This window comes from Prionailurus bengalensis, chromosome C2 (genome assembly GCF_016509475.1).
Source record: "Prionailurus bengalensis isolate Pbe53 chromosome C2, Fcat_Pben_1.1_paternal_pri, whole genome shotgun sequence".
In the NCBI taxonomy this organism is placed as follows: domain Eukaryota; kingdom Metazoa; phylum Chordata; class Mammalia; order Carnivora; family Felidae; genus Prionailurus; species Prionailurus bengalensis.
This window is the reverse complement of record NC_057350.1, coordinates 71,133,019-71,421,376: the sequence shown is the minus strand read 5'-3', so window position 1 is coordinate 71,421,376 and position 288,358 is coordinate 71,133,019. Positions and strand designations below refer to the sequence as shown.

At 38.2% G+C, this 288,358-nt stretch overlaps 3 protein-coding genes across 5 annotated transcripts; 2 read left to right on the top strand and 1 right to left on the bottom strand.

The window, feature by feature from the left end:
- Positions 1-15,555: 15,555 nt before the first annotated feature.
- Positions 15,556-86,970, top strand: SNX4 (sorting nexin 4). The gene is made up of 14 exons (XM_043594399.1): positions 15,556-15,752; positions 30,001-30,122; positions 36,627-36,762; positions 36,840-36,989; positions 37,472-37,519; positions 42,784-42,839; positions 47,168-47,240; positions 57,721-57,782; positions 68,839-68,904; positions 73,429-73,518; positions 75,809-75,908; positions 78,406-78,551; positions 80,726-80,840; positions 85,786-86,970. The coding sequence occupies exons 1-14, from the start codon at positions 15,612-15,614 to the stop codon at positions 85,831-85,833; spliced, it is 1,353 nt and encodes a 450-aa protein (XP_043450334.1). The 5' UTR covers positions 15,556-15,611; the 3' UTR covers positions 85,834-86,970.
- Positions 86,971-148,218: 61,248 nt separating this feature from the next.
- ZNF148 (zinc finger protein 148) lies at positions 148,219-274,766 on the top strand. 3 transcript variants are annotated; one of them, XM_043594396.1, is made up of 9 exons: positions 148,219-148,748; positions 184,949-185,030; positions 193,329-193,464; positions 203,270-203,618; positions 228,838-228,963; positions 238,582-238,705; positions 240,071-240,154; positions 267,691-267,809; positions 268,127-274,766. In XM_043594396.1, exons 4-9 carry the CDS (start codon positions 203,286-203,288, stop codon positions 269,723-269,725), a joined length of 2,385 nt encoding a protein of 794 aa, XP_043450331.1. In that variant the 5' UTR covers positions 148,219-148,748; positions 184,949-185,030; positions 193,329-193,464; positions 203,270-203,285; the 3' UTR covers positions 269,726-274,766. The 3 variants fall into 3 exon arrangements, with proteins under 3 accessions (XP_043450331.1, XP_043450333.1, XP_043450332.1); XM_043594397.1 differs by lacking the exon at positions 148,219-148,748 and adding an exon at positions 162,692-162,911; XM_043594398.1 differs by lacking the exon at positions 184,949-185,030 and having other exon boundaries at positions 148,487-148,748.
- LOC122490986 (lysine-rich arabinogalactan protein 19-like) lies at positions 148,306-149,934 on the bottom strand. Its single transcript, XM_043593291.1, has 3 exons — positions 149,835-149,934; positions 148,629-149,153; positions 148,306-148,547 (listed from the first exon to the last, which is right to left on the bottom strand). The coding sequence occupies exons 1-3, from the start codon at positions 149,932-149,934 to the stop codon at positions 148,306-148,308; spliced, it is 867 nt and encodes a 288-aa protein (XP_043449226.1).
- Positions 274,767-288,358: the final 13,592 nt, after the last annotated feature.

Here is a 288,358-nt window from a genome sequence, read left to right as displayed (position 1 = left end):
ATATGGATGAATCTAGAGGGTATTATACTAAGTGAAATAAATCAGACAGAGAAAGACAAATACCATATGATTTCACTTATGTGTGGAATCTAAAAAACAAAACAAATGAAAAAACGAAACATAAATAGACTTGTATAGGAAACAAACTGATGGTTGCCAGAACAGGTAAGAGTTGGGGGTGATCAAAATAGGTGAAGGGGATTAAGAGAAAAAAAACTTCCAATTATCAAATAAATAAGTCATGGAGATGAAATGTACAGCATAGGGAATATAGTCAATAATATTGTAATAACTTTGTGTGGAGACAGATGGTTACTAGACTTATGGGGATAATTTTGTAATGTATAAAAATATTGCATTACTATGATGTACACCTGAAGCTAAAATGATGTTGTATGTCAATTATACTTCAACAAAAAATAAGAATAAAAGACTATCCTTTGTCTATTGAATAGCCTTTAGACCTTTCTCTAAAATCAGCTGATCATAGGGGCGCCTGGGTGGTGCAGTCGGTTAAGCGTCCGACTTCAGCCAGGTCACGATCTCGCAGTCCGGGAGTTCGAGCCCCGCGTCGGGCTCTGGGCTGATGGCTCAGAGCCTGGAGCCTGTTTCCGATTCTGTGTCTCCCTCTCTCTCTGCCCCTCCCTTGTTCATGCTCTGTCTCTCTCTGTCCCAAAAATAAATAAACGTTGAAAAAAAAATTAAAAAAAAATAAAATCAGCTGATCATAAATGTATGTGTCTAGTAAGGACCCTGTTTTGTTACATCAAATTGGTTTGTCTATCTTTATACCAACACTGCACTGTCTTGATTACTGTATCTTCATAATAAATCTTAAAGTCAGATAGTATAAGTCTTCCAACTTTGTTCTTTTTCAAAGTTGTTTGGTTATTCTAGTTGGCATTTCCATATAAATCTTAGGATAAGGTTGTCAGTTTCTACAAAGCCTTCTGGGATTTTGTTGAAATTTAGTTGAATCCATCAGGCAATTTGGGGAGAATGACTTCTTACCAGTCTCAAGTCTCTTGAACCATGAACACAGTGTTTTTCCACTTATTTCAGTCTTCTTTAATTTCTCTCAGCAATATTTTGGTTTTTGTTTTTTTTTTTAGTATACAGGTTTACATATCTTATATCAATTATTTCTAAGTGTTTCATATTTTTTATTTTGTAAATGACATTTTAAAACATTTTCAGTTTTTAATTGTTTGTTGCTAATATACACAAGAAGTACAATTTATTTTTGTATATTGAGCTTGCATCCTACAGCCTTGCTTAACTCATTTATTTCACCTGGTAGCTCTTCTGTAGATTCCTTATAATTTTCTACAAAGATGTTCTTGTCATCTTTGAATAAAGACAGTTTTATTCTTCTTTTCCAATCTGAATGCCTTATTTCTTTTTCTTGGTTTATTGCATTGGTTAGAACCTCCAGTACAAAATGAAATAGAAGTGGAGAGAGCAGACATCTTGCCTAGTTCCTGATCTTAGGGCAAAGCAGTCTTGTTAAATATGATGTTAGCTATAGGCTTTTCATAGAAACTCTTTTATCAGTTTGAGGAAGTTCAATTCCTACTTTGCTGAGAGTTTTTGATCAGGAATTGTTGGATGGTTATTCTTGCCTAAGTTTGCACTTGAATTTGGAAGCCATTTGGTCAATTGTTTATTAAACATATAATAAATTAAAAACCTCATGGTCTTAATACTCCTTATGGGTAAATCACAAAGCATTATTGAAGAGTGGGCTTAGTAGAATTTGAAGCTTAAAGACCCCTTCTTAATTTTTGGTTCTGCTATTTACTATTAGTGAAATGTTAGTCAAGTAAATCTAACCTAGCTCTGAGATTCAGTTTCCTTATCTTTAAATCAGTAATAACAAGGTAATGTTGACAACCATGTTACGTGGTCATGGTTACAGTGGTCAACATGGTTACAATGGTCAACAACCATTGACAGTTGCCTGAACCAGAGAAAGCACCTTCTTAAATTTTGCACCCTAAGTACCTATTTGCCTCATCCTAGTTTTGGCCCTACCTTATGACATTCAATTCACTATGTTCCTGGAAGTGACAGTATTCTCCAGGAGTATCACTCTGAACCTAGATCTCACTCTCAGAGAGTTGGATTTTTCTGAAATATGACATAGTGGACAAAATCCTACTTGTATAATTCCAAATTCCTTGAATCTGAATTGACATTTCAGCTCTGTCTTTTAATAACTGTGGGATATTGGGCAGATTTTTTTACTTTTCTGAATTTTACCTTCACAAATTGCAAAACAAATAATAATTCCTGTTTTATCAGGTGTTTTGAAACTCAACATAATGATGGATGGGCAAACACTTTAATTGCAAACATCTCTGAGAGGATATCGCTGCTGAAAGCTTGATGAATTCCTGCAAAACCCAGTCACACTAAAGAAATGACACAAAAATGTTCCAAGTCTCCAAGTGTATTGAGCCCTTTCCTTCCCTTGGTGCATAATGAATCACTGGTGAATCACGTGGTCACTCACAAATACATTCAAAGGACTAAAGCAGACAATTGGTTTGCTCTGTATAAGACCAAAAATTACATCACAGAGTGAGCAACTTTCACTTGGTTTTCAAATGAATTTCATTTCATTCGAATTCTCTTTAATTATCAACAATAAAATGTATGTACCTTAAGTAGCCATTCAGTTTAGTGAGTTCTGATAATTGTATATACCCATGCCCACATCAAATCAAGATATGAACCTTTAACTTAATTGAGAGTGTTCCTTCAGGCCCCTCTGTAGTCAAATCTCCCAGCCTCCCAGAGGCAACCATTCTCATTTCTATTACAGAATATTAGTTTTGCTCGTTTTGGACTTCATACAACTGAATCATACAGAATGTACTCTTTGAAAAACTTTTAATTTTTTTTTTAATATTAACTAAGATTCTAGTTAAACAGGGCTCAGAGCTAGGGTATCCATGTTCCCTTGCCTATTTAAAAGCAGAGGTAACTTGAGATTTATATTTCCATTCACAGTTGTTATACTGTTATTTTCCAATTTTCCTGGTTTTCAGAACCACCCGGAAGTGCAGTAAAAGACTGAATACTTGAGCAGGTAGTCAGGAAGCTTGCCTTTCAGTCTTTACTCCATTACCTCGGGCAAACTCTTAGCTCTAAGTTCTGGCCCATAAGAATTTTTAATTTTTTGGGGCGCCTGGGTGGCGCAGTCAGTTAGGCGTCCGACTTCAGCCAGGTCACGATCTCGCGGTCCGTGAGTTCGAGCCCCGCGTCAGGCTCTGGGCTGATGGCTCAGAGTCTGGAGGCTGTTTCTGATTCTGTGTCTCCCTCTCTCTCTGCCCCTCCCCCGTTCATGCTCTGTCTCTCTCTGTCCCAAAAATAAATAAACGTTGAAAAAAAAAAGAATTTTTAATTTTTTATCATTTTAATCAAGGTCACTGTTAAAAATAGGCATATTTCTCATAAACATTTGAAACTTTGAATTTTCTGTTGAGGTGAGCTTTAGGGAAAACTACACTTACTCTCTTTAGACCTGTTCTGCTGGGCTCAAGACATTTAGATAGCCTGCATTGTATGTGGCTTCTGCCAAATTGGGATGACATTGTGCAGCCCAGATACCAGGCTGCAATATTTTTAAAAACTAGTAATTCCAATTCTGAAAAAATCCTATTGTGGCTGACTCAAGGCAGGAGAGCAAGGGAGTGGAGATGAGAAGTTGAAGGCTGACTTATGTTTTACTGTATGTATATCTGTTTGTGTCACTTAATATCTGAACTAAGTACATGTATTAATGTTTCAAAATTCTTTTAAAAATTTTTTAATTTACTCTTTTTTTTAAGTTTATCCATTTTGAGAGAGACAGAGACAGTGTAAGGGGGGAAAGGGCAGAGAGAGGGAGAGAGAGATAATCCCAACCGGGCTCTACACTGTCAGTGCAGTCGTGGGGGGAGGGGGGGCTCAAATTCATGAGATCATGGGGGAATCATGAGATCATGACCTGACTGAAACCAAGAGTCAGAAGCCTAACCGACTGAGCCACCCGGGCACCCCTAGTTTTTCAAAATGTTTAAATAAAATTAAGAAGCAGAGGTGAATTGAAGTGTACAGCTGAATATGAGTTCTGAGGCCTACAGGAGAGACTTCTTGTCCTACATAAATCACTTAATATTATGTGGTAAACATTTGATAACCAGCAAGCATGGACCAGATGGCTGAGCTTAAATGGATCATTTTCTGCCATCCCTTTTCCTCCCCCTCCCACCTCTCCATCATTTCCCAGGATTACTCACCTTCGTGCTCCAGGACGTGATAATGTCATATCTGCCCAAAATACATCTGTTTCATGCCTTAGTGCCTCTCTTGCAGGGTTTCTGTGCCCCACCCCCTCCACCTCTTGGCCTGGGTTAATTCTTCCCTCTTCCTTCTCTCATTGCCATTCCTGTTTGGATGAGGGCTCCTCCTCTGTGTTCCTGTGCTTATTACATAATAGTACTACATAATTATTACATGGTATTGCTTTTTTCTTTTAAATAGCTTGTTTTTTAATATAAAAGTAACGGATGCTCATTGTAACATTTCAAATGATGGAGACGTGTATATATAAAAACAACTTTCCTCCCTTCGACCTCCATTCCCACTTGGAAGGATACCAGAGGGTGACTTTCCATACTTAAGAAAAAGTTGCTTGAGCAGAACTTGAGTTTATTTCTCTTTGTAAAATATTAAATTCACAGGAGATTATAAAGCAACAAGTGAACGCTGCCCTTGGATTTCGCCTTCACTTTCCATCCCCAAACCATTAACATTGTGCTCTGTATCCCTCCAGCCCCTCTGTCTATCCATTTCATATAAATGCACATGCATTTGCGTGGCAGATACTCTAACACCAAAGCTCGAAGTGCTGTCATTACCAGATCCTCCCCTCCTCTTCCTCTGTGTCCTGCTTTGGGGGGATTCTTTGTTTTTCAGAGCAAGGTTACGGGCAGCAGCGATAGCCACTGAAGATGAGTGAAGCAAAAGATTTCTTTGCATAAGAAAGATCTTGGAGCCATCCTGAGAAGGAAAGAAAAGATCTGGAGGGTGGTGAGGAAGGAGGAAACCCGTGTGAGTGTTATGCCCAGAATTCGTGATCCCCAAAGACCACTAGGGAGCCGAGTCTGATGCAAAAGCAAAGAGCCTTTATTCGAGCTAGCTCGAGCTCAATCCTCTACCTGCACCGACGCAACGGTGAGATACCAGGGAAAAGAGAGCGAGTTTCAACAGCACAAAGGTTTTATAGGGGTCTAGGGGCAGCCGATTGGCTGGGGAAGTGGCGTGTTTTGATCAGGAAGCTTGAATGGGTGAGCGGGAGGTCACTAAAAGGGAGGAGGCGTGGTCTAGGTGAAGGACACAGAACAAGATGGAGTCGGCTGGCATAGGCCCGCCCTTTCATGAGCAGGGAGTTTTGAGGTAAGAGGGCAAGGGGAGAAATGAGGAGCAGTTGCTTTGAGGGGGAGGACACTGAGGAGATGTAGATATGTAAAGAGAATTTTTAGCAAGTTTTAACAATTTAATATAATTCCTCACGTACTATTTCGAGAGGCTTTTAGTAAGGATCACTGTTAGTTTTTAAGGCTTTAGGGAGTCATATTTGTGTTTCTTGTGGAAGTATCTATAGGTCCATACCGGATCTGGGGGCGGAGTGAGTCTCCCTTGAAGCACATGGGCTGCATGGAGGAAGTTTGTGGAAAGTCAAGGAACAAATTCGGGAGCCTGTAAGGAAGGGAAGGGGAAGTAGGAGTGAAAGTTGGGGATGCAGCAAATAAACATTCACTACGGTGGCCTTAGGGGCTGCTCCCATGTAATACCCAATGCCCATTGTATTCAGCCTCAGCAAAGTTTGCCAGTTGACAGAACCTGCCCACATGTGCAGAACTTTTTCAAAATCCTAAATTTAAATTATCGAAATATTAATGAGTTTGTGAATTTAAGCCCCACATTGGGCTCTGTGCTGACAGCTCAGAGCCTGCAGCCTGCTTCAGATTCTGTGTCTCCCTCTCTCTCTGCCCCTCCCCCATTCGTGCTCTGTCTCTCTCTCTCAAAAATAAACTAAAAACATTTTTAAAAATAAAATAAATAATACTTTAAAAATTCAATAATAAGTAAAGAATTTTAATTGATTATCAAAACTTTCCCCACAAAGAAAGCTTCAGGCACATATTGTTTCAGTGATGATCTACAAAAATTTGAAGAGGAAGTAATACTAATCAACAATTTCATTGAATAGAGAAGATAACACTCTGAACTTATTTTATGTAGCCAGTAGTACCTGAATATCAAGCAAAAGGTAATTCTTTTTTTAGTATTTTTTTAATGTTTATTAATATTTGGTAGGCATGACATATAAATACAAGCATACCTTAGAGATATTGCAGGTTCCGTTCCACACCGGTGCAAAAAAGCAAATATCACAATAAAAAAATAAATAAAAGGGGAGTTTCAGTCCATGCACCTGCTGTTCTTAGTTCCAGCTTCCAGTCATAGGAGAAAGGCAAGACCAAGTGAGTGAAGATGTTCACAGTATTGAGTATAAAAAAACCAGGTTTCATACAAAACATCATGTAAGACTTGATCCTATCTTTATGGATTATATTTGTGTACATGTCCATGGTGGGGGAGAGACTGTTCAAAAATATAGTGATTGTTCCTGGATCTTGGTATTATGGATGAGTTTTACTTTCTTCTTTTTGTTTGTTGCTATTTCTTAAATTTTATTTATTTATTTATTTATTTATTTATTTATTTATCTATCTATGTATTTATTAAAGGTTAGTTATTTATTTTGAGAAAGAAAGAGAATGAGAACATGAGCAGAAGAGGGGAAGAGAGAGAAAACCCCAAGCAGGTTCTGCACTGTCAGCACAGAACTCAATGCAGGGCTCAAACCAGGAGATCATGACCTGAGCTGAAACAAGAGGTAGACAAAAGTGACTGAGCCACCAGGGTGCCCCTATTTCCTAAATTTTAAAAATGATGATTATGTTTCCTGGGTGGCTCAGTCGGTTAAATGTCTGACTCTTGATCTTGGCTCAGGTCGTGATCTCATGGTTCATAGGTTCGAGCCCCACATTGGGCTCTGTGCTGACAGTGCAAAGCCTGCTTGAGATTTTCTCCCTCCCTCTGTCTCTGCCGCTCCCCCACTCATGTATGCATACACATGGTCTCTCTCTCAAAATAAATAAATAAACTTTAAAAATTGATGCTTTATGTCATTTCTGTAGCAAGAAAAAATTAAAGATCATTAAAAGAAATAATGTGATTCTTGTCCATGGTATTGTTTACAAACCCTAGTCTGAATAACTCTTTGGTGGGTATGTTGGCACCAAGTTTAAGCATCAGGTAGGAAGTTGGACTTGATTTCTTTGGAAATCCCTTATAATCTAATTGTGATTTAATGTTTTAGTAGACATATATGTCATTACAGATATGACTCTAAGTGTTAGTGCAAGTCTGTGTGTCTGTGAATGGATTATGTCTTTTTATTTTGTGTTTTTGGTGCTTTGACATCTTGGGGCCTTGCTGACCCTTGAGAGATTACACCTCCCAGGGATAGCCAATTTCTAGCATACTTTTCTTGTGCAAACCAACCAATCCAGAGTCCATACTTCCAAATACCTCATTTATGGGCTCTTACATAATTCCCCTTCCCTAACTATCCCAGGGCCAGCTACCAGACAACTAGGGACAACCCTTAGCCCCAGAACCCTCTGAAATCATTCAAACTAGCCAATCCTAAACCTATTTATCCTGCCTTGCCCCATTTCTTCCCACAGATACCACAATAAAGCCTCCTGTGGTATTTTCCCCTCTCACTCTGCTTCTCTGTGTGGTCACTATGAATGGCATGCTGTGCCTTCTGTTTCTAGGAATCTGTGGGCATGATAAAACTTCTTCTTGGAGCACCTGGGTGGCTCATTTGGGGTGCCTGGGTGGCTCAGTCGGTTGAGTGTTTAACTCTTGATATCAGTTCAGGTTGTGATCTCACTGTCATGGGACTGAGACCCATGTTGGGCTCTGTGTTCTTGGGGCCTGCTTGAGAGAGTCTCTCTCTCTCTCTCTCTCTGCCCCTCCCCTGCTCACACACACAAACTCTCTCTCTCAAAATAAACATTAAAAAAAAACCCTCTTTTTTCATGGCACTCATTTCTGTGTCTGCATGTCTCACTATACCAAGTTAAAACAATTCCCAATGCTGGGCACCTGGGTGGCTCAGTTGGTTAAGCATCCAACTTCGGCTCAAGTCATGATCTTGTGGTTTGCGAGTTTGAGCCACACATTGGGCTCCATGCTGACAACTTGGAGCCTGCTTGGGATTCTTTCTCCCCCCACTCTTTACTCTTCCCCTACTTAAGCTCACGCTCACTCTCTCTCTCTCTCTCTCTCTCTCTCTCAAAAAAAAAAAAAAGTAACAATAACAAAAAAAATAAATAAATAAAAGAAATAAAAGAGAGGATTCATTTAAAAAGAAATTCCCAAGGGGTCAACAGTGACTCCATATGCGTGTACCTAGATCTTTCCTACCACTAAATTTGTTCAGAATAGACAGAATTGGACAAGATTTTGTTCTGGCAGCAATCCTACAACCTATAAGCTGGTTTCCCCCAAATGGGATCTATTTTATTCTCAGAGCAGAGTCTCTATATATTTACTTGGTGTTGTGGCAAGAGGAATAATTATGACCTCTGTTCAAGAAGTCATAAAAAATCTCCAAAACCAAAACACCCAAATGGATTTAATATAATTTTGGAGGAGAAAATACAACAAAACCCCAAACACATAAACACACACATACACACAGTCAGAATCAGGTAATATATCCTGAGAAACTTTTAGGCAGCCCTAGTTTTCAAACAAAGATCAGGTGGTATAATATAAATATCAAAGAAAACTCTCCATTCTAGTCAGTTGCCAGGCTCTTATGAGCTTGCAAAGTATCCATTTTACCCTGTAGATAAGCTGTTATTCATCTGTACAATATTAGCTGATGCGTGCCATAAGACCCGCTTATCCCAAAATGCCTTGGCCCTTCCAACCTATCTGTTTTCAGCGTCCTAGTTGTAAACAACTATATTCTTTAGAAGAACTTTATCAAAGTGTATTTACGTTATCTAAGGGGAAGTAGTATTTTTTTTTAAGATTTTATTTAAAAAAAAAATTTTTTTTTCAACGTTTATTTATTTTTTTGGGGACAGAGAGAGACAGAGCATGAATGGGGGAGGGGCAGAGAGAGAGGGAGACACAGAATCGGAAACAGGCTCCAGGCTCTGAGCCATCAGCCCAGAGCCTGACACGGGGCTGGAACTCCCGGACCGCGAGATCGTGACCTGGCTGAAGTCGGATGCTTAACCGACTGCGCCACCCAGGCGCCCCTAAGATTTTATTTTTAAGTAATCTCTAGACCCAACGTGGGACTCTGAAATCAAGAATCACATGCTCTACTCACTGAGCCAGCCAGGTGCCCAAGGGAGAAATATTTTTCTCCTGTGGTGGCTTTCATGATTTTTAACTACTGAAGATTCTAGTACCTGGCTTGCTGTAGAACTTTCCAGGAGTTTTTCAAGCCATAGGGGTTTAGGGGATGGTTCTGCAGGTATTGCATGCATATTCCAGTCTTCTCTACAGGCATACAGCCATGAAGCAGTTTATATGATCACCTTGGCAGACGAGACTGGCAGGTGTCTAATAAATATTTATTGCATGTTTAGTTGAATAGATAGGAGCTTCACTATGTCAGTCATATATACAGTCACTATACAGCTATGTGCTGTATAGACCAGAAACCAACACTAGTCACATCAAGCAAGTAGAGAAAATCCTGGGAGGATATCAGGCACTCACAGAATGAAGGCAGGTAATCTGGGGGGTACAAAGTTGCAGAATCAAGGTAGCTCTGGTGACTCAGCACAAAACCCACAGGAAATTCATGTCTTGGGAATAATTTGGCCCTTGCACCACTACTGGCCAGATGATGGCTCTAATCTCCAGCATCCTCTCTGACCCATGATTCAAAGTTCTGGGACTTTCAGGGTCTGAATGGCTGAGTTGAAATAATTTTCCCATGGGTAGTAAAAGAAGGGTCTGAACTCTTCAACTGCAATGAAGGACTGCATACCAAGACTTGGTTTCCAAACGAGGTCAGAAAGGAAGATGGTAATGTTAATGGGAAGGGGCCAAATTAGATATTATGCTGTGAACAAGGACAGATGTCATCCACACTGACATGAGGTGGAGCTGGGGCTGGTTGCTGGTCAAGGCTAAAGGAAAAGAAGGGTGTAGTTCTGGAGGAAGGAGAAGAACATGACCTTTAGAGACCCTAGGTGGCCAGCAAGATAGCAGAATCCCAGGGAGCAGAAAAAAGAATCTGGATGGAGAGGAGCAGAGAATAGGTGTCTTCTGGTGTTCCTAGGCGAACAGAGGACCTGAATAAATATTTGTTAAATTCATTAAAAAATCTAAATCATGCTAATTCAGATTATTAGTTACTATAGTTCTCCTGGCTGGATGAAGTGGGGAGTGTGTCCCCACAGAAGCTGACTCATCCTTAGCCTGGCTGGTCATCCCTCCTCTTAAGACCTTTCCCATTCATTCTGGAGCAAGTAACTGCAAGCCCTTCCCCAGTAAGAGATGTGTGTGTGTGTGTGTGTGTGTGCGCGCGCGCGTGTGTGTGTGTACGTGGGGGCAGGGCGGGGTAGTGGTGATGGTGGTGGTATATTCTTTCCTTGTCTGAATCTGAAGAACAGGGAGCATCTGTATCCAAAACGTCTATGGAGTCATGGCGCTGGGCTTTCCCAGACTTTAGCCAGACTAGAGTGACTTTGCCTTTATCTTTCAAGAAAATATACTTTTTAATGATTTTGTTATATATTTTTTTATGTTTACTTATTTATTTGGGGTGGGGCAGAGAGAGAGAGAGGGAAAGAGAAAATTCCAAGCAGACTCTGTGATAGTGCAGAGCCTGATCTCACAAACCCTAAGAGTGTGACCTGATCCGAAATCAAGAGTCAGATGCTTAGCTGACTGAGCCACCTAGGTGTCCCCCAAGGAAATATACTTCTACCTCTAGGTTTTCAGGTGAGGTATCAACCCTTGATTTCTGCCAGTTATTTTCTTCCTTTTCCAGAAAAGTCTCTCTTCTTCCTTTCCTCCAAGCAAAGCAGCATGGCCCAAATGGATTCTGAAGTCCTATAAATTTGAGTGTGATTCTCGGGTCTTCTCCTTATTTGATAGCTGTGTGACCTTGTCAAGCGTGCTTCTTCCTCTGTGAAATGGGGAAAATAGTGCCTGTCTTGCCAGGGGCATCATGAATATGTATGTCAAAGTGCCATATACATAAAAAACTGCAGGGCAGGGGTACCTGGCTGGCTCAAGCAGTAGAATATGCAACTCTTGATCTCAGGGTCATGAGTTCAAGCCCCACATTGGGCATAGACCTTACTTAAATAAAATTAAATAACATAGACCTTACTTAAATAAAATAAAAATGTTACATGCTTGAATTAAAAACAAAACAACAACTGCAAGGCAAGTTGTCCAAAAGATGGACAAAGGGCACCTGGTGGCTCAGTCAACTGATCGTCTGACTCTTGATTTCGGCTCAGGTTGTGATCCCAGGGATGTGAAATTGAGCCTCACGTTGGGCTCCACACTCAGCAGGGAGCCTGCTTGGGATTCTTTCTCCCTTTCTCTCTCTGTCTCTCCCTTTGCCCCTCTCCCATGCTCACACACACACTCTCTCTCTAATTAAAACAAATAACAGACTACTTATTAAAAAGCAAAAACAAAGAAAACAAAAACAACCCCAAAAGATGGACAAGAAATTCCAGATACCACCTCTTCTCCCAATCGAGGCTTTTTAAACACTAGTTATTGCCTCTTTATTGAAAAGAGTGTTAGCTTGTAGGCAGCCCCAAGGGTAAGACAGATATATTATCTAGTGGATATAAATAATAATTTTTGAGAAATATAGTATTTTGTAACAGAGCAGAAATAATTCCTCAGGCACTATCAAAGCTTAAATAAAATTTCTCTTAAAAATCTCCCAGCTCCTACTGAGCTTAAGGTTGGTTACACAAAGATGTTATATAGACGGATGGTCACTGCTGTGTTGTTTATAAAAGTAAAGCTTGAAATCAACCTAAACTGTCACTACAGAGGGGCACTTGGGTGGCTCAGTCACTAGAGCATGCAACTCTTGATCTCGTGTTGTAAGTTTGAGCCCCATGGTGGGTGTAGAGATTACTTAAAAATAAAATATTAAAAAAATATAGAGGATTATAAGATTAAATAAATTATAGTAATTTTTCTAAGTTTATTTTTTTTAGTAATTTCTACACCCAGTGTGGGGCTGGAATTTATAGCCCCAAACAGGAGTTACAATGCTCTTCCGATTGAGCCAGCCAAGTACCCCAAATTATAGTAATTTTTTACGATAAAATCTAATTAGTCTTTGAGAAGATTTTGTACAAATATATTTAATCACGTGGAAAGGTGTTCTGGCTGTATTAAGTGAATAAATTATAAAATAACATTATAGTATGATTCCATTTTTATTACATATATGTATAATATTTGAAGGGATATATGTTAAATGTTAGTACTTATCTTTGGGTGTGAGAGTATGGAGCTTTTATATTACTTTTATTCATAACTATTTTCTAATTTTCCCACAAATGAACAATGAAAAGATGAGGAAATTATTATCCAATCCTTTTTGCCCTGATTTTAGACTTTTCAATGACCCTTTTCCCAAATTTGGTTTCTTCAAGGCTATCTCTCAAGAAAATATGCGGAGGAAGTTATATCTAGCTAACTTAAAATTGATATCAAAGGCGGTATCTTTTTTTTTCTTTCTTTTTTTTTTTTGGTGTAAAAAAGTTATTTTATTAAAGCACAGAGACAGGACCGATGGCCAGAAAAGAGCTGCCTCAAAGGCAGTCTTGATTTTTTCTCTCTCACAAAAAAAGAGGTGTGAATTGTAAGGGGTGGGGAACTTTCCCTTTATCCTTCTAGATTCTTTTGGCTAGTCTATTAATTAAATTGACATAGACAGATTAACAGTACAAAAATAAGTTTAATTATGTAGGTATGGGAGCCCCATGAGAAGGGGAGGAACATGAGACCCATGAACATGTCAGGAAATAATTGAGGCTTAGATGCCATCCCGGACTAAGGAATGGGATAGGGGCCTGGGATTCAAAGGAGAGGAGGGTAATTCACAGGACGATAATAAGAGCAGATGTTTGATAATTAGAGGTTTGCCTTGTTGTACAGATGGGTCACTCAGATAAAAAGTTATCTCTGGTAATCATTGTCTTTCTGGGCCAGGCCTACATAAATTCTTTTAGGTATTTAAGGGAGAGGTAAAAGTAATTTTCTTGACTCATCTGGGTCTTGATTGCCTTCAGCTCAAAATAATACACATGGCAAAGTGGCATATTTTGGGGTCATAATGAAGGGGAAACAGATGTTCCTACTCTGTTTTTCTTTCTTTCTTTCTCTTTTTTCTTTTTCTTTCTTCCTTTCTCTCTTTCCTCTTTCTTTTCTTTCTTCCTTCCTTCCTTTTCTCTTTCCTTCTTCCTTCCTTTCTTCCTTCCTTTCTTCCTTCCTTCCTTCCTTCCTTCCTTCCTTCCTTCCTTCCTTCCTTTCAAATAGTACATAGCACTATGGCCCCCTCTCCATGAATGCTTTGTAAACCCCTGAGCCCCTTTCCTTGTTCTTACTACAGGATGAAATACTCAAATCACCAGGCCAGAGGAATTATCCTAATGGCTCTCCAAACTTGTTAAGGATCTCAAATGGGGAGAAAGTCATAGAATAATGGTTACAAATCTGTCCCTGGGAAGATATATATTTCTCTTGTGATAAATTAATAGTCTTGCGATTTAAAAATGTTTCCTGAGAATTTGCCTAGCATGAGTAATCCCTGATGAAATGTCTTCAAAAATTTGAGTAAATATCCTACTGTAGCAGGATTCTTGCACAGACAATCGAGGCTTTTCTTTCCAGGAAGCAACTTTACTTGTGCCAGCATGGTTCAGTTGGGTTCTTACCCAAAGAACTGAGACCTCAACGCCAAGTGGTGTGGTTTTTTATTTTCTCCTTCTTTGTCTCCCATATATGGTAACATACAAACATGTAGTCTGATTAAGTGGTCTCATGTTACAAGGTTGTGAGGGATGTTTTCACATAGCTGTATAACCAGGTTACCTTGAGGTTTTTTCTTTTTCTTTTTTTTTCTTTTCTTAGGGAGGGGACCCTACCACACTACTGTTTGTTCAGAAGGGAAAAAAAAAGTAAGATAGGGTCCCTGCTTTAAAAAAAAAGTCCAAAGTCTAGTTGGGGCAGACAGACATATAAATAAATAATTGTAAAATAAAACAAGCAACATTTTTATCTTATTTTTTTTAACGTTTATTTATTTTTGAGAGAGAGACACAGCATAAGCAGGGAAGTGGCAGAGTGAATGGGAGACACAGAATCTGAAGCAGGCTCCAGGATCTGAGCTGTCAGCACAGAGCCCAATGCAGGGTTCGAACTCCCAACGGTGAGATCATGACCTGAGCTAAAGTCGGACACTTAACCACTGAGCCACCTAGGCCCTCTAACTGGTTTATTAACACAGTGATGTTAGCATTTGGACATTATAACTTGATTGAGGTTTTAGGGATGAATGGGAAATTCACCAGTTGTGGGGGGGGGGGGGGGTGGGCAGAGAATGCAATCCAGGAAGAGCACATTGTGTGTCACAACTTGGAACAGCTAGGTATTCGGGCAGAATGAGGTTTGTGTCATGGAAAAACTGATGACCAGACTGCATATAAGGAACGGCCAACTACCACATTCTGGTACACCCAGTGAGCATTTCTCATCAGGTTACCATAGTGAATGCTTATCAAGGAAGCGGGTTCCGAAAATTCATTAAAGTATGTTTGTAGAAAATGATCAGAAATCTCTGGGTTTCTCCGGATCAGAAACGCAACGGATTTCAAACACCGCTTCAGCCAAATGCTTCACTTCTTCACTTCTCTCAAAAACTTGCATGTGCTACCTTTTGCTAAATGTGTTACTGGACCCGCTAAAAATTTTTAATTTGCGCCTCTCTGATCTTTCCGGGTAAAAAATGGAACCTACAAGGCAGGCAAGTCAGAGGCCGAGAGCGAGGTCAGACTGCGGCCTCCGATTTCTTGTGTGTTTCAATTTTTCTCTAGGTGATCACCAATCGGAATGGTTCCCATGTCTACTTTGGTCTTCACCTTCCCCTTTTTCCCCCTTCTCTCCCTCCATCAGTTCTCCCGGGTTTCTGCGTATCCCAGCTTAGCAGCGGTGGCCAGTACCTAGGCAGGCGCGCCTTTCCGCCTCAGCCACAGGCAAGGGAGCTCTGTGGGTCTCAGCCGCCGCTGACCGAGCCAAGGGGAACCGACTCCACGCGCGGCAGCGTAAGCAAGGAAAGGGGCTCTGGGAGCGGCGGCCCAGGCTAGGGAAGGAGGGCCGGGCGCTGTCGCCCGGGCGGGGAAAGGGGGCGGGGCGCGCTGCGCGGCGGCGCAAGCGCACTGGGTCTGCCGCGCCAAACTGCAGACATGGAGCAGGCACCTCCGGATCTCGAGCGGCAGTGGCAGCCGGCTCCCCTAGAGCCGCTGGGCCACACCGACGCGGGGCTGCAGGCTGCGGTCGGTGAGGAAGCGGAGGGTTCCCGAGACGAGGTCCCCGGAGACAGCACGGTGAGGAGAAGGGGCAGCCGAGGCCGCAGGGCCTGGTGTCCGGGCCTAGCGGGCCGGGCTGGGCTGGGCTGGCGAGGGCCGGGGGTGGGGGGGTCGCGGTGAGGGGACAGCAGGGTGGAAGGGCCGAGCCACAGGTGCATTGAGGGAGAGGCTCAGTGGAAAAGCGGGTTCTGGGGAGGGGCGACCGCCTGGGGCAGCGGGACTGAGGGAAGGACGGAGAAGGCGGCGGCGGTGAGGGGAGCGGAGGAGATGTGTGGGTGCGGTCCCGGGGGCATGGAGGTCGGAGCCCGGAACCTGCCAGGCTGGAGCGGGTGCGGTGTTCAGAGGTCGGGGGACCTGGAGGTTGGGACCTGAAGACGAACGCTGTTGTTGACATTCTGGTGAGGGGTTGTGCGAACGGAGGCGTCGTGGTGAGTGGGCAGTGGTGTTGAAGGAAGGGAATGAGGGGCTTGACCAAATAGTTGGAGGTTATAAAGGGTAGTCGGCTTGGTGCCACCATCAGGAAATTGAAGAAGGTGTCGGATTCAAGAAAAGGTACAAATAAAAAAAAATTAAACTCCTTATTTGTCTGCAGTTTCTTCGTTTGGAGGCAGTGCCATATTTTCCAGTTGACGTTTTATCATTTATATCCCATGTATTTGCTTTGTGAAGCCCCTGGTGATGAGTGATTTTCATCACCTGAAGAGAGGAGAAAATGCAACATCTTGTAGTTGTAATTGCTTTCATTCCGAAGTGTTTCCACGCATAATGCAAGATAGGTAGACCGGTTAAATTGAAGCATTCCAGAAACTAGCGCTCCACGTGAGACCATTCTATCCAAGAGTGTGCATTAATCATCAGTTTGCTTTTTTTCTGGAACAGGTGTCAGTGCTAATATAGAACTGCCCATGCTTCTAGTATATGGATAACGAAAAGTTAAAGCTGTTTGCTGAATGTAACTAGAAAGTCTCTAGTCTCTTTAGAGACCTGATACCCAGAACTTCACAGGACGGTTTCTCCTTCTTAGGGAAATGTTGAGAAATATAAGGTAGCATGAGGACTTTTTTGGGCGAGTTTTAAGTTTTTCATTTATTTTTTTTTTTTCCAAAATGTAGAATTATTTGTGGAAAAGTCAGGATCTCATATTAAATGTGAGAGAAGTGTGTGTATTCTGTGGTTTGAAACCTTGGCTCTTACATTATTTGCTTTAAATTTTTTTTTTTTTTTTTTAGGGCACCTGGGTGGCTCAGTCAGTTAAGCATCCAACTTCGGCTCAGGTCATGATCTCACAGTTCATGGGTTCGAGCCCCATGTCCAGCTCTGTGCTGACAGCTCAGAGCCTGGAGCCATCTTCGGATTCTGTGTCTTGCTCTCTCTCTCCCCCTCTCCTACTCATGCTCTGTGTCTCTCTGTCTCTCAAAAATAAACATTAAAGAGAGTTTTTTGGGGTTGTTTTTTTTTTGTTTTTTTTGAAAGAGAGGGAGAGGGAGTGTGCACGTGAGCAGGGGATGGCCAGAGGGAGAGATAGAGAGAATTTTGACCTGAGCTGAAATTGAGTCAGAAGCTCAACTATCTGAGCCACCCAGGAACACTTGATTTGCTCTTTATGCAGGTCCCCACTTGTGACTTAGTTTTTGTGTTTCCCCTTACAAACAAATCAAAACAAAACAACTTTTATTGTGAAGTATATCCTTAGTACAGAGAAGATCTCACAAAATAATTATATCGCCAAATAATTGAAGCCCTCATATGTTCTCTTGTTACAGCTCACTCCCTCCACCACAGAGGTAGCCTGTATTCTGCATTTTGTATTAATAGTTCTTTTGCTTTTCTTATAATCTCACGACATATATTCCTAAACAATATATTGTTTGGTTTTACCTGACTTTGAAATTTACATAAGTGACATAATTTTACTATTACTTCCTCTCTTTGCTCAATATGTTTTTGGGATTCCAAAATGTGTCTTAGTTCATTTATATTGGTGGCTTTGTAGTCTGCCATTTTATTTATATAAATATAGATGAGGGAGAAAGATTGTTAAGCAGGCTCCATGCTCAGCTCAGAGCCTGATGAGGGGCTCAAACCCACAACCCTGGGATCATGATCTGAGCGTAAATCAAGAGTCAGATGCTCAATTACTGAGCCAGCCAGGTTCCCCATATAGTATGCCATTTCATAGATATTCTACAGTTATTAATTTTTTTGTTTATTCATTTTTGAAGACAGCGAGAGACAGAGCACAAGCAGGGGTGGGGCGGAGAGAGAGGGGACACAGAATCTGAAGCAGGCTCCAGGCTCAGAGCTGTCAGCACAGAGCCTGATGCGGGGCTTGAACTCACGGCCGGTGAGATCATGACCTGAGCTGAAGCTGGACGCTCAACTGATTGAGCCACCCAGGCACCCCTCTACAGTTATTTCTTCTTGTGTTTATAGACTTTGGGATGGCTACAAGGTTCTTGCTATTTCTAAAAAATTACTGTCGTTAATTTTTTCTTACATATCTCTTGGTGCAAATGTCTAATATAAATTTAGGTGTGGGGTTGCTGGATTGTAGGGTATTAGCATATTCAACCCTAGTAGGTGATGCCAAATTGCTTTCTGTCTTTATCAACACTTAATATTTTTAGATCTTCAAGTAGTTGCCAATCTCATGGATATGTGTTAAAGCAATTTTAGATTATTTCGAAAGGCAAGAATCCTACCTTTTGTTGGCAACAACAAAACATCATGAGTTTAATTTTAATTATAATGATACAATTTTGGTGGGGCACCTGGTTGGCACAGTTGGTAGAGCATGCGACTCTTGATCTCAGGATTGTAAGTTTGAGTCTCAGGTTGGGTGTAGAAATTAGTTTAAAAAAATCTTGAAAAAAATTTTTTTGGATAATTTTTTTGTGAAAGCCTTTAGATGATTAATGTGAAGTCACAACTATAGTATAAAATCCATTTATCTTAATTTAGAAGTTGATTATAAATACCTCATTAAAACTTATGTATATTAAGTTTGAGATATTTGAAAACCCAAAGATGATATCGTATAGTAAAAGTTGTATTACCTGACATTTTAGGAAAATGTTTGTAAATATACCATTCATTAGTGACTGAACTTATGGGGTTTCTTAAAGCAGCTCCCTAATTTAGTAATTCTAGAGACACAGGTCATTTGGACAGATATTTTCAGAATCAAACATTTCAAAATCAGGAGTTTAAACATAAACATTCACATATACTCTGTACATTGTCCCCTCCCTGACAAAACTCCCACGTCCTTCCTTAGAGGGTCATCTACTCACTTTTCCCTCTTTCTATCCTCTCTTCTCCTGTCCACTTCCAGTTGAGAAGTATTGCAATAACCATAGCCACGTTGTTACTGTTATTGATAGGAATATGGTCTGAGCAGAAAGATTTGTTGTTTGTGGGTGCTATGCACAGTAAGCTGTACTTTTTATTTAATTCTGTAAGTTACCCCCGAAAGACAGATAAAGATGGGGAAGCATAGCTTCAGAGAGAAGTAATTTCACCAAGGTCACAAGCTAGTCACTGGTATGGCTGGAATCTGAGCCCAGGTCCTCCTGGCTAGGAAATCAGTGCTCTTTCCAGCAAACCATGCTGCTTCATTCCAAAAAAAAAAAAAAAAAGTTAAAAATAGACTTGTTAATTTCTCCAATACTGTACTTTAAATCTTTTAGTTAACAATATTAAGAAAAAAGGTGCAAAAGATGTGTTGATTTATCAAGCAATTTTTCACCACAAAAATATGTATGCAGATGGTGTGTAGAGATGCAGAAAGCTTGCCTTATCTTAGCCTTTTTTTAAATTTTTAATTTTTATTAGAGAGAGAGAGTGGGGGGGGGGAAGGGTAGAGAGAGAGGGAGAAAGAGGGAGAGAATCCCAAGCCCCAGCACAGGGCTCAAACTCATGAACCACGAGATCATGGCCTGAGCCAAAGTCAGATGCTTAACGGACTGAGCCACCCAGGTGCCCCATCAGCCTTATTTTTGACTGCAGGTTTGGGCTGAGAGTAATTATACCAGTTGCCCTACACCTGTGGGTAATAGAAACAAGCACTGCTTGAGTCTCAAATCTCCTTTGGTTTCAAACATCGCTAACCAGGATTCTTTAAATTCTGCTATCAACTCTTCTGTAGTCTCTTCTTTTTCTTTCTGTGAGTCTTCAATCCTCCTCCTTTCCATTGTTTATTTAGAAGTTTTCTTTTTTTTTCCTTTCATACTTTTGTTCCCTGTAAGGAAGAGGGTTTTTTTTTTTTTTCCAAGTACTGCCAGTTCTATTTAAAATAATTTAGAAGATGGAAAAATGAGAGAGGAATCCAATCTCCAAGAAGGTAGCAATTAGTCCTGGCAGAAGAGAGATGAAATAGCAAGGGAATGGGAAGTAGGAGAACTTCTTTTTAGTCTGGAAGATTCCATTGAGTTGATAGTTAACAGTGTTTGTCCAGAGAAAAATCATTGCCTGAGGGAGTCATGAGTGATTTTTTTTTTTTTTTTTTTAAAGGAGCATGCTTTAGGCCTGGGAGTGCTGGTGAGTGCAAAGAGTTCTTGTGCAACTTGTGCTTCTTGCTTAGCAATCGCTGTATCCCGTGACACCTTCGCTGATTGGCAGCAGAGAACTGAGTGCAATAGGCTGGTACTGTGAGCAAGGTTTGAGGCATGTGTGGGTGAGAACAACATGAAAAAGGAAAAGAAAATGTACAGGGGTAGTTACAGAATGTATCAGTTTAGCAGCAGATGATTAAATCACACTGCAGAATCTTTCCTCATTTTCTACCTCAGCAGCTCTCAGTTAGTTTTTCAAGGGTGACTCACAGTACAAAATACATTTTCTACATCCTAATCAGCATACATATCCTTTAATACATAATTGTTCAGGAAACAATACCTAATCATTACTTCATATAGTACTCTGACATTCTTCTATTTTTTTAATGCTTATTTATTTATTATTTTAATGCTTATTTTTGAGAGAGTGGGAGCAGGGGAGGGACAGAGAGAGGGACACAGAATCTGAAGCAGGCTCCAGGCTCTGAGCTGTCAACACAGAGCCCAACGGGAGGGGGATCAAACTCACGAGCTGTTGAGGTCGTGACCTGAGCCGAAGTCCGATGCTCAACCGACTGAGCCACACAGGCGCCCCTATTTATTTTTCAGAGAGAATGGAGGAGGGGCAGAGAGAGAGAGGGAGGATCTGTGCTGACAGCAGAGAGCCTGATGCAGAGCTTGAATTCACAAGCTGTGAGATTATGACCTGAGTTGAAGTCGTACCTTTAACCAACTTGAGCCACCCAGGTGCCCCTATTCTTTTTTTTTTTTTTAGGTTTGTTTGTTTGTTTATTTATTTTAATGTTTATTTATTTTTGAGAGGGAGGGAGAGGGAGAGAGGGAGACAGTCTGAAGCAGGCTCCAGACTGAGCTGTCAGCACAGAGCCTGATTCAGTGCTTGAATCACAGACTGTGAGATCATGACCTGAGCCAAAGTCACATACCTAACCGACTGAGCCATGCAGGCACCGCTAGAAGGAGAGTGCAAGAGTGAGAGAAAGAATGTGAGCACAAGTGGGGGAGAGGCAGTGAGAGAGCGTGTGCGAGAGAATCCCAAGCAGGCTGTACATTGCTAATGTGGAGCCCGATGTGGGGATCATGACCTGAGCCGAAATCAAGAGTCTGATGCTCAACTGACTGGGGTATCCTGGCGCCCCAGTTATTTATTTTTAAAAAGAAATGTTGGTCACAAACCGCCAAATTGATTTCATGAACTGTGAATATGTTCTGACTCAGTTTGGAAAACTGTTCAGACTTACATATTTTAAGTAAAAATTAATGTGTTCTGAATCACTGTTAATTAAAAAAATATATATTTTTATAAAAAGCATATTTTTATAGATAAGCATATTTTCTATGCTATTTAAAAAGCATAATGTATTATAACTAAGTTTTTCTTGTCTACAACTGAAGTAAGCTTTGCTCTTAGGCCTAAGTTAAATACATTATTTTTAATGTAACACCTGCTACTTTTGACTATTGTAGACATATCCCCTGAGGAAAGTCAATTCATTGGGTAGTTCTTAAATTTCAGATCTTTGACCTGTTTCAGTAACACAGTAGCATCACACTTGGAAAAAAAGACTGTAAGAAAGTAGCCCAGGAATGGTACGTCAGCATGGTTAGTGCTGGGTTGTGGGATGTGTGTGATTTCTGTTTAATTTTTTCTATACTTTTCAATGTTTATACATTAAACCTGTATTAGTTTCATAATAAGAGAAAACTTAAACCTACAAATAATAAGTGATAGGTAATACTTGAGCTCTTAGAACACTCTACCTGCATTCACTCATTAAATGTTCCCAATAATGTTATGAGGTCAGTACTCTCATCCTCATTTTACAGATGAGGAAACTGAGGCAGAGAGATTTTAAAAACTCAAATTCTGGCAAACTGGCTACTAATCTGAGGGTGAATTGATCCTTGGCTCTTCTAATTACAAACTTTTTTTTCCCCCTGATTTCCTGTTATATTATGTTTTCTTGATTATCTGCTTTGGCTGATGCTACACTGATTTATTTTGATTTCAGTTTATTTGTATTTGTGTTTGTCCATGTTATAATTTTTATGCCTTGTGTTATGTGTTAAACTTTCTCTTGTTTACCATAGGGAATTTAAAACATTTGCATTGTCCTAACTGGCTTTATTTTTAGTGGATTTTCTTCTGTGAGGTTTTATGCTTTCTTATTTTGGTTTCTATTTTTGGTTTTCCTTTGTGGGCAATAATTCTTTGGTTTTATCCTCAGTAATGATTTGGAAGGCATGTATCTTTGTTTTTTTCCTTCTCTCAAACATAACAAACTAAAATTACTTTTGTAAATGTAAAGACTATTTAAAAATCTTTTGAAATAGTCTCATTTATAAAAATGGTATCAAATTTATAAGCAAGTACAGTATGAAGATCCTTTTTTCCCATGAACTATTTTAAGATTTATGTATTTATTTTGAGAGGTAGAGAGAGCATGCATGTGTGAACACATGCATACGGGAGAGGGTCAGAGAGAGAGAGGGAGAATCCCAAACAGACTGTGTGCTGTCAGAGCCCGACTCTGAGTTCTATCTCATGAACCGTGAGATCTTGACCTGAGCTGAGACCAAGAGTCAGTTGCTTAACTGACTGAGCCACTGAACTGCCATTATAGTCCCTCATCTCATTCCCAAAACTTTCAGTGTGAGGGGTGCCTGGCTGGCTCAGTCAGTAGAGCCTGCAACTCCTGATCTTGGGATCATGAGTTTGAGCCCCACCTTGGCTGTAGAGATTACTTAAAAAAACAACAACAACAAAAAACCTTTCAGTATTTCAGGGTCAAACAAGGACATTGTCCTATGTAACCACAGTACTGCCATCAAAATCAGGAAAATAACATTGATAAATGACTAGTATCTAATCCTCAAACTGTTTAAATTTTGCCAGTTGTACCAATAGTGTTTCAGAGCAAAATGATCCAGTCCAGACTCATGGATTGCATTTAATTGTATTATCTCTTTAGTTTCCTCCAATCTGGAAGTTCTCAGTCTTTACTGAGAAAGGTTATGCATCTTTGGCAGAAATTGCCACTGAAGTCATGCTGTGTTCTAGTTGTAACTTAACAGTTCACACATGATTTGTATTTCCCAGTAGTTTGATCACATTTTCTGCCAGGCTTCAATATAAAGTTACTGTTTTCCCTTTTGTAATTAATAATTTGTGGGGACATACTTGGAAATTGAAAATATCTTGTTCCTTATCAAACTTTCTATTTGTCTTTTTCAGTATGGACTTGGGGATTTTATTTTAAAGAACTTTATTAAGGCATAATTTACTGTAAAATTTACTGATTATGAATATATAATTCAGTTATTTTTAGGGAATTTAGAGAGTTGTGCAACCAACATCACTATAATCCAGTTTTAGAACATTTCAGTCATTCCCCCAAATTCTCTCTTTCCTTTGTAGTTAATCTCCCTTCACAACCTTAGCTGTAGGTGTTAGTAGGAAAGTAGCTGTCTACTTTCTATATAAATTTGTTTTTTGGGATATTTCATACAAATGGAATTGTACAATCTATTGTCTTTTGAGCCTGGCTTAGAGTGTTTTTGAGGTTCAACCATGTTATATAGCATATATTAGTAGTTCCTTTTTTATTACTGAATAATATTTGATTGTATGGATATATCACATTTTTTAAAATCTGTTCACCATTTTATGGACATTGTAGTTTACAGTTTTAGCTATTATAAATATTGCTGTGAACACTCGTATATAAGTCTTTGTGTGGACATACGTTTACATTTCTCTGAGTTAGATTTGTAGGGGGTGTGATTATTTGGTTATGTGATCAGTTTATGTTTTTTTTTTTTTTTAAGTTCATTTTTTTTCAGTAATCTCTGCATACAACATGGAGCTCAAACTCACAACCCTGAGAGCAAGAATTGCTTGCCCTACTGACTGAGTCAGCAACATGCTTCTAGATGATCTCAATACAAGTCTTTTATGTGATTATATGATTTACAGGTTCTTCCCCCATTTGTATTTTATCTTTTTTTTCTTTGTGGTCTTTTTTTTTTTTTTTTAATTGGGGTAAAGTACATATAACCTTTGCCACTCTAACCATTTTAGTTTTTAAGTAATCTCCACCCACAATGTGGGGCTTGAACTTACAACCCCCAAGATCAAGAGCCACATGTTCTACCTACTGAGCCAGCGAGGCACCCTTTTTTTATGGTGTCTTTTAGTATATGTGCTGCCGAAGCGAGCACTATGGTGTCTTTTGAAGAGTAAAAGTTTTTAATTTTGATGAGATCTAGTATATCACATTTTTCTTTTATGGATTATGATTTTGGTATTATATCTAAGGACTTTTTGTATAACCCCAAATCACAAAGATTTTTCTCCTATGTTTTCTTCCAGAAATTTCAGTTTTAGCTCTTTTATCTGGGCCATTTCAGTTAATTTCTGTGCATGGTGTGTGTGAGTAAAAGGTGTAAATCTTTTTTTGGCATGTGGACATTTCGTAGTCCCAGCACTGCATGTTGAAAAGACCTCTCCATTCCCTATTGATTTGCCTGGGTGTGTCTTAAAAAAAAAAAATCAGTGGACCTTAAATGTAAGGGTTTGTTTCTGGATTCTCAGTTCCATTCCTTTGATCTTTTCTGCCAGTACCACACTGTCTTGATTACTTTCACTTTTTAGTAAGTTTTGAAACTGGGTCCTGCAACTTGTTCAAACTTGTTTTGGCTATTCTAAGTCTTTTGTATTTCCATATAAATTTTAGGAATGGTTTATCAGTTTCTACAAAAAATCTTGCTGGGGTTAAGTATTTTTGAAGGAACAGTATCTAATATGTTTAAATATTTCAAGCATGTTCTATGCATGATGTTCCTGTGTCATTTGGAATTTATTGTGAAATCTAAGGCAAATTTGATACTTATTCTTTTGTAGGAGTCTTGTTTCTTGTTTTTCTGCTTTAATCTTGTTGGGATGTTCATTACACATGGACCACATACCTTTCAGTGTGGATCTGGGAAAGATTTTGTTAGCTTGTTTCTTTTTCTTTTCTTTTTTTTAGTTTTTCTTTTTAATGTTTACTTACTTTTGAAAGAGAGAGACAGAGCAGGCAAGGGGCAGAGAGAGGGAGACACAGAATCCAAAGTAGGCTCCAGACTCCGAGCTGTCAGCACAGAGCCTGATGCAGGGCTCGAACCCATGAACCAGGAGATCATGACCTGAGCCAAAGTTGGATGCTTAACCAACTGAGCCACCCAGGTGCCTCTCTTTTTTCTTGTAAATTATATTGATGATTATTATTTCTGTTCTATTTGGCCAAGTATATTTTATTTTTCTTTCTGTGCATTGTTTCTTTTCTGATTACTTTCATGTTTGTCTCAATCTGCCTGTTTTGTTGTTGTTGCCTGTTTTATCTTTCTCCTGTAATTTTCAATATGATAGTAAACGTAATATATTTTCTTTTGTGTGTGATTTAAATAAGATTAAACAAGTCAAATGCTCTAAACACTAACTCTTTTCACCTATAACCCTAAAAGTTATATTAAGGTTAGCTTTCATCTTGTCTTTTCATCTTAAAGAGCATCACTGTGCCGGTTGGGTTGAGAATTCCCATGGAGTCAGTTAACTCCTCAAGTGTCAGGCACCTTGTTTCAGCTATCTTTCTATCCCTAATGACTGGCATTGTAAATACTCAAGAAATATTTCTTGAATTAATAGTTTCTTATTGTTCTTTTTGTCATTTTTATCTGCTTTTATGCTTTTACTATTTCTTAATGGTTTGCAACATTTTAAGTTTTTAAAAAAATGTTTATTTTTGAGAGAGAGAGAGAGTGCAAGCAAGCGCACAAGCAAAGGAGGGGCAGAGAGGGGAGGACAGAGGATCCAAAGTGGCTCTGTGCAGACAGCAGAGAACCCAGTGTGGGGCTTGAGTTCACAAATCGTAAGATCATGACCTGAGCTGAAGTCAGAGGCTTAACTGACAGAACCACCCAGGTACCCCAGTGGTTTGCAACATCTTAATAACTTGAAATAGATTATATTCATTTTCATTCTTTGAGTTGAAAATAAAGGATTTCATTAGCCTTTTAACTATGTTCATCTTCTACATTTAGTCTTCTACATTTAATAGTGACATTATTATTTGGATAGTTATTTAGTCTTTTTAAAATTTTTTAAGTTTATTTATTTTGAGGGAGAGAGAGAAAGTCATGCGTGAGCTTGAGCAGGGGAGGGGCAGAGAGAGAGAATTCCAAGCAGTCTCAGCCTCATGTGAGGCTTTAACCCCTGAACAGGACATCATGACCTCAGCTGAAATCAAGAGTCAGATGTTTAACTGACTGAGCCACCAGGCACCCCTGAATTTTTTTTTTTAAGTTTATTTAAATAATCTTTACATCCAATGTGGGGCTTGAAATCACAACCCAGATATCAAGAGTTGGATGCTCTTCCGACTGAGCCATCCAGGCACCCCTCTTTAATTATATTCTTTACCCTGATGAGAAGTGTGCTTTGAATACACCTAAACTATTCAATCTTTGTTTGAAACATGTCCCTGGGCTCATTTTCCAGTCAAGTCAGTCCATCTCTAAATCTTTTTTTAAAATTTTTTTTTTTTTAACGTTTATTTATTTTTGGGACAGAGAGAGACAGAGCATGAACGGGGGAGGGGCAGAGAGAGAGGGAGACACAGAAACGAAACAGGTTCCAGGCTCTGAGCCATCAGCCCAGAGCCTGACGCGGGGCTCGAACTCCCGGACCGCGAGATCGTGACCTGGCTGAAGTCGGACGCTTAACCGACTGCGCCACCCAGGCGCCCCCATCTCTAAATCTTTTGAATGTATTCTTTAAACAATTGTGCTTCTGGTTTTGTTAATCTTGACACTCTTCTATGCTTTGTTGAGAGGATTAGCAATTTTATATCAGCTGCCAAATCCTGCTGGTGTTATTGTTGTGTTCCTGTTTTCGTTCTTTAGTTTTTATGATAGCTGATTTTATTCTTTTATTTTTTTTTCCTTCTATGTAATCAGATGGCATGAGGGTAAATTCATGACTCATAGGCATTATCTTTTTGGCTGGGGAGATAATTTGCTTTGTTAGTCATGTCCTTCCAGCATTGAGGGAATTTTTCACTGGAGTAGATGGTGGTAAATCATAGTGTTTACCTATGGGCCCAAATTATGATTTTTATAAATATGTATCTAAACTAACAATGGCTTCATAATCTTGATGTTGAGTGGTTTGTACTTATGTAACTTTTTGAATTTTTTTTGGTTGAAGTATTTCCTTCTATCTCTTATTTTTTCTTTTAGTAGCTAAACATACAACTTATACTTACTAAAAATGTCTTCCTGCCATTTGTAACAATGTGGATGGAACTGGGAGGTATTACGCTAAGTGAAATAAGTCAGTCAGAGAACGGCAGATATCCTATGTTTTTTCACTCATATGTGGAACTTGAGAAATTTAACAGAATACCATGGGGGGTGGGAAGGAGAAAAATAGTTTCAAACAGAGAGAGGCAAACCATAAAAGACTCTTAAATACAGAGAACAAACTGAGGGTTGATGGGGGCAGGGATGGGTGATGGGTATTGAAGAGGGCATTTGTTGGGATGAGCACTGGGATGTAGGAGATGTATCACGGCAATCTACCCCCAAAACCAAGAGCACACTATATACACTGTATGTTAGTTAACTTGACAATAAATTATATTAAAAAAAAAAAGTCTTATTTGACAATTGAGTGACTTCTGTTTTTTTTGTTTGTTTGTTTGTTTGTTTTTACTAATAATTCTATTCCATTGGTTCCATTGGGTTGGCTTTTAGTTCTCTGTCCTTTTTATCTTCTTTTAGCATTTTACCTTCTCCTTTTTTTATTCAGCATTTTGGGGGTATTTCCTAAATTTATTCATCATTTAATTTTTTGCAATATCACATAGCTTTTTCTGTCCTTATAGCACATGGGTTTAATTTTCTGTACAAATTATCATTGCAGGTTTTACTGTAGTTTTTTCTTTTATGTTTTGGTGCATCCATCTTGCTACTTCTGTTTCTTGTTAACCTGAAAATAAAGAGCCACAGTAAAAGGCAAACTAATGTTTATTTGGAATCAGAGAATTGTAATTTGAGGAATACAGATTCAGGTAGAAAACCCAAATAGTATCCTGCTTCTAGGGTGAAATTAAGAGGCTTATAAGGAAAAAGAAGGCAGGGGGCAGTTACATGAGTTAAAAGGGAAAAAAAAGGCTAAACTCTTGGCTATACATTGATTTACTACAGACTCTATCTTTGGAAAGTCCATAACCTTCTGAACTTGTGATCAGGGTATCTGTTCTGCTGGCTTCTCAAGTAGTTGCTTAAAACATTTGCTGTTTTGCCTAGTCCAAAGGTTTTGGTTGAGTTCAAACAGACACGGATAAGGCAATTTCTCTGCAGTGGTTGCTTGGCTCCCTTTTAAAATGGCTCCATTCATGTCAATTTTTCACATTCTTCTTCACAAACTGCTCTCATTTATAATGTAGTGCAGTATTTTTAATTAAAACCCACCTCTGAACTTTGAGAGAGAGGAAGTGGAAAACCCCCAAAGCATAGCAACTATCACATGGTCTCACTTTATCTTCCTTGTTTAGACTTGGAGTTACTTTGGTATTTTCAAGAACTTTCTTCAGTGGCACACTTTCCACACATACAGCCTTTGAAGCAATAGTGGTATGTTTATTCTCTTTGGTTCTTTAGCATAGACTTGGGCATGTTTTAGCAGGAAGTGAAAGGAGTCTGCTCTTAAACCTTGCTGCTGTCTCACAAGTGGAACCTTTTAACCACTGCCAAAATGTTTAGGCAAATTTAAAGTTGAATATAAGACAACTTCTGGTTTTGTTTTGTTTTTTAATTTTTAAATTTAACCTGCCTATTGAAAATCATGCCTTTGGGCATATGTATAGTATTTTCTTTTTGAGAGAGTGATTTGACTTTGGTAAAACCAAAATTAGATATTAATATTGAGGATTATTTATCTTTATATAAAATGTTTTTAGATTTTTTCTTAGACATTTTTAAAGATGTTTATTTATTTTGAGAGAGAGAGAGAGAGAGCACATGCATAATCAGGATAGGGGAGAGAGAGAATCCCAAGCAGGCTCCACATTGATTGTGGAGCCCCACACAGGGCTTGATCTCAGGACTGTGAGATCATGACTGGAGCCAGAATCGAGAATGGGATGCCTAACTGAACCACCCAGGAGCACCTTCGTAGGCATTTCTATATTGATTTATTCTTGGTCACTTACACAAAATGTCTATGTTTTAATAATTAAACGTGTGATACTTGTTACAATAGCTTTGGAAAAGTTTGATGTGCTACAAAATGCTGCTAATGAGATGTATATCATTTGCTGCTATCATTTAGCAACCCCTAGCAACTCAAGAAATGTAAGAAACTTGGGGTGCCTGGGTGGCTCAGTCCCAACTCTTGATTTCAGCTCAGGTCATGATCTTACATTTGTGTGACAGCACAGAGTCTGCTTGGGATTCTCTCTCTCCCTCTTTCTCTACCCCTTCCCTATTCACACACACTCTCTCAAAATAAATAAACTTAAAAAAAAAAATAAGAAATTTGCTTGAAATATATACCAGTAATGGATTTGATTATAACAGCTGTTAATTTTTTTTTTTCTTAATACTGTCTTAAAGGTTTTGTTGTTGTTCTTCCATTAATTTTTGTCCAGATGACAGAAAATAATTTTGGGTTGAAGAAGATAGAAATTAGTGTTTCAGAAGCAGAAAAGCGAACTGGAAGAAATGCCATGAACATGCAAGAAACATATACTGCTTACCTCATTGAAACAAGGTGAGTGATGAGAATTAGGCCTAGATTTAGTTAGAAAAAGCTTTGTTTGGTAGCTGTTGATGCAAATTATGTTGTATAATGGAATTGTTTACAGGTGATTGTCTTTTTAGGTATTTGGTTTTTTGTTTCTTTTTAACAGATAAAGTAAATAGGTATGTCTTTTACTATAGTCCACTTGGCAGCTATATACGTATATATATATATATATATATATATGCATATATATATATATATTTTTTAAAGTTTATTATTTTGAGAGAGAGAGTGGGAGACAGGATCTGAAGTGGACTCTGTACTGACAGCAGAGAGCCTGCAGGGCTCGAAGTGAGAGCATGACCTGAGCCAAAGTCAGATGCTTAGCCAACTGAGCCACGAAGGCGCCCCAGTAGCTATATTTTAATGTACTTATGTTGGAGGTAAAGAGCAGGTTATGGAATACTTGTGGGACCTGGAATGTTACTTGACATATGCTTTGGTGGAGTTTTTGGTGTTACTCATAATAATTCCCACGCACTTTTGAGAAAGGAGACCAGGTTCCCAGGGGTGTATGAAGTAGACTTAGGTAAATAAGAGAGGTATAGGAAGAGAGAATATGGTTTGAGTCAGTAAAAAGTTAACAGAATTGATTGAGACTAGAGCTTTAGACTTTGGGGTAAATTGAACAGATAAGAGTAAATCATGGAGTAAGAAATCAAAACTCGCCAGAAAAATGTTCTTCTACCTCATAAGGAAAAGGTTAGAGGGATTAGACTATTTTGTCTAGAGAAAGACAAGGCAAGACTCTATTTTGCCAATTACAAACAATTTATATAAAGACAAAATACTGACCAGTTCTTTTCTCTCTGCAGAGACTGAGCAGAAGTGCTTTCAGTTAAAATAAAGATGGTGCGAGGGGCACCTGGGTGGCTCAGTCAGTTAAGCATCCAACTTTAGCCTGGGTCATGATCTTGCGGATTTATGGGTTTGGTCCCTGCCTCGGGCTCTGTGCTGACAGCTCAGAGCCTGGAGCCTGCTTTGGATTCTGTGTCTGCCTTTCTCTCTCTGCCCCTCCCCTGCTGATGCTCTGTCTCTCTCTGTCTCTCAAAAATAAATAAACGTTAAAGAAAAATTTTTTTAAAATAAAGATGTGCAAGATTTTTTGATAGTAAGTAAAATAAAATAATAGAACTACCAGACCTAGTTGATAAAGGGTTATAACCATATTTTAATGTGAATACATTTTTAAGGAAAAAACATTTTAACCCTTGCATTTTCATAGGTTTACCGAAAGTCACTGAGCTTGCCTTAAGGCTGAACGTGTGACTTTTCACGACTTCTCCAGGTCTGTGGTTCTACCCAAAATAAAAGTTAAAATCTTGGTAAATGGTTTTTTTTTTAATTTTTTTTTTCAACATTTATTTATTTTTGGGACAGAGAGAGACAGAGCATGAACAGGGGAGGGGCAGAGAGAGAGGGAGACACAGAATCGGAAACAGGCTCCAGGCTCTGAGCCATCAGCCCAGAGCCCGACGCGGGGCTCGAACTCCCGGACCGCGAGATCGTGACCTGGCTGAAGTCGGAGGCTTAACCGACTGCGCCACCCAGGCGCCCCATGGTAAATGTTGTTTAATGTATAGGCAATTCTGAAACCTTCTTTGTAAGTATAGTTTTCTTTCTTCCACCAAAAAGAGAAAAAAAGAAAAAAAAAAGAATCTTCCCCAAACCAGAGAAAATTTACATTACAGTAGGAACTTTAGGAACAGAAAGAGGTAAGGTTGGTCTTTTTAAAATAAGGTCATTTTACTTTTTGTTTTCTGTGTGTGTGTGTTTTAAGTTTTTATTTTAATTCCAGTTAGTAACAGAGTGTTGTAGTAGTTTCAGATGTACCATGTAGTAATTCAACACTCCTATATATCACCCTGTGCTCATCATGATAAGTGCACTCCTTAATCACCTATTTAACCCATCTCCCCACCAAAATTAGGTAATTTTGTGACCTACATATCTACATATGTGTATCACAGAGATTTTTAAAACTTAGGTTCATTAGGCTCTACACCCAATGTGGGGCTTGAACTCAGAACCCTGGGATCAAGAGTTGAATACCAACTGAGCCAGCCACGCACCCCTCACAGAGATTTTTAAAGTCATTAAAAAAAATATGGTCCCATCAGAGGGTTTTATTTCTGTTTTTTTTTTTAAGTTAGATTAGTGACTTAAAAAAAATCATACTTTAGAAATTAGTGTTAACTGTAGCTTACCTTTACTTAAATTATTTTTTCCTGTGTTCTTGTTTTTGAGGTATAATGACCTATAACATCATATTAACTTCAGATATTGTAACATTATGTTGCAATATTTGTATGTATTGTGAAGTGATTACAAGTCTGATTAACATCTGTCAGTATACAGTTAACAAAATTTTTTTCTTTTAATGAGAACTTTTAAGATTTACTCTCTTAACTTTCAAGTATGCAGTACAGTATTAACCGTAGTCACTATTGTAAATTCTTAAATTGAAAACTAAAAAGTATATTTTTATTTTTAGTATGTATTTTATCACTCAATTGAGCAATGAAATTAACTGTTGATTACTTTTACTGCTAGAAGAGAATCTTGATTTGAATAATCTGGAATAATTTATAGTTTTTTATTTTTCTTTTTTTCTCTAAATTTTTTAAATTTTTAAAAATTATTTTATTTTATTTTAGTGTTTATTTAATTTGAAAGAGAGAGTACGAGTGGGGAAGGGGCAGAGAGAGAGAGAGAGAGAGAGAGAGAGAGAGAGAGAGAGAATCCTAAGCAGGATCTGCGCTGTCAGCACAGAGCCTGATGCATGGCTTGATCCCACAAACTGTGAGATCATGACCTGAGCTGACATCAAGAGTTGGACACTTAACCGACTGAGCCACGCAGGTGCCCCATAGTTGTTTACTTTTGAGTTTGAACTGAATACAGTATCATAATACGAAACTAGGAGTTAAAATTGACCATACTTGAGTAAGGTAGCTATACTCTGAATAAATATTTAAGTGGATCATCATCAAATGTGCGGTACACAAAAGGATTATTGAGTTGACTTTCACAATTGTATTTTAATATAAATTTGTATTTATCTACCCTAGTATTTTTCATGGACCTGTAAGTTTAATTTAAAACAGTGTTTCTTAGGTGGGAATGCAAGCTGGTGCAGCCACTCTGGAAAACAGTATGGAGGTTCCTCAAAAAACTAAAAATAGAACCACCCTACGACCCAGCAATTGCACTATTGGGCATTTATCCGAGGGATACAGGTGTGCTGTTTCAAAAGGACACATGCACCCCCATGTTTATAGCAACACTATCAACAATAGCCAAAGTATGGAAAGAGCCCAAATGTCACATCAATGGATGAATGGATAAAGAAAACGTGGTGTATATATATACAATGGAGTATTACTCGGCAATCAAAAAGAATGAAATCTTGCCATTTGCAACTACGTGGATGGAACTGGAGGGTATTATGCTAAGTGAAATTAGAGAAAGACAGAAATCATATGACTTCATTCATATGAGGACTTTAAGACACAAAACAGATGAACATAAGGGAAGGGAAACAAAAATAATATAAAAACAGGGAGGGGAACAAAACAGAAGAGACTCGTAAATATGGAGAATGAACTGAGGGTTGCTGGAGGGGTTGTGGGAGGGGGGATGGGCTAAATGGGTAAGGGGCATTAAGGAATCTACTCCTGAAATCATTGCTTCACTATATGCTAACTAATTTGGATGTAAATTTTAAAAAATAAAAAAGTTAAAAAAATAAATAAAATGGATTTTACAATTAAAAACAAAACAAAACAGTGGTTCTTAGGGGTTCCTGGCTGGTTCAACTGGTGGAGCATGTGACTGTTGATCTCGAGGTTGTAAATTCAATCCCACATTGAGTGTAAAGATTACTTAAAAATAAAATCATAAAAAAAAATAACCACATACAAAAGAAAACCGCATGGTTTTTAAACTTTAAAGTACATAGGAATCACTTGCTACAGGGTTTTGGGTGAGGTCCAGGAATTTACATTTTTTTAAGCAAAGCTTCAGGTGTTTTTTTTGTTTTTGTTTTTTTAATTATTTTTAAATTTATATCCAAGTTAGCATATAGTGCAACAATGATTTCAGGAGTAGATTCCTTAATGCCCCTTACCCATTTAGCCCATCCCCCCTCCCTCAATCCCTCTAGCAACCCTCTGTTTGTTCTCTATATTTGAGTCTGTTATGTTTTGTCCCCCTGTTTTTGTATTATTTTTGCTTCCCTTCCCTTATGTTCGTTTCGTATCTTCAAGTCCTCATATGAGTGAAGTCGTATGATATTTGTCTTTCTCTGACTAATATCGCTTAGCATAATACCCTCTAGTTCCATCTACGTTGTTGCAAGTGGCAAGATTTCATTCCTTTTGATTGCCAAATAATATTCCATTGTGTATATATATGTGTGTGTGTGTATTATATAATATATATAATACACACACACACACACACACATATATATATATATATATATATATATATATATATACACACCACATCTTTTTTATGCATTCATCCATTGATGGACATTTGGGTTCTTTCATACTTAGGCTATTGTCGATAGTGCTGCTATAAACATTGGAGTGCTGTGCTTCTTCGAAACAGCACACCTGTATCCTTTGGGTAAATACCTAGTAGTGCAATTGCTGGGTCATAGGGTAGTTTTATTTTTAATTTTTTGAGGAAACTCCATACTGTTTTCCAGAGTGGCTACACCAGTTTGCATGCCCACCAGCAGTGCAAAAGCGTTCCTCTTTCTCTGCATCCTCGTCAACTTCTGTTGTTGACTGAGTTGTTGACTCAGTTGTTAATTTTAGCTATTCTGAAGGGTGTGAGATAGTATCTCATTGTGGTCTTGATTTGTATTTCCTGATGATGAGTGATGTTGAGCATCTTTTCATGTGTCGGTTTGCCATCTGGATGTCTTCTTTGGAGAAGTGTCTATTCATGTCTTTTGCCCATTTCTTCACTGGATTATTTGTTTTTTGGGTGTTGAGTTTGATAAGTTCTTTATAAATTTTAGATACTAACTGTTTATCTGATGTGTCGTTTGCAAATATCTTTTCCCATTCCATTGGTTGCCTTTTAATTTTGCTGATTGTTTCCTTTGCTCTGCAGAAGCTTTTTATTTTGATGAGGTCCCAATAGTTTATTTTTGCTTTTGTTTCCCTTGCCTCTGGAGACATGTCAAGTAAGAAGTTGCTGCGGCCAAGGTCAAAGAGGTTTTTGCCTGCTTTCTCCTCTAGGATTTTGATGGCTTCCTGTCTTATGTTTAGGTCTTTCATCCATTTTGAGTTTGTGTATGGTGTAAGAAAGTGGTCCAGGTTCATTTTTCTGCATGTCACTGTCCAGTTTTCCCAATAACCATTTGCTGGAGAGACTGTCTTTATTCCATTGGTTTGTCAAAGATTAGGTGGCCATATGTTTGTGGGTCCATTTCTGGTTCTCTGTTCTGTTCCATTGATCTGAGTGTCTATTCTTGTGCCAGTACCATACTGTCTTGATTACAGCTTTGTAATACAGCTTGAAGTCCGGGATTGTGATGCTTCCAGCTTTGGTTTTCTTTTTCAGGATTGCTTTGGCTATTCGGGGTCTTTTCTGGTTTTGTACAAATTTTAGGATTGTTCTAGCTTTGTGAAGAATGCTGGTGTTATTATGATAGGGATTGCTAATCCAGATATATATATATATATATTTTTAAATATTCTTTTTTTTTAAGATTTTTTGTTTGTTTGTTTATTTATTTATTTATTTATTTATTAAACGTTTATTTATTTTAGAGACAGAGAGAGACAGAGCATGAACAGGGGAGGGTCAGAGAGAGAGAGGGAGACACAGAATCAGAAACAGGCTCCAGGCTCTGAGCTGTCAGCACAGAGCCCGACGTGAGGCTTGAACTCACGAACTGCGAGATCATGACCTGAGCCAAAGTCGGACGCTTAACCGACTGAGCCACCCAGGCACCCCAGATAGATATATTTTTGAATTTATTTTTTAAATTTATATCCAAGTTAGTTAGCATATAGTGCAACAGTGATTTCGGGGCTAGATTCCTTAGTGCCCTTTACCCATTTAGCCTATCCCCCTTCCCACAACCCCTCCAGTAGTTCTCTGTTTGTTCTCCATATTTAAGAGTCTCTTATGTTTTGTTCCCCTGTTTTTATATTATTTTTGCTTCCCTTCCCTTATGTTCATCTGTTTTGTATCTTAATGTCCTCATTTGAGTGAAGTCGTATGATATTTGTCTTTCTCTGACTGACTAATTTCGCTTAGCATAATACCCTCCAGTTCCATCCACGTAGTTGTAAATGACAAGATTTCATTCTTTTTGATTGCCGAGTAATACTCCATTGTATATATATACACCACATTTTCTTTATCCATTCATCCATTGATGGAAATTTGGGCTGTATTTGTATTTTTAATAAGTAATAGAGATCTTATTCTGTTCCTTTTCAGGTCAGTTGAACATACTGATGGTCAAAGTGTCCTAACAGATTCACTATGGAGGCGGTATAGTGAATTTGAATTGTTGAGAAACTACCTTTTAGTTTACTATCCACATATTGTTGTGCCACCTCTACCAGAGAAAAGGGTAAGAAATGAAACAGCAGTACAGTTCAAAAGTATTTAGCATTGAGATTATGCTTCATGATTGTTTTGTTTACCTAGGCAGAATTTGTCTGGCATAAACTCTCTGCTGACAACATGGACCCGGATTTTGTGGAAAGACGACGGATTGGTTTAGAAAACTTTCTTTTGAGAGTTGCCTCACATCCCATCCTTTGTAGAGACAAAATCTTCTATTTGTTTTTAACACAGGTATCTTTCTTTAAGTCTTCAAAAAAAAATTCATTTTATTTTTTTCTTTTAAACTGTAGAATGCTTATGCTTAAGAATCTTTTTGGAGCAGCTTTATTAATATACATTCATTTAATTGTGTTTTTAAATTTGTTTTGATTTCAAAATTATTGGGTTATATCACTCTTTTGGCTAACATTTTTATGCTTAAGGATACTAAAGATGGTACTTTCTGGCATCACTTAAATGATATCAAAGTTAGTGTTTAGTTTTTTGAGGCCCAGATCTATAAAATCTTGGGTCCATCTTTTGGTAATCTTTTGAAATCTGGATTATATATTTAACTTAGAAATGAATTCTTTTTTTTTAACCCTTCTCTGGTCTCCCCTGAAAGAATAACAGAATAGTAGATGCTTAATCTATTTTATTTGGAGTATTCCTTACGTTTTTGTTTTTGTTTTTGTTTTTTTGCAATGATTTCTAAAATTAACTTTAATTTTTAGGAAGGTAACTGGAAGGAGACCGTGAATGAAACTGGGTTTCAACTGAAGGTAAGAAAATTTGTATGAAATAATTTGACAAGTTCCTTTACAATTCCTGGCACAGTGCCTTGCACTTCGTGCGTACTTGGTATTTACTGAATGAACGAATGTTGGAAATTGGCTTTGCATCTAATATCATTGGTAAGGTTTTCAAAGAAACACTGCGAATTCACTTTGGATTTGTGTAATTTTAGTTACTAGTGAGATTATAGAGGGCATATTTATGAATTTCATTCTATTGGGAAGGAGTATTTTGAAGCAGTAATTGAGACACAAACTGTAGATTTTTCCTGCAGTATACTCATACACTTTGCATCTTTTTTTTTTTTTTTTTTTTTTTTTTTTACTCCCGCTGTCTTTACCACTGCCACTCAAATTCTTGTGCACACACTTGCTCATTCTTTATCAGATATGAAAGACAGTTCTGAAGAATTGAGCTTGGGTTTCACAGTCAGAGCAGACTAGAAGATGAGCCATGCGTCGTGCTGCTTCTGTCTGCTGGGTTGTGGTGGTCATCTTTGGGCATAGGAGTCATTTTGAATTGGTATCCGTTAGTGACACAGCTTTTCAAATTTAGTAATTATAATTAGTGTTTGGGAATGAAATTGTTACCTAAAAATTGAAAAATACGGTATGGTGAGATGGCCACCCTAATTCCTGTCTACTCTCCCTATCGTCCCCCAAAGTAATGTAATATTGGCAAATTTTTAAAGTTTTCATCTCTTCTGTAAACTGAATAGGTAAGTAGAAAAATGTAATGTAAATTTATATAATCTATAAATTTATAAAACAATTCATATGATAGTACAGTAACAAAAGTTCAATAGGTCTTGGCAACAAGAACAAAATGTCTTTATAGTAGTTTTGCAAACACCCCTGGAGATTTATGTATTGGCACATAGGTATTTGAAATTTAGCACAAAAAACTAGAAAGAGAAAAATTTGTTTCTGCATGGAAAATATAATCAAGTATCTAATTCTGTCATAAGCTGATTCTAATTTATAAACATTTTGTTGGCAGGTTGCATGAAAACATTAGAATCTTCTTGGCTATAATTCATTACTTTATGGCACTCAGAATACTTGAATTTTAATTTAGAGTTGGATTTGAAATAACTCAAAACTTTGAAAAATGTTTATATTTTGATAGGGTTTTCTGAGAACTAGTCCAAGATGTTAGTATCTGATATTAAGGAAAAGAGAAAAGTAAAACATAGTTGTTTTGGTGACTTCTCTTTATGTAATAGTCAAGATTTAGTCACTAGTTTAGAAATCAGCAATCATTTGTCCTTGCATCTAGGTTTTGGCCATGACTTTGGTGACCTTGAAAAAGCTCTTGAATTTCTTCCATCTATATAGACTATGCTGTTTACTGAGTGCATTGAATCTTGTGTATAGGTGCTATTTAAGAGTTTAGTTAAAATGTTTCATGTTTGGGTTGCCTTATGGTATAACCTCAGTTTCACTTTTAGAAAGTCTTTGAAAGGTAATACTTAATGTGCAGTATTAATAATTTGAAATCAGGCTTTTAATGGAGCAGGCTTTTAAATGGAGCAGAAAATAAGATGTTATGAGGAGAGTTTAGAAATCCTTACATCCTGCTGTATTCCTTATTTTGTTGTGACTGTTTCTTATTTTAAGTTTTGTTGTAAGATAGAATGTTTTTAGACCACCTCACACATATATGTACGTGTGTACATGCATATACACAAACATGTATGTGAGGTTTGTATATATATATGTGTGTGTGTGTGTGTTATTATCCCATGTTACCTCTGTGTTTGGTTATAAATTTTGTAATTATGTAAAATTGGTTGGTAAAGGAAGTATTGGAAACTATTTCTGTGAAAAAAAGATTGTTCTGAATCAGACCAAATATTTATATTTTAACCTTGGCCTTTGGATTGTCATTCTCAGATTGAAATGTCACCTTACTTTAGTTTTCCTTTTCTCACACACGTTTAATTTAATATATAGTTTTGGCCTACTAGATTAATATTTTCTTAAAAATATTTAATTATTTTACCCAGCAAGATAATTATAAAAATCTACTGCCTTTTTATCAGTGCTGTATTTAATACAAACATGAGCACTAACTCTTCATCACTGCTCTGTGTTGGTGTTCTTTCTTTGTCTTGTGTATTTATATAAATATTCATGTTAACCAATTCAGTAAAAGGAGAGCAAAGAGTTTAGAGTAACGAACATATAAACTAGTTGATTTAGAATAAGGTGATATTGTTTTAACTCCATTAACTCAGTAAGTTACTGTCATGAAAGTGTCATCCATATGCCCAGATCTTAAATGAATTTAGGTTAACTCAGAAGAATCCAGGACCCTGTCTGTTGCTTGGAGTAGAGACTGCCAATGCCCATAGTCCAGACTTCGAAAATTTCTGCTAGAGGCACCTGGGTGGTTCAGTTGGTTGAGGCCTAGGTCCCTCACAGTTGTGGGATTGAGCCCCTGCATTGGGCTCCCTGCTGAGCGTGGAGCTGGCTTGAGATTCTCTTTTCTATCTGTTTCTCTCTCTCACCCTCCCTCCCCCTTTGCCCCTCTCCCCTGCTTGCTCGTTCACTCTCTGTCTCAAAATAAATAAACTTTAAAATTTCTGCTAATCTGTATATTACACAGAAATTCTCAGAGAGCCACTGTGGCTGGGTGCCTACAGAGTGTCAGGTGCTCTTCTAGGTGCTGTGGAAACAGTAGTGAATGAGCTGAAAACATAAACTCCCTTATTCTTACTGAGCTTATATTGTAGTAGAGACATTAAATTAATTTTAAATCAATAAGATACTTTAAAGGGTATTGTTAAAGGGTATGATGGTACAGAATTCTTGTTTTCAAGGATTTTTTGGAGATAGGTGACCATAAGATTTATTATTCTAATGGGACTCTTTTGAGAGTAAAAAGGGGTCCTATTAATAATGAGTTTAGGACAACAAGCATAAACCAGGACTGTCCTGGGTAAACTGGGTCACATGGTTGAAGAGATAACATTTGAGCTGAGACAGGAATAAAGAACCTTGCGGTGGAGTCAACTTGGGGGCCAGGGAAGAGGAACATTAGAGAGGCCCAAGCTGGGTAGTGGTTTACTAGGCGAGGTGTGGGGGAAGAGAAGAATCAGAAAATGAAATAACAAAGGGAAGACAAGATCCAGCATAAGGAAAGTAAAATATTTAATAGGAACTGGAAAAGGAGAAGAAGTGGGACTAACAGAGAACATGAGAAGGAAGATAGTCAGAGCTGTAGAATAGTTGGGGTTATTTTTTATTCAGTCGATACCTCCTGCATGATGGTCTTGTGCCACGCTTTGTGAGGCACTGGGATATAGCAATGAACAAAGATTAAATAACGTATTGCCATGGCAGCCATTGTGTAACTCCAGGAGCACCATTCACGTTGTGCTTTCTTACGGCTCTTCTAGTGGGCAGCTAAGAAACAAGTAAACAACTAAGATGATTTCAAGTAGTACTGTTTTAAAGGAGATACAGTAAGGTGGAGTGAAACTGGGGCACCTAGGTGGTTCAGTCAGTTGAGTGTCTGATTCTTGATTTCAGCCTAGGTCATGATCCCAGGGTTGTGGGATTGAGCCCCATGTTGGACTCTGCACTGAATGCGGAGCCTACTTGGGATTCGCTCCCTCTACCTCTGCCCCTCTCCCTTGCTCACGTTCTCTCTTAAAAAAAAAAAAAAATGGGGGCACCTGGGTGGCTCAGTCGGTTAAGCATCTGACTTTGGCTCAGGTCATGATCTCACGGCTCATGGGTTCGTGCCTCGCGTTGGGCTCTGTGCTGACAGCTCAGAGCCTGGAACCTGGTTAGATTCTGTGTCTCCCTCTCTCTCTGCCCCTCCCCCACTCACACTCTGTCTCTCTCTCTCTCTCTCAAAAATAAATAAAACATTAAAAAAATTGATTCCTGATTGAACCACCTTTTATGTAGTTTCTGTGGCTGGTCAGAAACATAATTTAGTGTTTTTTCTCCTTTTCTTTTCTTTTCTTTTCTTTTCTTTTCTTTTCTTTTCTTTTCTTTTCTTTTCTTTTCTTTCTGTGTGTGTGTGTGTGTGTGTGTGTGTGTGTGTGTGTGTGTGTGTGAAGTTTGGCTATGACTTGGATATATTAAGTATAAATTTTGTAGAATGCAATTATTATTTAGTGCTGATCCCTCTGTTCCTCCTTTGAGAGCAATTATCTAGAGTAAGTAAAGATAGTTAAAAAGTTTAAAAAAATAGTTAAAAAGTTGTGTTTTCTTGGGGTGCCTGGGTGGCTCAGTCAGTTAAATGTCCGACTTGGGCTCAAGTCATGGTCTCATGGTTCGTGGGTTCGAGCCCTGCATCAGGCTCTGCACTGACAGCTCAGAGCCTGGAGCCTGCTATGGATTCTGTATCTCTGGCTCTTTCTGCCCCTCTCCCACTCGTGTTCTGTCCCTCTCAAAAATAAACATTTAAAAAAATTTTTAAAAAAGGTTGTGTTGTAACATTTTCTGTCAGCTAGAAAGTAATTTGATTTCATCTCACATGTTTTACTTTATTTAGTATGTAGTATTTAGTATAGGCATTTCCATAGTTCTTTTGTTTAAAAACATTTTTTTTGATGTTTATTTATTTTTGAGAGAGCATGAGCAGGGGAGGGGCAGAGAGAGAGGGAGACACAGAATCCGAAGCAGGCTCCAGGCCCCAAGCTGTCAGCAGGAGCCCAGTGCAGGGCTTGAATCCACAAACTGCGAGATCATGACCTGAGCCAAAGTCAGGCACTTAACCTACTGAGCCATCCAGGTGCCTCAGTTCTTCCTTTTTTAAAATAGTGATCGTGAAAATGAAAAAAACCAATGTACATTTGGTGTGGATTCCTGGGAACTACCTGCAGTAATGTATATGCTTCAGAGCAGTTGTTTTATTTAGTTTATCATTCCTTTTCTTGATTTAGAGAAAGGTAAACTACTTCTTCCATGTGATTTATTCTGAGTTACAATAATGCAGAGCTGTGTGTGTGTATATATATATAGATAGATAGATACCTGTTAATATAGTGATGTTTATAATTGTTTTACTTTGGTATCATTGAATGCCATGTTATTCAGTTTAATTTTTAACACTTTTTGTAGTGTTTTCAGAAATAACTACTTTGCTGTTTTTTTTAGATATGTTTAATGTGTTTGACAAATGATATGAAGAAAACTGTATTTGAGCATCTTAATTCTAAAGGGAAAGTAAAACTGTTTGGATTTATACCCTGAAATGTAATTGTATTAAGTGAACAAATTATTTTTTCCAGGCAGACTCCAGGTTAAAAGCGCTTAATGCAACATTCAGAGTGAAAAACCCAGACAAGTAAGGTTTTGTTTTAATAACAGTTACAATGTTGTTTTGAATGATGTCTATCAATTTATTTAATTTTTCATTTCTGAATGTATGCACTTTATTTACTAATTTAAATAATAATTCACATTACTGAAATCCTTTTATAGTCTAAAACTGATTTTGAGATTTGGTAACTTAATTACGTTTAAGGTTGCAAGTAACTGAAGTATCAGAAAATTAAACCGCTGTTTTTTCCTAGAAGGATTTATTAAAAATGTTGTTTTAGATATCAGAAAAATGAGAGAAGTAATTTTTAATTTCATATGAAATAGTTTTCCTTATATGGCTTTGCTTATCAAATATGTACAAAGTTCAAGAAGATTATATGTATTATATATATTTAATAATAAACTACTTTGTACACCAAGAAAACTTGATAGATAAATGCATACTAGTGGAATAATTTCACGGAGATGTATCTGTATGACCATTACTTGACTTCATTAATGTTAGGTGTTTGTGATGAGACCATTTCTATATTTAAGGAAACCCATGCATTCACAATAAAATGTCCTTAGGGTGGTTCCTAGGCATTTCTTAAGATTTTGGTTTTACTCATTCTCTGAATTAGGTGGGTAATTCAGACTTTTCATTATATGGACCTTTACCTGGCCTTTGATTCAGCTGAACTTTTCAATTAGAAAGGTGTTTGAGCAGATTAGGCTTTTGCATTTTTGGCTGCCAAGTTCATGAGTTGTGTTAGAATTTCTCTAGTTAAGCCTTCAACATTAATTTCTATGTGGTGTAAATTCTTACCAAAGGCTGGGTTTGCATAGTCTGATAATATATTATGCCTGACTTTAGAAATTATGTATTTGGTTTTTAATATAAATTTTGAATATAAAATATAAATATTTAAAGTTTTGGTAAACAGGAAATTGTGATGGTAACCACTGAAGTTTTTTTTTTTTTAATAGACTTTTTTAGAGGAGTTCTATTTAGTTTTATGGAAAAATTGAATGGACAGCACCAAGCTCCCATATATATCCTCTGCCCCCACACATGCACAGTCACCCCCACTGTTAATATCCCCCACCAGAATGGTACATTTGTTATAATTGATGAACCTATATTAAGACACTGTTATCACCTGAAGACGTTACATTATGGTTCACTCTTGGTGTTGTATATTATGACAAATGTATAATGGCATATGTCCATCATTAATAGTATCATATAAGGTATTTTAACTGTCCTGGGGCTGGGGTGCCTGGTTGGCTCACTTGGTAGAGCACGTGACTCTTAATCTCAGGGTCATGAATTCAAGCCCTGTGTTGGGCATGGAACCCACTTGAAATTTAAACAAAAAACACCACCAAGACCCTCCCACCCCCACCAAAAAAAAACAAAAAACAAAAAACTCCAAAGTATTTTCAGTGTCCTAAAAATCCTCTGTGCTCTGCCTGTTTATCCCTCCATCCCAGCCCCTGGCAACCAGTAATCTCCATAGTTTTGCCTTTTATAGAATGTCATATACGGTGTGTAGCCTTTTCAGATAGGCTTTTTTCACTTAGTAATATGCATTTAAGGTTCCACTGTAAGGGTTATAATGACGGGTATGGTATATAAGAGACGCTCTTTAGATAAAGAACTAAAATTTTAAGTCAACCTCTTTGAAAAACCTAGTAAGCTAGCTTTATGACTTTGGTGAATGTGCATTCACTAGAGGAGCATGTAGATGAGACTATTATTAATTAATATTGTAATATTAATATTTTGTCTTGAATGTTTTTCAATTTAATGAAACATATTTTATCAATTGAATGTTTATCTTCCCTTTTCTGACCTAACTAGGTTTCTGGATTATAAAATTTTATTTAATAACCATATTATATATGGAATTTTAAATTTGATATGAACAGTAACATAATCAAAGCAATTTTGCCCCTGTTCTTGTTAAAGTGTGTAGTTAATGTATAATTAGTAATAGAATTTGTTTGCTTTAAGTTCTAGTTAAGAGAATTATCTATATCTTTTTTTTTTTTTTAAGTTTTATTTATTTTTAAGTAATCTCTACACTCAACATGGGACTCAAACTAATGACGCGAGATCAAGAGTCACATACTTCTGGGGTGCTTGAATGGCTCAGTCTGTTGAGCAGCCGACTCTTGGTTTCGGCTCAGGTCATTATCTCATGGTTCATTAGTTTGAGCCTTGTGTTGCACTCTGGGCTGGCAACACAGATCCTGTTTAAGATCTTCTCTCTCTCTCTCTCGCCCTCCCTTTCTCACTCTCTCTGTCAGAATAAATAAATAAAATTAAAGAAAAAAACCCTGAAGAATCACATACTCCTTCTACTGAGCCAGCCAGGTGCCTTCATGCCATTCGTTGTTAAGCCAGATTCTTCACGTACAGAATCTCTGTTCTAGCTATATTATATATTACATGTATTTTATATAGTGGGTCTAGCTGGCCCAATATATAATTATTATTCATACTGTTACTAAAATAGTTTACAGCACTAAAATACTTTTATTCTGCCCTTTCTTAAAATGTAGAAAACCGGAAAGATTGTTGGGATTACCAAAATGATACTAGCTTCATGCATGTTTATATTTTTTCAAACTGGGGTGCCTGGCTGGCTCAGTCAGAAGAGCATGTGGCTCTTGATTGAGGTTGTAAGTTTACTCATATGTTGGGTGTAGAGATTACAAATAGATAAATAAATAAATAAATAAATAATTTTGAAATAAAATATATTTCTTCAAACTAGAATGCTAAGAGCAGTTTGGAGATGAACCTTCTACTTTTGGAGATGAGTCTTCTACTTTTATGTGGCAATATTTAGACAATATTTGGGCAATATTAGGAGGTAGACCAAGTGATTAGTAGAATGAATGGGGCAAAAGAGGGGCAGGAAATATAGGTGGCACCCAGGTTTTCTTCTTTAGAATGCTAGGGAACATAGGGAAGAGGGTTTTGGGAGGGACAGGGGAAGATAAGCTCTAGATATGTAAAAGTACAAAGGTCTGGTGTTTAGGAGAGAGATTCGGGCAGGAGGTAGACATTTGGAATTCAGTAACACGTACGCCATAACTGTGAAGCTTTGTGAATGGTAAGTCACATGAAATGTATAGATTGAAAGATTGATTAAGATGGCTGAGGACCCAGGATTGGACCCTAAGGAGTGTCAACGCCTTGAGGGTGTTTTCCAAAGTATAATCTGAAGATTAGCACCATTTGAATTATTTGGGTTATACCTTCAGATTCTTGAGTCCCTCTAGGGCCTTTGTGTACAGTTTTGCTTGTTCACACACTTGTCCTACTGAGAGGCCCTCCTTAGTGTTTCTGACACTTTAGGGCCTCTTTGCATGCTAAAGTTGGGAGGAGGGTGAGGTTAGCTGTTACCTTGCTGAAAGGATCAAGAAAGATGAGGACTAAAGTCTGTTGTTGGGTTTTAAGCAACATGAGAATAGTTAGTGAGTTTGTCAGGAGTATTTCTCTGCTGGTGTTGGAGGCAAAACTAGATTGCAGTGGGCCGCACGGTGCATGGAAAGTGACTGTTGCTAGAGAGAGTACCTTGTTAAAGTGTGCCTGTGAAATGGCTGGGGATGAGAGTGTTAACAGTTGGATGTGTTGTCAAGGGAATATATGTATGTGTTTTAATATAGGAGAGTTAATTGATATGCTAATGAGAAGGAGCTTGCAGAGAGAGGAATTTAGAAAATAGGAATATGGGGTGTAGCTGGGATAGAGTCTAGAGTATTGATGGGAAGAAGGATCTTAGAGGGAAGGAAGAAATAATAGATGTAGATATGTTTACTGGCAGGAGATAGAGGTGGAGGTGGTTCCTACTAATGGCTTGTGTTTAATTTGTGAAGCCTGGTTGGAGAGTGATAGGTAGTGGTATCAGAAATTTCAGGTCTTTTTGCAGAACTGTAGTTACTAGATTAGGGAAACAAAGATTATTGATCAGCATGAAGATTGAGGTTAGAGACCATGAGTTTATGGTCGCATCAGAACATTTTTTAGCACCATAAATTTTTGTCCTGTTTTTTGTTTTCAAGTAACTTTTCATATAACTTTTATCTTTATCTCAGTTCCACAGTATAAATTATGAAGTATTTTTCTTCTCTTTAGTAATACCAAAAGAAAATATGGTTGCTTTATTTTAGAATTTTTTTGAATTTGTATTTGAATTTGTATTGAATTTGAATTTGTATTGGTGTGTGCATAAGGCCAGCATATGGTTAAATAGAATCAGTTTCATTATTCTCAAGAACTGCTGTTTTTGTCTTTCAGTTTTTGACTTGTTTCCATGAGAAAAAAAATGATGTTTCCCTTGTTTCCTGTTTCAGGAGATTTACTGAACTAAAACACTACAGTGATGAACTACAGTCTGTCATCTCACATCTTCTTCGAGTCAGAGCTGTAAGTGGTCCCCAGGAGCTTTTTGATGCACATTTATAAGGATGTGCTTCTCACCTAATCACGTTTTTAAGTAATGGATGGTATTTATGATAAATAGCTGATTCTTGCATTTAAATTTGGCGTGTTCATCATCCAAACTGCATTTAAAAATATATATGAAATGTTCTCTGGTATAGACAGCTTGAAGCATTTTAACTGTTGTTTTCTCTGTAGTTTGTATATGGTTGTTTTGATTTCTTGTGAAAAGGCCTACCATTTCAGTATTGGAATATAATTAAATAAGTGTGGGAGTTTAGATCTACATGTAATAATATCTTTATGCTTTCAAGGTTGTTTTAAAGGTCTGTGAAAAAGTTTATATATGTTAGGCCATCTTGTGTCTGTACTCTTAAATTGTCCTAAATAAACTTATTTGGGGTAATAGTTTGCCATGACAAACTGAAAATTGAGGCATAATCACTGTACTTAGCCCTATAGTTTGGCTGTGGTAGACATGGAGCCCTTAGAACTTGCTAAAAACTTTGAAAGACCCTGGGTTACCAGGTCTAGGATCACATTTATGCTGATTGGAATCCTTGTGGAATATATTATCTGGGATTTGTTTTAATGAGAGTGGTGAAGAGTGGAAAGTGGGGGCAGTTTATATGAAACTAGATTAGCCATATAATAATTGTTGAAGGTAGTAGGTGTTGCGAAATGGAAATATATTCTACTATTCTCTGAAGATTACCATAGTAAAAAGTATTAAAATAAGGGGAAGAAAATCCTTCCTGAAGTCTTTATATTGGCCCAATTTCCTGTTTAACCATTCAGAGTACCATTAGACCTCTTAAATAAATTATAAGATACTTTCTAATAAAAGGTCCATGTGAGAATTAGTAGGCTAGCGTCAAGAACTGGGTACTGGGAAACTGGGTTTATAAGGTAACTAGACACTAGTTGGGGAAGAGGACATGTGTCTAGACACCCCAGAAGACTGGAAGAATAATTCATACAGCTTTGACTTTTATGTTAGAAACCTTCGAGAATCTATTTATTTTTTAGAAAAAATGAGAAAAAAAATTTTTTTAGTGTTTGTTTATTTTCAAGAGAGCATGAGCAGGGGAAGGGTTGACAGAAAGGGAGACACAGCATCCAAACCAGGCTACAGGCTCCAAGCTGTCAACACAGAGTCTGATGTGGGGCTCGAACTCACAAACCATGAGATCATGACCTGAGCCAAAGTTGGACGCTTAACCAACTGAACCACTCAGGCGCCCTGAGAATCTATTTAAATTAGAGGTCTGGCTGATTATGGAAGCTGTGTCTTTTTATTTCTTTATATCTTTAAAAATTTATTTGTTTAAAATTTATTAAATTTTTTTTTTAATTTTTTTTTCAACGGTTATTTATTTTTAAGAGAGAGACAGCATGAACGGGGGAGGGGCAGAGAGATAGGGAGACACAGAATCGGAAGCAGGCTCCAGGCTCTGAGCCATCAGCCCAGAGCCTGACGCGGGGCTTGAACTCACGGACCGCGAGATCGTGACCTGGCTGAAGTCGGCCGCTTAACCGACTGCGCCACCCAGGCGCCCCAAAAATTTATTAAATTTTTAAAAATTTACATCAGGTTAGTTAACATACAGTGCAGTGATGATTTCAGGAGTAGAATCCAGTGATTCATCACCTACATATAAAACCCAGTGCTCATCCCAACTAGTGTCCTCCTTAATGCCCCTTGCCCAGTTAGGGCATCCCCCCACCCAAAATGCCTCCAGCAACCCTCAGTTTGTTCTCTGTATTTAAGAGTCTCTTATGCTTTATCCCCTTCCCTGTTTTTATATTATTTTTACTTCCCTTCCCTTATGTTCATCTGTTTTGTGTATTAGATTCCACATATGAATGAAGTCAAAGTGATATTTGTCTTTCTCTGACTAATTTCGTTTAGCATAATACACCCTAGTTCTATCCACATTGTTGCAAAAGGCAAGATTTCATTCCTTTTGATTGCTGAGTAATATTGCATTGTGTATGTGTGTGTGTGTGTGTGTGTGTGTGTGTGTGTGTGTGTGTATACACACACACACCACATCATCTTTATTCAACCGTTGATGGACATTTGGGCTCTTTCCATACTTTGGCTATTGTCATTAAGGCAGCTATAAACATTAGAGTGCTTTGCCTCTTCGAAATAGCACACCTGTATCCTTTGGATAAATACCTAGTAGTGCTGTTGCTGGGTCATAAGGTAGTTTTATTTTTAATTTTTTGAGGAACCTCCATACTGTGTTCCAGAGTGGCTGCACCAGTTTACATTCCCACCAGCAGTGCAAAAGAGATCCTCTTTCTCCACATACTCGCCAACATCTGTTGTTGCCTGAGTTGTTAATGCTAGCCATTCTGACAGGTGTGAGGTGATATCTCATTGTGGTTTTGATAGGTATTTTCCCTGATGATGAGTGATGTTGAGCATCTTTCATGTGTCAGTTTGCCACCTGGATGGCTTCTTTGGAGAAGTGTCTATTCATGTCTTTTGCCCATTTCTTCACTGGATTATTTGCTTTTTTGGGTGTTGAGTTTGATATGTTCTTTATAGATTTTGGATACTAACCCTTATCTGCTATATCATTTGCAAAAATCTTCTCTCATTTCATTGGTTGCCTTTTAGTTTGATTGTTTCCTTCGCTGTGCAGAAGCTTTTTATTTTGATGAGGTCCCAGTAGTTCATTTTTGCTTTTGTTTTCCTTGCCTCAGGAGACATGTCAAGTAAGAAGTTGTTACTGCTGAGGTCATAAAGGTTTCTGCCTGCTTTCTTCTTGAGGATTTTGATGGCTTCCTGTCTTACATTTAGGTCTTTCATCCATTTTGAGTTTATTTTTGTGTATGGGGTACGAAAGTGATCCAGGTTCATTTTTCTGCATGTCACTGTCCAGTTTTCCCAATTACCGTTTGCTGAAGAGACTGTCGTTCCATTGGATATTTTTTCCTGCTTTGTCAAAGATTAGTTGGCCATATGTTTGTGGGTCCATTTCTGGGTTCTTTGTTCTGTTCCATTGATCTGAGTGTCTGTTCTTGTGCCAGTACCGTACTGTCTTGATGATTACAGCTTTGTAATGTAGCTTGAAGTCTGGGATTGTGATGCCTCCAGCTTTGGTTTTCTTTTTCAGGATTGCTCTGGCTATTTGGGGTCTTTTCTGGTTTCATACAAATTTTAGGATTGTTTGTTGTAGCTCTGTGAAGAATGGTGGTGTTACTTTGATAGGGATTATTAACGCTGTATCTTTTTAAAGGCCTTCAACCAAAAGGAAGAGCGGAGGGCACTGTAGAAAGCTTTGTTTAACAGCAGGGTCAGCAGTTCTGAGAGTTGGAGTAGGCAGAGGTACACTATTACACAGTCACATGGCTAACCCCAAGTATTGAGAAGCTCTCAAACAGTGTTCAGACCCAGAAGAAACTAAAGGACAAAGCAGAAAAACCAGCTAGACTCAGATTTATCAGAAATCTCAGAGATGAGTGGTGAATTGAACAGAGTGTAACAGGTAAACACTCAGAAAATCCATGAAGCATAGGGAGTGCATTTAAGTGAGACCTTAAGGAGGGAGGCAGGACTGTCGTTGTCAGATTGTGTCCTGAAGGGAGGTTTATGTGATTGCTTTCATAAAACGAGAAAATTGTCATAAGGCATGATACAATAGTGATTATGTCTGACTTTCTGCTGAAAGTATATTTTTAAAAGTGGTTAATATTTAATAACCTTTAAAGATTATGGGAAATTTTAACCATACCAAACTTGTTTCTGCCCTAGGACTTTTATTTGCTCTTCCCCATGCTTGTATCACTTTTCCCACATGCCCCACCTTCAAGAACCTCTCTTGGCTTGTTCTCTTTTGCCATTCATTTCTTGCCTTAGATGCCTCCTCAGAGAAATCTATCTTGGGAATCTTGCATGAAATAAGATGCAGTTTTCTATCATTTTCTGTCATTTTTCATATTCTGTCATTTCTCTGTCATATTCTGTCATTGCTATTTATAGCAACACTATCTGACATTGTATTCTGGATTAATCTGTTAATTATCTCCCCTACTAGTGTATGTGAGCTCCACAAGAGCAGCTTTGTTTTCTCACTGCTAAATCCCTGGAACAATGCCCAACTCATAGTAGACATTCATTATCTAGTCATTGAATGAATGAACAAACGAATGTATATGCTGACATTTTTATGTTTAAAAATATCTGAAAAAACAGATAAATTGCTTATTTTATTTTAAAAACTTTAAGGTTTGTTTGTTTATTTATTTATTTATTTATTTATTTATTTATTTATTTATTTTTTGAGAGAGAAACAGACAGAATGCCAGCAGGGGAGGGGCAGACACAAAATCTGAAGCAGGCTCCAGGCTCTGAACTGTCAGCACAGAGCCTGACACGGGGCTCGAACTCCCAAACTGTGAGATCATGACCAGAGCCACTTTTATTTTATTTTAAATTCCAGTATAGTTAACTTGTAGTGTTATATTAGTTTCAGGTGTACAGTATAGTGATTCAGCAATTCTGTATGTCACCCAGTGCTCATCACGACAAGTACACTCCTTAATCCCATCACCTATTTTACCCATCCCCCCCATTCACCTCCCTTCTGGTAACCATCAGTTTGTTCTCTCTAGTTAAGATAAATTGATTCTTGAATTTAATTATAACCAGCCTGGGAGAACTGGTTAATAATTTATATGTGAAAAAAATGTTTAAAGAAAACAGCTTTGTCATCAAAGAGTTTGTAATACATAAGTAAGAGAATTCTGGGTATAGGTATTTATCCTAAACTTTTTTTATTTGTTTGTTTGAGATTTTAAGTAATCTCTACATCCAACATGGGGCTCGAACTCACAACCCTGAGATCAAGAGTCACATGCTCTACCAACTGAACCAGCCAGGTGCCCCTATTCTAAACTTGATGAAAACTTTAGAAACTTTATTGACATTAAAGATAGCTTGAGCTATTGAAAGAAAAGCAGCACTTGATCTATAAGTCGAATTGAAATTCTGATTGAGTAAATGAGAGAAATGCTAGTGAACGATACAGGATGCTTTCTGATTGGCTAAAATTTCTTCTTTTTTAAAAAACTTTTTTGAATGTTTATTTAATTTTGAGAGAGAGAGAGAGAGAGTGCAAGCATGGGAGGGGCAGAGAGAGAGAGAGGGAGACACAGAATCCAAAGCAGGCTCGGTGCTCAGAGCTTGTCAGCACAGACCCCGACATGGGGCTCGAACCCATGAATTGTGAGATCATGACCTGAGCCAAAGTTGGATCTTAACCAATTGAGCCATCCAGGTGCCCCTGATAGGCTAAAATTTCTATTGTTCTAAAATGGGGAGAAAGGCTATTTAGTCATGGACAGTAACAGAAAAGTAAAAATGAAAAGGTTAAAGTCCTAACACAGAGAGAAGCCTACAAATAACACAAAAAGCACCACAGGGAGGGCCTTTTGTAACATTCAGAGTGTCAAGAAGGCTTAGATGCTTCTTGAGACAGATGATGAATTGGGTTTTTAAAATTTATTTTTTATTTATTTTTTTGAGACAGATGATGAATTAACAGATGAAAATAGAATTATTTGAGGGGCGCCTTGGTGGCTCAGTCGGTTAAGCGGCTGACCTCGGCTCAGGTCATGATCTCGCGGTCCGTGAGTTCAAGCCCCGCGTCAGGTTCTGTGCTAACAGCTCAGAGCCCGGAGCCTGTTTCAGATTCTGTGTCTCCCTCTCTCTGATCCTCCCCCGTTCATGCTCTGTTTCTCTCTGTCTCAAAAATAAATAAACGTTAAAAAAAAAAATAGAATTATTTAATTGTCTTTTCTGTCAAGGAGAATTCTTTTCAAAGTAGAAAAGACAAAAAATAAGTTATAGATCGGTTAAAAACTTAAATATTTAAGACATCAAAACAGAACAACAGGAAAGGGTGGGTGGCCTTGGACCAAGAAGAGCTGGCTTTGGACCTGTCTCTGCCATTTACTGGGTCCTCCCGACAAATTCAGTAACCTTTCAGGGTTAGTTTCTTTGCTAGAAAATGGGAATATATGCGTGGCACATAGTAGGTACTGAATAAATATTTGTTATATGAAGGTGCCTTATTCATAGAATTATGAGATTCAGATGAAATAATGTGTTTTGTAAACAACAACAAAAAGATAATACTGATTTCTAACATATATTTACCACTGTATATCAGCCAGTGCTCACACATATTATAATATTCTTGCCCAGTTCCCACAATAGTCCTTAAAGATAGATATTATTGTTGTTCCCATTTTGTAGATTAGGAAACAGAGGCAAAAGAAATTAAAATGGTACCACACTATAATAGATGTGTGGAGCCAGAATTTCCTCTTTTGTCTGTCTGACTCTAGAGCTCATGCTCTTAACTGCCTACAAAGTTTATTGACAGAGGACATGAATTCAAGATTGAGAAGAGAACAGGGGCGCCTGGGTGGTGCAGTCGGTTAAGCGTCCGACTTCAGCCAGGTCACGATCTCGCGGTCCGTGAGTTTGAGCCCCGCGTCGGGCTCTGGGCTGATGGCTCAGAGCCTGGAGCCTGTTTCCAATTCTGTGTCTCCCTCTCTCTCTGCCCCTCCCCCGTTCATGCTCTGTCTCTCTCTGTCCCAAAAATAAATAAACGTTGAAAAAAAAAAAATTAAAAAAAAAAAAAAAGATTGAGAAGAGAACAGATTTTCATTGAGTCATCCTGCTTATAGCCAGGACCCTAACAAATGTCATTTGATCCTCACAAAGTCATGTAATGAAAGTCATTTCCACATTTCCAAAAGAAAGATATGATACCAAGGCTTGCATGGTTTAATAAATCTCCAAAGTTAAACCCTAAAGTGAGAAGGTGCTGGAATTTGAACTCCCATTTGTTTGACTGCAAATCTCATATTTCCTATTACAATATCTGCTGCCTCTTTAGGGAAAAATCAAATTTAATTGTTAAAATGTTTAAGTTTGCTAATATTGTAAAAATGCAAATTATAGCTATTAAGATACTACTCAACATTTGATTTGTAGTCATAAAGATGGTAATATCTAGTATTTGTGAACTATTTAGTGATGGTGGCAGTATAAAATATTAACGTGCAGCTCTTTGGAAACTGTTGTGGCAGTAAGTATCAAGAGTCTTAAATCCCATAATCTTGAATCCTTAGGAGATAGTTCAAAAGAAAGAAAGAAAAGAAAAGCTAGGCATGTCTAGATTTTCAAAATAAGATCATCTAATAGAATGTCCCAAAAGTGTCCTTTTTCACATTTAATTAGCTACTACTTGAGTGAGGATAGAGTAGGCATTCTTACAGTTCCAAATGATTCCGAGCTGGGTAGAATGATTGAATGAGTCTGTTCCATTTTTTCTTTTGTCACTGAATATGCTAGGTGTCACTCTTTTCATGTCAGTTGTCAGATGGTCAGTTTTCAGAAAGAAATTCTTGTCAACAGAAATGAAATCGAATAGCAGTCTGGACTAAATCATTGGGTTCAGCCCCTTTTCCCTGGCACCAAAATTCTTGATTACCAATGACCAATGAATTAATATGGTTTTAGGTTTTAATTATTCCTGTTTTATTTCTGTGTCATTTTTGTTTTTTCCTTTTCTCTAGAAATGATAATTTTTGATTAATAGTTTTTCTTTGATTCTTCTTTCCCACTGCCTAATGATCTAGATAAAAGTCATTTCATGTTTTAGTTAGCTAGATCCATTTGTTTCCATGAATAGTTGATATCAGAAACATTGTTGGTGCCATAACAACTGCTAAGTGTCTATTGCCTAGTTCGTGGGTAGGTAATTCCTCATGTGGTTGCTCATCTTTTTTAATATAGGAAGACTCTTGCCTCTTTTGGGCATACTCTGTGGACCAAAATACTTTCCAGAGTTCTAATTACTCTGGTAGAACCTCCTTTTATACCAGCTGCCAAGAGTGATACACTTTAAAGAAATAAACTTTTAAGTAATTGGGATTCACAAACTTTATCTTTGAACATTTATTTTGGATCTGCATTTGTACTTGTTTCTTGCAGTTTTTGTTTTTACATGGTTGCTTAATAAGCTCTCTCCCTCTCTTCCATACTTAATATCTTATGATAAAACACTCAGCTTTCAAGAAGAGGTTTGATCTTTAAAGAACCACCCCTCACCCCCCCCCCCCACCCCCGCCCTGGGTGGCTCAGTTGGTTGAAGTCCGACTTTGGCTCAGGTCACAGTCTCGCAGTTCATGCGTTTGGAGCCCCACATCGGGCTCTGTGCTGACAACTCAGAGCTTTGAGCCTGCTTTAGATTCTGTGTTTCCCTCGCTCTCTGCCCCTCCCCCACTTGTACTCTGTCTCTGTCTCTCAAAAATAAACAAACATTAAAAATTTTTTTTAAGTACAAGGATCTAGAAAAATTAGTGTCCTAGAATGGCATTTCCATTTTATATTCTCTGAAATGCCAGTCCTGTATTTTTTCTAGTGCAAACCATCTCTTTCTTGAATAGTTATGATTAATATATGGTATTAAAGGGCTAAAACGTTCTATAGGAAGGAAAATTCTTACTGGTTAAATTTTATTACCTCAGTGTTTCCCAAATTTACTTGATGATGGAATCACTTTAAAAAAGTAAACAACTGGGGCGCCCAGGTGGCTCATTCGGTTAAGTGTGTGACTTTGGCTCATGTCACTAGTTTGAGCCCCAGTCAGGCTCTGTCTGTGCTGGCAGCTCAGAGCCTGGAGCCTGCTTTGGATTCTGAATCTCCCTCTCTCTCTGCCCCTCCCCACTCATGCTCTGTCTCTCTCTGTTTCTCAAAAATGAATAAATATTAAAAAAAATTTTTTTAAGTAAACGACCTTTGATACTCTATAGGACTCAGAAATAATTGGGAAATAGCATCCTAGAGAAAGTAGTTGAGAGGTCTGGGGATGACTCTAGAATGTTTCAAGCAGAATGAAGACTACAAGCTTTGTCTTGAGTCGGGTGCAGAGGTGGGCAGACTAGAAGGCTAGATAGTAAATATTTTCAGCTTTTTGGGCCATACGATCCATGTCAAATCTATTCAGTTCTGCTATGAAAGCAGCCGTATACAATGGTAACCTGAATGTTCTAATACGACTACAGAAACAAGCTGCAGTCCTGTAGTGTATTGCCCTCTAGTCTGGTGTGTACATGTTCCTTTAGAGCAAGCCAAGAAGAGATGGAAAACAGTTTATGTTCTTCTTACATCTGCTCCATGTATTTATAATACTGGTTCATTCACTTTAAGCTGAGGTATTGAAAGGGTTAGGATTTGTTGTATGGTTAATGCCTAATTCCTCAGGTGTTTGAGTAACAAATTAGGTAATTTATCCTCAGTATTTACATTTAGAAACTGTGTAACCAAGAATATTTTTTTGTATACTGAGAATTTTTTTTTTTTAGGGTTTAGGGTTTTATGTGGGATTACTTTTGGTCTTCAGTTCATGTCCGTAATAGTTTGCAGGAGAGTAAAGTATTAATTATCATATGTGGTGTTTTGTCTTTTGTAAAATTTGTGTGAATAGCTACACAGTATATATTTCATCTTTATCTAATTATAATTAGATCTAAATTATAATTCTGTTATTAAAATATCTAATGTGTTGGTTAGAAAGCATTATAGTGATAAAGTAGCATAGAAGTATATTGTATGTGTTCAGCACTTATGTATAAAACTATCAATAAAATTGAAAATGTTTATATTTTTACCCTGGTAAATTCCACTTTGAGGACTTTTTCATAAGGAAACAATCTGAAATTTGGGAAAAGCTTTACTCTCAGAGGTGCTTATTACAAAATTATGTATATTACTGAAAAAATTAGGGATAACTAAATATCCAACAAGGAGTGGTTATATATTGTATACACTGCTAGGTGGAATTTTATGCAGCTATTTAAAGTCGTATTTATTAAATATAATATTGACCTGCTGGATAAAATATTGTCCCTTTTTTTTTAAGTTTGTTTATTTTGAGACAGAGCAAGAGTGCATGAGAAGGGCAGAGAGAGAGGGTGAGAGAATCCCAAGCAGTGCAGAGCCCAAGGTGTGACTTGAATTCATGAATTGTGAGATCATGACCTGAGCTAAAACTAAGAGTCTGACCCTTAACCAACTGAGCCACCCAGACGCCCCGTACCACTTTTAACATAAGAAATTTTAAAGTAATAATTAAAACATATATCTTTATACGTTCTTTTTATATATATATAATAAATACACAGATATATATATATATATATATATATATATATATATATATATATATATATGAGAGCAGTTACATAAATATGATGATAGCACTAGTTCCTCCCCAACCTCATGATGAGCCTTTGGGAAATTTTTTTCTTTTTCATATTTTTCAAGTTTATTGTACTAAGCTTTTGTTTTTTTAAATGAAGATGACATCTTTTTAAAGAATAATCTGTATATAACTTTGACCTAATAGTAATCTCTTTTAAAAATTTATTCCAGAGAGTAGCAGATCGACTCTATGGTGTATATAAAGTGCATGGGAATTATGGGCGAGTTTTCAGGTAAGCATTATGTGACCTTTTAAAATAAATGATTAGCTCTGATTAGCTTTTTGGCTGACAACTATAATTCTTGACAATTTATGGGTCTGAAATGTAGATGTTAAGTTTTTATTTATTTTGTATGTTATGGCATAATTACTTAATTTTTTATTCAAGTATAATTAATATACAGTGTTATATTAGTTTCAGGTGTACAATATAATGATTCAACAATCCTATACATTTCTCAGTGCTCATCAAGATAAGTGTACCTCTTAACCCTCTTCACCTATTTCACCCATATTCTCCCCCCCCCCCCCCCCCCGCCTTTGGCAACTACCAGTTTGTTCTCTGTATTTAACAGTTTGGGGGGTTTTTGTTTGTCTTTTTTCTCTTTGTTTTATTTCTTAAATTCCACATACAAGTGAAGTCATAGGGCATTTATTTTCCTCAGTCTGACTTCACTTAACATTATATTCTCTCTCTATATACACATATACTCACACACACACACACACACACACACACGCACGCGCGCACGTGCGCGCGTACACACAATGGATAGAGACGATATGAGATAGATATTTATATACTTGTTTATAAACATTTATGTGTATTTATATATATATATCTATTTCACATCTTCTTTATCCATTTCTCTATGGATAGGCACCGGGTTGCTTTCATATCTTGGCTATTAATAATGCTGCAATATACATAGGGGTGCATATATCTTTTTTAATTAGTGTTTTTGTTTTCTTTGAATAAATACCTAGTAGTGGAATTACTGGATCATATGGTAGTACTATTTTTTTAAGTTAATTAATTTATTTTGAGGAAGAGCATGCGAGCAGGGCAGGGGCAGAGTGAGAGCAAGACAGAGAATCCCGAGCAGGCTCTGTGCTCTCATTGCAGAGCCCATCATGGGGCTCAAACTCACGAACTGTGTGATCATGACCTGAGCTGAAAGCAAGAGTCAGATGCTTAACCTACTGAGCCATGCAGGTGCCCCATGGTAATACTATTTTTAATTTTTTTAGGAACCTCCATAGTGGTTGTACCAATTTGCAACCCAACAGTGCAGGAGGATTCCTTTTTCTCCACATCTTCACAAACCCTTGTTACTTCTTGCCATTCTGACAGACATGAGGGGATACCTCATTGTGGTTTTGATTTGCATGTCCCCGATGATTAGAGTGATATTGAGCATCTTGTCATTTGTCTGTTGTCCATCGATCGGTATGTCTTCTTTGGAAAAAATGTCTATTCAGGTCCTCTGCCTACTTTTAATTGGATTATTTGTGTTTTTTTGCTGTTGGATTGTATAAGTTCTTTATATAGTATGAATATTAACCCCTTATTGGATATATCATTTGCAGATATCTTCTCTCATTCAGTAGGTTGTGTTTTCATTTTGTTGATTGAGTCTTCACTAGTCCTTCACTGTGCAAAAGCTTTTTATTTTGGTGTAGTCCCAATAGTTTATTTTAGCTTTTGTTGCTCTTACCTGAGGAGATAGATCTAGAAAACTGTTTCTTTGGCTGATGTCAAAGAGGTTACTACCTATGTTTTCTTCTAGGAGTTTTATGATTTTAGGTTTCATATTTACATCTTTAGTCCATTTCGAGTTTATTTTTGTGGATGGTGAATAAAAGTAGTCCAATTTCATTCTTTTGCATGTAGCTGTCCCAACACTATTTGTTGAAGAGACTCTTTTTTCCATTGTATATTCTTGTTTCCTTTGTTGTAGAGTAATTGACCATATAAGTGTATGTTTATTTTTGGTCTCTGTATTCTGTTCCATTGATCTCTGTGTTTTTGTGCCAGTACCATAATACTGTTTTGATTACTACAGGTTTGTAGTGTATCTTGAAATCTGGGATTGTGATACCTCCAGCTTTGTTCTTGTTTCTCAAGATTGCTTTGGCTCTTCAGGGTCTTCTGTGGTTCCATACAGATTTTAGGATTTTTTGTTCTAGTTCTGTGAAAACTGCTCTTTGGTATGTATGTATGTATGTATGTATGTATGTATGTATTCATTTATTTATTTTAAATTTATTTTTTTAACGTTTATTTATTTTTGAGACAGAGAGACACAGAGCATGAAGGGGGGAGGGGCAGAGAGAGAAGGAGACACAGAATCGGAAACAGGCTCCAGGCTCTGAGCCATCAGCCCAGAGCCTGACGCGGGGCTCGAACTCACAGACTGCGAGATCGTGACCTGAGCTGAAGTCGGACGCTTAACCGACTGCGCCACCCAGGCGCCCCATGCTCTTTGGTATTTTTATAGGGATTATGTTAAATCTAGATTGCTTTGGGTATTTTGGAACATTTTAATATTGATTCTTTCAATTCATGAACATGGAATATCTTTTTATTTGTGTCATCTTCAATTTCTTTCATTCATGTTTTAGTTTTCAGAGATGACATCTCTTTCACCTCATTGATTAAGTTTATTCCTAGATATTTTATTATTTTTGGTGCAGTTGCAAATGGAATTGTTTTCTTAATTTTTCTTTCTGCTATGTTATTAGCTTATAGAAATACAATAGTTTTCTGTATGTTAATTTTGTGTCCTGTGACTTTACTGAATTCATTTATTAGTTCTAATAGTTTTATGGTGGAGTCTTTAGGGTTTACTATATATAGTATCATGTCATTTGTAAATAGTGAAAGTTTACTTCTTCCTTACCAATTTGGATGGCTTTTATTTCTTTTTCTTGTCTGCTTGTGGTGGCTAGGACTTTCAGTACTCTAACAGTGCTGAGAGTTGACCTCTCTCTTCTGTTACTGATCTTAGAAGAAAAGCTGTTTTTCACCATAGAGTATCATGTTAGCTGTGCATTTTTTCGTATGTGGCCTTTATTATGTTGAGGTATGTTCCCTCTAAACCCACTTTCTTGAGAGTTTTTTATCACGAATGGATGTTGTACTTTGTCAAATGCTTCTTCTGCATTTATGGAGATGATCATATGCTTTTTATCCTTTCCTTGTTAATGTGATGTATCATGTTGATGGATTTGTGAATATTGGACCACCTTGCATCCCTAGAATAAACTCCACTTGACTGTGATGAAAGATCCTTTTAATGTATTGTTGGATTTGGTTTGCTAATATTTTGTTGGAGGTTTTTGCACTTATATTCATCAGAGGTATGTATTGGCCTGTAGTTTTGCAGGGTTTTTGTTTTGTTTTGTTTTGTTTTATTTTGGTAGTACCTGTCTGGTTTTGGTATCTGGTTTTGTATCCCTCCTTTTTTATTTTGGAACAGTTTGAGAAGAATAAGTACTAACTCTCTTTTTAAAAAAATGTTTATTTGGGGCGCCTGGGTGGCGCAGTCGGTTAAGCGTCCGACTTCAGCCAGGTCACGATCTCGCGGTCCGGGAGTTCGAGCCCTGCGTCAGACTCTGGGCTGATGGCTCAGAGCCTGGAGCCTGTTTCCAATTCTGTGTCTCCCTCTCTCTCTGCCCCTCCCCCGTTCATGCTCTGTCTCTCTCTGTCCCCCAAAAAAAAAAAAAAAAAGTTTATTTGGAGAGAGAGTATGTGTATGTGCACGAGCCAGGGCAGGGGTAGAGAGAGAGAGGGAGAAAAAGTAGGTGCCCACTGTCAGTACAGAGCCTGACATGGAGCTCCATCTCACAACCTTGAGATCATGACCTGAGCTGATATCAAGAGTCGGACACTTAACCTTACTGAGCCACCCAGGCTTAAATATTTGGTAAAATTCACCTGTGCAGCCATCTGATCCTGGACTTTTGTTTCTTGGGAGTGTTTTTTATACTGATTCATTTTCATTGTGAGCAATCAGTCTGTTCAAATTTTCTATTTCTTCCTGATTCCATTTAATTTTACCCATTTCTTCTAGGTTGTTCAGTTTGTTGGCATAAAATTTTTCATAATATCTCATATAATTCTTTTCATGTCTGTGGTGTTGGTTTTTATTTCTCTTCCTTCATTTCTGATGTTATTTGATCTTTTTTTTTTCTTGATTAGTACAGTTAAAGCCTTGTGTTTTGTTTATCCTCTCAGCTCCTTCAAATATCGGTTTTGTTTTTAATAGATGTCCTATAGTACTTTTCGAAGTTTTTGTTTTAAAGTATTTCTTTCGATAAAAAATAGGAAGTCCAATATACTGAGCAGATAAAAATGAAACTACTCTGAAGCAGTGACCACTGCCCTTTACCTTGTTGGCAGAATGCCCAAGAAGATTCTATTTTAAATAATTAGTGACTTTCTCTTTTTTTTCTTTCTTGGTGTTACTTCATAGTTTCTGAAGGATTTTGCAAGATGAATTTTTCAGTCTTGGGTAATTTTAGTGTAAATTAGAATATCTACTTATATACTGTATATTACATATTTTGGTTATTTTTGAACCTTTTGTGATTTTTTTTTCCTGTGTATTATTTTGGTTCTGACATTTTAGAAATTATTATCCGAAGCTCTTTATAAGAAAATGTCTTTGCTAATGTTCCATTATAAGTCCTTTTGATTGAATTAATTTAAAAATAATTCATTTGGGGTGCCTGGGTGGCTCATTCGGTTGAGCATCTGACTCTTGATTTCACCTTAGTGATGATCCCAGGGTCATGGGATCCGAGCCCTGTCTCTCTGTCTCTCTCTGCCCCTCTCCCTGGCACTGTCTTTCTCTATCTTTCTCTAAAGGAAAAAAAACCCAACAACATTCATTTTACATTTTTGAATAGGTAATACATTCCATATGGCACAAAATTCAACAGGGATAAAAGCTTATGCAGTGAAAAGTCTCCCTTGTCTGCTAACCATTCAGGTCTCCTCTGAGATAGCTAATACCAGTTTATTGGTTTCTTATGTATCCCCCTAGTAAAATGTAATACTATAATACATTAACATACAAACACAGGCATGTTCCCTCTGTTTTTAAACATGAAAAGGGAGCATGTTGTATACATCACTATGTTCACTTGTTTAACCTTTTTTCACTTAAGAACTGCTCTTGGAGATAGATTGTTATCAGTAAATAACTGCATTGAGTTTTATTAAAGAGGAGGATCATAATTTATTTAATTTCTTCTTAATAATTTCTAGTCTTATTTTACTCATTGCTACAATAAATATTCTTGTTCATGTCATTTTACATGTGTATGAATATGTTTGTAGGCTAAAATTCTACAAGTGTTGTTACTGGCTCTAAGGATAATTGCATTTGTAGTTGCGGTAGATACTGCCAAATTGCCCTGTATAGAAGCTGTTAACTTCTCACCAAAAAAGTATTAATATCTGTTTTCTTACACCATTACTCAGCAGTATGTTAGCAAACTTTTGTCTGTATCATACTGATGATGAGGAATGGTTTCTTTACTGCAGTTATAATTTACATTTTTAAAATTATAACTGATGTCAAATTATTTTTTCTTGTGATTAACAGCCCTTTTTTTTTTTCCTATTTCATAATCTATTCATATCTTTTGTCTTTTTTTTTTTCTTTTGGGCTGATTGGTTTCTTAATTGATACACAGGTGTTATTTTTGAGAGAGAGAAAGAGAGAGTACAAGTGGGGAGGCAGAGAAAGAGGGACAGACACAGAACCCGAAACAGGCTCTCAGCTGTCCGCACAGAGCCCACCGTGGGGCTGGAATTCGTGAACTATGAGATAATGACCTGAGCCAAAGTTGGACACTTAACTGACTGAGTCACCCAGGCACCCCAAGACTGTACATGTTAAGAAGGCAACTGGCGAGACATGCACTTACATGACTTATATATATGTGTGTAAATATAAGGAAGAAATAAGCAGGAATGAGGTGCACAGAGAGGAAATAGGATGAATTTAGTAATATGTTCATGTCACATGTTGCTGTTTATTTCTTTCTTTTTTTAGTTTTTTTGGAGGTCAGGAGTTTATTTTGTGCTCTTCTTGAGTTCCTGGGCTTTTTACAGTTTCCGCCTGCATTACAGCACTTGATCCAATATAGGGTAGGCCAAAGGGCCATTCCCATGGGTGTTTATAGAACTAGCTTATATTTTCACTAGTTTCAGACTGAGCTAGGAACTTTAGATCCACTTGTCCAGAATTGGACTGAATATATAGGTGGGATTCACTCTGCAAAAGACCTAGAAAAAAAAAGGAAAGAGTTGTCAGTACTAGTAACTGTGCATTTGAAGCTAATGAAAGCTTTCAGGAGCTCATAGCCTGAAATGGTTTATTCTGTTAATTTTTAAATATTCATCTTAATTTATAGATTATGAATCCATATAGAATCAACCAAGAAAAAAAACATGTCTTTCAGATTCAATTGATGTGATTCCTTACGAGGAATTCCAGGAAAATACAGGAGCAACATTTCTTTCAAATTTATTTCATGGATACACAAAACTTGTCATGTACTCAGAGCTCAAAGACACAGATCTACGTTTGTTTAATGATTCTGTAATTTTTATTTTTTGGTTATGTGCATAGTGGGAGTAAAGAGTTTTTTGATTAAGAGAACAAAAAAGGAAGTGATGAAGTTTTGGGGTGATGGTGGAGTTTGTGGGGTCCAGAGCCGATGGCCAAGGAAGAATTCTTGAAGACATCTTTGGTGCAAAAAAGATGATTTTATTAAACTATGGGAACGGGACCCATGGGCAGCAAGACCTGCACTGGGGTTGTAGGGGTTGACCGTTTTTTATGGAGTCCAGGGAGATAAAGTCAAGAGGGAGTTTCCAAAGAGACTTTCACATGCTAAAGCATTGCTGGAGGCCTAGCTATTGTCAAGCTAAGGTGGTTTTTCCCTCTAGCAAAGCATTAACCTTAAGACTGTAGGGAGTTCCTGGACTTTAGGCTTGATGGGATTGCCTTTTTCTTTTTTTTTTTTTCAACGTTTATTTATTTTTGGGACAGAGAGAGACAGAGCATGCACGGGGGAGGGGCAGAGAGAGAGGGAGACACAGAATCGGAAGCAGGCTCCAGGCTCTGAGCCATCAGCCCAGAGCCTGACGCGGGGCTCGAACTCCCGGACCGCGAGATCGTGACCTGGCTGAAGTCGGACGCTTAACCGACTGCGCCACCCAGGCGCCCCTGGATTGCCTTTTTCTGGTAAACTGATGGACTCTTACAGTTTAACCATTTGGGTTTTGTCCTTTCCTGTTTTTGTGTAGCTGGGAGTGTCCAAGGAATATCCTACATGTCCCACCTGAGGGTGGGGGTTGCTATTACCCTGCACTTTGCCTTCAGTGTGCCCCACACTCTCTCATTAGAAGTGCCATACATAGTTTGGGATTAATAGAGCACACTAAGGGCAGTTGATTCTAGTCTCAGCTCTGTCTCTGAACAGCTACCTGACTTGGAGTAAGCAATGTTAGATCTCTGAACCTGATTTTAAGTATCTATTCAATATTAGGGTTAAATGGAGAGAGTGATTTCCAAACCCTTTCTTGACATGGAATTTTATATTTAAATGAAATCTTACATAGAACTATAAACATAAACCTATAACCACAGACCTGCTTGCGCTAGTGACTTTCTCTCTGTCTCTGTCCCTGATGAACATCAGATTGGGTGATGAGATTTTTCTCTAAACCTTTATTTTGTTATAATATTTTTAATACCTGTCCTAAGTTTTGATGCTTGGGCATTCTTGGAATCTTTTACTTCCTTTCATTTACTGAAATTGTAAAATACTGAAGTAGGAAGGGCCTTAGTGGTTTTAAAGTTCATAGTTCTGTTTTTTTTTTTTTTTTTTAAGATTTTATTTTTTATTTTTAAGTGATCTCTACACCAATTGTGGGGCTCAAATTTACAACCCTGACATCAAGAGTCATATGCTGTACTGACTGAGCCAGCTAGGTCCTCCTGTATTTCATCGTTCTTAATCCAAGAGGTGAAGATGGACCTCACGTTGCCTGAAGCTTCTGAAATTACATGCAAAACTTTTATGTTTGTGATTTTCTTTTCCTTTCTTTTCCTTCTATCAGATGCTACAAAAGATCCAAGACCCTTTTTGATCTGGTTCATATGTGACAATTACATACCCATTAAGTACTTTAAGATTCAGTTTTCTCTTACAATGCTGATGTTAAGTCGACTACCCTTTTATAAAGTTACTTGTATGTTAATAGTTTCCTCTTCTCCCCAACAAACTGGTTAACATTTTCTATTTCCAATCCTAGGCATATCCTTGGGCCCCAGGTTAGAACCTTTTGTTTAGATAGTGCTTCTTAAATTTTAATGTGCATACAAATCACCTGGAGAACTATTAAAATGAGTATTTTGTTGCATATCTGGAATGGGTTCTATCATTCTGCATTTCTAATGAGATTCTAGGTGAAGCTGTTGCTAGACCAGCAAAGGGCTAGAGTATATGTACCTTGAGGGGAAAGGTCTTGTGTGTAGCAGTGGTTGATACACAGAATCCAGTACATGTTTGTCTCTTCATATTTATTAACTCACTTATTGATTTATTTTTTCATTTTACGTACAAACAATAAATGCCACATTTTGGGGTGCCTGGGTGGCTCAGTTGGTTAAGTGTCCGACTCTTGATTTCAGCTCAAGTCCTGATCTCAGTGTTGTGGGATTGAGCCCCACATCAGGCTCTGCACTGATGCAGCTTAAGATTCTTTCTCCATCTCTTTCTGCCCCCTCCCCACCTCACATGCTCACTTGCGCGCGCTCTCTCTCTCTCAAAATAAATAAATATTAAAAAACAGGTATTTATCAGATTCTAAAGTACTTAATAGGAATATATATATAGTTGATTAAGGATAAGCTCTACCTTCCTTGAATTAGTTTTTGTTGTTTGGTAAACAAAGGAATTAAATTTGGTTATGTTAGCCTTGAATTGGTAGCACATAGTAAGGTGCTCAAAAATTAGGCAGATGAAGTGTTTTGGGCTATCCAATAGACAGTTGATCTGGACTATCCATTAACTCTGTTTGCATGACCTACAGTTACATTAACTGTGATTGTTATGTTATACATTTGGCTAGTTCTGCCCAAACCCCTAGATTTCCTTTTTCATGTGAAGAACAGAGCTTTGGATATATTGAAATTGAAGTGACAGAGGTATATAAGAGTAGAATTGTCCTGGAGGTATTAGAAATGTGGCTTTAGAGTTTAGATAATATAGAGATATTAAACATTGTTTTTTTGGTAAACAGCAAAACACTAAAAAGGGTTAACTTGCTGTTACTACTTTGAGAGTAGTTACAAACATCTAAGGAGAGAAGATTATTAGAGGGAGCCGTAGCTGTTTTGTTATTTAATCATAACCATAGTGTTGCATAGGTGATTTATAGGTTTGTTTTGCTTTGACAATATTAAAAATCATGTGAGGTCTTCTTCCTTCTAATACTATAAGCATATGGTCTGGTATTTCAACAGAATGCCAGGTTTATTCTGTATAAAACAAAAGAATAGTGTTTAAATTTTTTTTTTCTTTTATGATATGGTGAAAGTGGAGAGGCTTATACATTTTTTACCTAGGAGGAAAATTGCAAACAACCTGAATGGCCAGGACAATGGTTTAAAAAATTGAGTTGCAAAAAAATAAATAAAAAATAAATAAATAAAAGTAAAAAATTGAGTTGCCTAATGAAACAGTGCTTAAAACAAATTGTTTTAATAATATGGGAAAATGCTGAAGGAAAAAAAGCATGATATGAAATTGCATATACCGTATGATCTCAGCCACATTAAAATGAGTAAGTAAAAAGACTAGAAGGAAATATATCAAATTAGGTCATCTCTTGGTATTTGGGATTGCAGACTTATTTTTTCAGTTTACTGTAACATAAATATATATATGTGTGTGTGTGTGTGTGTGTGTGTGTGTGTGTGTGTGTGTATAACTACCTGGCTGGCTCAGTCAGTAAAGCACGCAACTCTTGATTTCGGGGTCGAGCCCCATGTTGGGTATAGAGATTACTTAAAAATAAAAATCTTAAAAAAATGGCAACAAAATGATCTTTGGTTCTAGTAGACTTTCTCATGCAACTTTAGTGCATATTATTAAAGTTTTAATGTGTACTTAATATTTCGGTACAATCGTCCTTTTTTGTTAGCTTAGATGTGTTCATCAGAATCTTCCATGGAACTTTATTTATTTTTTTTTTAAGTTTTATTTATTTTTGAGACAGAGAGAGACAGAGCATGAATGGGGGAGGGTCAGAGAGAGGGAGACAGAATCTGAAACAGGCTCCAGGCTCTGAGCTCTCAGCACAGAGCCCGACGCGGGGCTCGAACTCACGGACCGCGAGATCGTGACCTGAGCCGAAGTCGGCCGCTCAACCGACTGAGCCACCCAGGCGCCCCATTCCATGGAACTTTAAAGAGTATAACTGTCTCAGGGCACCCGGGTGGCTCAGTTGGTTGAGTCTTTTTTTTTTTTTTTAATGCTTATTTATTTTTTGAAAGAGAAACAGAGTGTGAGCAGGGGAGGGACAGAGAGAGGGAGGGAGACACAGAATGTGAATCAGGCTCCAGGCTCTGCAGTATCAGCACAGAGCCGGACATGGGGCTCCAACCCATGAAACATGAGATTATGACCTGAGCTGAAATTGGACGTTTAAGCAACTGGGCCACCCAGGCGCCCCAAGTCTGAGTCCTGATTTCAGTTCAGGTCATGATCACAGCTGTGAGCTTGAGCCCCATATCAGGCTCCAAGCCCAGCTTGAGATTCTCTCTCCCTCTCTCCCTCTCTGCCCTCCACTTGTACATGCACTGTCTCTCAAAAAAATTAAAAGGTATATGTATATCTCACCTCTACCCTAGAGATTCTGATTAAGTAGATCAAGAGCAGGGCTAGCATCTGTAGTTTTTTAAAGCTCCACAATTAATGTGAAAAGGCAGCCTAGCTGAGAAAGTTGTCTATAAGCAGAAGCTGTATTGTATGATACTTACTTTGCAGCAGCAGATAGCAATTTCTGAACTAACATTTTAAAGTATTCACTTGTGTTTAGTTGTGAAGAGGAAGGCAGCGTATTTGAATTAGAAAATAAATCCAAATACAGTACTGTGTTGTTTAAAAGCTAGCTAGAAAAAAAACCTTACACAATATTCCATTTAATAATATTCCATATCTAATTCATGATGTGTTTGATTTTATCTTTTTCTCCCTAGTGAGTGGAGTGCCATAGAAAAAGAAATGGGGGATGGACTGCAGAGTGCTGGTCACCATATGGATGTGTAAGTACCTAGAGCATTTAAGGTAAAATCCAAAGTGAAGTTTAGTGATGAAATGATAGTGATTCTTCTGTTCTGCTTTTATCAAGTTTGCTGGCTTTTATGTTATATGCTGTGTATACAGATCTGACTTACACAAGCTTATTTCAGAAATGCAAGATTAATTTAAAACATTCAAAATTCAATCAGTCCAATTCATATGTTAGTAGAATAAAGAAAACTTGTATGTTTATTTCAATACATGTAGAAAAGGCATTTCAGCATCCACTCACAATAAAAATTCTCATCAAACTGAGATAAGAGGAGTTTCTTCAGTTTTAAAACTTACAGCTAATGTACTTAATAGTGAAGTATTAAAAACTTACAGCTAGTATTGTACTTAATAGTGAAATATTGATGCTTTTTCCTAACATCAAGGAATAAGGCAAGATTGTCTGCTCTCACCACTCCTGGTCAACATTGTAGTAGAGGCTCTAGTCCAGCAAGGAAGAGACAAGAAAATCAAATGCGAGGCATAAATCTTAGGAAGAAGTAAAATGATCTCTTTTTGTAGTTAACAGGATCTTTTACATAGAAAATCGTAATCAACTAAAAGTATTATAGAACTAACAACCAAATTTAACAAGGATGCAGAATACAAGCTCAATATATAAAAAACAAATGTTTTTATATACTAGCAACAACAATTAGAAGATAAAAATTGAAAAACAATGCTTTTTATAATTGCATCAAAACAAAATATAAATGAAATACCTCTACACTGAAAACTTTATATATAAACACTGCTGAGAAAAAAATTAAAAAAATTTTTTTTTCTTTATTTATTCTTGAGAAAGAGACAGGGTCCGAGCAGGAGAGGAGCATAGAGAGAGGGAGACACAGAATCTGAAGCAGGCTCCAGGCTCTGAGCTGTCAGCACAGAGCCTGATGTGGGGCTCGAACTCACGAATTGCGAGATCATGACCTGAGCCGAAGTTGGATGCTCAACTGACTGAGCCACTCCGGTGCCCCTGCTGAGAGAAAAATTTAAAGACCTAAATAAATGGAGAGATAAACTGTGTTCATGGATTGGAAGCGTCAGTAGTGTTAATATCTCCATTCTTCCCAAATTGCAGTCCCAATCAAAATTCTGATATAAATTTTTAATAGTAATTGGTATTACTTAATTCCAAAATTTATATATAAATTTAAAGGACCTAGAGTAACCAAAACAGTCTTGAAAAAAGAACAAACCTGGAATATATTAACTGATTTCAAGACTTCTGTAAAGCTATATCCTGTAAATACAAGATAGGTATTGGCATAAAGGTAAACAGATCAATGGAACAGAAAAGAGTCCAGAAATAGACTGGGATTTAAATAGTCCATTTCAAGAAATGGTTCTGGAATAACTGGATATGTACATGGAAAAAAAAATTAACTTTGAGCCATCTCTCACACCTTACATAAAAACAAATGCAATTTGAGTCATATACATAAATAAAAAAGCTAAAATTACAACTTTTAGTAGAAAGCACATGAGAATATTGTTGCAACCTTCAAGTTAGCAAAAATTTCTTTTTATTTTTATTTAATGTTTATTTATTTTTTAGAGACAGCATGAGCGGGGAATGGGCAGAGAGAAAGGGAGACACAGAATCTGAAGCAGGCTCCAGGCTCTGAGCTGTCAGCACAGGGCCTGATGTGGGGCTCAAACTCACGAACTGCGATATCATGACCTGAGCCGAAGTCGACGCTCAACCGACTGAGGCACCCAGGCGCCCTGTTAGCAAAAATTTCTTAAAGAAAACATGAAAAAAAACCCAAATTTTTAGTTTTTTCTATTTTCTTTTTCTTTTCTTTTTTTTTTTTACTTAGAAGGACAAGGAATTTCAAAGACATTTTTAAATAGTAAAATGTTCTTTATGGAAATTAAACATTTTGCTTATTAAAACATACTGTGGGGGCACCTGGGTAGCTCAGTCAGTTAAGCGTCCAACTCTAGGTTTTGGCTCAAGTCATGATCTCATGGTTCATGGGTTCAAGGCCCACATCAGTCTCCACACTGACCCTGCAGAGCCTGCTTGGGATTCTTTCTTTCCTTCTCTCTCCCTTTCTCTCAAGATAAATAAACTTAAGAAAAAGATAATGTTAGGGAAGGGAGAAATGGGGGAATTAGTGTTAGAGAAGATGAAAAAGTTCTGGAGACAGATGGTTTGGAGACAGATGGTCTGGAGATGTGGAGATGGCTGCACAGCAAGGTGAATACACTTAATGCCACTCCACTGGACACTTAAAATGATTAAAAGGTAAATTTCATGTTATGTTTATTTACTACACACACACACACACCATTAAAATAATGAAAAGGCTAGCTACTGACTGGAAGTAAACATTTCCAACCAGAATATGTAAAGAACTCTTACAAGTCAGTAACAAAAAGACAAAAAATACTTATTTTTTTCTAAGTATTTCTTCAGGCCATATTCAAGCTGACTGGCTACTTTTCAGCCTTAGAAAGTCTTCCAGCATTCTGTTGATTTAGCATTTTCAGTATTTTCAGGAATTTATGATTATCCCTTCAGGTGATTTAAAGTGTTAAGTAAACAATTTCAGTACTGATATCTAAAAATCATTACCATTTAAATTTTTGTACCCAAAGATGTGCTATTTATCTTTATACTATGTTTCCTGTCTTCGAGCCACCAGCCCTGTTTTTTGTTTCCTTAACATTCTTTCTGAATCATTGATTTATGAATTAAAGGCAGTTTTTCTTGTTCTTAACAATGATTCTCAAGACTTTTTTCAGTCATGTAGAAGAAATTCCATCCATAGTCTAACAAATGTAAATTTGTAATTACAGAATATGTCCTTGCCTCTTTTAGAAACCCTATAAGCACATAGTTTTTCAGAAGGTTTATTTATTTTTTACAACTTCAGTAAATTTTGTTTGCTTGCCTACATGAAGCAGGCCTGAAGACATAAATTATATTATTCTTTTATTCTCATGCTAGGTAATCAGAGTTAATTTGAAAAGTTATATACCATACAGAAGTAGTACATGACATAACCCACATCCTTATGGAATTCATAATGTGATTGGAGAAATAAAACTAACACACAAGACATTACTTTGATAAAATTTAATTTCTGAATTGTTGATAAAAGACCAGAAGGGGTGACTGAAGACTAAAGTAGTCTGGGAAGATCTCCTAGAGGTGCTGAGATCTGTGCTTGTAGTATTTGGAGAAGCAGTGTCAAGAGCGGTCAGTCAGGTCACATTTCTGTACAAGGAAAGACTCCTGTCCAGGAATGAGAATGGTATGGCAATAAGGGGCTTGTATGGGTCAAAGCAGAGGTTGCTGGGGCACCTGGGTGGCTCATTCAGTCGAGCATCTGACTTCGGCTCAGGTCACGATCTTACTTTTGAGTTCGAGCCCCACGTCAGGCTGTGTGCTAACAGCTCAGAGCCTGGAACCTGCTTTAGATTCTGTGTCTCCCTCTCTCTCTGCCTCTCCCCCACTCATTCTCTCTGTCTCTCTCTCTCTCTCTCTCAAAAAATAAATAAACATTAAAAAAATAAAACATGTTAAAAAAAGATTGCTATTGACAATTAGTATAAAATAAGCCTTCTAAAATTTTTTGTAATCTTTATTTACTCTAGTTTTCCTTTTGTAGCTTTTTGGCATTACTGTATATAGTTGGTGCCAGGAATATTTGTGCACCAATTATACTAAACTCTTATTTTTTCTGCAGATTTTGTAGCCCTTTCATAAAATATATTTGAACAGAAGATATTATAGTCTCATGGTGCCTCTTGTGTATTTTTTATTTTTAACATTTATTTATTTTTGAGAGAGCAAATGCATGTGCTCGTGGGTGGGGGAGGGGCAGAGAAAGGGAGACAGGATCTAAAGTAGGCTCTCTGCTGAGAGCACAGAGCCTGACATGGGGCTTGAACTCATGAATTGTTAAATCATGACCTGAACTGAAACCAAGACAGGCGCTCAACCGACTGAGCCACCCAGGAGCTGTCTTATGGTGCTTTTTAAGCTACCTGTAAGAAGGACCTTTTTGTTTGTTTTGTTTTTTATTTCCAAGCCATTGCTGATCAAAACATTTTGGTAAAATTCAATAAAATTTTCATGGTAATTAAAAATTGCTACAGGGGCGCCTGGGTGGCCCAGTCAGTTAAGCTTCTTGTATTCAGCTCAGGTCATGATCTCATAGTCCATGAGTTCAAGCCCACATCAGGCTCTGTGGTAACAGCTCAGAGCCTGGAGCCTGTTTCAGATTCTGTGTCTCCCTCTCACTCTGCCCCTCCCCCGCTCACATTCTGTCTCTCTTTCTCTCCAAAATAAATAAACATTAAAAAAAATTTTTTTTTAATTGCTACAAATGTTTCTCAATACTTATTCTCACTCTGTGTACTTATTTTGTTACTGAAGGTAGCAAATGGTCTGTTGGACCATACATACTTTGAACAACACTTCTATCATTAATACTTTGTATCATGATAAAAGTTTGTATGCAATGTTTTTTAAACAGGTATGCATCTTCTATTGATGATATTTTAGAAGATGAAGAACATTATGCAGATCAGCTAAAGGAGTATCTGTTTTATGCAGAAGCACTGCGGTAAGTATAATAAATGTTCCAGATGCAGCCCTGTGGCTAGTCACCACTCTTTTCACTTCATATGTTGCCAGAAAGTAAAGATAGTAAGGTGATTTTTATTTATTTATTTAAAAACATTTTTTTTAATGTTATTTTATTTTTGAGAGAGAGACACACACAGAGTGTGAGTGGGGGAGGGGCAGAGAGAGAGGGAGACACAATCCGAAGCAGTCTCTAGGCTCCGATTTGTCAGCACAGAGCCCGGTGCACGGCTTGAACTCACAAGCTGCAAGATCATGACCTGAGCCGAAGTCGGACGCTTAACTGACTGAGCCACCCAGGCACCCCAAAGATAGTAAGGTGATTTTTAAATGAATTCATCCCCCCAGGTATTGAATGAGGTCTCCTTGTATTCCTCTGTATTGCAGAGTGCTGGGTAGAGGTATTTAAGACCAGCCCTGTTCTTGAAATGTGGTATTGATAAAACTAGTCAGTCTCCAGCCACAGAACTGTTTGTATGTTGTTCTTTCTACTTGTTCAGTTTGAAGATTGGATGCAAAATACAAATTGAGTGTGTGTAGGTAGCCCTGTCACTAGGCAATGTGTTGCCTTTTTAATTTTGTAATTTTTTCCACATCTGCTTATCTTCTTAGTAAGGTTGTGTAACTTCTTAATATCAGGACTTTGTCTTCTGTTTTTATGGTATCTCTTGCAGAGCCAAACAGAATTCTCTGGTATATAGTTCTAGTTTAGAAGAAATTAGCATAGGGGTGCCTGGGTGGCTCAAGTGGTTAAACATCTGACTTTGACTCAGGTCATGATCTCACAGTTCATGAGTTCAAGCCCCACATCGGGCCCTCTGCTCTCAGCACAGAGCCCGTTTCAGAACCTGTCTCCGTCTCTCTCTGCCCCTCCCCAGTTCGCATGCTTGCGCGCGTGCGCGCTCGCTCTCTCTCGCTCTCTTTCTCTCTCTCTGTCAAAAATAAATATTAAAAAAGGGAGAAGAAATTAGTATATTTTTTCTGTCCATTTTAGAAAAATGAATCCATTTACCTGGAATAGGTGGCTTTTGGCTGTAGCCACTTTGGGTTATTTTCCTGTCATTTTGAAAAGCAATATAAGAATTCTGTTGGTATAGAGGACCAGTGTTTCTTTAGCTGTTTAGTAGCTGATACAAAACATCTGTACATTTTTAACCTTGCTCCTTCTAGAGCTTTGAGTACTCAGGAGTTTCACCAGGTATTTTCATGTTACCAAGCAAAAGAAAGTTGCTGAACAGAGTGGAATTCTGTACAGTTCTTAAAACTATAGAAAAGATGAATGTATATTGATATGTCCATGGTATATAGTTAGGTAAGATAATATGTAGAATCACTTGGGGCGTGTGCATATGTGTATTTATAAGTGCCTACCTAAGGTCTGGCAGAATATGCACCATCTATTAATATTAACATGGATCGTGTCTGGATAGTGGAGTTGGGAAGAGAAGGAGTTCTTGAAAGTTTTTTTATTTTGTACATTTCTGTGCCAGAATCTTAGTTTTGTTTTGTTTTTTACACTAAGCATGGGTCATTTATATGATAGGAAAAACTAAGACATTTCTATATAAAGATGAAAAATTTGAATTTAAGGAATACTCAACTGCTTTGTGAGATTCCAGTATTAGTTTCTATGTTACACAAAAGATTTCATTAATGTATGTGATAATGGTATGTTTGTTGAGAAAAATGTTGCAAGTATCTTAAAAAAAAAAATCTTTTATTATGTATACTTTTTATGCTTAGGTTCTAAATTTCATTTTTTTTAATATTTATTTTGAGAGAGAGAGCATCAGCAGGGGAGAGGCAGAGGGAGGGGGAGAGAGAGAATCCTAATCTCACAAACCTTGAGATCATGACCTGAGTTGAAATCAAGAGTTAGACTTAACTGACTGAGCCACTCAGGCACCCCTGGTAGATTTCATTTTATATTGGGCTATTGCATTTTAAACTTGAAAATTCTAGGTACATATTGTAAATATTTCCTCTCTACCCCTGGGGAGAAAAAAATTTTTTTTCTTGAAAAAGAAAACACGTGTATGCGCAACCGGGGGACAGGGACAGAGAAAGAGAAAGAGAATCCTAAGCATGTTCCACACCCAGCACAGAGCCCTACATGGGTGCTTGATCCCACAACTGTAAAGTCATGACCTGAGCTGAAATGAATAGTTGGATGCTTAACCGACTGAAGCACCCAGGTGCCCCTGAAAAATTTTAGTATGTTAAAAGAGAAGCCATAAAAATTAAGTGGCAGCACTTTTTTTCATCCCTAGGGCTGTATGCAGGAAACATGAACTTATGCAGTATGACTTGGAGATGGCTGCTCAGGACTTAGCATCCAAAAAGCAGCAATGTGAGGAACTGGCAACTGGGGTGAGTGTGTTTCCATTTCAGTCTCTGGTATTAGTGCAGCAGGCCGTATAAGGAATGAGCTGCAGTTGTAATACCCAAGATGCCTGTAGCTTTTATAGGGGAATAATTTATGGGCAACTTTGTAATTCCTTGGTTTGTGATCTTGATATAAAAAGATATAAGCCATTAAAACATCATATTACATAGCAGTGTAAGAAATTCTGCCAACATTGCTCTGTGTAGTGTCTTCTCATTTATATTCAGTACAAGTGAAAAAGCATTATTCTTTGTGATTGAAATAATGACTTTTACAAAGTAAATCATAGGAATTTTAGCTTATTTTGAAAAGCCTTGCCCAGTTTGAATCAGTTCATCTCTCATAAGAAGGAGCTTCTGGTATAGGGAATAGATGTGAAGAAAATTCTGTATCTTATTTTATGAACCTTAGATCATTTTTATAATCGGCTTTCTACTGTCTAGCCATTTTATTGGAATAAATTAGCTGTCGTAGTGAGAGTACACAATCTGGAAATAATGAAAGTGACAGTGCTACCATTTACCAATCACTTCATACTTAACAAGTACTTTGTTATCTCTGAAAAGTCACAGATATATGTTGTAGGAAAAGACCATTTGACTATGAAACATGTATATACTAGGCTTGATTTCTTTCTTTCTTTCTTTCTTTCTTTCTTTCTTTCTTTCTACTTATTTATTTATTTTTAATGTTTATTTTTGAGAGAGAGAGAGAGAGAGACAGAGCATGAGCAGGGGAGGGGCAGAGAGAGAGAGGGAGACACAGAATCCGAAGAGGCTCCAGGCTCTGAGCTGTCAGCACAGAGCCCAATGCAGGGCTCGAACTCCTGGACTGCGAGATCCTGAACTGCGAGATCCTGACCTGAGCCAAAGTCGAAAGCTCAACCCACTGAGCCACCCAGGCACCCCTAGGCTTGATTTATTTTTAGAACTGAGGGGAAACTCCCAGGCCATTTTCAGGGAGCATGATTCTCTACTCCTACATGTGAAGGGAAAAGTGTTTCCCTTAGTAATCTCCAGAGAGTAAGGAAATGTTAAAGCAGTGATGCTTGAGGCTACCCTCCAAGGGAAGGCATCCTATTTAATTGATAACCAAGTTTCAGTGTGTATTATGCAGATTTTAAATGTTTTTTGTTTTAGTTTGGCCTGTTTCTTTTGTCACCTGTTGGATTTTTTTAATCTATTTTTTATGTCATAGAGAAATGTTTACAAAATGACCTCTAATCTAAAGAAATAACTTGCCTAATGCTTCACATAGAAGTTTTCCATTTGATTAAGAAGTTCAGTTAGAATTTTTTTCTTTTTGACTATTCCATATTATTCCAGTGTTAGGAATCACATTAGGAGCCCCCTGGTTGTAAGACTTATTGGTGCTTCTATACTGAGCTAGGAGGAAATGGCAAAAGTTTTGTTTCCCTTTTTCTAAAATTAAAAAAAAATTTTTTTTTAAATGTTTATTTTTAAGAGAGAGAGACAGAGCGAGCGAGCAGGGAAGGGGCAGAGAGAAGGAGACACAGAATCTGAAGCAAGCTCCAGGCTCTGGGCTGTCGGCACCGTGAGATCATGATCTGAGCCAAAGTCGGACACTTAACCGACTGAGCCACGCAGGTGCCCCTCTGTTTCCCTTTTTAAAAAAAGTGTTTAATTGTGATTAAATATACATAACAAAATTTATCATTTTAACCATTGTTTTTTTACCTGTGGCTTATTTTTCTTTAAAGAAAAATTTTTTTACATTTATTTATTTTTGATAGAGACACAGCACAAGTGGGGGAGGGGCAGAGAGAGACAGAGACACAGAATTCGAAGCAGGCTCCAGGCTCCAAGCTGTCAGCACAGAGCCCGACGCGGGGCTCGAACTCACAAACCGCAAGATCATGACCTGAGCCAAAGTTGGACGCTTAACCGACTGAGCCACCCAGGCGCCCCTTGTTTATTTTTCTTTTTAAAAAATATTTTAATTTTTACTCTTATTTCAAACTCAGAAAACAGTGGAAGAAATTAGTACAGCTATTGAATTTACATTGATATAAATTAAAAGCAGTTTTATGGAAGCATAGGTTAATGAAAGATTATACTAGGGATAATCTTAACCATTTTTAAGTGGTATACAGTTCAGTAGTAGTAAGTACATTCACATTGTTGTGTAACCAACCTCTAGAACTCTCTTCATCTTGCAAAATTGAAACTCTATATCATTGAACATCAACTATCAATTTCCCTCTCTCCCTCAGCTCCTGAGAGTCACCATTCTACTTTCTGTCTCTATGACTTTGACTACCCTAGATACCTTACATTAAGTAGAATCATGTAGTATTTGTCCTTTCATGACTTGCTTATTTCCACTTAGCATAATGTTCTCAGGTTCATCCATGTTGTAGCATGTGTTGGGATTTCTTTCCTTTCTCAGGCTGAATAATATTTCTTTATATGTATATGCCACATTTTGTTCATCCATTCACCTGTTTCTATTTCATTTTAGACTGTGAGAACATTTTCCTTGAAGGGAATGACTACCAAGCTCTTTGGCCAAGAAACTCCAGAGCAAAGAGAAGCCAGAATAAAGGTGCTAGAAGAACAAATAAATGAAGGAGAGCAACAGCTAAAGTCTAAAAATCTGGAAGGCAGGTAAAAATGCTGAGATGTTTAACAAAGCTAGACACGTGTACTACATGGAGGATTGTTGGTTTGTTTGTTTGTTTTATAACATTTCCCATCTTCATTAACATCCCTGAAATATAGTCTGTTCTTCAAGGGCAATTTTTTTTTTAAGATTTTATTTTTAGGGGTGCCTAGGTGGCTCAGTTGGTTGAGCATCTGGCTTTAGCTCAGGTCATGATCACTCCGTGGGTTCGAGCCCTGCATTGGACTCCATGCTGACAGCTCAGCCTGGAGCCTGCTTCAGAATCTGTGTCTCACTCTGTGTTCTACCCCTCCTCTCGCATCCCCCCCCCCCCCTTGTGTTCTGTCTTAAAAATAAATAAACGTTCGGGGAGCCTGGGTGGCTCAGTTGGTTGAGTGTCCAACTTCAGCTCAGGTCATGATCTCACAGTTCATGAGTTTGAACCCCATGTCGGGCTCTGTACTGACAGCTCAGGGCCTGGAGCCTGCTTCGGATTCTGTCTCCCTCTCTCTCTGCTCCTTCCCTGCTCACACTCTGTCTCTCTGTTTCAAAAATAAATAAAGATTAAAAATAAATAAACGTTCAAAAAAAAATTTTTTTTTTAAATTTTTTTTTTTCAACGTTTTTATTTATTTTTGGGACAGAGAGAGACAGAGCATGAACGGGGGAGGGGCAGAGAGAGAGGGAGACACAGAATCAGAAACAGGCTCCAGGCTCCGAGCCATCAGCCCAGAGCCTGACGCGGGGCTCGAACTCACGGACCACGAGATCGTGACCTGGCTGAAGTCGGACGCTTAACCGACTGCGCCACCCAGGCGCCCCAACGTTCAAAAAATTTTTTTAAAAAAAGATTTTATTTAAGTAATCTCTGGGGCACCTGGGTGGCTCAGTCAATTGAGTGTCTGACTCTTATTTTGGCTCAGGTCCTGATCCCAAGGTCATGGGATTGAGTCCTGCATCGGGCTCCATGCTGAGCCTGGAGCCTGCTTAAGATTTTCTCCCTCTCTCTCTCCCCACCCCCCCCCCTCTTTCTTTTACTCTCCCTCTCCCCATATTGCATTCTCTCTCTCTCTCTCAAAAAAAAACCAAAAAACAAAAACAGTAATCTCTACACCCAACATCAGGCTCAGACTTCCAACCCTGAGATCAAAGTCACAGGCTCCAATGACTGGGCCAACCAGACACCCCTATAACCTTTTCTTCTAACATATAGTGATTGACTTCCTAAGAAATTTGAATGATCAAAAATCATGTTACAGAAACAGTTTTAGTATGGGGGAAAGAGAAAGAAATATTTCAACTTTATAAAGTTATTTTCCTGCACTTTTCCTGATTTCTGGCCTTTGCACATTCCCTTTGCCCTTTCTTCTCCATCACTTAACAAAAGCCTGATGATTCTTCAGTGCCCAGCTCTTGCGCTTTCTTTGTGAAGCTTACTCCTAGCCTTGCAGGCTGTCATAGCACTTAGCTCATGCCACAATAGCATGGCAGTTTTGTTTTGGGTGTTCAGGAGCCCTTCTAAGTCAATGACTGTGTATGTTTCATCTTTATGTTCCAACACCTTACATTGACTTAGCATGTGATTATTCCATAAGTATTTCTAGAAACTCAATTCTCAAAGGTCTTCCGTCACTGACTTATTTTCCTTATTGCTGTCTTTGTCCAATAGTACGTAGATCAAGGCAGACCAAGAGTGTATCATTGGTTTTGAGGTGTTTTTGTTAATTTTTAGAACTGGCACCAAATAAGTAAAAGTAAACTTTTATGAGTAGAGTTACAAAGGTAAATGCCTCTCAGAATTTTGAAAACTCTAGTTGTCATTTAAAGCAAGTAAATGATGATTGTGATACGGTATATCTTGTCAAAAGAGTGTATGTTTTCCAGTGACTCCAGGAGGGCAACTTCATGTGAAAAGAGCCATTTATAGCTGATTTATAGGAATAATTTGAAGCTGGAATTCTTGGGGCAAAAATATTGATTATTAAAATGAAGAATGTAGGACTGTCTCTGCTTTTTTTTCTAGTATAGTTTTTCGGAAGAAAAAACTGTCATATATACAAAAGTTTTTTTTCATCTATATAGACAAAAACCAATGCAAATGAGAACTGGTTATTAGAATTTATAATATAGTTTACATAATTTGAGTAAGTAATAATGTTGACTACACATTTTATTTCAGAGAATTTGTGAAAAATGCTTGGGCTGATATCGAACGCTTCAAAGAACAAAAGAACCATGATTTAAAGGAAGCTCTCATAAGCTATGCAGTCATGCAGATCAGTATGTGCAAAAAGGTAGGTTTTGGTGTCAGGGAAGATACGGTATATTCAAAAGTGGTTATGAATTTCTTTAAAACTAATTTCTCTTCCTTGGACTAGAAAGCTTATTTTAATTTAATTTAATGTTTTTAATGTTTATTTATTTATTTTGAGAGAGAGAGAGAGACAGACAGACAGACAGAGTGCAAGCAGGGAGGCAGAGAGAAAGACACAGAATCTGAAGCAGGCTCTGATCTACCAGCACAGAGGCCGATGCAGGGCTTGAACTCACAAACCATGAGATCATGACCTGAGCCAATGCTGGGTGCTTTAACTGACTGAGCCACCCAGGCGCCCCTATCATTTTCATTTTAAAGCCCATTCTTCTCCCCTTCTCCCCTTCCAGGATGTTTTCCAATTTCTTTACTTAATTTTGAAAGAAGTATTTTTTAATAACCAAAATGTCGATTACTGAGTCTTCAGTCACCTAAGGTACCAAATTTCTGTGCTCTATTTATATCCAGTATTTGCAAATATATACCAACAACTTTACTTGGATTATATGGTGTTCTTGGATGTGGTGGTAAAATACTGTTCCTAATAGTGATAGATAGTGCTTTGATTGGAAAATAGCTTAAACATCGAGGAAAATGTGGTCATGACATGGTTTGTTGTCATAGTGAGTCTTCCATGTAGCTGATGTCCATAGTAGAAGATATGAACATGGAAACTTTATTTTGGGGAGTGGTTTTTTTTATTATTTAAAAAATAAATTTTTTTTTTTTTTTACATTTTATTTTTAAGAGAGAGAGAGAGAGCACAAGTGGAGGAGAGGCAGAGAGAGAGGGAGACACAGAATCTGAAGCAGGCTCCAGGCTCTGAGCTGTCAGCACAGAGCCCAGCGCGGGGCTCGAACTCACAAACCGTGAGATCATGTGACCTGAGCCGAAGTCAGACGCTCAACCGAATGAGCCACCCAGGGGCCTCAGGGGAGTGTTTTGACAATACCAAAATCTTTCTAAAATGCTGTTGTAAGAACAAAATATGAAACATTCCTTCTTTTTTATAACCCAAGACCTGCCTATGTGTCTATCAGCTACTATCAGTGCTTTACAATTTACCAGCACTTTGCAGTCTACCAAGCGACTTAACATGCACTCTCAGTAAATCATGTAAATAGCAAGATGAATTCTCAGTTATGAAGACCTTCTTAGAGGGAAAAACCATGCTCATATAAACAACTTGTGCTTTAATTCATCTGAAATGTGTATTTTCTGGCTAGTCACCATCACTTCCCTAGCCCTTTTCACTTGTATCACTAGCAGTAAGCATAGTAAACAAAGATATTTTAAGATGTAAACACCAGACTCTAGCATTAGTCAGGTGGGCTTTTTTTGTATTGGGCAAATTCATATTTATGCCCCAGTTAAAGTGTAAGTTACTCCATGTTATAGATCTTTGGGGTCACTTAAGAGAAGTTAAAATCATGACCAAACCATCTGCAAATGCTGACAGTGGAGTATGATTACAGCTTGGTGGTGTTTTATCTATTGTTGTCATTGTGCCACATCCTACTGCTTTACAGGGTGCCTCACATTTAGTCGTCTTTCTAGCCTGCCCTTTTTTAATCTCAGGAGGTCTGAAAGATCAGGTAACACGTTTTTTAGAGTTGGTTTTATTGTGTTTTCATAAAAGACTCATCAGTAAGCTCCTTGTGATCTTCTGTTTGCTGCTTTTCCAAAGGAAAATGCAGACTATATAATGGCTCAAAGGACTTTTCTCCCCATTTTACCTAGGGCGGGGTGGTTGAGGGTGCTAGAAATTAATCTCTGAATAAAAAGGATATCTCTGTAGGTGTATTTGGACATACTGTTGGATAGCTTGTATGTCTACTCATGTTTCCTAAGAAAACCATTACAGTAAACAAGAGTTTACTACATGAGGTTTGAAAGATGTGTGTTCACCTTATTTCCCAGGAACAGTACTATAAAGTTTCATCATGTTTTATTTTCTTCCTTAAGTAGAATAATACATTTTTGTATTTGAAAATCTACAGTATTTTTTTTGGAAAACTTAAAATTAAGTACGAGAAGTCAAGATTAATACTAGGTTTTTTTTAGATAAATATGATTATATTTTATTTTAGTTGTATATTAACTTTTAAAATATACCATACCATGTTATAGTGTCAGATATCCAAAGTGGTAATTGAATATAATTAAATGGCTAAATTGAAGTAGTAGTAAACCAAAACAAAATAGTTTTATATAAAAAGTATTAATATTAACATTTAAAAATCAACTTTTCTAAGTATTATTTTGGTTAACCTTTTTTATAGTGAATTTTCTAATTTGTTGGATCAAGGACTGAGCTTTTACGAAATACTTGATTTGTTTTTTTTAACATTATTTATTTTTGAAATAGAGTGCAAGTGGGGAAGGGGCAGAGGGGGAGAGGGAGACACAAAATTCTGAGTAGGCTCCAGGCTCTGAGCTGTTAGCACAGAGCCTGACATGGGGCTTAAACCCATGAACCGTGAGATCATGACCTGAGCCTAAATCAGGTGCGTAACTAACTGAGCCATGCAGGCACCCCAATAGTTGATTGATTTTTAAGCTACTTTATCTTTTCAAATTAAAAAAATGATCATATGGAAAAAGATATTCCATGCAAATAGAAGTGGGAAAAAAAGCTAAGGTGCAGTACTTAGACAAAATAGACTTTAAAACAAAGACTGTAACAGTAGACAAAGGGCTTTACATACTGATAAAGGGGCCAATCCAGTAAGAGGATATAACAGTTGTAAATATCTACCCAACACTGGAACGCCTAAATACATAAAGTAAATATTAACAGACATAAATGGAGAAATTGATGGTAATACAATAATTGTAGGGGTTTCAACACCCCACTGATATCAATGAATAGATCATCAAGGCAGAAAATCAATAAGGAAATAGTATCTTTGAGTGATGCTTTAGCCCACATGGCCTTAACAGATATATATAGAACATTCCATCCAAAAACAACAGAATACACATTCTTTTCAAGTGCACATGGAATATTCTCCAGGATGGATCACATGTTAGGCCACGATACAAGTCTCAGTAAATTGAAGAAAACTGAAATAATATCATCATCTTTTCTGACCACAATTGCATAAAACCAGGAATCAGTCACAAGAAAAAAACTGGAAAAACACAAACTTGTGGAGGCTAACCAGTATGCTAACCAAACCTTCAATGAGTTAATGGAGAAATCAAAGAGGCAATCAAAAAATACAAATGTGGGGCGCCTGGGTGGCGCAGTCGGTTGAGCGTCCGACTTCAGCCAGGTCACGATCTCGCGGTCCGTGGGTTCAAGCCCCGCGTCGGGCTCTGGGCTGATGGCTCAGAGCCTGGAGCCTGTTTCCGATTCTGTGTCTCCCTCTCTCTCTCTCTCTGCCCCTCCCCTGTTCATGCTCTGTCTCTCTCTGTCCCAAAAATAAATAAACGTTGAAAAAAAAAATACAAATGAAAATGAAAACACAATGGTTCAAAATCTTTGGGATGCAGCAAAAGCCGTTCAGAGAAGGAATTTATAGCAATACAAGAAACATCTCGGGGCGCCTGGGTGGCTTAGTCAGTTGAGTATCTGACTCCTGATTTTGGCTCAAGTCATGATCTTGCAGTTCATGAGTTTGAGCTCTGCATTGGGCTCTGTGCTGACAGTGCGGAGCCTGCCTTGGGATTCTCCGTCTCTCCCTCTTTCTGTCCACCGCCCCCCCCCCCCCCCGCCGCCCGCCCTGCGCCAAATAAATAAATAAACATACAGAAAAAAGAAGAAGAAAAGTCTCAAACAATGTAACCTACACCTAAAGGGTTTACAGAAAGAACAAAGCCAAGGTTAGTAGAAGGAAGGAAATGATAAAGGTCAGAGCAGAAAAACTATCATAAAAGTAACATACTCTCATTGCAAAAATTTTAAAAATCCAAAAGCATATTAAGTAAAAATTCTCTCCCTCCTCCCCCAAATCCCTTTTTAGAAACTTACCACTGTTACAGACTTCGGGTGTATCCTTCCAGACATTCTTACACATTTACAATCATTAAGAAAATATACACTTTCCTTTTCCCTACACAAATGGGATTGCATTGTATGTGCTAGTGTGTAGTTTTTGTTTGCTCATTTGATGTCTCATAGATCTCTTACTGTGATAGTCCATATCTTATCCTTTCTAACAACCAGTACTCTATTAGATACTGCTTTATCCAGTCAAAGATATTTAAGATTTGAAGATATTTATCAAAGCTTCGAATATTGATAGATATTGGCATACTTAAATATTAAAGACAATACTGCTTCTTCATAAAATATGTGTCTTGTTGAAAAAATACCTTTGTTTCTACCACTTCCTTAGATTTTACTGCTATATTTTTATATACCTGCATTTTTGTTTAAGCATATTAGGTATATTACCTTTGTGCTAAATAGCCTGCCAGAACACTAAGAAGGATTTGATAATTCAGCATATTATTGGTTTTTATCAAAAAATGTGTTGTTAGACTAATAATATAATAATCCATTAATTTTTAAATAATTAATTTTTATTTAATTGTTAAACTAATAAGGTATTTTTCTTTTGTTTTAAGTATTACATAGAACAATTTCCTGAAAACTTGTTTGGTTTACAAATAGAAATAATGCAAACGTGATATGAATAAATAAGTTTGTTATGAGCCTTGAAAACTCAGTTTTCCAAAAAGTTGTAGTAGCTCTTTCCCCATCTTGAAGATAGGCTATACAAGTGATTCTCTTTTTTCAGAAGCATTAGACATTCACTTATATTAGTCATTGCTAGAAATAGTGTCATATTTGCTGGACTTGACAGTTATTCCAAAAGGTGAAAGTAGCATACCAGTAAGCCAAACAGTTGGATTTTCAGAATCCTTCCAAGATTACATTTTAAAGTTTTTTTCTTTCTTGTTTTTGTTTTTAATAGGGAATTCAAGTTTGGACCAATGCTAAGGAATGCTTTAGCAAGATGTAATCCTGTGAAATGAATTTCTCTTCAATCAAAGTGCCCCAGAACAGAAGCACAAGTAAATAAAAAAAATAATAAAGTTGCTATCCAGTATACACAAAAATATATATAAGTTGAGTAAATTCAACTTTCTTTAATTTGATTGTAGTTGTGTTAATATAGCACAAAAAGGATGTATTTTAATGAATATTAAATATTATAATTTGAGGTTTTGGGGACTGGTGCTGATTCCAAAATGTTAATTTGATAATATATACCAGTATATTGTTTGTCAGGCTTCTGAACCAGTGACTGAATGAAAGATGTTAGATAATATGTTTGTTTCAATGCCAGTTGTTTCAGATCTGTTTCTGTAGGGAATTTTTCCCCAAGATTGCATTTCTGTCTTTACTTAGTAAGACCCACTAATCTGTTATAGGGGGTTATTTTTTCTTGCCTTATAGTTGAGCTGTTTGGTTTGACAAAGCTCAGCAGAAACTTAGTGTGATCTCTAAGGTTTTCTCTCACATTCATTGATGCCCCCTATAACATTTGCATACACTAGAAAATGCCTTCAATTTGTGTTTTACCAGAATTTTGATACTGGTCAGAAATTTTATACTGCCAACAAAGAAGACTCAACTTCTCAGATATATAGTGGAACGCATTGTTATGATCCAGGAATTGCTATATAGAAAGTTTTAATTGAATATGTTACATGTAAGCACTAAATTCTTCTCAAATAATTCTTAACCTCAGTGATGAGCCTAAATTTACTATGCTTGGCTCTCTACACATGGCATTTCAGGGTACAAGATGTAGCATTTCATTGTATAAGATACATGTAGTGAACATATGTGTTAGTATCTTCATTATTAACATCCTTCTTCTCTATTGCTTGGCTGTAATTTTTGTAAAGATAAATTATATTGTTTGTATGGTGTGTGTGTGTGTGTGTGCGTGTGTGGTATATGTTCAGAAGCCAAGTACCCTCATTTTGCTAGCTTTGCAGTATTTTAAATGTGTTCTCATTATTACTAATTAATGTAAAAAAAAAAAATCCCCAGTACTGTTCAGCATTTGACTTTTTTACATGTTTAAAATGTTGCTGGATTTTTGTGCTGTTTGCCAGACTTACAATAAATAAATGAAGTATTGTGCTGATTTTCATATTTTTGTTATTTTAACAAGGTGGTTTATACATATTAGTATCTGATGCCCTGTGAGAAAATAATAATAATACATGCCATATTATGTTTTGAAGTATTTAATTGTGTAAATTTATATTAGGCCAGAATTTGGATTTAAAAAAAATAAGATGCTGAAATGAGATATAACTTTTAAATTTTTACTTTTTTTTTTAAAGATAAAATTGTCAGAAACAAAAGTCGTTTGTATACTCACCTCATTCCATTGAATTGTATCATCTCTTGACTCATGAAATAAAACAGCTTTTCATTTAGCACTTAAAAATCAAAAGTCTTCTCTCCAAAACTAACCTTAAATTAAATGTAAAATGTATTAGATTTTTCCCTACTAGCTGACTTAGTTTGAGAAGGCCATTATTACCTTTTTTTTTTAATATTTATTTTTTAAGGTTTATTTATTTTGAGAGAGAGAGTGCAAACCAGGAAGAGGCAGAGAGAGAATCTCAAGCTGGCTCTGTGCTGAGAGCACAGAGTCCCACATGGAGCTCAGTCTCATGAACTGTGAGACCATGACCTGAACTGAAATCAAGAGTCGGACACTTAACCAACTGAGCCACCCAGGTTCCCTGTTACCTATGTTTTAAGAGATGAATTTAGGAAAAATATTTTTCTAAAATATGCAGATATTCACTTGGTTGTGTGTATGTTTAGGAATATCTTGATTTGGGTTGACTTTTTAAAAAGTTTAATTTGATAGCACAAATCATCCCTTAAAAAAAACCAAAAACCTCTTAAACTTTTTTTTTTTTTTTTTTAAGTAGACTGCATGCCCAACACGGGGCTTGAACTCACAACCCTGAGTTGCATGCTCTACCAACTAAGCCAGCCAGGCACCCCACCCCACCCCCCCAAAATAAAACTCTTTAAAGGAATTTTGTGATGGAAATTATTTTTTGTACGATCTACAATAAGTATAAAGAAAGTAATCTGTGCAATAACCCTTTTCACTATTTAAAAATCAGAACTCTAAGATGAATTATTAAGGAGAGATGAAGTTTAAATTTTCAAAGCTAAATATAAAAATATAAGCAATGACTGAAGAAAAATGACTCATTACATTAATGTAAATAGTAATAGAGGAAGATTTCATCTTGACAGTGTACTAGTGATGCAGTTGATATAGTCAAAGCATTAAAATCAACTGAAGTCATACTTAACCTTCATTTACATCCAAAACTTAAGTATGTCTGAATGAGTCACTGGTAATTACAACATAGCATCCAAAACAGGAACTGCGGGTTCTTAAAATTCAAGCATCTTTAGAATAAACACACCCAGCTTGGAATGGAATGAAAAACCAAGAGTTATATAACAGGAATGCTAGGCTTTTTATATCTTTATAATCATTCTTTAGATTTATATTCATACTCTCCCCCTGGGTAGAATTTACTGATTCTCATAAAAAGTTTTACCTAAAAAAAGATTTAAGAATTTCTTTCAAGGGTGAGTAACCCAGAGAGGTCAAATCAGTAGAATTATATTTGCTTCCTAAATTATATAGCTTTTAATACTTAAAGGAAGGAATAAGCTGTTGAAAAAGATGAGCACATTAAATCCAAAATAAGTAGAAGAAAGGAAGCACAAAATTAATGATATTAAAAATAAAGTTACAAAGCCAAAAGTTGGTTCTTTGAAAAGATTAACAAAATTAAAGCTCTAGGAAACCTAGATGAGAAAAGAAAAAGCACAAATTCTTATCAGGAATGAGATGGGGGATGTTATTATAGATCTTACAGAAATTAAAAGGATAATAAGGAATATAATGGGCAACTTTTTTTTTTTAATTATGGGCAACTTTAAACCAATAAATTAGATGAAGTCAACAAATTCCTTAAAAAATACAGCTTGCTAAAACTGATACAAGATGAAATAGAAAATCTGAGTAGCCTTATACCAAATAAATTTATTATCAAAAATATTCCTACAGAAGAAAACTCCAGATCCATGTGGCTTTATTGATGAGTTTTCTCAAACACTTAAAGAAGAAAAAGCTTTCATTCTACATAAACTTTCAGAAAATAGGGAAAAGGGAATACTTGCTTCCCATTTTTTTTAAATGAGGGGCACCTAGGTGGCTTAGTCGGTTAACTTCAGCTCAGGTCATGATCTCACAGCTTGTGAGTTCAAGCCCTGCGTTGAGCTCTGGGCTGACAGCTCAGAGCCTGGAGCCTGCTTCGGATTCTCTGTCTCCCTCTCTCTCTCTGCCCCTCCCCAACTCGTGCTCGCTCTCTTTCTCAAAAATAAATAAACATTAAAAAAAAATTTTAATGAAAAAAGCATTATTACCACAGTACCAAAACCGGCCAAAGATACCTGGAGAAAAAGTGATATATCAATATACGTCATAAACATAGATGCAGAAATTGCTAAACTAGTAGCTAATTTGACACAGCAATATGTAAAGAGCATAATATGTTATGATCAAGTAGAGTTTATCTCAGAATGCAAGGTTGGTTTAACATTAAAAGTTAATTACTGTAATCCATCATATCAACAGAATAAATAAAGACCATTTTCATACATGTAGAAAAAACATTCGGCAAGATTCAACACTGATTTATTATTTAAAACTCTCAGCAAACTAAGTGCTCTCTTTGGCAGCACGTATACTAAAACTCTCAGCAAACTAATGCTCTCTTTGGCAGCACGTATACTAAAACTCTCAGCAAACTAGGAAAAGAAGGAAACTTAATTTGATAAAGGGCATCTGTGGAAACCTACAGCTAACATACCTAATGTTGGAAAAGTTAAGCCCATCACTGGACAACTGCCTGTCAGACAATATATGTTCCCATTTCTGCCCCTTCTACCTTTGCTGAGGTTCCTCCAGTTTTTACCCCAACCTTTCTGCAACTATCACCATCCCCTGTTGCTTCCTGTGCTCATTGCCGAAGTCTTTCTCAGTATTTGAACTGTGAAGCAGATGAATGTCCCATCTGTGAAGCTCAGAGAGTATGTTCGCCAGGTAAGTAGTCCCAAGGTCAGAAGGTTTGGGGAATCTATTGATTCAGCAGATAATTATAAAATCCATCCCCAGATGAAGGTGAAACTAGTTGATTCAGCAGCAAAGAGCCCAAATGAATAAAATATTCCTTTCATGTACTTATGTGATAGAAACACCATTCAGCAGAAGACAAGGAGAAATTCCTAAATATTCAGTGCTAAAGCCTTCATTTTAGAGGATATAGCTTCAATTGCATCAAATCAGAGCTATCAGAGCTGAAACAGGCACAGTGCAGTGATGTGGCTTGCCCAAGATCCCACAGCTAGTAACTGGTAGAGGCAGAGTTTGACCTCACGTAGCATGCATCCAGAGCCTGGTACTTGTTGAGGCTTTTCCCTTTTGGAGGAGTAGGGGACTTTAGATGTCAACATACCTGGAAGAGAACCTCTGGGATAGACCCATGAGGGTGGGGGAGGGGTGGAAAAGGTAACTTTCATGATGCTCAAACTGCGAGATACTTGACAAGAAAATGTCTTGGGTACTACTGGGAATGGGAGAGGAAGAGAGAACAGAATGAGGCGGGCTGTGGGGGAAATACTAGACTAGTTCTCCAACTTGAATGTGTTTGTGAATCACTTGGGAATCTAGTTAAAACACAGGCTCTGTTTCAGTAGTTTGGAGTGGAGCCTCACTGCATTTCTAACAAGCTCCCAGATAATGTCAGCGCTACAGGTCAGACTGAGTAGTGAGTGTTAAAGAATATATACATAAGTATAAAATATGAATCATAACTAGCTTTTAAGCTAATGGCCTGGCCAAACCAAGGGTCATTTATTTACAGTTATTTAGCAAATACAAAAATTTATACAAAAGTTGTACAAAAAATTAGGCAATACCAGTTTCTTCAGTTCCAAGTTTACAAGTTGATATCAGAAGCTAAATTTAAAACATGTGAAGCCTTAATAAAGATGAGTAGATGGGTAGTGATCAAAAATTAAGACTGAAACAATAACATCGTAATAACAATAGTATTAATGAGGGTGAGAGACTTCTTGTTAAATACAGTCATTTAGACATGGGTCTATCTTTGTGCCTTTAAAAAATTCCTCTAAAATGACAATAAGGAGGTGTTTTTGTTTTTGTTTTTGTCTGTAAAGTACCATTCAGGACAAAGAGAACGGAAGAAAACAACTGTGTACAATAAGTGTTCACAAAATTTTGGAAGATAAAAAGATGGAGGAGGTGCTAATTGACTTAAAAAAAATGGTGGCTGCTGAAACTTACATGCCAGTGGCTGGCACTACTAATAAGAAGCAAACTAATTGACACAGTCGAATCCCAGAAAGACTCAGGAATTAGACGAAACAGGCATACTGGTAAGAAGGAATAGGTGTGAGGTTAAAAAGGGTGGGGAAAGGATTGGTTGAAAGTCTGTACCAGGAAGAATTAGATTATATGTGGAATCTAAAAAACAAAGCAAACAAAAAATAGAAACAGACCCATATATACAGTGAACTGATTGATGGTTGTCAGAGGGGAGACAAGTGGGGTGATGGGCAAGATGGGTGAAGGCGAGTGGGAGATACAGGCTTCCAGTTATGGAAAAAATAAGTCATAAATAGTAACAGGAAAACAGTTAATATACAAAGAATTGCCCTCACAATAGCATCAGGCTTCTCTGTAAAGCAAAATTTGTTAGATGCCAGAAAAAAATAGAGTGATGAATTCAGAATTCTGAAGAAAAATGATAGCCAATTGGATGGCCAAACTGTCAATCATGTGTGAGGCAGAACAAAGACATTTTTGAATATGCAGTCTCAAAAAATTACTTTCCTGGGACGCCTGGGTGGCTCAGTTGGCTGAGTGTCCGACTTCGGCCACGGTCATGATCTCATGGTCTGTGAGTTTGAGCTCTGAGTCGGGCTGGTGCTAACAGCTCAAAGCCTGCAGCCTGCTTTGGATTCTGTGTCTCCCTCTCTGCCCCTCCCTCCATTCGTGCTCTGTCTCTTTCTCTTTCTCAAAAATGAATAAACATTAAAAATAATAAAAAAATTCCCTTCCTATGCACCCTTTCTCAAGAAGCTATTAGAAGATGTGCTTCCCCAAAACAGGAGCATAGACCAAAAATCAGGAAGCCATGAGATACAGAAAACAGGAGATCCAACATAAAAGAGAGATGAAAGGTATGCCCAGTGTATGATGAAAAGTAATCCTGGGAAGGCACTGTCCAGAGTGGAGTCAAAGTCGGGGGCTCCCGGGGGAAGATCACCTGGGAAAAAGTCAGAATTGTAGGCTTAGGTAAAGAGTTGACAAATGTAGAATATTGTATTTGGAGGCTGTTTGAGTGGGACGATGTAGCCGTAGATAGAAAAGTAAGCAATAGGGGCTCCTGGGTGGCTTAGTCGGTTGAGCGTCCGACTTTGGCTCAGGTCACGATCTCACGTTCCGTGAGTTCGAGCCCTGTGTCGGGCTCTGTGCTGACAGCTCGGAGCCTGGAGCCTGCTTCAGATTCTGTGTCTCCCCCTCTCTCTGCCCCTCCCCTGCTCATGCTCTGTCTCTCTCTGTCTCAAAAATAAATTTAAAAAAAGAAAAACTTTTTAAAAAAGTAAGCAATAAAAACACAAGGCTATTATAATATTCAAGAGAAAAGGAACTGTTTTACACAAAAAGAATTATAATCAGAATTTACTACATGGCTCTGCAGTTAAAAATATTTACATAACTATAATAATGGAAACATAACAATCACCTCATCCAAATGCGATAACAACTGTAGTAGAGGGCTGGTCAGGGAGGCCCCTGGGTGGCTCAGTTGGTTGAGCCTCCGACTTTGGCTCAGGTCATGACTTTGTGGTCGTGGGTTCAAGCCCTGCATTGGGTTCTGTGCTGACAGCTCAGAGCCTGGAGCCTGCTTCAGATTCTGTCTGTCTCTCTGCCCCTACCCTGCTGGTGCTCTCTCTCTCTCAAAAATGAATAAACATTTAAAAATTTTAATTAAACAAAATTCCAAATAGTGCTGTAGGCATGAAAAGTTGTGTCCTTCCTCTCTCATTTCCCATCCCTCTGTCTCCCTGTTTTTCTCCACAGGGGTAACCACTGCTGTGGAAACGAGAGCCTACTGTACGTATTTAACATCTTGACGACTGTTCCATGTGAATACATATGCCTCCACCTCTTTTTTGGCCATATGGTATCCATAGAGACCATAATTTATGGTTTGAAGGATCCTTCTAAAAGGTTAGCACCCAGAAGTAAGTATGACCCTCCAGAGGTCAGCCCAACGTGAGCAGGGCGCAGGAAGACTGCTCAGGGCTGGTGATTAGGCATCACTCACTTCATGTCAGAAAGCTAAAGACCACTGTGTGAATCGGGGATCTTCACTGCTTCCCTTATACCTCAAAATTCTCCAGAGCCAAATAATTTGCCTTTGCTACACACACACACACACACACACACACACACACATGCACGCGCGCGCGCACACACACACATACACACACACGAAGAGAGAAATCAGTGTTCTCTAGATCTGTATCTGTAGGTAGATTTATAGATATAGACACACACACACACACACACACACACACACACACACGGAAGATTGGCTTCTCACTGGGGCTTATTAGCATATCAAAATGTTGACCCAACCTGAGGGAAACAAACACTCTTGTGTTGATTAAGGAGGTGACTGAAGAACTCCCCTATTTCTTCCTGTCCCTGTGGCAGCCTCTTGTGACGTCTCATTCCTATTGCATATCCCACCTCTGTTTCCTTCCACCTCAGAGCAGCCCTGGAAAATCAATGGAAGGGACTATATCCTCTGATTAAGAACTTGCTTGCTTGACCCTTAACCTAGACTCAGCTCTTTCTGTGATTGGATCCCAGAATCTTAAGTTAGAAATGAGCTTAGAGATGATTTCTTCTATTTTAAAAATGAGGAAACAGGACCAGAGAGGGGAAGTGACTTGCTCACAGTAACACAGCAAGTAAGTTCAGATAGCTGACTTCTGGACAGAGTCCTTCCTTTGAGTATTTTCTTTCCATATTTGTCTTCTGATCTAACGGGGCTGTGTGGCTTGCCCAAGCCTCTCTGGCTATCACATTTCATCACATAGTCAATGGCCAGAGGGTGGGTGGGGGACTGAAAAAGGGAGAAAATGAGCCCTTACACCAGTGGTTTTGGTGGGGAGCACAGGAAAGCATTTGGCTGAAATGAAGGTTTGGGATAGACTGCATTTCAGCCATCCAGGGACTTTGGACAGTTACTGTTGCAAACACTCTAGAGTTCCCTCCTGAACATGAGCCTGTGTATGTGACACCTTGGTGCAGGAAGCCAATGATACCCGTGTTTAACAGATGACCTGAGCCCCAGGGAACTATATGTGAGCTGGATCACACAGCATGGCCTAGACCAGGCCTGGGAGTCCTGGATCCCACTTTGCTTGGCCCAACCTCCAGAGAGGTCCTCAAAGGCTTTTGAGGGGTACCCATAGAGGATGGGCAGAGGGTTTCTTTAGTTGTTGGCAGAGCCTCAGGAGTCCTGTGACCTTCCCACCTGCTGTGAGTCACCAAGCCTGTCTGACACTTGAGCTCCCAGTGGCTTCTTTTCGGGCCCAGCTCATGTTCCTCTCTGGGGGACATGCCCCAGCTTGGAGGTAACTGAAGACCCCTTTCTCCTATTAGAGATGGAAACTGAACCATAGCTTTTAGTGGGGCCCCTGGATATTCATGACAGGGTCACTACTTGGAAGCAGGCTAAGAGAACATGGTATTATGGAGAGCAAGGGATGCTTCTTGCAGTTCTCTAAAGTCAATTGTGTTTGTGTGCCTCAGAGCCCTTGGACCTGCTGCTTCTCCTGCCTGAGGTGGGCTCAGCTCCCAGCCCCATCTCCTTTATCTGGAGAACCATCCTCACAGACTCACTCATCTTAGCCACAATCTCCTCTGGGAGATCTTCTCTCTGAGCTTCTAACCAAAAAGCCTCTGGCTCCTAAAATTCCCCATTCCTCCCCTGTCTTAGAATTTAGCATCAGGTACTGAAATTACTAGTTTCAATATGTGTGTGGCCAAGTTCTATAAATGACCCACGTGTGTTTGAAAAGAATACATCTTGTTTAGCTATAGTGTGCAGTGTGCCATGCAGGGCCATTATATTAAGCTTCTAAATTGTGGGGTTCAAGCCTTTTTTTCCTTAATTTTGTTTTTGTCTGCTTGATCTATCAATTATGGAGAAAGGTGTATTAAAATCTCCTACTTCCATGTAGGACTTGGCAATTTATCCTTATAATTTTGTCAGTTTATGTATGATACAAGTTGAAATCTTTTATTAGATGTATGCAGTCTTTTAATTTTTATATCTCTTAAAGATTTAAAAATATTTTAGAGAGAGAAAGCGTGAGTAGGGGATGGGGGCAGAGGGAGAGAGAGAGAATCTTCAGCAGGCTCCACACTCAGCACAGAGCCCAACACAGGGCTTGATCCCACAACCTTGGGATCATGACCTGAGCCAAAATCAAGAGTCAGACGCTCAACTGACTGAGCCCCCCGGGGGACCCAATTTTTATATCTTAATTGAAACCTTTATCAATATGTTATGATGCTCTGTCTTTAATTATATCCTGACTTGCCCCCCCCCCCCACCACACTTATGTAACGAGCATTTTTCCTTTGGAAACTTAAGGACACCTATAGGTGCTACATATGGATAAACTATAATTTAATGAACTTGTCCTCTATTATTAGATATTTTACTGTTTCCAATTTTTTACTTTTATAAATCACACTGTAGTTAGCATCTTCATATACAATTATTTCAGATTATTTCCTCTATTCCTCTATTCCTAGTAGTGGAATTACAAAGTCATGGTGTATGAACATTTTAATGGCTTGTCATGTATGTTGTTTCTTCATAGCTGTTGGCCAAATTAGAATTTTCAACGCAAAGTCACCCAGTTGGCTCTCGTTGAACTATCTTTTCCTAAAATCCCTCAGTGTTTTTGGCTTCGTCTTTTTTGTCAATCAGGCATCCCCTATATTTGTGCACTTGGCAGGCAATATATGTAATTGAGAACTTAAAATATCTCTGCTAAACATCGCCTGTTAGATTTGGCCCATCCCCTCCAACTTGCCAGTATCTCTTAGCCTCTGATTTGGCACTGACTGCCACCGACGTGGGGTCCATGTCTTCTGTAGCTTCACTCAAGTCCGGATGGAAGTGATGAAAACAGAACCCTATAAGGATATCGAGTTCTTTTCCAATAAGACTAATAGTTACAGTTTATTAAAGATTTACTAGGCACTAGGCACTACACATGCGTTAACTCATTGGATCATCACAACCACCTCCCCCCCCACCACCACATAGTAGGTATTATGGTCACCATTTTAAGATGTGGACACTGAAATTCAGAGAGAAGAACTCTAACTGGTCACCCTGCTCTAAGCTAGTGGAGCCAGGATACCCACCCTGAACTCGGGTTCTGGCCTGCGACCAAACCGCCACAGCCCTCCTCTAGAGGAATCTACCACCAGGTGGCAGTATAGCCAACGAACTCAGGAACTTCACTTGAGAGCTGAAATTAGCCACAAAACTGCATTTTTTCCCCATAAAAGCAGCACTGACTCTTATTGACATGCCTAAAACTAGATTATTCAATAAAATAAACATTAACCCAGCAGGCACATTCCTCGGGGTAAAAAGATAATAAAATAAACAGACCTTTGAACTTGGACCTTTCTAGCCTAGATTTCATCAATATAATTCCTTGGGGGAAAAGGTCTGTTCCTAACTCATCTGCACTTGAATGATTCTCTCTGATTTGCTGCCCACTCCATGCTGCCTTTACCCCTCCCCCCGCCCGCAGTAGTGCAGCCCCGCAGTAATCGCGGCTACAGGACAGTCCTCCATTGGGAGAGCCTATCAGAATCTGGCTTAGAGAGGAGGCGTTCTCGTCCGAGCCCTCCAGGGGGTTCAGATAGTCCCGGTTTGGGGGAAAATCCCTGACTCAGAAGGGCGTGCCTCTTTCTGATCTAAGAGTCCACAAACCCCTCGCATTTCTTCCATCCTCCAGTCACAGTCTGAGATGTTCTGCGTCCTTAAAAACGTAATTAAATAAATAATTATTATTTTTTCTTTTTACAGTTCTTGAACCAGCGTGAGGGTTTTTGCTCTCTGATTTCCCCCTCTTGATCAACAGCATATTTGAACACAAACACATGCTCATTTTGTCGAACTGTACTATATTTCAACAGAAATAGAACATAAATAGGATGTTGTTAACATTCCACTACACACTGGTTCTGCCTGGATGGTCCCGGGTTGAGCTCAAAGCCGCTCCCAGTGGAGTCCTTGGCTGTGAGCTGACGACCTCCTAGGGCTTGGGGAGGGTCTCTCTGCATCACCCCAGGCTGTACTGGAGTTAGGGACCTCCGGGAAGGGGTGGGAAGCTGGGGGCTGGGTGAACTAGGAAAAGCTGGGGTGGGGGGAGGGAGGGCGGTTTGGGGGCCCTAGGCTGCAATCCAAGGGTTCTGAAGTGGAGTTTCAGGCCTGGTTTGACTCCTGGCTCCACCTTTAACAAGTTCTGTGATTTCTGGTAATTTATCTAAGTTTGCTGAACCTCAGTTTCTCGGTGCAAAGTGTGGGTATATATAGCACCTACTGTGCCGAAATGTTGTATTAGATAAAGTAATGCACATCAAGTGCTTAGCACAGTGCCCAGCTCGTGTTGTCCTAAGTGCTCAGTAATGTTGGCTATTGTTTGGTTTAAGTAAAGAATCAGAGACAGCTCATGAAATCATGGACCACTACTGCTCATGGGCCCACAGACACCATCATAGTTTGTGCTATGGTCTGAATGTTTGTGTCCCCCCAAATTTATATGTTGAAGTACTAATGCCCAGTGGGATGGTATTAGGAGGTGAAGCCTTTGGTCCTGAGGGTGGAGCCCTCATGAATGGGATTAGTGCTCCTATAAAAGACCCCACAGAGCTTCCTCCCCTGCTCTGCCAGGCAAGCACACAGTGAGAAGCTGGTAGTCTGCTACCCTGAAGGAAGAGGATCTTCACCAGAATCCAACCATTCTGGCCCCCAGAGCTGTAAGAAATAAATTTCTGTTGTTTATAAGCCACCTAGTCTGTGGTATTTGTTATAACAGCTTGAAAGGAGTAGGAGAGTCTAATTTTCTTAAATAACTAGGTGTCTTGCTTTATCAGCTTGAATGAAAATAAGGAGCTATTTTTTAAGGTCTGAGTAAGTGATTCCAAGCAGCCACCATACTACTAACTAATGATGTTTTCCTATTATTTGTCAAATATACTTCAAAATTTTTTTAATGTTTATTTGTTTTTGGGAGAGAGAGAGAGACAGATCATGAGCAGGGGAGGGTCAGAGAGAGAGGGAGACTCAGAATATGAAGCAGGCTTCAAGCTGTCAGCACAAAGCCCAACGTGGGGCTTGAACCCATGAACCACGAGATCCATGACCTGAGCCGAAGTCGATGCTTAACTGACTGAGCCACCCAGGCGCCCCTGTCAAATATACCCAGTCAAATATACTTCAATAAAGCTTTTTAAAAATTGTTTAAATTTAGTTTTTGACTTTTAAAATTTATTATTTTTTAAAGAGAGAGCACAAGAAGGGGAGGGGCAGAGAGAGAGAGGGAGAGAGAGAATCCCAAGCAGGCTCCACACTTAGCACAGAGCCTGACGCGGGGCTCAAACTCACGAACCGTGAGTGGCCTGGGCTGAAACCAAGAGTTGGATGCTTAACCAACTGAGCTACCCCCAGGTACCCCCTTCAATAAAGCTTTTAAAAAATAAATTTTTAAGTTAAAAATTTTTAAAAAGCATCCAACCGATAATCAATCTAGAGACCCCTGGGTGCTTCCTAGTCACGGTCACTTTACCTCTGAGAAGATACAAATAGGTCAAAAGGGCCCTTCTTCATGTGGCTGCTGCTGAGAAAGCAGGTACCTAGCAGTGCAAGGCCATGTCCACTCAGGAAGCTCCTGGGCCTCTGAGGCCTGCCTCCCATGCTGCAGTTGTGACTCAGGGCTCAGGACTGGGTTGAAGATTCCTCTCTCTGTAGGGTTATGGTCAGCCTCCGGCCAGCCTGGGCTCCCATGGAGATGGTGTTTTAGAGACTGAGCTCTTTGAACTTATCCACGTACAGACTCTCTTCAGCCTGTGCTAGTTTCCCCCATAGCTCATGAAGAGCAGCTCACCTTGAAGCTGGAGGCTGGGGCTCACTGCACTTGCTAGCAAAAAAAAAAAAAAAAAAAAAAAAAAAAAGCCCAGTGATGCTATGAACCTTCCTTCCGCTCGTAGCCAGGATCAACTTGCCCTCATCATCAGAGCTGCTCCCTGTCCTCCCAACACCCAAGTCTGATCCCTAAAACTCCAGAGGAAGTCCTTTCTCTCCCAGTCCCTAGGGCCACCATCATTCCTGCCCATTTCCTTCAGGAGAAACTAGCATCCTGCTGCCCCTGTGTTTTGATGAGGAAACTGAAGCCTGAGAGAGGGGAGTGGCCCAGGACACGCAGCTGGTCAGTGGGCTCAGCCCACGTGTCGTGACGCCCAGCTTAGAACCCTTTCCCCAAACTATAATGGGCCTAGGTTAGAATGGTGAAATTGGGAGGAAGAGAGAAGGGTCAGGGGTCAGGGGTCAGGAGCAGGTTAGTTAAGTCAGTACTGCAGAGTGTTGTGCGGGCAGTTGAGTTTGCAGTTGGTGGGGTGGAAGTGACGAGGGGCCTGCTGGATGCTGGTTTTCATTTTTAGTAGGAACTTCCCTCAAGAGTTCCTCAAGAGTTGTGCAATTAGGTGCTTAATGAATCAGAAACACTTTTTTGAGGATTAGAAGGAAATACCCGGCACTGGTTTATGGGCTGTAGGGCTGTTTAAAAACCAAAACCAAAACCATGAAGTCTGGGGACTGTGAATTCCACTCATTTGCATATGAGCTGCCATTAACTTGTAGATTGAATTTGGGGCCCTAACAAGGCGCACATAAAATTAAATTAACTAATTAGTGCAAATGTCTACAACTGCTCTCAGGACAATTACTCAATGAGGGAGCAGTGAGAACCTAGAACCTTTGAAAAATCAGGCCCTTCTTTTCCCAGGCAGCTTTATAAATGCGGAGTTGCAAAAAGCACAGAGACAGAAAAGGCACCAACACCACCCCAGAAGCCCTCATGCTGTCGGGTGGGGTCAACACTTCGCCATCAGAAACCAGAGACCACCCTGTCCCAATCTGGTAAGGCCTGACCTCCCTACACTGCAGACCCTAGATCCCCTCCTCACGACACTCTTCTTTATTGAAGCTGGGAGCAGCTTGGCATCAAGGTGCTTGGGTACAGGTGGGCAGCCCATGGGGACATTGACTCCAGTTTGGAGCTTCTTGGGGTCAAAGCGTGAGGCATCCCAGTTGCTCAGAGCACTTTATCACAGACCTGTGAGAAGAAATCTGGGGAAGACAGCTGTTGCCCCTCCTTCCACATTAAGGCAGTGGATCCCAGTGTGGCCCCTGGACTGGTATCCTCCAGGTGAGTCTGAGGTGTGTTTGAGGTAAGGGGCTGGCCCTAAGACTTCCTGAGACCGTACTAGCTTTGTGGCTGAGCTTGTGGACATTCCATAGACAGGCTTGCGCTCCAGTTCTGGCTTTGGGTGGATGGGACTAGGGTGAGGTCACTGGACACCTCTTGTAAGGCATAGATTGTAAGAAGGCCCTGCCTCTCTGGACCTTGCAAGCAGTTCAGCACCTGAGAAAGAGGTACACCCTGGCACCAGTCCCCTTGATGGCCTCACCCTAGTCCCAGCCCGGTATGTATGCAAATTTGAACCTTACAGAACCCAGTTCTGGTTCTTTTGGTCTGAGATGGAGCCTGGGAATATGCATTTGTGTCATTTATGGAGTTGAGTTAGTCTGATCATCAGCTGGACTTGGAGATTACTGGCTTCACTTCTCTGAACATCAATTTTCTGGTCAAACAGGGTAAGAGTATCCTTCCCACGGGGTTGTTGTGGGGAATAAACAAGATAATGCATGTAAAGAGCACTTCAGCCTAGCATTCAGTAAGCACCCAACAATGGTGGTGAGGGAGGAGTTCCTTGGGGTGCCGGTGGGAGGGTTCACTCCAGCAATTGTGTGCCCTATCTCTCTCCTGACTGGAGTTCATCCATCCTGACTGGAAGACCTCCTCCTCCCTGAGGGGGAGGGGGTTGTGGTGCCTGTGTTAACCCCATCCTTGCCAGGAGTCTGGTTACAGGCTGGCGATAGGACACAGGATGGTCTGGACACCCTCTGGAAGAGGAGCTTCGGGTTGTCCCATACAGTGACATTCTGCGGCAGCAGGCTCTCCCCTGAGTCCAGGGAGGAAAGGCAGTGTGACTGTTTACTTAAAGTAAACAGGAGTCAAAATGAAAGGAGAAAGGGAACAGACAGTTGTGGAAGACCAACTAAGTGCAGCTGCGCTTATAGTCTGTCTCATGAAATTGTCCCAAAAACTGGAGAGGTAGGTAGTATTATCTTCCACATTTACAGATGAAGAAACTGAGATGCAGAGAAGTTAAAGCTGTTCCAGACCTCAAGTTTTTTGACTCATGTGGTGGTGTTCAAACTGTGCTCTGTGGAACCCAGGCCATTTATGTCACTTTGGGGGCCACTATAGAGGCAAGGAAAGGACCCAGCCCCAGCTTGGACCCTTACTCTCTCTTCAGCTGTCGCATAGCCTTTAACTGGTTTGGGCCCTGAAATAAGATTCTTCCAGGATTTCCTGGCTGACAAACATGTTGAAAAGATCACTGCCCTGCACCATCCGTCGTCTTCCTGCAGACTTTCAGGTGTCAGTATATGCCCCAGGCAATCCCAGACTCAGTGCCACATGATCTGAACATGACGTTCTTCAGGCCTCAGCTTAAACTGGGGGAGTTAATGTGAAAGATACTAGACATCTAAGTGAATGTGAGACAGAATTCCCATATGTCTTGAATTTACAAAGAAATTTGAAGAACTAGTTCCACCTCTCTTGGACTCCTCAGACAGATTAGGGATATGAAAATGGTTTAGTGTGTGGAGAGAGAGGATGGTTTGCAAAGAGATTTCCTCAGAGAGCTCTGCTGTCATGCTGAATCCCCCAACCTGACCACGTGGGAAGGAAAGGGGTGCCATCTACTTCACCTCCAACCTAGTCGGAAAGGCTTCTGTGGGGCTTACCAAGTGTTTCAGTTACCTATTGCTGTGAGAGAGACCACCACAAAAACCAGTGCCTTCAAACAACTATAATCATTGATTTGTTCAAAATTTTAGAATGTGGGCCAGGCTGAATGTGGACAGTTTGTCTGCTCTGAATGGTGTCAGCTCCAAAGTGACTCACTCATCTGGCTGGCAAGCTGGCACTGACTGATGACTGAGAGTTCAACTGGGATTGTTGGCCAAGGGGTATGGTTCTTCTCTATGTGGCTTCCTGGGCTTCCTCGTAGCATGGAGGCTAGGTGCCAACAGAGAGGAAGAGGAAGGTGCCAGTCCTCTTAAAGGATGGGCCCAGGACCAGCAGAGTCCCTTCTAGCACACACGGTTGGGTAAGCAGTCACAAGCTAGCTTAGATTCAAGGGGTAGAGTAATCGATTCCTCTTCTTGATAGCTGGGTGGGCGTGCATATAAAGGAAGGGCAGGAATGGATGGTGGTCATTTTCGGAGAGGGCAACCAAACCACAAGACCTCTGGAGTTGAGGGGGTGTGTGGAACCTGGTAGCTGTTGCCCTTTTCTGGAGTAGGACGGGCAGTTGCACTGATTCAGGGCTTTGGGGGCAGAGCCAGGAGCTTGCTGGTGTCTTAGGATCATCCTGGACTTCACTGGAGCCAAGAGAAGTGTGAGTGTTTCCCAAGGATCAGAAGTGGACTAAGCAGAGGAGTGAGCCCATGGGGCCCGAGCAAGAAGCTCGAAGTAAGATATCATGAGTGGCCACCCAGAAAACAGATGCATCATGTGGATCGAGGGAACTATGGGAGGAAGGTCCTAAGTGTGGGAGTCTTGAGCAATCCATAAAAGCATACATAACAGAAATTCTGCTCAACCCTGTCTGCCCTGAGAGTACAAAGCTGCCATGTAACATGTGACTAGGCCCCTTACCTCCTCTCCTGCCCTTTCCCCTCATCTGGTGATGATGGGAACAGCCACTGTGAGGTGGGGACATGAGGGGAACTGGTTGAAGGAAGAAGCCTTTCCCAGAGACGCACCAGCTTCTGTGAGAGGGGAGAGACTCTGTTGTTATTTTTTTTAATGTTTATTTATTTATTTTGAGAGAGAGAGTGTGCACCAGTGGGGGAGGGGCAGAGAGAGAGAGGGAGAGAGAGAATCCCAAGCAGGCTCTGCTGTCAGGGCAGCAGAGCCCTACATGGGGCTCGATCCCAGGAGCCATGAGATCATGACCTGAGCCGAAATCCAGAGTGAGGCGCTTAACCAACTGAGCCACCCAGGTGCCCCGAGAAGACTCTATTTTAAATGAAGACTGAAGAGTGACCAATATATAACCACTGAATGATGTTGCCTCTCGCAACTAAAGTGACGATAACTGGGCACACAAAAATCATGAGGCCTGCTGAGTTTTCATCCTGTAACAGAAGAAAAGCTTTCCCCACTGAATAAAGTTTAAAAGGTAGTGGGAAACCAAAAAAAAAAAAAAAAAAGTTTATCTAGTCACGAACCATGCATGTTCATCATACAGGTGCAGTCAATGAGTGGTGCCCCAGCAGATCCCAGCACTGGGTCTGCCCGTCCACAGCTGGAATGGGGCCATGGTCCCACAGTCCAAAGGCCATGGTGTGGAGCAGGGCAGAGAGCTAAGTGTTGTGCAGGTTGTTTGTCTTATTGACCTTGCTTTGCTTAGGGGGAGAGAGGCTCACTAGAAAGTTCACTCACATCCTGGGGAAGGCTTCCAAGGTGGAAAGGATTTTCATTTGTCTGCAAGGCCTCACATCCAGCAGATAGAGAAACTATCCCCAACGCTGTGGACCTTTTCCCCTGTCCTGGAGGTGTCCTCTGTCTCTTTCTGCCTTGAGTCTTGGGTCTAGAAATCACTGCACTCATCTCTCACAGATAGGTCATTGGGTATCTGCACCTAAAGATCTTAATAGTGCCTAGATGCCTGGGCTGCTCTGTGGAAGGCTCTAGTTGTGGAGTCAAACAGACTGGGAGTAGCTGGTAGTAAGGAAATGCCACATACATTGGTAAGATATGACCCTGAACTGCTATGTCCAGTCATGAGAGCAGACTCTCTTGTTGGCGAGAGAGCAGCTTGGAGCTGGAGCCCAACCTCTCCCCAGTCTCTCCTCAGCTACCCCTGCCTCCCACTCACTGCTCCCCCTTGACGCCCTGTGTCAAGTGTGGATACATCACCTTTCTCTCATGATCTGGACAGCTGAGATATGACTCACCTTTTTAAATAAGTTTTACCAAAAGCTTAGGACATACAAACGAGAAATGAACACAAAGAGGAATATGGAGGCAGCAATCTGGCTCACAAGGCAGGGCTTACTTTGTGACTCTCTCCAGAGGTTTGTCTCTGACCCGAGGCCTCCCGGCTCCATAGGGTAGATACCACCTTAGCCACCCCAAGGTCAGGACAATGAGGCTTGTGGAAAAAAGTGGATTCCTCACTCCTGCCTGCCTAGGGCCTCATTTAATAATTCATTTTCCTGAGTGAAGAACTTTTCACTCGAGCAGAGGGGATTAGCCCTGGGAATGACCTCACCTCAAGGAAGTGTGTATGTTTCAATTCATAATGTTCACATTATGTTTCAATACCATAACCCCAAGATTCATATAGTAGAGATTTCTATAGACACAACAGTAAAGCATGGATCTAGATTTTGTTTAACTCTTGAGTAACCAATAAAATCTCCTAGGATGCCTCCAGTCATTGGTACCATTCACCAAATGTTTGTACTTCATCTTCTGGCCATATTATATGCTTTGAAGTTAGATGCAGGCATGTGTGATGGTTTAAAAATATCCATATGTTCTTTGATACTCTCCTTCAGGAGGTGGGGCTTAGGTTTGCCTATACGGTATGTGCTGGAGTTAATGACTCACTTAGAATACGTAGAATATTCTGGAAGTGATGTTATATGACTCCTGAGACGAGGTCATAAAAGGTTTTCAGGTTTCCTTCTTGGGTTCTGTCTTGACTTGCTCATTCCACGGGAAGCCAGCTGCCATGTCATGAGAACACTCAAGCAGCACTTTAGAGAGGCCCATGTGGCAAGGAATGGTGGCCTGCTGCCCACAACTAGTGTTAAATTGCCAGGCATGTTAGTGAGTCACCTTAGGTCCCCCAGCTCCTGTCAACCCTCCAAATACCTGCGGCCCTGGCATCTTGACTGCAGCCTTGTGAGAGACCCTAGGCCAGAAACACCCAGCTAAGCTGCTCCCAGATTCCTGAATCCCGAAACTGTGTGAGATCATAAATATTTATTGTTTTCCATTGAGTTTTGGGGTTATCTGTCATACAGCAACACATAACTAATACCTTATGACTTGCTTTGGCCTGTGACGATGGACAGAAGTATTATTTCCAGGGAGAAGCCTTAAGGACAAGGTATAATCCTCTGTGTTCTTGTTCTAGTCAGTTTGCAGCTGGTGGCTGTGTCATTAGCCTGACCCTGGAGTGAGGACTGTGTCTGGGTCAGGGGCCCAGCAAGGCAAAGATGACATGGCAGAAGAGATGTTGAGAAATGTTTAAAGACAGAACCATCCACAAGCCTGACATCCTGCTCACACTTAGCAGAAAGCAACAGGGGATGGTAAAACATCTCAGGCCAGTGTTAACACCCCAAATCTGAAGTGATGGGAGAGAGAGTAGTGGCCAGAATCAGGTGAGAGGTGTAGCTGTAGGAGAGGGCTACTTGACAGGACTGTAACCTTGGTAAAGAAACGCAGCTGCTGTCAGCTAAGAACCCTCTAGGGAGGGCCCTGGAGGCAGAACGCACCCCCCTCCCTTACCTCCTGCTGGTGCCTCCCACTGCCCAACCTGCATAGTCTTAGGTCTTGGTGTTGCCACTATTTATATGACTCTTTAAAAATAGTACCAAACAACGGTTCAGTCTTTTAGCTTTTTAGGGATGCAATTTGTAGCTTATTCATTTTGATGGTTCATTGAAAGGAAATTTTTCTTAGAATAGTTGCACCACTGAGGCTATTCTGAAGTTCTTCCATGGAAGGAGTGGACAGTATCTGCTTTAGATACTTTTTCACAAAGAAGTATTTTCTTCCTTGTGAGATGGAATGTCAAGATGCCTATTGGCCTCCTCTTGGCCTGCACTTTAAAAGTCTTGCTCATGGAGACAGTGGCCTCCAATTTCAGAACAGTACATCTTTTCCCAAAAGGCCTTTCATTCTTCCATAAATACATATGATGGCCTGGCCCAGTCCTAAATCCAGTTAGAGGATTTGCACAGCAACCTCCCTCCCTCCAGAGCTGTGTTAGCTAATTCTAGGATTTGAAGAGTCAGGAGTCTTTGCCAGAGAAAAGGCCAACTGAACGGGACTGAGTTTATAGGATAAATAAGTCAACTGCAAAGTCCTTGGGATTTGCTTGCTCTCACAGAGAACCTATGCCAGGTTGGAGTTCTCAAACCTCTCATTAGAGCCTTGTTATTCTAGTGAGGTCAGCCCTACCAAGTGTCCACCATCGAGGCATCCCTTCCTTGGAACTTCAGGTAGGTCATGATCAATCATGAATGCTGACGATAAAATCCTTATTTCTTGAGAAATAATTATTGGCTCCTGCCTAATGTGGTCATTCTTGACGTTTGTACCTATGTGGAGCAGTAGCTTTCTCTGATGGTTGTATAGGAAGTCCAAGTCATAATAGTTGTGAGGTAACATCAATTCTCTTTTGGGAACTTTCAATGAAACTGTATTGAGAATTTGAGGACAGTTGATGGATTAGTTTCCTAGAGCTGCTGTAACAAAGTACTATAAACTGGATGGCTTAAAACAACAGAAATTTATTTTCTCACACTTCTGGTGGCTGGAAGTCCAAAATCCAGATCTTGGCAGGGCTGTGCTCCCTCTGAAGTCTCTAGAAGAGGATGCTTCCTTCCCTCTTCTAGCTTCTGGGAGCCTCAGATGTTCCTTGGCTTGTAACAGCATCAATGCAATCTCTGCCTCCATCTTCACATGGTTGTTTGCCCTCCGTGTGTGTGTGTGTGTGTGTGTGTCTGTCTTCTTATGAGGACACCAGTCATACTGGATTAGAGCCCAGCCTACTCCAGTATGACCTCATCATAACTACCTCATGCAGAACATCTGCAACAACCCTATTTCCAAATAAAATCACATTCTGAGAGGGTTGGTATTTCAACATATCTTTTTTTTTTTTAATTTTTTTTAACACGTATTTATTTTTGAGACAGAGGGAGACAGAGCATGAACGGGGGAGGGTCAGAGAGAGGGAGACACAGAATCTGAAACAGGCTCCAGGCTCTGAGCTGTCAGCCCAGAGCCTGACACGGGGCTCGAATTCACAGACCGCGAGATCATGACCTGAGCCGAAGTCGGACGCCTAACCGACTGAGCCACCCAGGCGCCCCTCAACATATCTTTTTGGTAGACACATTCAACCCTTAAGAGTAGACAAAATTTACAAGTACTGCATAGGCTTAGACCTGTCTTTTTTTTTTTTTTTCTTTTAGAGGGAGGGAGGGGGAGAGAGAGAGAGAGAGAGGGAGGAAGGGAGGGAGGGAGAGGGAGAGAATCTCAACCAGGCTCCATGCTCAGTGTGGAGCCTGATGCAGGGCTCAATCCCACAATGCTGGATCATGATCCGAGCTGAAATCGAGAGTTGGCTGCTCAAATGACTGAGCCACCCAGGAATCCTAGCTTAGACCTGTCTTTAGAGCTCCTTGTTTGTTTGTTTTTCAATGTTAACTTAAAGAAAATACCTGTTGGGGTGCCTGGGGTGGCTCACTCACTCAAGTGTCTGACTCTTGATCTTAGCTCAGATCATGAATTCACAAGTTCGTGAGTTCAGGCCCTGTGTCAGCCTTAGTGCTGACAGCAGGGAGCCAACTTGGGATTCTCTCTTTCCCTGTTTCTCTGTACCATTCCCTCCCAAAATAAATAGATAAACTTAAGAAAGGGAAAAAAAAAAAAAAACCTGTTGAGCAGAACTTACACAGACCCTCTTCTCTGTAAGTTAGAAAAATATGTGATGTTCTGTTCTAAGACATCTAATATTGGAAAGAAGCAGTTTACTAATGTAGACTCTGGAAGAACTGGCCCCACATCAAATTAAAATAAAGGTGTGTCTGTGGGGGGTGGGGAGCATGGTAAGGGCTACTCATCTAGGATAAATATAGCCCATCTTCCTGGAGCACCAATTTTGTTAGAACTTTTAAGGGGGAAACACATTTTTATGTATAACACATTATGAAACAGACTGTAAAATTCACATGGATTTTAAATATAAATTGCAAATCTTCAAAGAAATTTTAGCTTACAGCTGGCCTTTTTGGGCTACAACCTCTTCTCACCCGCCCCCAGCTCGTATTCACGTGAGGGTACTTTCATGGCAAAGCTGAGGAAGCACGGGATCTGAAAGTGCCTTGCTGGTGGTAGAGCTCCCCATTTGAGAGGAAGACAGCAACATGACCAGAAAACAAAGTACCCAGACCCTGCCTTTCAGCTGTTTGCATAAGTACCTTCCCTAGGTTAGGAACAGCTAACTCGCCCCGTGCGTTTATGGCAGGTTCACAGAGAGCTGCTTAGGCGAATGGGTTTGACAAAATTTCTTTATAAACTGTTTAGAGAAAATAAGGGATCTGAGCATCCAGTTCCAACGTGTGGGGAGTAGAGGATATGTTTCCCATACCAATAAGCCATTCTCCAACACCAGCTGAATGTGCTATGATTCAACTCAGTTCTGGCACTATCTACTTGGAGATAGTGTCATACCCCCCTAGGTTAAGGGCTCAGTCCCACAAGACTGTTCCCAATCCCACCACTTCAGAGGCCAGTCACTAGCCCAGGTTAAGCCCAGGCTATCACCTGTGCTTCTGACTGACAAGCTGTAAATTGGAGGTTCCAGCAACCCTTCCTTGCATTCAATTAATTTGCCAGAATGGCCCACAGAACTCAGGGAAAGCTTTTATTTGCTAGATTGCTGGTTTATTATGGAAGGCTATAACTCAGGAATAGGTGAAAGAGATGCATAAGACAAGGTATGGGAAGGGGCAAGGAGCCTCCATGCTCTCTGGGTGCACCACTCTCCCCTCCTCTCCATGTGTTCACTAACCCAGAAGCTCTCTGAACCCTGTCCTTTTGGGTTTTTATGGAGGGTTCATTACATAGACATGGTTGATTAAATCATTACCCATTGACAATTGATTTGCCCTCCATCCCTTCTCCTCTCTTCCAGGTCAGGACATACTAAAAGCTCTAATCACATGGTTGGTTCTTTTGGTAACCAGCCCCCCATCTTTAGGGACTTTCCAAAAGTCACCGCATTAACATAAAGTCAGTTGTGGTTGAAATGGATTTGTTACAAATAACAAAACACTCATTTCACTTCACAGCCCTGAGTAATTTCAGAAACTGAGGACAAGACCAAATATTACAACAAAAGATGCTCTTATTTCTCTTATAGTTCAGGAAATTCCAAAGGTTTGGACAGTTCTGTGCCAGAAATGGGGATGAAGACCAAACATGTACTTCCTATTATGAATCACAATATCACAGACAGTCTTCAGTGTTCCTTGATGCCCTTTATATGAGGATTCACATAATCAATTCCTGCTTGATTTAAAACAATTTTTAATGTTTATTTTTGTGAGAGAGGGGGGGAGAGAGAGAGAGTGAGTGAGCAGGGGAGGGGCAGAGAGAGAGGGAGACACAGAATCTGAAGCAGGCTCTAGGCTCTAAGCTGTCAGCACAGAGCCCGATGCGGGGCTAGAACTCACGAACCGTGAGATCATGACCTGAGCCAAAATCAGACACTCGACCAACTACGCCATGCAGGTGTCCCTGTTCCTGCTTGATTTTAGATCCCAGAAAAAGCTGCCTCCGCAGAATTAGTTAGAATTCTTTGTCTTATTGGACAATGAAAATTATGTAAACGATTGTGTTTCTTTTTGCTTCATTGCCAGATACCTTAAAACCAAATTTCTGAGATCTTATAATACATCAACTCTGATGCCAGAAAATGCCTGCTCCTTCTGCCACCTTCAGATGGACTCTGAGCTGTTTCTTTCCTATACGTCAAGTCTTGTTTGGTGTGGTAAACACCCACTCAGGTAGAGAGCAGGGCACAAATTATACTGAAAACATTTCTTCAATCAGCTTTTAAAGGATATGATCAATTTACAACTAAAATTCAGATCTAAGACCAAAAAACTACTAATACGGACTAAAAGACAAGTCAAGCCCTAGAAAGGAACAGCTCCTGGATATTATTTTTTTAAAAGGAAAATCTATGTACATTCACATTGTTTTGCTATTATAAACAATGCTGCAATGAATACTTATGTGTATAATTCTCTGATTAGTTCTCTAAGGTATATTTCTAGAAATGAAATTATTGTCCTTATGGTGTAATGATTTTCAAGAGCAAGTCAATTTGCTGTGTGTATTAGGATGTTTTGGGTCACATGAGAGGAAGTATAGCACAGTGGTTGAGACTGGACTCCAGAGTTTAAATTCTGGTTCCACTGGCTTCTGCCTGGCTTCAAATTCTCATTTCACTACTGAGTAGAATTAAAAGTTTACTTTGAGAGATAATAGTAAACACAATGGTGTACTCAGCCAAAAAGCAGAATTAAAAAGAAATAGCAAGGGAACATAAAAACTAGAAAGCATAAAACAAAATGAAAGAAGCAAGCCCAAATAAAACCATTACGAAAATGAATGTAGATGAGTGAAGCTTGCCTTGAGTAAACGACAGTGAATTCTCAAATTGGGTCAACTATCAAATGAGAGACTGACTGCTTCTCACCTGAAGCTTACTCTTTATGGTGAAATCTGGCCATCATATCCAACTCACCACTGTCTCTGTTCTTGTCATGAAATGTAGATGGTCACTCAATGCAATGGAGTCTCTTCAGACCTTGTCTTTCTTAACCTCTTGGAAATATTTGGCGCTATTAGCCAAACCTGTACTCCTGACGTAGGCTTCTATAAAGCTGCATTTTTCCTGTCTCTCTGACTACTACTTCTAAGTGTCTTTTTCCTGTGCCCATCCCTTAAATGTTGGTACTGTTCCTCAGGGGACTGCCCTGGGTGCTTTTTTTCTCCTTCTTTCCGTAAGCACTCCCAGAGCTTTAGTTACAACTCACATGCTGATGGTTCCCAAATCTAGAATTCCAGTCCAGGTCTCACGAGAGATCCTGAGCTCCAGATCTGTATATCCAATTGCATATTGGATATTTCTATTTAGGAATTTTTTAGGAACCTCAAAATTCCACACTGCCCAACTGAACTTGTCATTTCTCCCGTCTCTTTCTCCTGTTACTAGTAAATGGCACCACCTGGTTGCTAAAATCAGAAGCCTGGGATCCAGCTTTGAATCCCTCTCCCTTAACTGCCCACCTCAAATAGACCAGACTTTCCTAAATATTTTTCAAAATCCACTTGCTTCCTGGAAAGCTCACCACCAACACCCTCTTCTGACCCACCATGCTCTCTTGCCTGGCTAACTGAATGGCTCCCCAAATGGCCTCCCTACCTTTGGCCGTGCCACCCTACAACCTAGTGTCCACTGTGCTCCAGAATGCTGCTTCTCTCACAAAAACATTGACCATGACACTTCCATGCTTATCCTTCAGAGACAGTCCCTTTGGGACTGGCCACTGAATTTCTTTTGTCTGGAGTGTGCCTTGCTCTTCTCACACTCAGGCCTTTGCACAGCTGTTTTCTTTCTCTAAAACATGACTTGCAATTCTCTTCTTAGCTTACCTCCTCCTATTCTTTACATCTCAGATTCAATGTCACTTTTTCAGGAAAATCTAAAGTAGCTTAGGGTTCCTGGCCATGTGCTTTGTTAAATAAATCACCATACAATTTCTTTACCATTTACCGCAAAAGTGTTGAAATTTCGTAATTGTCCTGTTTCCCTGCAGGACTGCAAGGTCCATGAAGACAAAAACTGTGTCTAAGTTTTTCACCACCATGCACCCTAGCATATACCACTGTGCCCAGTAATCACTAGATTCTCAGTAAATAGTTATTGAATGCATAGGAAGACATACAAGGATGTGTCCTCTCCACATTGCACAAAATGGCAAAAAAACCTAGAAAATATAGCATTTTCTAATCTGAGGGGATAAGTTCAATGAACTTCCTATGCAGTGCAGTCATTAGGACTGTCATGGTAAAAAAATATTCAGTGACATGTGGAAAGACGTTTCTCATACATCGTTAGGTGAAAGTGACAGTGTTACATATGTGTAGCCTGGTCGTGTTTTTGCTCTTGTGTTTTTAATTTTCCCTTAGAATTCTTTATTACATGCATTTACCTTTCTATTTATTTCGTTATTTTTCTTCTCAGCTTGTTTTCTTCCTGTGACTGTCGGCTCATGTTTTATGAAAGACATCTCTTCTTGCATTCTATCAAGGACACTAAACAATTTCCCGGTATTTTCTTCCTGTATCCTGCAGTAGCCTGCATTTTCAGGGATTTAGTCCCTTCCTCTTGTTATCTAGGGAGGAAGGGATTTGTCCTTCCTCTTATTCAGTAGCATTTTTTCATGGGCTCCATTTTTTTCTCTTTTTACTTACTTAGATTGAATGAAACAATTATCTCCTGCTTGGGAGATAATAGCATCCTTTTCTTAGATCAACAGCTTGAGAGGAGGTTGGTGTGAATGGTTCCCAGTGAAATTCTGAGTTCTAGCGGACTCTAGTACAGCTTTGCTCACTGAGGTGACGTCTTCTTCAACACCTACTGCCTGGCTCTTTGATTCTATGACCCCATATGGTACATGACAATTTCAATTCCTTTTCCATTAAAAGGAATCCAGGCTTCTAGGGGAAATGGAGGATTCCAGGTCTAGGTTGGAAATACGCAAAATAAACTTGAACATCTCATCATACCAGATAGTGAAGATTATGCATCAAAAGGATTCAGAGACCAATTTGAAGGGGCTTTCGATGCCAATGATGAATAATTTGAATATCAGTGAGGATAATTGCAATGGATCAAAACACATCACATAATTAAATCCATGCATTGACGATACCGCTGCCCCCTCAAGCCCTGATTGGTCTCTGTGGAAGGGTGCTAGAGACCAGCCCATTATTTCAAATAAATGTAGGAAATCAAGCATTAATGTAGCCTTTCCTGTATGAACTGTATCACTGAGAAACCAAATACAGATTGTAGGGGAGTTACTTTTTATAGAAGTATCACAGTTGATAAATGAAGAAGGAAAGATAGAATTACAACCATTGGCAACCCGTAAGGTAATAATGGCTCTAGGCTTGAATCATCAACAGCTACTAACATCACAAAGAAAGAGTTGCAACCAGACATTAAGGGACTCCTGGTGGAAGAACACGGCAACACCTATAAAGTAGACTTACCAAAAATATCTAACCTGACCAAGCCTCTAGGTTCAATTCCCTTTTACAGGAAATTCAGAGGATAGAGGAACATGCTAAACATTTTGCCACCAACAACATGAGGTTGCAATCATCGAAAGCCAGATTGCAGGAAACTCCAGCTGCTTCCTTCAACAAACAATTTCCTAGGGGATATATAATGGTAGAGGGAGAATGTATAGAATCTAAAAAGATGTATCCCCAATGTACGGACCTTATTTGGATCCTGAGTCAAACAAACTGTCTTAAAAAGTCATGATATTTATCAAACAATTGAAAACTTGATCACTGACTGGATTTTTTACAATATTAAGAAATTATGTGAACAGATGAAATGATATGATATTGAGTCTGTTTCTAAAGAATCTTTTTTTTTTTTTTCAACGTTTATTTATTTTTGGGACAGAGAGAGACAGAGCATGAACGGGTGAGGGGCAGAGAGAGAGGGAGACACAGAATCGGAAACAGGCTCCAGGCTCCGAGCCATCAGCCCAGAGCCTGACGCGGGGCTCGAACTCACAGACCGCGAGATCGTGACCTGGCTGAAGTCGGACGCTTAACCGACTGCGCCACCCAGGCGCCCCGAGAGTCTGTTTCAAGTGGGGAGTGAATGGAATATAAAAGAAACAAGATTGGCCATGAGTTGATAATTGTTGAACTGTGTGATAGGAACACCTTAGAGGCTATTACTCATTGTACCATTCTGTTGATTTTCCACATCTGACATTGTCTATAATAAAAAGTTTTAAAAATTGCAATAATCCCAAAACATTCAGTGAAATAACCTCTTAATACTTGACTCCCCAGTAAACAGTGCCTCTGTCCTTATGGCACTTTGGAATCTTCTAGCACCGAAGGACCTACAGTGGGTCCCATCCTGCCCCAGTTACATTTTTCACTCAGCATCTACTGCTAACATCAACACAAGTCAAAATTACCTTGAAAATCCTTTAAATTTCCCATGAAGTAATTAAATAAGGTATTGTTCTTCGTAAGCCTTGTAGAGTGATTCTTATGTACAACAGCATTTGAAAAACAGATAAACAAGGGTGCCTGGGTGGCTCAGTCAGTTAAGCATTCAACTTTGGCTCAGGTCATGATCTCACAGCTAGTGAGTTGGAACCCCACGTTGGGCTCTGTGCTGACAGCTCAGAGCCTGGAGCGTGCTTTGGGTTCTCTCTCTCTCTCTCTCTCTCTCTCTCTCTCTTTCTCTTTCTCTTTCTCTCACTCACTCTTACTCTCACTCTCTCAAAAATAAATAATAAACATTTAGAAATTTAAAAAAAAGAGAAAGAAAAACAGATGAACAAAAGGAAGATCCAAAAACTTGGCATACTTTCTTCACTTGTTTTCCCGAATACTGCTCTTTCTTGCTTTACCTCCTACCTAGCTAGTTTTTTGCGGCTTTCCTGTCATCCCCCTCTAAATGTTGGGGTGCCCTAGGGACCAGTTTTTGGATCTCTTTTCTATCTACTCTAACTTCCTAGTGAATTCATCAAGTCTTATTGCTTTAAATAATGTCTACAAACTGATGACTCCCATATTTCTATCTCTAGCCCAGAATCATTCCCCTGAATGCCAGATTAATTTATCCAATTGCCTGCTTGACATGTCCATCTGGATGTCTAGTAAGCATCTCAAATTAACATATTTGAAATAGAATTCTTGATTTCTAAATCCTTCCCATCTTGCTCCCTCTCCAGTGCTCCTCTTCCCTATAAATGGCACCAGTTGCTCAGGCCCAAAGATAGAGTTGTCCTTAATGCCCTCTTTTCTTCAATTCCTATATTCAATCTTTCATTAAATCCTATTTGTTCTTCTTTAAAATAAATCCAGAATCCAATCACTTCTCACCACTCTTGCCTGATTTATTCCCATAGTTTTGCAACTGGTCTCCTGGCTTCCACTCTTGACCCGCTGACTGTTTCTTCTCAAACCTAGCAACCTAGTGGTCTTACATAGATCATGTTACTGCTCTTCTCCAAATCTGACCCTTGTGTCCCATCTCAGAGGAAAATCGAAGTCTTGAAGTGGGTTACAAAAGCTTTCAAAATATTGTGCGGTGAACTCCACTACTTTCCTCTACCCAACCAGCCCTCTGATCTTGTGTCTATTATCGGTTTCATTGACTTTGCCCCAGCTCCGTTGACTCCACTGCTGTTCCTTGAACATGCCAAGTGCCCCGCCACCCCAAGAGCTCTATCTTCCTTGGTTCTTTGCTCAGTTCTCACATTATAACCTCCCATAACACACACACACACACACACACACACACACACACACACACGCGCTTCTTAGCACTACTTCCCCCACTTATTCAACTTTATTTTTTCTATAACACTTATCCTCTGGTACACTATATATTTCTTATTACCCGTCTTCTCTATGGGAACGTAAACAATCTAAGAACTGGACATGTATTTTGTTCACTGTTGTATTCCCACTACCTACAATAGTTCTTGGTACATGGAGAGAGCCCCACAGTATTACTTGAATGGATAAATCAGTGAAGGAAGGGACAAGAAGAAAATCTAGATGTAGACGGGTAGGCATGAGACATTTAAGATACCTTTCAAATCCCAGTAACGAGTGGGGGGGTGGGTGGGGAATTTGGAGGTGCTTCTGCTTGTCACCAGGTTTACTCCATCTCATTTTAGTATACAAACTCCTCCAGGGGCACCTGGATGGCTCAGTGGGTTAAGCCTCCCAACTCTTGATTTTGGCTCAGGTCATAATTTCATGGTTTGTGCGTTCGAGCCCTGCGTGGGGCTCTGCGCTGACAGTATGGAGCCTGCTTGAGATTCTCTCTCTCTCTCTCTCTGTCTCCCCCTCTCCCTCTCCCTCTCTGCTTCCCCCTCTCAAAATAAATAAACAAACTTAAAAAAAAACCCAAAACTCCAAAGCTGCCATGTTGTGATATGTTCTATGGAGAAGCTTATATCCCAAGGAATGAAGGGATCCTCATTCCAACAACTACTGAGGAGCCAAATCCCTCCAACAACCCCATGAGTGAGGAAGGACGTAGGTCCTTCCTTTTTGAGCCTTAAGATGACTGTGGATGGCTTTGCGAGAAACCTATAGCCAGGGGGCCCAGCTGAGCCATTCCTGGACTCTGACCCGCAGGAACTATGGGGAAAAAATGTTGTTTTAAGCCCCTATGTTTTGGGGTAGTTTGTTACACAGCAATAGTTAGCAAGACAGAATTTGGGTTGGTGACTAGACCAGAAATTCCTTGAAAGCAGTGACTGTTTACTCAGCGCTTGCCAGATGAATATTTTTTAAATGACTGGATGACTTGGAGTTTTAATCTTTTTCTGTGTCTGTGTGTATTTTAGGGGAGAGTTGGGGAAAGCTACATCAGGCGGCTGCTAACTAGATGCTACTTTAAATGTAGTGTCTCTCTCAGTCTTGCCTATTCCTCTCTAATCCTGCCATCCCAATTAAGTGAACCTCTCAGAGGTTGTGATGATGTGGACGGAGTGGGGTTTCCTAAACAAGTGATCACTTTCCACCCAATGTAAGATGCATATTTCAGAGATAGACGTAAGCAGAGAGGGAATGATTATTATCAATGACAATGGCCCCTTGATTAGAAATTTGAATGCTGCTCTTCTTAGACCATAACCTATAGTTAACACTCACAGGTTATTGTTACAGATCGAGTTGCTTGAATATCTCCCTCTTCAGTTAAGATGTACATCCCTAGAGGTGTGGTCCCTAAGGAACAATCTCCACAGTATAAATGATGCATCACAGAGGGGACATTTCTAGAGCCCATGATGCTAGTGCCCAGGTCGCCAGCATTTAATCCCTCATTTTGAATCTCAGCCAGAGAATGTGACAAATACAAGAGATTCAATACGTTAACTCTTAGGTCCAAGCATCTGATTTTTCCACATGCACATCGACACAGGCAATACCTACATTGAGACATAGTGAATTCCTTTCATCAGAAAGCTGACCGAACCTCAAAGTAAAAAATTCCTTATTGTACCAGTCAGAAGCTCAGGGAGAACTGCTCAGTTCTGCCAAGTCATGTGGTCTGTGGCCAAGCTGACAGGGAGACTAAAAAGCTTCGGATGTGAACATTTCCCTTTATACCCAGGTCTCTTCTAGGTGGATAATGGGAAAGCTCAGGAGAAAGATGGTTAGTTTGGAATCTTTTGACTAACTCTCACATTCCATGTTCGAAGAAAGAATCTCTCTACTCTCTGTGGGGTGTGTTCTAGGGCCCTGGGGTTTGGGAGAATGCAGCTGCTTGGCTTTTTTTCTACTCAAATTTGTATGCTTCTCTAGCAGATGATTGCTAACACTGCCGGGGCTGGACAAGCCTAGTTCTAATTTTTCGAGGTACAGAAAAAAAAGATTTTCTCATCTGCTTTCTCTGAGGAGGGTTTGGTGATGCATCACCCAGCTGGGCAGGGCGGAGTGTTCTGTAATTGCTAAAACTAGGATTATGCAAGGGTGTGGGGGGATGGGCTTGAGGCCTGGGGCACAGGAAGTGGATTAGAGAGGGGCTACCCCTGGATAGGAGTGGATTAATTAGTATAACTAATAGCAGGGTGCCCCTGGGTTGGTGGAGGCAGCTCTGTGTAGGGGGATGGAGGCTAGGGAACTCTGACAATGGGAGAGTTTAGGCTGAGTGGTTAGTGGTAGATCCAAGGCTTCGTATATATCGACCTGTCTTTGTCCTGCTGCCTAGTCGCTCTCCAGGTTAACATGTGAAGTTGTTGAGGTCTTCCTCTGCTGGTGTCCGAGCATGTATATGAAGCTCTAGGGAAACCAGAATTTGGAAATTAATACTTTATTTATTTTCAAGTCATCTGGGTAGTTTCTGGAGTTCTGTCTGGGCCCTGGCTATCACCTGATTCATTTATTCACATATTCACCCACTGAATAAATTTCTTGAGCACCCCCTTTGCGGCAGATGCTATTCTACAAGAGTGGGGAAGAGCCATGAGGTCTGTATGTCTGTGGAGTTTACTTTTGTGTGGAGATGATATGGATTTAGCACCATCCAGAAGGATGGGTCCTGCTGGCTCATCAACTCCCATGGGCAGTTCTATTCCAATGTCAGCACAGATGTGATTTTCCGAGTGGATAGCTATTCTTGAATATAAACAGCTGTGCATCGGCATGTCAAAAAGCTTCTTTAAAGGAATGCTTTCTCTTGTCTGAGACTTTGAGGCTTCAGAGAAAGACATTTTCATCCAGACATCAGGAAGCTCTGGGTTGACAAGGGCACCCAAGAGAAACGCTCAGAACACCTGCAGCTGAGTTTAGCTTGACTATAACCCCACCGATTTTGTCATTTGAGACGTAAAATCATCTCTCAACCTCCACCCCACCCTCACTCCACCATCATTGTTGGGTCTATTGGACTTGAGACACGAGGTCTATGGAGAATCAAACAACAGATTTAAGGAACTGATTCATTCCTGAATGGTGTTTTGGAAAATGACAGCATTGTTAATCCTCTAAAACCCAGGTAAACTGGTTTGATCTGAAATGGTGTCTGGGAGGAACGTGGGGTCAAATGGCAGCTCTCGAACCTTCAAGAACAGCTTCTCACCTCTGGCTGTGCATGAGAGTGAGCCAGAGAACTTTAAAACTTACCCATACTAGAGTCCAATGCAGCCAAGTTAAATCAGTGGCTCTGAGTAGGGGGCCTGGGCATTTACTTCACTTTTTTCTTTTTTTTTAAAAGCTCCCAGTGATGCTGATGTGCAGCCAGATTTGGGAACCACTCTTCTAGAGTGTTCTAGATGGCAAGCAGGCCTGATCTATCAGAGAGCAAAGGTAAGTTAAACAGGCTGCTTGTACACGCCGGAGGGACTTTCAAGCTCACCAGTAAGTCGGTCAATAGGTCTAAATTTCAAAAGCAAATTTCCAAAGTTCAAGTCACTTTTCCTGTGGCTAGAAACCTTTAAAAGTTTAGCAAACTTTTAGTTCCAAAGCAGATTTGAAGTTTAAAATTTAAAGCTGGCAAGCTGTGTCATCCCGCAGAAAGGAATATTTTAAATTCCTGGAGAGCATGTCAGAATTTCAAAGGATAATAATAATAGGTAAAAGCTGACTGATGTCTAGAGCCAAGCAGGCAGCAAGGTTTAACAGTCTTAGTTCCCCCAAACCTCCGGGCTCTCTCTCCATCTTCTTCGTAGAAATAAACAATGATGGGTTTGGGAGGCCAGCCCTCACCCAACAAAAGAATCCTGTCTGGAACATCTCTGCTGGAGGGCCAGCTAATCCTGCTAGTACAATTTAGATAAAGAGGCACTTATTGTGTCCTAGAACAGTCTGTACTGCTTTAGTATAGCTGGGTTTGTGTAAGAAATGTACATCTTTGGGTTGGGCTGAAAAGTACAAGTGTGCCTCATCAGTCCCCGTTCTGCCCTCTTCCAGGGCTGGACTACTTATGGCGGCCATGTCCACTCCCCACGTCCTCTCTTCTCTAGCCTGTGTCCTCACTTTCTCTGACCTTTCTAGGCATAAGATGATTTCTAGACCCCTTGCCACCTGGTTGTTCTCTCAGATCTGTCACTATGACACCCAGAACCAAATGCTGGGTATGAAATCTCAGATGCATCAAGGAGTGCCGTGGCAAGATTCACACACAAAACCACTACAGTCTAATTTCTCCATAATGAGAAGGGGAGGCCAGGCCCAGGCTGGAGCATGCCGGAGTGGGGACTCTGGAATGGTCTGAGCTAGGCCTGAGAGAGCCGTAGATCTGAAGTGATCATAACTGTGTGGTCAGAGGAGGACAGACAAGATTTAGCACCCATTTGTAACAAAAGATTAGACATAAACACCACTTTGTAGTTTTAGTACAATTACTCCTTTAATTTTTGTTAGTAAACATCTTGAAAACGTGTGGTCTGCTCTGTGTGTTATCTTTGTAGTATGGAAAAGAGGGGCTTCATAGATGGAAAACAATGAAAAGGGAGGTAAGAAAGTGCTCCCTTTGTGATGGGCGGAAAGAATCCCCGCTGGTCCCTCTGCAATGCTGGCTGGTGTCAAACAAAAGTAATATTGGATGACTGGGTGGTCCCCAGCCAAAAGCTGCTAGAATAATCTAGAAGGCAGGAAAGGATTGAGACCAATAGCTGATGTTGGTATGAGTGCCTTGCTCCCCTGAAGAGAACATCAGCAGACTCGGTGTTCTAGGAGAGCATAGTGGAGGCCGAGGTAATGCCCCAAATATGTTCATCAAAAGCCACTCCTCTTGAGGAAGGAAGAAGACAGTTGTCTTAGCTCCCTTACACACCTGTTTTTGTCTCATGCCAGGGAGTCGGAGCTTTAACAGATACTTTAAAGAATGTCTTGTCTTAGAAAGAGGCAAGTTCAGAGAGATTTCCAAGGGGTAGAAGACCAGAGGCAGCTTTGTCCTTCAGAAGGTGAAGGCTGGTTGGAAAGCTGGCAGTCTGGAGGTGAGGATAAAAGCAGGCACACTGTTTCCTCGTGTTAGAGCCAGAAAGAGGAATTGTAATTAGAAATGATGTAATCATTCTGCTTGCTTGTAATTCCTGCAGTTGTAATAGTTTGAACCCGGAGAGTCTCCCTCTGCAGTGAAGATGTTCTGTGTCTCACCACAGAATGGGCTTGTTTCAGAAAGAGACTTGGGGGAGGGCCAAGGTCTCAAGTGGTCACGGGGCTGGGACCTTCCTACAGGAGGGGGCCACCAGGCCTATGTTGACACCGGCCCAGGGAGCAGCCACTAGCTCTTAGTCATTTTGTTTGTTTAGTTCTGAATACATCACCGCATACAGTGACTTTACAATAAAAGGCTTTCTGATTTTGTGGGGTTTGCTGGCTGATAAGGTGACGTCTGATATGATTTTCTCCCTCTAACTTCATCATCTTCCTGGATATAATCTTCTGAAATACAAAGTAGAGACAAGAAATAATTAATACATAAACTGAGGATGGGGGATTGAGGGGAGGTTGTTTCTCTGTCTGAAATATCTGGATTCCTGAGCTCTGTCATGGCTTGCCCGACATCTGAAACCTTGTGACAGATGGCATTTGGAAACAAATACACACAAAGAACTTCCCTCAATGGATATTTTCCTTTTAGGGAAAAAAACCACCTATTGATGCTATTTCTTTAAACTAGAGGCAGTTAACATTTAACCTGAGTGGTTAAGCTCCTCTAATTACTCTAACAAAGGACCTAGATACTGCCCAATAAAACCCACAGCATCTCCAATATTCCAGGGATATAACATTGTCATGTTTTAGAGGAGATGGAAGCTGGTTTGGAAATGGCATCTGTTGAAACGAATGTCAGCCTGCAAGGAATTATACTGCCTGAAGAGGAATTTAAATGTCCTGAGCCTGTGCAAGTATCCGAAGTGACGGAATGCGAAAGGTGCTTGTTCGTTCACTCATTCATATATTCATTTATTCACTTACTTAACAAGTATTTATTGAGAGCAAACTGTGTCCACAGTGTGTATTTGGCTTCCCAGGTTAGAAAGAGCTCTGCCATCAGATTCTAACTTTGTAGGAGAGAGAGTGCATATCCACTAACCTTCTCCTGAGATGCAGGGTGGCCCCAGCTGATCGGATGCTGGTCTGGCAAATGGAGCATCACTCTTAGATGCTTGTGGGCTCCCAGCAGCCTTCACATTTGGAAACACAGTTATGGAGGCAGATGATCTCACCCACATGACTGGGTATTCGGGCCACCTGAACCCAAGCTTGTTCCACTTCCCTGCTCTCCACATTAAAATGTCTCTGTATCTTTACACATTGTCTTCTCCTTCCCTCTGGTTTCAGAGAAAGCAGTGTCCAAGGCTGACCTCTCCAGCTGTCCTCACCCTCTCCAGCATCTGGTCTTTCTTTCTCCCCTCTTGATTTTTTCTATATTCCATTTAACATACCTAGTTCTCCCCCTCTTGTACAGACCATCTCCCTCTTCTGTTCTTCCTCCAAATACCATCATTTCCTCGATTTCCAGTGAGCACCAACCTTCTCACATGGTACTTCCTCCTCTCTCTGCACTCCATCCTCTCCCTGCAAACTCCCTACAGCCCCCTGGATGAAACTAACTGCAAAAATGACCAATGACCTCTATGACAGAGAGTTGTGTCCCAATGTCTGTTGATCTTTTTATTCCTTTAGAAATGGAACCCATCAGTTTTAGCTGAGTACCAGACTGCCCAGCCAACAGTGGCATTTTCCAGGTTCCCGTGCAGGTAGGTGTTTCCATGTATGTGACTTCTGGGTATTCCCTTGAAAGGATGGGGCATGCCATCCACTTTTCCTTTTTATCTTCATCCTGTGGAGGGATGACATGAACTAGTAATTTTGGATCTGAGATGGAAACCTTAGGCTCAAGATGGCAGAACAAGACAAGACAGAAGGAGCATGGGTCCCCAATAAGATAGCATGGCCATATTAGTCCTGAAGTATTTATGCTGGATGGTTCTGTGAGAGGAAATACACTTCACACTATTGTTTTGGCCTTATTATTGAAGCCAAATCTGTTTTCTTACAGAATAACCAAATCTTATCAACGCAAGCTGCTTCAAATTGCCAATTCCAATGTCCATTTCTCAGCCCCTACTCTTCTAGATTTCTCTGCAGCACTGGGCACTGTAGATGCCCTTTCTTTCTGAAGCTTTCTCCTTCTGCTCCCCTGCTATTGCACAAGCCTGATTCCCTCCCCACCCCTCTGATTGTTCTTTCTTTGTGTATCTCAGCAGCTTCCCACTCTCCCTCTGTCCTTTAACTGTGGCCCTTCTCCATTGATTTTCCCCTCCTTTAGTAAGCTGATTCCAGCTCATAATTTCAACCCTTTCTTCAGACCTTACTAGCACTCCCTGGGTCTGCCTGCTGGACAGGTGCAGATACTGAGCTCATAGCAGTATGGTGGGATGGTTAAGAGCACAGACTCTGGAGCCAGACTGTCCTCTTTGAATCCCAGCTCTGCCACTTTATACTGTGGGATCTTGGAAAAGTTACTTAACCTCTCTCTGCCTCAGTTTCCTCACAGATGAAAGGAAGACAATAAGATGATTTCTCTCAAAGGGTTGTGGTGAGGATTAAATGGTTTATAGATGTTCAGTGCAGAGAGCCTAGCACCTGGAAAGAGCTCTGTGAGTGTTAACTCTTGTTATTGTTGGCATTCACACCTGAGGACACAGGTCTCAGTCCCAAAGCAAGCCATGGCTGGCCCAGACATTACCTCAGAGTCACAGTACCTCATGGTGGCTAGAAACGTGATTGGATTTTCCTGCCTGCTGGGCTCTCATTTCCTACCGCTCTGGTCTCTGGAAATTATAAGATAGTTTTATTCCTCTGTGTCAATGATTTTTGGATACCCACACCCAGTCCTGACACTCCACTGGAGCCCCAGTACTGCCTCTGAAACAGTCCACGGCTGGGGCACCTGGAACCCATCCTTCTCATCACTGTCAAAGCTGCCTAGATGGGCCCTGCTTACTTGGTGGAATCATAGGCCTTGTGCTCTGGAGCTGATTGACTATAATTCCTATAACACTACTGAACATTTTTACTAGGAAGTTTCTCTTTCTTTCCCCCTGAGTAATTACGGCACCAGACTTGTGTAGATTAGTAGGGAGACCCATTTCGAGAATCACACTGATCCTAAATCAAATCCAAGCTACTCCCCTAGAGTTGGAGAAATTCCTAACCTATTCAGAGTTGTAGAACACACAACTCATAAATATGTTAAGTAAAACTAAATGCGTTTGGGCAATGCTCATAGGGAACTTGGGCATAGGAAGGAGTCAATACATTTTTTTCTCTCGTATTTTACAAGCAATGCTTACTGCATTCACTTTTATTTATATTTTGCATTTATTTTCCTGTTCACCTGTGTGAGATAATGGAGCACTTGAATTGGCTTGTGCCCTCTCTACAGGGGAGGCTTGCTATTGGTGAGTGTGGGAATAGTGCAATAACTCAAAAAGTTTAATGTTAAATTTACATCAAGCTGATTCCTGAAATGAATTTAAGTGACCTTTTAAGAGAGGTTGGCTCGCCTCCTTCCTAGCCATGCTGAGGCTAACCGGAGGGGTAGTCAGTTTTTCATCTGACTATACCCAAAGCCAGCCCAGGAATTGTTACTGAAAGGTAGGTCACTGCCACCTAGCTCTGGTGCTTTATGCTTCTGAAGTGTCATGACTGATGCAGGGCTGGGGAAAATAAGTAGTTGTTTATATACCCTGTGCCTGGGGAAAATACAAAACAGAAACAAACATAGGTTTAAAAATCAAATAGGTTCTTTTCTTTCTCCCCAAGTAAGAGCTTGATTTCCTTAATAAAAATAAGCTAACTTCTCCAACACTGGCGGTGAAGGAAGGCTTCAAATATCACATGGGATATACTTGTGCCAAAAATTATTTATTGTTTACCTGAAATTCAAATTTAACAACAGATCTTACATTTTCTCTGGTAAACCATAACTAGGAGGGCAAGGAAAACTGGAGGGGGTGACGGGGTCTATGTGCGAAGGAGGCAGAGGAAAATACAGACACTGTGGGCAGGCCGATGTCCACTTGGTGACATAGGCAGAATCCCTGTGGACCGATGATTTTAGTATGTGGAGCAGCTCTCGCTGTTGCTGGGTTTGAAGGCAGGACTCTGTGCCATCGTGGGCTGGTGGGTTTGGGTTTTCTTTGCTTTCCTGCTTAAAGAGAGCGCCCGATGGAGGTCTCTATCACCCCACCATCCTCAGAGAACAAGGCTCCTCATTCACTCCTACCCAGATCTGTTTGTTCTTTGAAGCGCCTTCTGAGGAAAGGAACATTGAGGGAGAAAGAAGAGATATGCAGCAAAATGCCTAAAGTATAACCTAATCTGGGCCAAATGTAGCCCACAGGATCCTAAAAATGAGACACGTGGGCACCTAGCCTCTAATTACACAGTAAGAATGACGCAGATTGGCCACAGCTCGAGGTTGCCAGAGAGTATCCAAAACCAGACGTTTCTTTTCTTATGGGAAATGAGGAAGCAGTCACTTTGGAGATGGTGGGGTGGAGAGAAGGCAGTATTCTTGTCAGTATGAACATGCTGTTTTGTTTCTACCTACCTAATATAGTTGTTGTGAGGTTTAAAGGATCCAAAATGGTCTGTATGTGGTAAAATGAAATCAAAACAAAGGAACTCAACATCACTAGTTATTAGGAAAAATGCAAATTAAAACCACGATACCACCCACCACCTACTTTCTAGGATGACAGAGATTAAATTACAAAACAAAACAAAAATCTGACAACACCAGGCGCTAGGTAGGTTGTAGAGGGTGTAGGTCAACAATGCTACATGGTACAGTCACGTTGGAAAGCAGTTTGGCGGTTTCTTACAAAGTTAAACATGCATTCACCATAGTACCCAGAAATCGTGCTCCTGGTGTTAAACTTGTTTATTCCAAGAGAAACAAAAGCATGTGTCGGTGCAAAGCCCTTTATGCTAATTTTTATAATGGCTTTATTCATAATAGCCCAACAACTGGAAACAACCAAATTTTGTGAACCGGTAAATGAACAGACTGTCGTACATATCAACTACGGAATACTACTCAGCAATAAAAAGGAGCAAAGTTACTGATGCATGCAAATCATAGTGAAATTGCAAAAGCATTATGAAAGTAAAGAAGCCAGACTCAAAGGCTACATGCTCTGCGATTCCATTTACATGACACTTTGAAAAGGCCAAAACAATGACAGGGACAGAAAGTAGATCAACGTGGTGGGGATTTTTCTACCAAAGGGTATGGGGGAATCTGGGGCATGATGAAACCAATACCCTGATTGTGTGTGGTTACACAGTTGCGCAGATTTGTCAAAACTCACTGAACTGTACATTTAAAAAGGATGATTTCACTCTATCTAAATTAACTCACTAAACCTGACTTTAAAGAAGCCCTAAGGTATTTTTATTAAGATATTATTATCACTTATGTTCATGTGAGCTAATATTTGAGTATTTAATATGTGCCAGCCACTATGCTATACATTTTGTATATATGTATGTATATATACATATATATGTATATATGTACATATGTATATGTATATATACATATATACGTATATATGTGTATATATACGTATATATACATGTATACATACATATATATATATATGGTTAGAGGGTTATTAGATGAAGAAACTAAGGCTCAAAGAGGTTAAGAAACTTGCTCAAGTCCATAGAGGTGCTAAGAGGAGCTCAAAAGCTGAAGTTTGAACCCAGGTACATCTAATTCCAGAACCATCACATCTTCCTGCCCTAGTCCAAGATGTCAGCATAATCAACTCTCATATGTCTAGTTAGGACTTCTCAGCCTTGGCACAACTGACATCTGGATGCGGTTTTGTTTTGGAGGGCTGTTCTGTGCATTGTAGGATGTTTAGCAGTATCCCTGGTCTCTACCCACTAGCTGCCAGTAGTACCCCCTCAGTTGTAACAGCCAAAAATATCTCCAGACGTGGCCAAATGTACCCTGGCGGCAAAGTTTCCCCTACCCCATCCCAACTCCCCATTGAAAACACTGAGATTTCAGTGAGACTGTCCCAAAGAGAGTCCTGTGTGGAGACCCTGGGAATGTTGAAGATTCAGAGAAGATATCTGGCATGTTTTGGTAGCTGGGGCTTAGACTTAAGTGAAGAATTTAGGCAGTAGTAAATCCTCAAAAGGTAATTAATTCTACCTAAAGCTCATATGATGAAATACATATGGAGATGAACATAGGAACACCAAGATGAAACTGTGGAGTTTCATGACAAATATTTATGTCCAAATGCATGGTTTCCTTCCTATGCAGTCATCCTGGGAAGGTTTATGCTTGGGCCAGAAGTGCCCCACTATCTAGGTTGGTGCTGAGGCTGCCTTTGAGAACTGCCTCTGCTTTGAAATCTCTACTTATGCCAAGTCTTCATCTTTTGGAAACAACTAGCAGTTACCAAAGATGGTGGATAAGGTGAGTAATCAACCTGGGTGATTATGTTTTTTCTCAAAAAGAAGATGTGACCACAGAAGAACTCTGTGGCCTATCACCATATATAAAAATTAACTCAAAATGGATCAACAACCCAAATGTAAGAGCTAAAACATATAGTTTTATAGCTAAAACTCTTCGAAAACATAGGTGTAAATTCTTGTGACCTTATATTAGGCAATGTTTTTAAAACTATCACACCAAAAGCACAAACAATTCAAAAAAATAGATAATTTGGATTTCATCAAAATTAAAAGCTTTTGCGCTTCAAATAGCACTATCAAGAAAGTAAAAAGACAATCCACTGAATGGAAGATATTTGCAAGTCACATATCTGATAAAGGATTAATATCCAGTATCTATAAAGAACCCTTACCCTGCAACAATAAAAAGACAAATACTCCGATTTTAATTTTTTTTAATGTTAATTTATTATTTTGAGAGAGAGAGAGAGAGAGAGAGAGAGCACGAGCAGGGGAGGGGCAGAGAGAGGGAGACACAGAATCTGAAGCAGGTTCCAGGCTCTGAGCTGTCAGCACAGAGCCCTATGTGGAGCTCAAACCCACCAACTGTGAGATCATGACCTGAGTCAAAGACACCTAACTGACTGAGCCACCCAGCCACCCCACAAATACTCTGATTTTAAAATGGGCAAAGGAAACACACATTTCTTCAAAGAAGATATGCAAGTGGAAAATAAGCATGTGAAAAGATGCTCAACATTATTAGTTGTCAAGGACATGCAAATTAAAACCACAATGAGATACCATATCATCATACCCACTAGGATGGCTACACCAAATGTTGACAAAGATATGGAACAATTGGAGCCTTCATACATTGTTGATGGGAATATAAAATAGTGCTGCTGCTGTAGAAAAGAATTTGACAATTCCTCAAAAAGTTAAACATAGAGTTAACATATGACTCAGCAATTTTTTTCAAATAAAAAAAATTTTTTGATGTTTATTCATTTATGAAAGACAGAGTGAAGCAAAGGGTGGGGGCAGAGAGAGAGGGAGACACAGAATCGGAAGCAGGCTCCAGGCTCTGAGCTGTCATCACAGAATCTGACGTGGGGCTCGTGCCCATGAACCACAAGATCATGACATGAGCCGAAATCATGACACTTAACCACCTGAACCACCCAAGCTCCCCATGACTCAGCAATTTGATTCTTAGATGTATAACCAAGAGAAATGAGAACACATGTCCACAACAAAAACTTGTACAGGAATGTTCATAGCAACAATATTAATAGTAGCAAAAATATGGGAACAACCCAAAAGTCTGCCAACTGATGAATGGATAAACAAATTGTGATACACTCATCCCATGGACTATTATTTAGCCATAAAAAGGAATAAAGTACTGTTACATGTTATAACATGGATGAGCCTTGAAAATATTATATGATTCCACTTATATGAAATGTCCAGCTGGAATAGCCAAATTCGTAGAGGCAGAAAGCAGATTAGTGGTCCCTGGGGATTGGAAGGAAGGGGTAGAGGGGAATGACTGCTAATGCGTATAGGGCTTCTGTATGGGGTGATGAAACATTCTGGATTAGAAGTGGTGATGGTTGCACAACTTTGTGAATGCACCAAAAAACTGAATTACACACTTTAAAAGGGTGAATTTTGTGGTGAGTGAATTTTATCTCAATTATTTATTTCCTCAATAGTTTAAAAAAATAACTCTGGGGCGCCTGGGTGGCGCAGTCGGTTAAGCGTCCGACTTCAGCCAGGTCACGATCTCGCGGTCCGTGAGTTCGAGCCCCGCGTCAGGCTCTGGGCTGATGTGGCTCAGAGCCTGGAGCCTGTTTCCGATTCTGTGTCTCCCTCTCTCTCTGCCCCCGCCCCCGTTCATGCTCTGTCTCTCTCTGTCTCAAAAATAAATAAAAAACGTTGAAAAAAAATTTAAAAAATAACTCTGTAAGGTGACTATTATCTCTGTTTTACATAAAAGAAAACTCAGGTTCAGAGGCAACAAATTATTCTAAGTTGCTGAATAAAATGTGAAAATTTGCCTTCGCACCTCCAAGCTCTAGCAAACTAGAAGCAGTATTTGCTTCTCAGTCCTTTTTTTATGTAGTCGTGTGTGTGTGATATAAATGTAATGTAAATCATGTTATACTTATTGTTCTACACCTTGCTGGTTATTTTTATTTTATGTTTTACTTTAGTTATCAATCCATGCGTATATGGACACTATATATACAGAGACAGAGACAAAGACAGACAGAGACAATGAGAGAAAGGAGTTCTTAGTATTCATAGAATGAACATGCCAGAATTTCTTTAATTACTTCCTCTCTTGGTGGATATTTCAGCCCATCTATTCTGTAAACAGTGTGTTTATTCCCCAGAGTTTCACCGTTTTAGCCCACTACTCTTCTCACTCCTACCCACTCTCCCTGGATTATCTCTCCTTCACTCTCATGTTACCCCCTATCCAGTGAGATCTCCCCAGTACCTCCATTAGATAAGAGGATGCCACCCTAGATTGTGTACTTTTGAGGTCCCTGCACATGCAAACATACACAGTGTAAGTTGATTGAGGACTACCTAGGCACCACTGTCATTCAGGATCCAGTACAGGTACAACGTGACCTATGTGTTGAAACATCCCCTATACCAACTAGTGCTGTTCAGGTCCCTGGGGAAATACTTCTCCTCATCTCTTGCCCTGTGTTCCCCCCCACCCCAAAAAAAAGCAACTGCCTCCAAATTTATGTTTCTGACATTGGAGATGGATACTGCTTCTGAGTTCAGAGAGGATTTGAGCAGAGTAAGTATTTAGACAATTAACTTGTCAACTCCTTCTTAGACTGTGTAATAATAGATTATTGCATAACAAAGTGTTTCCCAGTAGTGCTGAACATCATTTTCTTGCTTCTTTTCACATTCTAAATTGTAATTCTCTTGGTATTCACAATAGTTGCACAGAGTGATGGAGGAACATTGTACTATATTAAACAATATTATTGTTAATCATACAAACTAGTTAATAGGATTATTTTAAATTTGTGTGTATGGTAAGGTCTAGGCATACATAAGTGAAGCTATGGAAATAACCAACCAGATGGCTTGTGTAAATTGCAAAGACAGCTGTCAATAATTCTTCCCATCCCTGTCCACTCATGCCATTTCTCCCATCAAGAACTAGAGATTGGGGCGCCAGGCTGGCTCAGTCAGTGGAGCATATGACTCTTGGTCTCAGGGTTATGAGTTCAAGCCCCATGTTGGGCATGGAGCCTAGTTAAAAAAAAAAAAGTAGGGTCTGTTTCTCTCCATTTGAATCTGGGATGACTTTATAACTTGCCTTGACCAGTAGATTGGGACAGAAGTGGCTGAGTCATTTCAGGGGCTGAGCCTTAGGCCTAGCAGCTTTCTGCTTTCCTGCTAGGATCCAGCCATAATGCAAGGAAGCCACATTCATTCAGACTACTGAATGATGAGAAAACCATGTAGAGAGAGAGAGAGAGAGAGAGAGATCTTAACCTCCTAGCTATTCCCTCAAAGGCCCCAGACATGTGAATGAGGTCATCTTAGACCTCCTAGCTCCCACTGAGCCACCCCACGACTACAGTCTCATGAATGAGCCCAAGGGAGACTGGTGGAACTGGCAGCCAACACATAGAATAAGAAATTAATAGATCATTATTTTTAACCACTAAGTTTTGAGGTACTTTGTCATGCAGCAAAAGATTACTAAAATCTGAACATCGCTAGAGTTGAGAATAATTCTATCTTAGTAACAATATTCAATAAGATTTAAATTGTCAGAAAATTAAAGCTTTCAAATTTAAATAGTTTTGATTTAAATGGTTGATACTAATTATAATTTGTATTTTGCTTTTTAATTTTTAACAGTTTTGAATAGTTTAGAAGAAAATAACTTTGAAAAACTTACATGAAAGATAATTTTTAAATCCATACATTTCTTTGGTTTATATTTTTCATGACAATTTATTTAAAATTTTGTGTACTTTTAGTAGTTACATTTATTTTGTTAGCACTTTGAATCACTGTTATCCACTGAATACAAATTATGTGAAAATCTTCATTATAACATTACTGAAAATTTTGCTGAAATGAAGGCATGAAAAAATAAATTTCATGGAGTAAATAAACAGCAATTCATGAATTATGTGTATATTTTATGACTCATCCAACTGCCAACCCATCAAGAGAACTCCCAAGGTGTCTTTGTCATTTTGCCAGTATTCAGTCATATCAAAGCCATTGCTTTATGCATGATTTAAAATTTTCATCATTATGTAGATATGTGTATCAAGGTAAATGGAGACAGTATTTTTACAGTAAGTTAGTTTGATTTATAACTCTTTAATATTTAGGTCTATGTTGTATGGTAACTTGTACTCTTGTCTCAGGCCCTGCAAATGTTAGGGACAAACTTGTCTCTGTCATGGCCTGTCCTTCAACCACCTGACACATATTTGTCTACTAGATAGTCCCACCTGTTTGCCTAAAAGAACTTCAGAATCCATCTTGTCCAAAACTAACTTCACCATCTTTCTCTACCATACCTCCTTCTTCTTCTGGTGATTTCTCTGTCAGTCACCCAAGCTAGAATCCCAGACAACATCCTGGGTTTCTGCACCCTGTTACTCTCCCTTAACTTTCTAAATAATTCTGTCATCTGCCCCAGTTTGGACCTTGAGAGGCAGTATCACCCTGGACAGTGCTTGCTGCTCAAACTTCAGAGTTATCTGGAGGGTGAGTGTGTTCAAACACAAGTTACTGAGGCTCTACCCTCAGAGTTTCAGATTCACTAGGTCTGGGGTAGGACCCGCTCATTTGCATTTCTAATAAGTTCCTGTCAGCTGTTACTGCTGGTCTGAGGCTGCACTTTGAGACCCATTGGCCTACAGGTTGATCTAAAATTTTACTCTTCTTATGTATTGTGTGACCTTAGGTGAGTTCCTTATTTTCTCCAAGACTGTTTCTTGGTCTATATAATGGTGATAAAGGTCTTACCTTTGAGAGCTGAATTAAATGAGATAATATAGGTAAAGCACCCAATACAATAAGACTGTGCAAGTAAGGGCTTAATAAAAGAAGATGTATGTAGAGAAGAAGAGAAGGTGGTTATTCAGCCCTTACCATCTTCTCTTGGACTTACTACTGGCCTTCTCCATCCCTTATCAAACCATCTGCATGATTTGTCTCTGACCACAATCCTTTCCTTTCTACTCATGCCTGCCCCAAAACATTTAAATATGTTCAAATCTCCTTCAATTTTTAAAAAGCCTGTCATCCGGCTTTGACTCCATTCCTTCCTTCAGCCACCCTATCTCTATCCTTTTCTTCATATCTAAGCATCTTGAAAGAATTGTTTAGGATGGCTCTCTCTACTTCTTCCATTCAAAGTCACTTCTCAGTGTAGTATGGTCTGGACTTTGCTTCCACAGTCCCCTAAGCCAGTTCTTTCTGAAAAAACAAATGGGTCCTCCTTATTGCCAAATCTTCTGGATACTTGATACTCTTCGACACCTAACACTGCAGACACATCTTCTATGGGAGGCAGTTTCAAAAATGGATCCTAGTGATCTCCACCTCCCGGTATTCACTCCCTTTTATAATCCTCTCCCCTGGTGTGTAGACTGAGCCTGGAAACTTTGTTCTAATGAAGAGAGTCAGACAAAAGTGAGATGGGATGATGATGTGGCACTTTTGAGGTTAAGTTATGAAAGACTTGCTTGCACTTTTCCTCTGAATCTTCTTGTTCGTTTGCTCTGTTGAAGCAAACTCCCAGGTTGCAAGGTACCTGAGGAGGATCTGTGTGTGGCCTTCATCCTAACAGCTCTCGGAAAACTGAACCCTGCCAACAATTGGAACAGTTTGCTAACAGTTTGGAAGAGGATCACTTTCCAATCAGGCCTTCAGATGAGCCCACAGCCTTGGCTAACACCTTATTGCAGACTTGTAAGATATCCTAAAACTCTTCGTGACCCACAGGAAGAGTGAGATGTTAAACAGGAATTGTTTTCAGCCACTAAATTTTGGGGTAATTGTTCCACAGCTATAGATAACTTATTTATCTTCCTTCTTAAAACTACTTTCCCATGGACTTTCACAACCCCTGGTTTTCCTCCCTGTTTCCTCTTTATCTCTGCTCCCTGGGTTCTTCTGACTATGCTCTCTTACCTCCTACTGTTTCTCAAGGTTCTTCTCTTCTTCTCTACATACATTTTCTTGCCCGTGACACCCATTCATATGCCATCCATAATCAAATGATCCTCAAATTTATAATCCAGTGACCCTCTTTTAAGCAGCAGGCCCATAAATGGAACTGTGTAAAGGTCATTCTCACCTAGGTGTTGGTCTCAAAGACACTCAGACTCAGCATGTCCCAAACAGAACTTGTTGTTTCCCACCAAAGCCCTCAACTTCCTATGTTTCCTGCCTCAGTGAGCCACCTGATGGTTGGTCAAACCAGATGGTTGCAGTTGGTCAAACCAGAAAACTAAGAGTCATCTTTCATTTCTTTATTTAACAAATATTTAAAGAAACTTTTTTTAACTGTTTATTTATTTTTGAGAAATAGAGCACAAGTGGGGGAGGGGCAGAGAGAGATCAGGAGACACAGAATCCAAAGCCAGCTCCAGGCTCTGAGCTGTCAGCACAGAGCCCAATGCGGGGCTCAAACCCACAAACCGTGAGATCATGACCTGAGCCAAAGTCGGCCGCTTAACCGACTGAGCCACCCAGGCGCCCCTATTTAACAAGTATTTATGGGGCACCTACAGTGTGCCAAGCAGTGTTATAGGCTCTAGGAGAGTTTACAATCTTGTGGGGAGACAGACAATGAAGATAATAAATAAATTATGTACCATGTTAGAGTGAGATATATATCACAATAAATGCTATTGGGGGAAACTGAGCAGGCAGAGCAATGAATTTCATGGAGAGTGAATTCGTGGTATTAGATGGGGTGGTCAGAGTAGGTCTCACAAAGAAGGAGACACCTGCAGGTATGAGGACTGTGCTATGTGAGTACTGGGGAAAAGAGCATTTCAGGAAGAGAGGACAGCTAGTTCAAAGGCTTTGGCTGGGAATTTAACTGGGGCTTTGAGGAACAGCAAGGTGGCCAGTGTGGCTGGAATAGAGAGAACGAGGGGGAGATGATTAGAAACGAGGTCAGTGAGATACCCAGCCCAGATCATGTACAGCCTTATTGCCATTGTAAGGATGTGGGGTTTTTCTCTGAGTACCATAGGAAGCCGTGGGAGGGTTTGAGTGCAGAAATCCCATGGTCAGTCTGGTTGCTATGTTTAGAATAGGCTATTGAGAAATTGTTCCTCTTCTTTTTATCTCTCAGCCCTTAAATCTATTTTGCACACTAAGCCCTGCGTGTTTTATCTCTTAAATATAACTTGAACCCATCTGTTTCTCTTAATTTCTATTGTTACTCCTTAAGTTGAGCCAACCACATCTCTTGTTCGTTCATTCAAAGAATACTTTTTGAGCAGCTACTATGTTCCAGGCACTGTTCCTATTCTTGGGACACAGCAGTGAGAGACAGCCTGTATGGAGCTTACATTTCTCCCCTTGGATGTATTGCCTTTAAAAGTTTACCACCTCTTAAAGCGTCTTATGTACGTACTTGGTTACTCCCTTGTTGTGTCCTTTCCTCAGCAACATGTCAACCTTGTGAGATCAAGGACATTGTCTGTCATGTTCACCAACTGTATTCTCAGTGCCTAGGACTGCACCTTGCATACAATATGTGTTTGGTACATACTGGTTGAATGACACTTTGTCGGTCTATGTGCATTGTGTTATATGCGATGACGTCTGGTATTCTTTATCCCATTATGTTAAACTGAAAAATCCCTGCCCCTTACAACTTATATATATATATATATATATAGTCAAATTGGTTTCCATACAACACCCAGTGCTCATCCCAACAGGTGCCTTCCTCAATGCCCATCACCCACTTTCCCCTCTCCCCCATGCCCCATCAACCCTCAGTTTGTTCTCAGTATTTAAGAGTCTCTTATGGTTTGCCTCCTTCCCTCTCTGTAACTTTCCACTCCCCCTTCCCCTCCCCCCTGGTCTTCTGTTAAGTTTCTCAGGATCCACATATGAGTGAAAACATATGGTATCTGTCTTTCTCTGCCTGGCTTATTTCACTTAGCATAATGCTCTCCAGTTTTATCCACATGGCTACAAATGGCCAGATTTCATTCTTTCTCATTGCTAAGTAGTATTCCATTGTATATATAAACCACATCTTCTTTATGCATTCATCAGTTGATGGACAACTTTAAACTTGGTTTCAGAATCTGGACTTTAACTGGAAGTTCTACAAACGCTACTCTTGCATTCTCTACAACCAGTCTTCTTTCCAACTTGGAAGTCGTGTCAGGTCACTTCCCTGCATGAAATCTTTCCATGGAACTCTGTTGGTCTTAGACTGTTTTCCCCAAACACCAGTCGCTTATGGTTGCTAGTGTACCAACTATCATATAATAGTGCATTTAATATTTTTGTTTACAAATTGAATCACTTTTTCTCACTCAGCCTCATCTCAAGTGGTAACCTAAGAGAAATAATATATCAGACCAATGGGTTATATATTTTTCTAATGTATATTAAATCCATTAACTGCCCAAATAAAAAATGCTGGTTTGTGTACCATCTAAACTTCTGTTGCTTACCACCCAGCCACACTCTGGGGAAACCTGCTCTCAGGACAAAGGGCAGATGCCTTGGCTTGGCCTTCGAGGCACTTTGGAGCTTACTGGTGCTTTCCACTAGTGCAGTCTCTCTTTCTACCACTTCCTGCACTCATTCATTCTGAATAACTGGCCGGTCCCTGAATGCACTGAGTTCTCTCTGGCTCTAGGACTTTGTACTGCCATCTGCTTCCTCTTTTCTGAGCTCCACCAGCACCCCCACCTCACCCCCTTTCAGGTCTAGCATAAATGTCACCTTGGGGAAGCTGGTGGGTCTGGGATCCCCTGCTTACCCCGTCTCAGAATGCATCCCCTGAAGCAAAGTGGCTTCTTCATATCTTGTACTCCAACTGAAGACTGCAAGTCCTTTTGGGGAGGAAGAGTATCTTATTTACCGTAGTATTTCTGGTTTTAAGTATAGTACCAGACATTCAGTAGCAATTTGGTTAATGAATAAAAAAAAAAAAGTACGGATTTCTCAAGGAAACGAATGCCACTAACACTCAGCACATTGTCTGACACATACTAGTCACTCAGAAAACATCTTTGAGGGGCTGAAAACAGTGAGGGCTGCTCCTTGACCTAGGGACATTACCTTTTGTTTCATTATTTGAGAGGTAGTCTCAAATTCTAATGTCTTTGCTCCACATGACATGATTCTCTTCTCTCTGCCCAGGAAGAGGTCAGAAATGAGGTAAAATGTCTATCTGTGGCCTAAGAGGCTTTTGGTCCCTTGGTAAACTAGTGTATACTGACAGAGGGTGGGGTGTGTGGGGGTACATATCTATATGAAGTGTGAAGTAGCTATAATGTAAATAGTAAACATTTGCATTAATATTAAAAAAATTTTAATGTTTATTTATTTTTGACAGAGACAGAGACAGAGCATGAGTGGGGGAGGGGCAGAGAGAGAGGGAGACACAGAATCTGAAGCAGCTCCAGGCTCTGAGCTGTCAGCACAGAGCCTGATGCGGGGCTCAAACTCACGGCCTGTGAGATCATGACCTGAGCTGAAGTTGGACGCTTAACTGAGTGAGCCACCGAGGTGCCCCAACATTTGAATTAATATTAAAATCCATACTCCATGCATGTTTTCAGTACATTTAATGTTATTTTATTACATATAGTTTCCCCCCACTATCTGAAAGTAGAGCATTCCTTTGAAAACTGATGTAAGCTGAAATGGCATACAGCAAAAAAACAATTACCGTGAATGCATATGAAAAAATGTTTGAGCATTTCCAGACCCCTAACATGACTTCTCTTAGGCTTTTCTGAAACCTTAGGACACAGCTTGCTAATGAATATGCAGGATAAATCAAGATAAAGCACAGAGAGATGCTCACAGATGACACAGTTCGGAACTGTGACAGCTAGATACTGAGAGGCTGAGTGTGGTTCCCGGAGAAGGAGCTTGGGGGGGGTGTCACCCTCACTGCTCTGGGTGCATGCTGCCTCTATGACATCTTCCTGCAGAACAAATGCTGAACATTTTGGCAAAAAATCCTTTTTTTTTTTTTTTTTTTTTTTGGTAAAAGTGAAAATCCTCTTGGGATTTCTTTCCATCACTGAAAACAGGTACTAATGTAGGCCTTTCATAAAAGTGAAGAGGTATAACATGAACTTTGAAAAAGCACAGGTTACCTGTATCCAGAGTTTGATGCCATTATCCCTATTTTCTGAGATTCTACAACCTATGCAATGTTTAAGACTGATAGTTTAAAAAAAAGGGTGCTTAGGTGGGTGGCTCAGTTGGTTAAGTGTCCAACTCTTGATTTCAGCTCAGGTCAGGCGGGATCAAGTGGTTTGTGAGATTGAGCCCTTGCTTTGGGCTCTGTGCTGACAGTGCAGAGTATGCTTAGGATTCTCTCTCTCTCTCTCTCTCTCTCTCTCTCTTTTTCTCTCTCTCTCTCTGACCCTCCCCCACTTGCCACACACAGGCGCTTTCTCACTCAAAATAAATAAACATTTAAAATAAAAGACTGATAGTAACAATGTTTCCTACAACAATGTGTGCCATAGGTAATAAAGGTTTTACAGCAACTAAATTCTGCTCAAAGATTTTTATTTCTCTTTTCTGTAATGACTCCACTATCTGGCATCTTGGGGACTATGGTATTTGGTATAAATGGAACTTCCAAATAACTGATGTTTAGTCTTGTAAAACAACCAAAACATTAAAAAACAAAAAAGATGGGAACTTTCCCAATATGCTGCACACTTCTCTGGCTTTTGAAACAAAATGCCCCAAATATTAACAGAGCCATGCTGACCAGGAGCTCTCCCTTTGGACTCCAGGTATTTGGACACCATATCTGTCCATGCTAGAGGTCTAAGGAGCACACATAGGGACTCGGATGATAGGGCACCTGGGGCTAAAGAGGTGATAACTTTAGCTCTGATGCTGAAACATTTTCTTACAAACCAAAGTAAACCCCAATCGACTGATTTGAGCCATTCCCTTTCCCCTTTTTTCATAAGGGAAACATAAACCTTACATAGCTAAATAATTTCCTTCAGCAAAGTGTAAAATGGTTGACTTTATAAATTGTCAATTAGCAAATGAAACGATAAAAGTCTCTTCCCACCAGAAAATGATCTACTTTATCACCGATGCTGTCGTTTTTCTGTTCACCATCATTGCTATAGAGCCCTCTCACCTCATTTTCAACTTGCATTTGTTCTTCATCTTGTTCACATTTTGTTCATGCAGTATGGAGAATTATTCTGCAACCATTTCAAGGCGTGTATGTGTGTGTGTGCACGTGTGTATGTGAGTTGGAAAGGATTTGCTTCAAAGCTTACACTTTTTTATCAGGAAATAAACGCTTCTTAAAATGTGAAAGTCCTGCGTAATGTTTGATACGCAGAATTTCACATGTACATTTTAAGATGTATGAACAGAATGGAAACCATTGTTTTGGTATCAGACTGATATGCTAGTCCATAGGCTTCCTCGGTGAGGGAGCCCAGAGCACCCTCTGTACACCTCTGTGTTATCACAGCATGTTATGCTGAAATTATATCATTTATCTGTCTCCTCCATTAGTCTAAGAGCTTCTCATGAGCTTAGACCATGTCCTAGCCTTCTCTGAACCCCAGCGCTTGTGTTCTTATGTAGCAGCATAATCTTCAGGAAAGTGTAAAATGGCGACCTTTATGAACAATCAATTGGCAAATGAGAAGGTAACACAGCCTCCATCTCAGTACTTCATTCTTGTGTTCTTGTGCGTCTTGACTTTTCACTCATGTTTTCTCCTGTGATGTCGTCCAAACCATAGTTACCTCAGGGCTGATGAACTTTAGTGCAACCTATACCTTTTTTACCTCCTGTTGAGTCCTGTGAGTTTGTAATAAATGTTTATAGTGAACGTTGGCAGGTAGGAAAATGGTCATTTTTCGGGAAATGAACTCTTTCTTTGTGTTGATCTCCATGATTGTTTGGCAACCGGGTAGGTTTTTTGATTTTTGTTTTTTTTTAGATTTAATGTACATTTATTCTTAACACATAGAACATACAAAGATTTTATACTGAATAAATGATATTCATTAAGTCCAAAAAAAAAAGGGAAGAAGGAATTTACATCAAGTTTTAGCTACATTGTTTGAAATACAAATATGCAGTTTTTGTTTTTTGTTTTGAGAGAGGGAGAGAGCACACTTGAGCAGGAGAGGGGCAGGAGGAGAGAGGGAGAGAATCTCAAGCAGGCTCCACACGCAGTGTGAAGCCCAACATGGGGCTTGATCCCATGACCCTGGGATAATGACCTGAGCGGAAATCGAGAGTCAGACACTTAACTGACTGAGCTACCCAGGCATGCCTAAATATGCAGATTTGATCACTGAAAAAAATCTCAGTGTGTTTCTTCATCAGGAACTTCAACTGAACCTAGGGCTTTTTTATACCTTGATTAGAAAGAAAACAAAACAAAACAAAAACCCAGAAAAAAAATTCTAAGTTGATTGGCTGCTGAGACAGCAAGGACTTTTTACAGAGCCCTGTACAGCATTGCCCCAGGAAGGGTGATGTCAGGCAAGAGATTAAATAGCTGTGTCTCGCTTTGTGCAGGTCACCCACCAACTTGTTAACTCATCATACTATCAAGGGGTAGCTGAGAAAGGGACCAAACTGTGGGGGTCCAAGGTTATGTGCAACACACAACATCATATACATACACACATGGCAATGCGGCCACTGCAGCTAAAGGTTAAAACCAGTACTAAGAGGTGATCTCAGGGTTATTCTATAATCAGGGAGGAGAGAAAGAGGTCAGGGTGTTGTAGGTTCACACATGACACTTTGGGGGGAGAGCCTTTTTTTTTTTCTCCTCAAAGTTTAACTAAAAATAGTTTTAAAAACTGCAGCTTGAGGTGCCTGGGTGGCTCAGTTGATTGAGCACCTGACTCTCGATTTTGGCTCAGGTCACGATCTCACGGTTCCTGGGTTCAAGCCCTGCATCGGGCTCTGCGTGGACGGTGCGTAGCCTGCTTGGGATTCTCTCTCTCTTCCTCTCTCTCTCTGCCCTTCTCTCTCTCTCTCTCTCGACATAAATAAACTTAAAAAAAAAAACCCTATTGCTTGCTGCTAACCCAGAGTTTTCTCTTATTTCCATGTGAGACATTATCATCACAGTATGTTTATAGAATCAGGTATACAGTACATGAAAGGATCTGCACTCTACTGCACAGACTCTCCAGTGAACAGGGTCTAGCAACAGTGTAGTTTTAATATTTTCTGGGAAGTCCACAATTCTGACGTGGTTTTAAATTATGAGACAACGGTAAAAACAGGAAAGAAAAATTCATCGGGGCATTATATTGCGCTATCTGGCAGTGTGAATGAAATGCAAATGTATGAAAGCTTTGAAAACTCTAGAATAATAAAAATTTCCAATTGCCATTCTTTCTTTTATGGAAACCCACAGCTTTAATATATATAAGAGTAATTAACTAGTCTTCATTCTGCTTAAACTTTGAGAGAGAAGAGGTAGAAACTTGATTTACTGGTATTTACTGAGTAGAAAATAGCAAGCATCTTCACAATAGACCAATTTCATCAGCCTTGTAAATAAAATTATTCAGGCAAAGATTATGCTCCGAAATAAATTCTTCGAATAATGTTACAAATTTTCCCTGTAGTTTAATTGCCTAGTTTTTTCCTAGCTCCATCTAGCTATCATATAACCTTTTTATTCCCCATGCTAAGTATCCTGTAAAATACTTTTCCACTTAAATCATTTTTTTGGTACTTGTGTGGTTTCTTTTCCCTTGCCTCAATCTACTTGCAGGAACTAACTTTTTTCCCCTATTAAATTTTATTTTTAGGAAATTCGGTTCAGCACCATCCTTAAGTCCTTTTTAACAGTGACAATAACCATAACAAGAACAAGAATACGGATCTTCCTCAGTTTATGATGGGATTAATCCTGATGAACCCTTCGTGAGCTGAAAATATTGTAAGTTGAAAATGCATTTAATACCCCCAACCTAGTGAACATGATAGCTTAGCCTACCTTAGACATTCTCAGAACACTTCCATTAGTTTATGGAAGTTGGGCAAAGCCATGTAACACAACAGCCTCTTTTATAATAAAATGTTGACTATCGCACGTAACTTGTTGAATATGGTAGTGAAAGTGAGAAACAGAATGGTCGTGTGGGTGCAGAATGATGTGAGTGTACCTGTTGTTTACTCTCCTGGTCTTGTGGTTGACTGGGAGCTGCTGCCCAGCATCACAAGACAGCATCACACTGCACATCGCTAGCCCGGGGAAAGGATCAAAATGCACAATTCAAAGTATGGTTTCTACTGAATACATATTGCTTTCACACCATCATAAAATCAAAGAATCATAAGCCGAACCATTGGAAGTCAGGAACCATCTGTATTTGCAACATACAGAACATCTAACTATGTGCCAGAAATTGTTCTAAATACATGTATTAATATTTGCTATTCTTAACAACCCTAAGAGGAAGTTACTATTATTAGTCTCATTTTCTAGGTGGGGAAATTGACAGCACAGAGACATAAAGTAACTAAGGTTGCAAAGCCAGTAAATGGTAGCGAGGCAGGATTCAAACCCAGGAGGATTTAGTTGTGGCTGTGGACTTAACCTTTAAGTTCTAATAGGATATTATCCTCATAATGTTTTTTTATTTTACTTTCTTTTCATTTAATTTTTATTTTTTCCTTTTTCACTGATATGATTCCTGTACAAGGCCTTATTTTCATCAATTCTTGTGTTCTTGTGCATCTTGACTTTTCTCTCATGTCTTCCCACGAATCCCTCCACACTATAGTTATCTCACAGCTGACGAAAGTTAGTGCAGCTCAGTACTCGGATGCTCCAGGGAGGTGGAGGGCTGCTTGTCTTCCTCAACTCAAGAATTTATTATCTAGGGGCACCTGGATGGCTCAGTTGGTTAAATGTCTGACTCTTGATTTCAGCTCAGGTCATGATCTCATGGTTCATGAGTTCAAACCCCACATCGGGCTCTGTGCTGACAGAGCAGAGCCTGCTTGGGATCCTCTCTCTCTGCCCCTTCCCTGCTCGTGGTCTCTTTCTCAAAAATGAACTTAAAAAAAAACCCCAGAATTTATTATCTACACTCTACATCCTAAGTAGGAGAGAGTTAGGGCATTCATTAATTTTTTAGAAAACAGCTTTACTGGGGACACCTGGGTGGCTCAGTCGGTTAAGTGTCTGGACTTTGGCTAAGGTCATGATCTCATGGTCCAGCTCCATGCTGACAGCTCAGAGACTGGAGCTGCTTTGGATTCTGTGTCTTCCTTTCTCTCTGCCCCTCCCTAGCTCATGTTCTGCGTCTCTTGCAAAAATAAATAAACATTAAAAATTTTCAAAAACGTAGGGGCGCCTGGGTGGCTCAGTCAGTTAAACGTCCGACTTCGGCTCAGGTCATGATCTCACGGTCCGTGAGTTCGAGCCCCACATCGGGCTCTGTGCTGACAGCTCAGAGCCTGGAGCCTGCTTCAGATTCTGTGTCTCCCTCTCTCTCTGACCCTCCCCTGTTCATGCTCTGTCTCTCTTTGTCTCAAAAATAAACATTATAAAAATTTTTTCAAAAATGTATAAAAAACAGCTTTATTGAAGTACAGTTAATATACAAAGAACTGCACATATTTAATGTGTACAATTTGCTGAGTTTGGACATATGCAAACCCTGTTGCTATCACCACAATCAAGACTGTAGACATATTCAACACCTCTCAGAGTTTCCTTGTATGGCTATCTGTCTGTCTGTCTTTTTTTGTGGTAAGAACACTTAAAATGAGATTTGTTTTTTTTTTTTTTAAGATTTATTTATTTATTTTTGAGAGAGAGAGAGAGAGAGAGAGAGAGAGAGAAAGAGAGCATGAGCTGGGGAGGAGCAGAGAGAGAGGGAGTGAGAGAGAATCTTAAGCAGGCTCCGTGCTGTTAGCATAGAGCCTGATATGGGGCTCGAACCCATGAACTGTGAGATCATGACCTGAGCCAAAGTAGGACACTTAACCAACTGAGCGAGCCATCCAGGTGCCCATGAGATTTAAGAAAACAAATTTTGAAGTGCACAATACCTTATTGTTAATTGCAGGTACAGCGTTGTACTGCAGATCTTTAGAACTTATCTTACATAACTGAAACTTTATTATACCCATTGAATAACAACTCTCTATTTCCCTTGCCCTCCAGCCCTTGTCAACCACTATTCTCTGCTTCAATGAGATTGACTATTTTAGATATCTGATATAGGTGAAATCATACAGTATTTGTCTTTCTGTGATTGACCGATTTCATTTAGTACAATGTCTTCTCGGTTCATTCATGTTGTCACAAATGGTAGGATTTCCTTTCTTTTAAAGACTGAATAAATATTCTGTTGCATATGTACACATTTTCTTTACCTATTCATCTATTAATGGGCACTTAACTTGTTTCCATATCTTGGTCATTAGTTTTAGAATATATCAATGATCTGGAAATGCCCTTCAGATCTGAGGGAGAAACTCAGGGGGAAGTGTCTCAGGCTGAGATGGCCCATGGGAACAGGAAAAGCCATGTTCTCTTGGGTCTTATAGGAATGACAAGATGTAGTGAGGGCAGGCTCCTGTGGACCAATCTCTGACAAGGCTATGAATTTGGAGCTTTGCAAAAAGAAGCCACATTTCTCCTTAAGGTAGAACCAGCCTTGACAAACAGCTTGTGCTGCAGTCAACCATATGGGTAGAGATAGTCCTTCCACATACTTCTGAGCCTGAGACATCCAGGAAACCTGGAGGATGGTTAGTACAGGAGGTTTTGAAGACTTGGTGAAATCTTTGGGGACAAGAGATGGTACATTCCTCTCCTACAGAAGCGAGAGGGACAAGACTGAAAACCCATTCCAGAACCAGAGGAAAGGAAAGAGGCACCGGGAGGCACTGAAAATCCTGCCAGTCGGAGCAGTGCTGTCAGCCCTCCATGAGTTAAGTGCATCTCAGATAAGATAGAATGATGGCTGTATGCCACATCTGACCCACAGACATGTTTTGTCTGACATGCTTTCCTGTTTTAAAGAAATGGAGTTAGTTGCCAACATTGATATTTGGGAGAGTTCACTGGATTCCTGATTTCTCTTCATTTCTTGATCTTTAGGAAATCATCAGCTGGAAATGAGTAGTGGCTGTGCCCTTCAGATTGGTTTGAGCTCTCTGGTTCTTCATAGCCCCTTTCACTGTCGATTGTCTTTGCACCTGCCCTTCTTCATCTATTCATGTTACCTGCTTGGCTTGTTGGACATTTAAGTTTGCCACCTGTGAACTATATCCTGAGCAGCTTCGTCTTTAAAAAAATTTTTTTTAAATCTTTATTTATTTTTGAGAGAAAGAGAGACAGAGTGCGAGTGGGTGAGGAACAGAGAGGGAGGGAGACACAGAATCTGAAGCAGGCTCCGGGCTGTCAGCACAGAGCCCGATGTGGGACTTGAACTCATGAACTGTGAGATCATGACCTGAGCCCAAGTCAGACACTTAACTGACTGAGCCACCCAGGCACCCCTTAAATTTTTTAATGTTTATTTTTGAGATAGAGAGAGACAGAGACAGAGAGAGACAGAGAGAGAGAAAGCACGCATGTGCAAGCGGGGGAGGGGCAGAGAGGGAGACACAGAATCTGAAGCAGGCTCCAGGATCTGAAGTATCAGCACAGAGCCCAAAGCCGGGCTCAAACTCACAAGCAGTGAGATCATGACCTGAGCAGAAGTCTGATGCTTGGCACTCCCTGATTAGCATAGTCTAATGTAGATCATCTCTTAAAAGAAATTTCTAGGCCCACTTAACAGATATTTCCTGGAGCTATCTCAAAAAGGGTGTCAAAAAGAGACATTAGCTATATAAACTTAATATTTCAAGAAACCTTATAATTTACCCATAAGAATTATGTTTCTCTTCAGTGATATGTTATGAAATCCTTCAATGAAAGGGGCCTGTGAGCTTGTTTAAAAGCGCACCAAGGAAAGTAGGAGTTACAGATATACCTTGCATCCTATTCAGGAGCCAGTTTTGGGGAGAGAGAACTACATACCTATTAAAACAGCTGAAATAATAAAGAGTGATAACACAAAGTACTGGTGAAGATGAGGAGAAACTAGATCTCTCATACATTGGTAACAGGAATGTAAAATGATATAGCTACTCTGGAAAATAGTTTGGCAGTTTCTTAAAAAATTAAATACACATTTACTACATGACCCATCACTCATACTCTCAGGCATTTATGTGACGAAAATGAAAACTTAAGTTCATGCAAAAAACCTGTACACAGATTTATTTGTAATAGCAAAAAATAGGAAACAACCCAACTGTACCTCATCTGGGGAATGAATGAACACAACCTGATACATACAACAGAGTACTAGTCAGCAACAAAAAGGAATGAACGTTTGATTCCTACAACAATCTGGCTGGTCCTCAAGGGCATTATGTTTAGGTAAAAACTTCAGTCTCAAAGGTTATATGCTGTTGGATTCCATTTATATAACATTCTTGAGATAACTATAGACATAAAAAGCAGATCAGTGGTTACCAGGGGACAGGGATGGAGTAGGGGGGTCAGAAGGGGAGGTGAATTTATGAATACAATAAGGTAGCATAAGGGAGTTCTTCTGCGGTTATAGAACAGTTCTGTATCTTGGTTGTAGTGGCGGTTACACAAATCTATACATAGAATAAGACTACACACACACACACACACACACACACACACACAAATGCAGATTTAAAGCAAATGGTAAAAACTAAGTAAGTTCTGTAGTGTAGTTAAAGGTAATATACCATTGTCAATTTCCTGGTTTTGATATCTTATTAGAACTCTATACGATGTCACCACTGGGAGAAGGTGGGTGAAGGCTAAATGGGACTCTTTCTACTATTTTTGCAACTTCTTGTGAGTCTATAATTACTTCAAAACAAAAATTAGAAAAAAAGAAAGGAAAGGAAGCTGAATGCCTAGGGCTGGTGTTTGTGGAGGTGAGCAAGAGGAGTATGGAGAAGTAAATTGGGGCTGAGAAACATTTCTAGAAGTTTAACCTACAAAAGCCTTAAACTTGCTCCCCATCATCTCTCCTGCTGTCATTACCTCTTTAGTGCTCTTTAGTCTGCCCTTGTTAGACAGTTGTTTCTCTATTGTTCCTGTTATGGTGCTGAGCAGAGAACTATGCTGAAAGGCACACCAATCAATCAATCAATCTCAACCCATTGAGTGGAATCACCAGTCCTTCAATTCTTTTCAGTTATTAGTTTTTCTACTACCTGATATTCAAGAGTGTTTCTTTGCTGCCAGAGGTGTTTTTTATTTTAACACCTGAATTCGATGCCATTGCAGATGCTAGAAGTTGCCAGAAGGCTGTCCTCCAGGTAACTGTCTTATGCTCTAACTTGTATTACTGTTTTATTGCAATTAGCATTCAGAATATGCATTGTCATCTTATTAAAATTTATATTTTCTAATGGAGAAAGCACATGGAGAGTTGATTGTGGAGCTGTGGTTTATCCGTGCTCTTCTTAGTTACCTGTGTCTAAATTAAGCTGACCCTCTGGGCCTTAGCTATTTCTAAACAGGCATCACGTTAATGCCTGGGGGAACATTAACCTTGCAGACACTAATCTAACTCAGTGCCATCACAAGTGCATAATGCGGGAGTTTGGAGCTTTGCCAAAAAGCAGTATTCAAATGAACATTCAGTTGGCAAGGGGTGGGAAGGTGGGCGTGGACAAGGGAAGGAGAACACCAGAAATGGTTATATAGATATTGTAATGCCTTTCATTTCCCTCTCTCCTCAGAGGTTATGTTTACTGCAGAGAGATGCTAAATAAATCTTCAGACTGTTCTGAAGAAATCGTGATTAAGGTGCTTCATCCCTTGTTCATAATCACTCAACATTCACTGAGCATCTTTTACGTTACACGGCTGACCTTGTGCTAGGGTGGGGACACAAAGATGAGTAATTGTAAACCACTGCAGTATGCACAAGCACCTCACGGTGCTTAAAAAATGTTAGTTGAATAAAAGCATGTTTAAGGAGGTCACAATTTGGCTAAGGTCACTTAAAGGGCCTCCAACGGACGACACAACTGTAATTCTAGCTCTATATAGATCATTACCAAATCTTTGCCAGAAAGAGTGAGGTTTGGGCCCCAGGTGATGTGACAGGGGAAAACCTGTAAGACCTTGCGCAACAGGGTCCAGGATCTCCTGATCTTTCTTTAGACTCGCACTCTGCTTCTCAGTTTGCAGACGCTAACAGGGTTTGCTGGTTTCAAGGGCTCTGGAGCGCCGTTTCCGGAAACGGTGGCATTTGGGGTGGTGAAGGCCAACGACTGGAGGCAGCGGGGGAGAGGGCAGGTAAGAGAGGAGAAATGAAAAAGCCAAGGCATTTTGGTCAGTAGGTCCTTCACCTAGGCCCCGCCCCTTCCTTTTCCTAGGGCCTGAAACGCACCCGACCCCCGAGCCCTCTCAGGGCGCTAGGCACGGATTATGGATGAAGGCTGACTCCCTATCAAAGAGATTTCCTCAGTGCCGACATTTCTCGAATTGCTTTCATCCGGGCCCAGCTCGGGAAACCTGAGGATTGGGGCCAGCTTCCCCGGCCACGCTGGGCCAGTGACACGCAGGCGCCGGAATCGGAGCCACGCTGGGTCGTCCCAACCTGGTCCCCGGGCCAGAAAGGGAGGGCGCCGCGGAGCGCTTCCCGTGTGCGGGGCTTCCCACAATCCACCGCGCCGGCAGTGGCGGCGACCGCGGCGGCGCTCTAGCCGCGGCATGTCTGCGTCTCGACTGCTCTGGGAGGAGGAAGAGAAGGAGGAAGAGGAGGAGGAGGAGGGGGAGGAAGAGGAGAAAGGCGCAGGGGTGGGAGCTGTTGCTGAAGCTGCCACAGCAAAAGTTCTCTCCCCTCCCCCCTTCCCCTTCTCTCAAGGCCTCTAGGAGGGTTGGAGCTGCCGCCGCCTGCAGTCGGTGACCGCGCGACTCGGCGCCCGCCCGCGGTAAAGCGCTGGGCCTGGCAGGCCCGGGCCCTGGGGAGGGTGGGGGAGGGGGAAGCGACGGCGCGCGGGGGTAGCGCGCGGCGGTAACGGCCTGACCCCGGAGTGGGGGGGGGGAAGCGAGCCGTGGCGAGGCTGGGGGTGGCCTGGGGAGCGGCCGAGGCCGAGCGAAGCGCAGGAGCTGGCTGGGGGACGGGAGGAAGCAGGGCGCGGATGGTGGGTTGGGGGGTTGAGAAAGGATAATGACGGGGGTGGCGGAGGCGAGAAGGCGGCCTCCGAGGCCTGAGGCGGGTGTCAGAGGTAGGGAAGGAGGTGGGAGGTTTGCAGGGGGAGGCCGGAGGGTGCTGGGTGTGGGTGTGAAAAGGCTAGAGAAACACCAGGTCTCTGTCCGTCGTGCCTGGTGCAGTGCTTTATGCACCGCAGGCCTCAGTCACTGTTGCTGCCGGAGTGTTCTTTGGGAGAAGGGAAGGGAAGGGAAGGGCAGGGGTTGGAGAAAAGGGAATCCTTGCGGGAAACATTGTGGGAGTGTGTTCAGGGAGAACGGCCAGAGGGAAAGATGCCGGATAGGTGGAGGAATGCAGAGGGTGCCCGTGGAGGAGTATCCAGGAGTCCGGAGGGTGTTCATTGTGCAGATACATTAGGTATTTCGTTATGGAAAGAACTGAAGCGTTTCTAAGGAAAGGAAAGAACGGATACAAGGAGTTTCCGCGAATAGAAAGGATAGCGTTCGAAGCCAGAGGAAGTGCTAAATACTAGAGACTATGAAGAGAATGCATGATAGAATAGACAGATGTAGTAGAATTAATAAATGTTGGCCCAAGGACTAAAGAGTTATTCCAGATGGGCCGGGATGGCCTAGTTCTGAACCTGTTTGGGCTCTTCTGTAGATGACATCTGGTAAGTGTGGGTCCCGCAGTGGTTGGGGGTCACTGAGAATTAGACCTTAGTCTGTAGTTTGATCTGAGACCTTTTAAACCTGCACCAGTGAATATTAGAATCTCTGAAACAGTAAAAAAAAACCGCCTGGCCTCCAGGGATTCCCTAGGCCGTGAGTTTAGATTTTAGCAAATTTAAAGTACTGTCATTTACTAGAGTCAGGGTGAACACTAATGCCGGAATGGAAATTACTGGACTTGGCGGTTTTCTTCTTCACTGCCCAGCTTATCTGGTCCAGGAGAACTGATGCCATATTATTCACCCCAGGATTATAATTAATGGTGGGTGGGGGGAGTCCATGCACAGTGGGCTTTCTTTGGAGATTCCATTTGGAGCTCAAATTAGTCTGACTGGATTGGTTCCATAACTCTGGAGCTGGTGGGAGACTTTTTGCTATTCATGGTTCCTGAATGTATACTCTCACCGAGGCATTGTGGTATTGAAGAAAATGCATCAGTCTGCAAAGTATGGGCCTGCAGAATGGAGGATCTAGAATATCTGTTTTGGTCTTAGGTTGCAAGGAGGTCAGGACTGGTTGGGTTGAGGTTTAGGGGAACCTGAAGAGACTAGATGATTCTAGAGCCAAATTAGAGGTAATATTAGCATTTTCATATCAGGAAATGAACCAAGGCCTATTGGATTTCTCTAGCTCCCACCAGACTGGATTTCCAAGAGGGAAATCTAGGCTAGAACCATACTCTTAAGATTTGCCTGAAAATTACTCACTTTTTATTGTTAAGAAAGACTGTACACATAACATTGTAATATTAATTCAGCTGAAGAAAGGGTAGTATGAAATATCTTTTTATGGAAGTAGAGGGTGGAGGGATTGATGGGGAAGAAGTTTGGGAGAGGGATGGGAAAATTCAGTCTTTTATTCGTTTAGCAAATATATCTAAGGAGGATGAGAATTTAGCATTAGAGATGAGAGGGGCTTTTATTAAAAAAATTTTTTTAATGGAAATAAGCCAGGATTACTTTTTTTAAATTTGGAAAACTTTTTATGTCAGTATATTTAAATTTACTTTTTTCAAGGGCTTCAGTATATTACATCGTAGGATGTACCCATTTTTATTGTCATCACAGAATGAGAGGGTCTGTTTTCTTTCCCCTCACCTGCACTGTATATTATCATTTCTTTTAATTTTTGTAACTTTAATGGACTTAAATATAGTATGTCATCATTATTTTTCCCCCTTTTAAATTGTATGGAATTATACATGTACATAATTAAAAAGTAAAATTGTCCTGAGAGAGCTTATAATGAAAAGCTCACAAGGGTGAGCCCTTGTCTCACCTGTCCATCACAATCCCACTTTCCAGAGGCTACTACTTGTAAGCATTAATTTTTGTAGTTCGTATCATGCTTTTCTTCAGGTCTCCAAGTAATATACATGTACTGTAATTTCTTGATTGATTAAAATGACATTATGAAGGAGTTGAAAGACCTCTGTTAATGAAAAGGATTCGTGTCGCTGATATTATCCCCTTTCTCCTCCTTTCAAACCTTTGATAGTTATTATTTTAGCTTTTTTATTAACTGTATATCTTTAAATAATATGCTTAAATAGAAAGCATTTAAAATTATACTGGAAATAGACTGGGTGAGAAGGTAAAGGGAAGTTTGTGGATGGATCTGTAAGAAAAACTAGGTTGTAGGAGACATCTTTGCAGCAAAAGGGTTGCTGGTTAGTGATGAGGAAGAGTTGCTTGGCAATGATAGTTATTCATCTTGGAATTAGTTATCAGGTCAACTGTGCAATGTTCTTTGACAGTCTTCTGGAGAGTTTAGAGTGAGGACTCTGGGAATGGATTAAATGACTCCTTATTGTTCTTTCCAGGCTTCTATGGCAATTCTTATAAGAGTTTTTAGAAAGGAGTGAATCGGTGTGGATAATGTGTTTCTTTTTTTGTGGAGGGAGGGAGGGATAGGGAAGTGTGATCGCAGGGGGAAGAGGATGAAGGTCAGGGTATGATGGAGGTGGTGGTAATTTTGTGGGAGGCTGAAGAAAGGGTAAAGAATTCTGAGGACATTTGGATATAGTGGATGTGAAGGGGATTTAAAATTACAGTGGTGAGATAGATTTGTGGCAGTTACAAGGAAATATGCATATTTAAGTCACTAATATGGTGGAAATATGGTGGGAAAAAGTATGCTGCTTATATATTAGGATAGATTAATAAAATATTGGGTTTTTGAAATTTGTATATGGGGCTTAACATCACCAAGTTAGTATGATGGATATGGAAAGAATAGAAAGAACTTGCTCCCCTTTTCGGAAGTCTTGTTTAAGTAACCTTACCTCTTGAGAATCTTCTTTGAGTAAGAAAGCATTCACATGTAGATTATATACTGCTAAATCTTGTGTTTGCTTATGGGAATTATTCTCTCTTTGTTTTGCAGAGGGTGGCTAGACTGTACCCTACTCTGGAGCTGAGACTTTCTTAATTTTTGGGGAAACTCAGAACAGTTTAAGTGCTTAGTAAATAACCTGTTGAATGACTGATAGAAAGTAGTGTTCACTGTCGTGATAATAGTGGGACTGTGTGAAATTGCTGAACACCATGGGAGTATTGTAGACTAAATTGTGTGTTTAGAGAGTGAGGGATAAAACGGATATCTGATTGGTGAAGCCTTTAGATTTAAGGGAAGAAGACAGAATGGATTAGAATGTGACTAGAACAATCCTGCAAAAACATTGAAGGGGTGGACCAAAGTTTCTCTTCTAATCTGAGGCTAGTTTAATCTGAATAAATTTTAAATCTGGAGTTGGTGGCTGATTTAATTTCTATTTTCTTCAGATCTAAATGACTAGAGATTTTTTAGCTGTTTTAAGAATCTGATTTAATTCATTTTGGTATGGTAATAAAAAAGTGTTAGGTGCAATTTCTTGCCTCAAGGAATTTATAGTATTTATATTCATTTAGGGGGAGAAGGACAGTTGTGAAGTAATTTAGTAATAGTGTAAGATTTCAGAAAGTTGATTTTTTAAAACCAAGTATCAGCAGTATACCTCCAGGGGTGCCTGGGTGGCTCAGTCGTTTGAGCATCCAACTCTTGATTTTTGGTTTAGGTCATGATCCCAGGGTCATGGGATTGAGCCCTGAGCGTGGAGCCTACTTAAGATTCTCTCTCTTCGAAAAAAAAAAAAAAAAAAAAAAAAAAAGTATACCTCCAGGTGAGAATTTTTGTATTTTGGTAGTCGTTTTCAGTAGTAGAGTTCAGAACTTTTTTGGATCACCTTTTCTGAATTCCCTTCTGAGCCTCTAGCACATTCTATACAATTTATCTAATTATTAAGTACCTATTGTGTGCTCTGGGGGGGTGGGGCTTTTAAAGGTGGGTTAAACATGGTCCCTATCCTCAGATTTCATAATCCCTTTAGAAGGGCACAGTTACAAACAGTATGAGGCATAATGTTATTCTGAATAGCCTTATTGGTGACAAATCTTTTTAGTTTGAAAGATTTGATTTTTAGAAATGCTGAAGATATGTTGATAGCAAAGAGAGTGAATAAAGAATAGTTTTGGTTTAAATTTGGTTAGTCACAGATATAGGAATGATTTTTGTGGTTGACCTATTAACTGAGTTACTTTGGAAAACACTCCCAGTGAGGAAGTCAGAAATACTTTGAAGAGTGGTGATAACTTCACTTGGAGGTAGGTGAACACTAGATGTTAGCTAAGTGCATGAACTGGTTGGATGGATGGAGTGAATAAATGAGTAAGTGGTAGCCTCCCAAGGTAACTACTTTAAAGAGGACCTCATTGATTTTAATATGTAAATAAATTCTGGCTAAATTTGTTAATAAATACTTTCATTACTGGGAACAAGATGGTTTATGATTAAGCTCCCAAATGAGTTTTATGGATAGTGAATGCTGTAGGAGTTCAGGGAATGGAGAAATGAATATTGGCTAAGGTTTGGGGAAAGGATTTAAGTGTACCATACTTTAGCTAGATATTTGAAAGGATTCCTTAGGGATCTCAGGAGAGGAACTAAATTGCTCCAAATTTCTCTTGCAGCCCTAGAATGAACCTAGAGTCTGGATCTATTTTTGTCTTAATGCTTTCTGCCTATTTCATTTTAGCTACTCCTACTGGTTTGTTCCTTTTCAAATTCTTTGCTGGGTAGATTTTGAGCTCCCTGGAACAACGGGGAGGGGGGAAATCTGTTTCCATCTATGTCTAGTGTAACTTTTAGTTTTTCCTTTTATGAGCCTGTACCCCACGAATTACTTGGTCTCTGTGAGTGAAGAGCATGAGTCAACTTGGCTGTGCTATCCTGGCATTTTCCTGCATGCTTTTCTCAAAGCTGCTTTCTGAATTACAGAATAGAATAGACAGAATTGAGGGCATATGTCTAGTAGACACATGCTTGTTGAATAAATGAATGAATGAGAAAGTAAGTATCGGATAATTTAGAAGATCTAAATAATCTATTTCTGTTTCAATTCATTACGTGCCTTTTTTCTTTTTCTTTCTTTATTTCTCTCTCACTCTCTCTTTTTTTTTTATGTTTACTTATTTTTGAGAGAGAGTTGGGGACAGAGGATCCAAAGTGGTCTTTCTGCTGATGGCAGTGAGCCCAATGCAGGGTTCAAACTCATGAACCGTAAAATCATGACCTGTGCTGAAGCTGGACGCTTAACAGACTGAGCCACCCAGGCACCCCTACCTGCCCTTTTTCTACAAAGGATTTTATGGGGGCTGACAGAAATATGTACACTGTAAATGAATTGAAATAATTGAGGAGGTCTAGTTGAAGAGAAAATGAAAGAATCTGTTTAAAGATCATAAGGTCTATTATTATGAATGCTAGAGAACTAGGAATAGAGTGGAAGACAACCAGATGGAGAAGGAAAGGTTATCCTACAGAAAGTATGATTCTGAAAGAAGGAAAACATAATTGATATATGATAAGGTTGTGTTTAGAGGACAGCAAGAGAAGATTGAAGGTGTAGAGGATTACTCGAAATGGTTATTTTGGGGAGGAAGATTGTAAGACAATTTGAAGGATAAGAGTAAACAAGTTTAGAATGTAGCAGAAATTATTTATGATGTGGATTTATAACTGAGGTTTCAGAAAGTGGTGGGGTGCATTCTCTTTAGTCAACAGATAATGAACATTTGTTACATGCAAAAGCATTGTTAGAGGAGTCAGGAATAAATCCTTTGGGATTTATATTCTAGTAGTGGAGCTGAACTTGTGCACAAATAACTACATCATGACCAATGTATCATAAGAAAAACCAAATGTTACTGAAGTTAAAAGGTAGGAAAAAATATTTGGGGGAAAATCTGGGACTACCCTTAATGGCATGCAAGTGGCATTTTAGTTAGTTTTTGAAGGGATGGATAGGATTCTGGCTGATAGAAATGAATGGAAAGAGAGCATTCCAATCTGAGGTATTAGCAAGAGCAAAGACTCGGAGTTGAGAAGCCATGGATATGTGGGGAATAATGAGTTTTTAATTTTTTTTTTTAACTGATCCACAGTAAGAAATACATGTCACATCCTCACCTGATATATGCATGTGTGAATGTTTGTGTGTATGTATAAAACAAAAAGCTTCAATAACCATAACCTTTACATGTTGGATGCACTCGTGTGTTTTCCATTCTATTCTGTTTGGCTAAGAAAAAAAGATGTCTGTCACTCATAAACTAATTTTGTGACTAAATAGTTGATCACAGCTTCTAGTTTGGAACACGGAGTTCATGAATAGGGCATAATATGATAAAAGGTAGGAAGAGTCAGTGGGGTTGAGTAGAAAATGAATGGCCTTGAAAGCTAAGCTAAATAGTTTGTATTTGACATGATGTAGTGTTGTGCTGAGGAAGCAAAACAGAAGCTAGGTTTTAGTCTTGGCCCTTCTGTTTACCTGTGCTATGATTATGGAGAGAATTACTTCCTTTCTGAGACTCCGTTTTCCCATCAAGAAATTTTTAATTCTTACACCTTTTGGCAAGGGTTGTGGTAAAGATTTGAGGATGAAGATATATTAGCATAGGATTAAAGTATGTTAATGTATCATTAATGTATAGCTTCTGAACTTTTCTGAGTAGAGAATGGAAGCAAAGACTGTATATTAAATACCTTAACCTGCTGATAGCTATACTTGGCAGGATAGGTTGGTGGCAATGTGATGGTAGAGTAAGATTGGGGGAGAGAAACTCAGTTATGAGGCTACTGGAGAAACTTAAGAAGGGCTTGGATTAGTTTGATAGCAGGATTAGAAATGAGGGGGTAGGATGTGATTGGATGGTGAGAGGAGGGGAGGATGACTGGGAATTTAGAGCTGTGGTAAGATTCAAAAGGCAACAGCTGAAACGAATACATGTTGGGGTAGTTCAGTGGGGGTACATTAGAATAAGTAGTTACAGTTTCTTGCATATAGTGGGTCCTCAGTTATTTGTTTAATGATTAAATATGTAAATTGGGGAATTTGAATTCCAAGTAGAGACAGTCATGGTGGATAGGTTTGAGAAAGAGGGGTGAGATTGAAGGGTGCTTTTGAAGGACTGCCAGAATTTCTTCAGGGAATATTTTTGCATACTCACTGTGTTCAAGATTCCGTGGTAGGCAATGTGAAGGACCCATGTTTATATATGATGGAGTTCATTTTCTTCAGGAGTTTGACCAGGGACAGAAATGTCCCTGTCTGTCTATGACTGTCTATGACAGAAGTACTGTGGCTGATTTGACTTTGTGGAGGAGTTGGTGTGCAAATTAGGCCTTGAAGTATAAATATGGTTATAGTAGGCAAGATGGTGAGGATTGGTATTCCAAGAAGAGAGAGTGTGATACAAGTAACAGAAAAGTTCTGGATGTGTTTAGGGGTTCATGGTCTAGATTAGCTAGGGTTCATCTTATGAATGGAGGGAAATAAGGCTGTAAAGTAGAAGAAACATCTAAAAATCTAGACTAAACAGGTTTTTTAAAAAGATAAAGTGCTCAAATCTTAAGGTTACAGGTCAATGAATTTTTGTAGGTAGACATTTCCAACATTCCAGAAGACTCCTTCATTTGTCACTCCAAGTTGATGTCTCCTTCAACCAAAAGTAACTACAGTGACCCTTGAACAACATGGGTTTGAACTGTGCAGATCCACTTATAAGTGGAATTTTTTTTGATAATTATGGTACAGTACTGTGTTTTTATGATTTTCTTAATAACCTTTTCTTTAGCTTACTTTATTATAAGAATGCAGTATATATTACATATAATCTACAAAATATGTGTTAATCTACAGTGTGCTATTAGTAAGGCTTCTGGTCAACAGTAGGCTACTGGTAGTTAAGTTTTTGGGAGTCAAAAGTTATACCCAGATTTTTGACCATGGGGTGAGAGGGAGGTTGGATTCCCCAGCCTCTGTGTTGTTCAGGGGTCAGCTGTACTATTCTGATCTTTATTGTAACAGAGTAGTTTTATGTTTTGGAATTTCTTATTAGTGGAATCATACATCCGTGTCTGGTTTCTCATGCTTAACATATGTTTGTGAGATTCATCCATGATGCGTATAGCAGTAGTTTATTCTTTTTCATTGCTCTGTGGGATTCCATTATGAACATATCACAGTGTATTTATTCATTTCATGATTGTTGGACTGTTGGCTAGTTTCTATTTTTTGGAAATCTAAGGACTTTTTTTTTTAAAGTTTATTTATATATTTTGAGAAGAGTGAGCACAAGCAGGGGAGGGGCAGAGAGAGGGAGAGAGAATTCCAATCAGGCTCCACACTGTCAGCCCAAAGTCCTACACAGGGCTTGATCCCACGACCCTGGGATCATGACCTGAGCCAAAATCAAGAGCTGGATGCCCAACTGACTGAGCCACCCAGTCACCCCTGGAAGTCTAAGGACTTTTAATTTGACTCAGTATGCAGTGGGGGAACCATTGATGATTTTTGACTGGGGAAATGAGGTGATTTAAGAATAAAAATATGGTGACCTGTTTTTGTTTTGTTTTTGCAATGAAGAGAGAACCTAGTGAATAGGAGACAAAGTCAGAAGGCTCTGACAAAAGTGTGAAGTGTTGAGAGTCTAAGTTGTGATGGTGTTAGTGGTAATCAAAGAAAAGAGATATACAGAAGAAATACTTTAAAGAAAGAATTGAAGGGTTTGACGGCAAATGGGCTTTTGGGAAACTGGAGGAAAAGAAAAAGAAAAGGGAAACTTTGGGGCTTTTCTTGGGTAACTGAGAATGGTAGTGCCATTAACAAAAATTATTGGATCAGTTAACAGAACTGTTTTGGTGGGGAAGAATAATTACTTTCATTTTAAGATACATGGCCAGTGTGTGAAGCACCAAATGGAATTATGCAAGGGGAATTATTTAGCTAGAGTTAGAAATACTGGATTCAGCTGAGGAAGGAGGTCCAATAGAGATTTGGGAATATGTACCTAGAGTTGATAATTGAAGCTGCTAATTCTGGATTTGGTAGGGTGCTAATGGCATGAAATTTTTGTACTGATAATTGAGGTGTTAATTGAAGCAGTAATTGAAGAATCTAGTTAAAAAAATCATTATATATTCCAGTTCCTAAGGAATAAATTAGATTGTAGCAGAGGGTGATGGTTTAAAGATTATTTTTGGGAGCTGGGGGAAGATATCCATATGAGGAATGAAAATGTAGAAGCAGTATTAAGGGATGAGATCCTGAAGGGAGTGGAGAGAGAATGGTAGAAAGCTCCAGGATAGAACTGGAGAAAATACCCACTATTTGGGCTGAGAAGAGGACCAGTGGTCATTGGAGATAGAAGCAGCAACTGGAGAGACCACAGTAGAATCCTGCAGTACAGTGACATAACCCAGAGGAGGTAGTTCAAGTGTCATTGCCAAAGAGAGGATAAGGACTTGGGTGGTGGGTCATATGATTTGGTACATGGAATTGTTTTTATTTTGGTCTTCAGGAGAGCAGTTCAGAGACCAGAGTGCATGAGGGTAAAGGACTGAGTAGGTTGGGAGAATATGGAAACATTGAATGTAGGAATTGTATTAAGTTTATTTTAAGAAGGAGGAACAGCTCTTTTTCCAAAACTGGAGGCAAGAAGTAGCAGATGGATGAAGATACAGCATTTTAGAAGCTGTAAAGAGGATTTCATTACAGGTGGAGAAGGTGTGATTTGAAGGAATTTTATGGAAGTTATTGAGTATTTGATGGGATTATAGGCTTAAATATGAAAATGACTTGGAATTAGTCAATGACATTGAGAGTTGTATTTAGAATAAATCAGTTGTGGAAGATTTCATAGCTTTCTGGTGGTACTTAACACCCAGTGTGTGGGTGTGAAGAAAACAGATGGTGAAGATTGTCTGTCATTAGGGAGGTGCATGGTGAATATAATAGAAGGTCATGATGTTCTAGAGAGGGCAGTATTAAATGGCTGATGGACAGATTTCAGTTGTGTGGGGAGACAAGTGAAGCCAAAGGGACGTAAAGAGCAGGTGTAGAAGTATAAAGTCGTGGTTTAAAAAAAAAAAAAGGGAGGTCTCTGAAGTTACAATCCTTGTGGTACAGCACTTCCAGTTGATGACCTATTTTCATTATATATGTGTGAGTGGCTGAAGTGCAGCTGAAGGTTTTAGGAGCTGAGGAAGGTCAGGGTGTAGAAAGTACTTCAGCATCATTGTTGAAGTTACTGAGAATAATTGCTGAATGTGGGACAAAGTAGAATTGGTCTTTGGGGAAGGAAGATGGGAGTGTATTCCGGAGCTTGGTAGACGTTGCAAGTGGAATGGTTTAAGTAAGTAGCGTAAACTGCAAAGAGATATTTTAGTGATAGGAGTGGCCCTCGGGAGCAAGAAGCAGTTGGTCTTTTAGCAAGCTGAAGGAGTAGAAGAGTGGATAGTTAAATCAGGAGAGAAGCAGGTTGTTCAGAAAAAGCCAAGCTTGAGATAAGATGCAGGGGTGGTCACAACAATCCAGGCAAGAGATGATAATATCTGACTTGTGGTGTGGGGATGGAGATAAATAGATTTGTTACATTCACCAGTTCTTTAAATTTCTTTAGAAATAAATTATACTTGCAAAATCGTAGCCATTCATGTACAAGGGAAAAAAAGGTAAGGTGGAGGTATACTAATATGAAAGGCAAAAGACACAGGGTAGTTTGTTGACAGTAGAACATGGATAAACTGTTAGAAGCTAGTAAATGGGTAGAACAGAAATGAATGAGGAGATTGGGCTTGGCCTGAATCTGAATAAGATGAAAAGGAGAGTAAGTCTGTTGCAGCAGAGAAAATAGGGGGAAAACATAACGCTATCTAGGAAATAATGCCAGGAGCCTGTTCTTTCTTTGTGCATATAAGGACAGTCCTTGCCACCCATGATCTTATAAAGATAATAGTGCATATGCGTAAGTATTTTAAAAAATAGCATAATCATAGAGGTATTGAGATCTTTTGAACTCTACTTGAGTTCCTCAAAACCATATCAGTCTTTGTTTGCAGAAACTGTGTGGTGATAATTTGTATAGACAGAGAGGTTCAGGTAAAAAGTAGAAAGAATGGGTGGATATTAGGAAGGAGACATCCTAAGCCGTCTAAAATGGCCTCTGTAGTTTTGTTGTTGTTGTTGTTGTTGCTGTTGTTGTTTTGTCTATAGTGACTTTTATCTCCAAATTTCTTATTGTTCTTAGGGTGGCTGCTTTGTTTTCTGTATAGATGAGAAAATATCTATATAGAGATGAGCCCCAGAAATATAGTTCTAAATACACTGTTTTGTTTGTAGTTATTTGTCATTTATTGAACATGTCTAAAGGAGCTGTATTGCCAACTCCAAAACCAAAATATAGTTTAACATTACTACTTATTTATTTATTATTTATTTTAAGATTTATTTATTTATTTTTGAGAGAGTGAGTGTGCCAACAGGTGGGGGGCATAGAGAGGGAAAGAGAGAGAGAAGCCCAAGCAGGCTTCGGGCTGTCCGAGCAGAGCCCGACACAGGGTTCAGTCCCACAAATCATGACCTGAGCTGAGAAATCAGGAGTTGGATGCTTAACTGAATGAACCACCAGGTTCCCCTTTTGATTTTTTTTTTCTTTTTTTTTTTAATCTCAGTGCTTGAAACCTTCATCGTCTTCCATTGGTGATACTTAAGACCTAGACCAGGCCTCTAATGCTTTGGCTTTGCTCTCAAACTTTTGCTTGTCCAGTTCTGCAGTTGTATTCATTTTTGTCAGTCTTTGTTGTCTGTCAATTTTTCCTTTGTATTATCAAAGGCTTGACTCTCAGGTGCTTACCTGACTGTGGTTTTTGAGATTCTCTCTCAGTGCCTTGCTGTGGTCCCGGAAGCTGACATTTTAAACTATTACCAGTCCAGTGCTGGTATCCTTCAGACCCTTTGTATTTGCATTACATTCCTTACATGATTAATTCACATGGTCATCCTCTGAACAAAGAATACTTTCTGATCTTCCCTGTTTAGAGCAGGGTTTTTGATGTTACTCCATGTTTCAGAGAGAGCATATTTAGTGGCAGTGAGAAGAAAATGACAAGACATAAAATAGGTATTATTGGTGTTTGACCCAGGTGCAGCTTTGCTTCAGGATTACTTCCAGAATGCAGCCCCAGGTCATTCATTACGTTTCCCACCCTCCCTTCTACATTTAGTCAGTCACCAAACTTAATAATGAAGGACCTGTGGAGACCCAGCGCTTTGAAAAGGCCTAACAGGGTTCAGGGAGGTCATTTTGCCCATCTCACTTTTCTGCTGTAAGCTGCCTGATTTGGTCTAGAGTTGTTTCCAGGACATACCTCAGACATAGCTAGGCCTTGGCAAGTGGGTGGTGTGGGTTAGACTGATTGATGGTGGACATCTTAAGGAAGGTGTTGGGCATTATTGTAGTGGAAACAGAGAATGTTTAATGGTAATTATATTAATTTAACAGATAAGTGACTTCACAAGATAGGGATTGGATACCTGAAAATCTTGGTTGGCTTAAGGAGTTTTCCTTGTAAATTTGAGAAAAGCCCTTTTGGCTAGAATGAAATACATACTTGATGTTTTGCAGGGTCCCATCTATGTGTGTTTGTCAACATGTACACATTTAATGACACATACTGTGTTAATTTGAATAGGCTCTATAATTAGAGTCTTTAGGGAAATGGGCATGGTAGTCTTGAGTTATGAGTGATTCCAGTGAATCAGTAGAGAATATTTGGAAAGATCATTGTCAAATTATTGGGAGTGTGCTTGGGAAATGAATTTTTTAGTGACTGTGGTGGCCATTCTGGAATAGGTTCACAAAATTTGAGGGCAATTTGGGGCAAATTTGTGTGTTAAGTTGGAGACTGTTAGTTTGGAGGAAATGAGGGAACACAAAATGCAGTTTTGAGAAAGTTAGGGGAGTTGATTTGGTGGGAGCTGATCAAAATTGTAAGTTAGCTGTGGAGAGGTTCTGAATAGGTAAGTGGGAGATGTAATTTATGAGGAAGCTTGATATTAGAAAAGTAAATTCAAGAGTAAAATTGGAGAGATGGTTTAGGGGAGGTGATTTTTTGAGGGTAATACAGCTCTTAGGTTAAAAACAGGAAGGCAAGGGACAACTGCATCGAGTAAAGGTGTGGAGAAACAGAGTACGTGGAGGGGTTAAGGAAGAGGTTACTGAAAGATTTCTCATCGTGAGGAGTGCTTTGTTGGATACTACTTTTGAATAGTGGTTCGGTAACGTAGGGGGCTTAAACGTCCCTCGGTCTGTAGGGGTGGGGACAGTTAGGCGGAAGAGTTACCTTTCTTGAGAAGCCGGGGCAGTCGGGAACCCGGGCCCGGATCCGACCCCCGCACTGGCGGGGTTTTGTCTGCGCTTGGCCGGGGGGCGGACGCAGCGGAGGCGAGGGGCTGCGCCGTGCTGGGCCCAAGAGCCGCCACGGCAGAGCACAGCCGGGAGGGCCACCGGCGCGGCGCTCTGCACAACCGGGCCTCTCCCAGGGCGCTTCAGTAAGTGAGCAGGCCGCGCGGGCTGCGCGGTGGGGGCCGGGAGGAGGAGCTTTCTGGAGCGCCCCCAGCGGACCTCCGCACGCGGCTCGCAAGGCTTCCTTTTGTTGTGTGTGTACGTGTGAGTGTGCGTGCGCGTGCGTGAGTGCGCCCGTGTGCAGGGAGGCGGCGGAGGAGCGCCGAGAAGCCGGGGCTTTGCCTGCCGGGGTGCCTCGGCGGGCGGCGGGGCCTCCCAGACGCCCGTCTTCCGGGTCGGGGCCCGCGGCGCAGCGAGATGGCGAACTTTGTGAGTGGCTTCTTGGCGGCCAACAAGTGTCTGCCTGTCAGCGGGGACCGCCGAATGCTAATTGACAGCCCCCCCCCCCCCCTTCCCGTTTCTCTCCTGCTTTTTTCAAATTTTCTGTTGGACTGGGTTGTGTTTACCGTCTTACGGTGTGCCGTAAGGTCAGATGGGTAATTTGGTCTGCTAGACGAATAGTTTTTTACTCGATATCAAGAACAGAAATGTACGCCGGGATACGTATATTGGTTGCGCTAGTAAAACCTGCATGTTTAGTGGTAAGAACCGTGCTAAGGCCTCTCCGTAATGAGGCTGTGGGGTAAACTTTTGCTCTCCAGACTTTGTGAAGCACTTTTTACAGTGCCAGGAAAGAACTCTGCGTACAAGACTAAAAGCTAGATAAAGTTAGGAAATGCAAAAGTTAAAGCCCTTCCCAAGAGCTTGAATTAAAAACAGCTTTTTGTTTTGTTTTACATAATTATGATCATGTAGTTCGTAGAGTTTTGCAAAATTGGGCATGGTGTGATCTAAAAAAAGCATTTCTTATTTTTATAGGGGGCAATGGTAAAGGCACCACACAGTTTTGAAATTTCAACTATGTTAAATGTTGCTATAAATAAAATCCTATTCAGATTTTTAGATTTAATATATCTAAAAATACGTTTGCAGTTGTCCTTTGGGTGCAGGAGGAAGTCCTGGGTTTCACGGTGCTTGTTTCTGGGCAGATTTTCAGTATTGTCAGCATGATACAGACGTAGAACCTTAACCTGAGTGAATAATTTGCTTGAGATTACCAGTCTGTTTTGCAACTGGGAATAGACTCTGGGTCTCTTATTCCCAGTCTGGTGACCTATCCAAGAATAGACTGAGGAAACTGGGTATTTTTCTGTTTGGTGGAAAATATGGCTGAGTTGATTTTGTAGTGAGTTTTAAAGGGCCAAAAAGTGAATGGGTGAACATTTATATTTTCTGTTGTAACATTTAAACGAAGTTTCTCCACATGTCTTTGGTCTTTCTTTGAATATATAAGGAACTTTAGGATATTCTTCAGTGTTACTTTTCATGGCATTTGTAGCACACTTAACACTTGATTAAAATAGATCGATGCTTATTGTAATTAACTGTGGGTAGTTGGGTTTTTCATGCGGATATTCTCCCTGGTTAGAGAATAGCAGGTAACTTGAGAATGTTTAGCCTTCTCACAAATGCTGGGGAGAATAGGCATTATGTTAACTTCATTAATCTCTGACTTAAAAACTTGGCTCTTATTATTGAAGATACTTGAAAAGGTACAGATGGGGATACTTGTGGATTTTCTCCTCCTCAGCTTTATATACTCTTATTCTCACTACTATTATTACATTAGCTATACATAAAATATTTGGTTATTAACGTGTTTCGGTAGGCCTCACAGAAAAGAGTACCTTTTCTGTTTCTTTTCCTTTTTTTTTTTTTTGAAAGAGTACCATTTCTTTTCATAGTATATGAGTTGCAATTGAACTTTTTTATTTTGTTCATTACTAACCTGTCTTAGGCCTTTTTTTTTATTAAAAAAATTTTTTTTTTTTTCAACGTTTATTTTTGGGACAGAGAGAGACAGAGCATGAACGGGGGAGGGGCAGAGAGGGAGACACAGAATCGGAAATAGGCTCCAGGCTCCAAGACATCAGCCCAGAGCCTGACGCCGGGCTCGAACTCCCGGACTGTGAGATCGTGACCTGGCTGAAGCCGGACGCTTAACCGACTGCGCCACCCAGGCGCCCCTGTCTTAGGCCTTTAAATCACAAAAACATTCTTTCTTCCTCCCATCTCCAAAAAACCCTGGACATTTATTAATGTAATGCAATAATTCTCCACCAGAAGTGATTTTGGCAATGTCTGGAGACATTTTTGGTTGCCATGCTGGGGGATTCTGTTGGTATCTAGTGGGTAGATGCTAAACATCCTACAGTGCACATGATAGCCCTACAACAAAGAATTATCCAGTGCAAAATGTCAGTAGTGTTGATGTTGAGAACCCTTGACCTCATATATTGAAAATAACATTCTCCCAAATTAAATATTACAAAAGTTATTTATAATGTAATTAACATGTCTGTACCATATTGTTAGGAATCTTTTTCCAGAGTTGTCATTAGAATGATCATGGGTCAAAGGTTATAAAGTATACTTTAGGTCATCAATACATGTGATTTTGGAGCTGCAAAATTAACAAGTTTATTAAGGCTTTTTGTATGTAGATAATGGAGTTTCCGAGGGATTGTGACTTTCAAGTTCTCACAGAGAACAGAGTTCAGGTCTCTTCTTTGTATTATAATTTAATTTACTTAATTAAAATTAATTTTGATTATTACTGAGGGAAACAGTATTGATAATTTTTGCTTGATATACAAATACATTTAAATAATTGAATTAAATAATTGCATTGTGAGAATCTCAGTATTTAGTGAATTGTTGATAACTTTTTCAGATTCACATGTGTTTGTTGAATTCATCAGCATGGTTTGTAATGGTTGTAAACTTTTCAGCATGTGCTTTTTAAAAAAGTGTTTGAAAAATTGAAAAAGACCACATATACTTTTAAAACAAAAACATATTTAAAGTTAATTATGATACTTTAGGCAACATTGCAAATGCAAACCCAATTGGAGCTGTTCAGACATCTGTGGGTGTCTTGAACTTAGACATCTGTTTTGCAGAATTGTGTGAAGATCACCATAATGGTGAATTACTGTGCTAGCTGTAAATCGATTCTAGCAAGATCCTTTTGGTTTAATTTTAGAAAAAGATATTGGAACTTTCAGGTGAACTGTAATTGGGTGAAATATAAATTGAGTATTTAGATGAAAAATTTTTTTTTTGAGAGAGGGCACAAGTTGAGTGAGGGGCACAGAGGTGGGGGGCGCAGAGAGAGAGAAGTGGGGCTCATTCAGTGCGGGGCACGAGCTCACCCAGGCGCCTAAGATGAAGTATTTTCAAATTAAGCAGTGTATTATTGTCGGAGGAAGAAGTATCAATGGGGTTCTTTTTATGTTTAAATTTTTTTTTCAGTAGAGGGGTGCCTGGGTGGCTCAGTCGGTTAAGTGTCTGACTGCCCTCAGGTCATGGTCTCATGGTTTGTGATTTCAAGCCCTGCGTGGGGTTCTGCACTGACAGGGGAGTCTGCCTGGGATTCACTTTCTCTCTACCTCTCTCTCTGCCCCCTCTCCCCCCACTCTCTAAAATAAATAAATAAATAAACTTAAAAAAATTTTTTTTTGATAGTGTACTTTTTTGTAAATGAGTAAAACAAATGAAGACAAAGGATCGTATGAGCAAAGATTTCTTTAAATGGCTTAAGTAAAAAATTTATAGAAGAAGTTTACAGTGCATATTAGCAAAAAACTCAACTGGAAAAGCTGCTGTTAATATTTTGATATATGGTCTTATAATTTCATTAACTTTTTATTTTGGAAAAATTTAAATGGGTAAATAATTGAATTGTACAATGAACCTCCATATACCTATGACCTAGCTTCAATAGTTAGCAATTAATGGCCATTCTTGTTTCATCTATACCTCTACCTCATTTCTCCCCTTTCATATTTTTAAAGAAACTTTATTTTGAAATAATTATAGACTCACAGGAAGTTGCAAAATTAGTACAGAGTCCTGTATATCCTTTGCGCAGCTTTTCCCAGTGGTGACAAATCGTATAAAGCTCTAGTAACATCAAAACCAGGAAATTGACATTGGTTCATTATTCTTAACTGAACTGCCAGAAATACTTACTTTGCATCATTAAAAAAAATTTTTTTTTTAAATGTTTATTTTTGACAGAGAGAGCATGAGTGGGGGAGGGGCAGAGAGAGAGGGAGACATAGCATCTGAAGCAGGGTCCAGGCTCTGAGCCGTCAGCACAGAGCCCTACTCGGGGCTCGGACTCACCAACAGTGAGATCATGAGCCGAAGTTGGACGCTCAACCGACTGAGCCACTCATGCGCCCCTGCACCATTTTTTTTTAAACCTGAATTCATTTGTGTGTGTGTGTGTGTGTGTGTGTGTGTGTGTGTGTGTGTATGGTTCTTTGCAATTTTCTCCCATACATAGTAAGTTCGTATAACTACTACCACAGTGAAGATACAGAGCTGTTCCATCATCACAAAGAAAACCCCTCTTGCTAGGCCTTTGTATTTGCATTCCACCTCAAAACTCCTCCCTGTCTCTTGGCAATCTTATTTTCCATCCCTGTAGTTTTGTCATTTTAAGAATAATGTATTAATAACATACTTTTTTGAATCAAAATTCATGTGTTGAACTTTGGGTATATTCAGTATTTTGCTATTGAGAAATAAAGTGGTTATGAGGGGCGCCTGGGTGGCTCAGTTGGTTAAATGTCTGAATTCAGCTCAGGTCATGATCTCACAGTTTGTGAGTTTGAGCCCCATGTCGGGCTCCGTACTGACAGCTCAGAGCCTGGAGCCTTCTTCGGATTCTGCGTCTCCCTCTCTCTCTGCCTCTCCCCTGCTCATGTGCTGTCTCTCTCTCTGTCAAAAATAAGTAAACATTAAAAAAATAAAAAAAAAAGTGGTTATGAAAATTCATGTATAGCAATTTGTGTACAGTTGTCTGAGATAAATGCCCAAGAGTGAGCTTTTTAGGTTGTATGGCAAGGGCAAGTTTAGTTGTTGTTGTTGTTGTTGTTTTAATGTTTACTTCTGAAAGAGAGAGAGAGAGAGAGAGAGACAGAGTGTGAGCAGGAGAGAGGAAGACACAGAATCCGGAGCAGGCTCTAGGCTCTGAGCTGTCAGCACAGAGCCCAACGAGGGGCTGGAACTCACGGACTGCGAGATGATGACCTGAGTCCAATTCGGATGCTTAACTGATTGAGCCACCCAGGCGCCCTGGGCAAGTTTAGTTTTATAAGAAAATTCCAAACTGTTTTTCCAGAGTGACTGTACCATTTTATGAGAGATCTACTTGTTCTAAATGCTTGGCAACATTTGTTACTATTTTTTATTTTAGCTGTTGTAATAGGTATGTAGTGATATTTTATTGTAGTTTTAATTTGCATTTCCTTATTGACTAATGATATTGAACATCTTTATATGTATTGGCTGTTTATGCCTTTTGCTTATTTTCTAATCTGAATATATGTATATTTTTACTGTTAAGTTTTGAAAGTTCTTTATATAGTGCAGATAAGAATTCATCAGAAACATTGTTTGCAAACATTTTCTCACTCCACGGCTTATCTTTTCATTTTCTTCACAAGTTCTTTCACAGGGGAGATGTTTTCAGTTTTAATGAAGTCTGTTTCTTTTACGAATCATGCTTTGGTGCCAAATCCAGGAACCTTTTTCTTTAGTCCTGAAGGATGTCTCTGATAGTTCTGTAGTTTTATGTTTACGTTAAACTCATGATCCATTTAGTTTTTATATAAAGTTATGAGGTTTAGGTCAACACTTTTTTTTTTTTTAATTTTTTTAATGTTTATTTATTTTGGGGAGACAGCACAAGCGGGGGAGGGGCAGAATGAGAGGGAGACACAGAATCTGAAGCAGGCTGCAGGCTCCGAGCTGTCAGCACAGAGCTGAATGCGGGGCTCGAACCCATGAAGCGCAGGATCATGACCTGGGCTGAAGTCGGATGCTTAACTGGCTGAGCTACCCAGGCACCCCTAGGACAAGACTTTTTTTTTTGCGGATGGATGGATGTCCAGTTGTTCCAGTACTATTTGTTGGAAAGACTATCTTTCCTCCATTGAATTGTATTATCTGTTGGGCATATTTGTGTTAGTCTAGTTAATTTTGGGTTCTTTGTTGCATTGATATAGGTGTCTATCCCTTTTGTCAGTCCACACTGTCTTGATTAATGTAACTGTATAATAGTATTAAGATCAAGTAGATGATTCCTTCCACTTTGTCAAGAGTGTTTTAGCTTTTGTAGTCTCTTTGCCTTTTCGTATATGTTTTAGAAGAATCTTGTTGATGTATACCAAAAAGTATTGCTGGGATTTTGATAGGAATTGAATAAATTTGTAATTAAATTTGGGAGAATTCCTTTATTATACAGAGATTTTCAATCCATGACTACAAATGTCTCATCATTAATTTAGATCTTCCATATTTTTTGAAGCAAATTGTAGGCATATAGTTTTTCTTAAACAGCTTTATTGAGATATAACTTTATGTACCATATAATTTATTCATTGAAAGTGTATATAATACAGTTGTTTTTAGCGTATTCAAACAGTTGTGCAGCCATTACCATAATCAATTTTAGAACATTTCCATCGCCCTAAAAAGAAACTCTGTCCATTAACAAACAAAAAGACGACTGTTTGTTGCCCTTTGTCCTAGCCCCTGGCAACAACTAATTTATTTTCTGTCTATGGATTTATCTATTCTGAACATTTCAGATTAATGGAATCATACAATAGGTGATCTTTTATGTTTTGCTTGTTTCATGTTGCATAATGTTACACGATGTAGCATGTGTCAGGAGTTCATTCTATTTATTGCTGAATAGTATTCTGTTGTATAGATATACCACATTTTTTAAATCCATCAGTTGACTGACATTTGGGTTGCTTCTCCTTTTTAGCTATTATGAATAATAGCTAATAATTGCTATGAACATTCATGTGCAAGTTTTTATGTGAATATTTGTTTTCACTTCTCTTGGCTATATACCTAGGAGTGGACTTGCTGAGTCATATTCAAGAAATCATTGCCAGGACTAGTGTTATGAACTCTTCCCCCTTGTATTTTCTTTTAGGAGTTTTATAGTTTTAGACCCCATGCGCAAGTCTTTAATCCATTTTGAATTGATTTTTTGTGTATAGTATAAGGGTCCAATTTCATTCCTTTTGCATGTGGATATCCAGTTTTCCCAAAACCATTTGTTGAACAGGCTATCCTTTCCCCATTGTGTATTCTTGGTACCCTTGTTGAAGATCGGTCATCTGTAAACATGTGGGTTTATTTCAGGGCTCTGTTTTCTTATGTTGGTCTGTATGTCTGTCTTTATGCTAATACTATTACTTTTTAGTTATTGTAGCTTTGTATTACGTTTTGAAATTAGGAAATGTGAGGCCTCCAGCTTTGTTCTTTAAGATGTTTTGTCTATTTGGGGTTCTTTGTATTTCCATATGAATTTTAGGATTTTTCTCCCCTACTTCTGTAAAATTGCTATTGGGATTTTGGTAGGGATTGCACTGTATCTGTAGATGTAGATCACTTTGGGTAGTATGGACATTTTAATAATCCATGGACATGGGATGTCTTTCTATTTATTTGTGTTTTAATTTTTTTCATCAGTGTTTTGTGTTTTTCAGTTTACAAGTCTTTTGCCTCCTTGGGTTAAGTTTTTCTAAGTACTTTATTCTAAGTAAAGTAAAGTAATGTTTCTATTATAAGTGACATTACTTTCTTAATTTCATATTTTGTTCACTGCTAGTATACCATTGGGTTTTGTATATTCTTGTACTGTACAACCTTGCTGAACTTATTTATTCTTGTAGTTTTTTAGTGTATTCTTTATGGTTTTATGTATATTGGATGCCATCTGTAAATAGGGGTACAGTTTACTGCTTCCTTTCCAATGTGAATGCTTTTTAATTTTCTTGCCTAATTTTCCTTGTTAGAACATCTAGTACAGTGTCGAATCAAAGTAGTGAGACTAGTCCTCTTTGTCTTGTTTCCAGTCATAGGGGGAAAGCATTCAGTATTTCATCATTAAGTATAACATTAGAATTTTTGTAGATGGCCTTTATCAGGTTGAGGAGATTCTCTTCTGTGCCTAATTTCTTGAATGTTTTTGTTATTTAAGGATGTTGGATTTTGTCACATGCTTTTCTGCATCTGCTGAGATGATCTACAAAAAATAAAGGTTTTGTCCTCTATTCGGTTGGTAGGGTGTATTTACTTGATTTTCAGATCTTAAACCAATTTTGCATTTCTGAGATAAATCTACTTGGTTATTGTGCATACTCATTTTTCTGTGTTAGTGAATTCGGTCTGCTAGTATTTGTTGAGGATTTTAATGTCTATAATCAGAGATAATGGCTTGTCATTTTCTTTTTTAAAATTTAATGTTTATTTTGAGAGAGAGAGCACACATGCACAAGTTGGGGAGGGGCAGAGAGAGGGAAAAGAGAGGATCTCAAGCTGTCAGTGCAGAGCCCTACATGGGGCTCGATCCCATGAACCGTGAGATAGTGACCTGAGCCAAAATCAAAAGCTGCTCAACTGACTGAGCCACCCAGGCGCCCTGCCATTTTCTTTTCTTGTGACATCTTTATTTTGTTTTGGTATCAGTGGTACTGATCTTATAAGATAAATTAAGAAATGTGCCTTCATCTATTTTTGGGAGGAATTTGTGAACAACTGGAATTTAATTCTTTATTAAATTTTTTTGGTAGAACTTCCCAGTGAAGCTGAGCTTGGAGTCTTCTTTTTGGGCGCTTTTAAATTAAGAATTCATTTTTCTTAAATGGTTATAGAACTATTTAGATTATTTCACTTTGGTTTAGTTTAGGTAGTATAATTCTGATAAATTGAGAAATTTCTTCGAAGTGATAAATTTGAGAATGTAAAGTTGTTTTGTAGTATTTTCCTTACTGTATTTTAGTTGGTGCAAGTTCTGTAGTGATATCCATTTTTGAATCATTACATTAGTGATTTGTGTCTTCTCTGTTTTTTATTTGTTAGTCCTATTAAATACTTACAAAATTTTTGCTGCACAGATTTTTTCTATTTTCCAGTTTTCAATTTCATTAATTTCTGTTCTATATTGTTTCCTTCCTACTGCTTGCTTTGGGTTTATATATATTTTGCTTTTTTTTTTTTTTTTAAGTTTCTTGTGGTAGGCAATTAGGTTTTTGATTTGAGATCTTCATTTATTTTTATTTATTTTTACTATGTATTTATTTTTCTTTGAGAGGGAGGGACAGAGGGAGAGGGACAAAGATAACCTCAAGCAAGCTCCACAAGGGTCGTGAGATCATGACCTGAGCTGAAATCGAGTCAGACACTCAACCAACTGAGCCACCCAGGGACCCCTGAGATCTTTCTTCATTTCTATTGTAAGCATTTAGTGCTATAGATTTCCTTTTAATTACTGCTTTAGCTGCATCTCACAAATATTGGCATGTTGTGTTTTTATTTTCATTCATTTTTATGTGTCTGTATTTTAAAGTTTTCTTTGAAATTTCCACCTTGATCCATGTACTTTTTAGAATTGTGTTGTTTTTTCCTGATGTTTCTAGGTTTTGTTTTTTCTTTTTTTTTAATTTTTTATTTTTGAGAGAGAGACCGTGTGAGTGGGGGAGGAGCAGAGAGAGAGGGAGACACAGAATCCAAAGCAGGCTGCAGGCTCTGAACTGTTGGCACAGAGCCCGACGCAGGGCTCGAACCCACTAACCGTGAGATCATGACCCGAGCCAAAGTCAGACGCTCAACCTACTGAGCCCTCAGGCAACCCTGTTGTCTTTCTGTTACTGATTTCTAGTTTAGGTCCATTATGGTCAGAGAATGCACTCTATTATTTTAATTCTTATAAATTTGTTGAGGTTTGTTTTGTGGCTCTGGATATGATTTGCCTTAGTGAATGTTCCATGGGTGCTTGAAAAGAAATGTGTGTTCTGCTGTCATTGGGTGGAGTATTTCATATACAGTTGACCTTCGAATCACATGGGTTTGAATTGTGCTGGTCTACTTATATTTGGATTTTTTACAGTACAGGACTGTAAATGTGTTTTCCTTATTTTCTCAGTAACATTTTCTTTTATCTAACTTTAAGAATACCGTATATAATGTAATACACAAAATGTATGTTAATGGATTGTTTTTTATCTGTAAAGTTTCTGGTCAGTAGTAGGCTATTAGGAATTAAGTTTTTGGGGAGTCAGAAGTCATACATGGATTTTGTGTGAGGGAGTTGTTCAGGTTTCATGTGTATATCAATTCAATTCTGTTGGTTAAATGTGTTATTAATATAACCACTCTGCTTTTCTAAAAAAAAAAAAAAAGTATTGCTATAGCTTTAGCATTCTTTTCAACGTATGGTACCACATTTCTTGTTAGCAACATATGGGGCCATTTAAAAAAATTTGCTCTGCCAGTCTGTCTTTGATTGGTTTATTTAGACTATCTGCATTTGAGGTAATTAATGATCTGTTAGTCCTTATAGCTGCTATTTTATTATTTTTTGCTTATTTTCTCTGGCTTTTGGTTTCTGCTTCTCTTTTCTTGCCCTCCTGCAGATTATTGGAACATTTTTTAGGATTCCATCTTTTATAATTTGTAGAAGGTCTATTTATAATGTTTTGGAGTCTGTCTTGCTGTAGTTTTTGCGGTGGTTGTAGTTATTACAGTATGCATATGTGATTTATAACAGTCTACTAGTATCCACATTTTATAGTTTCAACTGAAGTGTGTAAATTTCACTTCTGTTCTACCCTTTACCTTTCCAACTTTTATTTATTATTATTATTTTTTAATGTTTGTTTTTGAGAGAGAGAAGTGGGTGCTCAAGTCGGGGAGAAGCAGAGAGAGGGAGACAGATTCTGAAGCAGGCTCCAGGCTCTGAGTTGTCAGCACAGAGCTGACACTGGGCTCCAGCCCACAAACCATGAGATCATGACTTGAGCCCAAGTTGGGTGCTTAACTGAGTGAGCCACCCAGGTGCCCCCTACCTTCTCAACTTTTAAACATAATTGTCTTGGGTATGAAATAGTGTCGTAATTTTTGCTTTCAGTCATCAGGTATGATTTATAAAGCTAATGATGGAAAAGATAATCTGTTGTGTATACCCATATTTCTTTTCTTCCTGTTGTTTGAAACATTTTCTTCAGCCAGTCTTTATGACACATTCTTTTAGTTTTTCTTCTTTTGGGAATGCTTTTTAAAAATGGCCCCTTTGTTCCTTGCTGTGGTCTGAATGTATTTCCCTAAAATTCATATGTTGAAATCCTATTAGGAGTTGGGGCCTTTGGAAGGTGATTAGGTATGAGGGAGGAGCCCTCATGAATGGGATCGGTACTGTTGTAAAAGAAGCCAGAAGAGCTCCCTTGGCCATTTCTGTCTTGTGAGGATACAGAAAGGAGTCTTTTACCTGGAAGTGAGCCCTCACCAAACTATATTGACATCCTGATCTTGGACTTCTAGCCTCCAGAATTGTGAGAAATAAATTTCTGGTTTTAGATGAGAAATCTGGGGTCATTTAAAGTTTCCATTATAAGTAATACGGTTGTTTCTGGTGCCTTCAAAGTTTCTTCTTTGGTTTTAATTTTGAACATTTAATTACTATGTGTCTTGGTGTAAATTTGTTTGTGTTTATTCTGTCTTGGGTTTGCTCAGTTTTTTGGATCTGTAAGTTTGTATTTGCCGCATTTGAGTTCAGCCATTGTTTCTTCAAATACTGTTTCAGCCCCTCTCCTTTCTGGGACTCCAGTGATAAGAATGTTGGATCTTATGTTATTGGCCTGTAGTTCTCCAAGACTGTTAATTTTTTTTTCCTGTTTTCTCTCTTGTTCAGATTGGGTGAGTTCTGTTTTTCTGTACTGACCTTCAGTGATTCTCTTCCCTATCATCTCTGTGTTTGTATTGAGTTTATGCAGTGAGTTCAAAATTTTTCTATTATTTTTTAGTTCTATAATTTTCTTTTGCTTTTATTTTTTAATAAATTCTGTGTCTTTGCTGAGATTTTCCATTTTCTCACTTGTTTTGGGAAAATTCTTAATTGCTGAAACATTTTTATTCTTGTGTTTTAAATAAAAGATAATTTGTCAAATAATTCCAGTGTCTGATGCATCTCTGCATTGGCCTTAGTTGATTATCTTTTCTTAATCATGACTTCTTGAGTCCTTTCTATTTTATCTTTAGTAAGGAAGTTCTGAGCCCTATTTATATTTTTCATTTTAGTGGACAGTCCGCCTATTTAGGTTTAGAATACAGATCTTGGCCCCCTTTGTAGGCTGTGTTTCCAATGGCAGTTTTAATTTTCAGAGCCTTTGTGGTCACCTTAATTGATCCGATGCTGCTGGGTTGCCACTAGTCCTTGCTGGTGGTGACTGACGGAGCAAAAGGGTTTTCCCTATGCGGAGCTTCTTGTTATATCTAGATGAGAGATGATTTTGGTAGATCCTCCTATTATTCCTCCCATGTCATTCTTCCCTGTCCCCCTGTCCCTGGGTGAGAGAGGAGAGTCTTAGCCCAAACTAGCTAGCGGCTTGTTGTGGTTGGGTCCCTCAGTTTGCCTACTTGTCTCTGTATCTCTAGGTGGAAAACAGGAGTCTCATGCCAAATGGGTAAGGAAGAATTTTTTACCTCGGTTTTGTTGTTGGTTGGGCTTCCAGTTAATCTTCCTTTTATGTTGCAGAGGGACTCCAGTGTAATTTGGGGGGAGGAATGTGACTGCCTGGTCTGCCTTCTGTTGCTAAGTTGGTGGTCAGGAAATGGCAGTCTGGGTTGCCTTTTTCTGTTGGGTGTGGGGACTAAAAACACCCTGCTGTTCTTTTGTTTCCCCATACTTGTAGTCCCAAACTGGTTCATTGCCTTACTATTTGCAGAGTTTACCTCTGGTTGTCTCTTGTGTTATTTCCATGGTTTATAATTGTGCTTAATGAGGAGGGGCAGGGGAACACAGCTCTGTGCCATCTTACCTAGACTGGAAATTCAATTTCCGTAATTTTTGTCAACCACCATGATCTCCAGACAGTAGGTTATATCAGCTTTGAAAATAATAGCATACGGATATGTGCTTTTTGAGGTTTTAAGCACTATATAAATGTTTGCTTCAGTTACAAATCAGAGTATCAGACACCTAAGTTTTGGGGAAGTCAGTCATAACCAGTTCAAGAGGGTGTCAGGACTAGGCATCTGTCACATGAACAGAATCTTGTTATGTAGTTAATTAAAAATGAGGTTATAAATTGAGTGCTTTCTTCAAGGATGTGTTTAATTATTTACACTTAAGATGTTTAGTAATTCCAGTGATACATTATAGTATTTTAATATTAACAGATATTTTTCAAAACAATACTGAAAATCTTGTGTTATGCAGCCAATGTAATCTGTTTCTAATTTATAGATTGAAATGGGCAGATAAAATGTCCTGCTTTTACATTTCCTGGTTTTCTAATTGAGGATAAATTGACCCAAATAAGAAAATGTCCATTCTATGTTAGTAGAAGCTTTTGTTTCTAAATGACGAGTTAACTTGCTACTTCTCCTATTTAGAAAAACAATCTCACAGACATATTTCATGAATTGTTCAAACTTAATATATTTACTGCATTTATCGGGAGAAATCACTGGAGTTCTTTGCAGCCTCTTCTTGAGGTATTCTCTTGAGCGACTCTGATGGCAAATGTCAATTTCCTAATCAGATTAAAAACCATTTGTTTTATTTGTGGGCACACCTCTACATTGTGTCTAGTGCTTAGTGTAATTCCACGCATGCATTCTAGACAGAGGAGAGAAGAATGATTGACTCTGGTATTGAATAAGATGAAAATTGTCAAAAGATGAACTGACTTTAGTGGACCATTTGTAAGTTATTAAGTGAGCGTTTTAAGTTATATTTCATATGAGAAGTAATAATTCCAGTTTTGTCTATGATTTGTAATAATATTTTAATAAGACGTTTTTGTTCACTTTGACACTTTAAAAAAATCAAATGTAGGGGTGCCTGGGTGGCCCAGTTGGTTGGGCAACCGACTTCAGCTCAGGTCATGATCTCACGGTTCGTGGGTTCGAGCCCCGCGTTGGGCTCTGTGCTGACAGCTCAGAGCCTGGAGCCTGTTTCAGATTCTGTGTCTCACTCTGTCTCTGCCCCTCCCCTGCTCATGCTCTGTGTCTCTCTGTCTCTCAATAATAAATAAACATTAAAAAAAAATCAAATGTAAATAAATGTTAAATTTTTTTAATGTTTACTTTTGAGAGAGAGTGCAAACGGGCAGAGGGGTAGAGAGAAGGGTGACAGAGGATCCAAAGTGGGCTCTGCCTGACAGCAGTGAGCCTGATGTGGAGCTCGAACCCACCAACCACGTGATCATGACCTGAGCTGAAGTCGGATGCTCAATCAACTGAGCCACCCAGTGTCCCTAAACTTTAATTTTTAATTGGGTATTAAAATTTTTAAGGGTTTCTTTAGTTATTAGAGTGGGATAATTTTTATGTTACAAAAAGCAGATGAATTTAATTTTCTGTTTATTTACATGGTAACTATTGTAGATAGTATTTTATTTATTTTTATTTTTTTAAATGTTTATTCACTTTTGAAAGAGACAGAGGGCAAGCGGGGGAGGGGCAGAGACAGAGGGAGACACCATCTGAAGCAGGTTCCAGGCTCTGAGCTGTCAGCACCCTTAACGGACTGAGCCACCCAGGTGCCCCTGTAGATAGCATTTTAATTTAAAATTCTATGTTCATTGATAATATACTTCAAAAATTTTTTTGATTGCCAGGACATTAAGGTAACATTAAGTATAGTTTAATTTTGGGAAGACCTTTCCTGTGGTGGTGCTGTTAGAGTAGACATTTATTAGGAGGCAGAGGATCTGGTTGAAGTCTTTGACACTTATGTGTAAACTTGGGTACTTAACCTGATGAATTTCAGAGATACTAATACCTGCTTAAGTAATTGTAGGAGGTCAGGTGAAATGGGACAAGTGAGAGCACTTTGTATACCATGCAATACTTTATTAGAGTATGCTTATAGTGCCTGAGTCATCTTGATCATGATAGTATAAAATATTTACAAATTAATGTGTATTCAGTAAAAATTTTTGTACAAGTAAAAGTAAAGCAGCTTTTCCTTGAGTTTAGTGGCTTACTAATTTTTTTTTTTTTTTTACTTTTTTAAAATTTACATTCAAGTTATACGGTGCAATAGTGATTTCAGAGTGGCTTATTAATCTTAATAGTGAATTTCTGTTAGTAAAATTGGGGGAAGATTACATAGTTGCTTGATAGTTTGCCACAGTTTTGGGATGGTGTCTCCCCTCAACATGTAATTTAGATTTAAAAGTTAGTTTAGTCTAAGGAGTTTATAAAAATGCTTGTGGTGGACAAGTTTCTTGTTTGTCAAATGTTTACTGGCTAGGTGATTTGAAAAGGTCCAGGACAGGTGAAAGTTTTCAGTTCATGGGCTTATTTTACTCACTTTGGGCTGTTTTCTTTTAAGAATTTGATTACCACTTTGTAGGATTTTCATTCTCAACTAAGTGGATTAACTACACTAATTGCAAAGTTTATAAGATTTTGGCCTGACTTTTGTTGAGAGTGGAAATGGAAAATGGTTGTAGAAAGACCTGGGCAGGAGACCCCTGGGTGGCTCAGTCAGTTAAAGCGTTTGTAAAGCGTCTGACTTTGGTTCAGCTCATGATCTCAAGGTTCCTGAGTTCGAGCCCCATGTCGTGCTCTGTGCTGACAGTTCAGAGTCTGGAGCCTGCTTTGGATTCTGTGTCTCTCTTTTACCCTGTCTGTCTGTCTCTTTCAAAAATAAATAAACATTAAAAAAATTTAAAAAGAAAACGAAGAGAGACCTGGTCAGGGTAATTTCTGGGTAAATTCTTGGTTTGAATTTGTTGGGCTGTCTGTCATTCCTGCTTGCGATAGATCAGGTCATGAAAAATATACTGTTGGATGACCATCATTCAGATAGAGTTCTAATACCTTTTAATTTTCAAAGCAGCTGGTGTAAATTAAAGAACACGTATGTCTATGCATGTCTATGTATGTCTATTCATATAAATCACAAAAGTTAGAACTAATGTAAAACCAGAACTTGACTAATTAACCTTAAAGTGTGATGTAGTTAAAATATGCTAAAGGACTTTAAAAGATGCTAAAGCATTTTTTTTTTCAGATTCTTATACCATATGTGCTATTATTCTTTTCATTGCTTTGTGCTTTTCTTGATTACATTTAAAGGGCAAGAGGTAGCCTTTTTATTTGGCAGTGCATAGAAGCATCAGTAGTTAGAATTTTGTAAGCATACACATTTCAGTGAAACTAAAAGTGACTTTTTATATTTTAAATTTAAATCCAAGTTAACATGTAGTGTAATAATGATTTCAGGAGTAGAAAGAATTTAGTGATCTTTCACTTACCTACAACACCAAGTGCTCATCCCAAGTCCCAAGCAAGTGCCCTCCCTAATGCCCATCATCCATTTAGCCCATTCCCCCACCCAGAATCCCTCTAGCAACCCTGTTTGTTCTCTGTATTCAAGTGTCTTTATGGTTTGCTTCCCTCTCTGTTTAAAATGACACTTTAAAAGAGATAATCTTAATTAACCAAGAACTATGCATTTTTATCAATGAATGGCTTTTCTACAGTGGTTATATTTGGAAGTAACATTAAGGTACATGATACAATGAAATACTTATAAAACAGCTAAGTTTTGGTTATATTCTTTTAAAATTTTTTTAAGAGTTTATTTTGAGAGAGACTATGTCCATGTGCCTGTACATGCACACGCGTGCGCGCGCGCACGCACACACACACACACGCAGGAGGGGCTGAGAGAGGGAGAGAATCCCAGGCATCCTCAACCAGTGCTCAGCGTGGAGCCCTGTCTTGGGGCTAGATTCCACTAACCATGAGATCACGACCTGAGCCGAAATCAAGAGTTGGACACTTACCTAACTGAACCACCCAGGTACCCACCCCTCTTTCATTTATTTATTTATTTTTATTTAAAAATTTTTTTTAAAAAATTTATTTTTTATTTTTGAGAGAGACAGACAGACACAGGGTGCAAGCAGGAAAGGGGCAGAGAGAGAGGGAGATACAGAATCCGAAGCAGGTTCCAGGCTCTCAGCTGTCAGCACAGAGCCTGACATAGGGGCTTGAGCTCACAAACCATGAGATCATGACCTGCGCCAAAGTTGGAGGCATAACCGACTGAGCCACCCAGGCGCCCCACTTAAAAAAATTTTTTTTTACTATCTTAGAACTCTATATTCTTGACAGTTTTTGTGGGAGTTTCTTATCTGAATTTCGATCATTAATTCATAAAACCTCATCTTTTGCAATCTTACTTTTCTAGACAAAGATGACAGCTGAAACATAATTTGGTAGACTGAATGTACTCTGGGCCAACAACATAAAGATACTTTGAAAATACTTAATGAAGTTGCTTAGGTTTCTCTAGGAGGGTGTGAAAAATTTGAAGGAACTGAAGAAGTTTCTTCTGTCTGTTTTAATGTGCATGCCATTTTGTAGCTTTTCTAACAGAGTACTTCTGAAATTCATTATTAATGGTCTTTTAAAACAAAGACTGGAAATTAGCTGGGATTAAACTATTCTTTACATTGCTCAGAATTATTTTCTATTTGATACAATGCCTGTCTGTATATAGTATATACAATGTATATAGTAGACTCCTCAGTATGCTAATTTATTGTTAAAACCAACAAGCCTTTTTAGGGAAATTCCCAAGCTGAAGGGTAATGTTGCCAAATCCCCACTAGGCTGGTTTTGATACGAGGTTCTCTGCTGCATTAGGTTAATGTGACTTTTCTAGATGCTTCAATTTTGTTTTCTGTGATTCCGTAACTGAGAGATAGTGTCGTGTGTGTGGTTAAGCTTCTGGAGCTTGATTTCTGTATTGGAGTTCAACTTTATTTATAATCATTTAAAAAATACCAAGTATCTACTAGGTGCAATACATTGTTTTAGGGTCTTAAGATCAGTGAACAAAACGAAATTCCTGCCCTTGTGGAACTTATGTTATATAGTTAGGGGCAGAAAACGGTAAACATCATAAGCAAGTAGATTACCTAGCATGTTAAGAGGTGGTTAACTATTATGGAAAATGTATAACAGATAAAAGGGGTATTGGGTGTGAGTGCATGTGGGGACAGTTTTAAATCGCATAGCAGGAAAAAGCCTCATTAACAAGATGATGATTGAGCAAAGACTGAAAGTACGTAAAGGATTTAGTTATGAGTATCTCTGGGAGAAAGTATACCAGGCCTAGAATAGCGAGTACAATAGGCCTAAGACAATGGCATGCTAGAAGATACAGGGAGATAAGAAAGTCTGGTTACTGGACTCAAGTGGAGCAAGGGGGAAAGTATAGAAGATGAGGTCTGAAAGGTGGTGGTGGTGGGTTGTGGAGGGCCTTGTGGTGGATTGTGGAGGGCCTTGCAGACCATTATAAGGACTTTGGTTCCGCCAGTTACTAGTTTTGTAACCTTTGGTAAGTTATTTAACCCTTCAGTTTTTCTCTCTTGTAAAATGTGAGTAGTTAATAGCACCACTCTCATAAGTTTGTTGTTTGGATTATGAGAGTTAATATGCAAAGTCCTAGGAACACTGCTAAGCAAAGGCTAAAGTATATATTCATTGCATCTTTAAAGGTAAAGTGAACATTAAAAGGTTAATTCTTTTTCATTTGAAAAGGTAGCAGAGGAAGAAGTGAGTGCTCTCTGCTTTGATTTTTTTCTATAATAAATTGCTTAAACTTTAATTATAGCCCCTTACTACATAATGTTACTATTATTAACATTATTTGTTGTATGTGTACTTAGCATCTTTGCTACCTTATGAACTCCTATGGGCAGAGACCGTGGTATTTTATGCATGTCTTAGGAATCTTAGATAGCATGTTGTACATGCATATCAGGTGATCAGAACGTTGACTCAAATTACTGACAAAAATGTTGGCTTAATTAATGAATCAGCCCACCTGCTGGTATGTATATTGGAATATTGCCAGTCTTTCAAAACTAAATAATGGGAGGACAGTAGCTAATGGTCCCTGAAAAATACTTCATTTATTTTCTTAATGTGCCATAGTTATTAAAATTGGTATTGGTAGAAAATTGCCTTAATTATTAACTAAGTGTGAGAGTTTATACCATGTGATTGAAAAGTCCATATTCACAGTATAGTATGGATCTGTTATATTAACATCTATCATTGGTTAAAAATATTTTTATTGACAGCATAAATATACTGCTACCTTAAAACAGTTTTAGTCTTAATTTCACTGTTTATATCTGCACAAGTGATATAATTAGGGAATATTTAGCTAGCAAAATCTTAAATCCTAGGAATTGCCAAGAAGGAATATTCACTATAACTCCTGAAGTGAGGGAGTGAAGCATGTTGAAAGAGGAAGATTATAATTGACCTTTGGGTGGTTCAGGAGCTTTGTACCTCTCTTTTTGTACTTGCAGGGTCTTCAGTTTCCAGCTTGGTAGGTTCTTTCCTTATTGTTGGCAGAGAGGAGTGGGAGATTTAAAGGAAGAATAGAGACTTGGAAGGAGAAGTGAAATTGGTAGATGATGCTAAATGAATTAGAGTTCCAGAGACAGAGACTGTGTGGCAAGTGAGTTAGGGAAAACTGTGTGTTTCCATGGTAGAGGAAACATTGTAATGGGAAATATATTCCAAAATTTCTGTTACAGGTTTAGACCTTGAGGTAATAATATTTTGTGCATGTGGGTGTGTATGTGTGTGTGTGGGGGGGCATGTTTCCTTTTTCTTTTTGCTTTACTATTTTATTTTTTCTCTTTTAACATGTCTAGTTATGTTCTTTGATGTATGATAGCCTTAATTTAGGGCTTTGAATCAAAAGTGATGCAAGAAGATGAGTAGGCTTTTTGTGAAAATGTTTTCAACAGAATATTAACATTTCGAAAACATTTGTCCAGTCTGTAGATTTTATTTTACCATATTCCATGATGGCATATGAAATAACTGTCTTGATTGTGGGGTAAATATACCCAGTCAATTTTGAAAAAGACTCATAATGTAATACTAAAATATATAATTAGAAGACATTTTTATTTCTTGTATGTAGACTTTGCTCTGCTTTTTCTGTTCAAGTTTACACTGTTCTATAGCTTTAGAAAATCTAAAAGTTGAGGACACCTGGGTGGCTCCATTGGTTAAGTGTCTGACTTCAGCTCAGGTCATGATCTCGCAGTTTGATAGTTCTAGCTCCATGTTAGGCTCTGTGCTGACAGCTCAGAGCCTGGAGCCTGCTTTGGATTCTGTCTCCCTCTCTCTCTCTCTCTGTCCCTCCCCTGCTTGCACTCTGTCTCCCTCTCAAAAATAAATAATAAACATTAAGTTAAAAAATTCTAAAGGTTGAACACAGTGAAGACCATAGATAGCAGTGTAGTGCAAATACAGTTTTGCTTTACTTTACCTGTTTTTAATAATGTCCACCACAATAGTACAGTTTTATGGCAAGTATGTATTCAAAAATTGTTTTACATAATTGAGAATGATGGCATATATGCTCTTCTGAGTGCTTGGAAACAAAGCTTTGAGGCAGGCAATTAAGAGCTTAGTAGAAAAAAAATTTTAAATAGATTTCTTGATTGGTAATTATTTTAGCAACAAAGCTACTGACTGGCTGAGGAATAGAAAATGCTGCATTATCAGAAAGGCTGTAGTGTTTGTGATCCCTCGATAAAATTATATAAACATAATTTTGGATTAATATATTGGTTATTTCCTCAAGATTTAAAGTTTAATTGTTTTGCTTTTACGTTTATAGCTTTTATTGATTTGCAAGATATTTATTGAGCCCTGAAAATGTGTGTTAGAGCTGTTATATAAATGCTTTGTTATTTCTGAATAAAAAATTAAATTTGCCCTATTCTTTGTTTCTAATAAAGTTTCAGCTTTCAGTCTTCATTGTCTTTATTACCTCCCTTTCATATGCCAGCAAAAAATACCCCAGTTGCATAAAGGAAATTATATGTGTCCAGTATTAATGCAGTACCAACATAGGATATTAACTTTCTGTGTTAGTCTCTGTTAAAAGGTTGATTATAGCATAACACTTAAAAAATACGTATGGACCATATTGGTATTATTAAATACCTTTGCCTTGAAAAAAAAATTTAAAAAAATTTTTTTAATGTTTATTTTTATTTTTTTATTTTTATTTAAAAAAAATTTTTTTTAACGTTTATTTATTTTTGAGACAGAGCATGAACGGGGAGGAGCAGAGAGAGAGGGGGACACAGAATCTGAAACAGGCTCCAGGCTCTGAGCTGTCAGCACAGAGCCCGACGCGGGGCTCGAACTCATGGACCGTGAGATCATGACCTGAGCCGAAGTCGGACGCTTAACCGGCCAAGCCACCCAGGCTCCCCTTAATGTTTATTTTTGACAGAGAGAGTGAGAGAGAGAGAGACAGACAGAGGGAGCACGAGTGGGGGAGGGGCAGAGAGAGAGGGAGACACAGAATGTGAAGCAGGCTCTGAACTGTCAGCACAGAGTCCGACATGGGGCTTGAACTCACTAAACATGAGATTGTGACCTGAGCTGAAGTTGGATGCTCAGCCAACTGAGTCACCCAGGCGCCCCTGAAAAAAATTTTTAAATGGTTTTTTGAGAGAGACAGCATGTGCACGAGTGGGGGAGGGGCAGAGAAAGATGGGGGTGTGGTGAGGGAGAGAGAGAATCCCAAGCAGGTTCCTCAGTCAGTGCAGAGCCAGATGCAGGCTTAACTCATGAACTGTGAGATCATGACCTGAGCAGAAATCAAGAGTCAGATACTTACCTGACTGAGCCGCCCAGGTGCCCCACCTTGAAAATTTTAAATACTTAATGTTTTTGTATTTTTAAAAGCTATATTAATGTAGCTAGACTTTTGAGCTGAGGGAAATGTTATTTTGGGGTTTCGTCAGGAAGTAGTACTCTTTGAATAATGGAGAGTATCAACATAAGATTTTAATGAAGCACATTTTGTGTTTACTTTTTTTATTTCAAAGTTGTTTAAGATAATTTTGGGTTATTGCTCTGATTTTAAAGAGATCTTAATCCTCAACTAGAAATTAAGCTTGAAAAAGTCCAATTAGGTTCTGGTCATTTCCTTGGAATATCATTTATCACTGATGGGTCATTAAGTATTAGTTGCTACTAATTCTATTTAATCCAACCATATCTATTAATCCAGTATCTGGCTTGGAAAAATGTTGTTAGATTTAGCATATCTAGGTATAATTATTTTATCTGACTTTAAGAATATGTCTAATTCTGATTCTTTTGGGGAGATAACCTGTATTTTTGTACTTTTATAGGATAGAGGGGAGGAATCGGGAGCTTGGAAATTCAGCCAAGTGATCTGGTGGGATGGGCATTTGCCTGACATACTATATAGAGGTAATCTAACACTGTTTTACTCAGTCTTTATTTTTACCTGTGATAGATGCCCATGTGCTTGTATTATGAACAGCACTAATCACAACTATTGGATAGCACTCTGTATTTACTGGATGATCGTTTTTCCTTTTATACCCACTTACATATAAGCATGACATATATATATATATACACACACACACATATATGGCATGGTATTGCTATATATAAATAACGAATGTCTATACATTGAAAAGAGTTAATGGTATTAGTTTTATAGGATGTAGATCATTATCTTTTCTCACTTAACTAGATTACTTGCATGTTTCTTTTTTAGGCCCAGTTCCCTTATTTTAGGAAGACAGATGATCCTCTCCTTTCTTGTTGGCTTATGTTGGTACATATGTTAGGCCTGTGCTTTATCCTTCAAACAAGTGAAAGAAAATTAAATATTTAACAGTTTTCAGGGTATTTACATATCTGTCAGTGGCACATATTCGCATGTCAGTTGTTAATGATTATAAAAATTCTGAAGATTCTCGTAAATTTAGTTTTGAGAATTCTTTAAAAATGAGTATGTGACAATATTAGTGGCTGTATTTTAAGATTTCCTTCTTTTTCCAAGTTTTCTGGTAATTGTCAAGTTCAACATTTCTCACTCCTTCAACATTTCCTTACCCAGGTTTGTTATAAGATGAGACACACTTAGGCATTAGAAAATGTTATGAGGTTAAAAAAAAAGGTTTTCCTTGTTCCTTTTCACAGTTAATGTGTGTATTATGTCTGTAGTATGGGTGTATATGTATGTGTGTATTTCAGACATTTTCTATATATATGCAGATATTTATATGTATACCTGTATTTACATATTCTTTACACAGTTGAGATCACACCATACATATTGTTTAGCAATATATCTTTTTTGTTGTTAATTTCTGCATTTTTGCATATCATTTCTTCTCTTTTCATTATGTGTAGTATTCCAGTATTTGGATATACCATAATTTTATTAACTGCTTACTTATTAATGGCTGTTTAGGTTTTCAGGTGCTTTTGCTATAATAAATGGTAATATGGTAGATATTCTTGGACATGTCTTTGAGTATATTTTAAAAAGTACATGCAGTATAAATCCCTAAGGGAAAAATTGTTGGCCCAGAGAGCATGTACATTTAATAATTAGGTGGATGAATTGCCTAAAAGGATTATTCCAATATCAGTCTAGGAAAATGGGAATCTCTAGCTCAATGACCACGCTAGCTAGTGTCAAACTTTTTAATAATTTGTTAGTATTTTGTTGTTTAGTATTGCTTTCCAAAATTTCATTATGAGTGAGCTTCAGCATTTTTCCATTATTGGCTGTATGTATATTTTCAGTGATCTTTTTGGTCCTGTGCTGAGTCCCTAGTCATTCATTAGGCAAATTATTTTCACTGAATTTTTCTTCTTCTGATCTTACGATTTTGATTTTACCTTATGGAAGTTTTCATTTTTTATGATTGAATTTAGTCTTTTCCTTTATGGCTGGGCATGGGGGGTTTCTGTATAAAGTTTAAAAGGTCTCCGTCACTGATTGTAGGGCTCACTTTTTCCTGTGTTGTCACATCTCCGAAATGACATGAATTGCTGGTTTGTCATAATTTGACATTATTTTCTTTCTTAGTTAACACATAAAATAGTCATGTAGCTTAAGATTGGTAGTTTTAGATTCAGTGAATTATGGTACTTGAAAAAGTTATATGGGTTTTCTGTTATTTTTTTTTATGGTTTACTTCGCTTAAAATCTTCATTTAATGTTGAATATATTTGGCTTATAAACAGTAGATGTAGAGATTTAGCTTTCCTTTTTTTCCGGCAGGCTAACTAGTTGTCCCCATTCCAATTATTGAATGATGCATTTCTTTTTTACATTTTGAAATGCCACATTTCTCATATACTGAATTTCCATGTTTTTGGAGAACATGTTTCTGAAATCATTTCTGTTCAGTTCATCTGCTTGTCTGTGTATTGATAGTATTAAGAGAATTCAGTAAAGGAACTGCTTATAAAAGTAATATACACAAATAATTTTTTATACAAATATAATAGGCATTAGGACTAATCGTGTAAGAAAAGGTATACATTCATAATAACTAAAAAGATAAAATGTCTGGGAGCATTCTGAAGAAAATTTTGAAATTCTACTGAGGGATAAGAAAGAAAATTTGAACCAATTCAAATTAAAAAATATTTTTAATGTTTATATGAAGGAGAAAGAGAGCGTGAGTGGGCGAGGAGCAGAGAGAGAGAGAGAGAGAGAGAGAGAGAGAGAGAGAGAGAGAGATCCAAAGCAGGCTCCAGGCTTTCAGCTGTCAGTGTAGAGCCCAATGCAGGGCTCAAACCCACAAACTGTGAGATCATGACCTGAGTTGAAGTTGGAGCTTAACAGACCCTGGTGCCCCTGAATCAATTCAAATTTCTTTCCTTTCCTTTCCGTTCCTTTCCGTTCCTTTCCTTTCCTTTCCTTTCCTTTCCTTTCCTTTCCTTTCCTTTCCTTTCCTTTCCTTTCCTTTCCTTTCCTTTCCTTTCCTTTCCTTTCCTTTTTCCTTCCTTCCTTCCTTCCTTCCTTCCTTCCTTCCTTCCTTCCTTCCTTCCTGTCTTTTGAAAGAGAACATGTGCACGTCCACACCAGCAGGTGGTGGGGGAGGGGCAGAGAGAAAGGGGGACAGAAGATATGAAGTGGGTGGGCTCTGTGCTGACAGCAGGGAGTCTGATGCGGGGCTCAAACTCACTAAGTGTTCAGTGAGATCGCGACCTGAGCTGGAAGGCTCAATGGCGCCCCATCAATTCAAATTTTTGATAGAACATCATGATATCACTCTAAAAATAAAATTGATTTTATTTATTGATTTAATATTTTATGATCTTGTTTAACTCGTTAATGGTGACCTTGCTGAACTCATTTATTAGTTCTCTTTCTAGTCTTAGTTTGTTGAGAGTTTTTATTATGAATGGGTGTTGAATTTTGTTGGGTGCTTTTTTTCTATTGAGGCTCCCATATGGGTTTTTCCTGTATTCTCTTAATATAGTGTATTATCTTACTTGATTTTCAGATGTTAAACTACCTTTGCATTCATGGGGTACATCCTACTTGGTCATGGTGTGTAGGCCTTTTTATATGTTGCTAGATTCAGTTTGCTAGTATTTTGTAAGAATTTTTTTTAACCTAATTTTATAATTATAGGCATCGCTGAGTAGTTTTCATGTAATTTTCTTTGACTTTGGTATCAAGTTAACTCTGGCTTCACGGATTGAGTTTCAGAATGTACCGTTTTCCTGTTTTGTGAAGGAATTTGTGAAGGATTAGTATTTCTTCCTTAAATATTTGGTGGAATTCATCAGTGATGCCATTTTGGCCTGTTCTTTTCTTTGTGGGAAATTTAATTAAAAAAAATTTTTTTTAAATGTATGTTTATTTTTGAGAGAAAGAGCGTGAACAAGGGAGGAGCAGATAAAGAGGGAGACACAGAATCCGAAGCAGGCTCCAGGCTCTGAGCTGCCAGCACAGAGCACGACGCGGAGCTCGAACTCACCAACCGTGAGATTGTGACCTGAGCGGAAGTCAGATATTAACCGACTGAGCCACCCAGGCGCTCCTCTTTGTGGGAAATTTTGAAATACTAATTCAGTTTGTTTAATTGTTACATTCAGATTTTTCTATTTCCTCTTTAGTCAGTTTTGATAATATGTGTCATTTTAGGAATTTGTTCATGTTACAAAGTTGTATAATGTGTTGGCATAAATTTACTTATAATATTCCTTCCTTTATAATTTTTAAAAATTTTTTTGAGGCATTATTTACATATAACCTTGTATTTCCGTCTTATAACTTAATTTTTGTGAGGTCAGTATTACCATCCCCTCTTTCATTCCTGTTTTTGGTAATTGTGTTTTCTTTTTGTTTTTAGTCTGCCTAAAAGTTTGTCAGTTTTGTTGATCTTAAAGAATCAAGTTTTTTTCTGTTTTGAATTTCGTTAATTTCTGCTCTCTTTATTATTCCCTTTGCTTACTTTAGGGTTTAGTTAAATTTATAAATTTCCTTCTAAGTACTTTAGCTGCATCTCATAAATTTTGATGTTTTTGTTTTCATTCAGTTAAAAATATTCTCTAATTGTTCTTTTAATTTCTTTTTTGACTCCTAAATTATTTAGAAGTGTGAAGTTTAATTCCTGAACACATGTGGATTTTCCAGTTTCTAATTTAGTGGATATTTAATACTGTTATGATTGAAGAACGTATTTTGTATGAGTTCCGTCCTTTTAAATTTATGAGACTTGTTATGTAGCCTACTTTTTGGTGTGACCTGGAGAATGTTCCTTGTGTGCTTGAAAACAACATGTATTCTGTTGTTTATGGAGGTTTTTTGTATAAGCCAGTTTAGTCTAGTTTGTTGTTAGTATGAGTCAGGTTTTCTGTATCTTTGCTAATTTTCTGTCTAGTTATTCTATCAATTATATAGAATGGAGAATTGAAATCTCCAACTATTGTTGAATTTTCTGTTTTTTCAATAATGTTATTGCTTCATTATTTTGGGGCTCTTTTTAGGTGCATATACATTTATAATTGTTAACAATATCTTCCTGATTTATTGATATTTTATCATCATGAAATACTTTCCTTTGTCATCAGTAATATTTGTCTTAAGGCAAATACTAATATATTTATGTTATTGATAGAACTATCCACTTCTTTACAGTTACTGTTTCCATAGAATATCCTTTCCCACTCATCTTTTAACTTTCAGTCTTGAATGTAAAGTGTGTCTCTTGTTGACAGAATATAGTTAAATCTTGTGGGCATTTTTGGTCCATTCTGACACCCTCTGGCCTTCGCATTGGGCTGTTTAGACCATTCACATTTAATTATGGACATGGCTGGGTTTACATTTGTCATTTTGCCACTTGTTTTATGTATGTCTCTTATTTTTGTTCCTCTGTGCCTCCTTTAGTACCTCTTTTTATGTCAAGTATTTTTTAGTGTATCATATAATTACTCCATTGATTTTTTTTCTTTATTAAATATAAATATAAAGATATATTCTTTGTGGTTGCTTTAGGGTTTACATTATGCATTTTAACAGTCTGCTTAATATTAACTTTAATTCATTGTCAGTAAAATATGGAAACTTTGCTCCAGTATAGCTTCCATTTTTTTCCTTCCTCTATTGTGCTACTGTTATTGTATATATTTCACATTTATGTATGCTATAAAACCAGCAATATATTATAATCATTGCTTCATATATTCTTATGTCATTAAAAGATGCTGAGAGAAGAAATGAGAAAATATATTTATAGAGTCCTTTGGATTAACCTACATATTTTCCATTTTTGATGCTCTTCTGTTTTTCCTCTGTATCTGAGTCTTTTGTCTTTTCCTTTCAGCTTGATGGACTTCCTTTAAAATTTCTTGTTAGGCAGGTTTGCTAGTAAAAAATTCTCTCATCCTTTCTTTGTCTGAGACACTTTATTTTGCCTTCATTATTGGATGATAATTCTGCTGCCATCTTGGTTGACAGCTTTTTTCTTTCAGCACTTTGAATATGCCATTCCACTGTTTTCTGGCCTCTATTGTTTATGATTGAAAGGTGTTAATCATGTTGAATTCCCTGCACAGTGCGGAGTGATTTTTTCTTGTTATGGTTGCATTATTTTTCACTTTGTGTTTGCTTTCAGCAGTTTCACTATGATGTGTCTAGGTGTGGGTCTTTTTGTATTCTACCTGAGATTCATTGAATTCCTAAGACCTATAGATTTTATTTCTTTTTACTAAAAGTAAAATCTGGGAAGTTTTGTTAAATATTTTATTCAAAAATGTTTCCCTCTGTTCTTTCCTCTCCAAAAGTGTTGATAAATTGGTCTCTGAGGTTCTGTTTAATCTTCTTCAACTTCTTTTCTCTCTGTTCTTCAGATTGGATAATTTCAGTAGATGTCTTCAAGGTCATTAATTTTTTTCTGCCATCTTGAATCTGCTGTTGAGCACTTCTAGGAAATATTTGTTTTAATTACTGTACTCTTCGACTTCAGAGTTTCCTGTGTGGTTCTTTTACATAATTTCTGTACATTTATTGAGAATCTGTTATTTGTTGATTATTTTCATAATTAAAGAAGTTTAAAGCATGGATTCTTTTAACATATGTATAATAGATGTTTTGAAACATTTGTTTGCTTAAACCAACGTCTGGAGATACTCAGATACTGTAGTGTTTGTTAATATAAATGTCATGCTTTCCATTTCTTTAGTAATCTTATAATTTATTGTTGAAAACTGGGCATTGTAGATAATATATTGAAGCAACTCCGTATTGTGACTCTCTCTTCCCCCTGCCTAGGTTATTGTTACTGTTGTCATTTCACTATCGTTTGTACATTATACAATCCTATTGAAAGAAAATAAATTTTATTTTGGACAAAAGTTTATCTGGAAAAATCGACATGCATGAATATTAAGGAAATTTCTGAGATGGAAGGTTACTAAGGGATGAATAGCCCCATCAGAATTTAAACTTTTAATTTTATCTTTGAGAAAGTGTGTGAGCACAGGAGAAGGGGCAGAGGGAGAGAGAGAGAATCCGAGGCAGGCTTCACGCTCAGCACGGATGGTGCTCGAGCCCAAGGCCCTGGGATCATGACCTGAGCCGAAATGAAGAGTTGGACTCTTAACTGACTGAGCCACCCAGGTGCTCAGAATTTAAACTAAAAAAATATCGATACAGGTGTGCCTGTATGGCTCATTTGTTATTTTTTTATTTATTTTTTATTTTTTAATTTTTTTTTTTTTTAATGTTAATTTATTTTTGGGACAGAGAGAGACAGAGCATGAAAGGGGTAGGGTCAGAGAGAGGGAGACACAGAATCTGAAACAGGCTCCAGGCTCCTAGCTGTCAGCACAGAGCCCGACGCGGGGCTTGAACTCAACGACCGTGAGATCATGACCTGAAGTGAAGTCGGCTGCCTAACCGATTGAGCCACCCAGGCGCCCCATGGATGGCTCGTTTGTAAGAGCACGCGACTCTTGATCTTGGGATCATGAATTTGAGTCCCACGTTGGGTGTAGAGATTAGTTAATAAACAAGTAACCTTCTGAAAAAATACGGATACAGCATTGAAATATTTTTAAAAAGTAGATTAGTATTATATTTTTTGGAAGTTCAAAGATGGAAATACTACTTTGTTCTAGATGAGGAAGACCATTTTTCTTGCTTTTACACCACTGTAAAAATTGATATACAATCATATTATGTTTCATATATCACCTGGTCTCTTGTGGACTTTTTTTTTTTTTTTTTAATTTTTTTTCAACGTTTATTTATTTTTGGGACAGAGAGAGACAGAGCATAAACGGGGGAGGGGCAGAGAGAGAGGGAGACACAGAATCGGAAACAGGCTCCAGGCTCCGAGCCATCAGCCCAGAGCCTGACGCGGGGCTCGAACTCACGGACCGCGAGATCGTGACCTGGCTGAAGTCGGACGCTTAACCGACTGCGCCACCCAGGCGCCCCTCTTGTGGACTTTATATAAACTATTATTGATGGATAGGAATCTAATATTTTTAAAGACCTATGGTAGGGAATTCCATAAACTCTTCAGTCTTTATTCTGCCCAGAAGTACTGTCAGGCAGATTTATTGTGTACAGCTTATGTTCTTCATTTTTATTTGTATTTTTTGGATATGGTACACCGTCTTCCTATGATTAATTATTCTCATCTTATTGTCACTTTTTTCTGTCAAAGATGACCTGGCTGATTATGTTTCTGTATCTAAATATTTTATAGCATTTTACAACTATAATTGTTTCTGTTGTGAATAAATATTTATTCTGTACATGACTAGTTCTGTTTTCTTATTTATCAAGCCTGGTATTGTATTTTCTTCCCTCTTCACTTAATAGACTTTACAAAGCAGTAAATAGTGCTATTAAGTGGTTTCTTAATCTTTGCTTAATCTTTTAAGTGGTTTCTTTGCGTCCTCTTTTCTAACTTTTTAGGTCTATAACCCTCTGAATTTCCTTCAACATCCCTTATCTCTGAAGTTGTAGATTCAGATTTAAGCAAATTGTTCTTTATAAGGCCAAGGTTATTTTACAGTTACTATTTACCACTATTTTATTCTCCTGGTTTCAGACTTAAAAGCAAGTCATTGTTCTGGTCATTCAGGCATAGTTTTCGTATTTACAAAGAATGATCACTTCATTATTCATACCAGTTTCTCCAGATTGTATTTATACAGTATTTTTTCCCCTTTCCTAAGTAATTTTTGTTTTGTTTTTTTTTTTTGTAGGACTTGGATGGCATAAGTGATTAAGGTGGTGTGGAGGGTATTTGAAGCTTACGAAAGGTAGAAACTCAGCCATGATTTCTTTTTCAACTCTACAGCATTCCCTTCCTTGAAGTCTTCATTTTTATCTTAGTCTCAGGTAATGTCAACACTTGTGTTTTATAATCATGAATAAGTTAATTTTTTCAAACATGAAACCATTTTGGGTGATAGAATTTCATGTTGGTTTTTGTATTGTAGTTTGTTTTGGTGTTTATATCTGGTAGAAACCTGGGATTTTAATTTTTTCTTGAGAAAACTGTTAAGAGAAAATTGATAAGTAATGATATCATTTTTGATTTTAAGTTTTGTTTAACACAAAAATATGTGTAGCTTATTATGTAATAGTAAATGAAATTTAGATGGGAAAATATTTTCTCCTTTAACCCTTTTCTTAGAGTGTATTTTTTACCTGCCTATCATTAACACATATATATCCATGTTAAATTTTTCAGAATTTCCATGGAAACTCTGTGTTCATACATGGTAAAATGAGACCAGTTGATGAAATTTAATGGTGTTTGGCATATAATTTTTGAAACATGAAAAGACATCCCAGTTATTGTACATTTGTACATATATGCCTATACTAATATAAGGAAGCAGTCATGTAGGTAATTCATTAATCATTTATATTAGAGATATTAGTTAAAATATAGACGTGACCACTGTGACAGACTTTAAAGATAGAAATATATTTATTTTCTAATTATTTATTTTTGAGAGTGAGAGTGTGAGTGGGGGAGGGGCAGAGAAAACGGGAGACACAGAATCCAAAGCAGGCTCCAGGCTCTGAGCTGTCAGCCCAGAGCCCAGTGCGGGGCTCGAACTCATGAAGCACGAGATCATGACCTAAGCCAAAGTTGGATGCTTAGCCGACTAAGCCACCCCAGGCACTGCTCTATGAAAACAATCTTGAGATTTTGTAGAGGTTCCTGAGTCATCATGACCTGGGCGTCTTTGTCGTCCTTTGCTATTCTTAGTATGTGGCTTCTCTCTTGTTGTCCAAGATGGTTACCGTTATGCATGTCAATAGGAAGAAGAAAGGGTATTTTTCTTCCCTTAAGAGGAGTTATGTATGTCATTTCTCCTTATATTCCAATGGCTATAACACTGTCACGTGACTACAGTCAGCTGTAAGGGAGGCTGGGAAATGAGTTTGTCTCACTTATTAGGCAAGAAGAAAAGAACAGATTCAGGGAGGGGGAGTTTATTGTCAGTTAGGGTTTGTGTCAGATTTACTTACCATTTGTCTAGTTTGGATTAACATTAAAATACAATTTTTATTATCCAAGACATTAACTCTTGGCCTGGACATTCTGAGACAGTTCAAGTTCTGTGACTAGTTCTCAAATTTTTTGTGAATAAACACTGCTAGTCTTGATATCATAAAATGGAATAAGGTATTAAAAGTTAAAATTGACTTGAGATACTTCCTCATCTTGTTTCACTATCATTAGGTTGAAATGATTTATCTAATATTTTAGACTAACACAAGGGGGTGGAGGCCTTGGATAGGAGGATTTCTTTACATATAAACAAAGCTAAATGATCTCTAGCTAGTTCCTTCTAATTCTTTTTTCTTTTTTCAATTTTTTTTTTCAAAGTTTATTTATTTTTGGGACAGAGAGAGACAGAGCATGAACGGGGGAGGGGCAGAGAGAGAGGGAGACACAGAATTGGAAACAGGCTCCAGGCTCTGAGCCATCAGCCCAGAGCCTGACGCGGGGCTCGAACTCACGGACCGTGAGATCGTGACCTGGCTGAAGTCAGACGCTTAACCGACTGCGCCACCCAGGCGCCCCCCTTCTAATTCTAAAGAGTGTGTTATTCTAAATGTTTAGATAAGATCAGAAAAACTTTTTTTCAAAGATATTATATACTTCAATTAGTTATTTTTAGATGAAAAATACTTCATCGTACATTGTATTTTATGATTTTTGTCCTGTTGTAAATACTGTGTTTTGAAACAAGTATCAAATATTATATATTCTATTATAGATTTTATTAAAGGGTTGCAAACTAGTTATCAGTTTTCCACCATGTTTTATGTCAACCTTTTAGCCTTGGTACCCTTTAGTTTTGATAAATTTATATACTTGTTATAGTATAGTCGGCTGGTTGACTTTAGTTTATGATGGAATAGTATAAGACATTATAGATGTTCTTGGCATTGAAGGTGAAAATGCATCCTTAGTTCTGTGCTTCACAAATAGTGTTTGTATTATTAAAGCGAGAGTATTTATCTAATGTTTAAAAAATGTCAGTTTTAATAGTGAATACTTATTTGTTCTGAAATGAGTTTTGGTTGCTATGTAGTACATATTAAAAATAACGTAGGTGTTTAATGTTCGTAGTGTAGAGGGAAGTTTGTTTTAACAAGTATTTTTGATATTCCTTTTCTTATACAAGCCTGTAGAAAACTCATAGTTTCCTAACAGAATAAGTATTTTTAACGTTAATATTTGAATTATTGATATTGGCATGAGGTGTGATGGATGAAACAAGTAGATCCAGCAGAAGGTAGGGTTCTGTTTTGCTTGGACTTTTTTTTAAAACTTCTCTCCCCCTCTCCTTTTTAAGATAAATTATAGCTGTTTCTTAAACAGTATGAGTTGCTGAAAATTTTGTTTTAACATTCAAATATCACTATTTTTTTGTTACATTGTTTTAGAAGACTTTGGTGATGAGTATTTGGAATGCAGAATATGCTTAGATTCTGCTTTATTTGAGGGGGGTGCAGTATATAGAAATGCCCGTTAACTTTGACTTAAATATTTATAGATGATTTTTCTGTGGTTAGAAAATGGTCAAAGGTTTTTTTTTGTTATATTGTATAAAATGATGGATTTTAGCCTATAATCTCTCTTATTTTGTGTCTTTTACCATTGCTGGCACTAGTCAGAAAGACCCATTTGTTCCTCTTAGAATGTTTTGAACTAAGTAGCAACTTAAAAATTGTCATGGGGCGTAGTTTATAAGCTCAGCTTTATAGATGCAAAATTGTAGTTGTACAAAGATATTTCTGAAGGGGTTTCTGAATGTAGAATATGCCTAGAAGAGAAGTAAACTTTGTTTTTGAATTAGAGGTGAAGCAGTTTTTGTTTAGATAAAACTGTGCTTGTGAAGGATGAGAGAGAATAGGAAACTTCTTAAGAATGGCCAGTGGAAATTATTTAATTCCATATTGGTCATGGGTTTCTTTGTCTCTGGCTTTGTCTAACCATTTGATCTTGAAGCTGATTGATACTTGTGTTTCCAATCCTGATATTGCTAAGTTGTAATTTCTCACTGACCCTACATAGGTTAGAAAAATTAATATCCAAGTTAATGTAACTGGCATCCTCCAGACAGCAAAGAGTTTACTGAAAATGCTTTGGGTGAGAAGTAAGTTGTAAAACCGAGTTTTTCTTTTTTATCTGTTTAAGAATAAGTTCTTTTCAGTACTTTTTTTCTGCCTACAAGTGAGGCTTATAGGTAGAATGGGTTCTGGTACAAGGCAGAGTATTGTTGATTTGGGAGAATATTTTGAGTTGGAAATTATTTTTCTTTATAGAAAAGAATGATGTTTATTAAAAAATTTTTTTTTTCGTGTTTATTTTTTATGAGAAAGAGAGACAGTGTGTGAGCAGGGGAGGGGCAGAGAGGGAGGCACAGAATGTGAAGCAGGCTGAGCTGTCAGCACAGAGGCCAATGTGGGGCTTGAACCCATGAACCACGAGATCATGACTTGAGTCAAAGTCGGATACTCAACCAGCTGAGCCACCCAGGTGTCCCGAAAAAAGAATGATGTTTAATTCCTAAGCTTGCCCACTATAGTCTGTTTTGACTTTTATGGTTGGAAGTTCTACATTGTTCAGTAAAAGTTGGTGGAGAATAATATTACAACAAACTCAATAAATATACAGAAAATCAGTGTCTTTAAGTGAGAAATACTTCTTTCGTGCCTGAATGCAGATTTAATTAAAAGCCATAAAGTGGCAGGTGAATATTCATGTACATTCTGAAAGGGAACTAGGTGTTTTCAAAACTTTTAGATGATTATGGCAGAAGTCTTCCAAAAAGTTACAGCTGTTTTTTCTTTGATACAGGTATGTCTTTAGAACTGCTCCTATATTTATTTGTCAGCCATATTTAGGATTATTTTGTTTGATTTTCAAGTGAAAATGGGGAGGTAAAAGAGGAAGTTTCCTGAAGTAATTTGGAAAAGGTTTGAAGGAAGAATGGAAGGATGAAGAGGGTATATATGTAAACCTATTAAAAAAAAAAAAAAGAATGACAGGAGATATTAACTAAGGTGTGAATAATAGATGGAAATGGGAAAATAACAAATGTAGGAAGTGTCCATTCTTTCCAAAGGAGAAAAAGGGATTTAGTGTCACAAAGTTCTTCCATGATAGCCATGAGGTAGGAGAAGCCAACTGAGGAAACTTGGATTGCTGTAGCAACCCAAGCAGTGGTGATAGTGTGGCCTCTAAGGTGAGTGAGAAGAGGAGGTCATTGAGTTCTTAACGTGTTCAGAGCCTTTCAAGTTGGGAGGTTAGTATGGTGTGGCAAAAAGCGCACTAAACCAGCTAAGCCTGTTTTGAAATCCCAGTTTACCTCCAGCTGTGTGACTTAGAGTAAACCCAGTGTCTTTATCTGTTAGATGGGGATATACTGTTAGTGTCTTGAGTGTTCCTTAGTATAAATGTTAGGTGATTTAATATATGTAAATGTGTCCAGCACAGTGTCTTACATCTAGTAGAGCCTAAACACATTAGTTGTCCTTCCTCTGCAAGTTATGAACTTTATCATATAGACCCAAACCTATTAATAAATTTGGAAAGATATTTTCCTTATTAATGCATAAAAAAAACCAGTAGGCAGTTGCATACTTGATTAAAAATGAGTAGTAATGGCCAGCTTGTCCATATGTTATGCTTCTGTTAACTTTGTCTTGTGAAAGCAAGCCCAGACAGTCCCCTCAGCCTAGAAGTAATTATCGCAAATGCTTGTATTAAAAGTCCATGTGTTTAATTCCTTATTGAAAACCCTGACTCAAAGCTTATTTACTCTTATTTCATCTTATGAATCTATAAAGCTTTCTAACTGGTTGCACACAGTTGATTAGAAGCATTAAATTAGAAGGTGATGACAAGGAGAGTCAGCTGTCTCTTGTGGAAGATAGGAGAAAGTGATGGCTAATAATTTATGTTCTCTTTGACTAGAGCATTGCCATTAGGCTTCAGTGACTAGGGGTTACCTAATTGGCCACAATTTGGATTACTTTTGTACAGCTGAACCAAACATTTTTCAGTAGGAAAGGATGGTGAGGAGTGTGCGGGAGAGGGATAATTGAATGGAGCAGGAAACTGTATTGTGACCCCCTAAATACCCCTTTTGCTGTACCTGTCAACTTTTTTGACAGAGGGATGGAGATGAGGGAAGAATAAAACTTGGAAAGGGGAAAAGAATACAGTTTGAAGTAATCTGCTAAAGGAAGATTTAGGAGAAATTGACCTGAGGTGGGCTGGCTCCTTCCTTTTTTCCTCTCTTTTGCTCTGTTCTAGTTTTTAATGATCTGTTTTGGGTGGCCATTTCACCTTTAGCTGAATTAGCCCTAGAACATCATTGTCCGTCTTGTTTTGGCTCTTAATAGCTCTGGTGTTTTATACCCTTTGTCAGCTGCCCACCATCCCTTACAAAATAATGTGTCATCACAAGGGACTCAGGGTGGCTGGTTGCTTATTGTTACTCTACCTAGCCCTTCTTTTTTTCCCCAGTTGGACAGAGGCTCCTGGGAACACAGAATAATTGTTTCTTTTTTTCTTCTAGAGCACTCTTTTATGTAAGCAACATGATTTAAAGGAAGCATCATTTCTTTCTTCCTCTTAGCTGTGTAATATCCCTAAACAGCTGAATTTCCATTAATTGTGTAGATATTTGGGTCAAAAAGCAGTTGGCTTTTTGATGGTTTAGCGGGAAGAGACATTTATAACTATTCACATTTTAACATGGATTGATTATATCAGTTTCCTTTCTTTATACTTGGCCGATCCTCCCTGGAAATACAGAAGTTAGAGAAGAGACCTTTTCAGCATGGGACCTTTTGTTGTATTTGGGTTGTTGAATGTGCAGTGAAGCACAAGAGAGCTTTGACTGAGACCATGCAGGAGTTAGAAGGGGGAAAGTTAAAGATGATAAGTGCATGTAAGAGAGCTTCAGGGACAGTAAAAAATGTACTTTCCTTATCATTTAAAAAAAATTTTTTTTAACATTTATTTATTATTGAGAGACAGAGCATGAGCATGGGAACGACAGAGAGAGGAGACACAGAATCTGAAGCAGGCTCCAGGCTCTGAGCTGTCAGCACGGAGCCCGATGCGGGGCTCGAACTCTCAAACCACGAGATCATGACCTGAGCTGAAGTCAGTCGCTTAACTGACTGAGCCATCCAGGCGCACCCCCCCCCCCACCTTTTTTTTTTAAAGAGAGAGACAGCACGAGTAGGGGAGAGGGACAGAGAGAGAGAATCGCAAGTGGACTCCACACTGTCATCACAAAGCTTGGGATCCTGTCAGTACAGGACCGTGGGATCATGACCTGAGCTGAAACTAAGAGTCAGATGCTCAACCTCCTGAGCCACCCTGGGGCCCCTCCTTACCATTTTTCTTAGTGTAGTTTTGTCCTTTTTCTTGTACTATATGCAAGGTGAAATTAACTTTTTTGCTTGAGAGCCTTGTCTAATTTCCTGTCTGGCTTACTGTGCCCAGTTACTAGTTGAGATGTATGATACAAGCAGTGGCTCACTTTATTTGTGTATCTTCTCCTTGATTTTTTTCACTTAATGTATTGTGGAGAACTTTTCACCCAGCACATATAGCAGCCTCATTCCTTTTAATGATGGTGTGTATTCCATTGTAGGGTTGAATCATAATTTAAGAAATCTTACATCAGTGAATGCTTCGTTTCCAGTCTTTTTCCACTAAAGGGGTGCAGCAAACATCCTTGTACATGTATCTTTGGTTAATTTTGATGAATTACCTTATAGGATTGTGTATATTCCTAGCAGTGAGCTTGCCTGGGTCAAGGGTATATTGTAGCTGTAGCAACAATGATGACTTGCAATAAAGGTTAGCTTTGGGTATCAAAATTCCCTTTCAAGTTAGGGGCTTTCCACATTCTTTAAGAAAACAGTAAATAGACTAGAAGAATATAATGATTTGGTAAGAACCTCCAAAGAAATGGCCAGAATAGGCAAATTTTAGTTAGCCCTGTAAGGCTTAAGTTTCATTTAGTTGTAGGGTAGTTTATTTTCTAAGAAATGTGCTAAATAGAATATTAGAAGAGAATAGTTATTTGGTGATTTATTTAAAATCATCCTGTAGATTTCAAGCTTGCTGTTTAAAGATTTTGAAAAGTAAAAATCAGATTCTTGGTACTTTGTTTTATGTATTCTAGACTGATAATATCTTGTACCAGGGAAGATAGGATTAGCAAGTATGAATTATGTTTTTGTGTTTTTTTTTACTTTGCTGTTTACAAGGTCTTTTTTTTGGAGCTGTTCATTTAAGTACAGGTTTCTCCCTAAGTGATAACCTTAGTAAGTGAAAGTGCATTTAAATTTCAGTAGTACATTTGAATTTAACTGATCATTTATTTTACCTTTGAAAGCTATGATCAAGGCAGTAGCTAGTACCTACCTGATTGATTTGGGAAAGAGGTGACTAAACTGAGACAAATAGTTAAATGCATTTACTACTTTTGGACTTGTCCCTTTGCAGAGGGCATGTATGTTATTTTTACACAGTCTGATAGTAGAAATCAGTTTTGAAAAACAAACTTTGCACCAGTGCTTTCATGTTTTTTGAGATGAAGTTTCTTTAGCTTTCATGATCATTATGTTGGTTCTTGGAGTAACACAGTGGAATTTGAATTTACAGCAACCAAAGTTAGAAGGGCAGATTTAATATTGCCTATCTTTTCTACAATAATGGAGGAAATAATATAATTATTTGGTAGTGTCTAGATCTCATGACCTGTTAAATTTAATCATGTGTTGTTTAAGAATATATTAGTGGGGCACCTGCGTGGCTCAGTTGGTTAAGTATCTGACTTTCACTCAGGTCATGATCTTGTGGTTCGTGGGTTCAAGCCCTGCATCACTCTTTGTGCTGACAGCTCGGAGCCTGGAGCCTGCTTCAGCTTCTGTCTCCCTCTTTCTCTGCTCTTTTCCCACTGGTGCTTTGTCCCTGTCTCACTAAAATAAATAAATGTTAAAAAAAAAAAAGTATTAGTAAGGAAAGTATCACCTTTATTTCATTTTAACAAATTTAAAAGCATGCATAAAAAGTAAAATTTTATTATAGTAAGTTTTCAAATTAGAGATAAATGTAAATATGGAAAAAACTTCTGGTAATTTTACCACCAGTGGTAATGTTAATGGTGTTAACATTTTACATAAACTTCTGTATCTTTAAATGCACACATACATTTCCTTTAATACTGGGATATTCCCCCACATTTTCAAATATTTTTCAAGAATAATTTCATTACTGTTTTGTAGTGTCAGCAGATTTTTACTTTTTATTGAAGTGTAGTAACTGACAAAAACATGCATATTTTGCAGATGTACAACTTGAAATTTTACAAAGTGAGCATATCTGTCCAACCAGCATTCAACTCAAGAAAAAAATATTGCTAGCTCCCATACACTCCCCATTGCCTGCCTGTTGTTATCAGCAGCAACCCCCCCACCCCCAAGGGCCATTATTCTGATTCTATTTTTGAGAAAAACTGTGAGATATCATTTACATATGATAAAATCCACCCATTTTAAGTGTTCAATTCAGGGATTTTTAGTAAATTTACTGAGTTGTATAGCTGTCACTATAGTTTTAAGACATATGTATGAATATATTTTAACCAGTTTTGTTTGTTGAATAGTGTATTTCCATTTTTTTGCTAATGTAAATTACTGTAGTGATTTTTCACGTATATATTTTGTTTCATTGGGATAGGTTTCTATAAGTATAATTACCAGTTCAAAGAATATGTGTGTTTTTATGGCTTTTGATAGAAAGTACCAAATTGCCTTCGAAAGTAATTGAGCTAATTTATTCTCCTACTGTTCATAATGAGTGTCTTTTTTTTTTTTTTAAACCTACCACAACATTGGACGTATATTTAAAAAAAATTTTTTTTTTTAACATTTATTTATTTTTGAGACAGAGAGAGACAGAGCATGAAGGGGGGAGGGTCAGAGAGAGAGGGAGACACAGAATCTGAAACAGGCTCCAGGCTCTGAGCAGTCAGCACAGAGCCCGACGCCGGGCTCGAACTCACATACTGCGAGATTGTGACCTGAGCCGAAGTCGGACGCCTAACCGACTGAGCCACCCAGGCGCCCCAAGACGTATATTTTTTTAAAGAGTCACTACCAGTTTGGTGGATGAAATATGGTAGTTCTGTTTTAATTTTCATTTCTTTGATTACTACTGTAAGTGACTATTATTTTGTATATTTAGTGACTGTTTTCTAAGTATTCTTTATGATTTGCCTGATAGTGGTTTGTCACTTTATTTCTTTATACACCTTTAAAATTTTTTTGACATTTTAATATATTAAAGAACATGACTCCTTTGTTACAGATACTTCCCCCCAATTTCCTTTATGTCATACTCATTTTTCATAATGAAATAGATTACAATTTTTTGCCTTAATGTCAAAAATGAGAAGTTGCATTTTATTCCACCAGCCTTTGGAAACTTATCTTGATATTTTTAAAATTGGAGACAATACGAATTACATGAATAAAGTTTTTCTGTTAAAGTGTGTACCTTTCATAATTGAAATTTAAAAAGGATCAAGTAGACATATAAAACTAATTTATTATGCTTTGTTGCCAAACTTGGTCTTTCTAGGCAGTTATACTTAAGCATGAACATTGACGACAAACTGGAAGGATTATTTCTTAAATGTGGCGGCATAGACGAAATGCAGTCTTCCAGGGCAATGGTTGTAATGGGTGGAGTGTCTGGCCAGTCTACCGTGTCTGGGGAACTGCAGGAGTCGGTACTTCAAGATCGGAGTATGCCTCACCAGGAGATCCTTGCTGCAGATGAAGTGTTACAAGAAAGCGAAATGAGACAACAGGATATGATATCACATGATGAACTCATGGTCCATGAGGAGACAGTGAAAAATGATGAAGAGCAGATGGAAACACATGAAAGACTTCCTCAAGGACTACAGTATGCACTTAATGTCCCTGTAAGTAATTCCTTTTTAAAATTAATGTAACTTACAGTTAGAAACATAATTAATTTTGTGTTAAGTAATGCTTCAAGTCATTGAAGAAATTTCAGAAAATGTTTAAAGTCTTAATAGTTAACTGGGTGTTATTAAATGGATACACTAAATGTTGACAGAAATCACATTTGAAAAAGGCAAAATCAAGTTTTTGTATTGTATACATTTAGTAACTTATCTTTTCCAGGATTACTGTGTATTAAATTTTAAGTGCTTAAATTTTAAAGATTTTGTTTCAACTTCTTGGTTTCCTTAAAGAGTAGAAAGATTGAATCTTGAGTATAACTAGAAAAAGATCATACACCTGAAGGTTTTTCCTTCAGGTTCTGTAACTTGGCAATTCCTGGTGTCTGTATTTTTTTCATTACCTTTTTCAAAAGCATATCGACCTTTAGTTTTTCCTGTTTATCCTAAATGTCATTGTTTCTCACCTAAAATATTCTTTTGTAGGCACTCATAACTTTTTTGCCTTCTTGTTTTTCTTTTTACCGGATGACTGACCAACAAAACCATAACCATAATGTAATCGTCTTCTATCCTTTCTGTGATATTAGACTTGGATTTCTTTCAGTATATCTAATACACTGTACTTTTTCTTTTGCTTCAGAACCTTCATGCATCCTGCTTGTAATATTCCCTTTAGCCATACCCCCTTCCTGTTTTTTAATCTGGTTAGTGGTTCATCATTATCAGCCTGCCACTTCTGTTTAGTCCAGGTTGAGTCTCTGCAATAGGGACTTGTGGTTACTTGTTCAGTGTCTGTCTAATAGATTGTAGGCTCTATGAGAGCATGAATTTTGTCTTATTTTCCATCGTATCCCAGGTATTGGCACATAGTGTAAATGAATGAATAATAGTTATAGTTGTATTCTAATACATGTGCCCACCAACTTTTCTAGCCCTTTGCAATAGCCTTACTTTTTTTTAGTCTTCTCATGTGATGGCTTACATTGATAGATTTTTGAATGCTGAACCACCCTTGTATACCTTTAATATATCCCACTTGGTTGTTGTGTGTAATTCTTGTTATACATTGTTGGATTCAATTTGCTAATATGTTGTTGAGGATTTTTTGTATCTGTTTGTGAGTTATATTGGGCTAGTTTTTTTGTAATATCTTTGTTTCTGATTTTGATATTAGGGTAATCCTGGCCTTAGAGAATGAGCTAGGATTATTCCCTCTGCTTCTAACTTCTGAAAGAGATTGTAGAGAATTGGTATAATTTCTTTCATAAATGTAGGATAAACTCAGTTGAGTACATAAAGCCTGGTAGTTTTGGGAAGGTTGTTTGTTTGTTTGTTTTTAAAGGTTATTAATTACTCAGTTTCTTTAATAGATGGAGGACCTGTTCAGATTATTTATTTTCTCTTGTGTGAGTTTTTACAGATTGTGCCTTTCAAGGAATTGGTCCATTTCATCTAGATTTTGAAATTTGTGGGCATAGAGTTGCTCACAGTATTCCTTTGTTATCCTTTTAATATCCATTATTGTTCAGCAGGTCTCTAGAGCTGTTTTTTCTTGCAAAACTGAATCTCATACCTATTGGACAATTCCTTGTTTTCTGCTAGACCCTAGTAGAGTCTTACCAAGTTTATTGATATTTTAGAAGAGTTAGTTTTTTTATTTTCTCTGTTGATTTCTAGTTTTCAATTTCACTGATTTCTGCTCTAATTTTTGTGATTTCTTCTGTTATTTTGGGTTTGATTTGGTCTTGTTTAGTTTTCTAGGTTGGAAGGTTAGATGATTGATTTTTAGATCTTCTTTTCTAATATATGCATTCAGTGATAGGAGTTTCCCTCTAAGCACTGCTTTCACTGCATCCACAAATTTTGATGAATTGTTTTATTTTTCTTTAGTTCAATATATCTTTTAATTTCCTCTCAGATACCTTCTTTGATCCACATATCATTTAGAAGTGTGTTGTTTAATCTCTAAGTATTTGGGGATTTTCCAGCTATTTTTCTGTTATTAATTTTCAGTTTAAGTCCTTTGTGGTCTGAGAGCATATATTGTATAATTTCTGTTCTTTTAAATTTGTGAAGGAGTGTTTTATGAAAGTGGTCTGTGAGTGCTCCATGTGAGCTTCATACTTTAATTACTTTAGTTGCCCAGATCCACTGTGATTTTTTTTTTTTCCTGTTACTTCTGTACATGTTGTGTATATACCTGTAACATTCTTTGATTGGCAGTCTACTGGCTTTTATTTCTTAGCTTAAAAGGTTTCTCTTTGTTTGCTTTTCATTTTGATAATTGACTTTTTTTTCTTGCAAGTTTTCAATACCTCGGCTATGGTAGGCAGTCAAATATATTTTGAGTGAAAAAAAAATTTTTTTTTAATTGAGGAAAACTTTAAAATGAATGCTCTCAGCTCCTAATTTTAATTTTTTTTTAACGTTTATTTATTTTTGAGACAGAGAGAGAGAGACAGAGCATGAATGGGGGAGGGGCAGAGAGAGAGGGAGACACAGAATTGGAAGCAGGCTCCAGGCTCTGGGCCATCAGCCCAGAGCCCGACGCGGGGCTCGAACTCAGGGACCGCGAGATCGTGACCTGAGCTGAAGTCGGACGCTTAACCGACTGAGTCACCCAGGCGCCCCTCTCAGCTCCTAATTTTAAAGTTCAGAGTTTGGACAACTGCATAGACTTGTATAAGCTACAGTCCAGACAGAATATTTCTGTCATCTTAGAGGGTTTCTTTGTGTTTCTTCCTAATCAGTCCTCTTGAGAACTTTATGCAAATGGCATCATATATAACTTATGTCTGGCTTCTTTTGCTCAGCATAATGTTTTTGGTTTATCCATGTTGGTTGAGTGGATCAGTAAGTAGTTCATTTCTTTTTATTGTTGATTAATACTCTATTATTAATACTCTGTTGCCTTATTATCTTAAAGTTTGGTTATTCATTTCCCCTGTTATGGTTGGTTGTATTATCTCTGTTTTTCAACCTTTATGGATAAAACTGCTATGAACATTTTTGTATGAATCTTTTTTTCATTTTTTGAGGGGGGGGTGTCTTTCTAGAAGTTAAGCTGTTTCTCTTGTGTTTTCATTTTGTTTGATCCAGTGTCTATATCTTTGCATCAGTATTACACTGTCTTGATTGTTGAATCTTGTATAGTAAATCTTGAAATCAGGTAGTGTAGTCTCCCAGTTTTGTTATTCTTCTTGCAAGACTGTTTTGACCATTCTAGGTTGTTTGTATTTTCGTATAAAATGTAGAATCAACCTTTCAGTTTCTATAAAAAGGACCAGCTGGGTTTTTATTGGGATTATATTGATTCTATATGTTGACTTGATCAGCATCTAAACAATAGTGGTTTCTAGTCCGTGAACATGGCATATCACTTTGTTTAGGTTTTAATTTATCTTAGCATTGTTATGTAGTTTTAAGTGTAGAGTTATTGGAAATATTTACCCCTAAATATTTCATGTTTTGAATCCAGTTGTAAATGGTATTTTTAAAAATTTCAATGTTTAATTGTTCATGACCAGTATATAGAAATGTGGTTGATTTTGTTTTTTCTTTTTCAAAAAAAATTTTTAACATTTATTTATTTTTAAAAGAGCCAGAGTGTGAGCGGGGGTGGGGCAGAGAGAGAGGGAGACACAGAATCTGAAGCAGGCTCCAGGCCTTGAGCTGTTAGCACAGAACCCCATGCAGGGCTCAAGCCCACAAACTGTGAGATCATAACCTGAGCCAAAGTCAGAGGCTTAACTGACTGAGCCACCCAGGCGCCCCAAATGCGGTTGATTCTTTTTACTTTGGCTGTGTATTTTGTGACTGTTACAGGTACGTAAAGGTTCAGAGTCAGAGTCAGACGTTAAACTGACTGAGCTACCCAGCCACCCCTGCTGAGATTATATTTTCATATAAATGAATGTGTAACTTAAATGCTTTTTCTGCATTTATTAGGTGATAATGATTTTTTTCCTTCTTACTATCTTCATATGGTGAATTGCATTGATTGATTTTCAAGTGTTAAACCAACCTTGTATTCCTAGGATAAGCTACACTTGGTCATGATGTGTCATCCTTTTTATACATTTCGGGATTCAGTTTACTAACCTTTTAAAGTAATTAAAAAAAAATTTTTTTTTAGCTTTGTATTCATTTTTTTTTTGAGAGACAGAGTGACAGAGCACAATCCGGGGAGGGTCAGAGAGAGAGGGAGTCACAGATTCTGAAGCAGGCTCAGGCTCTGAGCTGTCAGTGCAGAGCCTGATGTGGGCCTCGAACTCACGAACCGCAAAATCATGACCTTACCCAAAGTCGGATGCTTAACCAACTGAGCCACCCAGGTGGTTTTAAATTGTTTTTAAAACAATTTTTAAGTGTACATTTATGAGGAATATTAGTTTCCTTGCAATATCTTTGTTTTAGGTATACTGGCTTCATAAATGGGTTAGGAAGTATTTCCTCTTGTATTTTTTGAAAGAGTTTGTTTAAGATTTGTTCATTTCTACTCTGTGTCTTTTTGAAAGGCTTCACCACTGAAGCTAATCTGGGACTGAGTTTTCTTTGTGAGAAGTTTTAAATTTCGTGTTCAAATTTTAAAACCTATATAAGGCTTCTCCAGATTTAAAATTTTTTTCTTAAATCCGTTTTGATAAGTTGTATTTTTTAAGGAATTCGTCCATTTCTTGTTTAATTGAACACAATTTTTCATAATTTTTAAAATTCTTTTATTGTCTTATCTATAATTTTTTTCTTTCTCATTCCTGGTAGTGATAGTTTGTCCTTTTCTTGATTAGTCTGGGTAGAGATTTATCAATTTTATTGGTCTCTTGAGAGAATCAGGTTTTGGTTTTATAGATTGTTACCTTTGTGAATTTCATTTTTAACTCATTTTTATTATTTTCTTATTTCCTTCCTTCTACTTACTTTGTTCTTAATTTGCTCTTTTCTTAGCTTTTTGTTTTTACATTTTTTAATTTATTTTTGAGAGAAAGAGATAGTGTGTGAGTGGTGGAGGAGCAGAGAGAAAGAGGGAGACACAGAATCCAAAACAGGCTCCATGCTCTGAGCTGTCAACACAGAGCCTGACGCAGGGCTCAAACTCTCAAACTGTGAGATCATAACCTGAGCCAAAGTCGGATGCTTACCTGATGGAGCCACCCAGATGCCCCTTTTCTTAGCTTTTACAATGGGAGCCTAGATGACCGTTTTAGACCTTTCTTCATTTTTCACATAAGCATTTGAGCTATAAACTTCTCTTCCTTTGTGATTTCATTTTGATTCATGAATTAGAAGTGTTTTGCTTAACTTCTAATGTTTCGAAGTTTTCCAGGTATTTTTTTGTCATTGATCGTTACTATGGTCAGAGAATGTGCAGTGGATAATTTCAATCCTTTTAAATTCATTGAGAGACTCTTTTAGCACTCAATATATGATTAGTCAGTGAATGGTCTATACTCACTTGAAAAGAATGTATTTTGGAAGTTATTGGGTGGGTTATTTTGTAAATGTCAGGTCAAGTTGGACTAGTTTTGGTCTTTGACACTTTAAAAATTTTTTTTTAAATTTTAGTTTAGTTCACATACAGTATTACATTAGTTTCGGTTGTACAATATAGTGATTAAACAATTCTGCATATCACCTATTACTCATAACGACTCCTTAATCCCCATCATTTATTTAGCCCATTCTTCTACTGCCCCTCCCTTCTAACCATTTATAATTAAGAGTTTGTTTCTTGATTTGTGTGTGTCTCCGTCTTTAGTTCCCCTTTGTTTGTTTTGTTTCTTAAATTCCATATGAGTGAAAACATACGGTGTTTTTCTTTTTCTGACTGGCGTATTTCATTTAGCATAATACTTTCTAGCTCCATCCGTGATGTTACAAATGGCAACCTTTCATTCTTTTTTATGGCTGAATAATATTCTGCTGTATATGTATATACCACATCTTTCTTTATTCATCAATTGATGGACACTTTCCATATCTTGGTTATTGTAAATAATGCTGCTGTAAACATGGGGGGGGTGGCATGTATTCCTTTGAGTTAGTGTTTTTTAATTCTTTGGGTAAATCCCCAGTAGTGTGATTGTTGGGTCATAGGTTAGTTCTATTTTTAACTTTTTGAGGAATCTCCATACTATTTTCCATGGTGGTCGCACTAGTTTGCATTCCCACCAAGAGTGCATGAGTGTTCCTTTTTCTCTACATCCTTGCCAATATCTGTTTCTTGTATTGTTGATTTTAGCCATTGTGACAGGTGTGAGGTAGTATCTCATTGTAGTTTTGATTTGCACTTCCTGATGATAAATGATGATGAACATCTTTTCCTGTGACTGTTGACCACCTGTTATGTCTTCTTTGGAGAAATGTCTGTTCATGTCTTCTGCACATTTTTAAATTGGATTATTTATTTTTGGGGTATTGAGCTTTTAAATTCTTTATATATTTTGGATTGGTCTTTGACACATATTCTTTACTGTTCTACTTGTCTTCCAATAGTTAATTTGAAAAAATTATATATTGCATTATTTTACGTGTCTCTTTAGTTTTCTTTTGTCTTGGTTCTTCACTTTGTTTTTGTTTATTTATTTATTTTGAGAGAGAGAGAGAGAGAGAGAGAGAGAGAGGGAGGATAGGGGCAGAGAGAGAGAGAGGGAGAGAGAGAATCCCAGGCAGGATCCATGCTCAGTGCAGAGACCAACATAGGGCTCATTCTCATGACCATGCGATCATGACCTGAGCTGAAGCCAAGAGTCAGACAGTCAACTGACTGAGCCACCCAGGCACCTCTAGTTTCTCACTTTAAAATTTTGTGATCATAATACTTGAAAATTACCTTATATTTTGTAGAATGTTTCTCGGTTTGGATTTATCTGGTTTTTACTCTAATGGTACTTAAGGTACTAACTTTGGGAGGGATATTGCAAAAAGTGATGCTGTGTCTTCTCCCTCATTGCACTCTAACAGGAGGCACATGATTTTTATTTGCCCCATTCTGATAGTTCACTTTGATAAGTTGATTAAGGTGATGTCTGGCAGGTTTTGTCACTGTAACGTTAATCTCATTCCTCATTACATCTTTTAATTTATTCATTTATTTATTTGTATCAGCATGGGCTTAGGAATTTTATTAACTGGGTTAAAATCTATTACTATGATTATTTTAATGCTTGGTTGAAGATTTGGCCAATTGGAGCCTCTTTAAGCTGACTTCTGTGTTCATTTTATATATCCCATCAATCTTTTTAACACATCCTTGCTTTCTGCCCCGAGATGTCTTGTATTTTCTTGTATTTTTCCTGCCTCACCCCTGGAGTCAGCCATTTCTCTAAGGAACCCTAGTTCATTTCAGTGGAAAATGACATTTAAAAGGCAAGATCTGGGTGCCTAATGTGTTGCTCATTGTTCTTGGGGTTTGGCTGCTTCCAGGGCTCTCAGTGGACAGAGCTAGGGAATGTATGTATATACATAATTACATACATTTATATACCCACTTCCATCTATAACTGTCTCTATATCTGCCTGTCAGTATTTTAAAACTGAGTTCACACTAATCCCTCTGATTATGGTCTATTACCGCAGAGTATATTTCAGTTTTCTCCCTTCTGTACTTTATTACTTTTATTTTATTTTATTTATTTTGTAATCTCTGTACCGAATTTGGAGCTCAAACTCATGACCCTGAGATTGACTTGCATGCTCGTCCACTGACCCAACCAGGCACCCTTCCCTTCTGTATTTTATAACTCCCTTCTTAGACAGTGAGAAACCTGGGTTCCATTATCATTAATATATTTACTTACTTGATTAGACCTCCTCTACCCCCCATGTGTAAAACCATTTGTCACCCCATCTTCCTGTGCAGATGCCCTCTTCCCTCTACCCAGGCTCCTATACTCCATTGCAGTTCATACCCTCCCCTGCATGTGCTTTGACAACTTGTCCTGGGCCTCATCACCACATGGAGCCCTCCTTGTACGTGGTTCTGGTCCACACTCATACTTTGATACCTTCCGCACCCACTTAGCTTCTGACACGTTGCTCCAGGTTGCTCTTCCTGTATAATACAGACCCTTCCTTTTGCTGCTTGGGTTCTGACAACTCACCCTGAGCTGTCTTATGTGAAGAACCTCCTCACCCTACGTACATTCTGACATCTTGATTTGTGCAGCAGATGACTGTTTATCTTGTCTGGGATCTCGTACCCTGTTATGCTACAACATATGGCTTTAGGAGTGAATGATTCATGGAAAGCGGGTGAGTAGGGAGGGGCAGGAAGGGGAAGGGACAAGATTTATTCTTTTACTTTTGTTGAAACTTAATTTTGAAATTATACAGAGTCATAGGAAGTTACAAAATGAGTACAGAGAGGTCCTGTGTAGCATTCACCCAGTTTCCTCTAGTGGTTAAATTCTACATAATTATAGTACAGTCTCAAAATCAGGCAGTTGACAGTGCTATAATATGTCCAGTGTTGTATACTTTATCACACATGTAGATAATGTGTAACCACCATCGAAATCAAGATAACAGAATGAATCTATCATGAGGAGACCTCCCTGGTGCGACCCCTAGTCACACCTCTTCTTCCAACACCATCATTCCTAACCCCTGGCTATCCTACCCCTAATTTATTTTCTACCTCTGTGTCGTTGTCATTTTATGTGTTATATTAGTGGACTCCTACAGTATGTGACCTTTTGAGATTGACTTTTTTTCAATTAACAGAATGCCTTTGAGAGCCATGTGAGTAGTTGTGTGTATCAATAATTTGTTCCTTTTTATTATAGAATAGTATTTCATGGTGTTGATGTACCACGGTTTAACCATTCATTTACTGAAGAACATTGTAGCTTTTTGCACATTTTGGCTACTACAAATAAAGCTGCTATGAACACTCATGCATAGGTTTTTGTGTGAACATAGATGTACATATCTCCAGGGTAAATACCTTATTATATCCCCACCACCAGGTATAGTCACTCCTAACATTTGGTATATGTACTCCTATGCTTTTTTCATATGCATACCAGGCATGGAATGATGTTGCTTATTTATCTACTGTTTTCATTTACCAGCATATTTTGAACTTTTCGTAACTTCTTATTCTTCTGATACTTCTTAAATGTCTGTTACATATTCCATATGTATGGGTAATTTGTAGTTGAGTCCTGTTACTCCTACTAGGTAATGATAAATTTGAGTCCATGCTGGGAATGAATCAATGAAAAGTTGTCTCATACTATATACACCAAAGGCAGAATTTAGGATTTGTGTAACATTGCTTTATAGTAGAACACAACAGACATGAGAAATCATATTCCTTCTTTTTATTTATGCATTCCTGCTAATATGGCATGTAGTGAAGGGCAAATCTTGGGATCATGAATATACATTTTTGAGTTAAAGAGAGGACAGTGATCTAGAACAGTATGACTCAGGTCCCCAAAAGTGTGAAAACTTAAGTTACCAGGCCTTGCATCCTTTTTAGATTGTGCTAATAAAGACTTTTAAAAATACATATTGAGCATATTAATGATTCTCTTTTATTTGTTCGTTTGGAAGACATAAAAAAAACTTTATTTCATATTAACTTTTTATTTATTTTTTTGTTAATTCAAAACAAAAGTTGAGTTTTGAGTTCTTTTAGATTGTTAATAACGGTTCAGGTTCTATAGCCTATGTAAACTCTCAAGTGTTTTGTGACAGTTGAATAAAAGTTCTTCATTTGTGATAACTGCTAATTTTCAGAATTTATCTTAACCTTACTATTCTGTATCAGTCACCCACCCTCAGTGGCCCTACATTTTCAGCTCCAGTCTACAGGCGAACTTTTGAAAGTCTACAGTTTATTCATTTAGAGAACTTTGTTTTCTAATTTATTAGAAACTTGAATTAAGGGGCACCTGGGTGGCTCATTTGGTTAAGCATCTGACTTTGGCTCAGGTTATGATCTCATAGTCTGTGAGTCCAAGCCCCACGTCAGGCTCTGTACTGACAGCTCAGAGCCTGGAGCCTGCTTCAAATTCTGTGTCTCCTCTCTCTCTGCACTTCCCCCACTCACACTTTGTCTTTCTCTCTCTCTCAAAAATAAACATTAAAAATATTTAAAAAAAAGAAACGAATTAAATTAAAATTAAGTAAAATTAGTTTTTCATTTCATTGGTCTCATTAGCCACATTTCAGGTGGTTAAGTGGCTTCTGTTTTGGACAGCAAAGATAAAGAACATTTCCATCATTGCAAAAAGTTTTATTGGATACACTGAGTCAGAAAGCTTCTTCACTCAGAAACTAAATTTATTTTAGGAATGTGAAGAAAAGTATTTGGTTTATTCTTTTAATTCTTATATTCAGCATTTGTGTGGCATTTTATTTTAGCCATGAGTTTTTGTGCTATAAAGCAGCATGAAGAAAATTGTAGGAATACTTGCATGCATTTTATATTTATGATTATTTTATTTGATGGCCTAAGGAACTCAAAATGTATTTGGCTATTGGTAAGACCTTTGTTTGATTTTTGAGTCTTTAAATTTTCTTAAATCCTGTTATTAACTTGAGGATTATATAGATATATTCCCATATACCTCTTGCTCTAGTCAGTAAACACCTAACATACACTGATGCTAGTAATTTGAGTATATGTCTTGTAATGGGTAACTTTTTTATTAAAAAAGAAAACCCATTTTCCCCATTTCAGTGATTTTAAGATACTTTTTAGTTTTGCCACATATTTTGTACTCTGGTTTAATTACAGAATTGGATTGCCTTTTGGTAACAAAAGATCTTTCAAAGTCATCCTGGAAGGTGATAATTCTGTTTGCCTTTGTATTTATTTGCTTTTAAATAGTCATTGGATAGGATATGTTTCTTCTCTTTTTGGCTATCTCCCAACTTGTTATCCCCATTACATTGTAAGCTTTTAAAAAAAAATTATATATATATAAATATAACAGAGTCATTTATTACTTGTAGCCAATTCTTATTACCATTACATTTCTTTTAAGTTCATGTGAGGGATTTAGAAATAGTTTTGTTAATGTTCATTAGCTGTTGAGGTCCTTGTCTTTGAGGTGAATGCACTGGCTGTTATTAGGGCTCTATGTTTTAAGAAGTGCTTTTATTTTTCCCATTCAAATACTTTTTACTTGAGCATACCCTTTGGAGATCATTTTTCAGAAATAGATTCATTAACTGAGCTTATTTTAAGGAGAAGAGATGGTAAAATTTATCAACAAGGTTTTTTTTTTGTTTTTGTTTTTAAACAAGACTTTACTCACATGCTATATAGATTCTAGTGTGGTATTTGATAGGAATCAATATTTGAGCAGAATACATAGAGTTAAGTAATTTTGCTTCATAGTTTGCCCTGGTATAAGTCATATTACTCCTTGTTTGTTATTTCAACTCACTTGATAAGCTGATGAATCAAGGTATTTCTTCTAGGAGATTATTTCAGGAAGCTAACACAGAATGATCTGTTTTTCAGTATCCTCTTACACTCTTAAAGTTGTTTGATTTAATTTATTGTTTTTCCTTTATGTGGACATAAATTGTTAGTAGACTTCTTTCTAGATGACTTTAATAACATAGCTAGTCTCTTAACACTTTTAATATAGTTCTGTCTGATCTTTGATGTGTAATTGATCCGGAATTGTGGGACAATAGTACTGAATGAGCATTGTACTCTTAGGACAGTAGAACACAAATTGAAAATCATTATTGACAAGGCTAGCTATTATTGTCAGCCTAGCTAGATCAGTCTCAGATCATTTTTTTAAAATAATGGTATGATATTGTTTATTATAAAACGATTACATAGTAATTGTAAAGATTAAAATAGTTTAGAACAAAGTAAAAAGTTAAAGTTGTTTCCAGTACTTACTTACTTTACTTCCAAAGAGATAACTACTAATATTAATAGCATTTTGGAAATTTTTAATTTACAAACATGCAGAGTGTGTATATCTCTATATAATGTTTTTAAAATGTATTTCTTATGAAAATATCATATATTTTGGTTTACATAGATTATACTATTTGTATCATTTTGAAATTTGCTATATTCATTTAAAACACATCTTGTAAAGATTTTGTTATTGTATATAAAACTGGCATATTTTTTATTAAAAAAAATTTTTTTTAGTGTTTGTTTATTTTAGAGAGGTAGAGTGCAAAAGGGGGAGGGGCAGAGAGAGAGGGAGACACCGAATCCAAAGTAGGCTCCAGGCTCTGAGCTGTCAGCGCAGAGCTGTGTGGGACTCAAACCCATGAACCGCAGTATCATGACCTGAACCGAAGTCAGATGCTTTACTGACTGAGCCACCCAGGTGCCCCTGGCTTATTTATTTTAATGACTGATTAAATGGTGTGCTTTATTTAAGGCAATACTGATGGATATTTGTGTTGTTTCTGGATTTGTTTGAAGTAATCATGAAAGGATCATCCTTATATATGGGTATAGACATAGATGCCTATATATACAAGCATGTTCCTTGTATTTATCAATATGTACCTGCAGATTTGTAACACCCTTTCTCTAGTGGTATGTCTTTTTATTGAAATACAACATTTATACAGAAAACTTGTAAGGAATTTTCTCAAAACTGAACATACTTGTATAACACTGCCCCGATCTCTCAGGGGCTCTCTCCTTCTTAGTCACAACCCTTTTCTAATTCCTAAAGATAACCACTACCATAATACTTTTAGCATGGCCTATTGGTTTTACCTGATTTTGCACTGAATATAAATAGAATCATATACTCTCTAGTATCTGATTTCTGTGGTTTAGATTGTGAGATATATCCATACATTATTGCATGTACTAGTGGTTAATTCTTATTTCTGTAGAAGCATCATTTGTACAAATATATCAAAATTTATTCATTCTAGTGTAATAGGCATTTAGATTGTTTCAAGATGTGGGCTATTATGAAAAGTATTGATGTGACTCTTCTTGGATGTGTCTTTTGGTGCGTGTACATAGTCATTTTTGTTGGTTATATACTTAGGGTTGAATTTGATGGGTATGCATGTGTTCAGCTTTAGTAGGTACTGGGAAAGTTTTTCTAAGTGATTCTGCCAATTTATAGTAATTGCCCATATCCTTGGTATGTGAAACTGTCAGTCCTTTTAATTTTAGCCATTTTGGTTCAGTAGTAGTTTTGCAATGTGATTTTAGGTTGTGTTTCAGTGATAACTAACAAAATTGAGTTTTTCTGTTTAACTGTTTTATACTTAACTGTCAGTTTGAATATTATTTTTTTTGTAAGGCACATGCTTATCTTTTGTCCATTTTTTGGCTAGATTATTTCTCTTACAGATTTGTACTTTATTTGTTGGAGATCTGTCTATCTGTCTATCTGATCTTTGTATGTTTGTGTTTTCCAGTCTGATTTGCCATTTTACTCTTTTGATAAACAGAAATTAATGTTAACATTCAGTTTAGAAGTCTTCCTTTTGGTTAGTGTTTTGTATATCTTATTTAAGAGTTCTTTGCCTTCCTCAAAGTCACAAAGGTATTGACTAATATCAAAGATACTTTGTTAACTTCTAGAAGCTTTATGGTTTTCTCTCCCATTTAGAGTAATAATCCATTTGCAGTTGATATTTGCTGATGATGTGAGATAGGGATCAAGGTTTATTTGTTGACTTTTTTTCCCCACTCACCCATAGACATTTTTCAGTTTCACTTTGCTGGCCTAATGTTTTAGTTCTTAGAGCAACTTAATATGTTAAGATAATGACCAACAGATTTCTCTTTGATTAATACCAAGGATTTATACTAATACTGGACTTAACATCTCTTTAAGATTATAAAGTAACATATTTGATAAAAAGGTAAAAATTCTATAAGTATAAAGAAGTTAGCAAAATTTTGCTTTAATGTCACTCCTCTAGGGTAATCACTACTAACATTTGGGTGTTAGCATTTTAGTGTTTCCTTTTTGTTTGTTTTTCTGTGTATGTATTTGTGTTTCTATAGAGTTTGCTGCATATGTATTTGTGTGTTTGTATAAAATTGTGAAATATATTTGCTTACATAATTATATATTTACCACTCAAACTACGAACATTTCACTACATCATTAATATTATCCAATACTAAGATTTTTCATAACTGTATAATGTGAAATAGGTATAATTTATCTCAGTCTTTATTACTGGATATATAGACTGCACTTTTTTTACTATCTTAAAGAATGTTCTTATATGTAAACATGTTGCCATGTGAAATTATTTCTTCAGTATAGGTTTCTTAAGGCTCTTGATATATCCTGGCCAATTTGCAGTCCACAAAGTTGACCAATTTATTCTTCTTCTAGTAGTGTATGAGATTTCCAACTTAATATCTTTATAAATGATCTAGAATAGGAAATGGGAAGTAGAATTTCTAGATTTGAATATGATGTGAGGAAAAGAAAACAGCTGTACTTGGTCTTAGGTTGGCAGTGGAGAAGTAAATTAAAACATGTCTTCAGACAGGAGGCTGAGATAATTCAGCATATTGAAAGGTGGAGAATTTGGAAGAAGGTTCTGATGTGAAAGAAAAGATTAAGCTATTTTTAGCAACATTGAGTTGCAGATAATAGGATGTCTAAGTGGAGATGTTATGTAGAAAGTGGTAACCCTCTGTATCTAAGCAATTAGACATCTGTAATTGTAGGATAATAATAACCATAAATATTTGTTTGGAACTTGAAAGTTTTCAAGGTGCTCTTTATATAATCTCATTTGATTTTCTGTTGTGTATAAGCTGGATATTGTTATTACCACGATTAAGAGATGAAGAAATGATTATGATAATGAGTGGCATCAAGAACTATCTACTGCTATGTATCGTAGGCAATACTTTCCATATATGATCTCTTTCAACTCTGCAGAAATTCTGTGAGGATTATTTCCTCCATTTTATGCGTGAAGAAAGTGGTAAGTGATTAAATTTTAGTTTGGTCTCACACTGCTGGTAATACTTTTTGGAATTAGGTTTTATTTCCTTTAACACCCCACCTAAGCTTTTCTTGTTTTTCCATACTATTTCTGGAAGCCGAGTTCAGCCAGATAGTAATTGGAAGAGGTGGGATTGAAACTCAAGTCTTATTCTTCACCTAAATATTGATGATGTTTTGTCCACTTTGTTATTTGTTCAGTTATTTTCTTTCCCTTTTGTAGTAGACATTCTAGAACCACTAGAATTTTTTTCCATATTCTGGTAGCAAGCATACTGTTGTTCGTAATTGGAGAAATAAAATGTTCATGCAAAAATTATTTTAAAAGAAGTTTTAATAATCACATTTTAAGAAGCTGTTAATAGTTATGGAAATAACACTGAGCTAAAAGATACAAGATCTTGGTTTAAGTCCTAGTGTTTGAAATATAACATAGCTTGGGTAAGACACCTCCCTGAAGTTTTAGTTTTCTTATTTGTAACATGAAGGTAATAATTAATTCACATATCACTGCAGTTAGAATTTCAGTTGCTAGATTTGGAAGACTTGGGTTTAAATTTTGATTTCTTCTCTTACTTAAGAGGATTTTAGGGGCCCCTGGGTGGCTCAGTCGGTTGAGCGTCTGACTTCAGCTCAGGTCATGATCTCACAGCTCGTGAGTTCGAGCCCCGTGTCTCGCTCTGTGCTGACAGCTCAGAGCCTGGAGCCTGTTTCTGCTTCTGTGTCTCCCTCTCTCTCTGCCCCTAACCCACTCGCATTCTGTTTCTGTCTTTCTCAAAAATAAATATACATTTAAAAAAAAATTTTTTTTAAAAGAGGATTTTAGATAAGTAACCATCCTGGGCCTTAGTTTTCTTATTTTGAACATGGGATAAAAATAGTGTTACTGTCAGATTAACTGCAGTAAACTGTACAGGCTAGATCATGTGCTGCCTCCCCCAACCCTGCTACCATTGTATCCTTAGCACCTAAGACAGTACCTGGTACACAGTAGATGGTAGATAAATCTTTGTTTATCATGCTGAGGAGGAGTCACAAATATATAGATGACCGTATAAATGCTAACTTTTTTAAACCAGCATTATTGAGGTATAATTGATATGCAGAAGATCTTCACATATTTAATGTATACACTATGGTAAGTTTGGGATGCTAAGTATTTTTATATTTAGTGTTCTTAACTTTTTATTTTGTAATAATTTTACATTTATAAAAGGGTTGTAGAAATAATGTAGAGTGCATATAAACCCTAATGCAGTTATCAAGACCAGGAAGTTAATGTTGGTAAAAGTACAGAATTTCATTTATTTATCCCCTAATGTCCTTTTTTTTCCTTTTGAGGATTCAATTCAAGATCCTACACTGCATTTAGTTTTTGCATCTTCTTAAGTCTCCTCCATTCTGTGGCAATTGTCAGTCTTGTCTTCTAGGACCTTGACAATAACCAATTCGTTATTGGTCAGTTATTTTGTAGAACGTCTCTCAGTTTGAGTTTGATGTTTTCTTATGATTAGATCGAAGTGTTGAATTTTTGACAACCCCACAGAAGTGATGTCGGTACACAGTGTGACTATATCTTATTACTGGTGATACAAATCTTAATTCTTGTTTAAGGTGGTATCTTCCAGTTTTCCCCATTGTAAGGTCACTACTTTTCCCTTTGTAATTAACAAAGGGAATGCCAGTGCTGGCATTATTGATTTCGTTGCTCAAGTTGTTCCAGGTTTGTCCATTAAGAGCTCCTCCAGACTGGTTCTTATGTCCTTTTGACATGTGCTGTTCCTTTTTCTGGTTCTTTAGTTTGTGGTACCACAAGATGTTACAGGGTCATCTTATATTTTTCCCTGGCCCACCTCTGAAATTAGTCACTTTTCCACTGAGCCCCAGTTGCTTTTATTTGGATAATGGCATTTAGAAACGAAGTTCTGGGTGCTAGGTGTGTTAAACACCATTGCCCCTTGGTAATCTCAACGGACAGAACTAGGAAATACATGTGTGTCTACCAACCCACACATGTACACACGTCTATACTAATTTCTTTGTTAGTGAAGTCCAGGCATCTATATTACAAGAGATTGAATGGAGAAGAGGAAGGGAATGCAAACTGTAGTTAAGATGTATCTAGGTCAGCAGCTCTCAAAACTTCTGGTCTTATGACCCTTTTACTCTTTTAAAAAATTATTTTTTTTAATGTTTATTTACTTTTTGAGCGAGAAAGAAACAGTGTGAGCGGGGGAGGGGCAGAGAGAGAGAGAGAGGGAGATACAGAATCTGAAGCATGCTCCAGGCTTTGCATTATCAGCATAGAGCCCGACATGGGGCTCGAACCCATGAACCGTGAGATCATGACTTGAGCTGAAGCTGGACATTTAACCAACTGAGCCACCCAGGCACCCCATGATCTTACTCTTAAAAAATTTTTGAGTGCTCCCAGTAACTCTCGTTTATTTGGTTACTTATATCATATTTTGCCATTTTAGAAATTAAAACTGAGAAATAAAATTTTATTTATTTATAAAAAATTGAGTTGCAAAGTTAATGTAGAACATATTTTTAAAAAATTATATGGGCAGATCATTAGCTAACTGTTCCCCATCAATTGCAGTATTTTTTCTGTCTCCTAAACAGAGGCTGTCTTTCTTTTTTAATTGTTTTTTTGAAGTGTAGTTGGCACACAATGTCACATTAATTTCAGGTGTATAACATAGTGATTCTTAACTCTGTATGTTACATTATGCTTACCACAAGTGTAGCTGTCATCTGTCACCATACAATGCTATTATAACACCACTGACTATATTCCCTATGCTGTACCCTTTATCCCTGTTACTTATTTCATAACTGGAGCCTGTACCTCCCACTCGCCATCACCTATTTTGCCCAGTCCCCCACCTCTCTTCCTGCTGTCAGTCACCATTTTTGTCTCTGATTTATGGATCTGTTTCTGCTTTTTTGGGTTTGTTTGTACATTTGTTGTTTAGATTTCACATAGAAATGGAATCATGTGATATTTTTCTTTGATATATTTCAGTTAGCATAGTACTCTATAGGTCTATCCATGTTGTTGCAAATGGTACAATCTTATTCTTTTTTATGGCTGAGTAATACTCCATTGTCTATGCGTGTAGCACATCTTTTTTATCCATTTATGTATGGTTACTTCTGTATGTTGGCTACTGTAAATAATGCTGCGGTAAACATAGGGGTGCATATATCTTTTCAAGTTAGTGTTTTTGCTTTTTTTGGGTAAATAGCCAGTAGTAGAATTACTGGATTGTAAGGTATTTCAGGGTTTTGTTTTGTTTTTTGTCTTTTTTTTTTTTTTTTTAGTTTTTAATTTTTTGAGGAACCTCCATACTCTTCCACAGTGGCCACACCAATTCATATTTGACCAACAGTACACGGGAGTTTTTTTCTCTCCACATCCTCACCAGCACTTGTTATTTCTTATCTTTTTGATTCTAGCCAGTCTGACAGATGGAGGTGATATTTCCTGGTGATTATGATTTGTATTTCCCTGATGATGAGTGAGCATCTTTTTGTGTCTGTTGGCCATCTGTGTGTCTTAATTGGAAAAATGTTTATTCAGATCCTCTGCCCACTTTCTAATTATTTATTTTTTGTTCTTGTTTTTATGGTATTGAGTTGTAGAAGTTCTTTATATACTTTGGGTATTAATCCCGTATCAGAAAGATCTTTTGTAGATGTCTTCTCCCATTCCATAGATTGCCTTTTCATTTTGTTGATAGTTTCTTTTGTTGTGTAAAAGATAATTTCTTTTGGTGTAATCCTAATAGTTTATTTTTGCTTTTATCTTCCTTGCCTGAGGAGACATATCTAGAAAAACGTTCCTTTGGCCAACTGATGTCACAAAGGTTACTGCCTTTTCTTGTATGAGTTTTACAGTTTCACACCTCACATTTAGGTCTTTCATCCCTTTTCATCCCTTTTGAGTTTATTTTTGTGTATGGTGTAAGAAAGTGGTCCAGTTTCATTCTTTTGCATGTAGCTGTCCAGTTTTCCCAGCACCATTTGTTAAAGAGACCGTATCTCCTCCATTGTATATTCTTGTCTCCTTTGTCCTAGATTAATTGACTATATGAGTGTGGGTTTATTTCTGGGCTCTGTTCTCTTCCATGGATTTATGTGTCTGTTTTTGTGTCAGCACCATACTGTTTTGATTAGTAGAGATTTGTAGTATATCTTGAAATCTGGGATGGTGATATCCCTAGCGTTGTTCTTCTTTCCCAATATGCTTTTCATAGGGTCTTTTGTGGTTCTGTATACATTTTAGAATTATATGTTCTAGTTTTGTGAAATTAGAATTTGTTTTACAGTTAGATAAATCTGTATATTATCTGGCTTATTGTAACGTAACTGGATTCTCATATTTGCTAATACATTTAGTCTGTAGTGACATCACATGTTAGCTTCTGGAAAATGGCACTCTACTCAGGAAAGCAAAAAAGAAAAAAAAAGTATTATTATGAAAGTATTTTTGATCTCATGACCACCTGAAAGGGTGTCAAGGACCTTCAGGAGTCCCTGGACCACACTTTGAAAATCAGTGGTAAAGATTTACTGAAATTCTTACAAAATGAAGGTACATATATACTGGAAGGATGGATTCGGAAGAACTTCCATGAAGAACAGGAGAGAACTTAAATCATGATGTTATGGTAGTTGAAAGAAAGGAATGTCCAGGTAGGATGGGGGTGGGTCAGCACTGTTTCAGGTAAGATAGCTTGATTGGAGCACTTCATCTACTTCATCTTATAGTTATCTCTAATTTATAAGTTGCTAGTTTACCAGCCAAAATACAGATTTACAGTAAGAAATACAGAGAAACAGACTACAGTGTTTGCTGTAAACTGGATCCCTGAACCTTTCAAAACCAGAAGATAACTGTGGACTTCCTCAAAACCCTGGCAAATGTAGCTCCTTTCAAAATTTTGAATGCAATCGTGGGTCAGGCAGAAGGGAGAGTTAAGAGTTCATGACTCACACAAAGGCCTATTCCTTCAGTGCACCGCTTCTCCTCCTTGACCTAATCTGTGAATCCGTGAGCTTGGAGTTAGAAATACTCCTGTTGACCAGTTACATTGAACTGTTCTTGCCAAAACTATCCTGGAAATAGACACATCCACACACACAGAAACACTCTTGGTCTTAACTTTCTCTTTTTCTGGACTCCATGAATATTCCCCCTCAATATTGCTAGCATTCTTTCTTTAGGCAGTATGTTTGCAGTGTAGTTAATTGTGATTTCATTTTCCTTCATTCAAACACTTGTTACATTTGTAGTCACCTTGATTTGTTTCCTAGGCAATACTTTGGAACAGTTCCTTTCTAGTGATAAACACATCCTTTTTATATGGATACGTACTACTTTTACTCTCAGAATAATCATCTCTCTAAATTTTGGAGCAGTTATTTTGCCTATATTCTTTCTTTTTTTTAAGTTTATTTATTTTTGAGCGAGAGAGCACATGAGTGGGTGAAGGGCAGAGAGCGAATCCCAAGCAGGCTCCACACTGCCAGCGTGGAACCTGATGCAGGGCTTGAACCCATGAACCACAAGATCATGACCTGAGCTGAAACCAAGAGTCAGATGCTTAACTGACTGAGCCACCCAGGTGCCCCTATTTTGTCAATATTCTTATCACAGATTATTCTTTGTAAAAATTTGTCCATAAGAAGGAAATTGTTAGAAAAATTTTGGTTTACAAGAAATGACTTTATAGGGGAACTATAAGTGTGCTTTTAGGCAGAGAAAACGCAGCTGGTGGAATAAGGAAAATTATTTTAGAGAGGCAGTGAAGCAGTAGAGCCTTGGAGATGGATAGGAACAGAGTCAGCACAGAGTAGAGAGGAAATTGAAAATTGAACATATGGCTCCAGAAATGGAGAGGAGGGGTGGTAAGGACAGATACTTCTGCCAAGTGACCTACATCTTTTCTGTAAAGTAGATCATCTAGAATCTAGAAAGCTGAGCTGGGGAGATTATAATTGATACCACTGGCAACAAGGGGCTATTATAGATTCCTCACTAGGGATATGACAAGAAAACAGTTTTATATTAATTTTTTCATGGGAGACTATATGGGGGAGATGATAATATCCTAAAGTAGCAAATTTGATAAAGTTAATTAGAGTGAAATGGATGTTGCTGGATAAGGATGGTAAGATACGGAGAATAAGGAGAAGGAAGAGTCCAAAATGATAGTAAGGGACTCACCTTCTTTCCTGGGAGCTGTGGGTATTGGGTAGACTAAAATAGGCAACCAAATGAAATATTTGCTCATTGTATACTCTGTCTGGTAACATTATTTTAGTAAATTTCACATTTGTCATATTAACTTATTAGCATTATTGAGTCTGGAAGAAAGAAGTTGGGAAGGGTAGCAGGTTTGGAAGGAAAAAAAATAAAAGGGGGATACATAGATAAACCTGCAGCTCTGATTAAGTCTTTCATTTCATCCATGAAGCCTTTTGCAGTTATTTCCAATCTCATTAAGTTTTTCCTTTGATTCCTGCCTTTATTCCCTGTACCATTCATTTAGGTTGAGCCTGACATGTGCTGTCTTGAATTGCTAGGTTGTTTTTTTATTTTTTATTTTTTTTATAATGCATCAAAACTCCCCATGTACATTTTTAAGGAGTAAAAAATGGAGGAGACCTTACGCTTAGAATATATTCTCAATATCTAGAATTATGTTATGTACACATTAGAATTTTAGTAAATTTAAAGCTTTTGTTGTATTATTTTAGACTGAGTTTAGCACACAACAAGCACTTAATAGCTGTTGCATGAGTAAGTAAAGCTATTATGAGAAATACCAAAGAAGAGTATCTTACTTGCAGATATCAAGATAAGATACAAGAGCATGAAATACTTAAATATGTAAGTAGGATCATTTGTTTATTTTTGGGCCAGGAATGAAATAAGTTTTGAAAAAGAGTGGTTCTGGATTCTGGTGTTGAGTTACTAGTGATCATGGGAATCAAAGGAAGGATTTTTTCAGTGTACAGAGACCTCTTTATATTTAAGGTTAGGAGAATGAAATGAGAAAGATCAAAAGATGAGGAAAACAAGGTAATTAAGGGATACATTTTAGAAGTAGTAATAAAGAACCAGCTTTGAGCTGTGGCAAGGGGTTGGAAGCATGACACTATAGGACTCTACCTCTTCTAAGGGTGTTGTGGAAGAAGTTAGAGGAGTATGGAAGTAGATAGGGTAGTCCTGAGTCTCAGAGTGGGAGGCCTAGAGAGGGCTTCAAGTTTAGGTAGAGAAATGCCTGGATTTAGTCCTATCTTTTGAAAGAAGGATAGTTAGGCTGATTGATGGTTTGATGCTATTTCTGGATTGGTAGTGAGGACAGCATTGAAATTCAGGTCTCAAATGCAGGTATGAAGTTGTACATGGGACAAGTAGAATGGTAAAGCTTAAGTGACGAGGAAGAAACCAGAGTTTTTATTTAGTTTTTTTATCTGACATATTTCTCAGTTCGTTGATTTTCTTGATGCTTTAATGAGTATATCTGAAAAATCCAGCAAACCATTCTCTTTATATATCATGTATTTGCTGATGCTTGCTTTGATTAATTATACTTTGGTTTATTTTAGATGAAAAATAACACTAAAAGTTTGATTTTCTTGTAAAGACAGTTCTCAAGGAAAGAATAGACAACTTAGGGATGATTATTGTCTCTTTTGTCTTGCTTAAGAAAGTTTCATGTTTTTATTGATTATGGTTGTCTTACAAAGAAGACTTAACTTTTCTCAGATATTTTTGCAACTGACTCTTAGCTGACTTACTGACATCATATACATTTCCTTATGGTTTGGAGTTACCTCCATCTTTTCTCAGCACCTTAGGCTGGATCAGTATACTTTAGTGTGTTATTTATGTTATATATAGAGGAGATTACTTTATTCCATTAATGAGTAATAAGCCTGTTGGTGCACTCTAAAAATGTAATTTCCTGTGTGCCTGACATTCACAATGTTTTGATCCATTGATACTTCTAGGTTTGAGTCTGCTTTCGTATATTAAAACTGTTCCTTATAATAAAAAAAATGCTAGTACAAATACCATTTTCTATATATGTGGAAATAACTGAAAGGCTTAGATACATTTATTAATCTTTTTCACTCTTTGGTTTGTGAATATCTGGTAATTACAGGATTTATTTGTGAATTTGTCTTCTACTCTACTTGGCACTTTGGCTAAAAAGGATTCCTGTTTCTTAGTGCTGCATGCTACATTTTCATGGTTTCTTTGCAGTGTAGAAACTGACAGAAATGTTGGAACTACTTTTTCGTGCCCCTGCAAAATGGGACAGAGCCATTCAACAACTGGTTACATAGTCTGTAATCATTCTTCTGTCTCACACCGAACCCAAGTCGTTAGTTATATTCAGTACACATCACTTCAGTGGTGGGAACATGTTTGTATTCCAAAGACTTGTTGGTGGTGATTTTACCATTTTATTTTATGTTCCAAATAATGATACCAAAATAAGTCCTAAGAATGTTCACTACTACTATTCTATAACCTGATAGAAAGAATTATTAACTAATCATTAACCTCCTGTTTTTGTGCCAAGCTTCTCCTTGATTTATGATTCTCATACTGTCTGCACTTCAGGAATTTATGAAAGCTTCCAATTCCTTATTTTGTCAGCCTGAACCCTAGCTTATGTTGCATTTTCCTCATGAACCCTTTCTACATAGCTATATTTTCCAACTTTCCACTGACTCTGTAAGATGTTTATAATCTTGTGTACCATTTTTTTAGTGTATTTTTTGAAAAATGTAGCCACTAGTACATTGAATTTCCTGGATTATTATTAAGGAGTTGTTGTTTTACTTTACCCTATAAAGAACAGAAGTTTATTTCTCCTGATTATGGAGGCTGTAAGTCCAGGATCAGGGTGCTAGCCTGGTAGGGTAGGGGCCCTCTTCCAGGTTGTACATTTATTGGACATTTATGGTTGTACATTTGTTGTAATGGTTGTACAATTTGTTGTAATGGTTGTACATTTATTGTAAGGACACTTCTTGTGTCCTTACATGGTGGAAAGGTCAGGATGTGTAATATATTTCAGAGGCTGTTGAGTTGAGCGGTTTTTAGTTTTAAGATTCTGTTTTCATTTCAAGGATAGATTGAAAATGTAGTAATAAAGAATGGATGACTGAGGATCATCAGTTGTGATGAGAATTGACATTACCATTATTGATCTAAGAACCTTGGTGCGTTTTTGTTTTAGAACAAACACCTCTTTTCATATCTGTGAAAACAGAGCTGAAGATGGAATAATGTTGACATCTTAATGTTTCTTGTAGCATTTATTTGTTGTGTAATTAGTATCCTGTCTTATACATAGCAGTGACCTAAAGTTATATGCAGTTCTATAAACATCTTTATTTGGTGATGATTTAATGTACAGGTCAGGAAAATACAGGCTAAGCTAAGATACTGTCAGTGTTGAGTTTACAGATAATTAAATTTTCATTTTTTGACCTTTCTTTTGATGTGGATTATCTTTTTTTAAAAAATTTTTTTTTTTTTTAACGTTTATTGTTGAGAGACAGGGAGACACAGAGCGTGAGCAGTGGAGGGGCAGGAAGAGAGGGAGACGCAGAATCTGAAGCAGGCTCCAGGCTCTGAGCTGTCAGCACAGAGCCCAACGCGGGGCTCGAACTCACGAGCCGCGAGATCATGACCTGAGCTGAAGTCGGTCACTTAACCAACTGAGCCACCCGGGTGCCCCTGATGTGGATTATCTTTTAGGATTTTTGTGTTGTTTTCATATTTTGTATATCAAGAGAAAGCCTCCTGTGAAGTCTAAACACTCCCTTCGTCCTCCAGTATTTTACTGAATTTTCGAATTAGGCCCCTTTTTGTGCTTTTAATTAACTTCATCAGTTTCCTTAAATACGGGAATGAAATTGATGTTAGTTTGTCCTGACTTCTGCTTTATTCTGTGGTCTGATAATCTTTTCCCAGAATGTCTTTAATGTTCTCTTCCAGATAGATTTTTGTAAAATCTTGGTTCATTTCTCAGTTTGTATACTCTTGATTCTTATTACTGTATTGCCTGTTAATGAACTCTTCAACACATTATTTACTTATACACACACACACACACATAATCATTTTGGAAGCACCTATATGTAGGCTTAGTAAAGGATTAACCATGCAGTGGCTTTGTCACAGTGGACTTTTTGTTTATTTGTAAAATTGACTCTTTTTTTTTTTTTAACAGATAAGTGTAAAGCAGGAAATTACTTTTACTGATGTGTCTGAGCAACTGATGAGAGACAAAAAGCAAATCAGAGAGCCAGTAGACTTACAGAAAAAGAAGAAACGGAAACAACGTTCTCCTGCAAAAGTAAGAGAATATATTAAGGTGGTGGTCCCTAACCTATTGATTCCAAACTGTTGGTTAATCTTATGGGCAGGAACCTAGCTGGATTATAAAGCAGACATAAAAATTTCACGTGGCTTCGTAAAGTTGGAATGTTGTATCAGGAGAATGGGATGCATGTCTGCATGGAGGTGGTGGGCGATTGGTTTCAATTTTTCCACTTTTTTCACCTTATCTTTTTTTCTAAAAACAAACTTTTCTTTTTCCATGTCTCTCTTTTCTGTGCTTGCTGCTCATTCATATTAATATTACAGTTTCAAGAAAATTAACCAGTTACTCATCAGGGAAATGTGGGATACCTGTACTACAATGTAAACTCCATGCCTGGAATAGTAGGCATATTAGACCCTTAATAAATACTTGATGGGTAAATGATGGATTGGTAAATAAGTGACCTAGTAAATACTAGTAGTAATTGTCTGCTCTTTTTCCTCTTCAGTACAGTAATAGTTGACTATAGGTGACATTTTGGTATTCCTAAGAAGTATCTGAACTTTGAGCAGTATGTTTATATCTTTATAGTTTTCAAATTCTGTTTTCCCTCATATAGTGAAGAAGGATTTTTTAATAAGGTCATATTATAATATGACCTAATTTTGATGGCTACTTGTTTTTGCATTTGTGATTTAGGTAATCATTATTTATATATTTTGTCTGTTTTTGGACTCCGTGATATGCTAGAGCCAGCTTTGTATATAAAGATTAATAGATTGAACTTCCTGATTTTTTTAACAGTGTGTAAGTGATTTTTACATTAAAGTTCTTAATGGTTTTTATAAAGATGTCTTTTGATACATCATACTATATTCGGGGATTGCTGTGTTGTTGGAAGTTGTGTTCTCATTGCCTTCATTTAAAATCATGCCGCACTTAAAATATTTGGGTATAGATCTTTGTGTGTTACTGAGTCAGAGGGCATGAATTTTTAAAAAGGGTTCTTCACAGTATCACTCCTTCCAGAAATGTACCAGTTACATTGCTACCTACAGTGGACCTGATGTGTGTCTGTCTTTACTCTCAAGTGTGAGACCTTTCTTTTTTGTAGCTTAAAGTGGACATCTCATTTTAGTTTAAATTTTGGTTTATTACTGGCCATACTAAACTTTTTCCCTGCCATAATTATTGGCATTTTATATGTTTTCATGTTTTGTGAAATCCCTCCTGTTTTCCTTCCCCTTCTTTTCTGGGGGTTAATTTTTTCCCCAGTGATTTATATGATACTTTTTTCCCCCACATTAATGAATGAATCAAGTTCTTCATGTATAGAATAATACAGGGTTTTGAGAAAAAATTAATTTATAAAATTGCAATAGAGATTATGTTACTTTGGGTTCACTGCCACTCTATGGGGAATAAAGTCTTTTTAAAAAAACATGATTTGTGTAAGTTCTACATTCTCCTTGACATTGCCATTTTTTTTCCTGGTGCGATTGAGTGTAATGTATTCTGAAATTCTGACTAAAACTCAGATTGTTATCTTCTAGTAGGATGTTATTTGGAATCTTTATTTGGTGATATGTTCTAGGTGTTTGTAAAAACAGATCAGAGTTTTAGAGGTTTTAAGCTATTTTGCTTGTCTAATTGGTAGGTAAACTCATTTATAATGTATTGTAAGTACATGTGTATGTACTTGCTAGATAAAGGATTTGGCCTATTTTACGTGTATTACATACAAGAAAATGTTTTGGAAAGGTCTTTTTAGGGAATTCTTAGGAGAGTGAAATAACCAGAAATAATACATGGGAGATGAGGGTCTGAGAATAACAACAACAATAAGAAAAACAGTAATTTTTGGGGCGCCTGGGTGGCGCAGTCGGTTAAGCGTCCGACTTCAGCCAGGTCACGATCTCGCGGTCCGTGAGTTCGAGCCCCGCGTCGGGCTCTGGGCTGATGGCTCAGAGCCTGGAGCCTGTTTCCGATTCTGTGTCTCCCTCTCTCTCTGCCCCTCCCCCGTTCATGCTCTGTCTCTCTCTGTCCCAAAAATAAATAAGCGTTGAAAAATAAAAATTAAAAAAAAAAAAGTAATTTTTTATTTTTATTTTTTTAAACATTTTTTAAAGTTTATTTATTTATTTTGAGAGAGAGAGAGGAAGGGCAAGTGGGGAGAATTGTCTTGACACGTTACATGTAACAGAGAATGGTTTTGGATGGTTTTTAACATTGGTCTGAAGTCTCCAGGTGAATAATTTTTGCATCTGGAGTCTTAGAACTTTGAGCTGAGGCAGAACCAGTGTGTTATTTTACATTTTCTCAAGTTTGTTTTAAAAAATTTGCACATAATATTTTTCATTAAAGTAACTGTTTCTGCCTTTTTTTAAGAAGAGAAAGAAAAGGTTATCTCATGTTTATAAGTGAAAGTGTTGTTTGTTTTAAATTCCTTAAAAACAGTTTTAAGTTTCTCAAAGAACTATAACTTGTTGTGCTTAGAGGACTCCACTTTCCCCTAAAACCTTTCCCAGATCTTGAATTTTGTTATTATGAATATTTTGAGTCTGTGCCACCATTGTGTCATATTAGATTGGGGATCTTGTATAGGAAATATAACTAATGTGGTAGACTTTTAGTTAAAATATTAGAGCTTCTACATCCCTATAATTGTGGCTCCTTTCAAGATAAGCTTTGTAGTGAGAAGTACTGTATTGTTATGTCATGTTTAGCTGCTGTGGATTTGAAGCAATAATTGCTTTCTAAGCCTTTATCATATGGCAAAGCATTGTCATCTTAAAAATTGAAAATTGCTAAAATGCACTTGGCAACATCTCTGAAGAAGAAGAGGGGAGTCAAACTAAGGAATGTTAGCTAGGTCAAGTTATTTGGTACTATCCTGGATTAAGCTGTTTTATGAAAGTAAGTTCCCTACATAATAAAATCTTGCCCCTCTTAAATGCCAAATTTAATTTTAACCACTTCATTGGAAGTTTTTAATGTGTTTTCTTTTTAAATATAATGCATTTGAACTATAATGTCTAGTCTAATGTCTATGTTGATGATGTAAATGTTTACAAAACTCATATGTATTCTAACGAAGCCCTTTGGGAGGACTTGAGATATTAGGGCTTTTTCCCCCTTACCCTGAAAACTCCTGGCTGGTAGACTTTAAGTATTTTTTGACTGCTTATACTTGCTCATTGTCTCATTTTTTTTAATGACATGCTATTCATTTTTACATTGCTATACTTAGTTCCATTGCCCCTTTGAATCTCTTTCTGTTTTGTTGTGGATTAGGACTATGGAGAACTGAAGTTATTAGAAATGTGTGAAAAGTCTTAGTAAACTTAATTCATTCTCAGTACCTTCATGTTAGTGGGTGTCCTCCTGGCTGTCATTAGAATCCCCTATAGGGCTTTTCCAGTTAAAAATTTTTTTCTTAAGTTTATTTATTTATTTTGAGAGACAGTGGGGGAGGGGTAGAGAGAGAGGGAGAGAGAGATCCTAAGCAGGCTCCACACTGTTAGCACAGAGCCTGTTGTGGGGCTTGAATTTACAAACTGAGATCATGACCTGAGCTGAAACCAAGAGTCGGATGCTCACCCAGCTGAGCCACCCAGGCACCCTGCCCTGGCTTTTCCAGGTTTAAATACCCAGGCCTCATCCCTGGGGATTCTTGTTGTGGGGCTTCCCATTTGTACTTTAAAAGAGTCCAAGGCAATTGTGATTTATGTTTAAGCTTGGGAATCTCAAGTCTTAATACTAGAAGTTTTTGAACAAATGAGATATTACTTTGATACTGACTTGTTATGTGAATCAGGAAGTAACATTTCACACCACAAAGTTTTTATGAGGATTATTGAGTTAACATCAATGAACTCTAAAAATCTTAATTTAAAAAAAATTTTTTGACGTTTATTTTGAAAGCGAGTGAGAGCAGGGGAGGGACACGGAGAGAGGGAGAATCTCAAGCAGATTACACCTGGTCAGTGCACAGAGCCCAACGTGGGGCTTAAACCCATGAAACCGTGAGATCATGACCTGAGCCAAAATCAAGAGTCAAGTACTTAACTGACTGAGCCACCCAGGCACCCCTATTTATTTGTTTTTGAGAGGGAGAGCACAAAGGTGGTTGGGGCACATAGAGAGGGAGACAGAATCCCAAGCAGGCTCTGTGCTGTGCCCAAAGTGGGGCTCTAACACACGAATTGTGAGATTATGACCTGAGCTGAAATCAAGATTGGAAACTTAATGGACTAAGCCACCCAGCTGCCCCTAAGAATCTTTTTCAGTAAAATATAACAATATTATCTTAATTCAGTATTGTATACATTTTATAGGTCTTTTCAAATGTCTTAGTAATTGAATGAGATAGAGCAGAGTACTTTTAATTGCTTCTTTATTCTGAAATGTATCTCCTTTTTCATTCATTCTCTCAGCAAACAATTTGGTTGCCTATTATATGCCAGAATCTCTTACCAAGTGCTGAAGAAGGGAACTATGTTTGTTACAATACTTTAGGTGGTCTGCGTAGAAATTGATTATTCAAAGTTATGTTGAACTCAGAAAGCATAGAATATTCCACAAATCACATAGATTGTAAATATAGAGAATCCTTTCTCAGCAATTTATTATAAACCATTGGTTCCCAGAAAAGATTTGTGATTTTGGTATCAAAAAGATCTTAAATTATATAAAATTGAGAAAACTTAATTAAAGGGGACAGAGAAATAGATATTACCAGGCATTTGTCATACTTTCTCCTACGCGTTAACTTGATTGTGGAAGAAGTGGTGTTGAAGCTGAAGAACTGCTTATAAGACCAGGAATAGAAGTACAGAATAGTATTTAAGAGAAAAATGAAGAGGAACATTAGTAAAAGAAGTATTAATATTTTATTTCTCTCATTTCCCAGGGAGTTCCGTATTCTGGATAAATAATTTTCGCATAAAACCAAACCCCCCTAACTTTAAAAAATATTTTGATGTAAACCTTTCTTTAAAAACTATTGCACATTTTTTTTTGCCTAGTATTTAGGAAACCTGAGAGAAATGACTCTTTCTAAAACTCATGGTTATTATGCTGAACATTAGTTATTGTACCATGCTTACAAGATAGTGAATTTCATGTTCTGGCACTATCAGAAGCTTGTCATTTTAAATTATTGTTTATTTTTTTATTTTAGAGAAAGAGAATCTTTTTTTTTTTTTTTTAATGTTATTTTTGAGAGAGAGAGCAGGGAAGGGGCGGGGCGGGGGGCAGAGGATCCAAAGCTGGTTCTGTGCTGACAGCAGTGATGCCAATTCGGGGCTCAAACTCATGGACCGTGAGATCATGATCTGAGCTGAAGTTGGATGTTTAACTGAGCCACCCAGGTGCCGCCCCGAAAGAGAGAATCTTAAGCAGACTCCATACTCAGTATGAATCCTGACACAGGGCTTGATCCCATGACATGGCCTGAAAAGCTTTTCATTTTAAAATGAAATTTGTAATATATAAAATCTAGTATGGAGAGATAGTAAAAATCTGAAGAATCAAAGTGACAGTGTGAGGGTGGGATATCAGAGATAACCAGGATGGTCAAGATGTTGTGGTGGTTATTGCTGTGTTATTTTGTCGTATGTCTTTGAAATTGCACTATTCTTTTATTTCTAATAGGATTTGAAGAATAAAGAGATTTTTTAATTAATTAATTTATTACTTTTAATGTTCTGTTTTATTTTTGAGAGGGAGTGTGAGCAAGGTAGGGACAGAGAGAGACACACACAGAGTCGAAAGTAGGCTCCAGGCTCCGAGCTGTCAGCACAGAGCCTGATGTGGGGCTCAAACTCATGAGACATGAGATCATGACCTGAGCCGAAGTCAGACGCCTAACCAACTGAACCACCCAGGCATCCCAGAATAAAGAGAATTTTAGAAGATCTCATTCTCCACCCCCATTTGCAGTGAACTGACTCACAACAGATGAGAAACTTAAACTATCACCTCTACGTTGTCTTTTGGTTTTTGTTGGTGTAGAAGATGGTTTACATTGATTTAAGAATGTATGATGGGGCACCTGGGTAGCTCAGGGCTCAAGTCATGATCTCAAGATTTGTTTTGTGGTTTCAAGCCCTGCATCAGGCTCTGTGCAGACAGCATGGAGCCTGCTTGGGATTTGCTGTCCTTCCCCTGCTCTCTCACTTGCTCTCTCTTTCAAAAATAAACATTTAAAAAAAAAAGAATGTATGATAAAATTTACAATCATTAGCTTAAAATATGCCTTAATACTGTTAATAGTACGTAGCAGATAGAGAATGGAGAAAATCATGTCTGTCTTTTCGGACAGTAAAACTTTTTTTCACTGAGGGGTGTCTATATCTACTAATGGACCATGAGATTGAGAGAGTGGATTAATTGAGGAGTTCCATTCAGTTTTGAAATTTTTTACTGAGAAATTCTCTCTTAAATTTATAAACAGCTAAGAAAATCAAATATGTTGAGTATTGTTTGGACTCTTGCTAATTTCTCTATTCATGATAAAGCCCAGTTGCTTGGTCCGTATAATATGCCATATTTCTCCAAAAGCTGGAGTGACAGGAAGCACGATAAAGCATGTGGCGATATTATAGGAGGCATTTTAGGACTTACACCTTGAAATCTAAAATCTTTGGTTGTAATCGTGTTCATATGTTGAGGGGGAAAAGAAAAGCAAAAATATTTTATGGTACTGGGTTAGTAGCAAATGGGACTGCTAATCTCTAAGGCAGACACATTTAACTGGTAGATTGCCTTCTATGAAAAGATCTTGAAAGATTGTGAACAATAACAGAAGCCACATTTATACCAAGGAAGAAAATTTTTCGTATATTAATGTGCCATTTCTTTTCACTAAGGGACTTTGTTCTTGGCATACCCACCTCTCTGGCGCTGTTCAGTAACTTTGAAAAATTGAAAGGCATCACTTTTGGCAGAAATTTTTAAAAAGAATAAAGTGGTGAGCTGTGAGGATGTTTCGTATGGGTAGCAGGTAGCCACGTCATTAGACATTTATAGTCTCACTATGTTCCAGACACCATTTTGGATACTGGGGCTATAGTGATGAGTAAAACAACAAAATTACATGGTTTTATTTAAAACAGATTACAAATTGGAAGAGCCACTGGAGTTCTGAGGCAAGATGAATTTTACTCAGTATCTTTTATACAAATATGTTTGTTATTCTGGCCTAAAAAAAGAAAAAAATTTAAATATAAAATGTCCAAGAATTTTTCTTTGAATTTAAAAATATGCTAGATTTTTCAGTCTTCTTATTCACAAGTCAGTGTTAGCTGTTTCATCCATAAAATCCACCTTAATAAAAGGCAGCACTACCTCCAATGCCAGAAAACAATGACCTGGGACTCCTTAACTCTTCATAAAAGGGCTTTGTACAGTCAGGGATGACATCCGTTTCACATTAAGTAACTTGGGCCAGATTGGTTCCTTACAGAGCCTTTCCTTGCAGTTGCTATGCCACAGAAAGCTATTGAGCTGCCATGGGTTTTAGCACTTGGATCTTTGTATTTGTTATCAACATATGTGGAAAAATACCTGGTGCTATCTTGTTTTTGGTTATGTTTTATATAAAGTGCTTAACATCTTTTTGTTATTTATTTTATGTTCGAGATATTTTGAATCTTGTTTTAAAAGATTTTGTGTGGGTTTTTTTTGTTTTTGTTTTGGTTTGTTTTGCCCAGTGTTAACTTGCATATTATTTTGTGACTTGGAGGGGTCAAAAAATTTTAAACTGGCCAGAGATGAAGCTTTCTCTTCTCACTGACTCTCATCAGGAAGCTGTGACACCCACTTCCATTTTTGTGCCAAATGTTTCTCTTTATGACTCTGGTGCATAAGACTTTGAAGCTTTGTTGACCACATTGGCAGTTTGCCCAGAACCCAAATATCCTGTGTAATTTGCATGATAATTACCATTGATTTACATACAGTACAGGCTGAGTTGTCTTCCTGAATTTAAAGTAAAAAAATGTTTTAAAAAATTAAAGCCTTTCCTCTCTTACCTCTCCTGTTTTCTAGGTTTGAGAAAGGGTCATAGCTGTGTTTACAGGCCCTAATCAGTTTCCGCAGGCCTTTGTATTTCCTAAGATGTCACATAGATTGTTGTACCCTATGTGGGACACAGTTTCATAGTTCCCACTCTATATGCCCCCACCTCCAGTATTGTTTCCCTCTTACTTGCTGTGCTTCTCCTGATCTGATCTCCTACTAGTTTTCTTTGTTATCTTCACATCATATTCTGCTATCTCATTTCTTCTCTCCTCAATAATGAAAAAAAAAAAAAGGTTATTTATTTTTACTCTGCTGTGTGTCCGATGAGTCAGTTTAATGTTGCATGTGGAACAAATGATTGATAAATTGGAATACATGAAACCCAAAGGTGAGCTGCTCTCTGGCCCTGCCCAAACCAGGCCCATAATAGTCTCAACCTCATGAAGCCCAGGAAGATAAGGTTGATTTCTTTGTCACCCATCTTCCTTCTCCATAGCCATTCTGATTTATTTATCCAATAAATGTTTTTAGGAATGTGCCCAACAGTAGCTTAGTAGTCTTAGAATAAATAACCTTAGACATCCTAGACTGAACCAGACTCGAAATTCTATGCTGGATGACTTGAAAACTTAGATTGCTCTTTTTCTCTTCTTTAAAAAAAGGGGGGAGGGGGAATGCAACATAGTTCAGAAAAGTGTTTAAGTATAAACAGTGTAGAGTCCCCCTCCCACTTTATCTCCTCTCTGCCAAGTTCCCGCCATCACAACCAAGGCTTCTATACATGTTTTATGTGTACCCTTCTTAAATATTATGCATATACAAATATATATCCTTGTATGTACTTTTTTATATACAAAAATATGCAGAATTGTGTACAAAATTCTAAACCTTGAATATTTTACTTAATAAATCCTGGAGCTTTTTCCTTATAGAGTTTTCTCATTTTATGTTACAACCACATAACATTAAATTGTATTCATTTTCCATGATTTATTTAACCAGTCCTATGCTGATTGATATTTATGCCATATGTATCTAAAACATAAAACTTTTGTCCTATGTTTGTGACAGTTTGAAATTGAAAATAAAGTTATACTCACCCTAGCAGAGAGCACTTAGGGACTCTGTTAGACATCAGCTTTGGAGAAGGGACAGAGTGCTGAGATCTTATTTAACCAAGTTCCAAGGTTTTACTAATAATTTTTACCATTCTGAGTCACATTGTACCTTCCTACAATTAGTGATAACATTATTCTAATAACCTTTTCAAGTTTGGGGGAAAAATGTCATGATTTCTGGTGACCATTGTTTGCATTAAAAGGCATTACCTTGGGGCACCTGGGTGGCTCAGTTGGTTAAGCATCAGACTCTGACTCAGGTCTTGATCTCACAGTTCGTGGGTTTGAGCCCTGCATCAGGTTCTGTGCTGACAGCTCAGAGCCAAGAGCCTGGAGCCTGCTTTGGATTCTGTGTCTCTTTGTCTCTCTGCTCCTCCCCCATTCATGCTCTGTCTCTCAAAAATAATTAAACACTTAAAAAACAAATAAAAAAATTAAAAGCGTTACCTTTGTGAGTATTATGTTTTTAAGACTTCTTTTGTTTTTATCTTTTTTTGTTTTTAACTAGATCCTTACAATAAATGAGGATGGATCACTTGGTTTGAAAACCCCTAAATCTCACGTTTGTGAGCACTGCAATGCTGCCTTTAGAACGAACTATCACTTACAGAGACATGTGTTCATTCATACAGGTATTTCTTGAATTAAAATGGGCCTATGGCCATTAAGAGATTATTATCTTTACTATTTTCATCTTTGTGTAAATGTCATTCATTTCTAAGACTGTAACTAACCAGGTATTTATTTCAAATCAGAGATTTCATAGGCCAGAATATCAGAAGGAAACCAGGAAAACTTTAAATGAGAAAACAATGGGCACGAATGTGCATAATTAATTAATTATAATTATAATATAATTATATATAATATAATTAAACACTTATCTGGCTTAATTGTTCTTTTCAGTTAGAGAAACTGTTAAAGAATGTATTATTAAAAGCCTATCAACATTTATTTTTCTCTGCAAGACATCCAGATGGAGTTTGAAATATGAATTTGGGAATCAGATATTAAAAAATGATAATTCAGAACATGACATTATAGAGAGCAGAACTAAAGACTAATCACAGATCCTTGGGGAAACACACTGGACACGTAGGTTAAATTAAAGGATATGGGGTGGGAAGATAGAGTAGTAAGGTACGTTTGATGAACTAGGAAATTACAGTATCCCAGAAGCTAAAAGAAGAGACCTTCATAGAGGATAGAGAGGAATAGAGAACTGAAGAAGAGCTGTTAGAATAAATAGCGAAGAGAGCACGAGTAGCTTTTAAGAAAGCAGAGTATAAGGGTTAAAGCACAAGTGGGTGGTGGAGGATTTGAAACATGGGGTAAACTATTCTATTAAGAAGAAATGGTGAAAAGGAATGAGAGAAAGTAATAAGGTTGGAGTGTTTCAGGATTTCTGGAAAGTTTGTTTGCAAAGGACAGACCTGAAGAACACTTACTAGGAAAGGTTCCAGCAGAGAAGGAATGATTGAAGAGACAAGATTAAAAAAAAAAAGGAAAAAGATGTTTGAAAGTTCCCAAAGTCGTGGAGAAAATAATTGAAAGGGCATAAAGTGATAGTTAGCCACAGAGAACAAGGTGGGTGGATCTTCTTTTGGATAAAAAGGAAGAAGAGATGTTTAAGATACCGTAGATAACCTGTAAAGTTCTTTTCTAGTCTTCTGATTTTTCGATTGTTTTCTCCTTCCCTCTCTTTCTTCTTTTCCTTTTCCTTTCCTTCTCTCTCTCCCTTTCCTTTCCTTTTCCTTTTTTTCAGATATAGAGTAGATTTGATCTCATCTTTCTATGATTGTGAGAATGTGTATTTTCTAATTGTGGGGGGAAAATTGAGGAAATAAAATTCTGTTAATGAATAGTATAAAAATATTTTATGGATAATTTGGAATTTTCAAGAATTTGGGCTTTCAAGATTTATCTTTCCTCAGAAATAGTAACTATGAACTGTGTTTTATCCAGTAACTAATTTGTGGATGTGAAATTATTTTAAGGTGAAAAACCATTTCAATGTAGTCAATGTGACATGCGTTTCATACAGAAGTACCTGCTACAGAGACATGAGAAGATTCATACTGGTGAGTGTTGCCACCCTTCTTAGGGTCATTAAGTTTATCATTCCAAATATGGGGAAAAATTTTTAACAGATAGCAACTGCTTGCCACTTTTCATCAGTTTTGTTTCTTAAGAGTGTATATCATAGTTTAGATTTTTCCTTTCAATAAATCAATCTTAACTGTTAAGACTTGGCTTTAATGTCCAAGCCCAATAAATTACTTTGAAATAGAATTTCATAATAAAATATATTTAAAAGGATGTAAGAAGATTTTTGTGAAATAGCTTTTTCCTAAGATGTTTCAAAAGTTTAGGGTTAGGTAATTATCGTTCATATTAATTAGTGGCAAAGAGCAAAATGCCTGAGCCCTAAGATACCACACTTTTTTTCCCTTACTAGTTCATGTATATAGCTTACTGTGTCGAGAGAGTTGTAATCCTAATAAATTGGAGACTTCCAGTTTTTTTGGGCTAAGTTGTTAATGATTTAGAAACAAATATTTCAGATCACTTATAAAGGAACCCACACCTTAAAAAGTTAAGTCTTATTTTAGAGCAGGTGTTTATTTGCTTTTATTTTATTTTATTTTATTTTATTTTATTTTATTTTATTTTATTTTATTTTATTTTATTTTATTTTTTGACAAATGTAAAACCAAGTTTTATATATAACCTTAACTTAGTAGACTGTTAGCTTTTGACTTTGATGTCTATAAGCATGGTGAAAAGTGTTTCTTTAGAATTTATTTCTAGTGTTTTGCCTTTTTGTGATGCAGGGTTGGTGAATTGGTATCACTTGGATTCTTACATTTAAACAGATTTGGGAATGATGGTGATATATGAATATTGAAAATAATAATGTTCTTCATATTTTTCTATATTAAGTAATTAAGCAAGTATCTGCCCAGTGTTATTATTTCAATGTTTTCTCAAGGTACCTGTAGTACCTATGAAAGGGCATCCTGGACAGTTTGTCATATAAAAGAAGCAACTTCTTCTGCCTAATAACTGCCCTTTCTTTTTGCCCCTAACAAAGAAGCATGAATGTGGCCGGTCTCCTTAAATAAAACTTCCAACTGTGCAGCACATGTATATACTTTAAAGTTCTACTTTTCAGAGATCATTATGCACAACATCCATTTCAGTTTCTTAAGTAAACATGTATTCATCACTTCCAGATGGAAGGGAGTGTAATAGGCACTTTGGGAGAAAGAACAACTTTATTGATTTTATGCAACTTGTAGCCAAATTTATATTTCTGTACAGTAATAAAACCTGATCAGGTAATGACAAACTGCTTAAATAATTTTGTATGTTCTTAATACCTATTAGGTTTTGATGATTTACTCATTCATTCAACAAAAATTTACTGAGCCTTCAGTATTTTTCAGGTATCAGAAATACACAGGCAATGTAAGGTAGTTTCCATGAAATTTATATTCTAATGGGAGAGACATACATATAAACAAGCACAGTGTGAGAAGTGTTGTAGAGTTTTATACAACATGCTGTTGTGCCCTTGAGCAAGAGTCAGATGTGTTAGCTATTAAGGGTATGTAGGGAAGGGAACACAGAAAAACTGCAGGAGGCTCAGTTGAGAGAGAGGGGGTGGGGGGAGAGAGGGGAGTGTGTGTGTGTGTGTGTGTGTGTGTGTGTGTGTGTATCTGACAAAAAGATTTTTGAAACAAGTACTTTCTGTTACTGCACTCTGCTATTTTCTGTTCTGTTCTAGTAAATTTTTCTTTAATGTGCTGGTCACAACTCTGTAATCTCACTGGAAAAACAACTGTGGTAGGCCAGGAAGGGTATCTTGGATTTAAACAGGTTATAATGGGTAGTTAATATTTATTGATAATTTACTAAGATCAGATATTGTGCTAATAAATATTTTGTTAAGTAGCTCATTTAGTTCTCACATTAATCTTGAAAGAGGAGCTATTACTGTCCACATTTTTTGTTGAGGAAGTAAGATGAAGCACACAGAAGAAGTTAAGAAATTTTTCTAAATTTATATAATCTGGTAAATATATGATGGAGCTAAGATTCCAACTTAACTCTGTGACTCCAGATATACATGTGAAATCACTTAACTGCAGAATGGGACTAGAAGCAGAACAATATCTTTGGACTGTTTTGAGTTTTTCTTGCTATGCCACTAAGCCACTTACAGCTTAGCCTTCCTAAGTTATTTAGTAAATATCTTCCTAAGATATTTAGTAATATCTAAAAAGGACGGAAGCAAAGGCTGGGGTTCTCATGTTATAGAGTATACAGTTAGAAAAAGATAAGAAATTGAGAGGAACAACCAGAGCAAACCAGTAACTATGGTTCCTTAACAGAGAAAAGTTTCTATTTTTTTTTTTTAAATTTTTTTTTCAACGTTTTTTATTTATTTTTGGGACAGAGAGAGACAGAGCATGAACGGGGGAGGGGCAGAGAGAGAGGGAGACACAGAATCGGAAACAGGCTCCAGGCTCCGAGCCATCAGCCCAGAGCCTGACGCGGGGCTCGAACTCATGGACCGCGAGATCGCAACCTGGCTGAAGTCGGACGCTTAACCGACTGTGCCACCCAGGTGCCCCGAAAAGTTTCTTTTGAAGAGAGACTCAGTTTGCTTCACTGTTCACCCCACCTCAACCCCCCAGATGGAACTGACAAAAAGGGAATTGCTTTTCCTTCTTCATTTTCTTGGTTCTTTTTATGGACTCTTTCTGAAGACAGTAAGGTATTTTTGTCTTGTAATTGAGATACCTGTAAGCTATACCTATCTGGGAATATATATTTAGAACCACAAATATGTTCTCCAACATGTATTATTCTATCCTTACTGTTCTTCTTTCATGTTTTAAATGGCTTTTAGTTTTGGAGAGGGGGGCAGTGCCCTAAAGTTTGCCCATGTCAAGGCTTTCTCTCTCTATGTTCTTAATTTAGAAGAATGCATCGAAGTAGCTATGGCAGTAAAGAAATTTTGTGTATTTTTATCCATTTTTAAATTGTCTAGAAGGTAATGAGTCATTTATCAACTGATCCTCAAAGGTCATGTCATGAGAAGAACTGCTAGTTCCTACAGGCTCAGTTTTCCTTATGGTCTCCCTCAGTCCTCTAGGCCTCATTCTACTGACTCCTCTAGCTTTCCCAGCCTCCAAGCCTGTACTCTGCTCTGTTTGCAACACGATTGAAAATCATTACCTGCTTGACTGCTTTTGTCACCAATCAAGAAATCTGTTGCTTTTAAAAACCAAAAGCTTGATTTGCTTTTCAAATAGAAAATTGTAAAACTCAGCTTGGACAGGTTATCACTTAATAATGTTTCCAGAATGTGGCTTAACCTATGAAATATCATTTTTAGGGGGAGTACTGTTTCATCTAGAGGCTGATCCATGAAATTCTGGTTAAAGCTGTAGCCTAAAGCTTTGAAAAGGGCAAATATTCTTGGGACTGCTATTTTTGGCATTTATGGGAGATTTCTATCTTCTTTGTGAATGTGTTCTAGGCCCTTTGCTTACGGTATGTTTGGGAATATGGGAGAGAAGGTGTGGACTTGAAGCCAAGATTGAACATAAACATCTTAATTGATCATTTTGTTTAGGGTCACGTACATACCAAAGTTAAGCATTCATTATCACTGGCAGATTTACGATGTCATCATGTACTTTTATTTTATCTACGGTGTCTTTTCCTTTGCATTTTCAAATGCATATATAGACTAAATTTTCAAATAACATATATCCAGTTATGTTCTTCTCTAGGCACCTTGTCACACTTTTACTCTAAGGAAGTGGCAGTCTTACTGCCATGGAGAAGGGGGTATGGGTTTGAGGTGTAAAGAACTTAATATAATTTTCAATATTTTATTTTATTTTATTTGTTTTGGGAGGGGGAGAGGGGGAGAGAGAGAATGAATATGAATCCCAAGCAGGCTCCATACTGTAGTGCAGAGCCTGATGCAGAGCTGGATCTCACGAACCTTGAGATATCATGACTGAGCTGAAATCAAGTCGGATGCTTAACTGACTGAACCACCCAGCTGCCCCTCAATATTTTATTTTAATTTTGTATTAGTTCTCTAAATTCCAATAAATAGTAAACCACAGAATACCTATCTTGATATTCTGCCTGTTTTAGCAAATCATGGTTATTTTGATAGTATGGCAGTTTTCATAATTTATTTTTATCTCATTAGTAAGATGTCAGGAGCCATTTTTGTATGTGGGGAAGTTTTTATAGAATGTTCTTCCTCCCTAAAATAAAAAGGATTTTGAAAATAAACCAAATCATTCAGAGGTAAGCATTTTCATTAGTTTCTTTTCCTTTTTTTTTTTTTTTTTTAAGGCTTTGGGGGGGCGCCTGGGTGGCTCGGTTGGTCAAGTGTCCGACTTTGGCTCAGATAGTGGTCATGAGTTTGTGAGTTCGAGCCTCACTTTGGGTTCTGTGTTGACAGCTCTCCGCCTGGAGCCGGCTTCAGATTCTGTCTCCCTCTCTCTCTGCCCCTCCCCGCTCACACTGTGTCCGTCTCTCTCTTAAAAATAAACATTAAGAAAAAGCTTTTTTAAAGCTTTAGTTCTTCATACATACAATTGTATATATGAAACATAAGAACCTGGAAAACCTGTCACCTAAGTTAGCACTCTTTACACCTGAAACATGTTGAGCTGCTTTTCCTTTTGACTCTGACTTTTATTCGCAACCGTGTTAAAAGGCTGAACGATAGCATTTTCTTTTTTTAAAAACCAGTTGGGCTAGTGGGGTGGAGTAAGAATGTTGATTCACCCTTGACTAAATTAACTCAACACTTTGTACTTCCTTCATTATAGTTCAGTTATTAATAAAACATACAATTTTTTTCTCTTATTTGAATCCCCAATCTGTAGTTTATTAGCTATAATAGAGAGAGGTCTCATTAAAGGAAAATGTTACAGACCTAGTTAGAGTTTAACTCTTGTTTGTGGAGATGAAGGAACTGAATACTGTTTTTGCTACTGAGGATGTTGCCTGCATTACTTGCTGCTGGCACTATGATTGCTGAAGCTAGATACTAGCACTGGCATGGGCAGAGCCTGCCAAGAAAGATTAAGCAGGGAACTAACTACAGATTGCTGTGACTGACATTTCTCTGGTTTAACAAAGCCAGAAACCAGGTTTTTTCCCTCTGTAAAACTGTTGATAGTTCACACTAAAAGATTTGATTACACATAAAATACATATAAAGATTTAACACTATAAAACCAAGTATCTCAGTAAAGATGTAAAAGAAATCATACACCCACATATACACGTGTATACACACACATACGTACATAAATAAAACTATGTCATACTTTTAAAGTTTTTTTATTTGTTCAGAGAAGTCATTCTGAAAATTAACTCCATTTTAACATTATGCATTAGTACCAAAATACGGAGAACCAGAGGCTGTATAATGAAAGTTGCCTAGTTTTCAATTGTGTATAGTTTGTCTATGTGAGTCCCTTCCCCTCAAATCCATGTGAAATGTTCTTTGTTAGTTCATAGTGTCTGTAGTTAAAAAAAAAAAAAAAAGTTTATCGTTTGTTTTGACAGTCTCTAGTTTAACAAATTGGGAATCTCGAAGTAGTCTCATTCTTTTATTTGTATCATTATTGAATGAGTGAACATGTGAGTGGGATGACTCACAATTTGACAAGTCCTGTACAAGCAAGTACAGACAACATGTGCTTGAAGTGTTTAGGCCAGTGAGGATTCAGATTGGTGGCTTCGTGGAAGATGTTAGAGTTTTCCATATGTTACATGGCAGTTAGGTGTCATCACGGGAACTATAGGTAGTAGAGCAGAAGCATGATGAAGCCAGGACCAGGAGAAAAATCTGGTGTATTGAAGTTGGGAATATTTAGGCAAAGATAGGTAAGCAGATAATAAGTTCAGAAACACAGAGAGAGTGACAGACATTTTGAAAGACATCAGGACAATTGGAGATGCCACATAACAGGACAAGCAGTGTGTCCTGCTAGGTATGCTAAATGTGCTAGGTTAAAAGAACCGAAAAGAGGCAGGTACTTTAAGATAGTTAAAAAGCTAGAAATTCCTAAGAATTGAGATCATGACCCTAATAATAATGTCAAATAAATTTATTGAGTACCTGTTCTCTGCCAAGAACTGAATTAAACAGTACATAAGTTATCTCACTTTATCCTCACAGCAGTCCTTCAAAGAGAGGGTACTATTCTTCCCTTTTTTTTTTCTTTTCTTTTTTTTTTTTACAGGTAAGGAAACAGGGTCAAAATGATTAAATAGTAACTTGCTTTAGTGTGCACGGTTGGTTAACAACACAGTCCAGGTCTTCAGAATTCATTCTCTTAATCAGTATGCTATTCAAAGGGTAGATCAAGCACCAAGAAAATTTTGTGTTGACAAAAACTTTTGATTTTAAACATGGAGGTTTTTATTTTGTTTGGGTAAGAGCAGAGCCACTCAACAGACCTGGCCTTACAGCTTGCAGGTAACTGGGTGTGCCTGCCTGAAATGAAGTCTGTGGATGTAGGAGTAAGAGCAGGTCCCACCTGATATGGAGTAAACAAAAGCAAGATGGACAGTGTGTAAGTGGCCATTCTGAATAGAGCAGAAAAGGGGATGGTGTAGAGTGGGGGTGAAGAGCTAAGACTAGAAAGCTTGTTTTAGAACTGTATTGTCAAATCTTGATGCCAGGCTAAGGAGTGACAAATTTATTATCCTGTAAGCATTTTAAAATATCAGGGCATTTAAATTCCATGTTGGAAGTATATTATTGGTCTGTGAAGAAAAGTGGAAATTTAGTGAATGTGTTACTTTTTTTGTTAACTGTTTAGAACTAAACGAATAATTTATTCAGATAATTGCAAATGTATTAATCAAGTTTATTTTCAGGTATTAAAGGTTTTTAAACAAATGAAACAACATTGTTAAGCTTTAAGGAATGTAATATTACTTCAGTTTTGTGACCAAGTTGTGAGAAGTAGGCAAAATTTGGAAACCAATGGAGTATTGCAGTGAAACAGAGTTATGTATTTTGGACTTTAGATCCTCTTCATTGTTGTTTTTAATATTTAAATTTATGTACTTTGAGAGAGAGAGCAAGTGGGGAAGGGGCAGAGAGAGAGTAGAGAGAGAACCCCAAGCAATCTCCATGCTGTCTATGCAGAGCCTGGCGCAGGACTCGATCTCATGAACCCTGAGATCATGGCCTGAGCTAAAACCAAGAGTCAGATGCTTAATCAACTGAGTCACTGAGGTGCCCAAGATTCTCTTCATTTTTGGACAGTATAGGATGCACTAATTCTCAGGAAAAGAGCTAAAAAAGGACTCCCCACATTTAACTTAACACATAGAACTTCTAAATTTTTTGAAAGTTACTTCTGGGCAGCAGTTTCTCAGTTTTGATTGTTTTAAAATCATTTTTAGTTACTTTAGAAAATGTGGTTAGTCTAGAACAAGATAAGTTACTTTAATATGGGTCTTTCCCTGACTCCCCCCTACTCCTTATTATTTCATACTCCACAGAAGATGAAGCATTAAGACAGTTGAATCTAAATCTGATGGTTTCTTGTACACATTCTTTTGGAAGAATACACAGTTACTTCCTTGAATTCAAATACCTGAAGACCTTCAGTATTTGAAGCTTTTTGACAACTACTACTTATTATTCCAGAATTCATTTGAGTGGATTACCAACATTCATGCTTTTCACATCTAGAATTCGTTACATTTTCAGATGTTTGGATTGGCTGATAAAAAAAAAAAATTATTGGTTGAAAAAGTTTTTCATTTGACAACTGTTAATGACAGTTTCGGGATTCATATATTTTATTAGGGTCTTTGATGGAAGAGTGGCTGACAAAATGTACTGTCTGGTTTGGACAAAAGATGAAGAAATAGGATATAGAGTAAGGCGATCTGATTTTACTTATCAAGGTTATTTGTTCTTATTTTCCTGGATACTTTAATTCTTTTTAATGTTTATTTTTTATTAAAAAATTTTTTTTTTCAATGTTTATTTATTTTTGAGAGACAGAGACAGAGTGTGAGTAGGGAAGGGGCAGAGAGAGAGGGAGACACAGAATTCAAAGCAGGCTCCAGGCTCTGAGCTGTCAGCACAGAGCCCGGTGCAGGGCTCAAGCCCACGAACCGTGAGATCATGACCTGGGCCGAAGTCGGACGCCCAACCGACTGAGCCACCCAGGTGCCTCTAATGTTTATTTATTTTTGAGAGAATGGATATGAGGCAGAGAGAGAGGGAGACACAGAATCGGAAGCAGGCTCCAGGCTCTGAGCTGTCAACACAGAGCCTGATGTGGGGCTTCAACTCACGAACCATGGGATCATGACCTGAGCCAAAGCTGGACATTTAACTGACTTGAGCCACCCAGGCACCCCTCCTGGATACTTTTAAGTTCCTTAGACGTTATCTCTGAAGAGTTTCTGATTTTCACAAGTTCTTAAATGTTATTATCATTTTTAACTCTTAATTTGAATTTTATGGAAGTGTCTTAACATTCTTTGAAAGCAGCCACAATAATAGGAACTGCTTCTACATATTTTATAACTTTTTTGCTCTCCTATAGATCTTTTGGAGAGAGTCACATGAACTTCATGATACTGTTAGGAAGCAAACATGTCATAGGACTGACATCCTAATGTAGTAGTAGGTAGTTAATTTATCTCTTCAGCTCCATCTCCTGTGCTGCTTTTATGCTGTTTGCATTATTGGTCATTGATGGAAATACTTCCTACTCTTTATTTTCTACAGGACATAGAAAATAAATCAACTAGAAGTTTATTGATTCCCCCTCCCCATATATTTTCATCCATCTGTAAATTCTTTCCAAGGCTTAACTGATTCTTCTTTACTTACATTTCATTATCTAGTTTGATTTTGACTTTCTAAGGGCATATAAAGAATAACTGCTGAGCAAGAACTTTCAGTGTGCATTTTTAATTATTCTAGAAAGTATATTCAGTCAACTCTTAATTACCTTGGGAAGCTGACTAGATTATAGATTATTTAAAATTTAAAAAGACAGACGCAATTGTGAAAAAATAAATACTGGCACCAAAAGAATAGCATATATTGCTATTGTTTGAAGCTACAATAGTATTCTCATATATAGTCCTGTTCTGCTTATATAATGGAAGAGTGGTCTTCATCCTTAAAATTCAGTCAGGTGTGTTCTTACCTGCTTCATCTACTTTTTAGTTATGTATCATTGGATAGAGGGGAGGGACATGAAGTCTGATCATCAGTAACTCTAGAGTCTTAAGAAGGTAGCTTTATACCTATAGACAGATCTTCCTGTTAAGACATTTTATTTTTCTAATGCCAGAATTGGGAGGAAATGGAGGATGGACTCATGGGAACCTGGAACTGAAAGGTATTCTTTTAAATTGTTAGGATTCAGTGAAAAATACCAGGATTTCCTTATGCTAAAGCCATGGGCATAAATGATTAGGGACTAGGAGATATTTGAGGGGCTGTTTGTTATTAAGGAGATGAAATGCGAAGCAGGGGTGGAGAAGAGAACTATCGTTACAAGGAGGGGTAGAGGCCACCTACCAAAAACATTGCTTGATGCTGCACTTAACCGTTGAGACTTCTATTATTTAATAGGAGAATTTTCTCAGTGGCTAACTGATGTTGTGTAGGTTTTTTATGATATTAAAAAGAATTAGATTGTAGCCAAGAAATAGACAATGATAACAGACTGTTCTAGCAGAATAATAGCAGTTTTGGTCATTTTTCCCTTTGTATTTCATGTGATATTTTGTATTTCTAAGCTGTTAACATTTGCATTATTTTAACATTTTGGATGACAGTTCTTGAATGATAAATATGTTCCTGAATATTGTGTATAAACAAAGTTTACATTAATGATTTAACTGGCTTCAACTTTCAATTCACCACCATTGTTCTTTAACAATCAGGATTTATTTGGTCAGGAGTATTTGAGTTTTAGATTGACTAATCAGCTATCAAAGTTTTTTTGTTTTTTGTTTTTTTTTTCCCCTCTGGGACGCCTAGGTGGCTCAGTCAGTTAAGCGTCCAACTTCAGCTCAGGTCATGATCTCATGGTCCCTGGGTTTGAGCTCCACGTTGGACTCTGTGCTGACAGCTTGGAGCCTGGAGCCTGCTTCAGATTCTGTGTCTCCTTCTCTCTCTGCCCCTCTCTGCCCCTCTCTGCTCGCTCTCTCTCTCTCAAAAATAAATAAATGATAAAAAATTTTTTTAAGTTTTTTTTTTCTACTGAAAGTAACTTCTGAAATGAATCCCAATCTTTCTTTTTCTCTCTCATTGCAACAATTGTTTTTATGAGGTTTCTTAGGAATGCCACTATCATACTCTTGCAAAGTAATGAGGATCTGAATTTATGAACAAGACATTAAGACCAGAAATGGAATGAGATTGATGTGAGAGATATTTTAAAGGAAGAATTAAGTATAGATGAAATTTAATAGCAGTGTAAACAGAAGTAACTAATGGAGTGAAGGCAGTATAGGTCAATTGGTTCTCAGCCTTTATTGTGGAACCCTGGGTTTCAAATGAAATCCTACATGGAGCAACATCAATAGTCAATTAAAAAATAAGGGAAATGATTTCAGGTAGTTTCCTTGGCTCTTGATTAGTTGACAGATGTTACCAGTACTACTCAATTGTTACTTATTCAAGGATACTGTGCCAGGTTTGAAGTGACTGAAGAATTAGCCTCTGTGGAACAACTGTAGGCAAGAATATTTTCAAAATGGAATGATACACTTTATTTTTTTTAATTTTTTTTTTTAACGTTTATTTTTGAGACAGAGAGAGACAGAGCATGAATGGGGGAGGGGCAGAGAGAGAGGGAGACACAGAATCGGAAACAGGCTCCAGGCTCTGAGCCATCAGCCCAGAGCCCGATACAGGGCTCGAACTCCCGGACCGCGAGATCGTGACCTGGCTGAAGTCGGACGCTTAACCAACTGCGCCACCCAGGCGCCCCTGGAATGATACACTTTAAATGGTTAAATTAAATCTCAATAAAGGTGGTTTTATTTTCTTAAAAAGAATACACAAGAAAACATTATTTCAGTGTAATCCAAAGTGGACTCCACTAAGATGTGTTACAACTGATTGTGGGAGAAATATGTGTGGAGCTGAAAAAGTTTAGTTGAACTAATTTACAGAGCTTGAGAAAATGTAAAGCATTTAAAGCTTGTTCATTGTATTACCTGAGCGGTACTTTGTGGAAACATTTGAATTTATTATGTGTCATTGAACCAGTAGTTATCAACTGTGATCTTCATTTGCTCTAATGGATTTAACCCTTATTGCTCCCATGAATTTTCCTCTGAAACAGAAGCGAATATCCTGACTTATTCTAATAGCAGTTTAATATGTTAGAATTGGTAAAGTTTCATTGGGAGGTTGTTGTTCTTTTTTTTTTTTTTTTTTAATGTTTATTTTTGAGAGAGAGAGGGAGAAAGAAAGAGAGAGAATCCCAAGCAGGCTCTACACTGTCAGCACAGAGCCCATTGTGGGGCTTGAACTTGCAAACTGTGAGATCATGACCTGAGCTAAAATCAAGGGTCAGACACTTGACTGACTGAGCCACCCAGGCACCCCTGGGAGTTTCCAAATATAGATGTAACGTTAGAATTTTTCTGAATGAGAACTACTCCCAACCACTATTATATAGAACAATGGAAAATGGCTCTGAAAATTAGGTTTTGCTGAAGACTTGAAAATGTTTCTTAGTAAGTTAAACCTAATGCTACAAGGGGAAAACAGTGTTGATAGTGAAACTTCTGTGGTAAAGTCGTTTTGAAAGCTGCTAATGTTGAATCACAAAATGCTGCTTTATACACTTCCCCTATTGTTACCAGTTACAAGAGGCAAAATCTCCATTCCCACATAAATATGGGGTAGATACATTTTCCAGCCTCAAATTATATTTTCATTAGATTTTAGACCTTGATGCAAGCGCAAAAGAAATTTTTGTATTTCACCAACCATTCAACTGTAACGCCACCTCCTCCTTCAGTTGCAAGTAATTCATCTCCAATGTAATAGCATGCTAAAAGGCAAATATCAAGAAAAGAATCTAACAGAATTCTGTAAATGCCTTCCAAGTGATGAATAATCCTTAATTAAAATTCTATTTTCATGGATTAATGTCAGTATCTTTGTGACTTTTAAAAGAGTTTTAAAGAATACATAAAATCTCATTACAGATCAGCATTAGCAGATAAACATTTGCAATCAACTTTGATGATAAGGAACATTAACTTCCAACCCCAATTCAGTGAAACACAACATCCTCCCATAAAAAATTATCCCAGTCTTCTCATTAGTACATCTGTATGGTCAGAAATTATATTCTATTATTACTTTGCTATTCTGTTATTATCACCCTTATTATTATTATATGTTGAATTTCATCAATAAAATATACATGGAAGTTCTTTTTTCCTTATAGAAGTATGTATACAATATCCTTGATTTTTACCTCTTTGCCCACAAAACTTAATATATTTACTATCTGACTCTTTATAGGGTAAGTTTGCCAACCAGTGTCAAAGTTTATTCTTTGACTGTCCTACTCTGTCAGTTCTTAGACCTCTGCTTTATTGATGATCTTGTCATTCATTCTACCTCACTCTTGGTCATACCTTAGGCTAGTGGTTACCAAACCTTAATCTCTTCATGATTTCAGTTTCTCATTTTCTAAGCACTATCTCCTGTCATTGCTGCTGATGCTTTCTGGTACTTAGGTTTCAACAATCTTTTATCTCTACTAGGACCTACAGTCCAGTCACTATACCTCCTTTTCACTAGCGCTCCTTTTCCTCAGCATCTCTTTCCTTTCCAGTTTAAATTCTGTTGTCTTCGTAATCACTACTTTGCTTAACTCATACTTTTTGTTCTCTTTCATACATAGTACTCACTTGGCTAAATTACAACTTTGGGAAATTTAACTCTTGCCGTTTCTGAAATAAAACAAAGCTGTGCTGAATTAGGGTCACATTAAACATTAAGTGGGGCCCTTAATGCCTTTTGGAAATCGTGTATTCCCTCACAGTCCATTCAGTCTACCACTCATCTGGATGGGGTCCATATTTCAGCCCATGAGCCAGTTCCACCTGTTGCCTGTTAGGGTAATTAAACTTTTATTGGAACATAGCCATATCCATTCCTTTATGGAATGTCAGTGGCTGTTTTCTCCTTCCAGTACCAGAGTTGAGTAACTGTGACAGAGATTGTATGACTCTGAAAACCTAAAATATTCACTGTCTGATCTTTTACAGAAAAAGCTTGCCAACCTTTCTCCCAAATATTTCATACCTTCTCCTTTTCATAAACCTCCAACATTTCCTCCTACCGTCTCACTTTCAGCTGATTGTCTGTTTCCTATTTCACTGAGAAAATCAAAATAATCAAAAGAGAACTTTAGTTCCTAGTACTGTATGTATTCCTCTGTGAGTTGGAAAGCTTTCGATCTTTTGGAGGAAGATGGGCTAATAGTGATTTATTTTATTTTGCAAAATAGCTGGGGATTTTTCTGGTGTTTTGTATACGTATACATTTAGATAGTTTAAATTTTCGTTACCTTTTTCTTCTTAAGGGAAATATATTTTCTTGGCTTTAAACTTCTTTTTTTAATTATTTTAAACTGAGGTTTAATATACATACAATAAGCTTTACTATTTTTAGTGTATACACTGTGTATACAAATGTATAAAATTTATACATTTGTGTAACCACCACCACAGTCAAGATAGAGAACAGTTGTCACTCCCCCAAATTCCTCTCCAGTTCCCATCCTTTGCCTCTTTCAGGATATCCTATAAATTAAACCATGTGGTTTGTATCCTTTGAGTCTAGCTTCTTCCACTTATCATAGTGCCTTTGAGAGTCATCCATGCTGTTGATGCATCGGTTATTTCATTCTTTTTTACTTCCGAGCATTGTTCTATTGTATGGATATACCACAGTTGGTTCACCCATTCTCCAGTTGAGGTATATTTGGGTTGTTTCCAGTTTTGGGTGATTATGAGTGAAGCTTCTATAAACATTTGCTTTTAAAATTTGCATATAGCTTTTTTGTGAACACATTTTCATTTTGCTTAGGAAACTACCTAGAAGTGGAATTGCTGGGTCATATTTTAAGTGTATGTTTAACTTTATAAGAAACCACCAAACTGTTTTCCCAAGTGGCTATACCATTTTGCCTTCTATAGTAGTTTGTAAGCAGTCCATTTGATCTGTATCCTTGACAATACTTGGTATTGTCATACTTCTTTTTTTTTTTTAGCCATTCTAATAGGCATGTACTTGTCTTTCATTGTTTTAATTTGCATTTTCTTAAGGACCAAACATGTTGATTATCTTTTCATGTGCTTATTTTCCATATGTATGCAAATACAGATATTTGAGGGATGGTTAAAAGTATCAAAGAATGTGTTTGGTAGCAGATATGTGATTTGCAGTTTTTTCTCCTATAGACTTATTTTTTCAAATTGATAGAAAAACATGATTTTCATGAAAGACCTCTTCGTGTTTTCCAAAATAATGTTACATTTAATTTCAGTTTTATGTACAATATTAACTTCCTATTTCTAAATGTAATACAAAATAAAAAGTAAGATAGTAATGAATCTACATTAATTATTTTCTGAAATATGCAGAAACCCAAAACTAAAAATTTGGCAAAAATATTAGGCTTCATTTTTCTCCTTGTTAATATGGACGATAAGTTTTATTATATATTTCAAATAATTTTTTATGTTCAATGGATAATATAAGACTTCTTATATAACAACTGTTATCTAAAAAACGGGTTAAACTGTGAGTCAGTGTTTAGTACCAGAGTGATGAAGCACTAAAAGAATTTAATTTACATCATATGGAAAATAAATTACCTTTGGAAAGTATTTTTAACCTATAACTTGTTTGTTTTTATTCTAATTATATACAATGTAATTCGTCAGATTTGTGCTTTGCTTGCAGCAATTAAAATGCTGTTACTGCATCATATATTGAATTAATGGCACAATCTCAGTAAGCAAAGATTCTCATTTACAGTGAATAGTCTTAAGAGTCCATAATGAAATTCATAAAGACTTGGTACCATCAAAATAGATTATATAAAATTTTAGAAATTCCATTGTAAAAGTATTGAAGTTGGTACTAAGTACTAAGTTTTAAAGTAGTAAGGCAGTTTGCTTGTCACTGACCATTTTTTTGGAAGTAGAAGATGGGGAGAAAGTAGAAGATATTGGACCTAGTCTCAGGTTGCCCTAATCCATTTGGAGATTTAGGTTATCAGTCCCTACACTGAGTGCTTAGAAGAAAGGGTGAACTCTCTTTAAAAGACATTAACATCATCCAGAGCCTCTACAAATTTTCATATGTAGTGCTTTGCATTCAGCCAAAAATTACAGTGTATACCAGGTGATAGGACAGAATCACAAAAAAGTAAGAGGAAAAATACAGATAATAAAAAACAGTCTTTAGGGTGGCTAAGATGATAGAATTATTTGGGAAAGACTGTAAATCATAGAAAGAAAATCGTAGAAAGGTATAGAAAATAGGTAAAAAGATGGGGAATTTTACCAGAGAATTGCAGTCTGTAAAAAAAAGAAAATGAAAATTCTAGAACTGAAAAATAAAATATTTGATATACAGAGTGTATATATATATATATATATATATATATATATATATATATATATAAAACATAGGCTTAACAGAAGAATAGAGATAATGAAAGAGAAGGTTAGTGAAAAGTGGTTTGATGTCACTAGAAACTATCACAGAGAGAAAAAAATGAAAACAGAAAAAGAGACATAAAGGATGTAACCTTTTCCACTGGGATATAGAAAGTGCTAGTTATGATAGAAAAAAATTGATAAATTGGGTTACATTAACGTTAAGACTAGGTTCGTTAAAGACTCTGTTAAGAAAGTGAAAACTAAACCTGATGATTATGTACAGAATTCCTACTAATTTGTTATGGAGAAGACAAGCTAATAGAAGGGTAGGTAGAACTCTTGAGCAGTCACTTAACACACAAAAAGGATATCCAGATGATTAGCAAACCTGTGAAAGGGTATTCAGTTTCATTAGCCATGAGGAAAATTGCTTAAGATTGCAATCCAATACCACTTGAACACACCCCAGAATGGCTAAAATGGAAAATACACACCCTACAAAGTACTTAGAAGGATGTGGATCACTCAGAACTCTTATATACTGCTGTCAGGTATGTGAATTGGGACATCCACTTTAGTAAACTTTATCTGCCAAGGCTGCACATGTTGTGTTTATATAGTACACGTATATCCACCAAAAGGCATGTATAAGAATGTTAAAGCAACATTGTTATTAATAGCCCAAAACTGAGAACATCCCAGATTTCCATAAAGAGTTGAGTCAATAAATCCTAGTACGCTCATGTGATAGAATACCAAACACGATGTTGTGATAAATCTTAAAAGCATGACGTTGAGTATAGGAAGCCAGACACAAAAGAATACATACTGTATTACTCCATTCAGTTTAAGTTCATAAAAAGGCAAAGTGAATTATGTGTCAGAAATCAGGATAGTGAATACTGATGGAGAGAGGGTAGAAGTGCATCTGTGTGCATAGCATTCTGTTTCTTGGATAGGATACTGTTTACACAGGTGTATTATTCACTTTGAGAAAATTCAGTAAACTGCATTTATGTTTTGTATACTTTTGTGTAAGTATATTACACCTCAATCCATCTGTTTTCAGAATATGATAAAGGTATCGTCTGTGTACTTTTTTGTATGCTTAAAATTTCCATAACAGTTTATTAAAAGGCAAAACTAATCTCTAGTGTCAGGAGTGATTATCTTTGAGAGATTAGTGACCAAGTGAGGCTTCATGAAGTGCTTAGAAGATGCTAGTGATGTTCTTTTTCTTGATTGTGGGTGCTGGTTAAATGAGTCAGTGGACTTTGTAAAAATTGAGTGAACTATGATTATGATTTGTTTACTTTCTCTATGACTCTTACACTCCAATAAAAAGTTTGCTTGCTTAAAATGAAGGAAGGAAGAAAGAAATAATGGGAAGCATTAGGTAAAATAAAATTGACTGTTGATAATTATTAAAGCTGAGTGATGGGTACAAGTACTCTTTATATTGTTTTGTGTGTGTTTGAAAATATAATAATAATTAATATAAACTATAGGGACAGACAGCAGATAATAAGTTGCCTGGAGAAGGGGAATAGAACAAGAAAGGATGAGAGGAAGGGATTATATAGTTGAATTCATGGTCTTGAATGTGGTGATGTTTTCAAAGGTGTATTCACTTGTGAAAACTTATCAGTCAAATAGTATGAAAAAAAAAACACACAAGAAAACCTAGGTTCCATCTATTCCACTCTTGTTCTTTTCTTGTCATTTCCAGACAGTGACAGGCACTTAGTACTTGTTAATGAATTGATGAAAGCCTGGTGTGCATTGGTCCACAGTTTGGGATTGCTCTGAGATAAACCATGAGGTAGATAGATGAATTTGCTGCTGATGTGATTTTTCTGGAGATGAAAGAATGCCACCAGTGTTTTTGTTCCTGGGCCTGATTATATTAGTACCATGACTTTGGGCAAAGGTTTCCTAGCCTGGCAACTGGGGATAATGTACTTAATTGATAAGAATAGAATTGATTCAACTGTAAGAGTGCCCAGCAAGTGCTTGGCACATGGTAGGTGCTCAGTAAAATGTTAAGATTAAAAACATAAACCAGACAGGTGTTCTAGGTTGGAATGCATATTTCACCCACATTTTTAAGATGACACTTTAAAAAATAGAATACTTGACTACTTCATGCTATGTTCCTAGAACTGTTGTGCTTGTTTATTATCTTTGTTTAACTGACAGCTGAATTCAGAAAAATATAGCTGCTTGAAATTGTTACTAATTCTGAGTCCCATTGTCTGAATTCTTCGCTAAAAGTTCTCTTTTGCTACTTGCCCATGTTAGGTTATCTATACCATCCTTCTTAGATGCACTATATATGAAATAAAAGTGTTGGCTGCAATTAATGTAAAAAGGCAAATCATTTTTATTGTGACAATAATAGAGACAGTGGGCAAAAAATCAAAAGACCCTGATTAGGGCTCAGATTAGGAAAAAATATTTTAGTGATTAAAAAAAAACTATGTTTTGAGAGAATGCTTCTTCATCCTTTGATGCCCTAGTTCATTTTTTTTTTATTTTTTTTTTAACGTTTATTTATTTTTGAGACAGAGAGAGACAGAGCATGAACAGGGGAGGGGCAGAGAGAGAGGGAGACACAGAATCTGAAACAGGCTCCAGGCTCTGAGCTGTCAGCACAGAGCCCGACGCGGGGCTCGAACTCACAGACCGTGAGATCATGACCTGAGCCGAAGTCAGACGCTTAACCGACTGAGCCACCCAGGCGCCCCAATTTTTTTTTTAAATAAAGGAAAGCTGATGTGCATTTGCCCAATCTTATATGAGGATAGTGTCATAAATAAGAAAGATAAGCTGATGATGGGTTTCTTTCTTTTTATGGAATGCAGTATAGAATACTGCATAGAATAGAGTTCAGTATAGAATAGAGTCTGTTGATTTGGTAACCTCTTTATGTGGTTAGTGTAATCTTAATTGTTTTCTAGAGCACTTGTTTTCAAGAGGTAGCTGGAAAATGGGGTTTTATATTAAGTTCAAAATCAGACTAAAATGTTTACAAGTCAAGTTTACAAATGTTAAAATTTACATTTGAGATTCTAACTTAAATTTCCTTTTGTTATTATTTTAATTTTGATCTTGTACTGCCTAGGTGTTATCATTAGGACATCAATCATTTAGTGTTAATATGCTTAGATATTGTTACACGTTGTGTATTGGATGCATGTGTTGGCCCATTAGAGAAATAAGATGTGGAAATTGCCATAATTGTATGATGTTCAGTTTAATTTTAGACTTAGGACAGTGTTTGTTTGTGTTCCACATGTGAGTCCTAGACCAACTCTCAAATCTTTAAAATTGTGAATAAGGTCTGCCTGGGATATTGCTCTTAACTTGAGGTGACTGATAATTTTTTACTGTATTGTAAATTTTTACTGTATTGTAAATTTTTTACTGTACTGTCTCATAAAGCGAAGTCTAAAACCTAAGCCAAAAACAGCTCCCCACCCGCCATTTGCTGTTTCATCTTAAGAAGACTAGACCACTTAAAAAATTACAATGTAAATGTGTAATTTCATAGCCCCACAAAAGAAAAAAAGCCAAAGGAAACGAAAGAACTCTTTCTTCATTTTCTTTTGTGGGAGGAGGTGGTGACCCCAACCGGTTACTTTTTTAAATGGGCAAATATTATCAATGTTTCTAAAGTTTAAAATGGCAGAAGTTGGAAGTTTCTCCCTGACCTCCATTCTAGGGAAAGAAAGCCATTCTATTGTACTGGAAAGGTGGGCTTTAAAATTTGGTACCTGGAAAAATTACTTTTTCCTTTAGTTAACTTAAAACCTTTTGGGGTTTTTGTGGTCAGTATTGATTTAACCGATATGTCTTAATGTTACTGTGGCATCTTCGCAGTTTTTATTACTGACCTAATTTATACTTCATTGGTTGCAGTTTAGTCTCAGATTATTTCCTATAGAAGATAGTTTTTTGCATAGTGCAAGCATACCTTATTCTATTGTGCTTTACAGATACTGCTTTTTTTTTTCCTTCAAATTTAAGGTTTGTGGCAACTCTGCGTCAAGCATGTCTATTAGTGCCATTTTTTGGATAGCATTTGTTCACTTTGTGTTTCTGTCACATTTTGGTAATTCTTGCAGTATTTCAAATTTTTCATTATTTGTTACGGTGATCAGTGACCAGAGATTACAGCTTGCTGAAAGCTTAGATTTTTTAATTAAGAGAATGTGCTTTTTTAAGACATGCTGTTGCACACTTAATAGATTATAGTAGAGTGTAAACATAACTCTTATTTGCACTGGGAAATTTAAAAATTCATTTGACTCCTGTCATTGCAATATTTGCCTTATTGTGGTAGTCTGGAACTGAATCCCTCAGTATCTCTGAGGTATACCTTTTATGCATTCTTCTTAGACTGATAAATGATCTTTCGAACCTCCTGGAAGGACTATAGGCAAAAGATACATTTTCTAAAGTTTTAAGCAAATAACTGAATATGTGATTACTAGCCCATGTATTTATTTCAGTAATCCTCCTTGTTTCCCTTTTCCAAAACTTATTATCAAAGTTAAGGGTGTTTGCATTTGGGATATTATAGTCTAGCCATTGGGTTTAGAACTATGATCAATATGTAAATATAATGATAATCATTTATTATTAACCTCTTCATTTCTTTTTTTTAATAACTAACATTTATTGAACTATTAAAGTACATCAGGTTTCATTTTTAAATTAGTTCACACAGGTTATCTAATTTATTACTTTACATATAAGAATATCAAGCCTTAAGAGTTTAAATAACATGCTCAGTTTCTCACAGTTAAGAAATACTGAGCCCAGCATTAAAATCCAGCCGGTCTGGCTCTAGAACCTGTATTATTAAGTATTTACAGTGCTTCTCATAATAGTGCCTGATCTTTTTTGGTTAGTGTAATATTGGTTATTCTTGTAAATTTTGTCATACCTACCTGTTTTTATGATTTGCTGAAGATGGACCGTTCCTTCTGTTGTGAACTATGTATTACTGGATAGGCCATGTGAATTTTGTCATAGGTTTAGTATTACCATAAATATTTTTGACCTAGATTTTAAGAAGACTTTGTTAAATATATTCACTATCATAGAATTAGTTTGGGGGAGGAATTTTAGGAGAAAATGATCCTAGAGGAGAGAAAAAACATGGTAAGTTTATAGGAATTGGAAGAAGGCAACTTTGATTAGAACTCAGAAAGTAAAGGAGGGAATTGTGAAGAAACATCACACATGCAGGGGCCAGTTGATAGAGAACCCAATTGTTGTTGTTGTTGTTGTTGTTTTAAATTCTAAGAACAATGGAAGGCCATGGATAGGATTTAAAGGTGATCAGATGTACTTACATTAACAAAATCTGGGAGTGGTATGGAATTGTAAGGAGATGAGAGCGGATCCCAGAGAGACTGCTATAAAAAGGTTATTATATAAATAGTCCAGTCCAGGGCATGATAGTGTCTTGAACTTGGGTGATGACAGTGGGAAATGAAAAGAAGTGGGGGGATTTGGCAGGGATTTAATAGGTGGAACCTGTTAATCAGTTGCATATGGAGAGAGGGGATAAAAGTTGTGTGGGCCTTTGGGGTGCAAAACTAGATGAATGGGAGTGCCATCCATATGAATAAGGAATCAAGAGAAGGACTAAGCTGTGGGTTGAAGATCACAAGGTTAGTGTGGGATATGATGTATTTGAGATCCCCAGGTGTTCTGGAAGTGGATATGTTTGTTGAGTATGCAGTTTGGATGTATGGGTTTGCAACTCAGATTTAAGTGTAATTAAAGCGATGGAAGTAGATGAGTTTCCCTTCTTGCCAAATAAAAAGAAAGAAAAAGCAAAAAACTTAGGAGGAAACCTTAAAGAACTAAAACATTTCATAGGTGGAGGGAAGAAGGTGAGCTGGGAGCAGGTGGAGATGCCTAAGGAGCATGGCTGCCATAGAAGGAAGCCAAAGAGAAAGCTAATTAAAAAAAAAAAAAAGGGATCACTTGAGTTGAATGCTATTGAGAGGTCTACTAAGTTAACTGAAAAGATTTGGTTGAATTTGATAACTTGAAGGTGATGTGCAAGAACCATTTGATGAAATAAGTGCAAAAGCCAGATTGGAATGGTTTGAAGAGGAAGAAGAGGCATAGTTGAAACTGCTAACAATCAGATTAATATATCAGTCCACAGTGAGCTACTTTATGCATAAAGTTTATGTCCTTAATACTTGTATATCATTTGGCCCAATAATTACTCATATATTAGAGTAAGAATTCTTACCCGTAAGTAGCTCAATGTGTGCAGTGTTAAAGTTACCAGGGAGAAACACCACAGTGCGAAGAATTTGTGGTCTCGGTGGATAACCATTAGAAGAGAAACCTGAGGCTTCTTGGGTATTGGAGATTACCATTAGCAGAACACCTTGTTTTTTCCTCCCCATGTTACAGCTTTCCTGAATTGAAAATAGTATTTATAAACTTCTTATTTTTTAAGTAAGCTTTTTCTCCTAATCTTGAAATTACTCAAATGCTGTATAAATTGTCTTTTCTAGTAGAGGGGCCCTGGCTTTCAAGGGGAAAAGCAGTAAAAGGATTTTCTATGTGTTAATTTTATTCTTAGAGAAATTATGTATCAGTCATTTTATTTTTTATTTCCTTTCAAAAGACATAACAAAGTACCAAAGTCGGGAGTAAGATACAGAGCACATTATCACCATTACTTCCCCCCCGACACCTGATCCCCCTGTTAATAACCCTGTTACCATTACTTTTTAATATAATATTTGAGAATAATAGCCAGCAAAAGTACATACACACAAAATATATTACAGGCCAAAAACCAATTTTTGCAACCAATATTATTGCATACTTGAAAAACCCATGAGTGTCAATGAAAAATTATTGCAAACTAGTAAATTCAGTAAAATAGAAAACCATACACTTTGTATATACACACCCACAGTAGAAGATATAACAGAAGAAAACACCCTTTTTTACAGTATCAACAATAAGAAATGTGGGATATCCCATATGAAGAAATCACTAAAACACTGTTGACACAAAACAAAACTTGATGAAATGGAAGGACATATTTCCCCTTCCCTGTTCCCCCCCCCAACCCATCTCCCCGCCCTGGGTTGGTTGGTTGGTTATTTATTTATTTATTTATTTAGTGGTAAGAAAGGTCAACATCATAAAAGATACCAATTAAAAAAAAATTTTTTTTAACGTTTATTCATTTTTGAGAGAGAGCGAGGGAGACACAGAATCTGAAGCAGGCTCCAGGCTCCAAGCTCCAAGCTCCAAGCTGTCAGCACTGAGCCAGACGCGGGGCTCAAACTCACTGCGAGATCATGACCTGAGCTGAAGTCATACATCTAACCAACTGAGCCACCCAGGTGCCCAGGGATACCAATTTTTTAATAAGTTAATGTAAACATTTCAGGCAGCTCTCCCTTTCCTACTGCAGTTACTAGACAAGATAATTTTGAAGTAATATGGAAAGTGGATAAACCAGAACAACAATGAGGGGGATTAGCCCTACCAGATGATAAAATGTATTATAAAGTCATAAAACATTTTCTTTCTGGCTTATGAACAGTCAGACCAATGGAACAGAATAGAAGGTTTAGAAATAGACCCATGGAACTTACTAGTATATGATTTTGATTAAAGAAGTGATCAAAAAAAGTGGAACTTTTCAGTAAATGGTGTTGGGAAAACTAGATAGTCATCTGGACCTCAGGATGAACCCCAGATATATCAGATTTAATGTAAAAGATGAAACTACAAATATGTCTTGAAAATATGGGCAGATTCTCTACATCCATGCTAACATTTGTGATTGTCTTTTTTATTTTAACTTTCCTATTGGGTGTGAAGTATCTCATTGTGGTCTTGATTTGCATTACCCTAATGAACAATGATGAGCATCTTTTCAAGTACTTATTGACTGTTTGCATATCTTTGGAGAACTGTCTATTCAGATCTATTGCCTATTCTTAGATTGTCTTTTTAACTGTTGAGTTGTAAGTGTTCATTTCATATACTGGATGCATATCCCTTATCCGGTACATAATTTACAAATATTTTACCCCATTCCAGAAGTTATCTTTTCACTTAAGAAAAAAAACAACACATGAAGTTGAGCATTTTAATCATTTTTAAGCATACAATTTAGTGGCATGAAGTACATTTAAAATATTATGTGACCAAAGGAAAACCTCTAACCATTAAGCAGTACAACTCTCCTTTCCTCCCTGTCCCAGGCCTTGGTAATCTCTATTCTACTTTTGTCTCTGTGAATTTGCCTATTCTAGATAACCTCATCTATGTGGAATCATTCAATACTTGTCTTTTTTGTGTCTGGCTTCTTTCATTTAGCATAATTTCTTTAAGGTTCATCCATGTTGTAGCATGTATCAGAATTTCATTTCTTCTTATGGCTGAATAATATATCATGGTATGTATATATCACATGTTGCTAATCCATTCATCTGCTGATGGACACTTGGGTTGTTTCCATCTTTTGGCTGTTCTTAATACTGTTTCTGTGAGCATTGGGGTACAAGCATCTGAGTCGTTGTTTTCTATTTCTTTGGGTATGTACATAGGAGTAGAATTGTCTGTGTTTAACATTTTGAGGGGTTGCTAGACTGTTTCCCACAGGAGCTACACCTTTTTTTCTTTTTACCTTCTTGATAGTGTTTTTTGAAGAATTAAACATTTTTTATGAAGTTCATTGTATTTTTTGTTTAGTTGATTGGACTTTTGGTGTCATATCTAAGAAATTATTACCTAATTCAAGGTCATGATATTTCTGTGTTTTCCTCTGAGTGTTTTATAGTTTTCATTCTCACATTTAGGCCTATGATCTATTTTGAGTTAAGTTTTGTATATGATGCGAGGTAGGGGTCCAACTCTATTCTTTATGTGAGTGTCAAATTGGTCCACCATCATTGTTGAAAAAAAAAACAAAACGATTTTTTCCCCGTTGAAGTGTATTGGCACCTATGTTGAGACTCAGTTGACCATAAATGTAAAGATCTATTTCTGGACTCTCAATTCTATTCCTTGATCTATGTCTATCCTTATGCCATTACCACACTATCTTATTACTGTAGCTTTGTAGTAGGTTTTGAAATTAGGAAGTGTGAGTCTCCCTACTTAGTTTTTCTTTTTCAAGATTGTTTTGGCTATTCTGGATCCCTTGCATTTCCAAATGAATGTTAGGATCAGGTTCTCAATTTCTGCTTTGAATTTGTAGATCTGCTTGGAGAGTATTAACCGTCTTAAACAGTATTAAGTCTGCCAGTCCATGAATATTGTGCAGCATTAAATGAATTCTTATCAGTCCACTAATTTTCTCTTTTATCCTTTCTCACTTTTGAGAAGTGACTTTCACTTGTGAGCTCAATAAACTCTATCATCTACATTCTCTGTGTCAAAATATGCAACTGTTTTTTTCTTTTATTCTAAAATATAATCTGCACTCTCCTTCCCTTTTCATCTTAAGTCCTCTGAGATCTTGTTCTTTTGATTATTAATGATAATATTTCATTTTAATCTTAGTTCAGTATTCCATTTCTCTCCTTCACTGGCTCTTTCCCTTCTGCCTTCAAATAAATTAATTTCAGTCTCTAACACTACTTGATCTTAAATAGATTGCCTCCTAATTATTACTTCTCATCTCCTTTTCCTCATTTCTTTCACTTCCAAACTTTCTTAATAAGTTATCCTCTCTCCCAGCTTCGATTATTTCTTTGTTTTGTGGAATAAGTGAATTGGTCTTGATTACTTGTGTTAATCTTAATGTAGCCTCTGAACCGTTGAAGTCCGTACTCAAAGCCCTATTATATAGAAGTGGAACTATTCTGTCTTGAAATCTGGGTGGCACTCTTAGAGCCATTTGCCACAACAGCATCAGCCTTTGGGGGTCTCTGTGGAGCCCCCAATGGCACAGTTTGAAAGCTACCACAAGGTCCCTTCGGCCCTAAAATTTGGTAACTCCGTAGCAATTACAGAAGTTGCACTCTTGAAAGTTTCAAATAATTTACTTGTCACCAAATTAAATTATATTCTTAGGCACCATTTCTCCTAGACGTTTTATAGTAACTAAACCCTTAGTTTCTCTGTTGTTTCCCACTACATTTTCTTTCTTTGGCTTTAATTACATACACAGTCTTTTTAAGTGCTATTCACTTTAAATTCTAACACTGGCAAGAAGCTTTTCCAAATCATACCAGCTCAGTAACATTTTTTCCACTAGTAATCCACTATAATAATCATTTATGCCATTCATTTGACACTTAAGTGCACAAAATATTTTGAGCTACATAAAGATAATTTAGGCTCAGATTCTGCCCTTAAATGTGATCTTGTAGAATAGAGATGTACAAAATAATTATTGAGATGAATTAATGAGTGCCATAGGAGAGCCACAGATGAAGTTCTATGGAAATTTAAAGAAGATCAAGATACTTTTCCTTGAAAGAATAGGGCAAAGGATCTCAGAAGATTTGGGTTGGAACTTGAAGGGAATGTAGCGCCTGAACACACAGGGGTAGGCATTCGTGACTAAAGGAGCAGTGTGAATTGTAGCAGAGGTAGAAAAGCACAAGATGGTAGGTATTTTGATTTGGCTGGAGGAAAAGTTTTAAGAAGAAAGGTGTGAGATAAAACGTTGTAAAAGTAAACTGGAGCTGGACATAGTTTTATTAGTTGCCTGTCTAATGTGTGTGTCTTGTTTTCCCAAGCTCTATGAAGATAAGTAATGAATCTTACACTTTTAATCACCTGCAGCAGGGTTATGGGTTAGAGAGCAAGTATTCCATAAGATTTTGTCAAATGTATGAAAGATAGAAACAGTTGCTTCCCGAAAACATACTATTCAAGGTAACTTATTATCACACCCTTCTGTTTACTGTGGTTTTATCAGTAAAAACTATTTTAGATCTCCATAGTAATGGTTCCTTACAGCCAAAAAGTCCTTATGACACTTTAAAACATAAAATGGAGGGGGTGGAAGCCGGGGTTATGTGTCTAATGACCAGTACTTGGTTTGATTCATTCCCCGCCAAAAAAAGGGCCTGAGAAATTCTGGTTTGAGTTGAGAAAAGTGATCAGTTATAAACAAACCTTTTGAAATTTAGTCTGTAATTTAAGTTCTTTTTATGTTTTAATGAATTAGATTTTTAAGACTATTTCCTAGGATTCAGATTTCATTTAACCACAAATATTTGTTGAAAAGAAATGAAGAATTGAAAAGGTGTATCCAAGCATTGTGTTGGACTATGTATGGGTAACATTTTCTTTTTTCAAAAAATTTCCTAAAATAGTATTTTGTATGATTGAATAAAAAAGATTAAAAGCTTCAACTACTCTTACTAAAACCATGTCCATCTTGCTGTAAGTTCCTGGTACTGTTTGTCTCCACAGAGAGTGTGTTATGTACACACATAATAGAAAGGCAGGGAAATTGAGTATGCCTGCTTTCAGTCTTTTCTTCCCAATGGCACATGCCAATATTTTATTTTTATAAAGCACAATGTTTTTTAATGTTTATTTATTTTGAGAGAGAGAGGAAGAGTATGCACAAGCATGCATGCTGGGGAGGGGCAGAGAGAGGGAGGAGAGGTTCCCAAGCAGGCTCCATGCTGTCAGCGCAGAGCCTGACTCAGGGCTCCATCTCACAAACAGATTATGACCTGAGCTGAAATCAAGAGCCGGATGCTTAACCAACTGAACCACCCAGGCACCCCAAAGCAAAATATTTTTTACAAATTAAATTGGAAGATATATTTAATATAGGGGTAGAGTTTTTGTCATAACACTTGTTTTGTTTTAAACTTTCTATATCATGTACTAGGTGAAAAACCATTTCGCTGTGATGAATGTGGTATGAGATTCATACAAAAATATCACATGGAAAGGCATAAGAGAACTCATAGTGGAGAAAAACCTTACCAGTGTGAATACTGTTTACAGGTAAGGGGTGGTTTAAAATGTTTGTTTTTTTTAACCATTTTGCTGAGGTATGATGGACATTGAAATTCTTCTATCCTAAATTAAATTATAAAATCATTCTAGTAAATTAGAAAATGTCACTACTAGAACTATTTGAAGAACCTCCCAACTGCTGTTGATTAGATTTATAATTGGCAAACGGCTCAACAAATTCATTTGGATTTGCTTATATTATTCTGCTTCTATTTTTATATTAATTACTTTTTTCTTTTCTTTTCTTGCTTGACGAAAAACACAAACTAAAACAAAAACTCACTGCTGAAATCTGAATTTGACAGTATTTTTCCAGAACAGATCGTGTATTGAAACATAAACGTATGTGCCATGAAAATCATGACAAAAAGCTAAACAGATGTGCCATCAAAGGTGGCCTTCTGACATCTGAGGAAGATTCTGGCTTTTCTACATCACCAAAAGATAACTCACTGCCAAAAAAGAAAAGGCAGAAGACTGAGAAAAAATCATCTGGGATGGACAAAGAAAGTGCTTTGGACAAATCTGACCTGAAGAAAGACAAAAATGATTACCTGCCCCTTTATTCTTCAAGTACTAAAGTAAAAGATGAGTATATGGTAGCAGAGTATGCTGTTGAAATGCCACATTCTTCAGTTGGGGGATCGCATTTAGAAGATGCATCAGGAGAAATACATCCACCTAAGTTGGTTCTCAAAAAAATTAATAGTAAGAGAAGTCTGAAGCAGCCATTGGAGCAGAATCAAACAATTTCTCCCTTATCCACATACGAAGAGAGCAAAGTTTCAAAGTATGCTTTTGAACTTGTGGATAAACAAGCTTTACTGGACTCAGAGGGCAATGCTGATATTGATCAGGTCGATAATTTGCAGGAGGGGCCCAGTAAACCTGTGCACAGTAGTACTAATTATGATGATGCCATGCAGTTTTTGAAGAAGAAACGATACCTTCAAGCAGCAAGTAACAATAGTAGGGAGTATGCGCTGAATGTGGGCACCATAGCTTCTCAGCCTTCTGTAACACAAGCAGCTGTGGCAAGTGTCATTGATGAAAGTACTACGGCATCCATATTAGATTCACAGGCACTGAATGTGGAGATTAAGAGTAACCATGACAAAAATGTTATTCCAGATGAGGTACTGCAGACTCTCTTGGATCATTACTCTCATAAAGCTAATGGACAGCATGAGATATCATTCAGTGTTGCAGACACTGAGGTGACTTCTAGCATATCAATAAATTCTTCAGAAGTACCTGAGGTCACCCAGGCAGAGAATGTTGGATCAAGCTCCCAAGCATCCTCATCAGATAAAGCCAACATGTTGCAGGAATACTCAAAGTTTCTGCAGCAGGCTTTGGACAGAACTAGCCAAAATGATGCCTATTTGAATAGCCCGAGCCTTAACTTTGTGACTGATAACCAGACCCTTCCAAATCAGCCAGCATTCTCTTCCATAGACAAGCAAGTCTATGCAGCCATGCCCATCAATAGCTTTCGATCAGGAATGAATTCTCCACTAAGAACAACTCCAGATAAGTCCCACTTTGGACTAATAGTTGGTGATTCACAGCACTCATTTCCCTTTTCAGGTGATGAGACAAACCATGCTTCTGCCACATCAACACAGGACTTTTTGGATCAAGTGACTTCTCAGAAAAAAGCTGAGGCTCAGCCTGTCCACCAAGCTTACCAAATGAGCTCCTTTGAACAGCCCTTCCGCGCTCCATATCATGGATCAAGAGCTGGAATAGCTACTCAGTTTAGCACTGCCAATGGACAGGTGAACCTTCGGGGACCAGGGACAAGTGCTGAATTTCCAGAATTTCCCTTGGTGAATGTAAATGATAATAGAGCTGGGATGACATCTTCACCTGATGCTACAACTGGCCAGACCTTTGGCTAAAAAAAAGTGTAAATAATACTGGCACTTTAGAACAGATTAATCAAGAGTGGGGTTACTCTGTGTAAATGGAGTGCTGTACAGATTTAAGAGCAATGCGTTATAACAAGTTAAGCTGATATGAATAGCAAGATAATCCAATAACTGCATTTTGTTTGGTTAGTCAGCATTCTTTGAACTGCCTTACATGTTGTCACCTTTATAGAAGCAATGCATTACTTGTTTTAGAACAGAAACTTGCTATTCCACCTACACCGAGTTTAAAAGGAAAAAAAAAGACTTTCGCACAATTGTTTCCTAATTGATAACATTGTACATTCTTAGGAGATTAGTAATTGTGTGAAATTTACTCATACTGTTTCTAAGTTTTTCAGCATAGTCATTGCACTTCAGCAGGGAATCTGAGTATACTTTACAGACAGAGTGAACTTCAGAGTTTAAATGTCAAGAGATTATGGCTTAAATAAATTAGTGTGTCCTATAGGAGGAAAAAAAGAAACCAAGAAACCACCGTTTAAAAAGAATGATATGCCATATACCCTTGATTTTCATTTTGCATTATATTGACATGTTTTTTTTTTTGAGAAAAGAAAGTAATAAAAATCTGATAGTCTAAGACTCCACTATTTAAAAGCCTAATTACTTTTAAAATATGCATACTTTCAAAACTTTTACCAAAATACGTAACTGTTGAAGCATTCACTTCTCAATGGAAGTATGCATATTGGTGTCAGTTTCTTTGTACAGTTGTACTTAGATATTTTTTATGATTTTTCATGTGCAGGTATCAAGGTTTTGAAGTTTTAGTAAAAAGATATTCTGTAGATTACATTCCCAAGAACATAATGCTTACACAAAATGTATATTCCACGTTTTAAAGCTTAATTGTATTTTACTTTACATATACACTTCAGTTAACATAGAGCACTTAGAATCTATTTGGTATTTTTGATTTCTCAAAGTAAAAAAAAAATTAGATTTTTAGGTTTGATATGGTTGTGTCATAATCATCTCATAATTGACAATTTTAATTTTTGGCAATAAAAGGAAATTGGATATCTTTGGAACTGTAAAACCTGGTTTAATCCTTCTCTTTCTAGAATCTTGATAGATTGGATAATTAAACAGTATCCAGAGAAACTAAAGAAATGGGCATTTTAATTGCTTATTTTATCTTGAATTACTTTTTAATGAACACTGCTCATTACAATTTTACAAACCAAAAGTGTTTACTAATTCTAGTAACTACAATTTCTTTTTCAGCTAGATGAGTGATCGGAAACTTTTTGTTGCATTTCAAAATCTAAATAAACTACAGACTTTATCCTTATACCACGAATGTTTTTTTTTTTTAATATATATATATATATATATATACTTTGTCTTAAAATAATACAGCATGGTACCATAAATAGTGCTTTTATATATACACATATGTATACTTTTCTAAAGAATGATGGTTTTGAGTTACACATTGGACAGTTTTAATTTTTGGAAAATAACATTACTTCTATTGATTTTATTATCCTCTTTAATTTGTTCCAACTTTTTTGCTTATTTTAATTTCCACCATCTTTGTCACAATGCACATACTGATGTAGCACCAGTGATACTCTAAAATTAATATTCTTGGAAGGTGAAACTTTATTGTTGCTAATTTCCACTTTAACTTTTATATTGGCCCTATAGATCTGCAGTCTTTGTTTCAGTATAGAATGTTACACATTTAAATTATTGTTTCTTTTATTTAATGTTATCCCAAGACTGTTCTCATAAAGGGAACAAAGAAAATATCAACCCTTAACATCTTTTACTTTTATTTTGAATATTTTGGTGTTTTATGATAATGAATATAAATTATGTTTAATGTGGTTTCCTCTGTACGTTGGTTATTAAGCTTTGCTTGAAATATTAATTTTCCTATTTGACAGCTTTCTTTGCTGCCAAACTTTTCAAGAATTTTAGACTTCTCTGAGGTAGATGTTTAAGTTCTGCCATTACTGACTTTGAAGAATAGTGTGTGTTGTGTTATACATCATGCAATTGCAAGAAGGCTCTATTCAGGTGAGATGTGAAAAATGGAACTGTGCTCACGCTATATAGGTGTTTATATTTTTCTCATACTGTTATTTGATAATAGGCATTTATTTCCTGTGTTGATTTCTTTTTCTTTTTTCTTTTTTTCTTTTTCTCTCTCTTTCTCTCTCTCTCTCTCTCTCTCTCTTTCTCTTTCCTTTTCCCTTTTTCCTTTTTTCTTTTTCTTTTTTTGAGCCTGGTCAAAAATTTTGTTCTTCAACAACTTGTTCAGTCCTGGCATAGTGTACAGTTTTTGTTTGCTTTAATATCACCAGCAGTTTTTTTAGAGTGTGACTCTACTGCTGAGCAGTTAGGGTAAGCCAAGGAAGGCAGGCCTTTGAAAATGGTAGTTACATAAGCAAAATTTCAGGTGTTGCATTCCTGTCTTCGGCACATTTCTTTAAATATACATAATGGCAGACTTTTCTACCACATTGTAAGCATTTGATACTTTGACATAAGTTATTGACGTACCATTTAAGTATAGTAGTTGTGGCTCTCTTACTGTGAAATTCTAAATGCCTACCAGAATTACCATGTATTATCATCATAGGATAAACATCTCAACAGTTTGGGTTTCCCCACTTTGCTTTAGAAAGTTACTTAATTTGTATCTGGGCATTAATAGTAAAAAGTAAGTAGCCTTTATGTGCTGCTGTAGATCAGAATATTGAGGATATGAGATAATCCTTCTGCAATTTGTGTTTTTCATTTCAGTTAGCAAAGTGTTCCATTAAAACATGCTCTTATACCATTAAACTTTTGGTCAATGTGAGTGAGGTATGCTTTTGCACTTAGGACCTACTCTCCTGTTTGAAGATTGGAAGCAGATCAGGTTAGATGAGGTAATCTCTGTTGAGCATCTTGTAAAGCTTTTTTTTTTTTTTTTTTTGACTTCTTATTGTACACATATTCATTTGGTTCAGAATATTTGAGTGGCTCTTAAATCTTTGGATGTACTTGCAGATTTTCTGTTTGATACCATACAAATCCATCCTTTTAGCTCTGGCTGAGGACTGTCAGTGGTCGGGTAATTTTCCCTTTCTGACAGGCAAAAGAGGTCTTGTGCTCAGGGTAGGCTTTCATTACCACAGGGGAGAGAAACTTGCAAAGTGCCAGCTAGGTTAGATCTTTTGCCACTTCTTTCATTTTATCAATTTGGGTTTTTAAAGGGCTGTTTAAAAAAAAAAGCCGGGAAACTTTAAAAGTAGGCATTACTGTAGTATCGCATTTCTTAGACATACAACATCTTAAACTAGAACTTGTTTTTTCACAGTATAATTACTTGAAGAAGCACTATTATAATCAATGAGAAACTTTTTGACACTGCAATTTAATTTAAACTTTTTCCGTTTCAAATTGCTTTATTTCAGGGAAATAATTTTCCAGTTGTTTTGCTATATTCTGCAAATAAAACCATGTTTCCTTTTTTCACTTAAACGTTGGTAGGAAACAAACTAAAGCAGACAAACATTTCTTGTTGTGTTTGTTGCTTTCTTTAATCCAATGGATAAAAAAGTAAAACCCTGTAAACATTATTTTATTTTTTTATGCAATACCATGCTGTAAATACGGTTCATCAAATAAGGATGTACCTATGATTGAATCTTTAATTCTGCACAGTTAGAGTTTATATATAAACGTGTCTTGACAATCAAGGACTTTTATGTGAGTCTTCCTTTATGATGTTTATTAATGTTATGCATTCCATTTGTTTTGAAGTGAGTACCAATGTGCTAATTTGTATTGTCTGAAAGTATGTAATGTTTTTACAGCTTGTTTTTAAGAATCTGTAAATATGTACAAACAAATCACAGTACTGCTTTATGTTAGAAGGCATATGATGTTGTACTGTACGTAAGCAATAATACATAGCAGTGCTAACTGTACAAGTAGCATCAGGAAAGTTCTAAAAACATTTCAGAGTTATTCTCCTTATTTCATTTAATAATGATTATCTTTAATCAGTTTTTATAAGTAAATTCCATTGTTCCTCCTACTGGAACATAACACTGTTTACACAGCATAATTGAAGTTGCAGGGGAGACAGGCTAAATCTGACTTCATCTGTACTCACTTTCACTAAGCATTGAATGGCCTTACCACTCTTCTGCAAGATGGAGGAAGACCGCAAAACTTAGTGCCCATCACACTGAAGGAAGGGGGTGTGGTTTTTTGTTTGTTTGTTTTTTGTTTTTTTTCCTGCTTCTGTACTGCTACCTAACTTTGTGGTTTGCTTTGGATTTAATATTTGTTTCTGTTTTAGATTCAAGCCCATAAGTTTTGAGGTGACTTCAGCTCCATTGTGACATAGTTCTCTTCATATTTCATAGCTACATTTCAGTAATTCTAAACTTTCTACTTTGATTTTTAGATATGTATTTTTCAAGCTTGATTTCTCAGCTGAACAGATGAATTTATTCAACTTCAATACAAAGAAAGACAAACCTATTGTAGTTTGAATTGAGTAGATATTATACTGTACAGAACAGCTAACTATTTGAACACACACATCACTGCTTTAGAAATAAAACCGCCAATTTATAAATGTATATGACTTACATTTTATAGGAGAAATGTTTTTAAATGCTAGTCATTTATATAATGTGCTTTGAAGGATTTGCTAGTCCACTTCTGTCACTTTTTAGTACACTGGTATCTTTTATATGTAATGTATGCTTTTTATTATTGTAGCAAAGCATTTCAGTAGAATGAATTTTGCAACAATATGGGGGGAATTTTTCATTGTTGGATTTGAATTATACTGGATTTTATCTGTGTAGTCTTGTCTTTATTTTAATGCTGTCTGGAAGGGAACTTGGTATCCAAATAAAGCAGGTAACCTCATTTTACTTCAAGGGCATACTGTGTAGTGCTGAATTTAATCTGGAAATCTGACGATTTTGAAAAGAAAAACACATTTATAAAAATTGTACAGAAGAAATTAAATGTGTGATGGAAATCCTGATGGTGGAGCACGTTGAATTTTCTGATATATAGTGTTATTTTCCTGGGATCCCCTATGCCTTCTTTGTATTTCAACTAATAAAGGAAAAACCCTGTCATTAAAACTGGTAGGATAATAGGATATTCTGATTATACAGTATTACTTTTCCTATCCCGTTTTCTGACCCTTTCTCAATCACTGTAAATTTTTATTTTCTATTTCCTATTCCTAATTAAACCTGTACATATTATAGACACTGTTGTATAAAACTGAATTGGGTTGCTATGCTTGAATGGGTAACTAAGTGGAAATATTATGGATACTGAGAATTCGTAATATCAGAACAAATTTCTAGGAGAGAGGGGCATCATGTGTCCTGGGAAGGTCACAGCAGATGTTTCTTCAACCCTCTGGGCTATCTATGTGAAGGAATCCACTATAAACTTAGTATCTTGGACAAGTGGGTCTTTCCTTCCCCACCTCCCCCCAAATATATGAGCACTAAATTTCAAAATCTACTCAGGTGAAAATTACTTTGCAATGAAACTTACCACATTGAAATTTTCACTGTTAAAGATATTTGTGATATTTTTAAATACAAAGTTTTGCTCAGTAGTCAGCAGCCTGACAATTGAAATTTGGTAAGTCAGTGTGTTTTAAAATATATTTTACCCTCCAAAGAGAATTGTTTTCAAACAATTGGGAGGACTTCTGTTTGTTTAAATGCAATTTTTAATTGTCATTGTAAAAATAAAATCTTGCTTGACCCCGTATTATGCTATGAATGAATTGCTGGGCCTTTATAATACAATGAAAGCTTGTTTCATGCATAGTCATGAAACATAGAAATGTTCTTTAAACTGACCTATTCATTAAGTGGTTTAATGAGTTTCACAGCTTCTGGCATTGTTGTCATGTAGTTAACCTTGCCACTTGGAGTTTATAATACCATTTTATGTATTGTGATACTAAAGGAAGCTGTTTTGTTTTATTTTTAATTGAATTATTAGACTAATTTATATTTGCAAATTCTGCATTTTAAATGTGGACACTTGCTGTTTGAAAAATAAAAAAAAATACAGAATACAGTTTTATGAATAATTTCCTAGCTGACTTTTTCACAATATTCTGAACCAAATAACTAATGGTAAATATTTAAAAACTGGTGCATAGATTAATATTAAAAAGAGAAGGATGTCTGTATGGAATTCACAGTTTTTGTACAAATTGAGTAACCATCAGCAGGAACTTTACTTTTGTGTAGAATGTATAGGCAGTTCTAAAATTTAGGAGTCAAATGTTACTGTCCAATATTGTAGACTTGAAATATGTTTAACATAGGTTTAAAAATTATGTGTTGTTGTTTTTTCTTTATGGGTAAGAGTCTGTAAACCCATCATATGTGGGTTTTTACCCCCTATTAGTGAAGATAGTTTTGTTTTTATCCATTTACCACCTTGCCGATCCCCTGTCTTGTGACACATTGTAAGAAAGCTGTCTGCAGTTAGGAGTGCAGTCCAGGTCCTTGGAACAGTATAAACTAATGGCCTTTGCAGAGATTAATCCTAGGACCCTGGCTTTATTAGCATGGTGCTTTAAGTAACCATACATCATAATACCACTGATAGTCTATTAATCCATTTCCTAGATCTCAGTTTTTCTTGAATGGTTAGAAATGGTAGGTAGAGGGGTGGGGAGATACATACTCTACATGACACTTCTACCTTCTGAAGATTACAAGAAAAAATGAAATTGAAGTCACTTGAATTAATGTTATCATAGAGTCTTACTTGACAATTTGTCATGCACAAAAGGAGTATGAAGATTTCTATGATTATGTTTGGATAGAAGTTTACTTTTTTGCAGACTGCTGGCTGTCCTCTCTTTCCCTCCCACCCCCAGCCTGAAAAGGTATTAGGATAAACTATATCCATTTGATGGCTTATAAAGAGTCAATGGAGCAGAAGAATTTAAGTGCACTAAAGGTAAAATTTTAGTTCTTCTTGTCATTTTCAAATGTCTTTAAAAGGACATTTATAGTAAAACATCATGCACACACCCATGCAGATGTGCATATGTGTAAAAGCTAGGATGTGAAATGTGATCCTATAAATGAGAATGACCATTTTCAAAGTGATTTTCAAACTACTTGAAAAACCCAAGTTTAGAAATGGACCTGAATGGAAAAATGGAGAACATTTTGAGTTTTTGCATATTTACGCATTCAGTTGAACTCTTAAAATCATAACTTAATTTTCCCTAGCTGCTCCCGTTCATAGTAAGATTCTGAAATTCATGCTTGTGTTAAGGTGGCCAAGGGAGCCAAAGAAATGTATTATTACCTGTGATGGTACTTATGTTTCTAATGATTTGAATTCTTACTTGCTGGGGCCTAGTATTCAGGATCCATCGCCTGCTAAGGAACAAGCATTGTGCTAGATGCACATAAATGGTTAAGTCTATTAACATCTTTATTTGGGCATCTGAGAGGTTTTTGAGGTGGTGGTTGTTGCAGGGTGTGGTACCGTACATTAGATTATTAAAGCATAAGATGTATTGGATGCTGTGCTGTGTAGCTAAATACCTCAGGCCTCATCAAATGGGTAAGTAGTAGATTTCTTTAGGACAGTTTTCTAGAGAACATAATTTTAATAAATTGGTTGCAGAAGATAGAAAATATATACAGGCCAAATAAAGTGGAAATAACGTTAAAAATATTGCCTAATTAAAATACCAAACTCACGGATAAAATTCAAACCTGGACTGTGGAAATGAGACTAGCCTTTGTTCAGAAGGAATGTACCTGTTACAGGAGTGGGAAATGAATGTGCTCTAGGGATTCGTGAACCTGAGGGGTACCTATATCTTAGTGGGGAGTTGGAAATGGATGCTGGAGGATGCTTTCCTGGAAATAGGAGAGCTAACTGAACCGGTGCTAATTAGTCATTCGAGCACAGTTCTCATGGAGTGGTATTAATACTAGTTTAAATCATTTGAGTCACACATGAGTCAGTACTCCCAGCTATGATTATGTTTATGATGCTCTTTAAGTCAAATAACTTCCACTAACCCCTAATTATCTTACATTCTCCTTTCCTTGACTGTTTCCTTCAAGGTGTTTGGACCACTATGAAATTTACCCTTAAACCTCCTGAATAACAGTTTTCCTTTGTTTATGGGAATTCCAGCACTGTCCCACAACTGTTGTCGTGTTGATAATGAGAGTTAAGACTGATTGCTAGAGCACAAAATGAAATGGCAGAAAGAGGATACAACTGAGCAAACACATTCAGAACCACTCTCGGCTTCGCTGGCAACATGCACTGAGAGAAGTTGTGCTGTGCAGTTTGCTGAGTTGGCCCTCGTGATCTGAGAGCAGATGGTGGTGCTCAGAGGTGGCATAACCAGTGTTGCAAGGGACAGCTTTAAATGACCTTTATGTGATCTTCTTGAGTATTGTGAGACTGCAGGGGTGTATGGTCATGAGATTCTACAAGCTCCATGGGCAGGTTAAGAAGCAGAATGAGCAAGAGAGAATCAAAGAGACAAGTGGTGGTTCTCCCTTGGTCTGTCTGTGTAACATTGTTCATGTCACTTACCCTTCCTGAGCCTCGATGTTTTATCTGTAAGGAGATAATAAAAGTTCTTTCGGAATTGCTGTCAATATCAAGTCATTTGAGATGATTTGTAAACGATAAAGCACTAAACATTTCCTAGTTCATATTTTAGACGTGGCACAAAGGGGAGCTAGAGCAGAATTGGACAAGTATTGGAAGCTTCATTTCTTATAAAGCAGAGCATGTGATAAATTCCTGACTTGATGACAATATCCTCTTTCAAAAAATTGGGAGGTATGAGTGGGTTTGTCTGGATTTTATTGACCGGCAAGGAAAAGCTAGTTAGTGAGGTGGGTGGAAGAGATTCCATTTTCAGAGACCCTGGAAGGGATGCAACGTTTTTGAGAATGATGTATATTGCAGTGAATTTTTTAAAGTCAGTAAGCTTGCAGGGGGGAAAAAGAGGCAAAAATATCCTCCAAAAGTAAGAACATATTGAACTACTCCATTCCAAGCTATTGGTTAATCAGGAACAAGAACCTGACTGCCCATGAGGCAAAAAGCCAACAGTAAGGTTGGAATTTTGCAGCCAGCTTCACCAGGCAGGAGGAAGGGACACAGGTCTGTGTGGTGGGCCTGGCCTGCTCATTCACCTTTTTCTCTTACATTTATTTTTCACCATTTCTCTCCAGTTATTGCTATCTCCTTTGTTTTCCTCCTTAGTGACTATATGGTGTGTGCCATAGTGAGTATACACCAAACGGGAACAGCTGCTTGATGGTATGTGATGTTTGGCCTTTCATGCAAGTTAGATTTATTTACCTTAAGTGTTTTTAGTAATATTTCAGAAAAATTCAAAAATAATTGCTCATCAGGAAAAGATTCTTGGTGGTATTTTGTTCACAGTATAGAACAGTGCCTTACCCATAAGCAGGAATGAATGAATGAGGAGTAAATGTGGTAAAAGGCACAAACAGTGAAGGTATTAGAAATGATGGTGGTGCCTTTTTTTTTTAATGTTTATTTTTGAGAGAGAGTGGGAGCAGGGGAGGGGCAGAGAGAGAGGGAGACACAGAATCTGGAAAAGGCTCCAGACTCTGAGCTGTCAGCACAGAGCCTGACACGGGGCTCGAACTCATGGACTGCGAGATCATGACCTGAGCTGAAGTCGGATGATTAACCGACTGAGCCACCCAGGCACCCCTGATGGTGGAGTTTTTATGGTACTAAGATGATGCTGTGATCAAGAAACCTGAGAATACTGGATGTCTATGCTCAGCCACAAACTTCTAAACAAGATTCCCACTGGAGACACACGCGAGCATCAGTGGCTAGTGAGAAACGTGGCATCTGATGTGTTGGACCTGTTTCCAAAACCCTAGTGTAGAAATGGGCTAGAAGATGTGGCCAGGACTACATGTCTCTAGGGCCATTTACTTCCCCCTAGGCTCCTTACTACTCTCTGGCTGCAGGGAAATGAGAGCTTCTCTATATATGACAACAAGTGAAGAACAGGAGGCTAGGATTCCATAAATGAACAAACGGTCCCAGCACTTTCCCCTGCTCAGTAGCATGGGAATAAAAGGAAGAAGCCAACAAACAAAGGCCATGTCCACATGTGAGGACATGCTTACTGCTGGGTGTGACTCAGTAAATATTCTATGATCAGATCAGATTGACAACTCATGGTAGGCAGGTCTTGTGACTTTCTCGAATCGCTTGGAACCCTTCATCCCTTTATCATAACCACAGGCCAAGCCACCTTCAAGTCTTGCTTGGGCTCCTACAAGTTTCTACCCATTATCTCTTGATGGCCTCCAGTCCTTTCTACAGGTAACAACCATGCAAAAACCCTTCAGAAGCTTCTCAGTTGCTATTTAATAAACACTAAGCACCTTGCCTTGGCCCTGGTGACCGCCACTGCCTACAGCCCCAGCCTTCCCCACAGTGAGTTCACCCTCTGCTCTTCCACTTCCGAATTGCTCTCAGATTCTCACACTCGGTCATGCCCCTTCTGCCACAAAGACTGTTTTCTCTACACTCTACCTGTTAACTCCCCACCCTGATTTCAGCCCCAGCATCACTTCCTCAGAAGAGCTTATCCTGATCTCCATTAGGTCATAACTACCCTCCCCCTCTGCACGTCCCCACCCAACCAGAGACTCCTTGCCCTCCATACAGTTGCTTTCAGCATAGATGGCTATTTGTCATGATCTGATTATTAGTGTGAGAATCTGATTTCCTGCCTGTCCAGAGCCATCATGTCCCTCATCGTGTGCCAGTGTTGGGCTCAGTGCTTGGGGAGGAACAGATACCTGGTGAATATGGTTGAAAGAGAGCAGCCAGGCCCTGTGAGTCACATCTGAGGGTGCAAAGAGCTCATGGGTGCAAGAGAAGAAGCACTGCCTGGGAGTTTGAGGTCCTGTGGATAGCAGCAGTGGGACCACGAATCTGCCCCTGTGAGTTTCAAAATGAGAGGAAAGATGGTGTATTTGGAAAACAGAGCTGGATTTCAGTCCTCATCAAAATTCTGGAATGTTCATAACAACTCTGTCACGTAGGCTTGGCAGGCTTTATCATTAACTCCATGTTGTAAATGAGAAATGAGGGCTCAGACACATGAAAGAGCATGGTGGAAAGAAAGAACTGGGACCCAAATGCAGGTCTGACTTCTCTCATCTGTCCATGGGTCTTCCATATCGGGTATTTAAGCAAGTGCTGAAGGCTAATTGTGTTGTTGTCTTGGTCCATTAAGGCTGCCACTGTCATTCATGAACTGGACCCGGTTCATTAGGCTTCTCTCTGCATCTCCTGTGTTCTCTGGTCCCAATAGGTCCTGGCTCAAACTAGATGCCACGTGGCTGCTAGAGGGAGAATGACTTCCTCCTGTCAGAGGGCAAACTCCCAGAATCAACAAACAGTATAGATCCTGGAGGAGGAACAGGATCTCAACAGGAGCTGGAGACACCTGACAGCAGGGAAGTGGCAGCCCCTCCCTCTCCGCTCAGCCCTACCCCAGATAGGCAAGGCAAAACTCTTCTTCCTGGGGTCTTGCCCCCACCTCTCTGGGAACTAGGAGATCTCAGCCTGTGTGAGGGGTTTGTATTTATGTCCGGTTTGCAGCTCTCGAGTCGCCCCTTCCAACTCCCAGTAATGCCTGCCGGCCCTTCAAACAAATGTCCTTCTTGCCTCTGGGACTTCTGGGAACACATCTCGACCTTTTTCTGTCTTATCTCTTCACCTGGATTAGAGAGGCCGTTTTGTGTACAGGAGAGAGCCTAATACTGGAACCAGATGTACATTCAAATCCCAACTCCACCCTCAAAGCCAGCAAACTTTTCTGAATGTGTACAGAAGTCTTGTGATTTTTTTTTTATTTTAAATAGGCATGTCCCAGGGAGGTGTATCACAATGACCAGCTACAAAGAAAGAGATGGATAGTAAATTACTTGTGCTCCCTGAGTAATATATTTCACAACTTCTCTTTGTCTTTGAAAGTTATAACTGGAGTAAGACACCACTGTGGATAGGGTATATTCTATCCCTTAAGTATTTTAAGAGAGAGGCAAAAACTGCCCCCCAAATTACTGGGCTAGAAATTCCATGGATTTCAACTTTGACTGCATCTTAGAATCACCTGAGAAATTAAGAGAAAATACTGATGCCCAGACTCCACCCCAGACCTGGGTAAAACCACCCCCAGGTGACTGTAAAGTCCAGCCCTGGGAGAGGACCAGCTGACTCACCTCTTGTTACCCTTCTGACTCTGGTTCCAGCACCTAGGCTGTGAGGTAATTTTGTATATATACATATTTACATCATGATTTAATGTTTTCAACCTGTTTTTACATTTCTGTTTTGGTTGAATGTCTCCAAGCTCTGATCTTTCCTCAGAGTTCAGACTTTATGACCAATGAGGTCATTTCTCAAGACATGGTTTCTTCTGCCTTCACACAGAGGGCAATTCTTAGCACCAATCACTGGAAGGGAAAGAGGTGAAGGAGCTTTCGTCAGCGGCTAAGTGGGGGTAAGTCCCACAGAACAACAACTTCAATGTTACAAACTTCAACTTGAACTGGAGTTGTTACTGAGTGGAAAACAAGTGAGTTTAAAAACAATATTATGACTTTTGTTATTTAACAGGGCTGCAATACTAGTTAAGTCCAAACAATGAAATGAATAAAAATCCACCCCCCCTTTTTTTTTTACCTTGGCTGGATGCATTATGTATTCACTATCTATTGCTGAATAACAAAGTACCCCCACAACTTTGTGGCTTAAAACAGCAACAATTTATTGTGTCTTGTGGTTTCTGTGGTCAAGAATTCACACAGCACAGTCAGGACAGCTTGTCCTTACTATAATGTCTGGGGCCTCAGCTGGAAGAACTTAAAGCTGGGGACTGGAATCATTTGAAGGCTTATCTCACATGTCTGGCAGTCAATGCTGGCTATAGGTGGGAACACCCACTTGTGTCCTCCGCATGTGGCCCAGGCTTCCTCACAACATGGTGGCTGAATTCCAAGCACAAGTGATCTGAGAGCAAGGAAGCCAGATGGACTGCCTACTGCTTTTATATTCTATCCTAGGAAGTCAAGCAGTGTCATTTCTTCCATTCCTACCGTTGGTTAAGGCACTCACAAAGGTCTGTTCAGGCTCAAGCATAGGGAACATAGACCCATCTCTTTTTGAAGGAACATTAATGTCATATTGCAAGAAGACCATAAGAGATGGGATACGTTAGTGTAACCATCTTCAGAAAATACAATCTGCCCCACATTGTCTTCTAATTTTCTTATTTAGTTTTTAGACTCCAAAAGTAATGTGCTGATCATAAAAAAAAAAAAAAACCATTAAAAATCCAGAATTTGTACACCAGAGTAGATTTCCTCTCCCACTATCTCAATCCCACTCCTTAGAGATAATCACTATTAACAGATTGATGTGTTTTTCCATACAAACTACATATATGTATACATTGCATTATAAAAAATACACATTATTCTGCAACTTGGTGTTTTTACTTATTATGTGATGAACAGAGTTCCATGTTAGTACATATAAAAACACCTAATTCTTTCCAATACTGGTTGCCAGAGCATGGCTGTACCATAACTTATTTAATAATCTTCTGTTAATGGATATTTTGCTTCTAATTTTTTTTAACCATTACAGATTAATGATGCAGTTAACATCCTTATACTAGGTCAGATAGGGTAGTATGTTAAAAATGGAATTGTTCTATTCAAAGGATATACAAGGGTAGTGTTTTTCAATATAGCAAATGTGGGTTTTTAAAAAATATATATCATTGTTATAAGATAAAGCTACATTAAGCAAGATGGGTAGGTTTCTCTTGCTTTAACATAAGGAAAATAAACATTTGTTCTTGGGTTTGAAGATGTTTATAAGCTTTGAAGGGAACTTCTCATTTAGAAAGTAATGAGTAACAAAAAAGGTGGTTATGAACAGCAGTGTGGATTTCCTTTTCTAATGTTTTTAGCTCAGGCTGAAATGGAAGTGAATGTGTATTGTTCAAAATTCACACAGACACTTAGAGGGAGGCTCATCAGAAAATGATAGCAAACAGGAAACCAACCTTTTATTTTTAAGGCAAAAAATAAAAGTGTCATGTGTGACCCCAAACTGAATAATAAAAATGAGTCTACTGGCCATGTAGATGTAGTATACGGATATTCAGTCAATTCCAATAAAATGACAGTGTTATCCTGCCCACATATCTATCCATTGTTTACAGACGGCTAATGTGTAATTTATTCTGGGAGTCTTTCCTCTTGCAGAGATGGGTAATTAAAAACTTCTTTGCTGGGAATGAAGTTCCGCCACACGCTACAACATGAATGAACCTTGAGGACATGCTAACTGAAATAAGCCAGACACAGAAGGGCAAATATTGTCTGATTCTGCTTATGTGAAATACCTTGAAGAAGCAAATTCATAGAGACAAAAAGTAGACTAGAGGTGACCATGGGCTGAGGAAGGGGGAGATGGAGAGTTATTGCTTAATGGGTGCAGAGTTTCTGTTTGGGGTGATGAAAAAAGAGCAGTGATGGTTGCACAACATAGTGAATGTAATTAATGCCACTGAATTGTACATTTAAAAATGATCAAAACGGCACACTTTATGCTATGTATCTTTCCATACCAAAAAAGCCTTTACTGGAGCAGGAGATGTTGGGACTCTTGTCAGTGTTCCCATGGTTTTGCCTTCCCTTTTGTTTTTAAAAGAACAACCTCTATTTTTAGGGATTTTCACACAAAGGCTCATGTGGGCGTGGGAAGTACTCCCAGCTGCCCTCCTGTTTTCAGAAGCCCACATGGAAGCCTAGCAAGTTATTTAAGGATTAGGAAATATGCCAGATTGGAAATGGAGATAATTTAATCCTCTGTATGTTAATTCAGTCCCCCCCCCCCCCCCCTCCCCTGCAAGCTGGAGTCCTGGAAATCTTATTTCACTCCCTGGGGAAGTCGGTTCTCAGTCTTGCTGAAGGTGGTGAAGGGCAAAAGAGTTGCACTTCCTTCGAGTTGAGGGTCAGCTGGTGGGGTAGCCAGCCGCACGGGGGGACCTCTGGAGCGCAGTCTCCTCTCCTGCTCAGAGGCTTCTGCACCCGCCCAGGGGGGCCACGGGGCCAGTGTGGGAGTTGTAGGCCCTCGGGCTCCCCGCCCTTTCTCACTCTGGTGTGCAAGGTTGGACAATTTCTCAGAACTGCAGTGAGTAGGATCGCGCCGCGTCCTATTTCCCAGGGCTGGCCACCTCAGCTGGTGGCACTGAATTGGCCGAGGGCTGCAGCGGCAGTGGCTGGTCCGGTCACGTCTGAGAGCTAGCGGAGTCCCCACTTCCCCTCCCGGTAACTCGGCCGGGGCTCCAGATTTCCGTCCCCTCCTCCCAGGCCTGGCAGCTCTGTCGCGTAGAGCGGAGCCCTCCTGGGAGGCGCTAGGTGTGCGGGCCCCACCCTTGGGGAGGGGAAATCTCAGCAGCCCCTCCCTCTCCACCTGGCACCGAGGTTCCCGAATGAAGGCGTGGCTGGGGTGGCCGAGCCCGGACGAGACCCGCCTCTCCAGCTGGACAGGGGGACCCGCGCAGAGCACACCTGGTCAGCCACGTGGCGGGGGCTAGGGGAGCGGGGACAAGGCGGGCCCCGCGCTAGAGCTCGCTGACCCTGCGGCAGGTGAGGGTGGACGGGGCTGGTGGGTGGGGAGTGCACACGGTGGTCTCGGGGACGACTCCTCTCCCCGGAGGAGCTCTGTCCGGTAGTAAGGGAACCCGGCGTTGCCACCTGCTCAGGTAATCCCCGCCCCGCCCCCGCGTCACGGGGCGCGCGTGTGCACCTGAGCGTTTGCACGCGACACTCGGACGCGCGCGTGCCTGCCCCGCGCCCAGGAGAGGAATGGTGGGTTCTCCCCAGGATCGAGAGGCGGGTGTGGGCTGCTCCATCTGGGATTCGCAGAAGTGGGGATGCTGACAGACGCGCGGGAGCCAGGGCTACGGACCCGGAGCGTCTCCGGAAACCTGGGGGTCCTTTTCCGCAGACCGAGGGCCCGAGCGGCGGGGGTCAAGCCAGGCCCAGCGCGCCTCGCTCCAGACTCGCCTGGCTGTGCGTTGGCAGCGGGGCCGAGAGCCGCGGGGACCTTTCTGGGGTCTCCCTCACACCCAGCTCGTCTCCGCAGCCCGCCAAATCCTCGCAGTCTCCCGGCCCCCAGCTCCCAGCTCTTTTCTTGGAATGCTCGGGGCACTTTCCCTTCTCGCCTTCTCTGGCTGCTGTCATTGATCGTGTTCTTCTCACACGACAAACTCTGCCCCCATACCCCCCTCTCATTCTCCCTTTTCTCCTTCCAAAATGTCATGAGCCCTGTCTCTGTCCCATCCCCGTGCTAGGGAAAGGGGGCGAACAGGCAGGGCGCAAAGTCCCTGCTCCAGGCAAAGCTGGTTCCGGTACCAAGGGGAAGACTGCCCGTCTGAAGAGAACCAAGCTCTTATAATGATGCTCAGTCCTCTTTTGCTTACCTGCTGTCTCCACTCCCCTACCCTTTCTGGCCCTGCTCCAGAGGGGACCTTCAAAGAACCACCTAAACTCCTCTGTCTCCCTCCGCCCATGGACCAATCTGTATTCACTCACTACCTGCAACCAGTTCTAGGGAGCCAGTTCTGCCTTTGCTGTGGACAGAGGGGTTCACAAGGATGAGAGGGGAGTGTCAGACTGTGTCCTCTGGGGCTGGGTAAACTGGCAGCTGGCTCTGACCCCCATACTGAAGGAGCTCAGGGAAGAAAGCTCTGGGGGCAAGTGTGGCTCCAGGACAGCAAGGTGTGAGCACAGGGAAGTTCTGAAAGATGTGTGGAATAGATTTGGGTACCAAGGAGAGGAAAGGGGTGTTTCCAGATGAGGTAGAACAAGGTCCCTTCCTTGGTCAGGGCTGTGTGTGGTGTATGCAGGAAGGATGGATCCTACGGATGGAGGGAAGAAGAGCCAGCCTGACCAAAGATGGTGTTTACCTTCCAGAGGGGTCTCCCCACCCAGACCACCAGGACCCCATTTCCAGGAGAACAGCCCAGATGTCTCAAGTGCAGGAACTCTTCCATGAGGCAGCCCAACAGGTAGGCTTGTGCCGTGCGGGAGTCTGAGATCCAACAAGGGGCACCCAGACAAGAAGCTGAATGGAAACTTTATGGTAGACTATTTTAAAAGTAATTATCTCAGAAGTTTAGTTTGGTATTCTCGCTTAATCAAGAAAATATTAAGCCAACTCTTAATCATCTGTGTGCAGAAAATCTTCTTTGGTATTATTTGTAGTGGGTTTTGAATCATGAGCATTCCTTCTTGCCCCACGGAGGTTTTCCATGAACAGAGTGAGGACTCAGATAATATGAACTCCTTTTACTTTTGAATCAAACCCATGCAAGAAGGTAAATTTATTTCTGAAAAACTCATATATGCTGCAGCCAAATGGATTTCTGGATTTCCTGATGTCTGCAGGTCTTTTTTTTTTTTTTTTCCTTTCCCTGTTGATCATTAGTTGTAGTAAATATTCAACATAGCTATGGAACTGAAGGAGTTCTCTGCAGAAATACAGTTAATTCCTTTAAAAAATAAAAAGCCATGCTTACGTGTTAATCAGGAAACTACCTGCAGTGGTCTTGCTGTTTAATGATCACTCAACCTTGAAGTTTTCACCATCCCTCGGATTTCTCTCATGCTTTGTAGAGAAGGGCAGGAGGGGTTCTGGCATTATAATGGGGTGCGGGGAATAAGCCTGCCATGAAGGGAGAGGATCAACTCAAGCCCTCAAACAATAGCAAGAGAGCAGGCTCTAGAACCTGGGGGTCTTGAGACAAAGGGCAGATGAGGCAGGAGGTGTTGTAAGTTGGTGGGGGAATCCAAACTGGCCAGTTACCCCCTCTTCAGGTTCATGGGTACATGTGAAAAATGCAGCATGGTGGCTGACAGATGGTGAGTACTCAGCACAGGGTACTGCTCCTCTCCCCCTGGCAGGTCCAGGGCTGTACCCCACACCCTCGTACTTAGCTCCTGACATTCAACTCTGCCAGTTTTCATGCTGCTGAGAAGTGAGAGACTGGAGACTCTGCAGAATGCCTGCCCAGAGCTGTTCTTTCCTGGATGGAAAGGCCTGTGGCCATGCTCTTAGTGTGGCCGAGGACCATTAGAGAGACCTTGATTTGTCAGGGGTCTTCACATTTATTTAGCTTGACCAGCTTCTCATGTGTTTTCTTTAGCTATGTAAGACTATACGTGAGTGTTAACACACTTCACATGTATTAGTGGACCACTTCTGAAATAATGGCTGCCATGTTGGGCATGAGAAAGATGCCTACACGAAAAATATGAGGCTCTTGTCCACAGGGATTCCAAGAAAAGAGACAAGATATTCTTGACTCATCTTTGTGTGAAGGATCTGTTGAAGCTCACCTGTACCTCTCTCTCCCCTGTTAAAAACCTTCAGTGGCTCCATGTGTCCACCACTCAGAGCTCAAACTCCTTAGCTTAGGTCCTGCACAGGCTGATCCTGCTGGAGTTTCAA

What these genes read in the sequence shown, in the direction of transcription:
- SNX4 (XM_043594399.1), top strand. Translation starts at nt 15,612, where the DNA reads ATGGAGCAGGCACCTCCGGATCTCGAGCGGCAGTGGCAGCCGGCTCCC. An exon ending in AGAGTGAAAAACCCAGACAA is followed by an intron (nt 42,840 to 47,167) that starts GTAAGGTTTTGT and finishes TTCCTGTTTCAG; the next exon opens with GAGATTTACTGAACTAAAAC. An exon ending in GCTGGTCACCATATGGATGT is followed by an intron (nt 68,905 to 73,428) that starts GTAAGTACCTAG and finishes TTTTTTAAACAG; the next exon opens with GTATGCATCTTCTATTGATG.
- LOC122490986 (XM_043593291.1), bottom strand. Translation starts at nt 149,934, where the DNA reads ATGGCATCAGTTCTCCTGGACCAGATAAGCTGGGCAGTGAAGAAGAAA. An exon ending in TAGTGTTCACCCTGACTCTA is followed by an intron (nt 149,154 to 149,834) that starts GTAAATGACAGT and finishes CGGTGCATAAAG; the next exon opens with CACTGCACCAGGCACGACGG. An exon ending in CTTTTGCTGTGGCAGCTTCA is followed by an intron (nt 148,548 to 148,628) that starts GCAACAGCTCCC and finishes TCCTCCTCCCAG; the next exon opens with AGCAGTCGAGACGCAGACAT.
- ZNF148 (XM_043594396.1), top strand. Translation starts at nt 203,286, where the DNA reads ATGAACATTGACGACAAACTGGAAGGATTATTTCTTAAATGTGGCGGC. An exon ending in AACAACGTTCTCCTGCAAAA is followed by an intron (nt 228,964 to 238,581) that starts GTAAGAGAATAT and finishes GTTTTTAACTAG; the next exon opens with ATCCTTACAATAAATGAGGA. An exon ending in ACATGTGTTCATTCATACAG is followed by an intron (nt 238,706 to 240,070) that starts GTATTTCTTGAA and finishes AATTATTTTAAG; the next exon opens with GTGAAAAACCATTTCAATGT.